This window comes from Rhinolophus sinicus, linkage group LG07, assembly GCF_036562045.2.
Source record: "Rhinolophus sinicus isolate RSC01 linkage group LG07, ASM3656204v1, whole genome shotgun sequence".
NCBI lineage: Eukaryota > Metazoa > Chordata > Mammalia > Chiroptera > Rhinolophidae > Rhinolophus > Rhinolophus sinicus.
This window is the reverse complement of record NC_133757.1, coordinates 121,708,636-121,996,993: the sequence shown is the minus strand read 5'-3', so window position 1 is coordinate 121,996,993 and position 288,358 is coordinate 121,708,636. Positions and strand designations below refer to the sequence as shown.

Sequence of the window (288,358 nt, the reverse complement as noted above, 5' to 3'; positions counted from 1 at the left end):
TTCTTGTCAGTCATAGAATAGTATCTGTTTTCCTGACTGAACTTTGACTAATTTAACCTGGAGCTTTGTCTTCTCCGAGTTTTCTTAGTCTCTCTAACTAAGACCTTCATTTATCCAGGATTTCAGGTCAGAGGCTTTGCAAACATTCTTGATGCTGCTCTTTTTTTCCACCATCCCTCCCTCATAGCCTGCTGTTGGCCCCCAAATTCAGTGCGTTGTTACCTCATGGCATTTGCAGGTGCTGTCGTTTCTGTCTCTTCTCAATGTTCTCATAGCTCTCTCCCTCTTTCCATTTAGGTCTCTGCTCAAATCTCTCCTACTCAGCGAAGACTTGTCTGACTGCTGTTGCTGCCCTATTTACTATTAGCTTTATAACATATGCATATTGATTTTGGCTGATGTTTTAATTTACTCTCCTCTCAACTAGAATAAAAGCTCCAAGAAACCAGAAGCTTCATCTGTTTTAATTATTGATATATCCACATCACTCAAAATAGATTATACAATTAGTAGTATTTCAATACATTTTGTTAATATAAAAAGCAATGATAAACCTCTTATACAAATCATGTATTCATAAATCATTATTTTAAATTTAGCATAAAATACATTGATAAAACATTAAACTTATAAAAATTAGGATAAAATAGCATTATGGGAGTAGTATTTAAGTCAATAGCATGGGCTATCTTTACAGGTGTCTTCAAGCACACAGAAAATAACTTCTAGATACAAGTCAACGTATTAACACTTATTACTATGCTTATCATTGCTGTTTGCGTGGCCTGGCTTTGTCTGCTCTGAGTATGTGAAACTTCAGGCGTCACTGAGGAAATATCCTATGTCCCCACCCTTGAAGTGATCATTTAATTCACCTTTTAGGAAAACAATAGCAGTTTCTCACTTAATGTTTGACCCAAATTCTGAGATGGGAAATACATGTATGTGCACTATAGAAACTGAGTCACAACCATATGAAAAATATATACAGTATTTTCATATTAATCCTGTTCTTTTTATCTTTACTGAAGCTCCAGTAAAGCCCATTGTCAGAGGCTGACATAATATCTCTGTCTTTTTCAATCCAAATTCCTCCTCTTCTCTCTTTGTACAAGTTCTGCTATTTCTCTTCTGATGACACATAATGTTCCCATTCCAATTCGGTCTGCCCTGGGTGTCACTTTCTTGTATCAGAACTGTGCTTTCTTGGACTCTGCTACTGCAGTTATTCTGCTGTCAGATTTTCAATAAAATCATACCAACTGCATTGCTAAAGGAATTGTACCCACAAATATACTGTGAAAAATGAACTGTCCCTAATCTTAGGTACCAAAGAATGGTGTTTCTCTCAGACTTTTGATGTGCTAATATAATTGGTGTCTTTGACATTCTCTGCCAGACTGCAGTGACAGAGAAGTTTATTATGTTCCATTCCTTATGATAAAGGAAGTAACTTCCTGATGGGGTCTGAGCTAAAATCAGATCCTCCACTGGGCAGAAATAATAGAATTCAACCCTGTATGTTCAATACTATCAGACAATGTCCTTCTGGCTGCAGGAGACATTTCTATTTAATCATTTTATCCTCATTGTTATTTTTCTGTCACTCATAAATCCTGACCATCAAACTTACGTGCTTATTTCACCATAAGACATTAAAGCAGGAGAGTCATTTACGAAGATATTAAATTATCAATTATCAGACATTTCTGTCTTCATATTTCTCAATGTTCTGACCCTCTTCTAGTCAAGACTTTCACAGCACGTCTTTAATCATCATGCATACCACTTTTTGATTCTGTCTCTGCTGAGTACAAAGCTCTGTACCTTCCTTGTTACCTAAACATAACCACATATACAAAAGCTTTCAAGCAAGTACATGTGTACAATGTCTGGAATACATGACAAAGCTCAGGCAAAGGTCTGGACTACAGAGGGAGAAACAGTAGTGTGTTGGTGGTGATTGGAACTAGGAGACTGGCCAAGGAGTGTGTGCTTTTTGCTGAATCACAGGAGACACCAGCAATGCAGCATAGACAGTGGAAGAGGTGTTCACAAGAGACAGAGATGTGAAAATAACCAGGAAAGCTGGTAATTACGGAAACTAAAACAATGAGTTTTTAAGAAGGCTGAAGTGTGCAATGCTCACATGGTACAGCGAGTTAGTGTGATAAGGACTGAAATTATCTTTTGAATCTGGCTTTTGGGCCATTTTTGATGACTTTAATGAAGTGATCTCAGGATAATGAAGTAACAGGACATATTACAATGGGTGAGTTAAGGAAATGGAGATAAGGCACGCAAGTTACACATTTAAGAAATTTGAGTGGCAAGATTATGAAGTAAATAATATCAAATGGCCTGAATTATCTCAAAATAATAGAATGTGTGTGTGGATGATGCTCTGAAATAGTCATTTCAGGGAATAAAACAGGGCTTCGACCAAGGACCAGTGAAAGTTGTTAATAAAGACCCAAATGAGTTTCAATATCACACAGCGACGAATGGGCTCAGTCTTTATAAGGCTTCCTTACTAATGTTGAATGGGGCACTGGACTAGAAAAGCTACTTTGTAATGTAGATTTAGGGTTGGGATTTCCTGGGTGACTATATTAGAAACATATATTACATACATGCTATAGTAAATGCTATAAATAAATAAATACTATAATAAAATAAAGGCACAATAAAGTTAAAGTTGCTGGTGGGACAGTAATTTATATGATCAACCAAATGCTACTACTAATGGTAATGATAACAGATACTCGCACAGCACTGAGAGTGTGCCAGACACTCCTCACAGAATCCTGCAGACATAGTGGTTCTTATCCTCACTTCACAGATGAGGAAACAAGGCACAGACAGGGGAAATAACTTGTCCAAGATCCAATGGTTACAAGTAGTACAGCTAGAATTTGCACCACAGTCCAAATCTGGACTGTGGACACTTACACTCAGCTAACGAATGCTTCCATAGTGAGAGGGAAAGACAGGGAAATTTGAATTAAGTTGGAAAAATTAGGGAAGTGCACCACCCCCAAAGGAAAAAAAAAATTATAATGCCTGTGATTGCTTTAAAGTTCCTCAGCATAGACAGTAATTGAAATGTGAATAATATATGTATTCATTAGGTAAGCTATATTCTGGGAACTATCATCTGACCTAATGAAAAATTCACACTCTAGAGGTGGTCAGCTAGAGTAATTCTATTCTAGTCACTCTATTCTATTCTAGTCACTATTGCAGGAATTGTTCCTGCCTTAAACACAAGAGACGTTGTTAACTTGGTATAATGAATCTTACAAATGGGAAATTCATTAGTGAAATTGTAGTTTTTAAAATTAGCTTAATAACTATGAAAAATGACCTCTCAGTTTAGGTCATGGTAGAGATACTCAACACGCGGGCCAACTAAAACATTTTAGAGAAGACGTTCCCCCTCTTGCATGGATATGGATAACATTCTAGAAACCGTGTTGCAAGTATCCTTCAGGGTAGTACCTGTAATTTGAATTCTGTATGATCCTGTGTCCAGGAGGCTGCCTGGTATTAACTCTAAGGAGCACAAAATGCATTGTCTTGTCACCTGCAAATGACCCTTCCATGCAACTTGTGCCTACGCATCAAAAGAAAGCTGAAACAGAATGGAGAGTTTACAGAAGAAATGTGTGAATGATCTTGTATCTCATAATAAGACGATGAAGTAGAACAATACTGAAATTTGTGATACATTTGGCTCCGAGATCTGATTTCGTTAGTCGCTGGCACAGATTACAGAGGAAGTGGCTAACTCTCCCCCTTCTAACTACTTTGGGCTATCCTTATCTACTAAAACAAACTGGACATTTATGTGTGATGGTCGTGTTCTTTTACCTGTTTGCTCTACAATCAATTCCTGAACTTCCTCAGCGCTGGTTGTATCTTAAGGAACCGACTTCTGCAAATACATTGACCTGACTCTCTTGTAAACTGTTTGCTGATGACTTTTGGCCAGTAAGAAACCCTGTGGGAAGAATGCCAAGATGGTAATTCCTGCCACAAAGCACTGAGCACCTGGAGGGAGAAGCCCCAGCATCCTTGAAAGCCTCTGAAGACAGGGAATGGCAGTGGAGAGGGCACCACTGAAACGGACTTTCTGGAATCCTGGGTCACCACAAAGGCCTAGTAAAGCAGCTGATAACGCAAATGGACCAAACGGGGACAATGACCATAATGGGCAGAAAAGGCAGATGGCGATCAGAGTGTTTATCTGTGTGGAGCCCTTGACAGAAATGAAGTGATCTCGGAGTCTAGGAATGAAATAGATGGACAGCCTCCAAATGTTTCATTGGATCTATGTAACTGGCAAAAAACACTAGGTTTGATGAGCAAAACCGTGCCTGGAGTGGCTACAATGGAAAGATATGGCCTGTGACTACCTTTAATTTTGTACATTTTGAAGCCGTTTAAGCCATTAATTTTGATAAAACACAACCCTCCTTTTACACAATTAAATTGGGAACACTGTTCTCTATTTTATGGAAGGTTTTCACTTTTATTTGTTTGCTCATTTCTCATCTACTTCTCCACGAGCATGGAAATTCCATGACAGCAGAAAAATTACACTCAGATTTACCACTGAAACCCAGAACCTATAATGGTACATAGTAAATTGATCAAATGAATGACTTAGTTTCAGGTGCTGTTTCAAACATTTATTATTTTGTGTGATTTTACATATATTTGAATGGGAACGTGAACACAGGTTAGACATATTAATTCCCAGCCATAGTAACTCAGAAGTCACCCAAAATAGCCATGCATTAGTAGTGAATGAAAAGATAAGCTGTGTTCGTATCTGGTTAGGGCATATCACCCTTTCCTTGGTACACTCCTGTGGTTTCATTCAGGCTTGCACAAACCTTCCCCATCACAGCGTGAATACATACAATTTTGGAAAAGATGTCCAGTCCATGATTCTGACAACAGGCCAATCATGTCATTTGTTTAAACATACTTAAAATTCATTTCCTAGTTCTGAGAAAGATACATCTTATTCGATATACATGTGTGCATGTATATTCATGAAAAGATGTACTACATATATATTTTTGTCATGTGGCAGTTTGTTGGAAGTGATATTATATGATATGAGGTGATTTAAAAACTGCACAGTTAAAACTCACAGGAATAAATGCCTTTTTCTGTTAATTTTTTTGAAGGTCATGTACATTTCATGATGTTAAAATATTCCTTTTTCTTATTAATTCATTAAAAAGTCAGTGGTAAAGTCTTTTAAAAATCTGTGTTTTATGAAATGAAAATATTATGAAGTCAGTAGTACATATTAGATTTAAATCCTACTAAATTTAAAATGTTGAGGAAAGTGAGAGGACATTATTTCTTCTCATGGGTTGTTCTCATAAAAGATAAAAATCTAGCAATAATCTTGATAATATATGTAAAATTAGCATAAGGTGCACCAAAACCATTTTTAGCAGAGAATAACACAGACATTTTCAATTATTTTGCGAAGATAGCCTCTACTCAAATAAATTAAACTAAAAAAGAATCTATTGATTAGTTCTATGAGCAAAACTGTAGAGCAGTTTTATTTGATCCTGCCTTCATTATTTTCAGAGTCAGAAACAACCTTGTCAGATCCTTTTCACTGACCTTAGATTGTTTTCCTCTGAGACTTCTATCTTTCATTTCAGCACTAAGTAGTTTCTTAGAATTTTTATGACTTCTCCAAAAGAACTCTGAGAACATTTCACATAATGAATGTTGGGTCAGCTTTGACAACCCTATAATAGATGAGGCAGAATTTTAAAGTGTTGTCTCCCAATTTCATAAATTTTTTAAGGGCTGAAAACATTTTGGAACACAACACTGATTCAGTGTAACAACTTCGTAATTTCATTATTGATACATAAAATCTTATTAACTTTCTTTTAAACTAATATTTCAATATATCATGTGATGTAGGATAATTCTTATTTTTAAAAGAAAGATCAGAGTTACTGAAAATAGTAATTTTCATTGATTATGTATAAAACACTTAAAATAAGTCTGGTTTATATAATTGTGTGGATGTTATTTCTATCATATTTAACATGGCTATCTCATAAATTTAACACGTGCCTCAAATACTTTGGATACAGGTTGATAGTCATCAAACATACATAATCTGTGATTCCTGTGAGTATGTCTCATTCTAATAGTTATTAAAGGAAATATCATTCATCATTAATAATAGGCAAATTCTTCTGCTGGTTTCTTATTACCAAAATGGTACATATTAGTTACAAAAAATTTGGAAAACATTACAGAAACTTTCTTTTACTGAGTTCTGCTTAACTGATTACCAAGTATAACTCTTTTGTGTTCTGAGACCAATTTCCAATGTGTGTAGGTGGGGTTCTCTCACCACCAAGAAGCCATTCTGAGAAACTAACAGGGTGTCCAAGAATTCAACTAAATTCTGTCATTATCTACCTAGAAATAGCATCAGATTCCACAGGTTAAGGGTTCAGTCCTACAGGGCCACCCCATGCCTTGTCAGATGCTAATTGCAAGCCACAGCTAATGAGCTGCGTTTCTGACAGACCAGCTACAGATTGGAGGGCCCAAGGACCCCATCTTTGGACTTCAAATGCTAGTCCAAATTTTTACCTGAACTTCTGATCAACTGGCTATAAATCAGAGTTGCCCAACATCCCTTCCTCGGGTTCGATTAATTTGCTAGCGTAGCTCACAAAACTCAAAAACATGTTACTTACTAGGATATAACTCAGGAACAGCCAGATAGTAGTGATGCACAGGGAAAGTTACCAGAAAAGGTCACAGAGCTTCCAAGCCCTCTCCAGGTGTGCCAATCTCCCCAAACATCCAGGTGTTCACCAATACAAAAGCTCTTTGAACCCAGTCTGTTTGAGTTTTTATGGAGACTTCACTACATAGGCCAGATGGGTTAAAACGTTGTCCATTGGAGATTGATTCAGCTTCCAGCCCCTCTCCCCTCCATGGAGGAAGGTGGTTGGAGAGGAGAATGAAAGTTCCAACCCTCTAATCTCAGGGTTGGTTCTCCTGGCAGCCAGCCCCCTTCCTTAGGTGCAGTCCAAAAGTCACCTCATTAACTTAACAAAAGATACCTTTGTCACGCTCATCACTTAGGAAATTCAAAAGTTTTAGGAGCTGTGAGCCAAGAACTGAAGTACATTTTGAATGACCAAATTATATTTCTTATAAATCACAATATCGCAATACCCAAGTCTCCACTGCCTCTATAAAATGCTGAACATTCAAAGCTAGTAGGCTCCAAGCAATTGGGATTGTTTGTTTATTAGAGTTTGCTGATCATGTGTTCATTCTCAAATCTGTGTGTGCCATGGTTACTTAATACTGCCATTTTGCAATGTAATTCAGTATCATACAAAACAATGTTATATGGTTGTCAGAAAAGAATTACTTTCTTAAAAATTAATTTGAATACTATGGAAATTAATAAACAATAGAAAGTTTCTTCAAAATTAATTGCTGATAAAACAACTGTGGGTGAGACAACCATAAAACATGAGCATGAAAATGACAGAATTATCTCTGAGGCTTCTCGACTCAGATTGCTTTACAGATGTTGTTTAAGTTCTTGCTACACATTAGAGAAAGCAAACCTTGAAATCATAAACATAAAACAAATTTGGCAATGTCAAATCAGTTTTTGGTGGTTAATTTCACAATATTTTGTTTGTTTTGTTTTGTTTTCCCTGGTGATAACCTATCTGAATCATGATAACAGACTTAGTCATAATCAGAACAATAGAAAATTGTCTTTAATGTAGACCAAAAACATGTTGAAACTCTAATCTTTCTAAATGTTTACCAAAACAGTTATAAAGAATTTGATGCATAAAATATATTACTTTAATGTAATAGCAATAAATATTCGGATGATGAAAGCCAATGTTATTGAATGGCTGCAAAATTGTTTATCTTATATTCATTGTGTTCATTTATGTGAGAAATTACACTCCTATTAAGATGGCCAGCCTTCATAACATACATATTGTGTGCTAAATTATAGTTTACAAAAGTATAGGGCTCCAAATATGGCATTTTTCAAAAATATATTATCAAAAGGATAGAATCAGGGTGCTTCTGTCAACGTATATAGGTGTTTTTTATATTTTTGATGAAGCAAATTAGAATTAAAAAAATTCTATGGCCAACAATATGTGAGTACAGAATTATATGCCATACCAGAAGATGCAAGCTCTACTTAAGCTACCTCTGCACTAAACAATTTATTTAACAAACATTCATTGAGTGGAGTGTGTCCAACACACTCTGCTCAAGGAACTGTAACAAAAGAATCAATAAGACATGGTAAATTGCTGCCCTCAGGAAGTCATGTGAATGCCAAGTAAACAATGCCACGCTGATGATGCCTGTATAAATATAAATAGGAGTGCTTTAGTAACAGTGCAAAAGAGAAAGCAGAGGAAAGCAAGCAACAGGACAAAAACAGTTCAGATCTCTAATTTGCACATTTATCATCATTGGTTTGCACATTGAAAAAAATCATCCACAAGATATATTCACGCCTTACCACTAATGAATATACCATTCTCAATTAGTCCTCTTTTAGCTGCATTTTATTTTGAGGGGGGTGATTTTGTGATTGCTTCACTCTTGAAACTTTGCCCAAAGCCTCGTTTTATTTTGTTTTCAATATATAGAAAATAACCAAATAGTACTTTTTTTTCCCCCCACTACATTCAGTTGACAGCTGTGGAATATGCTTGAAAGTATACCCTGTTCTTTATTTGGTCAGTGTGAAAGTAGATGTCCTCTACTCAATGTATACTCTTTATTTAACTTATCTTCTACTCTTAAATATATATATGTATATATATATATATATATATATATATATATGTGTGTGTGTGTGTGTGTGTGTGTGTGTGTACATATATATGTATCTATAAATATACATATATACATATATATATACATACTTTTTATTGTTCAAAGCATTTAAATCTAGCTAGACAATTTTTAACCAGAATGAGGTGCACATGTTTCTAAGCCATTGTATTAAAATCACTTTTCCATAACTATATTTATGGCTTAGAATCGTGGAAAGAAATTAGAATGTGCTTTAGAGAAAGTGCAGCCATATTTCATAACACTAATCACCAGAGAGTATAAGTTAAATTAACCTCTATATTTAAGAAATAGCATTAAATACTAAAATGTTCCATTATTTGAAAAACGATAATATTAAATGTAAAACCCAGTTGCTGCACACGTAAAGTTTATGAGACTTAGAACTATGGCGACCCAAATTTATCATTTAAATGGCTAAAAATGAAGACTAGAAGGAGACATTACGACACTTTGTAAAAATGGCTTATACTTTCATTTTATGAACAAAATAAATTCACTTATTATTTTGTTAGTAACATCATTATTTAAAATGATGCTATAATATAAAGTCCCACAGACCAATCTTTTATATTAGAGATTCCAAATACTAAACCCTGGATGACAATTCCTCCTCCATCATGGAAAGTGAATTACGGAATCTGCTGTTCTCCATTAATGTCAAAAATAGCCTGAGAAAACCAGTATTAAGTAATCAGGATTAGCATGCAAGGTAAAACCTCTGTGATGATCTAGTATAAAGTACATCTTTCAGAATTAGTGTACTTAGGGCCTACATTTCTGGCTCTTGTGGATCAAGGAGGGAGGCCAAGAATGAACTACAGAGCAAAGGCATTCCTTTCCTTTCCCATATCAAAGCCATTCCTTTCTTCCACTGAATACAAGGAAAGCTTAATTGTGTTGGGGTTTTGTAACTCCAGCCCTGAACCCTGCTATCATAAACTACCTGGAAGGGAAATGTACCCCCAAAACTCACTGTGCAGAAGCGACTGGTGCGAATTTTGATGCACTAGTGCACGTAGGACGAGAGGAGTAATAAAATATTACATTAACGGAGTCAACACGGAGAAACTGATGGAGGCGACATCTAAGATCTCTCAGAACTCTCTCCTGCGCTTTTGCAGCTAACTGAATTGGCGGCATACCCTAGCTGGGTTTCTGTATTTATGTTCTGGGCTCAAAACGCAGATTAAAAGAATCAGGTGAACATATCATGTTTATCTGATAAAATGTCAGAATAGTTTTCTATGCTTAGATAACTAGCCCAATGCTTCCTGTGAAAGCCCCAGAGAACAATGTAGGCCTTATGGGAAAGGCCAAAGGAAAAAAGGCCCCCCTCACGTTGGAGAAAAGGGGTAACCAGGCAATTATTTTGGAATTGACGAATGCTTCAAAATATATAGCTTTTCTACACTTTTAGCTGTAATAAAACCATGATGAATTAAGAATGTTTTAATATGTCAAGGTCAGTTTTCTCAATACAGTAAAATTTAATGTGATAATTTTGAGAAAATGATTTAGACTTCCGTTCTCAGGAGTGAACGGAAGTTTACTTTACAAACAATTTAATTGCTAATGAAATATAACGTATTATTTGAGGCTTTTACTTTGTAAAGAAATATCTCTTTAGTAGTAACTGCATTTTCATATTGTGATAGAGATACAGTAAATCTAATTCAAAACTATTTTCATGTATGAGCTACTATTACTATTAAGGAATTTTAAAATTAAACTTCAACTATATCTCTGTCTCAGGAGGTAATCAAATAATTTTAAATATAATTATTGAATTATTTTAATTAACAAGATTCTTAATCTTTCTATCAGAAATATAAATGACAAAACTCATCACTTGTAGTAAAGTTATTTATTATATAAACAACTGTGGAAAGTAAGCAAGGATCAAAAGATAAAGTACCACATTTACTATATTGAAGATAAATATATATAAAATAAGAAAAATGATATTAAATAAAAGCTGTCCTGATATTTTTATTTCTCTTTGGTGGATGTTTTAAAAGCCTTATTGGGTGCATGCATTTTTATGACATGACAGTCTGTGTGTGTGGGTGTGGTTGTATGTGTTTTGAAAAATTATTGTGTACTTCGAAGGTTTAAATTCTTTATTATGCTATGATTGTTTTTTTCTTTGTATTTTTTTGTATTCAATGCTTGATATTGATAAATTATATATTTTCATATTTTATCCATTTCTCCAATGAAGAATGGGCCTATATTCTGCTACTATGGAAAAACAGGGTACACTTGATTTTTCTGTTTCTTTCTTAGAGCTGTGCTTTCTTTTCTATTCTTTAATGATCACTCTTCCAAACTGAGCATGTTTTCTTTTCTGAATTTATGTTCTCAACTATTTCCCACCTCCATGTATCTCTTCCTAGACTTATTTTTGTGCCAAAATTTACCATTGTCTGCTACATTTCAGAGGTTCTTAATATAAAAGACTGAGAAGTGTAGAAAATATGAGTATGTGCGTATTTGCATTATGGTATAGTCCTGTTTCAAGACTTAATCAGTTAATGGACATTGGGTTCTGTCCAGAATGTCCATGGAAACATTTGTGCATGCCAAAAGGTTCTTGTATTTTGGTCCTGTCCAAAACATCCACACTTAGAAAACATCACTGGGTTGAAATAGCCTATAATATTTGTTTATACTTTTGATTTGCAGTATTAATACATAAAAAATACTGTCATGTTTTCTTGGTCCATGTGTTGTGGGCATATTGGCTTTAATAACTCTTCTTGGCTCAGCAGCTTGGCTGGTCATGGCACGTGGGTGAGGCAGACAGGTCAGGATGGACCAAGTGTCCATGTGTGTTTTGGACAGAGGCAGATGTCCTGCAGGGGGATTAATCCCTTAAAAAACTCTATATTTATCTATATCCATATAACTATATGTATTTCTGAGAGGCAATGATTACAGAAGCTCAATGATATAAAATCACTAAAAAATAATATAAACAGGAATCTAAGGAGATGAGGGTCAATAGGAAAATCTGCAGGAGAGTCTATGATAAAAGCAAAATCAAACAAATAAAAAAGCAGGGGATAGGGTGAATAGCTGAAGTTAGGTGTACAGATTTAGTCATACTTACTAATGGTGGGTGAAAAATAAAATAATTTATAGTATTATCTTAAGTAAATGTTTACTAATAACTTTATAGTAGTTTAATTTTTGTTTTAAAATCTAAGCCTTTATTTGATAGCTTATTAATTAATAGCAAAATTTGGCCTCACTTTTGCCATTGTATTATTTTTTCTGTCTTTAATACCTTATTTGTTTTATATCTTTTGCAATGTGGATTGTCTCTTTTTTGGTTGTTTGGGGCATGTGTAAGGACAATGAGAGTGTGTGTATGTGTTTGTGTGTATGTGTGTGTCTAGGTTTGCATATGTGTGCATGCCTACACATATGCCTGCGTATGTTTTCATTTTATTTATAATTATTTTTTCCCTAGAGGTAACTGGGTAACTGTATGTCACCTACATCACGTATGTACTTTTTTCATTCCAGCCATCCAAAAAAAAAAAAAAAAAAGAGAGAGAAACAGGAAAGAGAAAGGCATGGTCCCTGTCTTTAAAACACTTCGCCTAAGTTTCACTCCCTTCTTTTATCTCTACCTCACTGTCCCTAAATTAGTTATGTCCTCACACCTATATAAGAGGGGACAAGGGCAGGTAGCCTTTTCCTCGGCATCATGTGTCCAGCTGTAATTGTGAGGTACAATTACTGAGGCCCAGCGGGGGAGAGATTAGGGAATAAAGGGCAAGCAACCTGCCACAAATGACCACATGTATGTTATAATAATCTGGAAGTTAGATGATGTGCTTTTAATTTAATAATTAAAGTTTTCACAATCCACCTTAATTTACATTCATTTAATCTTCTCAATATAAAACAGAAGAATAATTTTCAATCCCTGTGACAAAAGACATTGTACTTCTGCTTGTCTTCTTTTTAATCCTCAATCCTTTCAGCTTTCTAATCAGTTTTTATGATCATCTAAGGTCACAGATCTATTTTTCCCCCACTTCTTCGAGTTATTTTTAGAATAGGACATACCTCCTTTACTTGTGGACACCCCATGTCCCTGGAAGACATACATCTAAGCCAAGGGAAGTCATTGGCAATCAAACCTGGTGGATAAAGACAGGGATAAAGAACCCAATTAGCTATTCGAGTTTCTCAGAAATGTGCTGCTCTTGTCCTCAGTGGTTCCTACCAGATCCAGAGTGGTGCCTCAGAGTGTGACTGAGGGTCCCCCAATCAAACAAAACCAAAAATTAAAAAAAACTTCCCTCGCAAACCCACATCTGTGTGGTCTTTCAATTTCATAAATCTTTTCCCTGCTTGTTTTATACTTTAAACTATTTCTACAGTTAAAAATATGCATATTTATCAGCATTAACCTTTAATGCTTATAATTACTAGTTACATAAAAAAGTTATTTATATATTTTTATATATTTTATCCTCATTTTAATACCAATTATCTCATAGAAAGAAAATTATCTTTTGCTGATTTTTATCACTGAGCATTTTCCAGAGGCTTTCATACCTGAATATTTATATTTTCAAATGTTTGGTAGCATTTGAAATGATCATTGCTCAACTATTTTCAATGAAAGTTTTATAACTATTACATGATTTTCTTTGGGAATTAGTTTTACCAAAGAAAAGATCTGAATCCAACTTGATTTTCATGTTCTACAGGCAATCATTTTTTAAAAATGTTTCAAGTAGTTATAATTATCTGACTCATTTTTGATAATTGAGGTGCTTTCTGGAAGGTTCCCACTAACAAAGCAGCTCCAACTAATGGCTGTCCTTCTCAAACTCGACGTGAATAGCACGCTCGGGGGTTGCACAGCGTACAGTCTTCAGACCATTAGAGTTGGCTCAAGCTCTAGTCTGATCATGAAAGGCTTATTAACTCATATCTTTATTAGTTTGATAATTAACTTACATTTAAGTTGTCTTGTTCGTCAATTGTAACTTAGATTTCTATGGTTAGTTTTCTACGTACACTCACTTCTCTCATATTTTTCATTTCTTTTTTTTTCAGATTCTGGAAATGCTTTGTAAGTCTACTTTATTTATTGTTAATTTGAATTTCTTCAGTTTAAGTCTGCTTTTTACTCTTTCCAGTGACCATTTTATTTGGCAATTATTTCCCATTGAATTTCATGCTTTTCTTATGCAGGCCTGTCCTTGTTTAACAGAACTAAAGTTTTCTTTTATATTACTAAGAATAAGAAACAAATGTGTTCTACATTTTTCTTTGTGTCATGAACTAAATTCATTTCAGGAGGATTTTCCTTCTGAGTCACTACCATTTTGCTTCTCTTCCTTATGTCTCATAATTCCTTCTTCAATATTGGTTGACATTTTTATTAACTCCTGTTAGAACTTGATTTGTTAATATTTGTTCATGCCACGAGGATAGCTGACGAATCTTATTTTAAAGTCCTTCCCCTGGATCTTATTGCAAAGGAAGGAAATGATTCATGCTCAGTGTTGGGGGAGAGTAAGGATGCGGGTTATCAATTCCCATTCCATAGTAGTTTCCTGGATGCTGGCAGAGCTCTTCGTTGATTTGAAACCAGAAGGGAGAGAGAGCATCATGGAAAGCATGTAACAATGGTACCCTCATTGTGGCATTTAGCAAACTCTAGTTTCCTTGGTAACTCTGTGTGCCTTTTCAAATTATTCAATAAATACGAAAACTTAAAAATAGGTTAAAAAAAAAAAACTTCTGTAGGCCTACAGTCATGGTTCAGAGAGCAGTGAGAGTTAGGCCTGAGTTTATTGATGCTGCTCCCAGGTGTATACCTTACAGGACCTGTATCTGTGACTAGAGCCGAAAGGCAAACAAGCACTGAATCCTGGAGATTTCTCCCGCTGACTCTCCTGTCAGTGTTAGCCAGAGGCAGATAAGGTCACAGGCCTGGAGAATTCCTTGTGCAGATTTCCATGGCCAGAGGCCAGTGCACAGATTGTCAGTGGAGGCTGGTAATAACTATTCCTCACATATTTTGGTCAAGCAAAATGTCAGAGAACTAATAGAGGGTTGACATTTAATTCTAACTTACCTGCATAAGCACCCACACAAACCTGAAATATGCTCACTTCTTATTTCTCATTGTAAAGCGGTCACTGTCTTTCACTTCCAGATAAATGAATGGCTGTTTTATTTACAAATGAAACAAAGTGAAAAACCAGGAGTGAGCATTCCTACCAGTTCCACTGCTCTTCCCTCTTTCTTTCCAGAAGCAAACTATGCACAAAATGTGTATCTCCCAGTTAATGCTTTGGATTCCTCCTTCCCGGAGCTACATAAAACCAACCAAGAGCATAGACTTCAGGGAAACAAAAATTACACTTGAAGCTCTAGCTGGAAAGCAGGGAACAAAAGCTGCTCCTGGAAGAAGAAGATGAGTAAATACACATTAGAGGTTAAAATCTATGGTACGCATGAGGCAGAGTCAGGATTTGGGAGAAAGCCTAGAGACTCAATGGGGAAAAGTATCAAATACAGATCTGAGGACGCAGCTAAAAACCAGGGAGAATTTAACCAGAGCCTGGAAAGCATTATGGGAAGAAACTTACATAATTCTATTAATTTGCTCCCTCACCCAGAGCAAATTTCGCAGCCTACTCATGCATACAATGGTTTTGGCCTTGGGGCATCGTAGCAGTGACACACAACAATTGACATTACTTTGTCTTGAGTTTTTAATATTCCATGTGATCATAAATGGATAAGAAGTTTCTGATTAAAATATTGTGAAACATTTTAAGAGACAGGAAGAAAACTTCCTTGAACATCAATCTACCTTTCTGACAAGTGTGTGTGTATGTGTGTGTGCATGTGTGCACAGCATTCTCTTGCTTAAGAGAATCCACTAGGGGCACACCTTAGGCATCAATGTTTTGTGCTAGAACTAAGACTGTATAACTTCTACATTGGGGGTGGGCCTGAGTAAAACATAATAATGTAATATCAATATGATTAATAATAATACTTAGCATATTGCATGCATTCAGTATCCTAGGCTTTGTAATAGGCATTCTCATATCAGGTTTCTAATGATATTTTTGAAATCGTTATTATTACTGTTGTTTTATCCATGAGAAAAATGAGGTTCATAGAAGAGCCATGATTGCTCCACATAGTGAAATTTGTAGGTGATAGAGCTGGGATTTCAGATAGGTGTTTCTGGATCTGAGGACCGTGATTTCTCTGCTGGGGAGTCACCTGAAGGCCTCCAGGTTTGAGGTAAGCCATGAAATTTCTCCAACGTTTTTTATATCTCAAGTATCCAGGATACCCAAAAGCACAATGGAAACTTTGAGAGAAGGATCTGCAGCTCAGGGAAGCCGGGAGAATCGTCAACACCCCTCACTTCACACATCCCAAAAGTGCCAGCCTGACCCTCTGGAAAACAGCTTAGCGCGCCTTCAGGGCCATACTTGGCAAATTTCCCCTTAGGAATCTTTTCCATGCCATGTTCCCTTGGGAGGGTCTTAGAGAATGGATGGATAATAGTGACACTTAGTCTGAGCTAGATCTGAGCAGGCTACACACGTAACAAAATATGGAAAAGGTTTGTGCAATTAGTGCAGTAGCAAACCCGACATCTGCACTGAAGGCCACTTGTCAGTGTGTTCCTGACACTGCGGTGAGGGAAGAAAAAGCCATTTTCTCTTAAGGAAGGGGAGATCCCCTAACATACAGAACTGGACTGTAGCAAGCACAGGGAAATAAGAAAGATGAGTGAAAGAAAAAAACAGAAGGGGAAAGACACAAATCCTCCCGGAGCATGCAGGAGGAGGGAGGGTTTCAGTACTGCTCCTCGTCCAAGAGGCAAAGCCGCCTGGGGTTGGGGGCATGGAAAGCCAGTATGAGCAAAGTAGCCTCACATGTCCAATGTCACCAATGTCACCTTCTACTGCTACAGCAGTCTTTCCCCCACAGCTCAGTTTCATGCCAGCCAAGAAGCTAATCCAAACAGAGATGCCAATAGTTTCATTTTCTGACTGGGTTTTTTTTCAATTTAATTCTTTTGACTATTTCTTACTTTGAATAGTTGTTTTTTAACCACTGTTATTTCACCAATTTTAGTTTAATGAACTCTCCCTGAGAAAATATGTTAGTGAACTAGAATCTTATCAGATTATTCCTTCTCCCTCGAAGTGCTCAATAAACAAATCAAATTTATTAAATTATGACATGAATTAACAAACGTACCCATTATATTAAACAAGAGTAACTTGATGGATGCAATGGCAAAACACCTTTTTTTTGGTCTCCAATTTCCTATTTGATTTTTTCCCCAGAAGGGTTAGTTTTTTTCTCGTCTGTGGATAAAAATGCAAGAATGACCTATGACGTTTCTGATCATTCATAGGTGATATGATTTCTTTTTCTCAATTTGGCTTATAAAATATGTATAAATTCAGTACACAAAGTGCGCGGACTTGAGAATTCCGGTTTCAGGGCAGTAATACAGAGCTTGAAAGAACATCACTTCTACCTATACACAAAGAAAAAAGCTGTAAAAACTGCAAATACTAATGAGTTTTCTTGCACCCATTAGAGAAATGAGGTTTTAGGGGAACCAAGCAATCTGAAATCTGGAGAAGAAAAATGCTGGCAGTGAGAAACAGAACCTAATCTTAAACATAGTAAAGCTTGTGCTAATATAATATTTGGCAATAAAGTAGTCATAAGCTCATTTAAAGAACTATCTTATTAATAAATTGATAACTCTATTAAAACTGAACAAACTTTATCAAAATTTAACACATATTACTGCTTCTGTTCAGACTCACTGTTTACAAATATAATAAATACAGAAAAGTAAAAATTACTTTCTGCTACTTAGAGCTTATATACATATTAAGGTATTGATTCTCACTATGTTCTTTCTCATATGACCAGGCAATTTACTAACTAGACTCAATTATCTTTAATAAATAAAACACATTCTATAGGCTTGCATGCACATTGAAACATTTCTGCTGCTATTACTTTTGGCATAGTCTTCATCACCCATATTGACTATTATTTGTATTCAAAATTACTACTGCTTTACAGAGAAAACTGCGAAATAGGTGTTTGGTAATTGTCACACAAAGCATCTTAGCAGAACAATAAGACATAAGCGTACACGGTATGTCCTACATTCACCCGTGTTCCTTCTACATCTTTTTAAAGTGGCAAAAATGAACATCCATTAATATGATCTATGGGAATAAACACTGTACTACATCATAAAGTAAGCTGCAAACACACACACACATCAATTAATAACTTGGTGGCTAAGGTTTGTTTTCTATCTAACTTAGAAAGCATCTGGTTATCCACAGAATATCCATGAATTAAGAAATTAACTAAGGGTCTTGGAAATTACATTTAAGCTATAACGCTTCTGAAGCACCCTTCATATAAAATGTTTTTATAATTACATAGAAATTTAGTTCAATAAAATTTAATAATTTTTAAGATCATAAACATTATGTAGACATTATTTTACCTTAGCTGATAAATAAACTCATACACTAAGTGTAAAGACACAAAAGGTTAACTAGTCTAGTGAAAATATAAACCTTATTAAAAAAATTCTATACTATACTCTATTCAGAGACAAAATATATAGCTATTTTCTTAAAGAAAAAAAAATTATTAAATTAATCTGATTATCCAGAGTTTCAGTCTTTCTTACAGGTATTTGGATTCTTATATAAAACTATTTCTGAGCTAACAGTTTCTATGAGAAGCAGTCATTTTTAAAAAATCACATTTAAATTACAACTTCATTTCCTTTATTTTCTAGGTATTTGGTTGAGATTATTAGATTTATGTAGGTACATAAAATCTGTAGTAGTCAGAACATAGCTCGTTTTTTTAGTAAAAACAGTAATAAACAATAATATTTACAAAAGAGGGAAAATATTTCACATGCAAACAAAAAAAGGTGAAGGCTTTTCTGAGTTACAGTCGTACAGACAACCTTTTTCTATATAGATCAATGGCCTATAGAACCTCTGGAATTATCTTTTCAACTGGACAGAAGTGTGCAAGTTGACCTGGAAGCTCTCAGTGTATAGGCTCTGAGCAATTAGAAGACAGGTGTATTCCCCTAGATAATTAAGCAAGCCTCAAGTGTAGCTACAAAATAATGCCTCAGTGTGATATGTATTCTCTTTTGCCTTATCTCCAAGCTTTCAGTAACTTTTATATACTTTAGTCTCTCTAGTTAGTGGTCATTCACAGATTTTATTTTCCAAGTAATATGTAATACGGATTCCTGTTAAATCTGACTAAGTTGGAATATGTTCATTAATATGTTCATTTTCATGTTCTGAACTTACTACTTTGTCTCATTATTCAAGACTTCATCTTTTTATGCTAGTCATTAAAAAGCTAAAGAATTTGGGACAAAAAATGGATTTTAATTTATTCCAATTTGAATTAATCTGACTTCTCTATTACAAAGGACATCGATGTATTTATTCTGTTTAGGAAATAAAAGATGATTACTGCAAAATCCATAAAAACAAAATTTAGTGATCTATCTTAGATAATAGAGTAGCAATATGAATAAAATAATAGAGAATCACACAATTTGACATGTATACACAGTCTGCCAGAATTTTAGATATATGTGTATACACATGTATTCTATATACATATACAGAGAGTGCCAAAAAATGTAGACACATTTTAAGAAAGGAAAAACTTATTAAAATTGTAATACTCACTATATACCAATAACAAAAGATGAATACAAGTCACATTTGACTTCTGTAACTATAAGAGGTGTTCAAAGTGGTTACCATCAGTGTCCAGACACTTCTGATTACAGCAAACTACTGCTTGAGCAACGTTAACCAAAGCATCAACTTGCATACATTTTTTTGGCACCCCCAGTATATTAATGCAATATATGCATATGTGATATAATACGTATATCTACATGATATATAATGTTATATATACACATATAAAATGTGGTATGGATGTTTTATATATACGTAGAAACAATTCTGTGAAACATACATGCATATATGTTATATTGATTAATATATGTATAACATATACATACATCATGCATATATGTAAGTTAGTGTATATAGTATATATATATAAATTTAGGGGTTTGTTATACTTATAAATATTTATGTATTATAAATTCTGTATATTTAGTATATGCATACTGTATATTTGTATATAAATTTAGGTGTTTCCTATTATTCTTTATTATTATTATTAGATATTTAACACTAACCTTCACTTTTGTCAGTTTCTTTCATTCAAATATTATAAATTGAAAGTAGCAAGAATTCAACTATTCAAATACAGTGCGTTCACAACAATTACTTTGCAATATTAAGTTTCCTCTTCTTGTTGATAGCACAAGGAGGTAGGTGTCTCTTCTGTCATTTATGTCTAGTGTTTAAGAAACAGAAAGAGAGATCCCTGGAGGCACAATCAGTAATGAAGACTTTGACATTATTCCCTGTATCAGTTTCATTATTTTGTCAAGAGCATTATGGTAATACAATGGAATCCTGAAGAAAACATCTTGGTACTTGGAAAAGAATAGATTCTGAGATTAAACAGTATACCGAGAAGGAATCCTAATTTATTTTAAGAAGCAATTGTTTTTTCTTATCTTAAATGTACACACATGAAAGGATGTCCTTACATAAATACTTGGCCGTTTTTCTCTGGAGGCTGATTTCCATATTTGCACTACTTTCCTGTTCTTTTTGTGAAAATTGAAAAAACTGGAAGTCAAGTAAAAGTAAGGGAGTTTTACCTATTAATTTTCTAATTTCATTCTTGTTTATATTATCCCTGCTTGAATTTCAAGTGAGAGACTCCCATGTTTACTTCTTGTGAGTAATGGGAAATTGCTCTACTGTGTACTGGCCAGTTATCACCAGTTTCGATGGGTGAGACTAGGAGGAGGGCAGGTGTTTGTTAGTCTCTCCTGCTTTGGTGGAATTCCAAGACAGACGGAGAGAAGGTGGTCCAGAAAGAACACTCTGTATTTGATTAATAACAAATTGTTCTCTGAAGATTTTATTTAAAAAAAATGAAGAAGACATTTTTAAAAACCTAGGCTAAATAAACTAGATTTAGAAGTTTACATGCTGTCCTACGATTGGTAGAAAATTGCTTTTTCTAAGCAATGCTGAGACTATTATAAGGCTGCAGAAAGCTCACTAGGCAAGAAATTGTTGGAATCTCTTTTTGGTTTATAGCAATTAGCTGTTTGAATGCAGCTTTGCTTTTTCTAGCAATTAACTTTGTGGGAAAATCCCCTGTTAAATTATCTTTGGATAATATTCACAAAACTATCAGCAATTGTTTTCCTATAACTAAGTCTTTGTTATTTCTTTGGCCCTGTGGTATTGTTGTTACAAAATATTTTTTCCATGTAAGACGGCCAATTTCCCATTGTCATTGAAGAGACTGGAAGAAGGGATTATTAGTGCATTATATATGCATTTCCCTCCCTCTGGTGGGTTAGCTGTGAAAGACAGTGAGGCATTCTGACTGCCACAGATTATCTTGTGACTTGTCACTTAAATACCATTTCTTATGAATGTTATGTTTTTTAGAAGAGGGAAATCAAATAATGTTCTTTTGAACACTGGCAATTTAATTCATATTCATGAGTCCTCAAAAACAATTTCCAGGTTATTGGAACTATTGCAACTATCTACTCGTATCTATCAGGGCTGATTTTGGAATATCTCTCTACAATGAGCTAGTTTCTTCTCTTTTCACTCCTTTTGCCATTGTGGCTTCCAGAAAGAGCGGGGCTAATATGGAATAGAAAAAGACATGATGTGAGGTAATTTCCTTGCAGTTGCAAACCAATGGGAAGCCTACTGGTCCAATTCAAATGGACTTTGGAAAGGGGAGGGAGATGGAAAGTGATTTATCTTTTTAGTTTTACTTTTAAATCTTTGATTGAAATTGGAAACTTTTCTGAGTTTAGAATATTCACATTCCTGAATGTAGAAAATCTCCCTATATTTCAAAAGGCAATTATCCTACATGTAATCTCTATTTATGGTTCAAGTAGAGTTGCCTTGCTTTCCTTCAAAATGTATATTTTTTTCACAAACATAATTCAAGTCACATTTGAACCTTTTGTCAGAGACGTCTATCACTTTAAGGACTTGATGTTGCAAACAAAATTAAGAAATTACTTTTAATGAAACTTCTGTCAGTGAAAGGACTCAAGATGTACTAAGAGCAAAAAAAAATCAAATACATTTGATTCTAAGCACTTTACAAATGATGAAAATCTTAATCTTTTAATATATCAACACAAACATTGTTTTCAGAGGAAAACACATTTTTGATTAATGTAATTACACACTAATCATATTTTAGGCAAATCCAATTTTTTTAGGATCTGAGTATAGTATAGATGCTTTTTAAAAATCATTCTATATATTTAGTTTTTAATTCTTATGATTGTAGTGCATATTGACATTATCTGTGAGGCTCGGGGAGTAAAATGTTTGCCTCTTTTTAATTTCTTTCAGAAAATGGACTCGGAATTTTTTTTAAAAAAATCAATGATCGGACTCTAACAGAGAATAAATAGCTGTTTGCAGAGCGGTGGCTCTTAGCCTTTGGGGTTGTGGCCCCTTTAATAACTTACTCAGTGAGCACGTGCTCAGTGAGTGCAGCTGTCACCAGCACCAGGTGCAGGCCTGCAGTCACACAGGGTCCACACTCAGAAGTCCCTCACACGTGGTTTAATGCTGTGCTGTTGCTGACTTGAAATTCTTAGGAATTTTTGAACAAGGAGCTCCACATTGGCATTTTGCACTTGGCCTGGCACAGTGTGTAACTGGTCCATTCTGGATCTGTGTCCTGTGTGATTTCAGCCCTCATGAACTTTCAAGCCTATTTGAGGAGAGAGGCAATGTAAAAGTACACAAATAAATCAATAATTAAAATTTGTAGTGAGTCGCATGAACAGAAAAAAGAAGTGTTATTATAAAGATTAAAGGGAAGGAATGTTAATCCACTTTAAATTGTTTGGTCTAGAATTGCTTATCTAAAATAGTGAAATTTGAGCCAATACCTGAACCATGAACAGGCTCCAGTCCTATGATAAGTAGGGGCAATAACCTTCCAGGCTTAGGAAATACATTGAGCAGATGGCCTAAGACAGGCATGCTCATCATAGAGATTTTCTTTTTAGCTGCTGCCCAGTTGTTTGACTGCTCCAGAGCCCCCGTAGCCACAAGGGGCCATCCAAAGTCCATGCCCTCTGTAGGCATCCTACATCTTTCACACCAAACTACACCTTCACACCTACTTCTGGAGAACTCACCCTGTGCCTGTTGGTACCAGGAATGGTCCATTAACTCAGGCTGTGGGTACCACACCAGGCCATATACTGGGAAACATGAGAAGCAATAGCTTTGTGCAGGACCCAGAGCAGAGCAGATCTCTACAGAGGCCGAGGCTCCAGTGCTAGCAGTCCTGTGGCTGTGCCGTAGGATACAACCCCATGTAGTTGGAGCTGTCAGTGGTGGCAAAAGATACCCATGGGGGATCTGTGCAATCGCCAGTGAGATGGTGATTCTAGACCAAGACCGTGACATCTGGCAGAGAGAATTATACACCTTTTGAAAAACAGCTTCTGACATGCAACTGGGCCCTGCCAGTGATGGACTGTCTGACATGGGGCACCCAGTGACCAGGAATCCAGCACTGCTCTCCAGCACTGGGCCTGTCAGACCTGCCAGAACAGAACAAGAAGGCCCAGCAGCCACCTAGTGTAAGGTGGAAGTGGCGCTCTCAGCCTCGTGTGCACAGGCAAGCCGTTGGAGCATGCAGCCGGGCCCCTGGCACTGCTCCCCCAGCCCAGGCCTGCAGCCATACCCAGGGTCCTATGGACCACCTGATAGAGGAAGAAAAGCCTACCCTTGTTTAATGGACAGGTTCACTCGGTATGCGAGTCGGCACCCTGTGTTTGAAAGATAATGACAAGGAAAACCTCCCACAGGCCAAGCTCTGGGTGGCACACCTGGTCACACACTTTGTAAGAAGACAAAACTAGGCTGAGGTTAGAATGCATATGGCCTGGATGGATGACCACTGCTGTAGTTCATATCATTGTATCAAATATAAATATGACCAAAAAAACATTGATTGCTTTAATATCCAGGCTTACTCACCATTTCTTGTTCAAAAAGAACTAAATTTACTATGTGTATGATACAATACTATGCATGCCTAGGATGCCTACTACACATTCTAGTATAATAATACACATACATGCTGTCTTCATACACATAATTCACAATGTGTGTTGAAAGGTAAATTTTGCATAAAATTAAATATATTATATATGTGATTTTCCACAATTAAAATAGGAAATAAAGGATTAAAATTGCTGAATTTATGATCGTTTTGAATTGAATCAACTCTCTGAATGTGGTTGATTTGGCAGGTAGGACAGTGTAGATACAACCATACTTTGCTAGTTACTCCAGGATTTGTTAATATTATCTTTTTTCTGTTCAGCTCATCTAGATATAGTCTCTCTTTAAGTTTTGAATGTCACCAACAAAAGTTATTCAAAACTAAAGCAAACCTCCGAATCCACTGGTGGCAAAAAGTAAAATGATAAAATCTCTTGAAATTAAAATATAACTCCAAGATGAAAAATCTTTGAATAATAATGGATTTCAATCTGTTTTATATAAAACTTTATATTAACCCAGAATTTTAAAGTTCCAATATCTTAAAAAGAATCAGTTTTATACAGACGACAAAATAATAAATGTTCTCCACTTAGTAGATATGAAATAGCATGCACTTACATTTTCAGAAGAATTTTTTTATACCATTGGCACAGGATTACATGGATTTTGATGTAAAATAAATCCTGCTCCAAGAAACATATAGAAAAGGTAAACAAATTACATTGTTATCATTGATGTTAACTTTAATCAGCAGTATGAACTTATAAAGACATTTATTGTTACTACTTCTATATTGCTTGTGGGTTATTGGGTTATTTTTCAGTTAGTTACATTTGCCTTTTCTCCCCAAGTTGCCTGTAACCTCTTTAAAACAGAGGCCAGCTTTTCTATATTTACTGGATTCTTTCATTCCTGTCACAACTGTCATTAGCTCACTTAATACCTATAACTACCCTTAATGTACAAGTATATAGTACAATTGTCCGTACTCTGTAAATGAATAAGCTGATTGACGCTTCTCTTCAGAGTCCGGGTGCTTACAGAAACTTACAAGTAGCAGCGTGGAGACTTGGACTCAGATCTAGCTGATTCCAAAGCTGATGTTATTTTTCCTCTACACCACAATATTTTTCTCATCCTTTCACAGAAAATCAGACCAATACACACTTTTTTCTTTCAGTGTCAGGGAACTTGTTAGTCTAAAGATACAACTTGTTAGTTTAAAGATATATCTAAACATATAAGTTTTAGGTTTCCTTCCTTCCTTCCTTCCTTCCTTCCTTCCTTCCTTCCTTCCTTCCTTCCTTCCTTCCTTCTTCCCTTCCCTCCTTCTTTATTTTCTTCCTACATCCAACCAATACTTAAACATTCCATGCTACACACTGGACAAATTATTTTTCTATATAGGTCTCATTAAGATTTGAAAACGAATCACAGGTCTTAGTAAAAAGCACTGCAAATTATATGATGGTTCATAATACATTGTTCCCTTGTGTAGAGGTTAGATTGCCATCTTCATTAGCCATCCAAGTTATTTGTGCACCTACTGTCTAAGTTTTTCCTTTAGTAAGTGTTGGAAAGTACCGTTACTCTTTAGGTGATCCAATGATAAGGAAAAATGAATCTGATAAGTGTTACTCATTATTGGTGTTTTGCTCGCTATTATTGACTGCACTCTCACTATATGCCAAGTAGTTAAGAATTTATTGTTCCTGCTTTACAAGGGAGAAAACTGAGACAGAAGTTCAGCACCTTCCCGAAACCGTACAGCTCAGACAAGGCTGGAGCTGAGCCTTGAAACGTGGTCGGTTTGCCAGCCTATGGCCTTGCCCAGTGTCCTATTTAGTCCTCATGCAGGGAGTTTGAGTGGATTTAACCTCATGTAGTTTTCAGAACAATAAAGTATATTCTCATCAAAGACCTAATTATCTAAATAATTCCAAAAATTGCAATGCTGAAACAGATTACCATCTATAACTCTGTAATTGAATGAATGTCCTCTTATTGTACTTGTAGATTTGTAATTAGAACAAAGACTAAATACACTGGTCTAAATGCACCTTCAAAACACCCACAGCATGATTAGTTGAGTTCTCTATCCTAATGAGATGAGGGCATTGAAGGGCTTTACTGTGGCACATTTGTGAGTTTTTTTTTTTTTTTTTAATTTGTCATAACTTATTTCATATTTCTCTTCAGGGTCTTAGCTTTATTTGTTTCAGGAGAGAGTGAGAGTTTTCTTCACACTGACCCAAAGAAAATAGTGTTTAAGTTTCCGGAAGGGCAAAGTATCCTGTGTCTTAGTAGTCACTGACAGAGAAAATGGTGAGAAGATCAGATGGCTGTTTGTAACCACCACTGCTTCAGTTTAAATTGGTGTAGGGGGGCTCTGGTCATGCACTAGATGCTAGAAGTTTCTTGAGGTGCAAATGGCTTACTACATAAAAACAATATCAAATAGAAAATTAAGCTACGTAGAAGTTAAATTCCTTGGCATTTTCATGAGAGTTAAGCAGTTTCTTAGCAATCTGTATAAACCATCCCTGACTTACATTTTTGTAATTGTTTTTCTGGAATTGGTAACATAACTGTTTCCAGTTACACAACATGAAAGTCTTAAGCATTGAGTGTGTCCGCACACAGACTTGAAAGGCATTCAGGAAATCTGATTCCATGGTCAATATCTGGTAACACACCCAAGACTATGGTGTACCATTTCTTTTGGCAATACTGGGTTTCAAAACCATCTTGACTCATCTTTTCAGGGAACATATTCTAAAGGGTGTGTATTCTTGATAATAATAGCCTTCCCCATATGACTCAAAGAACTTCTAATACAAGCTGTAAAAGGCATGTTTGGTAGTGGTTATTTCAATGATATTTCAATGTCTAAAAATGGAAATGTATCTGTCTCAACTGAGCTTGAGAAATTTGTGACTATGAATCCTATATAAGCCTTCACAAAGGTGTCATAATCCTCTGTATGAACTGTAAAATTGATGAAGGGCGTAGTCTGCATGAAACAACCAGTCAGCAATCCTGGATCGGCTTCTTGTCCTTCCAAACCAGCCAGAGAGATCGATTGATTCTCTTGCTGTGCACATTGCAGTGTTCTACCTGGTCCCCTTTATGCTGAGTCAAGAACATCTAGAAAACTATAAGAGATTCATTAAGGACATGGCTCTACCTCACATTATCTTGTTTTCATTGTTTTGCAGGAGTAGCTTTTACTGGAATTATGAGTTACATAAAGATGGATTTTTACATTTATAACTGGGGACACAAAACATTCGTAGTAGCCGACAAAAGTAAATTCAACTCAGTGACTATGTACTGGGGTATTTTTGGGATGATTGGATAAATCATATGAAACCCTTGAAACATATCTGAGGACACTAGTAATGGCTTTTGATTGTGCATGCTGAAGTGTTTACAAAAGAACTATTTTTTTCTCTGATAACTCTGGGGCAAATTCTGAAACTGTAGTTACTTGATTTCTGTATCTGTTACTTGTAACGAAGAAATGGCTTTCAAATGTTTAGAGCTATATATATATTTTTTTTTTGTCATGTTTAGTTGTTTGTTATTTGGCTTGATTTGTTTGATTTGTGGGTTATTTCCTAAGCTACAGAATTTTAAATGTGGTTAGTCCAGAGTATTAGTTGCAACAACAAAGCATTGTTTTCTTCAAGGCCCATCTTGTTCTGAAGTTAATTCCAAACAGTGTTGTATAAAGAAACATTGTTTGTCATTTCAGGAGTGCTATTTTGTGAATATATTAAGGCTAAAGATTCACAACATATCCTTTAAAAATAAATTTATGAAACTTTCACTTCTAAAAAGAACTCACTTTATGTCCACATCATCTCTTCTTATGTTAGAAGCAGAAAAGCCAAGTAAAAGAAACAACTGTTGTAAATCAACAAATTATACTTGATTTCAGCATCAGAATTTTTGCAACTCATCAGCCAAAATTCTAAGAAAACGTTTGTCACATATTGAAATACTCATTGGAATTTGGGGCATGTCTTCAATTTTAAGCCATCCAACCACTTTCAATATTAGTATGTGAACAGATGCTCTAAATCTAGCAATATAGACAGAGACTTGGAAATAGTTTTATAGAGTTAAAAATAATATTGTTGTTAACATGGAAATTACATATTTTGGGGACACAAATATGTCTGAAGTATAAAAATAGATTAACGTTTAAAAAATGTTTTAAAAATTGAATTCAATAAAATTTGTCTTAAAACTTATTCCGTCACATATACTTAACTTTCTCTTTATGCTGAAATCTTTATGCAGCTTTATTATTCCTCAGGAGAAATGTAACATTATATTATTGCATTCTATCATTTGTTATTTTGTTTAAGAAAATTTCTCCTGAACAGAAGAGAATCTTTCTACTAAGACCGTGTGCAATTGTTACATAGAGGCATGAGCATTCTACCTTGTGCTGCCGTAGTCACCTGGGGGCTTAGAAACAGTGAATGTAGAAGGGTATCTGCTCATTCTTGATAGTCAAGTACATTCATTTAAGTATATCTCCTAGCTGCAAATCAAATAGGCTCTTACGTACTTTTAATTAAAAAAGGAAGGCATAAAGAAGTGTTTCTTTCTCTGGCAGCCGAGCAGAGTGAAAATTCATCAGCTTTTCTTTTATAACACCTGAATCTTTGTATTTCAATTTATTTTTCTTTGAGTTATTTATGAAATATCATTTAATTTTGTCTTTGTTCCTCCCCAAATTACATGCGTATATTCCTTCTCTACGTCATTACCAAGAAACCAAACTGTGCAATTTTATAGATGGAATGAGATCCATTTCCAGTCACAATTTACTTATGTTTACTGCAACACGTGGTTCCTACAAAACCATCATCACTTTCACATTTAGTGTCAAGGTCTCTATATGATAAACCACCCTAAACGTAGCAGCTTAAACAACAACTTATTAGTGTCTCTCACCTTTGGCGAGTTGATGGAGCTCAGCTACATAGTTCTCACTGGAGGTCTGTCATGGAATTGCACTCAGGCGGAGGGTGTGGCTGGAAGCATTTGAAGGCTGTCCTGCATTAACTATCCAAGTTGTCTTCTTACTCAAAAGTCCAGAGCAGAGCTGGGATTGCTGGAAGAATTGCAGGCTGGGCAGGCATGTCTTTTTCTAAGTGGCCTCTCCAGGTGGTCAGCTTGACCTTCCTCACAACATGACAATTTCAGGGTAGTGAGAATTATTGCAAGTCATCAGCTAAATTCTCCCAAAGCGAGTTTTCTAAGAGAACAAGGAAAAGACTCAAGGCTTCTTATGTCCTGGCCTTAGAAATCTCAGAGTATCATCTTCCCCATTTTGTGGTGGTTAAAAAAAAGTTCCATAGTCATCCCAGACCCAAGGTCGTAGAGGAGGACACACAAGGAAATGAATACTGGAAGGTATGGTTTGTCTGTGATTAGCTACTGTGCAGGATATGAATAAAACTCAAATCTGATCCTTAAACACCATTAAGAAACTCAAGATATCTTAATTACTTTCATAATCTTCAATCTGACTCATTTAAAAGAAATATTAGATCTCCCTATTTTATCAGTGATAAATGGCAGAAAACAGAATGAAGTGAGTTCATTTATATCAGGGAAGCACTCTGTTTCCAACTCCTATATTAAGGATTTAGTTCAACTCCAGTTAAAAATATTTGGTGTTGTTTCCTTTTTTCAATTTTTAAATTTAAAAAAGAGTTCATTAAATAATATTTTGAATTTAATTAATATATTGGTGTGGCCACGTAACGTCTTGTTAATTTTACATGAATTCTTCAGGGTTACTTTAGTGAACATACCACCTAATGAAGAAGACATAAGCAACCGATAAATCAGTTATAAATGCCTAAATCCTACGAAGGATGCACATTCTACTGAAAGAGTCATAGAAGGGGATTAGTTTTGCTAAGAGTTACCAAAAAAAAAGTCTCTGAGAAGGTGATATTTCACCACATCCATTAATTGGATAATTGTCTAATGATAGTTGATTGAAATCAAAGCTTTTATGACAGCAAAACTATATGTTCAAAGACTCTAACAAGAGATATAGCACATTTTAAGAGGTAAATGAGGTCCATGTAGCTGGTATGTGGAGAGAGGGAAAGTGATATCAGACTGGATGGATTAACATGGGCCAGATCATTCAGGGTCCTGTATGCTGATATGAGAAACTCAAGATTTTCTCTGAAAGAAAACAGGAAGCCATTGAAAAATTTTACTAGGCTATGATGTCTTTTTTTTTTTTTCCCCAAATAATATTCCATAATTGTTTGGCGAATGGGTTGAATAAGAATAACAGAGGAAGAATGTAGAGACGTGAAGACTGACTATGGCTATGCTGGGAAAGATGGAAAGAAGTGTGTAGATGTGAGCTATATTTTAGAGGAATTATTGACAGGACTTGATGGATTGGATGTGAGGATGAAAGTATAAAGAAGGAAAAACAATTCCCAGGAAGACAGATTTTGGAACTGAATGGATGGTACTGCCATTTGCTAAAATAGTCCATCAGACTTTAAGGGTAAAAGCAGAAACTAAATTTCAGAATTTTAATTTTGAGACCCTACTCTGACATCCAAGGAAAATTTCAAGTATATAATTATCTAAGTCTGGACTGCAGATATAAATTTAGGGATCATCGAACTACAGATAGACTTTAAAATCCCAGAGTTAGGAGAGCTCAACACAGGAGAGGGTGTCCAGAGAATAGACCTAGGCCAGCATCACGATGGAATGCTTGACCTCAAAGATCAAGAGTGGCCAGCGAGCTGGAAGAAAAAAATAAAAGAAAATGGTGTTATAGTTATTGAGAGAGGACAGTGTTCAGATCAAGAAACATGAGGACAGAAAGAGAAACATACCCACTGTATTTGGCAACTGGCGAAGCAGTGGTCACGTGTTCAGATCGTAAAGGACTCCAGATAGACTCCCGTGTGGTCTGGCGCGGTCCAGTGACCCAATTAAAGACATAATCAAGTTGCAAACAATAACTAATTACAACACTTGAAGCGCATGCATATCAGTATATTAAAGGATATCCAATTCATAACCCCAAATGAAAGTTCTTAAAATCCCATTTTCTCTCCATCTCCACCCTTCCACACATTTGAACTTTCTCACATCCTCCAAATCCTCACATTTGCCGCTCACTTTCTGATACTCTCTCAGTTCTGTTTCTTTTATTTTAACAGATAAAGTTAAAAATCTCTGGATCTGTGGGGGTTTTCTGATGGTTGTTTTTGTTTGGTTTATTTTCTCTAATCTTTGTCTTGAAAGGAAAAAAGAAACTTGCTCGTATGCTTCTTTTTCTAGTCACATTTTCTGCAATAAAGCACAATGGGAGGGTAGTGGAAATCAAGAGCTGGAGGCACAGAGACAAAATTCACATTATTAAATAGGAGGAAAAAAGGTAAATGTGTATAAATTACTGCACATTATTCCTTGTCACATGGCGATAGAGATTTACCACGCCCGGGCAACCCAGCTAACAAGAAGCATCAATATCCAATGTGTTTCAAAGAGCCAATTTTCTTGCCAAAATCAAGGGAAGAGGGGAGACATATGATCTTTCCTTATAACTCATTCCAGTGGCGTGAAAATAATAGCTTATTACGGGAACACTTGTACAGTTAATGGCCTTAAGGCTGAGTGAAGGCTTAAGCTACTTAAGAAGAAACAAAATAGCAGTGGCAAACCATTCCTTTTCAACAAAATATAGCCTAAAATTAAGGGGAGTATGTGGAGAGGGAACTGTATGGACTCCAAAGTTAGAAATGCGATGTTTGAAATCCATTCAAACGCTGAAAACACCTTGGGATTCAGTTTTTGTGTTTAGGTGTGTGCCCAAGAATGTTGAAATTCTCAGAGGCCATGAAAAACCACACTGACTTGGAATATGATCTATCACCATTAAAATGAGATTTACCCGTAAGATTCCAGACCACCAGCCTCGGGACACCAACTAATTATCAAAAATAGTACCATATCGACGGTTATCAAGGGGAGTAAACTGTGGGTGATCCTCAAACACAAAATATGGAGTACCTGAAAGGGTTAAGATTTGGTTCCTAACATTTCCACCAACATGGGCCCCGATGATGGAAGCAGGATATGTAGACTGATTTAAATGTAAATAGGACTGACATCTGTGTTGTGTGAAAGTTAACGTTTGATGTTATACCATTGACTTAGAAAGAATTGGAATGGCCAGCTTTCACTGAGGTGAGTTACAATAATTTTACCTTAAAAGTGAAACATTCTATGTGATCACACCCTTGGGCCAAAAATATCTGTGTACACTATAAAATCCATAAAATTAATTCACTAACTAAAAGTGTCTTTCTGTAGTTCATTTTTCCCTAAATAAACAGAGTTGGATTTAGTTTATTGAGTGTCTTTGCTGTCAGGTGCAAAAATACGTCAAGTACAAAATTTATTAAGTATGTTTTATGATTTTGTAAAGTTAAGATCTTTATTCAAAATATATATTTCAACGACAGGAAACCATTTCTTTTCAAAACGAAACTGAAGTCATAAGGAGATCACTCCTAGAATAAGGTATAGGTTTCCATACAGCATTATGCCCCTTCGTTTTCAAATAAGGAACCTAACAGCCAAATAAGCTACATGATTTATGAAAGGACAGAAACTAAATAAGAACGGCAACTCCCACGTCCCAAACCTAGGCTTTAAGGAAATATACTATACTGTATTAATGTGTCAAATCTTTGTTTATGGTAATGTCACACACATGCCAGGTCCCTGGGGAATTCGTACTGCTCCTTCTCATGGCCCCCAAAGCCTGACTGTTGCCCCTAAATATGGTGCTCAGGCTGTCCAATGAGCTCTCAACGGCCATTCTAACCCTCAGACCTGATTCCATCCCAGCTTGCTTGTACTCCTCCCCTCCCTCAAATCTGGACTCGGAACCCCAAATGTATTGTCTCTAATCCCTCCTCTACATGTTTTTCCCTTGACACATCTGTTGGCATTTTGGTTTCGTCTTTCTCCCAGGTTTCTTTGACTCACAGCTCTCACTGCAGCATCAGTGGTTTTCTTGATTTAGGACTCCCAGGTACAGCCTAGTAAGTCCCTAAGGACTCCTGATAAACTACCAGACCTGTGGAATAAGAACTTCAATGATGGCAGCGAGGGACTCTTGAATGGTTTAACATGGTACCATGCTGCCTTAATCATGCAGGAATTTATTTTTGATAATGTGTCTCTTCCACTTCAGATGAAGCTTCTTTAGGACGAGGGCCACCTCTGTGTGTTTTGCTGTTGTATTCTGTTACTAGAACAGGGCCCGCAATGGAGTATTCGATCAAGACCTAGTTGATGTAGATCTGCAGGTGTTCTTGTCTCCACTTTGCACACACTAGCCATAGAGGAGTGGAGCAGCTTGCTGGAGTTCACGAGGCAGAACTGGGGCCAGGGGCCATGTTCCCAGACCATTCATGGAACAACTGCTGCACCCTCTGAGAGCCCTTCTAGTTCTAGAGACTAAACCTGCAGTGGAGAATAAGACAAAGTGCCTGTCCCGTGGAGTTTGCATAAGCGATAGGGAGATCGATATATACTAAACGCCCACCTAGCCGTATGCTAAACCAGATGAAGACAATTAACAGAATGAAGAGCGTGCCATCGAAAATAGGGGTCAGGGAAGCAATGGCACACAGTACTGTATATTTCTTCCTAAATTGTCCAATTAGCAGTACCTACAACCCATTTGTCGTGCAGGAGACCCTGCTCGCTGCACCATTTGTCATGCAGGGCGGCCTGCGGGGTCTCTGCTCCCGCTCCCCATACAAGAACACAGGATATGGTGAGGCCAAAAAGGAACACCCACGGAGCCATAGGTAGGGGAGTCATACCACTATATTCTTGCTGGCGGCTCTATACTCTCAATGGAGGCTGGATCCACACTGTCCGCAAACCGCCATCCACACTTGCCAGCCCAGCCACCATCTTCTTGCCAGCCCCCATTCTTCTTCTCTCTTTCTGCTAGCATAGCCACAGCAGTTATATTAGTGGCCAATGGCTCACTGGTTACAGCTGACAGCCAACTAGCCACAGCTGATGGCCATGCAATCACAGTTGATGGCCATTTACTACCTGAGCCAGCACCTGTCTATGTGAGGCTGAGAGCCTGGAAACTGATTTCTGGGGCTCAGTCCCCACACCATATCAACCAGTTAGTCATTGGGCCTTTTTTTGTAATTGAATCCAAAACATAAGGATTCAGTTTAAGAACGTCGTATGACTAAGAAAAATGCAGGAATAAAATATTTTTCGTTTACCTGATGGATAAAATTTCAAATTTACATGAATAAAAGTTAAAACAGGTGACTGAAAAGCTTTACCAAAAATACTATCCATGTTTCAAAGGATTGATTTATGTAGCATTTTGAAAATGAGCAATGAATTCATTTTAGGGCTGCAGAAATGATGTACACATAGGAACCATGACATTGTGAAAGCAAAGCACTGACTTTTCACATACCATTCAGTTTGCACTACAAAAAATGACCTACTTAGAGCATGCTTTACAAAATTATGGGTAATTAGCATAAAATTATTGATACTGAAGTTAAAAGGGACCTCAGAGGATCCAGTAGCTAGACCACTGTTGTGAAGGCCTGAGAGACTTAGCGGCATATTCAAGTGACAGACAGCTAATTAGTTCGAGGTCGTTGGAGGGAGCAGACATAGGCTCCTCCCTTTTATTGTGGATCTTAGAAGGTGGATCATTCAGTGCCCGCCATGGCAGCTGGCAGGACATGTTTGTGGGAGACATAATGAAAATTACTGCAAAAGGCTAAGGAAGACAATCCCTAAGAGCTTGTGTTTTGTTTTGTCGTGCTGTGTTTTTGCATTGTTTCCTTTTTTGGTTGACCATTATAAGAAATCCTATTTCTCCCTCTGTTCAAGGACATAACGTTCAGGTGGTACCTGCTTTCGAGTCACATCCTTTCTTCTTCCTTGCATCGTTCAAATTCAATTCAGCATCTCATGCTTCAGCAGCGTACTTAGTAAAACAGTCAGTACTATAGTGAAGAAAAAAATGCTAATGTGTATTATTCACAGAGAAATAGTACTTTTATTGTTTTTTGGAATCAAACGGATCTAGTTTTTACTAAAACTAGGATTCTAGTTTTTACTAAAAAAAGTAAACACTTCAGGAATTAAAATGAAGTTGGGCGATAATCTTGAGTGTTATAATGTGTCCACGGACGTTTTATTGTGTTACTATGTGAACCTTTTCCAAACAAAACTCATTCTGTAGCATATAACAAACTACACAATCATTTATTGTGTATTTTTTGTGAAACTAAAATATGCAAATGCAAAAAAAACCCTTTACTTATTTAAAAGTTATCATTTATTTAAAAATTACAGGTTCCATAGTTGGCTGTTAAATGAATTTTTAAAAGATTCCCTTCTGTTGCTTTGGGAGGGCACTTGCACACTATGGGGAACATTTCCTTTGCAGCTACTTTTACTGAAAACTCAGGGATTCATTTCTGTCTCTGAATGGAGTCACTGAGCGCTGCCCTAGGGTAGGGGAAGGGGTCTCAGACAGAATGGCTGAGCAAGCCGCAGCTGCTCCCCTCCACTGCTTCATCTCCAAGTGTCACATGTCAGGCTCTTGGACAAATAATGCACCATTGTCCACACTCACAAAACTGGGGGTCTGGCCTTGTGAAGTAGCAGAGCATTCGAGCTTAAGGAATTGTGCTCACACACACACCAGTGCCCTGTGCAGTGTCTCACTGGTGACCTTCAGGAAGGGCAAGGGGAAAACTGGTCAAATAAACCACTCCGGAAGGTCCACTCTTGAGTTGATGTTGTTACCGTCTTTGTTACTTGTGTAATAATAGCAATTCTTTAATATCATGGAAGGTAGCTAATAAACATCTTTGTTTAATTGTTTTTTTCCCCCCTAATATTTGTAGAGTATCCTAACAAGCACAGCTTTAAGAGTGATCCAAAGTCTTGTTCATTCTCCTTTTCTATACAGCTTGGTGTTCCACCAACTGGGGGAGCTGGAGGATTGGGACTACTATCCTTTTAAAAGTGGAACTTTAGCTGTTGATAATTTAGCAAACAGACCTTATCAATTTGACCTAAAAGTAATTGTAACTATATGACAGGAACTCCTGCTGACTGGCTGTATGGTTTTAGGAGCATGTGCTACAATTATTTCTTTTGTTTTCGGAAGCTCATGCAAAATTTGATATTCACAGCTGCTAGGCATCAATTTGGTGGAGAAACAGTCTTACCACAAAAAAACAAAAGTGACTGATCCCAGATTATTGCTAGATCATGCATCTGTAGTGCTGGAGAGGATTCAAGTTTAAGTGCTACAAAAGTAGCCATGACCCAGGTGGGCTATAAGGTTTCAGCGAGCCAGGCCAGACTCCTGTCTGCCGGTACTATTTGATAGCATCTAGGAATTCCTAGTAGTGGAGTGTGTATGGTAGCTACAATTTTTCCCCCACTCCTCATAATGACCATTCTGAAGCAGACAACTGACAGAGAAATTGCAAGATTGAAACTAATACATGTTTGCTGCTGAGAAACTCAATCAAAATTCCTATTTACAATATAAATAAAGTCGAGACTGTGCATTACAACATGAAATCTATATTTAAGCATGGTTTTTATAAACTGATCTGGACTGAGTTAGGAACCCATGTATATAGAAAGCCTGGATACAAAGCAAGAACATTATTTAGAAATCAATTCCGTATTGTTATTTTAATTGCATCTCTTTAAATATCACTCTTTGAATATTAGTTAACATTTTAAAAGAGGAACAATTATATGAGAAAATCATCCTAGCCACTTCAAAAGGTGGAAGTCATAATGCAAACAACAAAAGGTGTGTGGGGGGGAGTATCTACAGCACTCTTTTTTATTACAGTAATAATTCTTGTCAATAACTCTTCAAGAATTAGGTCAGTTTGGGGATGACTTATCTGTGTCGAACTATATGTGTGGCATGATTGTTATACAGAAGACTTACTGCTGTAACATAGATTAAACATGTTTAAAATCATCAATATAATTTAAAATATCACACGTTTTAAAACTTTAAAATAAGCATGAATTTAAATAAAAGCATTACCAAAAAGATTTCTGCATACATATTGTTTAGCTTTTGTTCAGTATGTGTCCTGTGCCCTTAGGAACAGAGATCTGCTTCTCTGTTTTCTGTCCCTCTGTTGTTACATAGATATTTCCATTCACTCTCATTACCATTTCCACACATGTATGGTCATTACTCACATGTATTTCTCGGACTTTCATCCCTCCATTCTTGACATGTATAATGACAGTTATATTTCAATATTCGCCTGTACCTGTGTACTTTCACCTCTTCCAAGCAAGTTTTCTGTTTTAGTAAAATGAGATGTTCCTAATTCTCTATCTAGCCTCTCTTCAGCTATCTACTGACTAGATCTGTAAGTGGTAAGAATATTCAGAATAAGAACTATTCAGAAACCTGACTGAATCTAGACTCCCAAGCTCTGCCATGTTGTAGTCCCTTGCTTTGAAGGTAGAGTGATATAATTATAATAATAATAATAATAATAATAAAGTACATGGCTGGATTTGGAAGGACAGGGAACCAGGAGACTGAGTCTTTGAGTGTTGTATGCAAGTCAGTTTCGTTGCATGAATCTTATATGACTCATGTAACATGAAGAAGAGGAAAAGATCGTCCTAACGCCTTTTCCAAATCTAAGATGTTGGATATGATCAATTTAACATAGTATTATTATGAATTACAGAGTTCAGGAGGAACAAGTTATCTATCCTTCACCAGGCTTTACATGTAGATAGATAGTTAGACAATAGATACAGGTATAGGTAAGAAGTAGATTTATCTTCTTTTGCCTTTTCCCTGATAGTTTTCTATTGAATATCCATTCTCTCTTTTTCCTTTATTAACAGCCGACATGATTGTACTCAGGGTTGCAATGTGTCCTGTTAAAATTTCTTAACTTCCGAAAGCCGCCTTGCTCCTAAGTATAGCTGTATGACATGAATCTGACCGCTAAGATCTAAGTTGAGGTCTACCAGATGGATCTTCTTGAACACAATTATTTTTTTATGTTAAAAAGTGACAGACAGGTCCTCTAGCAAATGTTGTATTTGGAATCCACTTTCAGCCTGGGGTATAGAATGGATATATGGAGATAAAGCAGCCGTCTTGCACCCATGAACAGGGAGTTAGGTGGACTCTACATATCAACAGCGAATGGTGACTGTTCTGAGAGTCCATCTGCCATGGGGCCTGCATGTTCTTGCTGGGTATTCCAAGAATGCAAAGTCCTGAGCCATTTCTCAAGGTTGTGATTGCCATGAGCAACCCTGAGAGATGAGATAGCATCTCTCCCTGGACAGAGGGCAGGCTTGTTCTTACTTGCTATAAAAGCAGTAAATCCCCCAAGCTCAGTGTTCCTTTGCAATAATGCAGCCTACTGTATGTGTAAGCATCTGCGGGCAAGGGTGCGGTGGCACAAAGATGGCGCTCCAGCTGCTGCTTTGCTCTGAGGAATACAGTCCTTGGTCTCTGACTCAGGAGTTTCCTGTCAGAATATATGAAACAGTAACAGGCGAATTTTCTGGTTTGCAAGTAGGGTGAAATCTCAGATCCTGCACAGCTCTGGGCAATGACATCACTACTAAAGTGTGTGTCTGTGTGTGTGAGTGTGTGTGTGTGTGTCTTTGTACACGTGTTATTCTACACATATAATTTCATTTACACACACACACACACATATCCCATATCTACTTTCTTTTTTTTTTTTTTTTTTTTTTTTTGTAGCCCTTGTAACATTGTGTTAATGTATACAATCTTGGGCCATTGATTTCAATTCCCTGTCCCTTAGTTTTCTTAACCAAATATTGAAAATAGCATTGGTAGATAACTCATAGAATTGTTATAGAATTAAATGGCATGACAAATGTAATGGTCTTAGAACAACTTTGGTACTCAATAACTATAACCATTCTATTTTATCTTTTATTTGTATTAGTATCTTTTAGAATCCATCACTTTGCAAAGATATTTCATCGAAAGTAGGTCTGTGAACCTTCTATAAACTATTGAAGAACTTTATAGACTTTGGGGAAAATAAATGTCATATGAGGAGTAACAACTTTATTTATATATAAATATAATCACAATTTTCAAAGGGAAATTTCACATTTTGCTTGAAGAGTACTTAAAAACCATTTTTTTTGCTTCAAGTAGATGTACTGCAAAAGATAATATTCACATATTTTCTTTCTAGTCTTAAAATTGTTCACTTTTGATGTTATTCATAGTATTTAAAGACTTAAAGTTATGAAATATATCTAAAAGACAACAGTGGCCTCTAGTGATGTGCAAACTGAAATAACAAAATGGAAATTTCTAAACCAATCAAAGGAAAATACATTGAAATGATTTGCTGAAATGTTTACTCCAGTAGATGAGGGATTAATATCGTCTTACACAGAAAATTCCCTACCTCAAAAAATGACTCTGTACACACTGGAAAAGTAATATATACACTTCTTAACTCAAACAGGAACTGACGTCTTCACTACAACAGTATGTAAGACAATATAGATGCATAGATAAGTCATACATAATTTCATACATACATATATACATATATTCACATATAATTTAAGTTTCAATCACACTTGCTTGGCAATGATTTAAAACATATATTCACATATAATTTAATTTTCAAACACTCTTGCTTGCAATGATTTAAAACTTTCTTGTATATACTAGTACTGGATTAGGATTTGAAAACTCACTTAAACTTCAGTCTATTAAGACTTGTCCTGGAGAGAAACCTTTGTCTTTTGTCTCCCATCCTACCAATGTAGCTATAGTGACAGCCATCAGCTTTGGGACAATCTGCCTTGGGACCATCAAGAGCAATGTCTTTACTCACTTTCTTCCCATTGTTGCTACAGAAAGACTCATAATCTGCGAGTCTCATCTCCATGGGTAGAGTGACCGTATAACAGACTTTGGCCCAGTATAAGCTTATTATCTTGGTGTAATTATTATTGGGGCTTCTTTTGGGGTTTTAATAATAAATGATATGACGTTGTTACTCAGAAGGCTCTGTAAACTTCATTTCCTGCACCTCCCCAAGCTCCCAACAATCCCTCGACACCTGGATTAACAGAGGTCTGTTATCTGAAAAATCCCCTCAAATCTTTCTCTAAAAGTTTCTTTCCCCTTAGTGGCTATTTTTTTTTAATTGGGGAATATTGGGGAACAGTGTGTTTTTCCAGGACTCATTAGCTCCAAATCAAATTGTTGTCCTTCAATCTAGTTGTGGAGGGCGCAGCTCAGCTCCACATCCAGTCACTGTTTTCAATCTTAGTGGCAGGGGCACAGCCCCTCATCCCATGCAGGAATTGAACCAGCAACCCTGTTGTTAAGAGCTCGCACTCTAACTAAGTGAGCCATCCAGCCACCCCCGCTCAGTGGCTATTTTAAATCCCATAAATTCCTCTGGGATGGTGTTGAAGCCATCCTGCCTGGATCTCATTGTTGCTTCCAGACACATTTCCTTTATTCTTCTCTGAGAACTATCACCTCAGAATTTTATGGTATAGGATTCATACAACAAAACTATCCCTCATCGTGGCATCTATCTACCAACTCCTATTCCATTCTCTCTTTCCTTAAAGAATTAATAGTTTGTTTTTTTTGGTCCTATCTACAGTCATAATTCAGGTAAGTAACCCTCCCCCACACCTCCAGCGCTTAGCTCAGTGTCTGCCCTCTCTCTACTAAGGACCTCCCCCATTCCCCCCACCTCAACCATGTATTCTTACTCATAACCTAGACCTTGTCATTTTCAGTAGCTACAAACTCTCCATAGTTATGATTTCAAGCACCTAAACTTCAGCTTTCAGCTCATTTTCCACAGTATCATGACTCCAATAATTTGTTAGCCCATCTGGGGCTTTGACACGACCACCTTTCACTATTTCTCATCCCTTTCACGTTCTCATGAGCCCCTTTATACAGTGTAAGTCTCATGATCAAGCGTTACAATCATTACCTTCCATACACTCCAAATTCAGTGCTCTGCTTGCTCCGTGCCTGCATCTATAGAGTGTGGGAGAAAGGAGAACGATGCATGCACACACACACACACACACACACACACACACACACACACACACACACAGTCCTGGCCCCCTTCAAATGTATGATCACTAACTCAGTCATATGGTAACCAAATTCAGTTTTTCTCATCCACTCACTGCTCTCTCCTAAACAACCATTTCATACTTACTCCCCATTTCTCACGTTCAGCTGACCATCTTGCTTCCTATTTTGTTGAAACTGTCGGAAGCCTCAGAAGAGAATCAGTACTATTGTGTCTCCTCACCACCCCACATTAGCTACCTTTCCTGTTGCTACATCTGAACTGCCAATGTTCCAATTTAGAGCACACCGCCTCGTGAGTACATCATTCCATTAATTCTCACTATCCAAGGGCGTGTCTCCTGCAATTCTTACTTTCTCCCGCACATTGAAACTTTTCTTCTCTCTTGAATCTCTCCATAATATGCCCTAATTTCTTCTACCTTTAAAAGAAGAAATCAAGACGAAAGCAAAGCTCATTTCACTTGCCTTTCTAACTCCCCCTTCAATCTCTCATTCCTTTTAATAAAATTCTCATTCCTTTTAATAAAACCGGGGTCTATGTGCAGTGCTCCCAATCCCTCCCCTCCCCTTCTTCCTTGAAACACTTGAGTCAGGCTTCCACCCTTACCTTCCTCCTGAAACTCCTCTTGTCAAGGTCATGTGTGACCTCCGCATTGCCAATCTAGGGGTCAATTTTCAGGCCCCACCTTACTTGGTCTGTCAGCAGTATTTGTCATAGTTGGTCACTCCTTTCTCCTTTGAAACACTTTCTTGCCTTGGCTTTCATGAATTTTCTTTTATTTGCTGGCTGTGTTTATTATCTTAGTTACAGAATAACTTGTCTCCTTAACCTGCTAAGGTTGAAATGGACCGTGCTTTAGACTTAGGCCTCTTCTCTCTTCTATCTCCACTCAACCCCTTGGCGATCTTCTCCCCTCTGTATATACCAGTGACCCCCAACTTTTTCTCCTGTGCGTGAACCTACCCCCTGAACTCTGGACCCATGTGTGCAACTGCTCACTGGACAGCTTCACTCGGGTGGGCGTGTCAAACAATATGCCCAGAAGTTACCTGCTGTCCTTACGTTCAAGGGCTGCTCCTCTTTCTGCCTTTCCCATTTCATTTAGTCAGCTCAGTTCTTCATGTTTCTCTGCCCAAACTGTAAAGTCCTCTGTGACTCCTCTTTTTGTATTTCTCTCATTCAACATATATTTGTCCTGTGTGCCTAACTGCTATGCATTTTTCTGTGTGCTGGAGCCACAATAGTGAACACTGTAGACAAAAAAATCCTGGTTTTGTGGAGCATATATACTAGTGGGGGAAGTCAGACAATAAACAAAATTAATGTGTACACTATATACTAGTTTATGATGGTTAGTGGTAGGAGAAAAATGAGCGAGGGCGGAGGATAAAGATTGCTGCGGGTATAGTTTGAAATTGTAAATAGGATCCGGTGGAAGGTTTCACCAAGGAGGTAACAACTGAGAAAAGACTTGAGAGATGCGAAAGATTAAGGCATGTGGATATTTAGGGGAAGAACATTGTGGTCAGCAGAAACGCTAAGCGCAAACACTGTCAGTCACGAGTGGGCCATAGATGCTTTAAGAACAGCAAGAGGCCAGTAGGCGAGGCAGTGGGGGCGTGATAAATTAGCTGAGAGCCAGACCACGAAGGGCTTACAGATCCCTGCAAAACTTGGTGTGTGCAGTGAGGTAAAAACAAAACAAACAAACAACAACAGAAAAAACACTGCAGGGTTTTGAGCAGAAGAAAGGTACAATTTGACTTCTCTTTTAATGAAATTGCTCTGTATTCTCTTTGAGAAGAACCTGTGTGAGGACAATGTTATAATCAGAAAGATGAGTTCGAAAGCTCCTACTATCTCTAAACTTTATGTGTGAGTTCACTTTCTTTGATTCTAATAACCACTCTTTGGAAAGGGAACTATTTTTCAAATTCTTGGTGAAGAAATAGTCAACATGTTTAACAAAGAGCAAGTCACAGACACTTGCCAACTGTAAGAGTCACGTCTCAATCACCTAATGAAGCCAAATCCATGCGAATAAATGAAAGCCAACCCTGCACCACTTGGCTGAAAAAGGACGTGCGGAATGCATGGCCTGCCAAACCAAAGCTCCGATTTGGTAATGCTTATTAAATATTTTTTGTAGGGCAATACGTAACACATATAGTGAACCCCAGTCCATTGTGTAAAATTGAACTTCTATAACAATACTATAACCTCTAGAAGTTTAAATGTCCCATATATACTAAAAAAAACCAAATTGATTCGTAACAAAGGAAGGGTATTTCGCAAGTCACTAATTTTTAAAATTCACCAGTTTCTTAACAGAATTTGAATCTTATACTAAATAACTATTTAATATTTATATTTAGTAGTTTATGATGCCACATGCTTTTATATTATTTATAAAATCATATATATATGATTAAATGTTTGAGGATTTTAACACACACTGCATTATATACTATAATGTTAATGATTTTAGATAAGGAGGATTAATTCTTTACAGCCTACAATTTCCTTGATCTGAATATAATTTCTGCACTTAGTTAAGGAACTGATTTAGTTAGGAAAAAATAAATACTCCTTGTGCACTTTAATTGCTTTCTTTAAATGTTAATTGAGTTAATACATTTTTCCACCTAGATGTTAATCATACATGAGTGAATTGCTTGCCTTACCAGAGAATTTGAAATAACACTATCCATATTCTTGGCTACAAACCACAAATAGCCATATTGCTACAAGGAAAGTATGTGAGGTCAAAGTTTATGATACACTCAGTAAGTCCTGTTTTACCTTATAATTTTCTAATATATTGTGTTTAAAAATTGTATTGCATAGCCATTTTCTGCGAAAACATGTTTCTATACTTTTTCCCATGCTTATAACAAAATGCAAATATAGATACCCAGGTGACTTTTTTTTTTTTTACAGAAATGGGATTAAGCTATTCATGTTAATCTGAAAAATTATTTTTTCCCCATTCTGTAATTTATCACAGTCATTTTTCCAGGTCAATACATACAAATCTAACCTAATATTTTAAATAGAAGCATAACATTTTCTATGGCTATTCAAATTATTCCTTTAATAAAATTAATTTAATTATAGGTCCACAATAACTTATTTGCAATTTCAAATTAAAATTATCTTTCTAATTCATTTGTTAGGAAACCTGACCTGAAGCAATATGAGGCTACTTATAATTTTTATTTAACCTACTTTATTTGAATATTCATATATTTTGCTGCAGAAATATGAACATATTTGATTATGAGGTGTTGCCCCAGGCTCCCAGGTGTTATTTGGATGAAACATACTTTCTATTATTGTTATAAAAATCACAAAACATCAAAATTCTTAAACATACCTGGCTCCGAGGATTCTAGTAAATGGTTTGTAGCTATTTATAAAGAATGCTGTAATAAATACCCTTTAACCCATGTAATTAAAGACTGTTTTTATAAATATTTTATAAATTAGATTTCTAGAAGTGAAATTACTGGATCATAGAGTGTGCACTTCTTCAACTCTTAAATTGCTTTCAGATATGTTTTAATTCATACTTCTCCCAAGTATAAATCCAAACATGTGTAAACATGTTTGGATTTCTCATGGTTTCACCAGCAAAGTATTTTGACAAACATTTAACATAACTACATAGACTATCTTGGTTTCTATACTGACGTTCCTGTGGAGAACCTGCCATAATAGGATTACCATGCACAGCATTTCATAAATAAGCCTGACACCCAGCAGGCAATTTCAAAGAAGCCACTCAGGATGTGTAAAGCACAAAGGATCACTTGTTCTAGTAGTTAGGTTACAAAGAGCTTTCTTCTAATCATTCCCAACATCTACCTTTTATTTCATTTCATTATTTTATACCCTGGATTACCATCCTTTCTGTACTGTTGTCTAACTGTAAAATTTAATAACAACCCATATTAGTCTGTTGTTCTCCTCTTTCTTCCTACTTTGCACCCTCTCTCATTTCAGTTTCATTTGGAGACTGCTATTCTTCAAGGTACACCTTATCTATTGACGTGTCTGGTTGCTTCCCTGGTCTTCTCCCTACATAAGCATTTTCACTGACTGTGGTATCGAGCTAATACTCCCACATTTATTTCTCTAGACTAAACTCTTCTCCCGGTTTCACACATATATTGCTACAGAATGTGCAGTACAGTGTATGTGCCGTATACGCTTCTGGAATATCCCATAGGCATTTCGCACTGCACCTTTCCCTCACCGTCTCCCTTCTCAAAATGTCAGTTCTACAGCCTACTATGTACTCGAGGAGCTAGCAATGCCTGGCATTTAAGTGACTCAAGGAATATTTGATAAATGCATGACTGAAAAAACAGGGCTTTAAATTTTTATGAAACATTTCACAGTCATCATCCAACGTTAAAACACAATCAGAATAATTCTTTGATAAAATTAAGCAGCTTGAAAAAGAGTGTAACACTCAAGTGTGGCAGAATCAGAGATAAAATTAAGTTTTCTGGTTTTACATCTATATTTCTATGTACTTCATTGTGACCCCTTCATTTATTCACTTTTATAAAGTACACACTGTTTTTGACTTGTTTTGTTTGTTCGTTTGTTCACATTGTAAGATATATAAATGTAGAATTACTCTGTTTTACACCTGAAACTAATATTGTATACCAGCTGTACTTAAAAAAAAAAAAAAAAATAGAAGAAAAGTAAAGTACACATTGATTTTTTTGTACTGAAACTTAAACACATTGTAAAAAATATAAAATCATGCTGGGATAGACTAGCTAATTGAGAGTGGACAATGAATTTGAAACACTTAAAATAATTGCATATAACTTATAAACAGATAAATGTATGTATGTGAACCTGCTCTCTAAATTTCCTCTTTCTTGACTTACAACCATTTTCATTGGAACTCAAAGGAAATGGCAGAGCCCTCTGAGCGAGAAGGTGATGCTTCAGTGTTAGTCTGCCCATGTCATGTGGTAATGTAGACATAAGTAGGTGGATTCGATTTTCAAAGAAAATATATTTTATTGTATCCCACATGAGATTGCAAAGAAACACTGCTTTATTTTCAGGACTAGTACATATGAGTTATAATCAGTCCTTTGAATTCTTTCAAAGAGGTTAAAACCAATCCGAGGATATAACCTTTCCTTATTTCGCAATATTCCTGAAAGTGTGTGAGGAGCAGACCTTCCTGTGCCTGTTTCTACAAGTGGGAACACATCCATTAGCCAGCATTTCCTTCTTGCTTTTTCCCTATATTGGCAGAAGAGAATTTTCCCACGCTGGTTTCCTTCAGATGACTCCGTAAATCTTTCAACTCATCAGTAAAGCTCTCTCCACACCAGCCCAGCCCTTCCCAGCGTGTTGCATGCCTGTGGTGCATACATGTCAGGATTTGATCAAGAAGCTGAACATGGCTCTGTGCCTGCTTTGCATTTTCGAGTCATAAAAGACTTTGGGCAGAACCATCATTCTGCAGCCCTTTTACTCGCCTGGAGAGTCATGCCACTTCTGAGATCACCGGATCCAGAGAACTCTCGGCCTTTTGAACTGACTTCCTCTTTGCTTCATCCAGAACCATTTTCTCAGTGCATCTTTAGATACATATTGCTTATTAATGACCTTTTAAAAAGTCACGGAATTATATTCATTACCTCTTCTGTAAATCTCACATGAATTTATTTGTAGATAAAACCTAAGCTGACTAGAACTGAAGTTTTTCATAATCTTTATTTATCATATTTAATGTGACTATACATTCATGTCTCTGTAGAGATGTTAATGTTTTGATTTGGGGTGCCACCCAAGACACAAGTGGAAATACTATAATCATATACAATATGTGTCATGTATTACCAGTATAAAGGTTTTAAAAATCTGAATTTTAAAACACATCTAGTCCCAAGGGTTTTAAGTAAGGAAATGTGGACCTGTAAATATATACTGAGTTATATCTATGTCCCAGCCTGGAAAGATTGCCATGATATATTAGATTTTAAAAAGTTTTAAAAGTATGGCATAATCCTATTAGAAACAAATACATATATGAGTTTGTATGCATAGAATGTCTATTTACATATAAGTATGAACCGAGAAATGATTAGAAATATATGTTATCCTATTGTATATTCTTTTTTGTATGTTTTGTACAAATCAGTGTCTCCATATGCAAGTGCATAAAGTTTCTGTGATCAGTTGGATAGGTGTATATGCAGGGGTTACATGGCAAAGAGGAATTTATATAATATTCTTTTACTACAGATACAATTATTTCCAATTCTGCTACTGTTAGCAAAAACATTTATTAGGTTGGTGCAAAAGTAATTGTGGTTTTTGCAGTTATTTTTAACCTTTTAAGCCACAATTACTTTTGCACCAACCGATTAATAAGTATTTACTATAAGGTAGACATTGAAATAAGCATTTGCATTGATTATTAATATTCAATACAATTCTTTGGAATAGGTAATATTATTATTCACATTTAATTTAATATACATTTTACTCTGAATTTTTTAAAGGTGAGCAAAAAGCAGAAATTCTATTTGACTGCATAAAATTATTAAAAATGGTTAATTATTTTAAGCTACTTTAAAGAGATTCCATTTCTAAAATGCAATAAATTGTCTTTAGTATACTTATTACAAAGTATTCATAAATAAGAATAATAAGTAGTGATATTTAACAACCAGCTTGTAGGGTGCAGCGTGGGGAGGAGAAGGGGAGGGAAGCCCCATACGTTGCATTTGTACATTTATGTAGCACTGACACTCGCATCTGGTCCATTTCAAGCTATCCCAACATGACGCACTGACACAGGTGTACCACTTACTAGCTGTATGGTCTGAGGTGATCATTTTACTTTTCTCTCTGCCTTAGGGCCCCCATACGTGGGTCAGAATAGGTTATTTCTTAGGTTCCTCCCAATGAGAACAGTTCTAGATGGAAACCCCCAAATTATATCAATATACCATCCACCCAACATAATAATGTGTATTCACTAGGTTTAAATATCCCAACATTTTTCCAAAAGTCATTTCCTTGTCTTCTGTAACTTTCCAGAACTTATAAATTTGGTCTACAGCAACGTAAAACCACAGCCAGAGACATTTTTCAAGTGCCTTATAATTGAGCCGTTATCATCCTTGGCTTTTCTCTATTTGTCTTGCTAAGAGCCTCATTTTTCTGTTTTATTACAGAAAAACCCGAAGCCCTCTATTCCTGGTTTACATCATTACTTGCTGAATGTTGCTCTTTTTAATTTTTGCTGGTTCATCTTGGAGCCCTAAGGTGAGTAAGAATTAGGGAACTACAAGGTGCATTTAAATAAAGACGTTTGCCTTTGACTTTAAGAATACTCGAACCTTAAAAATATGTAAATATCACAAGTCTATAAACAAAGATAAATCTTTCTCAATGCAGTGAAATTTTTATAAAAAACTATATTTCTAATAGAAAATACTAGTGTAACAGTATAACTGAATGGATAGAAACAGCATCCATCATTCATATATTTCATATTAAAATATGAAATATGTTTCTTGGGCATGTTACTTGACAATGCATTAAAAGAGAAGAAAATAATATGACTTTACTTGTAAAGAATACATAATCTGGTTTGTTGATGGAGGCATTTAAAAGATGGTAAATAGCAATACATACAAAATCATAGAAGAGAAAATGAATATTTAGTGCTGAATGAATATTGTAGATGTTATATAATTTTAGATAGGAGGAAGGGACTTTTCACAGCTGTCTTGCCCTGGGTCCTTTAGAAGGAGTCCCCGAGGTTTAGATGAAGTTCTGACCCTTTATTTGGGAGGTGTAAGCCCAGACAAAGGAGGGTGATGGGAAAAAAATGGACACAAGGCACAGAAGGAGGAAATGCTGCCGCGTGTGATATGAAGCATTGTCATACTAGTCTCTTTGTCCAAGACAGTCTCAGACACAGCAGGTTGCGGGCAGGCAAGTTCACAGAGTAGAAATAACACTGATAGAAGGATTGAGAAGTGGAAGTACTCATCGGAGGGCCACAGGAGAGAAAGGAAATAAAATCCATGTATTTTCCACTGGTCAAGGTCACAGCATGGGGACCCACGTCTCCACCTTTGTGGGTTGTGTAGTACATGGCCCCTGAAAGCGTGCTCAGTTCTTAGTATCACAAGCTCCTAGGGGTGTGTTTCATCCGTGTCTGCAAGAGAGTGTGATTCAGCTCAGACTGTGCGCCAACTAAGAGGAGAAAAAGGATGTCATTAAGGAAGAAAGTCAGAGAATATAACAGGTGTGAAAGGTCAGAGAAAATTTACGGGCTTAAGTTTTGGCTTCGGGATGAGTAATGAAGGAAAAGAGAAAAAGCTCTTGGTGGGAAAAACTCTATAAGCAATAGAAGAGAAAGGAATGCACAGGCAATGTTATAAACAGACTGACTAGTTTAAATTCAGCTGGACAGAGGGTTTGGTAGAGAGTCTGAATAGTACTGAGTGTGAGACTAAGCTGTTAGCATGTGACTCAGGCCCAGGAGGCACTGCAGACTCCTACGCAGGCTCGGCACGTAGTGAACGGGAGCTATTTAGAGCAACAATTTGATGGTGTACAGAACCACTTTGAGGAGTGAGAGCACGGTTACAGAAGAACGATGACATGGGTATGTTTTAAAAGAACGATTAAGTGTACTTATTGGAATCAATATATGTTAAGAATTTTTATGCATTTCCCCATTTAATTCTGTACAATAAGCATGTGAGGCAATTTTTTATTGTCCCTTCTTGAAGCTGAGGCAAGTGATGCTCAGAGAACTTAAGTAACTTGCCTAAGGCCATACAGCTAATAATAATCCCATTCTGCATTCAACTAGACCAACTACAAAGCTCATATTTTCACTAGATCACTGGTCTGAATTAGTTTTTTATTGTATGCCATTTTAATTTACTAGAACCCAATGATGTCTGACATAAACTTTAAATACGAAATTTCCATTTTATCATAATTTCATCAAAGTCCCAAATGTTGAGATCAGTATAATAAATCCTCAAAACCTTCATATTCTAAAGTGAGAGAATAGACTACTCGTCAGAACACTGTGAATCTATTTCTGTCCGTGTCACCCATGACCCACACCCAGCCTATAGAAGGGAAGACAAAGAGGGAATTTCAAGTTGAAGTTTGAAGAGCCTGGTAGAGTCCTGCCCTCCCCACCCTCCCACCGCCTTCACTGCGCAGAGACCGGTGTGTGCCCATTTCACCATAGGCTAAGCCAGAGGGAGCGCTTAATGTGTGTGCTCTGGAATTTGCGCAAGAAAGAGACAGAGCTCAAGTCTGAAGTCAAGGGATTGTTGCCAGAGTGCGAGTTTCAGGAGAGCTCTCCTGGCACTTGTACCAACAGAATCACAGGCATGTTCTCCATGGGCCATGGGTGGACATCGGGAGGAAAGTGAGCCTGCTGGAGTAAGATGCATTCAGACAGTTTTCCTGACAGGAAGGAGGTGACATCAGCAGAGAGAGCATGAAGGTCACTGCAGAGTGCAGTGCTGAGATGGGGAGTGGTAAGTAGGCAGATGGAAAAAGCTGCGCCCACACAAAGACCCTCAGTTGGAGGCCCACAGCAGGGAGTCTCCGAGGAGCCCAGAGAAAAGGCAGCTATAGACATCTGTCACCTCTGATTACAGTTCTGCCACTCAGGAAGGCTTTGTTTGTCCTTCACCACTGCTCTGCTCCTGTCCCCAGACATGGGGAAGGAGTCACACAGGCAGAGTGACCGGGAAAGAGGCATTGTCAGCCACAGCCCTCACCACATGCCAGTGTGCACCTTTGAGCCCAGCTCACAGTGGTGCGACAGGAAGTGCTTTGAATTGGTGGAGAATCTGGAGATTTTATACTGGGCTGGACTGGATGGGAAAATACCCACCCTCTGCAACTCACCAAGAGTTCATCCACAGGAGTGGAGAGAGAGTAGACTGTGCATGGGGTCCATTGAGTAAGCAGATACAAAAAAAGAATAAAGTTGCTTTCTGCTACTAGCACCCCCAGAGACCAGTGCTTTTATATACTAGCTAATACGTTTATTTACTTACATTGTAGTTGCTTCTCTAGTACTTTTAACACCATACTTACACATTATAAAACACAAATAATATATATCTTCAAAGGATAAGATTAAAATGAATAGAAGTTCCAACATTGTAATCCCATTTGGAAAGTTAAACTACTGTAGTCTTCTCTATGTAAGACAGTGAGTCTCTGTGGAGGCGCTGGGGGGAGATTTGCAAAGGTTGAGAAAGAAGTGGTTGTTCTATACACTTGTAAGGAAGAATTGACAGGGAAAATTACTGTGATGCAGCAAGAGACAAAATCGAGACTAGTAATAGAATGCTATAACATATGGTAAGATATAGTCATATATGAGTTTAGCAACTGAAAAAAATTGTAATGAAAAGACAATTTCTTTTTTCCAAAAATAGGTAAGAGTGAATTTTAAATAAAATGTGTTAAGCGAAAGAAGGAAAATATTTTATACTCCAGGGAATTTTTAAATTTTCAGTGATCATTAAATGTTGAAACCGTGGAGAAAGTGCTTTGGTCTTTAGAAATGCAATTTAATTCATTTGTATCACATAATCAGTTTAAACATTTTTAATTATAGGGATTTTAAAAATTATTTTATGTAATTGTTTCAATTACAGAAATTGCTATATTTAGTTTTATTGTTTTATAGGTAACATGTCTGCACGTGCTCAATTAACTTCCACTCTCTCTCTGGTTTCCATGTCTCCCATCTTCTCCAGTAACTTTCCCATCACTCAGCCATCATTTCAGCTTTTTCCAGCTACACACACACTCTCACAGCACTCACCAGTTTCTGAGACATAACAGGGTTTCATGTTGTTTTTTTTTTTTTAGGAATAGACCAATGACTGAATGAAGGAAAGAAGAAATGAACAGTGTGTTTATATCTCTCTGTATGATGAGTTAATGGTCATTTTAACTTGCATTCTTAGCGTTTCGTTCATGTCCTTCTCAGGTTGGATAAGAAACATTTAAGTCAATGTGTAATTTGAACTGGCAATCTCTGTTCTTCAATGGCTATTCTTTCTGTGGCTTTTCTCCTCCCAACTTCTGGTCCCAACAACTATCTTATTTTACCACTTATAGTGAATTGAGAAAAACAGAAAATATATGTCCCATATACAAATCTTCCTCCTCTGCATCTCTCCCTCTGCCCTGGGAGTGCTGAGCAGAAACTGAGAAAAGAGAAGATTTGATATGGTGGCATTTTTTCCCAACCTTCTATTTACATGGCAGACACACGATTCAATAGCTGTATGCTACAACTATCTTGGTTTTTAAATTCTCACCATAGTAATCTCCTTCTTTGCTGTTTCCAGATGTACTACTCCCTACATGACTTCTTTCCGCCGTGGTGGGTGTGCATTCGTGCCCCTGGAGGAGGTGGGGAGGGGTGTGGCACACAGGCACAGAGGAGCAGAAGGATCCCTGGGAAGGAAAGGGCTTATGTGCTGGTGTAAGGTTTCCAAACACTGAGCTACTCAAAAAAATTCTGCAAATCAGACGTACTCTATGATAGTTTCCTCCTTTTCAGATACAGGTGACGGGCTTCATTGCTCTTCCTTCCTTGTGTTAGTGGTAACTCACAGTAGCAGTAACACCAGCTTGCGTTGTCTTTACCGGGTTCTAAGTGTTCCTCATGCACGTTCCATGCTCACAGGGCACCTTTGAGGCCAGTGCTTTTAGTATTCCCACTTTTCTGGATAAGAAAATTGACAGCAAAGAACATGAAGAAATTTGTCCAAGGTGACGCAAGAATGTAAGTGGTAAAGCCAGAATAAGAACCCACTGATTTTTGTGATTTTTGACCTCAATATTCAGGTTCTTAAACTCTTATAATACAATTGGCTTTTCCTGTTTAATTAGAACCTGTCTCTATCTGCTCAAAACAAAAGGTTCAGAGGGAAAATCTGTCCAGTGAAAAGAAAGGCACGACTCCTTCCACCCAACAGAGCCAACTTTGGGGCAGGAGGAGGCCCCCATCTTCTACCAAACAGCACTTTCTTTAATACATGAACTCTTATTTCTAGGTCTTTAGCCTATAAAGATGGGTCAGATATAGTACCTGTCCTAGATGTGATTTTGTAAACTTTTGACAGTTGTCTACGTAAAAGAAGAGGTTGCAAATGATCTTTTAGAAACTTTGTCCCTTTTTGGCTAAATGCTGCCACCATGTGGCTACTTTGAAAAACAACATTTTTAGACGTGATTTTTCTTTCTTTTAATAAAGTTTATTGGGATGACAATTGTTAGTAAAGTTATGTAGATTTCAGGTGTACAATTCTGTAATACATCATATATATGTATATATATGTGTATATATATGTGTGTGTATATATGTGTGTGTGTGTGTGTGTGTGTATATATATATACATCACATTGTGTGCTCACCACCCAGAGTCAGTTGTCCTTCCATCGCCATATATTTGATCCCTTTTATCCTCATTTACTACCCCTTCCCCCCTTACCCTCTGTAACCGCTAAACTATCATCTGTGTCTATGAGTTTTTGTTTCTTCATTTCTTTGTCTTGTTCCTTTGTTGTTCTAAGTTTTATATCACACATATTAGTGAAATCATGTGGTTCTCTACTTTTTCTGTCTGACTTATTTAACTTAGCATAATTATCTCAAGATCCATCCATGTTGTCACAAATGGCACTATTTCTTTTTCTTTTTTTGTTTCTTTCAAGCATTTAGATCAAGAAGGGAAGACAGCAGGGTATGCAATAGCAGTGTGAGCTTCCATCACTGTTAACCTAGTTGAATCAATGTAGAGTGCCTGTGTGGGAACGGTGTTATCATGCAGAGCTTCCATATGAATGATTTATTTTTTCCTCACCACCAGCCTGTGAGGGAGATACATCTGACATCTCTATGGTCTGCAGGTACTGTTTCCCTGACACCACTCTTGGAGTACTGACACAGGCCTGGCAGGCATCCATGCGTTCTCAATTGGTCTCTAACATCCACGAGCTGTACCGTATCATTATAGCATTGCATGACTACTACATGGTAGAAGATTTTAACCCTCTGAAACTAGATATACCAGAGTCTAAGCTTTTTTCCCATGCCTTGAAGTCTCTAGCTACTTTTTAGTATATTAACTGTATTTGTTAAATAATGAAAATATCTAAGATTTGCTTTGTGCAAATTTGACATAAAATTAATAGTGGTACTAGTATTAGTATAGTATAGCATTAACAATGGAAAGACAAATAATTATCATTTTATTTGGAATTAGTACCTAAGGATTTCAAAAGTTTTGTTTTGTTTTCCACATTATGTCAAATAAACCACCACCACAAAATAAATTAATTAATTAATTAATTAATCAACGCCCTCTATAAACTTGGTATCAATAAATACATACAGTATGCTTGTTTCATGAACTTCCTACTGAAATGAGATGAGGAATTATTATCACTGTGTAAAAACATATAACTAATTTTATGTAATAGCAATCTACAGCAATATACTTTGAGTCAAGATTATTACTAATTGTTAAGCTTTATGTTTGGGACTCAAAAACAAATTTAATAACGTGAGGTCGCCTATTTCTTATCCTCAGAATTATTTATACTATGGACAACAATGGTTCCTCTCGTTTCATAGAATTACATGGTCAAAAGAATCTATTTCTATAAGAGCTAATCAGATATGCTTTACTTTTCATTGTAAAATTATTTCAATTGTTGTATAGTTTAGGTAAAGTATCATTCAAGAAAAAGGTAATTTACTATTCCAAATGCTTTTTCTTTCTTCTTCTTTCTGCCAGAAAGGAAGAACCATCCTCTTTAAATCCCTTCTAAAAATTATAGGGAGAGGAAATTCCAAAACTTCTTAAAATAAGTGAGAGTCCTTTTGTTAACCCAGCCCTCCCAAAAAAATTTATTGGCAAGAACTGTGGACTAGATCTCCAGGAAAAATCTGGGAAATTTGAATACATATTTTTCATAAGTCACAACAACAACGACTATCACCAAATTTGAGACTTACTGTTCTGATTTGATCTTTCTCCAAATTTATTAAGCCTAAAATATGCCCTGAAAAAGTTAAGGTACAATGCTATTAGTATTTGCTATACTCAGGATTTAAGTTGGTTTGGCACCAGAGAGAAAACAATTGCTCTCACTTTTCCATTTGAAAAAATTCAGCATTGTTGTACCTCTGTTCATATTGAATATCACTACAATCTTCTATCACTGTCTGCAGCCATCACAAGGAAACGGTCTTGACAAGAGCTTATGGGTCAGGTAAGAGAAGCTTTCCACAGTTCTGATGGGGAAGATAGAACTAGTAACAGTGTGCCTCATGCTTATTCTTTGGACGTACGTTTGTTAAATATTTATTGTCTGATAGGTTTTGTTCTAAGTACTGGGGACAGACCTTTAAATCAAGGCTCCCACCCACATGAAGCTTGTATCCTAGTGGAGCAGACAGGTGATCCACCAGCAAACAAATAAATAGTGACAAGTGCATTAAAGAAAATGAAGCAAAACACTCAGAGTGAGCACCTGTTGGAAGACAACATTAATTACGGAAATTAGATAGGGGATTTCTGAGTAGGAAACATCTAGCCAGAGGCTTAAATGGTAAGAAAGACTGAGAGAGAAGAGCATTGAGCCAGAAAGAATAAAAAGTTAACAGGCCCAGAGGAAGGATCTAGTTTGGAGGCGAGGACGGGGCTGGGAGGCACACAGCGTAATTAGATCAAAGATGTGAGAAGGGCACACATTGGCTTAATATGCAACTTTTTTGTTTGTTTGCTTTTTTTTTTTGTTTCACTGGTCCCTGGGCCAATTGTTTAAAAAAATTTGATGTTGAAAAACTGGGCTATCACTTATTAATGATGATGTAAACTAGTGTATTTCAAAGTACTTCTCAAAATTTTTCTCACACTTGAGTGTACACAGCATTGTATGAAAATACAGTTTTGAGTCAATAAATTCTGATACTCAAGTGGCAAGTCCAGGATTCTGTTTTGCTAACAGACTCCTGTTTGAAGCCAGCGCTGATGCTTGTGGGACCTGGGTAAGCAGCACCGTAGACGTCTGTGGTCCTGACATCTCTATGGCCTGCAGGCTTTTATGTGCACTTCCTAATTAATAGTGAAGACTTGGGCTTCTGCTTCTGAGGGCCTGATTCCATAAGGTGCAGAAATATGTGTGTTAATGAAGCATTCCAGGTAGTTCTGAGGAAGATGGTCCATAGGTAGTGTTGTGGAGAGCATGGATTTCAGTAATGCACATCTTTTCTGTCTTCTTAACTCTGATTTTATCTCTGATATTCATCATCAGAGACGCTTGCAGTTGACGTGAAGAACCTGTTTGTCCTGCCTGTACCAGTGGCTACTCACCAAAATAGTATTTATTGCAAATCTACTCAATAAATATTGCTAGGTGGCTCTCGGCCTCCAGACCTTCACAACCTGGAGGCAGGTAGCCCAAGAGTACAGCAGAATGAATGAAGCATGAATCTTAGAAACAGACAAATCCATGAGCTGTGTTAAGTGGGCGAAGGCTCAACTGTCTAATTATTTTCTTGGTATTCTTATCAATAAAATGAGGAGGGTATCAGCCATCCATAAATTGTTTGTAAGGACTAAATGAAGTGATCTAAGTAAAGTGATCAGTATAATGTCTGGCATAAAGTAAGTACAGAAATAAGATTGGGACATGGGGGTATCTGAAGATATTAAAGAGTTATTTTTTAAAAAATTTTGGATATGTAAAAAGAAATAGCCCTTAAGAGTTTGAGATGTGCATTGAATTATTATGAATGAAATGGCGTACTATCTGGCACTTGTATCTGATAAAACTTTTTTAAAAAGTTTTTTTTTAAGAGATAGATGAAATAAAATTAGCAAAATGTTGATTTTTTTGAAGCTAGGTACTATTATGTGTTTTTGTTTATGTGTTTAAATGTCCATTAAAATTAAGAAAAATATAATCTGCAAGCTAAAATTGAACACAATAATTTTAGTACTCATTTGCTTTTAATGAGGGTAATAGCAGAATTGGAATCTCTATAAGACTGGAGTTAATGTTCAAAATGAACTGTTTAACATTAGCTTAAATTTACTAAAAATTGTATTAAAAAATTGATAATGTATATATAGTTTCCTATTTTTGCTCATAGACAAAACTGTTTGTTATTTGAGGAAAAAATTAATTCAAGATTTTATTTTCTAAAACATAGATCCTGCGTGTGTCCAGAAAGAGTCTAAAGACAGTAATATCCTGAAGCAGTGAGCACACATACAGACAGATCTTGGCTCTAATACAATTTCATATTCAAGGCAACCAGAGCTTTGTGAGAAATGGCTGATGTGGGTCTCACAAGGAAGGTGCAGGTGAGTCTGACGTCTTGATGTGCCAGAAACTCAGGAAGGACTGAAGGAGCAACGTCAGGACAATGAAATCAGGTTGTGGGGCTCCCACGGCCCAAATAGGGAACGTTTTGAGTATAAAAAAGAATAATAAGGTATTTGGTTGTAAAATTCTCTGCTGATTAAATGTGTGTGTCCATAATGATATCCTTAGTTGGGGGGCGGGGGAGGGGAGCAGAGTTTTTCACTGGCACACTGGTCCACACCCAGCTTCCAGCAATTCAGAGTAACATCCAGAGTAACGTCCCCACCAGTTTATGGCTCCTGGAATGTCTGGTCCAGGTTGGCAGCTCTCAGCAGTGACTGTCTGGTTTTGCCTGTCTCTCCAGATTTCAGGAGAGAGTTTCCTCTGTAACCTCACTTCTCTGAGGAACCCAAGAAAAGACATTGATTTTAAGTTTGTTTTTATTTTTCTTGCTGTGGGCACAGGAACATGACCTTCAAGCTCTTTGCACATTGGCATTTAAACTGGAATTCTGTAACACGGACACTTTTTTATCATATTCATCAGGCTTCTCTTTGTGAAACAGCATCTTCTCTGTGAGTTCACCACATTCAGAAGGATTCTAATTGCACAGTGTTTTCTAATTCTTGAGCAAACGAACAAGCAGTGCACATCCTAATCCTGCCAAGCATTTGACTTTCAGAAAGCTGACTGTCTTTTCATACAGCACTGCAGCCTCTGAGTTTAGGAGATGCCATTTCAACTCTCCGTGGATACATAAATACCTAACAACTGTGCTTATGATTCCACCTGCATTTTGCAAATGCTCTCTGTATATGTAGTTGGCCTGAACTGAAATCAACTGGTGGGTAAAAGAAAGACATATCAAATCTCATCACAGAAGTCAGTCTGGGAAGTTATCAGTGGTAGACACTGTAAACTTAAACATGCATCTTTTTTTTTTTAAATTAGTTTCAGGTGTACAAAGCAATGTAATAGACATTTCACCCTTCACAAAGTGATAACCCCCTCCCCCAACCTACTACCCCTCAACATAGTATGTAGCTGTTTCAATTCCATTGACTCTATTCCCTATGCTCTACTCCACATCCTATGACCATATATATATATATTCAGCTTTAGCCTCAGGTGTACAGCGCAGTGATCAGGCATCTACACCATCCATGAAGTAGTCTCCTTAATAAGACAAGTGCCCATCTGACACCCTACAAAATCTTTACATTATTGATTATATTCCCCAAACTGTCTTTCATATCCCTGTGGCAATCTTCTGGCTACCAATTTGTGCTTTCTAATCCCCTCACCTTCTACCTCATCCTCACCCCCCTCCCATCTAGCAACCCTCAGTTTTTTCCTCTATATCCCTGAGACTATTTCTGATTAATTTGTTAATTTATTCTATTCTTTAGAGTCCACGTATAAAAGAGAAATCCAAAATGCTAATTTGAAAAAAATGTATGCACCCCCATGTTTATTGCAACACTATTCACAGTAGGTAAGACGTGGAAACAACCGAAATGCCCGTTGATAGATGACTGGATTAAGAAACTATGGTACATTTATACAATGGAGTATTACTCAGCCACGAAGAAGAATGAAATCTTACCATTTGCAACGATATGAATGGACCTAGAGCATATTATGCTAAGTGAACTAAGTCAGACAGAGAAAGACAAATAAACATCATTTTGATAAAGTCCAGGCCATGGATGTGAGTGTGCCGTGGAACCGATTGATGAAGAGCTGTGAGGTGGCTGCACAGAGACACGAGGTCACTTCTGCTTCACAACACAGGTAAATACTGCAAGAAGAGTGTATTGCCGATAGAAGGCTCTGTAAGAAGCACATGTGCTATTTGTTTACTGCTGGGACAGGAGCTTTGAACAAAGCAATTCTGAGAATAGAAGGCAGCTGTATTTTGGGAGCTGTGCGTGGAGTTCTTGTTTTCGTGTCCTGTTAAAATTGTTTGCACACAGAGCTGGTAGACAAGCTCCAGAAAATGGTTCAAAACATGTATTTCAAACAAAGTAATGAAATGATATGTGCCACCATTTCATTCGTCCCTAGCATATATTTTTCTGGCTGATCTGTGGCACACCTACCTGTGGCATACCTCATTTTAATGCACTTAGTACAGTGCTCTTGGCGCTTGATTGTCCTGGCCCAACACCTATCAGCCACAGTGCAAGCCTGCCTCCCTGCTCACACCCCTACTCACCATTCCGTCCTATATGAGTTATTTCTAATTAAAAAGTTATTTAAAAGAATGATCAAAATTGGGGGTCATCAACAAATATACAGCAGGCTACTATATTTACATCTTCACTTGGAGCCTAAAGTCTTGACATTGATATTGCATCTACATTCCATTTTCTAGTCTGAAATAATAATGTCCATAAATATTAATACATTGTTAGCTCTAAAATGAAATGCAAATCCAAGATATTATCTCCGTCTCCAAGATATTATGTGCCTTAATACTTAACATTACAGCAGAACTTTTATTCCTCAAATGTTTTAATTATAAAATATTATCTTTTATTTCAGAAGGGCACCAAGAAAAGGATATTCATGAATTTAAACAATGAAAGACAGCTCCTGCTTTATGACCATTGTTCCTATATGGTGTGGTCAGCAGACTCCAGGGTGGCCTCCGTTATTTATGCCCCAGGTATTCACACTTTGTCTAATACCCTCCCTACAAGTATGGTTGGGACTTATGAATTGCTTCTGACAAATAAAATATGGCACAGGTGATGTGATGTACTAGGTTATGTGTATATATTACAAAAGACTGCAACCTATCTTGCTAGTAGACTCTCTTTTTTATGGGCAGGTTACCATGTTGTGAGCTGCCCTGTGGCCTCTGGCTCACAGTGACCAGGAAACTGAGGCCCTCCTTCTGGCAAACTGCGAGGGCCAGAGCTCTGCCAACAGCCCTGTGAGTTAGGAAGCTGATTCCTCCACAGCTGAGCCTCAGATGAGGCCATCACTGGGCCGACCCCTGGACTGCAGCTTTGTGAGACCCTGAAGCGAGGACTCAGCTGAGCTGTGCTCAGACTCCCCACCCAGAGAAACCGGCAGGTAATGTGCACTGTTTTAAGCCACTAAGTTTGTAGCACTGGTGTTAAGCGGCAATAGATAACTCAGACACTGAGTTTTACAAAGTTCTTTTTCAAGACCGAACATAACTCCTGTGAATGCTTTTATTTATTTGCTCTACTTGTTGAATTTTGCCATGTGAATAGGAAGAACAGCTACCATTTTTAAATCTTCCTAGGTACCAAGCACGCATTATGCACTTTATCGGCATGATCTCATTGACTGTTTTCCAGCATGAAAGATACATCCCTCCATCATCATCCATGAAATCAATCCATCAGAAAATCACAATGTACCTCCAGTACAGATAGAAAGGAAAGAGAAAGACTTCTAAGAGAAAGCTAGTGTACTATAAGGATTAAAATTCACCGAGCACAAAAGTGTGTTAATAATACAGAATATTGAGAACACGCAAAATTATCACAAATTTTGGCAAAATTATTAAAGACAAAACAATTGATAAATGGAATAACAAAGAGATGAAAAACAGATTTCCCGTTTGCCAGCAGTAGTCTGCAAGGAGGTAACAATCATAATGCATCTTCCAAGAGGCAAAGATAAAACACAGATTATCAAAGCAAAGATGCTTATTTTAAATAATAGTGTTCTTTTAAAGAAAATCCTTAAAAACAAACCAAAATAACGCGTCACAGACCCACTGGGGATCAGATAGAGTTTGGACAATCCCTTTAACATGTTTGATATAAACTTATTATTATCAATCTCTTGATTCAAAAGCAACAAAACATTTTTATAAAATATTGTTCAAATTTAATATACAAATTTCCAAAAGAACCTGGTGAGAAGATTGTAGAATAATATTTTGGTTATTTGCAATATAGTAATATTCAGTGACATACTAACATGTCGTTAGAATTTCTTTAAATGCATTGTTTTATTTGGAGCTGATAAAACTTTTAGCTTTTCTGAAATATTAGTTTATGTGTTACTATGACTACCTACGTTGGCTTCTGTTCAACTTTGTATGGTTTATTTTTTTTCTTTGAACTGAATTTTCAATTTTACTCCATTGGAATTTATTCAAATTTATTTAAAAATAAATACACTATTAGTATTTCCTTTCACACAACCATATTATGGTTTATGACTTTATTTACCTACAAATATTTCAATATCTTTATATTTTTCTTGTTTTACTCCAAAGTTTGTAAAAATTTACTATAAATCTTAAAATTCTATGTACATGACTATGTAGTACTGTTTTAAAATAAGTAAAACTATTTCCCTGCCTTAAAATATTGAAATTATATTTTCAAATTTTTCTCAATATAGGTATGACTAACAGTATTTAACTTTTATCTAAAACTTTTTCATAAATTGAGGTATGCCTGGCAGATGATAATCAGTTTATAGTTACCGTGTGAGTTGACCTCTCTCATTTTATACATGAAGACTTCAATCTGGGATGTTGAGATGACTTACACTTGGCCCTGTAGAGAATAGGAAGCAGAGTCAGGACTGGATTCAATGATTGTCAGATTCTAAAACTGATCTTTATTTAAGAGTATTAACCACAATAATATCTTATCTGTGATTGTCTATATTATTTTAGACTCAGAGTGTTTTTTAAATATTAAACTGTCACTTTTTATTGGTTTGCTTTTTCCAGAAACATCTCCTTAATAGGACTATACACAAGTATATGAACTGAAAAGTAGTTCATTTTTGCATAGTTTATTTTGTTTACTGTTTCCTTGTATTTTGTTATGAGTTCATGAGCAGGGTGGAAGGGAAGGGGTTAATATATTCTGCCACTCTGAAATTACTACCCACAACCAAATCATAGCTTAGTTTCTTCTCAAAACACATGTTTGCCATTTTTAATCACAGACTCAGTGATTAAGAATGGAATGAAAAAGAGACATGGCTAAGGAGCAATTCAAATAAACAAAGAATTAAGATGTTGTGATATGTTTATATAGACTAGAGACATCTGGGATATTCCAGCTAAATTGTACAGATAATACACTCTTTCTTTTAATAAGGGCTTTGAGTGCTATAAAATATCAAAATGCCTAAGTACTACTGAGATCCTTTCTTATTTTTCCTCTGTCTTCTAATATATGCCGAGTTCTGAGATTTTCTTTATTCCACTGTGTATTGTGTTCAGTACTTTTGACTCATATTAGATTTTAATCTTCTTTATTAAAGAGAATCCAAATTGTGTTCAAACAGTATCATGCTAATCAAATCTTGATGACTTATGCTTGTCATATATTACTATTCACTTAGACCGCTCTTTTTTCAAAAGGAAGATATGCAATGTTCAATAGGCAGAAAACATTCTGATACCAGTCATAGAATTGCTGTTTACTTGAAAGAGAAATGACAATGGAATAATTTTTATCACTTGTGGTTATATCAGTCAAGGTGCAGTTACCAAACTATTTAGGTAGTGTAGCTGTTTCAAGAAAGATGTTTAGGGAATTAGGTGATTTCAGAATTATTGGGATGGTGATAGAAACAGAAGTGCTCCACCATGGGCACTATGACTTTTGTTATCATCAGCAAGGTGGGAAAATAAGAGACCACCTTTGGAATAATTAACTTCACAAACACACCAAAGTAACTGTGATCCAGGGGTTAGGAATTTGCAGCAGCTACAGATAAAGTTGGTGCATCACAGCACACATACATTGGGTCCCGGCAGTGTGTGTGGACAGGCATCCATGGCTGTGCTGGCTGGCAGAGAAAGAGCTAAAGCAAAATAGAGACAGCCTCTGCATACATTTGCTTAACAAATGCCACGTGCGTGTGTCACGCGTGACGGCCTAAGGGGTCTCAGCTCCCACTCCCCACATAAGAGTGCAGGATATGGTGAGGCCAAAAAGGAATACCCACGGAGCCATAGATAGGGGAGTCACACCACTATAGTCTTGCTGGTGGCTGGGTTGGAGACACAGGAAGCAGGAGCCACATGATCCACCACTATATTCTCGCTGGCAGCATCTGCCTCTCTGCAATCTGCTCTTGCCAGCTCAGCCACCATCTTCTTGCTAGCCCCCATTTGCTGCTAGTGTAGCCACAGCAGTTATATTATTGGCCAATGGCTCACTGGTTACAGCTGACGGCCAACTAGCCACAGCTGATGGCCAACTAGCCACAGCTGATGGCCATCCAATCACAGTTGATGGCCATTTACTACCTGAGCCAGCACATTTCTATGTGAGGCTGAGAGCCTGGAAACTGCTTTCTGGGGCTCTGCCCCACAGCGTGCATTTAAATAGAGCATTACATGAAGAACTATGGATGAGAGAGTGTTTGAGAAAAAGCCTCTAGAAATTCACATTAGAGATAGGCTGGAAGGTTGAATGGATGGTGAATGTCAAGACACGATACCCACCAAAGTGTTTGCCTGTTTATTTTTAATTTCTCATTTGTTGTACAGTTCCGTATCTTCTTTTGAGCCCCCTAAAATCATCAGTGAATACCACCCTTTACCACATTTTAGAAAACCATCTTTTAGACTGTGGCATTCCTCTTTTTTTTTTAATTTTAGGCATCCTGTGTGGGATAAAATTGAGCAGATATATGTTGAATACTATCTGAATTCCAGGCATCGTGCTAGGTTCAGGGAAGCCAAATTATTTATTTTCCCTCCCCCTTAGGTATTATATAATTGACTGTCGTGCGCGGAGGCCTTCTCGCCGCGCCATCTTTCAGGCGGGGCGGCCTGCGGGGTCTCTGCTCCCGCTCCCCACACAAGAACGCAGGATATGGTGAGGCCGAAAAGGAACACCCACGGAGCCATAGGTAGGGGAGTCATACCACTATGGTCTCACTGGAGGCTGGGCCCACCGGACGCGTGACCTGCCGTCCGCCTTTCCGCCAACTGACCGACCGACGACTCTTCTCCACTCTCTCGACTCTGTTCCTCTCTCTCGGCTCTGCTCGGCTCCTCGGCCCTCCTCTTCCACCCTCTTCGGCTCTGCTCGGCTCTGCTCGGCTCTGCTCGGCTCCTCGGCAATCCTCGGCAATCCTTCGTAGCCGCAGCAGTTATACCAGCGGCCAATCGGCTAACCGGCCACAGCCGACGGCCAATCAGCCACAGCCGACGGCCATTCACCACCCGAGCCAGCACCCTTCCACGTGAGGCCGAGAGCCTGTAAACTACTTTCTGGGGCTCTGTCCCCACACTGACACAACATAATTAAGACAAAGAAGTAGAGAAAAGATCCAAAAGACAAAACTAGAATTAAAGTTTTATGAATACTTATTTAATCCCTGGATAAAAGCAAGAAATTACAAATTTAAAAGAAAGGTAGATGTTTATAAAGGAAAACAAATAGATTTAACAATAGCAACAACAACCAAAAAATTGAGATCCCAATTGATTAAATTGGAAACAAACATGAATGCTTTATTTTTTAAAAGGAAAACAAATAGCTAATATATGAAAAATACAATAGAAATTCATGCTAAAAGAAGACACTATTTTATCCCTCTTAAAGGGGCCAGGATTTAAGACAACTTGTATTCAAATGTATTTTTTCTTTGTTTTTCTTGGATGAGATAGTTCAGTTTTGATTATTAATTGGTATATCATTCCTGGAAAGCATCTTGGCAATAAATAACAAAGATCATTGAAAGTTTAAATTTTAAATTTATGTAAGTTGACTAAACATAGCAAAAGCTGTGTCTATTTTATTCACCTGCTCTATCCTCTGTAGCTTTTAAAATACTTGACACATAGTTACTTTTCAATAAATTTTGTTGCATGAATGATAAAAGCATGAATTTTGATAGCCAAATAACCTAGAAAAATCTTGAATGTCAACATTAAAGGAATGATTAGTAATTTTTCATCTATTCATGACAAACTATTATTCAGCCAAATGTAATATTTATATAAAATTATTATAATGGCAAGGGAATGCTCATTAAGCAATAACACAAAATAGCCTTATAGTAGTCTATGCTTCATTACCCTAAATAAATTTAAAATAGAAAATACGATAAAGGTGGTCAAGGTTATTTGTAGTTTTAGAATCAACCCTCTGGTAGGATTCACCTAATTTTCCACTTGCCTGTAGATGATAAAAATTACAATTCAGATTGTTCTGTATTTTCATAAATTTTTATATGATTAAAGTCTAGTAAACCTATATATAACTTAAAGGTGTCTATTTTCTTTATTCTCTTTATATTTGAGCTTGAATTTCAATGTCAGATTCATTTTAATGTTAATACAGTCTTTGACTATTATCCATATTAATATATTTTTAGTTTGAGATAAATTGGATACTTATATCCAGTAAAGATTAAAATATGACCAACTATTGACATATATTTCAACAAAAGGGTAGATTATCACAAACAGTTGTTGAACTGAGCAGTTTCTCCCAATAATGGAAGGTAATTACTAGTTTGTGGCAAATACCACAATATTCAGAAACCTAGTCTCACATTTAGTATAAGCAATTTCCATTCCAGTGGGTTTGCTCACATACTCACATGTACTATATTATGAAGCATTTTAAAACTAACCCTTTATTTTGTTTCTCCCATAAGTGTGATGTTAAAAAATATGATTTTAGTTTCCATCATGTAGTTTCAGATTTATCTCCATACACTGGTGGTTCCACATATTCTTTGGAAATTGAACACTGGCCAGAAAAAAAGTCGTGTGTGTGTGTGTGTGTGTGTGTGTGAAGGAGAAAGCTAAGTATCAAATAATAAAGGCCAGAAAATTTGTATAAAAGACTAGAAAGGATGATGTTTAGAAAAAAATAGAGTTTGCTTCTACCCTGTGTTGCTGTGAGGCAATTATTGCCTGAATCTCTGCATAAATTGACAGAGGTCAGCAAATGACATCCTGTAGGCCAAATTGGACCCACTTCCTGTTTTTTGTAAATAAAGTTTTATTGGAACACAACCATTCATACTCAGTAATTTCTGTATTAACTATAGCTGTCTGTCACATTACAAGTGTGACAGAGACTGTCTGCCTCTCTTAAAACCTAAAATATTTACTATCTTGCCTTTTATAGAAAAATTTTGCCAACCCTTCTATAAACTCACAGACTAGGCCTGGCCTTTGATCCTTCCTCAGCACACATTACCAGCACAGCTGACACCCACCAGAACAAGAGCTCACAGGCCAAAACAGCTAAACACATAATGAAAGCAATACCTCAGAGAAAGACAAACTGGACAACATAGGCTGCAATAAGGAGATAATGTTAATGGAACAAGAACCTAAAATCTGTGTTAGAGTGATGATTGATGGATAGATATTGGGAGTAAAAATCAAGAATTCAATTTTATTTTAAAATGAAGTAGAAATATTACGTATGAAAAAGTATGAGTTGATATCAAGAGAACAAAGGCTTATTCAGTGGTAGATTGGATATACCTGAAGAGTGAATTAGTGAATTGGAGCATCAGACTGAGGACTTGTCCAGGAGACAGCAAGAAAAGCTAAAGCGACCTGGCTTATGGATAAGTACCAAATAATAAGATTTCCCAAAGGAGGAAAACAAATGACAGAAAGAAGAAAATGTTTGAAGAAATAATGGAGATAGGCTTCTTATTTTGGTAATATGCTAGGCTGTTATTACCACTAAAAACCACTAAAATTACTGAATTTTAAAATATTTTCTTAAAAGGTCAAAGAGCTGACCTGATATGATAGTTAGGAATTACCATATAAAATCTAGAAGAAGATGAGAACCCACTCATTCGAATGTTTGCCTCTGGGGACCCTGTAATAGACGTGAAGAATGATAAGGACAGGAGAGTAAGGTCGAATAAAGTGAAGTGAGAAAAGTGTAGCAAAGTGAGGGAGAGAGAGGACAGAGTAAGGGAGAGGAGGGGAGGGGAGAAAGCCAGGATGAGGGGAGGGAGGAGAGGAGAACGAATAGAGGGGAAGGAAGAGGAAGAGGAAAACGGGAAGAGAAGGAAGAGAATGGAGAAGGGAAGGAAAAGGAAGGGAGGGGAAGGAGGGAAGGGAGGAAAGGAGAAGAGGGGAGAAGAGGAGGAAGTCAGGAGAATCCTTTTCTGGAACCAGATGGCTAATGTTATAAATTGAAGAGTATGATTAGCCTAAGCTTCTTCACCTGGGGTCTAAAACACGAAAAAAAACAAAAACAAAATTGGACGTTTAAAGAAGTAATGATGGCAAATGTGTACAGACCAAGGTTAACACATAGTTATAAAAACTATGTTTTAATGTGTGTCCTAATGTTCAAATTAGCTGTATTCTCTAGTTCATGCTTGGACATAAAGATACAATTTTCCACTACAGTCTAGTAAAATTGCTGAATATCTTCTCTCTTAGGAGCATCTAATTTCATGTTTATTAAAAGCTTTCAATAAGTAATCCTTTCCTTAAAATAATTAAGCTTTTGGTGGAAGAGCAAAAATAAGTTAGACTGTTTTTTCATGCAAACAGTGTCTATATGTCTTTTTCTTTCATTTTACCTTTTTGGGAGCATCCTTAGTTTTAATACCATAAATCATATTACCACAGTTTTTGCAACCCAAGGGAGAAAAATAAAATAAAGTCCTCATTCCTTGCCTTTCAGTAAAACCATTCTCTATACCATACTTTATGTATCTATTTATACATACAATGTAATTTTGTGTGTAGGCTTTAGCTATAAATGAATGTGTTAAAGTAGGTATCATAGAAAGCTTCCCTTTATTCAAATAACTACCATTATCTAAATCATTTCTTGATAATTCTTTCAAAATTGTTCAAAAAGTTATTTTATGTACTGAATATATACATATTTTCTGTATTACTTAATTTTCCCATATCTTGTTTTTAACAATTAATATATAAAATATATATTACACAGAATGAATACTCCCCATTCCGCAAAATGAATGAAGATTATACCACAAGCTGTCCAGAGTACTTGATCTACGGGTATGTAAATGTTTCCTTTCTAGTCCTTCCTACCTGAATGATTGAATTGTGGTGCATTAGCAAAAAAACAACAACAACAACAACAAAACCACAAGTGGAAAAAAAAAACCCTAATATTCTCTTAAAGTCACATCATAGCCATGGTTTATAAAAATTTGTGGTTCAATTTTAATCTACAAATCTTTGTTGGCTAAATTACTCCGATATTATTAAGACTAAATTTTTGGCAGAGATAGTTTTGAGAAAAGGTTTAAAGATGTCTCTTAAAAGAATAGCTTCCAATGAATGCTTTTAAAAGTTTTCAAGTCTTAAAAAATACAGAAATGGTGAAATTTAACTTTTTTGTCTGTTTCCAATTCACCCATTACATATATACTGTATGTGCCATTATATACAGTAGAGGAATATGCAGAAGTGAATGTTCTAACCTAAACAAAGGAACTGCTGATAGTATTTTTGTATTCAGGTTTTCATAGATGTTTTGCGTTACAGGCTGTCTGCGTCACAGGACTTGAATTTGTTGTTTGCCCTATTGCTCTTAATTTTTTTTAACCCTAAAGAAAGAAAGGCACTAGGAGATTCCTAACAATCTTTTATCTTTGCCACTATGCCCAGGCAAGAAGGAGGAATAAGCTTTGTAATCCGATCCTTCTAGTCTCTGCGTTTAATTTTAAGCAAGAAACCAGGCGACTAAAGACCTAAGATTGGCATAACAGCAGAGGGCAGTATTTACTCATGGCTGAATCGTCTCACGGCTCAGAAAAGTTTTTATATTTGGATGGGTCACTGTGGCAGAAATGTATGTCATATGCCCTATACTGTATTTGTATTGCTTGGCTTCAATTCTTATTTTCGCATTGGTTTCCCTGATTCCCAGTCACTTTTTTTTCCTTTTAATTAAAGAACGGATGCATGCCACCACAAAAATTACTTACAGTAAATAGCGGGGGAGTTCTGAGCACAGTACGTGCGTGGCACGTGAGCCTATTTCAAATTTAAAGTTCATTCTATTTATTTATATTTTTATCATATCTATCCTCTCCCCAGACAAAACCCAAAACAAAACAAAACTTCGTCAGGATTCCTTCGGCTACAAAATGTCAAGAGGGAAATTCTCCAACAGAGATTAAAATTCCAAACTTTGCAACAGGAAAAGATCTCCATCTTTCCAACGGGCTACCATTGTTATTGTTGAAACTCTAAGGTTTGGCTACTGGCACCTGGGATCCATTTGGGAAGGGAAACAAAACAAACACTGAGTTCCCCTGGCTTTTCCTATAGGAAGTCCAAAGTGCGGTTGGTACCGAGTTCTCGGTGCCCCTAGTCACCTGGGAGGTGGGGGAGGGGGAGAGTGGGTGCAGGTTTGGGGTTGAGCCACCCCTGGAGTGCAGGGAGCTCGCACCGCAGGCAGAGGAGGAAAGGGAGGAGTTGGTTTGGAGGTCGGATCACAATATACAGCAGCTCCCTCCCCTCTCATCCAGAAGAGAAGGGGCAGGAAACGGTTAAAGCAAATCTGCGCTGTGCATTCCCAGACAGGCTTTGCTTAATCCTTCCTCCCCGCTCTAACAGACCCTCACCCCCCGCCTTTCTTTTCTTTCTCTCGACCCCCTTCCCCCTGAGTTATTACTAGCATAACAACCGAACGGTCTTCCCCCCAGGCCCCGCCACTGAAGTTATTTATCTGCAAACCTGACCTCACTCCCATCTATTCTGCGGCAGCCTTTTGCTGTTATTGCTCTGACGCCGGCCAAGAGTTGACCAAAAAGAAAAAAAAAAAAAAAAAAGAAAAAAATCCCCCCCTTCTCAACGCCTCCGACTCGCGGGGCTCCCACAGCCGACCGCCTACAGGCCCCCGGAGGCCCGCGTGATTAGCGTCCGGAGCAGCCAGTGGGCGGCCGAGGCGGCGGGGCGGGCCGGCGTGGGGAGCGCCGGGCCCGAAGGGGCCGGGCGGGGGCGGGCAGTAGGTGACAGGCCGGGAGCTGGGGGAGTCCGCGCGAGCTCAGGCGCCGATCAATGAGTGGCGCGCAAAGTTTCGGAGCCCGGCTCGGCTCGCGCTCTTCCCGCCCCCTCTGTTTGTGTTTCGGCGACGCGCTGTGCGTGTGCGCGCGCGCGCGTGCGGCGGGGAAGGGGCGGGGAGAGTGAGGGACCCGCGGTCGCCGAGAGGGGCTCTGGCGCTCCGGCTCCACAGCCGCACACCCTGCAGCCCGGCGGGCGAGGAGCAGAGCGCTGACAGGCGCCGTCCCGAGCTGCCGCGGGCGCAGCCACAGCCCGGCGCCGGCGTCCCCGCTGCCTCCGCCCACGGCGAAGGAGAAAGGGGACGAGGCGTCCCCCCCCCACTCCCAGTCCAAAGCCTTGTGGATTACAAAGTGAAACTGACCCGGGACAATAAAAGCAAAGCTAAGCAGGGCGGGGGCGAGGCTCCCCACAGTGGGCTTCCGACGGGGCCGCCGGAGGACGGTCGCCGAGGCATGCCAAGGGGAGGGGACGCGGGGACCGCACGCTACTGCTGCCCGACCCCCGCGAGGCCGAGAAGAAAGGGAGACTTGCGCCCGGTGTGGATGTACAAAAATGGGTCGGCAGCCGCCCAGGCAGAGGTGAAATAAAAAATGCCGAGGAGCGCTGGACGTTGCCTGCGCCCGCAGCAGGGCGGGCGGCGGCGGCTGCCGGAGGAGGAGGACGCGGCGGAGCGCTCGCGGGCACCGGAGCCCTAGTGCCCGCGCCGGGAACGCCGTTCGCGAGCCGCCGCCTGGGCCTCGGCGGCAGCTCCTGCCGCCCCGTGGAGGGGCGTTGCAGCCTGTTCCTGAGCAGTGGGGACTCGAGGAGACCCCCGGTCTCCAGCTTTTGGGAAAGGAATCCGTTACCCTCCCGGCTCCATACGCCGCTCCCCGTGCGCCGCTGTCCTTCCCTCCCCAGTTGCGTGGCCGCTGGTAAGTTCCAAAGTTTCTGAAGACGATGTTGGCAATGATTGCTCATACATCTTAAATACAGGCCACCTCTAGCAGCTCACATCTACCCGGGCGAAAACGCGGGGACTAACAGATTCCAAAGCAACGTGAAGGGGGGAATACAGGAGGTTTGAGAAACTTTTCTGGAACTCATCAGCGCACAGACGCGTTCCGTGGAATGCCCTGCCGCCTTTGGCCCCCGCAGCTCTCGGGCACGACGTGTCCAAATGGCTACCAGGAGCCGTTGGCTGAGGCGACTTGCTTCTTCTGGGCTGGAGGTGCTTTGAAATAGCAGAGCGCTCAGGCAGGTCCGTCGTCTGCATTCTTGCTGGAGCTACTTCATCCCGGTCATTAGTACTCATTTTGTCTCACCTCTTCCTTCTCTTGACCTCACCGTTCCAGGGAGCCAGGACCATGGACTTGGCCGCAGGTCGGGCTCCTGGCCGCCCGTGGCTCCCGCTGCCCACCCCCTCAGTGCTCCAGCTCCTTCGCGTCTTTGGGCTGCTGTCCCTGCTCCCAGGGCCCGCCCGCGTCGGCGGGGCCGAGCAGCGTCAGGTGTTCCAAGTGCTGGAGGAGCAGCCCCCGGGCACGCTGGTGGGCACCATCCAGACGCGCCCCGGCTTCACCTACCGGCTCAGCGAAAGCCACGCCCTGTTTGCCATAAACAGCAGTACCGGGACTCTGTACACCACCGCCACCATCGACCGCGAGAGCCTGCCCAGCGACGTGATCAACCTGGTGGTCCTTTCCAGCTCGCCCACCTACCCCACCGAGGTGCGAGTTCTGGTGTGGGACCTCAATGACAACGCCCCCGTCTTCCCGGACCCCTCGATCGTGGTCACTTTCAAGGAAGACAGTAGCAGCGGGCGTCAGGTCATCTTGGATACGGCCACAGACTCGGACATCGGCTCCAACGGCGTGGACCACCGCTCCTACCGCATCATCCAGGGCAACGAGGCGGGTCGCTTCCGCCTGGATATCACCCTGAACCCGAGCGGCGAGGGCGCCTTCCTGCATCTGGTGTCCAAGGGCGGGCTGGACCGCGAGGTCACGCCGCAGTACCAGCTACTTGTGGAAGTGGAGGACAAGGGTGAGCCCAAGCGGCGGGGCTACCTACAGGTAAACGTGACTGTGCAAGACATTAACGACAATCCCCCGGTTTTTGGCAGTTCCCACTACCAGGCGGGGGTGCCTGAGGACGCGGCCGTGGGCTCCAGCGTCCTCCAGGTGGCAGCGGCGGACGCTGACGAGGGCACCAACGCGGACATCCGCTATCGGCTGCAGGACGAGGGGACCCCCTTCCAAATGGACCCCGAAACGGGGCTTATCACGGTGCGGGAGCCCCTGGACTTCGAGGCCCGGCGCCAGTACTCTCTGACGGTGCAGGCTCTGGACCGAGGCGTGCCTTCCCTGACCGGGCGCGCGGAGGCGCTGATTCAGCTGCTGGACGTCAACGACAACGACCCGGTGGTGAAATTCCGCTACTTCCCTGCCACCTCGCGCTACGCCTCGGTGGATGAGAACGCTCAGGTGGGCACTGTGGTGGCTCTGCTCACCGTGACGGACGCAGACTCCCCCGCGGCCAACGGGAACATCTCTGTGCAGATTCTGGGGGGCAACGAGCAGCGCCACTTTGAGGTGCAGAGCAGCAAAGTGCCCAACCTGAGCCTCATCAAAGTGGCCAGCGCCCTGGACCGCGAGCGCATCCCTTCTTACAACCTGACAGTTTCTGTCTCCGATAACTACGGGGCGCCCCCTGCTGCAGCGGTCCAGGCACGCTCCTCTGTGGCGAGCCTGGTGATTTTCGTCAATGACATCAATGACCACCCCCCTGTCTTTGCACAGCAAGTGTACAGAGTGAACCTGAGCGAGGAGGCGCCCCCGGGAAGCTATGTGAGTGGAGTGTCCGCCACCGATGGCGACTCTGGTCTCAATGCTAATCTGCGTTACAGTATCGTCTCTGGCAACGGACTAGGTTGGTTCCATATCAGTGAACATAGCGGCCTGGTGACCACTGGGGCTGCGGGGGGCTTGGACCGTGAACTTGCATCCCAGATTGTACTGAATATCAGTGCTCGGGACCAGGGCGTTCACCCCAAGGTTTCCTACGCCCAGCTTGTAGTAACTCTCCTGGATGTGAATGATGAAAAGCCAGTATTTAGCCAGCCAGAAGGGTATGATGTGTCTGTGGTTGAGAATGCCCCAACAGGGACAGAACTACTGGTGCTCGGGGCAACTGATGGGGACCTGGGTGACAATGGGACAGTGCGCTTCTCCCTACAAGAGGCTGAGACTGACCAGAGGTCCTTCCGTCTGGATCCGGTGTCTGGGAGGCTGAGTACTGTCTCCTCCTTGGACAGAGAGGAGCAAGCTTTCTACTCCCTGTTGGTTCTGGCCACAGACCTGGGCTCCCCTCCCCAGTCCTCAGTGGCTCGCATAAACGTCAGTCTGCTGGATGTGAATGACAACAGCCCTGTGTTCTACCCAGTCCAGTACTTTGCTCATATTCAGGAGAACGAGCCTGGAGGTAGTTACATCACCACAGTGTCTGCCACTGACCCCGACTTGGGTCTCAATGGAACTGTCAAATACAGTATATCAGCTGGGGACAGGTCTCGGTTTCAGGTCAATGCTCAGAGTGGGGTTCTTTCTACAAGAATGGCCCTAGACAGAGAAGAAAAAACAGCTTACCAGTTGCAAATAGTGGCGACTGATGGTGGCCATTTACAGTCTCCCAACCAGGCAATAGTGACCGTGACAGTGTTGGATGCTCAGGACAACCCCCCTGTGTTCAGCCAGGCTGCCTACAGCTTCGTGGTCTTTGAGAATGTGGCTCTGGGATATCATGTGGGTAGTGTGTCTGCATCCACCATGGATCTCAATTCCAACATCAGTTATCTCATTACTACTGGGGATCAGAAAGGTATGTTTGCTATCAACCAGGTCACTGGGCAGCTTACCACAGCAAGTGTGATTGACAGAGAAGAGCAATCCTTTTATAGGCTGAAAGTAGTGGCCAGTGGGGGCACAGTGACTGGAGATGCTATGGTTAACATAACAGTTAAGGATTTGAATGACAACTCTCCTCATTTCCTTCAGGCAGTAGAGAGTGTGAATGTGGTGGAGAATTGGCAGGCAGGTCACAGCATTTTCCAAGCCAAAGCTGTGGACCCTGATGAAGGTGTCAATGGCATGGTACTCTATAGCCTGAAGCAAAACCCCAAGAACCTGTTCACTATCAACGAAAAGAATGGTAGTATTAGTCTGCTAGGGGCCCTGGATGTCCATGCTGGTTCCTACCAGATAGAGATCTTGGCATCTGATATGGGTGTTCCACAGCTCTCCTCTAGTTTCATCTTAACAGTGTATGTCCATGATGTCAATGACAACCCACCAGTGTTTGATCAACTCTCTTATGAGGTCACCCTTTCTGAGTCAGAACCTGTGAATTCTCGATTCTTTAAAGTACAAGCTTTTGATAAGGATTCAGGAGCAAATGGTGAAATTGCATACAGCATTGCTGAAGGAAATACAGGGGATGCTTTTGGCATATTCCCAGATGGTCAATTGTATATAAAGAGTGAACTGGACCGTGAACTTCAAGACAGATATGTTTTACTGGTTGTTGCTTCTGACAGAGCAGTGGAACCCCTTAGTGCTACTGTGAATGTTACTGTAATTCTAGAAGATGTAAATGATAACAGACCTCTTTTTAACAGTACCAATTACACATTTTACTTTGAAGAGGAGCAGAAATCTGGGTCATTTGTGGGCAAAGTAAGTGCTGTAGATAAAGACTTTGGGCCAAATGGAGAAGTGAGGTATTCTTTTGAAATGGTGCAGCCAGAGTTTGAGTTGCATGCTGTTAGTGGGGAAATTACAAATACTCACCAGTTTGACAGGGAGTCTCTTATGAGGCGCAGAGGGACTGCAGTGTTTAGCTTTACAGTCATTGCAACCGATCAGGGGCTCCCGCAGCCTCTCAAGGATCAGGCCACAGTACATGTTTACATGAAGGATATAAACGATAATGCTCCCAAGTTTGTGAAAGACTTTTACCAAGCCACAATATCAGAGTCGGCAGCCAACCTGACACAGGTATTAAGAGTATCTGCCTCAGATGTTGATGAAGGTAATAATGGACTTATTCATTATTCTGTGATAAAAGGAAATGAAGAAAGACAGTTTGCTATAGACAGCACTTCTGGTCAGGTGACACTAATTGGCCAACTAGACTATGAAGCAACACCTGCCTATTCCCTGGTAATTCAAGCAGTGGATTCAGGGGCAGTCTCCCTCAATTCAACCTGTACCTTAAATATTGATATTTTGGATGAAAATGACAACACCCCTTCTTTCCCTAAATCAACACTCTTTGTTGATGTTTTGGAAAACATGAGAATTGGTGAACTCGTGTCCTCTGTAACTGCAACTGATTCAGATTCGGGTGACAATGCTGATTTACACTACAGTATTACTGGGACTAACAACCACGGAACTTTTAGCATTAGCCCAAACACTGGGAGTATTTTTCTTGCCAAAAAATTGGACTTTGAAACACAGTCTTTGTACAAATTAAATATAACAGCCAAAGACCAAGGAAGGCCTCCTCGTTCATCTACAATGTCAGTGGTTATACACGTGAGGGACTTCAATGACAACCCACCTAGCTTTCCTCCTGGAGATATTTTCAAGTCTATTGTTGAGAACATTCCCATTGGAACGTCTGTCATTTCAGTGACTGCCCATGACCCTGATGCAGACATTAATGGGCAGCTATCCTACACAATCATTCAACAGATGCCACGGGGCAACCACTTCGGCATAGACGAAGTCAAGGGCACTATATATACTAACGCTGAAATAGATCGGGAATTTGCTAATCTCTTTGAGTTAACTGTAAAAGCCAATGATCAAGCTGTACCTATAGAAACTAGACGGTATGCTTTGAAAAATGTGACCATTTTGGTTACAGATCTCAATGACAATGTCCCGATGTTTATATCACAAAATGCCCTTGCTGCAGACCCTTCAGCTGTGATTGGTTCTGTTCTGACGACAATCATGGCTGCCGACCCAGATGAAGGTGCCAATGGCGAGGTGGAGTATGAGATCACCAATGGGGACACAGATACCTTCATTGTGGATCGGTTCAGTGGAGACCTGAGAGTGGCATCTGCGCTGGTGCCTTCACAGCTCATCTATAATCTCATAGTTTCAGCAACAGACCTTGGCCCGGAAAGGAGGAAATCAACCACTGAATTGACCGTCATTCTTCAGGGCCTCGATGGACCTGTTTTCACTCAACCTAAATATATAACTATTTTGAAGGAAGGAGAACCCATTGGTACCAATGTAATATCAATAGAAGCAGCTAGCCCTAGAGGATCGGAAGCTCCAGTGGAGTATTATATTGTTTCAGTTCGCTGTGAGGAAAAAACCGTTGGACGTCTCTTTACTATCGGACGGCAGACTGGCGTAATTCAGACAGCAGCCATTCTGGACCGGGAGCAAGGAGCATGTCTTTACCTGGTGGAGGTTTATGCCATAGAAAAATCAACTGCTTTTCCCAGAACACAGAGAGCAGAGGTAATGATTTTGTAGTCATTTATGCATTATTTGTTGATGTGCTTTTTAGAAAAATCATTCTCTTTATATTTCCTTTCTATAATTATTTACCTTTATTGTTGATTATTAATTTTACTGACGGGAGTATATAAAAATGTTCTGGCACAGAGACTAACAAGAGTTACATAAAATTGAGCTTTAATCCTGGTCAAAACTAAATAGTGAACAGTTTTTGCTATATTTCACTTCGTAGCAATCGTATGTATAAGGCCAGGGAGAAATCTTTAGCCATTTCAGAAGTGCCAAAAAAAAAAAAGAAAAAAAAAAAGAAAGCCACATCCATTTATCTAAGCTGAATCACTGCGTTAAACTAAACACCATTTAGTAAGGAAGCCAATAGAAGGATGGGCAATTGCAGACTTAAAGGTTTCCGTTCCAAAATGAAGAACTTTGGTAGGAATCAGCATTTCAGCATGACCTCCTACCGGGACGTGGCAATGGAGGACAGACTGACAGTTTACAACAGGACAGTATTAGCTTTCACATCCTCAGCAGTCTTGGCCGTTTCCTTACAGACAGTGACTAATTTCAATGTGCCAAGCCAAGTTTGGGGAGATTCCTGATTTCATCTGCCTTCACATTTTAGGCACTATCTTCTGACTTCAGATAATCATTTCTCTTCCTTCTTGAACTAAAGCATGTAATGTGCTGTGAATGATCAGAGATTAGAAGCTGTTTCTTGAGACAAAACTGTGTTGTTCAATACCGTGGTATCGGTCCATGTTGCCCTGATCTGTCTGCTGACAGAGAAGAAGTTAGTGTTTCACAGCATAAGCAGAAAGAATTCCCACTTGGCCTTCCCTGGGGTGTATTTTAGGCTACTACCTCCATGTATCATTGATTTGTTTTTAATTGAACTACTTCCAGTGCTGTCTTAATATCAACCAGAAATGAGATAGCTATACTCTGCAAAGCTCTCGTTTGCCATTTTCCTAGTTCTTTCTCTCCCTCCCCCTCCCCTCAAAGACATTCTAGTGTCACTCAGCCCAGTGCACAAAATATCAAATGTGGTTTGTGATGCTTGGCGGGAACCCAGACACAACATGCAAGTGAGACTGAGCCTCATGTCCTTGTTTTCTTGCTTGCTTTTCTACGGAGGGTGCCAAAAAAATGTATACACATTGTAAGAAAGGAAAAAGTCTGTATTAAAATTGTAATACTCAATATATACCAATAACAAAAGATGAATACAAGTCATGTGTATACATTTTTTTTTGTCATCCCTGTTATTTGGGGGAGGTGAGCGGTTTTCTTATTTTTAAATGCTCATTTATTATTACTATCTTTTTGAATCCTCTGTGATTTTTTTTCCCTCATAGCTAGCTGTGTCTGTTCTATGGATGGAGCCTTATATTCATGGCCTAGAGGATATGAGAGGTATAATTAGAGATATAATTCTTAGTAGAGATAATTCTAAATGGAGTTCAGTTTTATCTTTTATACAAAGCCATGAAGGGACTTCCAACCCAAATGCCCTCTTTTACCTACTTGTTTCTTTAGAGCTTAGCATAGCTCTTATATGTTGAACTATTTGGTTTAACTCAGGCCATGATTTACATGTAACTTTATTTTGATTTGGTGTTTTCCTGCCTTAAACCCACTCCCTGTCTCTGCCTTCCTTCTCTGGAATTATTTCTTAGATGAAGAGAGTTAATAAGTTGAAAACTGAAATATTTATTCAAGACGGGCAACTAAATAATTCTAGATTTTAGATGAATTCGTTAAACTGCAAAACAAATTATGCAATAACATATATTTGTTGACCTGGGATTTGTCTCTCAATAACCAATAATTGTTGTTGGTTGGCTCAGTGTATTACATTTTATTAGAGAATATAGAGAATGAGAATAAATGTCTATTATTACCATCATAAGATTTATTTTGTCTTGGTATGATCAGTGGATATGCAAAAGTTGTCTTAGCTTAAATTTATTAAATAGTGCTGTCTCTGCAACAGGCCTGCAGATTAAAAAATAATAGTTATAAATCATTTTGTTATAATAGGGGATAATATGTCTGTTACTTTTTTTAACTTCAAGTAACACCTCAAGCAAAACTGTGTACCTCAAGTACACAGTATATTTATATTTGTATATGTATATTTATTTAAAAATCTGGGGAGAAATCATTATGCTGACTTTTTTTTTATAAGAAAAAAATTGTTTGTCAGAGTGTCTTCTGTGAACTAAAGTGCTGAAATTGTAAACCAAGTTTGAGTTCCCAAGGTCCAACCACTCCTTAAATTAAAAGCAAATGTGTTTTCCCAAAGAATATTGAAAGCAGTAGTTGGGAGCTAGAATTTCATATTATTATTGGTTGTATCTTTTAAGTACATACAATAAAGTACTTTTTTCCTTCTGCTCAAACAATTAATTTACCATGATTCTGCAAAAAGAAGTTATAAATTACTTCTGGTTGTCAGAGGTGATTTTTCAATAGTTTTGTTTCCAAGTGCAAACTGCTCCAATGCATTTTTTAAAAATTTATTCACGTGCACTGATAGGAGTCTGAGCTGCTTACTCAGGTTTCTGGCTGGAGTCATGGATGATCACATTCCATGGGCAAGCAGAGGGTCAGTGGGTAAAAGAGAAATGATTTAATTTGCATTCTTTTTCCAGCTCTGACACTTGTGGGACTGTGGCTCTGATATTTCTCCAGAGATCTGTCCAGTTGTGCACCTTCATTTACCCTCCCTCTCATATCTACAACTTTGGCATGAATAGGAGTGTCTGAAAGATGGCTTTTGGGTTGCAGACACAAGGTTTATTATCCTTTTATTTCATGGCCTTATATTATCAGAAGAGTCTTGATTGTGTTAGAATAGCTCATATAAATTGTGTCGCATTTTTCTAGGTTCAACAATCAATGAATACGTAATACTTCAATAAGTGTATCTCTTTTATGATGTGTTGTAAGGGAACATGCAGCTTAGAGACCAGGTGGGACCTCATCAAGGTCAGAGGTATTGTTTCATTGCTCTTTATTATCTCAGATCCTAGTGTATTACCTGAGTTACAGTAGGTGCTCTGTACACGTTTGCTGAAGGAAATGGTGGAAGAGCTAAGGCCAGAACATGTGTTCTTCTGCCTCAGAAATAAATTGACAGAGAGAAGCTGGAGGAATGGAGGAAGTTAGTAGATTTGATCTTGATCATTAGTTGAACTAAGAACATAAGGACATGCCAATTATCTCGGCTCTACAAATGAACTGGTAATTGTCAGAAAACTCAAAGAGGAAAGATGCACTTAGGTGGATGGGCTCACATGGAACTTAGGGTTTAAGTGGAAGGCAATATTGTAGATGCGTCCAGGTCGCAGTTCACACATTGGTTGGTCTCAGGGTTCCTTTCCACGATCAGAAATTGTCACAGACCCCAAAGAGCTTTTGCTTAGGTGTGTCTTATCTATAGATAGTTATCATTTTGAGCATTAAAATTGAGAAAATTTAAAAATATTTATTAATTCATTTAAAAATCACATTAAATGTATAACATTTTCATTTTATTGTTATAAATAAAACTTTATTGTGCCAAACTGAAAAATAATGAAAATAGAAATATTATTTTCATAAATCTCTGTATTATCTGGCTTAAAAGAAGACAACTAGATTCTCAAATATCATTCAGTCTATTGCAATATGTTGTTTTGGTTAAAGTATTTGAAAAGAACCCACCCTCACTCAGGTATATGGGGTTGGATAAGGGAGATACTTTGATATCTTTTTTCGGTAACTCAGTTTTCTTTTGATACTACACCAGAAACCCACAAGTGGTACGTTCTTAAAACATACTTGCAGTGTGGAATCTGAAACCCTATTGGTAAACTTTTCATGCTTTGTTATATAAAAATATGTTGATCTGTCTTACATTCTGGATGGGTCTTTTACCTATGCATGACTTAGAAATACCAGGCATTGGTCATTTGGAAAATAACTGATAAGGATTTTATCAAAAATGTCCTTAAGTATATTGGTTCTCAACCTCATGGCGATGGTTAGAGTTTTCAAAATTTGAATTTTCATTTGACTGCTCAAATTTTATCATTAGTGAACTATCTTGTTCGTTGTTTACCTTGAAATGTCAGGCTTCCTTTGTGCACGTTGAGCCAAGAACAACAAATGTCTGCCACATCTTCAAGTCTAAAAAAGCAAAGTTTCTCTGTCAGTTGTTCTTTCCAGTAAAGATCGTCTTCCAGAAATAAAGCAGCTAGTTCAGCTCGCAACTCAATCACACACATGCCTTTCTTTGAGACAACTGCAGTATTTAGGGACAGGTTAATGGTTTTTTGAAAAGACATCGAGACTTAAGGGTCTAAAATGAATAAAATTAATAATTTTGGAATTTCTTCAAGGAAATGTCCTCAGGTTTTAAGTGAAACTGGCCCGTTATTTGTTCTGTGAGTGCCTAGCACTGAAGAGTGTAGTTATTGCTAGAAGACTTTGCAGCCACCTCTGGGATCTGTGCTGAGGCCAGCAGTGTACCCACCTTTGCTGGCCTACCTCTAGTGGCAATGTCAACACCGTAAAAAAGACACCTGAGGTTTTGTATTATTATGATGACAGTTTTGATTTCCCAGGTCCCTCTAATGGCGCTCTGGCATGCGAGAGCCCATGTCCCACAGTGGGAGAAACGTGGGCCTACATAGTATGTACTGAGTTGTGCAATTCAGTAAGGAAAAAAAACAACACTAGAAATAGTCTATTAACAATTGTTTAGAATATTAGGTGAACGTACTATGATTCTTTAAATATCAGAAATGAGTTTTTAGCAATTGGATAATAATTTACTTTCACAATGAAACCATCAAGATTTCCAGGAGACATGATGGAGACATTTGTAAGATCAGTGCTGACGACCAAGTTTGGAAATGATTTTCTACCAGAGGGTTTAGAGTCAGAGTTAGTGCAACGTAGATTAAATGTGTCTCTTGTGTATCATCGCTCACAGGCAAATGTGTAAGCAACTGAACTAGATATATAGTAATAATAATAATAACAATGAAATGTACTGACTATTGCTGTAGTCGGACACTGAGCTAAGTGCTAAGCACTTTTTTTTAGGGATTTTATCATTTGAGCCTCCCAACAACACTAGTCGTATTAGCCCCACTTCATAGCTGTCTCAGAAAAGTTACATGATTTGCTTAAGTTCAGATAGCTAGAAAGGAAAATCACATCCAGACTTGCATAAGTCCATTATTTGTACTCACAGAGACTATTCCATAAATCCAGGGCCATCTGTGGTTTTAGTTATGAGCAGAGCTCTTCACTCTGTAGACAGCAGTACATATGGATGCTTTTACTAATCTTGTTTTCGCGCCCTTATTTGTTGTTAAAAAGTCTTTGAAAACTAGTGTTATGTATGGTCTGAACTAAAGGACACATGATTTTTGCCAGCCTCAGTCAAGGCTATCCCCAGAGGCTGTACACGCCCACGGGTCAGTTGGTGGTAGCACCCATCCCCACCTGGGACCTGTGGGAGTGGTTCCTGAGCAGGAAGAGGGTGGGCATATGGGGAGGGGGGGCGGCAGACATGGAGAGCGCAGGTGTGGGGAGGCCTTCTCCTGCTCCAAGGACCGTACAATTTGGAGGCTCTCCCTATAATTTATGAAGGAGGAGAATCCATTTTTGGATTTTCAGATGATACATCTTACTCTCCTGAGGAATCATGATGAAATTGGAGTGGATGGAGTGTGAAGATTATATGAAAAGGAGGGAAACATTCTGTTGCTTCCTCTGCTTTTGATCTCTAGTGCTTTTTTTTTTAAAAAAAAAGCCAACCTGTGATTATTTTCTGATTTTCTCTTTTTCCTATTTGTATGTTTTTAAATTTATTAAACAAAGTAATGTGAGTTAAAAGACTGTAGAAGTTTTCAAGACATGTACAAATGTGCATTACAAACAGGAGTATTGGTGGCCAATTAAGCTCATGGCCAGTTGATGGCCCTTTAAGCTGCAAATTTTGTGTGTGGCTTCAGGATGCTTGGTTTGGTCTCTCAGTTTTGATAATAGGAGTCCATAGACACAATTTATCTTCTGATTAATTATTGGGTTTCTTTTGCCTTTATTAAACCCCTAATCATTTTAATTCTGTATTGTTCCATTAGATTCTGAGGCAACTACTCTAGGAATAGTTTTGAAAAATATTTATGTACTTAGCATTTTGTGGATCAATTTTTTATCACATTGTCTGCATCCTGCACTTTGTCATCATTACAGTGAAAAACTGCCTAAGAACCTCATTAGTTGTGAGGGATGGTTGAGTTAGTGACGCTAAAGGATTCCACAGGCCCAGAGGTGGGCCCCACTGGTCCGAGAATTAATGAATCTAAAACTCCGCTCTTTATAATGCCCATGACAGTGGGTAGTAGTCTGAATTAGGGGCTTATGAGTGGAAATAGGAAAAGAATAATTAGCAAATTATATAGGCTGAGGTGAATTACAAAGTTCTTTAAACTGTCCTAGATATAGAACATGGTAAATATTTTCTAATGCTTTCAGGCTTTAAGTCATCTGTGACAACAGTGGCTGATATTAGTGGTACATTAAATAAGGAGGAAAAGGTATGAGGAATTCAGACAAGTGAAAATTGTAAAACTAATTTCTATTAGACAACTCCTCTTTATAAAATACACACAAATACTCTTTATAAAATACATATATAATTCATACATGTAATGAATTATATATTATTATATATAAAATATTCTATATTAACATGTATGCATGTTATAAAGACAACATGGGACAATAAAGTCATGAACATGAAAACATGATCTAACTGGCAGATAATGTATATGTGTTAATCCAGAATTAACTATATAGACCAGTCTTTTTTAGTTTCCAGACATATATTTAAGAAACAATCAGTGGGTAAAACCCAAGTCTTAACTATATTGAAGAAATGTTGAGACATTTAAAAATCCCTGCTTAACACCTGGCAGTTGGGAGCCAGTGGCATTGTTACTGATTATTTGTTTCAGATTAATTGACATTTTCCTGAAACGTTATCATTATAGATTCTAACATATATAAAGTGCTTACATTATGTCGTACCCTGGTGAGCACCAGGCATTGTCTTGCCTTCGTAATAGTTTTGGATGTGTGTCTGACCTCTTCTCCTCTGACAGAGGAGAACACGGAGGCTGATGGAGGTCAAGTTCACGGAGCCGGTTTATGGGGGAGGGGGGATTTGGGCCCCGTAGTCTGACACCAGAGTGTGTACGTTTGATTCCAAAACAGCAGTGACTAACACTGTGCATTATAAGAATGGTTGATACTTTCTGTACTCTGATAGGCATACAACTTTTACTGTGTGAAAAGCTGTTTTCATATGTCTGTGTTTCTTTATACTGGTAACTGAAGAAATAATAGGGTAAAATGAAATTTAGGTAGTGACCCAATGGTAGGATTACTGTAGGTCCCTATTAGTCTTTATATAGGTTAGTCTTGAATAAGTGGATTTATAATCTGTAAATTCTTCCTTTCAATTTCTGAAACTGGAAGTGGAATATATATTTCCATTCTTCCAGTTGGTGCCTCATTTATTTTCTACCCTTTTCAGAAAAATTTCTTGAAAGACTTGCCTACACCTGCCTTCTCTCCCCCATTAGCTCTTAGATGCACCCCCATCAGGCTTGGCTTCTGCAGTTCCAATGAAAGTGCTCTTGCCCAGATGACAGGACAGCCACAGTTCTACATGCAGTGGTCAGTCCGCAGTGCCCACTGCGTTCATGCTTCTAAGTCATCACTCTCTGCATTATTATCTTATTTCTTGGACCATTTTCTTCTCAGTGTCCGTAACCATTTTCCTCCATCTCCTCAAGTTTTAAATGTTGGACCCTCCGTGGAATCAGTTCTCTTTTCAATCTACACTTATTTCCTTGAGGACTTCAGTCTCATGATTTTAAATAACATATATATGCTTATGACTCCAAATTTTTTCTCCATCCTAAATCTCTCCTAAACTCCGAAGTCATATAACCCGCCACTTATTATCTTTAATTAGCTTCTTAATGGACATTTTAAATTAACACCCTCAAATCTGAGCTCCGGATATCTTCCCCAATAAACACTTGCCCAGCCTCAGCCCTCTCCTTCTCGCTTGATGGCAATTTCAGTCCTCAAATTGCTCAGGTCAAAAAAGTCAGAGTCATCTTCAGCTCCTCACTGTCACACCCTATGTACCGTCTGCCAGTTAATCTTGGTTCTCTCTTACAAATATGTCCAGAAAACGGTAATTTCTCATCACCTCCACTGTCACTGCCTTGGTCAAGACACCATCCTCCATCCATTGGATTAGTGAAGACATCTTCGTAATGGTCTCCAACATCCCTTCCTGCTGTTCTCCTTTCTCGCTTGTCTGATTTACCTACGCCGGCTTCTTGCTTTTTCCAGAACTTGCTGGGCACACACCTGCCTCAGAGCTCTTACCCCTGGCTCTTCCCTCGGCCTGGAATGCTCTTTCCTCAAGACATCTGTTGGGATAATTTCCTCCCATGCGTCAAGTATTTGTTTATATCTCACATTCTAAGTGAGAACGGCCTGTCCTTTAGCCACCTCCTCAGCCTGTCTGATCTCCATGCCCCCGTTTCAGTTTTTCATATCCCTCCCCCATAACATTTACTGGCTTCCTCTCATCGCCCCAAATGCTAAATGTTGGAATGCCCCTGGAATTTCAGTCCTTGAAATTCTCTCTCTAATCTACACTATTTCACTGAGGTGCTCAACCAATCTCATTATTCGACTAGTACGTACACATTTTACATGTGTAAGTGTGTATGATACAATGATGTCTAATTTTGATTATGTTTTATTTCTCTTCCTCCCACTAGAATTATATTCCATGTGGGCAGGTAGATTTATCAGCCGTGTTCACTGATGTACCTCAAGAGCCTAGAACCTTACTTGGAACACAGTAGGCACAGAATACGTTTTTGTTGACTGATGGGTTGCTTTTCGGAATGAATGATTGATTGCATTCATGAATGACTGAACTGCCTTCCTGCTTCTGTCCCTGACGCCTTCAGTCTCATCTCGCAGTTGCAGTGACCCCGCAAATGCACGTCAGTTCCTTGTCCTCATTTGCTCAAATGGCTTTCCATGGCTTTCCATTTCACTCACAGTAAAAGCCAAATCCGTACAGTGACAAATCTGTAAGGCCGCCTGTGACCTGGTCCTGTCGGTTCTTTCTCTGACTTGCTTCCTCCGGGCTGTCCCTCATGAGCTGCTCCGCAAGCCCAGGGAGGGCCAGGCTCTCACCTGCTCTGCTTCCTTCCTTCCCGCAGCTTCCCTCACATCTTTCTCAAAGTCACCTTGCAAAGTTCTCCTTCCTTCAACCTTCCTTTTTCTCTTTCCTTCCTTTCATTTCTCCTTAGTCTCTATCATCACCCAACATAACACATATGTTACTCTTTTATTTTGTTTATGGTATGTCTTCCCTCTAAAATATATGTCTCATGAAGGCAAAGGTTTGCATCTGTTTATTATTACTGTATTCCCAGCACCTACAATGCAGCTGGCTCCATGCAGACACTCGGTAAGCTTATGTTTGATAAGCTAAGGAATTACTGTTGAACACACTGCAAATATGCTGCTTAAGAGCCAGGAGCTCAGTCAGTGATGCATGCTGAAGTCAAAGAGTCATTTTTCATTTCTCAAGCCAAGCTGTGGAACTTCTTCTGAAATTAGTGAAGCTAGCTAATTGGCAAGGACTGATTTTCTGGGATAAAATGACGATGGCTGCATGACTTGACTGGCTGAGAGCCTTGTAACCCAATCTCCAGAAATCTTTAGTATCTGAAGTAGTGAGGGCGCTAATGCTTATTTTATAGATAGTTTGATAAAGTAGAACATTTTAGAACATATATCATAATGTACTTTACTCTGTGCCATGTCTTGTCCTTAGAATTCACCTAATTTTGTTTTAGAGAGCAAATCTTAACTTCTTGTAAATCATGTTTCTCTACAATAAAAAGGTGAGTCCATACACAGGTTTTTAAAAGTTACTCCTTTCGACATTGATAAGTTGAAGTACCATCATTCTTTTTTTCAAATTTGCCATCTTTGCTCAACATGTAACATCAATAAAATTAGTAAACTTGATTAATACAATACACAGTAAAGAAATTACTGCTTAATAATTCATCTTGACTGAGGTTTAGTTGAAAGAGTGCATGCTTTTTAATTTGGAAGAAACTTGATTCAAACGTTGTTGTTACAGCTACTCTCATTTTCCTCATCTGTGAAGTGAGAAGTACCTCTTTCATAGCTTCTTGTGAGGAAAAAGAAACAAAGGTACTCAGTAAAGTTTGTTAGTTCCCTTGTCTTTGCTCCAAAGGGCAGGTATGCACAAAACTATTAACATTAAAAAACACTTTGCTGTAGGGTGCTATCCTTTTTTCTTGATTTTCCTAACAAGTTTGTAAGGAGGTAGGTCAGGGGTTTTGCTTTTCATTTTAAGGAAAAGGCACAGAGCATTTCATGATTTCGTGAGGTCACGAATCTAGACTAACCTCAGGTTTTTCTGACATGGGTCAACATACTTGACTTTGAACCATGCTCCCCCATCTGTGATTAAGTTAATGTAATTTACCCATCATTTTACACCATTTTATTATTGTTGAGATAATTCAATAATAGTTATAGTCCCTTAAGGGAAGTAACTTATTCATCCAGAAATTACTTTGTTTAGAGGTTTAGTTGCTTACAAAACAAGCAAATTAAAACATTAGATTATTCAGTAACTGTTTCATTTTGAAGTTTTACCTCTGATTTACATGGGGAATTTTCGTCTCTCAACTTCCAGTGATTTTAGTGAAATATCAACTACCGTGAAGCTGTGTGTTTATCTGTGAACCTATTTGGAAAATAATTTTTTGTCAACTACTTAATGCACTTCTCTTAAGTCAAATCAGCTTTGTCAAACAAAGGTAAACATATCTCTTCTTCAAAATGACTTTGCTTTTACAAAACATAAATTCTGGTAACTTCTTAAGTGAGAGTTTTTGTTTTGTTTTTTTAAATTTTATTGGGGAATATTGGGAAACTGTGTGTTTCCCCAGGCCCCATCAGCTCCAAGTCGTTGTCCTTCAATCTAGTTGTGGAGGGCGCAGCTCAGCTGCAAGTCCAGTTGCCGTTTTCAATCTTTAGTTGCAGGGGGCACAGCCCACCACCCCATGTGGGAATCGAACGGCCACCCTGTTGTTCGTAGCTTGCGCTCTAACCAACTGAGCCATCCGTCCGCCCGTAAGGGAGAGTTTTATAGTTCATAATGAAAACATTTCCCTGAGAAGAAAAATGTTTTACTACTTACTGAAAATTTCAAAATAAGCAAACAGTCAAAGATGATGGGCTTCCCTCCTCCTTGGTCTGATGTCCTATAGTATGTAACTCTTTGTTCTTTAGTCAAAATCATTCTTCTTATTATTGTTCTTTGCATATACATTTACTTCATTCCACAATGGACTTGAAACAGATTACAAAAGCATATATACAATGAAAGTATAAAATAGTTAAATGAATCTCTAGGAAGTACAAATGAGGGGAGCTAACAAATGATCCTGGAATATACAAGATTAGTGTACAGTAATATATGACTTAACGTAGCCCTCTGGATTTCTATTTAGCTTCCAAAGGCCAAATCAAACATAGAAATCACATCAGGTATATAAGTCACGGTGTCCTACGACTAAACAACACATACATGCATAAGAGAGTTTAACAAAAGGAATACAGATGTTCTAAACCCAGGGATGTAAGGAATTTGTCTCACAGATGCTCAAAGAGATCCATTTTCAGTGATAATTGTTTCAATGGTACCCTCACTAGTGGAATGACACATTTTCAACATCTTTTTATTGTGATGTCTTTTAGTGTGGGCTCATGGCAAATTGTAAAAGTGCGATTCTAACGAATTATTTATTTATGGATCAAGAGAGACCCCCCATTGGTAAAGTGCTTACGCTTGGCTTTATTTCATGCGCTGCGTTAATATTTTATAACCACACAAAGAACATTCCTATTGAGGTTTTCACATTAGCATATCTGTAGCACATCACAAGGAAAACCTATAGGGATTTTCAGTAAAATTTAGCTTAATCTACGAGGCAATTTTACTTGTATTTTTAAAGGCAAAACTGGTTAATTTAAGGCAACTGGTTAAAACACTAGAACCAAATCTAGCAATATGTGTCTTAGATTTTGACCATCTCTTAGAAAAATAATTTGGAATTTCTAAGCTTACTTGAACTCATTATATTGCTTTATTGTAGCATTTTTTTCCTCCCTAGTAGCTCTATGGCAGCCATTTAATTGCTACACCAAGTTGATTGGTAGCCTTTTTTTTAAAGATGGTACATTAAATTTTCCACTACAAAGTTTAAAATACTAATTCATATGTATGACTAAGTGGGACAGAACTGCAAGTGTTGCAAGCCAGCTTAATATTTTATTACTTTGCATAATAAAATAGGGAAAGTTATTTATTTATTCATTGAGGTTGTAATTAATTACAAGTAAGTAATGAATCCTCAGTATTTCAAGTCCAAAATCTGGCAGATTTAGAGCACCACTTGACCCCAATTTGCTGGATAATGAAGGAAGTGGGAGTAGAAATTTTCTTTATAGGACAAGATAGTTTGTGATGGGAGGGACGACGTACCTTGCCAAAAATTTGGGTCAAACTGAACACAGATGGCTGGAGCTCATAGAAGTATCTATTATTGGATTTTCTTCTCAGCCCTTGTGTGTGTGTGAGTGTGTGTGTGTGTGTGTGTGTGTGTGTGTATTTACACTTAGGTGAGGAGTTTTTGTTGCTCAGCAACCAAGAGAAAATACATTCAGAGAATCCATTTTTCTTAAAAAGTAATTGGCCATCGTAGGTATTAGAGAGTGGAGGCTGGGGCAGTGTGGCTATTGAGCAGTGTGAACATTTAGCAGAGGTGATTTTCCACGAGAGAGGCATTAGTTACGTATGTCTACAATTAAATCACATTTACTTCTTAGCTTGTCTCTACCTTCTACCTCAAATACTATTTCAGGAAAAAAGGACTAAGTCAATGCATTATACTAGTTAATAATATGTAATAATGTACAGGGTAAACATTTGAAGATGTGAAACTGTTATTTACATTTTATTTTCATAACCTTAATTTATCCCACATTCAAATTTTATTTCAAAACTCAAAGGATTTAGTGTATACTTCACTTTCTGAAAGATTTCTGTATTATTCATAATATTGAATGCAGTTGTATACTGCCTGGTTAAATACTAAAATAAACATAAATTTGGAAGTCAGAATAATTTCATTCAAATCCTGGCTTTACTTTTTCACGCTCTGTGACCTTGAAGCAAAAGCTGAACTTCTCTGAGCTACAGTGCCTTCAGCTATTAAAGGGAGATAATTAACTGTTTATTAAGTGTTGTGACAAAAATGTTTGGTGCATACAGAAGTGCAGATTTTCCTAAAAGACTGGTTTGCTTTTATTGATGCTACTACATTCAGTTACTTACTCCATGTGTGGTCCAGAAGGCAATGATTAAAAAAATAAATGTAAACAATTACTGGCCATGTAAATAGCTACTGTTCATGCAGGAATGGTGATGACATTTCTAATGATACCGTGTAGAGAGGAAACAAAACCAAATTTACAAATTCTATTTCCTGGTTTTAGGGCAATTACTGGAGAAGCACATTAAAAAACTACCTCTGTGGTATCCTCATTATACTATATCAGGTAGAAAAATAAAATTTAAATGACAGTGATTACTGGGCTGCAAGACATGACTACGAAAAGAAAGGTTATTAGCTAAGATTGGGAAATTGATGTAGTTTTCAGCATACTGATTTTGAATATGATTTAAGGTAATTGCAGTATTCTATTTTAAGTTTTAATATAATGCATTGCCAGATAACTATTGTACAATTTATAGACTGTGTCCAGATTAGAGTATAAAATATTGAAGTCATTTAAAACATGGTCAGCTTACCAAGGGAAAGCAATAAAAATAAAAAGTTTATTGACTGATAGGGTAAGTGATTTATTAATAAATATGCCAGAAATTAGACTTCAGAACATATTTAGGCTCTAAAAGGCCTTTCTTTCAATTTAATTCCATATTTGAAACATTAAGTGCAGACAGACCTTTAAATATTACAACTAATGCCTAATCATTATAAGCATCACAATTTACACAAAATAAGTATTAGTCCACTTTTCTGCCACCTTTTTCATTTGCATAGATGCTTATATTATTTTTGATCAGGCAACATGGCATAAATACAACATGAGAGCTGCTTAAGTGTCACCTCATCTTTCCATCTGCCTTTAACTGAGAACGAGCTTCAGAGCTTTCTGCAGTGTTTCCCAGTAGAGAATTCAGCCTACTTAGGATTTCCAGTTCTCTTCTGAGATGGAAGGTGGACATAAAAACAGAAGAGATGATAAGCTTTGTCCTGGCCATTAGCCCAGATGTATATGTTCCCCTTGCTATTTAAAATCTTGTCTCCGCACATTGTCACTTAGACAGAAACCAAGGACATCTGAGTTAGAAGGGATAAGTACGTACTAGGACCTTATTCTTATTTCTTACTGTGAACAGTTTATTTGCCATTGCATTGCCTTTCCATCCTTAACTTTCATTCCAGTGTGCAATGTTCAGTGTTTAGTATTGGGGATTCAAATTCGCATTTCCCAGATCCATGCCTTCAGGAGACAATCTAATAGGAAGACAAACATCCCATAAACCATTTATCAGATAATGTAGAAAATTGCCATGATGAAAAAAAATATAGTACCAATTGATTATAATAACTGGTTTCACCCAACTGAGATTATTAATCCTACTCAAGCATTCTGTTTTGTACTTCCTAAGGGGTTGTCTGCATATTTTAAATTATTTGAAATGAAGTCATTTTCTTGGTCTAAAATCTGAAAGAAAAAAAAAGTCTGTAAAACAATACCTACCTTTATTATCTTCCTGTTTTTAGACTATTTGATATGGGATCTCACTGGGTAACTCAGTGGGGTTTGGTTTAGAGCAAGTCCACGCTGGGCTCTTCCCAGAGATTCACAGGGAGTGACCCTTCCCTGAGGCTGCTGTCACCCACTGTGCACCCTTCCCTTTGGGACACAGGTGCATTCTGGGCCACCACCACCCCTGCCTTGAAGCTCCCTCTGCCCTAAGATGCTTCCGTGTGTGTTTATGTTCGGTGATGTATTTGTATTATACATCTTAGTCAGAAAATATATTTTTTCATCTGTCTTCACATTGCTTTTATCTCCCACAATACATATGAAACAATAACAGTGTGGTTATTAAATAATAATTTTAAAACAATAATAGCAGTTACCCCTAAAACGATACAGTCTATTTGTTAAGAATAGATTTATTAAGAATTAAATCTTCTTAGGAAAAGCAGTATTTCTGAGAGATGCACATGGAAAAAGGACAGTATGAAAGAATTGTGTCGTGTTCCAAGTATAAGGAATGTCTCTGTGAGTCATTCGTAGGAGAGAGCATTGAAAAGGAGCTACAATAAGGATCTTTTGCTTAGAGCAGAATGCATGGGTTTTTTTGTTGTTGTTGTTGTTGTTTTTGTTTTTTGTTTTTTTAACTACATAAGGTGAACTGAGGTAGTAGGTATATAGGAATTTATGTCAATGTTAGAAATTTGCATTTAATAGTATATGAAATATGGACTTATTTGAGCTTTCTTGTTATAGGTCTGTAACTGTGAAATTACTATTAGTATAGAGTCCCAAAGTGTTTCTTATATCTGTTGTGCTTTTTAATTCAAATCTCAAATAATGCTATGAAACAGAAGCTGTTATGACCATTTTACAGATGGGAAAACTCAGGCTTACAGAGGATAAATTTGCTCCTTTGGGTCATATGATTAGCAAGGCATGGATTGGAGCCTAGGTGTTAACTCCAAATCTCGTCCAGACCAACAGCACATTCTGACTAAAGTTTCTGATAAAGATATATCAATTTGGAAAGTTTTAAAAAAGTCATTAATATTTGCACTGTACATGTTATTTGTATAATTTTATAGGTGTATATAGCGTAGATGGTTTTAAAGATATCACTTTAAGTCCTTTTCGGAATGAGTCATACATTTAAAAAACTATTTGAATGTAAAGCAGGATTTTAGTCAAGTGAATTTGGAAAAATATTCTTTAAAATTACCACTGACCCACACAAAATATGGGAATATATGAAACTGTCATTTTGTTCCACATATTTTTTCAAGAGCTTTTACTGTTTCTATTTTGTATCTCTACAATTTAAGTACAATTTAAATTTTTAAAAATATTCAATTTTCATATGGTGATAAATTTTAGTTTGATTAGTTCTCAAAACTTAATGCACATGAGAATCCCTTGTGTGGATGCTTATTTAAAATGCAGATTATTTTTCAGAAGATTCAGGGAAGGTCCTTGGAACATGTCATTTTAACAAGTCCCTCAAGTGATTCTGATGCAAATGGCCCGCAGACCTCACTGCAAGAAACGATTCTTCTTTAATAGGCTAGGTTTTATATGAGAGATTAATTACACTTTTGCAAATGTGAAATTGCTTCTGTGAAATAGTGGCAGTGGTAGAAACAGTAGTAGGATCAACATATGGAGTCCAAATGCATAGTGACCTTTTCTAATTTGATAGCTGCTCAAAAATACTGTGGTACTTTGGCAATAGTTGGCAAGCTATGGCAAGTATCTATAGTAACTAGTAAAATAATGAAATGTGAATTGAAATACATCAAAAGTACACTGGCCTATTTATTGATTAATTCAACTCGTGTAAATGTATTGCGCAGTTATATAGCTTTCAGAATCCCCTCACTACCTTCTGAGATATCACCTTTCATGAGATAACTTTGCTTTATTTATTTATTTATTTATTTATTTATTTATTTATTCATTTTTACATTCATTATAAATTTAGAAAGAAGAAGAGAAGAATAGATTATTGTTGGTATAAGGCTAAGTGATTAGTCTTCTTAGGAAAAGCAGTATTTCTGAGAGATGCACAGGGAAAAAGGACAGTATGAAAGAATTGTGTCGTGTTCCAAGTATAAGGAATGTCTCTGTGAGTCATTCGTAGGAGAGTGCATTGAAAAGGAGCTACAATAAGGATCTTTTGCTTAGAGCAGAATGCATGGGATTTTTTGTTGTTGTTGTTGTTGTTTTGTTTTTGTTGTTTTAACTACATAAGGTGAACTGAGGTAGTAGGTATATAGGAATTTATGTCAATGTTAGAAATTTGCATTTAATAGTATATGAAATACGGACTTATTTGAGCTTTCTTGTTATAGTTCTGTAACTGTGAAATTACTATTAGTGTAGAGTCCCAAAGTGTTTCTTATTTCTGATGTCTTCTGAGAAGTGAAATCGTGGGAGGTATAGTAATATCCACTTATGAGAAAATTGATTCATAATTAATAGAGCTTTAAAACAATTTTAGGATCCCTCATGTGCTCGATATCATTTTAAAGTTCTGACATTATATAGTGTGCAATGACTTTTAATCCATGTATATTCTCCCTTATCTAAAAAGCATTTACATTTACAAAGAAGAGTAGTTTTACCTCCAACACTCAAGATACAATCAGTAGCTATAGATGTAACGTTCTCTATGTAGCAGAGTAAGAGAACACGTCAAAAAAATTGTAATTTAGCTTAATTGAAACATGTGCCTAGCCATCTGGAGCACTTCTGCATAATATAAAGACATTTGGCATTTTAAATAAAGGATTTGAATTAAACCAGAAATCTTTTGTGTCTTCTAAAGACATTGATTTATTGAGACTATGTGTGGCTTTCTCTCATATACGAAAGATTAATGATTTCCTAAATGTCCTTTCATTCCTTCATAAAACGAATACATACAGTTAAGCAAAATGAAATCTTTGAGATTCTATAAACAAAGGTGACAGGAAATATTGCCAAGTATGTTTCAACAATTCATCAAATGATGCAAAATATAAATTTTCCTAAAGTGAAAAGATGATCTTGGCATTATTGAATGTTGTTGAATGAATGAATGAGTAAATAAATGATGAGCTGAATATTACATATGAGTAATTTTACGAAACACATTAAAGAGTACTGTAAAATAATTCCAACTCTTGATCTGTAAACTTCTAAAATTTCAGCATTGGTGTTGATAAACTTAAAGCATGAGGCAGAGCTGGTCTTACCAATATGAAGTACTTTACGTTAACGTACTTTTGAGAGTATACTTTTTATTAAGCTCAAATAATTCTAAATCTTGCAGTTCAGATAATTAAAAAATAGCTTTTCTGATATTGCAATTGTTATTATGATAGCTCTTGGTATTTTAATTGTTGAATATTTTTTTCAATTTTTATCAAGATTATGTAACTGAAATTATAAATTTATTACTCATAGTCAGAACAAAAACCAGAGTCGCTTCTTCAGTGGACAATTTAATGTCATGTGTTCATGTGGAGTAATCACCAGGCAGATTTTTTTAATTTCTTGTCCAGGACACATGCAAATCTCCATAGTCAAATAAATCAGATGTGTTTTTACTTAGACAGGGTTGGGCAAAAGGCGTTAGCCATCAAAAACAGGAATAAAACAATTTAAGGACCACGAGCAATACCTTGAAAACCCACCTGAAAGTGAATGAGTTTAATCAGTTAGCTCAGCCAACTGATCAGAGCTCCCTCTTACATATTCTGAATAAAAAATAAAACCACATTTAAAAAATGCCACATTATATGTGCATAAAGCCTATTGTATAGTGTCTACAATAATTAATAGGTAACTTGTGAGGGTCATCCATTAAGTTCACCAATAGTTATAGTGAAATTTTATAGTTACTTGGTTTATCATTCTAAGACAATGATACGAGAATTGCTGAGTTACTTCTTTGGTTTGATGTTTGCGTGAGAAACACATTGATTTGGTAGAAAAACTAACAAATACTATTTTAAAAAATAAATAATTAAATATGTATTTTTAATATTTTATTAGTTCTTGCCTATAGTAAATGCATTCTAAGAGTAGGCTTATAATAAAAACTTTTAGGTTATTTATTAAATAGTTACGTGATGTATTTAATTTTATAGTGTGCTTTTGGTTTTAATGTCAATATATAAATTTTAAAAAACATAAAAATTCCATTTTTTAATATTGAGAGCATGAGGTATGTTACATATATTTAGGAGAGTATTTTTGTTTAGCACACACCACTTTTTATTTAATGTACAAAAGGTTTCTCTTAGTTTTTTTTCATGCTAAAATTTTAATTGTTTTGTATTTTTGCATTTTAAGGCTCCTATAATAGATTATTATTATTGAATGATGACCATGGTATTATTTTTGGTTTTCTGTTTTCTGTATCAGGCAATACATTTTGATCTGTATTATGAATCATCTCATTATGCTTGCAAAATATTTCTTTTCTTAGGAAGTTTACTTAGGCAGTTTCTACCATTGACAAGGGCAGTGTCCAAGATCTGTCAGTCAAATTATTCTCTCTCTCTCTCTCTCTCTCTCTCTCTCTCTCTCTCTCTCACACACACACACACACATACATTAATTTTAAAATGCGGTGAGTTCTTTATTAATAACTTATATTTTCTGTTTGGCATTGCACTTTATTTCTTAGGTTCATGAATTAGAAAGATTACATTTTAAAAGATTTTTCTCCTATTTTCTTATTTACTATGAATATTTTTTTAAATCTTACAAATTCCTCGAATAGTGTATTGATCTCATTTAATGTTATCATGGCTACCACTTAAAAATTTTGTAGAAGTCATCATATACATACGATTTTATTCTTTATTATATGACCAGTTGACTGAAGAGAGAAAGGTAATTTTATATTACTTCATAGCTAAGCATATTAACGTTAAATCTAAAACGCCACTGTACAAAGTTTTGTTCATTCATTTTTACTGCTGTTTTTATTCCTTAGTCATTATGTTAAGTCCTTGGTTTTAAACAGGGAAATATTCCATCTATGTACAATTTATTTGGATAAGTATTCTAAAGCAAATAAATAACCACTATATAATTTTGAAACTATACATTGGGTTGTGTTTAACTATTCTGACCAATATCAGTTGTGTGAGTGTTTTAGTTACTAGATAGCAAAAGTTCTGCCCAATTTTAAAGTAATTTTATATAGAAACTATGCAAGCTTTAAGCAATTAATCATATTCTCTGTTTGCAATTCTGCGCACGGATAGCTTACTCTCCTTTAGTCAGGGCAGGCATTTTCAGAATCAAGTCAGTGTTTTATCCCAGTTATGTTGAACTATATCATTCCTGGTTTAAAAACAATCAAGCCGCTTCAGTTCACGGGCCTGGTTACTTTCGGGCTGCAGGGGCTGGAAGCCACAGCTCGCAGGCCAGCAAGTCCCCCCACGTCACCACCGGTATGTGCTACTGTCCACTTACTGTTCCACTTTGGCTTCTAAATCAGTCAAGAATTTTCAACGGATTTATAATTCCATTTGGCTAAAAAAAATTGATGAAACTTTATTTCTTGATATAGTATTAATAGCAGTTCTTTATTTATCTCAGACTTTTGAACATATTTTTAAAAATCTTGAGTTTGAGTATTGACTGACTAATATGTGAAGAACTTCCCTGCTCAAGAAAATAAATTAAAAATAAATTTTGGCCCTGCTCTGCCAGAAAATTTGAGAAGCCACAGCATAGAAAAAAAAAAAATGTATACGGAGGAAAAAGTGTGTGAGATTATACAAAGTCAATTAGTTAACTGTATTATTAGGTAGGTTAATTTGAAAGGGCTTCCTGAAGAGAAGTTGGACCTTGGATGTACATAAACTGCTAAACATAAATGGGCAGGGAGAAAACACGAGGCATTTTCCAAAGGCAAATTGAACCCAGGACTGTGTAAAATGAGGTGCAAGAATGGTAATCAGGCTGGTCACAGGACCGTGTCATGGTGTAATAGATGAATGGATATAGATTTGGTTTGTGATGTGAGTTAGGGGAAGTGGGCAGGAGTGCATTAGGAGAGAGAGATTTTCTTGATATGTTAATTTATTTACATATTTAAAGTGATAGTGACCTGTCAGCTCAGTCTACAGTGCAGAAAGTTCCTGATGAACGCTGAGCAGTGCTGTAAATTTTGCCAGAACATATCCAGGAGATATTGCATGTATATTTTGAATAAGATTATCTGCTTTATATATTTATTATTTTAATACATTGTATTCTCGAGCCCCCATTCCTGTGGTGAACAAATTTCCCAATTATCTTGAAAAATTAGAAGCAACTTTATTAGATAAATAATTTCATTTTTGTTATAATCCAGCGACCAGCATGAGCATAGGGAGAGTAGGGACCTGGTACCATTTTAATTTATTTTTCCTTGTGAGCTCACTGATGTGGAGATGCGCCATTAGAGCCAACATTTCTGTCTCCAGAATCTTTTAGAGCATACCCCAAACACCAGTCCCCACTTTTCGAATACCTCACAGCTACTGTTGCTTTTTTAGGTGCTCAAGCTGATGGGGATTATTTACCTTTCCTATAAGGAAGATGCCTTCTCATCACTCACTATTTACGTCAAGAACAACCCCATGAAAAGTAATCTTGGTCGCCTTCTAGGTAGAATTAATTATCCCTGTCTCCTAAATTCCTTAGCATTCTATTCACAGCACACAACACCACACATGTAATGCTTATCCCACCGCATTGCACTTACTTGCATTTCCAGCCGTCTTCCCCACCTGATTATGATTTCTTTGTGCCTGGGCCATTTCTCACCCATCCCTGCGTCTTCAGTGTGTACAGTGGTGCCTGGCACATGGCAGTGATGGATTAATGCTGAGAGAATGACTTTACTGTAGTGAATTGTGTAAATGATGGGACTTTGCTTTTTTGGTGCTGCCGTAGCTGTTGTTTTCACATCGTTTCCCTCTTTTGCTTTTGGAAGGTGCGTTTTTAATTTGGTCATAGTCCGAGTTCCTAATAGAAAAACAATCATCCTTTATTTCAAGTTCTGTGGCAGCTGACTCTTTTACACATTATAGGGAATCCACAAGTGTTCATGAAATTGGTGGACAGGGGGAATGTCCAGGTGTCTCCAGGAGGAAACAGGAAACGGTCACTGTCCTGCTTAATTAATCGCCACAATGTATCTTTTTACATTGGAAAGGAAAACAGTGAACAAAATCTCTGTACAAGAAAAATACTAGGCAGTGAAGGTGCTAAGTTCACCTTTTCTAATTTTTGATTTGGGGACTTGAAATGACGCCATAGCACTTCAGGTTTCTTCCCGTTAGCCTTCTGATTAAGGCCAAAGAGCAATGTCTAAGGGCTTCTTAAGGACCACTGAAAAACAAAATGGGAAAGTGGTGATTATAATACCTATTGTTTTCATTTTAGTAAATGATTGTCCTTTAATTTTTTCTGGTATTTTGTTAATGTTGTTGTTACAACAATTGAAATATAGCTAGTGTTTAAGATTACCTTTGATACCACAAAAAGAAAAATAATGCATAACGTATGTGTGATTTTTCCTTCACTTTCCCGTTAGTAGGGGAAAGCATAAGTTAAAAAAAAAATCTTCTCTCTCAAGACTATAGCTAGGGTATAGACTTTTAGTAGCACTTAATGATTTTTCCTTCTAAATATTGTTCTGGTATGCATTATTAATAAGCTTTGAGTCTCATTTGCATGTTGGACTTTCTTTTTTGGCTTATAATCAAATTAGAGAGCACTTAGAGTTTTCGAAGGGTTGTAGTTATATAACTTACATTATTAGTTATAAATGGTGTTATAGATTTCCCCGTACAGTATTACTAGCATCTGTATTTACAATACATCTATACACATAGTGCTTTAAATGTTAACCAGGCAGATTTTCCCAGTTGCCTAGCAGAGAGCACTGCATTCAGTGTCACAGTTCAGCTGAGCTGTCATTATCTGCATGAGATCAACCTTTTGGAGAAGGCAATGAAGGTTTTCTTATTTAATTTGCTTTCAACCAGACTTTTATTTTTTTAATTTTAAGTAATGCTCTTAGTAGGTCATTAGACTTTGAGAGTTACTCACTTTGTTAGCTGGAACACTAAAACCTTGTGTCTTTTAACTCTGATTAGTGACACTTTAATAAAGTCATTTGAAGTTCAGTGGACTGAATTTTCGAACTTTTCTGATGTTTCTATGGTCACGGAAAAGCAACCTGTATTGAAGCTTCTATACAATCTTTTAAATGCAAATCTTGGAAAACTGTGTAATTTTGTATATTTGACTTCACTGACTGCAGAATGTCTGGGATTAAAATAAAAGTGGTAGCAGTGTTTTCCTTCTTTTTTGTTTTTTAAGTTGGGCTACAGTGATGGTTGGGAAATAGAGAAGTCACTTAAGTAAACTCGGGTCTTTGAGGATAAAAGTTTGTGGATACGACTTTTATGGGTGTACTTCTCTGCAACAAACCAGTAGGACGAAACTTCATTTTCTACTTCATAATTAGATAATAAGGGTAATGCAGAATTATTGAAAGAAAAATTTCTTAGAGATATATCCTTCAATTTTTTTTTCCCCAAAAAAGTCAAAGAAAAGTATGCCTAATCGGCTATAATTAAATCATGCACGGTGAACTCACTTTGGAGGAATTAATGCATTTTGTATTGGATTGTGGACTTGAGTGAACATTTACAACACGTGAGAATGGAAAGGATGAAAAATTACGGGTGCCTTTGGTTCACAAGAAGCCAAGGAGGCAGGTCATTGACTTGATTTTCATGGGAAGACTGACTCGAGCCTGCTCGCATATTCAGGGGCCGGGCTACTTTGTATTGACAGCTGAGTGCTGGGGGGAACACGCAGCCGCATTGTGCCATGGTTTGTTGAGGAAAAACAAGGGAAGATGTAAAACAAAGCTGTGAATAGGAACAGTAGCCTTGTGTTTTGAGCTCGCCGACTTCTTCTCTGTAGGGCTTCATGACAGCGCGGCCCTTTTCTTTAAGTGGAGTCTATACGGTGCTCCGGGAAATATTTAAGTTATAACTCAGTGATTCGTGAGTGGAAGCACTTACACCCTGAAGAAAATAAGGTGAGAGCAGTTGGTTAAAATATCACAACTAAGCGCGAGTGAGCCTGAGAGGTAACCTCGGTGCCAGTCACAGGATATTCAAAAATACAAATAAATACCAAGAGGTTCATTTTTACGAACCAATGGGTTAACCATGCATTTTTCTCAATTTTTAAATCTTAATATCAGTAAAGTTGGATATTTGTATTACATATTCAATTATGTAGGAAAATATGGCTCAGTATTTCGTTATTGACTTAGTGAATTTTTAAAGGCATTGTTTTCTTTCATATAAACTAAATTAATCGATAGATATTTTCTATGAATCAATTTTACAAAAACTCAACAGACATGTTATTATATAGGCAGAATCTAATAAATGACGCCAGTATATTCTTTGGGGACTTAATAAATGCTTGTGTTTAACAAGTGAGAACATCAATAAGTAATGATATAGTAGTGGAGAAACTAGCGGGTAATAATGACTATAGAGATTTGTTGCATTTTTAATGAGGAATAAAGTATATATTGTGCAATGGTGATATGAATATTTATTTTTAATGAAGCGATCTTCTGAAAACTGATGAACAAAGGTGTTCTTTGAATTGGTATTTTGTGAGAATAACTGATAAGAAATTCTTTGCTTTCGGTTCTTATAGCTTTAAATAATGAACGTCAACGTAGATTATATATTGCCGAGTATAATATATACTGTAGATCATATACATACATAATATATATTAGCTCTCTCTATATATTTCAATCATATGACCTAACTACTTTATGTGTAGAGATAGACATATAGATAGAAATACCTGCCCATTAATGATACTAATTAAAATTGATACAAAAAAAGGTAAAAGAAGAAAGGTTAAAAAAAAGCCAGTATGCAAGTATTTTTACAAGTAAAAGTAAATATCAATTATACTTCCACTGGAAAAAGTCAATTTTCTAGAACTACCTCTCTTTACCAGCCAGCATCTCTTCAGTTTATTGATATTTAAAGAGATGGCTGCTAACACTTAACTAAAAGCATTCATTTCAGAAAAGAAATTGATTTGTAGGTTTGAATATATATATTTGGTATATAATTCGAACATTATGTAAAAATAATATAAATTATGAATAAGTACTACTAATAAATTACAATTTATAAGGATTCTCACTGTTATATTTCTGCTGCAGTTTGAATCTGCTGTTCACCAGATTAAAATAATCACATTTACTTTTTTTTTTTTTTTTTTTTAGATTTTATTGGGGAAGGGGAACAGGACTTTATTGGGGAACAGTGTGCACTTTCAGGACTTTTCTCCAAGTCAAGTTGTTGTCCTTTTCAATCTTAGTTGTGGAGGGTTCTGTTCAGCTTCAAGTTGTTGTTCTTTTCAGTCTTAGTTGTGGAGGGCGCAGCTCAGCTCCAGGTTCAGTTGCCGTTGCTAGTTGCAGGGGGCACAGCCCACCATCCCTTGCGGGAGTCGAACCGGCAACCTTGTGGTTGAGAGGACATACTCCAACCAACTGAGCCATCTGGGAGCTCAGCGGCAGCTCAGCTCAAGGTGCCATGTTCAATTTTAGTTGCAGGGGGCGCTGCCCACCATCCCTTGCGGGAGTCGAGGAATTGAACTGGCAACCTTGTGATTGAGAGCCCGCGCTCCAACCAACAACTGAGCCATCCGGGAGGCAGCTCAGCTCAAGGTGCCGTGTTCAATCTTAGTTGCAGGGGGCAGAGCCCACCATCCCTTGCGGGACTCGAGGAATTGAACTGGCAACCTTGTGTTTCGGAGCCCACTGGCCCATGTGGGAATCGAACCGGCAGCCTTCGGAGTTAGGAGCACGGAGCTCTAACCGCCTGAGCCACCGGGCCGGCCCCCAATCACATTTACTTTTTAAAGTCAGTATGACTTACTTAAAATGCTCAGATGATTTTTAATACATATTTCCTACAATTTTGAAAAGACCCAAAACTTCACAATGATTGAAACTGTGAAATATATGACTAAAAATTTGTTGACCTTTGGATTTGGATATATATAACCAGTTTCCTTAGCTATTTTAATTGAGTTTACTGGCTGTTAAGAGTTAGCAAATTTATGGTAATAATCATACTGATGCATAATAACCTTTGCATCTATTATTTGGGAGTTTTAGAATTCAGAAGAGTAGAGTTTTAACAACACAACAATGTTAAATGAGTTAAAAAGATCATAAATTTTGGAGTCAGTGGGCTCAAGGTCAAATTTCACACCACTCAGCTCTGAACTAGCCCTATGACATTGAGAAAGTTGTGAAATATTTCTGACCCTCGATTTCTTTATCCATAAAATAATTGTGTTAATAACTTCCTTTTTTAGTTACTGTGTATTCTAATTAGTTAATATAGCAGGACATCTAATAAGTGCTTTTTATGTTATAAGCAATATGATTAAGGAAATAATTGTTTATCCCACAAATTGGAACATATCCTTTGATATCATAAAATGGTCCAATAAATACACAAATTCAGAGGCCAGAGGACATCACAACCAAATTATCAAAATACCCACATGTGCAAGAGAGTGAAGCTCTCTGTCTGGGGTGCACACTTCAGGAGGGTGAGAGTCTGTTCTGCCCTGCGTGTCGCTGGATCTCTGTACTGAGTCCAGTGCCTGACAGCTAGATCCATCAGTCAGGATTTATTGAGGGAGTGAATAGATATCACAGGATTAGAGTGGGAGAAAGTTAATTAATGTGAAAATTTTATTCGTAACCTAGTTGCACACTGGAGGGGCTGCTTTTTTATTGTATGGGCCATAAAGTTATAACCCTGGAAAATATGTACAGATGATCTAAGTAACTACTCAAATCTGGAACCATTATAATTCTGTCTACATGGATAAATTCAGCCAAAATCATGCTGAGAATGCTATATTTTACTTGTGATTGAAGCAAAGCATTTTTATTTAGAGGGTGTGCTAAGTTTATTATAAAAATGAGGATAATTTATATTAAAATTATCACAACTAAGAGAAAACTATAGACATCTTTTATGGTGGTGAAGAACATGGTAGCATCTGGGAGTCCTATATAAAATATCTCTGAAAACAGTTATTTTTCAAAATTCCAACGAAATTTAGGAAGAAAATTAGAAACTAAATATATCATCATATAAGTAATACTGAATCTGCATTGGGAATATTGTATATCGTTTTGGTTGTTTTAATTGAGAAAGATGTGCTGATACTGAGAAATGAACATAAGTTATCCAGAGGAGTTTAGAGGAGCATAATGAAAATATAAAAATTAGGGCTTTTAAGTCTAGAGAAGAAAATTTAAAAGGCATTTTGGTTCAAGTTTATAAAATGATTTAAGGTATTGCTCAAACAGGAATTTGCTCGGAATGCCCCAGTATATCAAAGATAATGACTAACACTTGCAGCTTGAAAGGCATGTATTTAGGGAAAGTAATATAATATACTCTATTATATGTACTAAATTAGCGCATATGTATGGATTGAATTAAATCAATAGCACAAGAGATACAATGTGCTGAAAGATAACTTGAAAAGAGGTTTAAATTAGTTTGTGAAGAGCTCTCACACTTTCCACAAATGGCCCTGGGCTCAGAGACGGCATGTGCACCTAGTGCACTGAAGTGCTTGCATTCTAGGTTAAAGTTCATACCTAGGCAGATTTACAGGGACTTCAGCAGGTACATAACACAGATAGAATTATATATGTAATATATCCCATGGCATGATTTAACATATATTCTCACCTTTAAACTTTAAATATGCCAGCAGTGCATTTTGGAGTATAATAATGGATTCATTTAGAACATTGCCATTTATTTGATATTCATATGTCACATAAATTAGATTCAAATTATGTAAAGATGCCCAAACGCTCAGTTCAGAAATAAACAAGAAATAACTGTTATGAATTTTTACGAAGATGAAAGACAATAAAAACTGATTAAAATTGAGCTTAACACAACTCAGAATGTTTTCCTAGGGCCCTAAACTCAATGTGAGATTTCAGACACACAGATTGAATTTACAATTACTGACCACATTACATTTATTTTGTAAGTATGCTCAGGTTTTTTATGTGTGAATCCATTAAATTCAATTAAATTTGGATTCAGTAAATTTCCGGTAGAGCATGGTTATTTGGTACTTCATAAAAGTGCATTACATTTCACATAATGAGTGAATAATTTATATTATGATTTCTCTTGGGTAGGACAGCGTATTGAAGGAACACAAAGGAACAGTAAATTCTGATTCCAGCAATTCACACACTTTAGAACCAGTTGAATGCTGAAGTAACTTGGTTGTGTTTATCTTTGGTCACAGTCAGTATGTTCTTTTTTTCTCCCAAACAAGACAAGAGATTGGAAGCTTTTCTCTCTACTTGGGCCATGTAAATTCAAAGAAAATCAGAAAACCAGAGATTTTGGGCCCTATAATCACTGTAATTTTATCTTTATTTTCCAAGTACAAAAATCAAAACTTCATCCTACTTTATTTAGATGATCTTTCAGAGTCCTGTTCCTTAGTGCTGATTTTTTTTTTTTTTTAAATTCAGTTTCAATGACTTAGTTTCTTGTGCACAACAGAAAGAATCCAGTTTGGTCTTTGTAAGTAAGGAGTGAAAGACTAGGAAGGAAGCATGGGTTATATAGCCAGTGTTTCGAGTTGGTGGTTTTTACTTTTGTTCACTGTGTTTCTCATTCAGTCCAAATGTCCCAATCTCTAATGGGTTTGGAGAAGCACCTTTGTCCCCAGAACTGGCCTCCAGGAAAGCTTGGATCCTTACAAGTTGGGAGAAATGGGTACTGGCTGTCATCCATAGGAAAGCAGAGCAGTTTACAGAGCTCCTGCTGATTTCCGTGAAACTTCTCTCATGCCCTGCAGTGAGCCATTTAGTGTTACTAGGAGTAAACACACACAGAAAAATTTCTGAGATATATCTATTCCTCTTTCCCAACAGGCAGTCCATTAAATGGGAAGACTGTCTGACCCTTAGCACGATGGTTCATCATATTTCCCATTCTCACAAGATGCAATGGATGGACCTTAAATTATTATTATCATTGTTATTATTATTATTATTGGATTAGAGGCATGGGATGGTGACCGAGGCCTCTTGTTAGAAGATTCCTGACTCAGGCCTGGAATCTCTCAGCAGCCAACCAGAGCCAGCTCTTAGGGGACTTGCCTATGGATGGACATATTTAGTTGGATTGGAGTAAACCTCGTTTTCAAAATTCTGTTTTACTCCATCTTACTTAGTGAACTTACAAAGGCAATGAATCATGTGAATTTGTAATTTTAGGATTAGAAATTTTATGAACATAAGCTTGGTGCCACCAGTGTGGAATGGAAGTGTACAGATGAAACACCAGAGTCGCTGATACAGTGACTAGTTTAAACGTTTCCTACATTTTATTTTCATGTTGATTCTGGTCAGTGTGCTCTTTTTACATTTACTTTCTGTTCCAGCAGTGTTAGAGAAATGAGCAAAGCAGACTTTCAGATTTTAGAGAAATCATGAATCATGTGATGTGTTTTCTTTGGCTATTCTGTGCTCTCTCATTAAGAAACGATTTTGTCTACTCATATTATCTATACCAGCCTGTCTGTAGTACTATGAATCTTCACATTTCTCTTTTTTATCAGGACAAGCTCAGTTTCATTTCATGTGCAAGAGCTTTTGTTCAGGTCTCAGTTAAACTGTTTCAGGTGATAGCTTGTTTGTGCTATATATAAAACTGAACTGCCTATGGGGTTAGGAAGCAGATACATAACATAGTGAGCGAGGGGGTAGAATTTGGTTACCATTTTTCAGAGTTCCTCAGGGAACATGGAAAATACTTGTACAAGTTTCCTCCTCATTGTGACCCATGGCAAGCTTTTGTATTCACAATTCTTCCTACTGTGAATCTTCATTCTGAGAAAGATGGATTCTTCAGAATTTCCCCAAGACCTACAGAATTCTAGACTTTTCCCCACTCAGGATAAACTTGTTTTTGAAGGGACGTCACTTTAGAAACAGGACGTGGTGCTGGAATTCACATGATTTCAGAAAGATAAATCCTTCCTATTGAAGCTTTTTATATTGAAATTCTAACAAACAGTAGATATATTAACCTTTTTTGTTTTATTCTAATATAACTTACTTTCTTGAACAAATACTTATTTTATAAAGGAATTCAGGTTGTAAATATTTGTTACTTTAATTTTCATAATTTGTATGACATATACAGTAGTAATTACGAACACTATCATACATTGAATAGCTTAACTATAGTGTAACTGTAAGTCATTATATGAAGGGCAATTAAAATATTCTGGAAGCGTTTTTGATCATCCAACACAGTGATTTCTAAATGAGAGTTGAAGAGGCCTCAAGGCCTTAGGGGAAACTTGGTCACCAAGTGCTTCTCTGCCTCTTTGCTATTTCAACCAGAGCAGTTCCAAGTTTAAGTGTGTCGAGTATTTTCTGCCACCTAATATTTATTTTAATATAACTCATTTTTCATGATGTCAGATAAGTTTGAAAAGAATAGCTAATCATTAGTGTTTGGGAAATACATCCTCTTGGCTTCCCTGGTCCTCTTGAATAGGGTTCTTTTTCTATTGTGACTTTTTAAGCCTATCCATCAGTATTTGCAACCACCCCATTTGTGCGTGTTACGGTGAGGATATCTTTGAAAAGTGCATGATTTCAAAGAGTGGTGCTTCAGATCGGTCCCCCAGATGGGTAGCTAGCAATTGGGTCACTTCCTCGGTGAGTGCGGCCAGTCTACTCCTTGGCATGTTCAATACATGTTAGTTGTCCTTCTGTGCAGTGAAACGGGCATTCCTGTTCTTCCCCAAGACCCTGCGACTTTGGCCTAGAGGAAAGGAAGCTAGCTAGCATCAACCACATAGGTCATAAGCCTGTGTGCAATTCTATTGATGCAGTGGTGGTATTAGAACAATGAATCATCCCGTGTCCCCAGCAGCGTGCTTAGCACATAGTAAGCCCTTGACGAATGTGTTTGTAATTCATAATTACCCCTCTTCAGTATCGTAATATTACACGATGATTCCACTCTAATTTGAAGATGTGCTTAAATCTTTCTGAAATTTTAGAAGTTGTCAATTTTTAGAAGGATGCAAAAAGTGCATTCTTAACAACTAAATCAAGATTAAATGACCCACACCAGATTTCGTTTTTCAAGAGATGTCCAGTTCTATAGAAAGTTTGGCATTCAGTTCGAATGACTTCTTTATTCAAGCAGTTTTACAATAATTTGAAAATGAAAACCAGCCAGCATTTAGTGATGATAGTCTACAGAAGTTTCAGGAAAACATTACTTCATCACAAAGAAACTATTCATTGCCTGTTAGGCAAATCTCAACATCTGTCCACTATTGACTTGTCCATTTTTATATTGTTTGAGAATCTGATGTAAATTAAAAAACTGTATTGTTTTCTTTTTAGTTTAAAGTAGTATTTTGCCCCATTGGAATTGGCCCAGAAATTATATAAATATGTTTTAAAATAAACCCTTTTCATAATATGTTTACTATCATTTGTTGATCTGTTAGTTGGTCTAAAATGTAGTATTTTTAAAAACATAAAGTAATATTTGTCTTTAGAATAAAATAATGCTCTAACAGAGGTTATAGTTACACATATTTGAAAGGACTATGTGTCAAATTTCATATATATATATATGAAAAAATGTATATATATATCACTATGTAAAAAGTCTCAGTGATGGTATTGTGTTATAAAGGAGGCCTGTTGTTTCTGTAATATGACTTACATACATACATCTTTACTTATAAATGAACATATGTTACATTTTAATATTTAGAGTTAAATATTTAATGACTGAAAAATCCCAAATGAAGACTAAGTAATTTATGCTTTTGTTGAACCATGGTGTTTGAGAAATTTGCAAACCCATCATTATAGAATTGACCCAAAGTTCTCAGAAATGCTATAGAATCAGTCATCCTTTTTTCAGACCAAATTCAATTTTAATCATAGGCAAATGGGTATCTATGCTGTTTGTCAACAAATCTTTCCAAAGTGTAATTCCTAAGTTGAAATGTAAATACTGGAAATATGCTATTTAAAAAAAAAATAGAAGTTGATGTCTGTATTTCAAAGACAAAGGTGGGGGATTGTATTGCATTTTACAGTATTTTAGAAAAATCCTACATAGCCACTATTATGTTTTAAAACACTAAGGTGTTTTTAAAAGATTTTGCCCCAGATATTCATAGGGAACGAGTGAGCAAATAAATGATCATTTTCTCTAATCGGCTGGTGTTAAAATTAATGGAATTTTTTATTTATAAGGATTTGTTTTTATTAATGAACATTTCTATTTGTAATACTCAACATATATTTTACTTTCCTTTGGATAAGAATTTTTGGTCCCAATGCAAAAAGGAATGACTAAGATGTATTGACTTTACGTGTCGGTAAAGTCAACTTTCAAAATTCTTCACATAGACTCTTTTTATTCTGGTTGTCCATAAGTGAATTGTGATTAGTTCTTTGCTGGAATATTGAGCAAATCATGACTCCCTTTTCTTATCCAATGTACAGTAGTCGCGTATATCAAGTAAGAAAAAAGTCTCAGAGCCATGTAAACATGTAAACAGTGATTGAGTTCAGCCATCTCTGTCCCAAGGGTCCAGGTCAGGGAGAGAAATTAAACCACAATATAGAGGGTCAGAGGCTGTAGCTGGGAAATTAGTGTCAAGCCTCAAACCTATCAGGGAAATGTGCATGGAAATTAAAGAATGAAGGAAAGAAAGATTGGTAGATGGGAGAATAATAAGAGAACTGATTGGAACAATTAGGTTAAGAGGAAAATAAATCTTAACGTTTTGTTTTTAACTTGGTCAGTCCCAGATCAAACATGTTATCCTAATGTTCAAAGTAGTATTCATAGAATGGTTTCTGAGACTTTCTGAATGTTTGGATTAAGAAATGTGGGAGAAAAATCAAAATAGTTTTGCTCTAGCTGTACATATTATGGTAGCCTTTCCTAAAATCCACATATTCATTCCTGTATGCATACAAAGAAATTTAGTACGGCGTCTACTTATTAATAATTTCAGCAATTCTCTTACCCAAATTATCCCCAAGTAATACATCATCAGCAATTTATATTTTTATCCTATTTAGGTTTAGAGGACCTTCATATGATGTCAATACTGATAAGAGAGTTAAATAACTTTCTAAAGAAATATTAATTTCCAAGCAAATGATTTAGAAATACTTTTATTACTTTTCTCTAATCCTAAAATATGTGCTTCTCTACAGCAAATAGCTTTTATGATGTCTATTAGAGTTGGCTAGCTATAACAATATTTGCAGGGTACTCTTAGTAAATCAGTAGCCTCCACATATTTTAATGTAACAAAATACAGTGAAAATAGGAATTTATTTTCTCCATCTCCTTACAGAATGCATTCCACACCTGATTCCAAATGCATTTAGGCAAATGGAAAGGAAAATGTGTTGTTGGTGTTGTAGTGAGATGATGGAGAACTTAGCACAGATGTGGCTTCATTCTCCACTCTTACTACCAGCGTTATGCTTCTGGTCAAGTTTCTTCACTTTTTTGAACTTCAATTTTCTTATCTGTGAAATGGGAGAACACATTTAGTGTTTTGTAAAGAGTAAAGCATATAATTGATGTACTGCACATATAACGATGCCTTTTATGATACAGGTAAAATATTTTATACCTTCATCTCATTTGTTTCTGGTGATGTGGAGATGAGGGTCCAATTTTTTTTTCCTCCACTAACTGATGGGTTCAAGTGAATTGGAATGGGTGGTGGTTTGTGGGCGAGAAAAACATGTATATGATAGTGTTGGTGATGATGGTGAAGGTGATTTCCAGGATTTATTTTTATTTTTTTTACAGATCATCTTGCTGCAGGGCCATTGACCATTTGCCTGACACTTACATATAGAAACGCAAATAGACTCCCCCCCCCACACGCCCCTGCCCCCAGCGTGTTTGTGTTAGGTTTTCTCCATCACAGCTGCATCCCTTGATTGACATAATAATGTCCTGTGTGTAGCAGCCCTGCTGTTTGGATCGTGTTTTGTTTTCTGTCAGCAGTGTATCACAAGTATTTTCCTCAGTGGGCTAAACAGACCCCGAGTGGGAGGCTGATAAAAGCAGCCTCATCTTCATGCATCACTTTGAATGATTTCAAAGAGAAAAGAAGCAGCTGTGACAGTGTTCACAGGAGCCACTCGGGGTGGTCTTATCTTTGTAGTCTAACAATAATAGTACACCCTGGCTTGCATTCCTCAGCTCCAGAAGAGCAAAGTCGCCTAAGAGTCATACATTTTTATTCCTTGACATGTCTTAAATTTGGATCTGTGATAAAGGGAACGACATCTTTACCTCCCTGGGTAATTTGTCTTCAAAGTAAATGTACAGAAGTGCTGCTTATGGATTTATGGCATGTCTGAATCAATATTTATTTTATACAGATTCTTGAACTAATGTGTAACAGATTGGTATTTACATAAGCAATCTGAAGCTTTTTTACTTGATTAGTTGAGGGGATTGGAAAAGAGGAAGTCTTCTGTATGTCTAGAAGATCATTATCATAATATTCTGCTGTAAAATTGTAGATCTAGTATTTTTTGTTGTTTGTTTTTATTTGTCATTTTATAGGTCATGGGCCATGGTTACATATTTGAAAATGTCCTATGTGAGAGTTACTTTCAGAAGTGACTGTGTAATACAAGTGATAAGACCGGATAACGCAAGTAGGATATAGTTGAGCTACAGAATAGTTTATATAATTTAGTCTAATACGATGCACATACAAATGAGAGTCATTCACCAGTAGATTGCATTGAATCTCCAGTAGTTGAACAATCACGAATTTAGAATTATGACAGTTGAGTTCCCTGAGCATGTGACTGTGTCTTCCCGTTTCTTCCATTTTGTAATCTCACTATAACTGCTCAATTTCTCCCATTGCCTGGTGTCATGTGCAACACATGGCAATAATGATGAGCTAATACAATAAAAAGTGGGTACAGTATGTGACGCATTGTATACAATGTAATATAGAGCAGTATTCAAATAATGGAATACTTGATCATCAGTGAGCACAAGTGTAAAAGGGTGTGTTTCTGAGCATCTGTCAATAAAAAGAAGCATTAAAAAACCTCTCAGATGTCACAGACGATCATAAAGTAAAATGCTCAAGTTGTTCCTATAGAATGAATATGTCTGAATAAGATACACTTGATTCCAGTTTTCTTGATGAATTTAGGCAGATGTATAATCTCTTGACCTGTCATAACAATTATTTGCTCATTTAAATCGACACAGATTCCAATAGGGCCCAAAAGACCTACAAAACAAGATCTCAGATACGTTTACATTTTAACCCAGGCAATTTTGGACCTTTAAGTAATAATAACAAAACAAAGGAATCAGATGGAATTTTAATAGAAATTATTTTACTAATTTGTGTACTAGCATTTAACTGCATAAAAATGTATTTAACCTTCCAGCTGTATTAGATAACTTTAGGCTTTCACACAAAGACACAGGAGATGTTATTTTTACTGCTCATTCTTATGGATTTCACTCCTTTCACTAAAGAGAAACAAAATACTTCTCTCCTCACTGCAGCATACCTTGGAGCATTGCTGGCATGTGCTCCGTGGATATGTTTGAATCCAGGGACTTTGCAGAGGGCTAGGACCTTCCTTCTGGGGCTGTCCTTAACCATGGCTGCTCCTGTTGGGTGTGGGAGACGGCTGCAGCACCTCTCCACATTGTCACATCCTCTGGGTGAATGACATGGGCTCCTATCCCTTCCCCTTCGCTCCTGAGAGGAGTAGCTAACTCCTGCCTACAGCTGTATGATGATTTCCTTTGGCCCTTTGCTATTAGTTTCTTTTGTAGTTATTTAAATCTTGATACACATAAATCCAACTAGATTTCTTTTAAGTAAAGCAGCAAGGTGGGGCAAAACCCACTCTTATTGTGTGTGTGTAGTTAGGAAAAAAGTAAATGGAACTTCAGTTGACTGATACCAGCCTCTTTTTTCTTTAAAAGTATGATGTTTAATTTAAAGTCTACTTTTGAAATAATTGGGACTTCTTGTGAGACATGATTTTCTATTACCATTCACATGGACTCATTCTGCCTTATGTGAGGGTTTGGTTACGTGAGGGTGGGGTTATGAATTTACGAACCAAAATTACATCTGTTAGAAGAAAGAAGACAGCTAGAAGCGGAAAGTATGGCCACTTACATTGTAGGTGTTTATAAATCATACAAATGTGTTCGCTATACAAAGTGTGATTATTTTACCATTGTTTTTAGAAAGTAGTTAATTGTGCAGGAGTAATAATCGCTATCGTTGATGAAATGCATGATCAGAGTTAGTAGCTAAATGTTAACGCAGAAGCAGCAGCACACACATCTACATGGCACTTTCAGGTTGCGTGGCAGCGCGGTGACACATACCGGGAGTAGCGCCTCCTATGCCTCCGGTGGGCCTACGAGGTAGATCCTGCTACTGTCTCCATTTTCCTGATGAGAAAAGTGTCACAGATAGGTGGAGGTGACTGGCCCAACGTCCTTAAAGCCAAATGAAAAGGTTTTCTTACTGTAGTGTTAAATATTACTGTATTTGTTAAATAGCCTTGGGTTTTCAGATACTATCATTTTCCTAATAAGTGAGTTATCTGTTTCAGAATGCTAAGCTTGCATACAGGCTAAAGGCCAGTATAGCCCCAAAATATACTGTGCTCATATGTCTTTGCCAAATGGAACATTTTTAGACAGTACACTGTCTATATATTTATACGAAAACTATCTTTTTCACGGTCCCTTGCCATATTGCCACTCAATACATTGACTAATGATTAGTAAGATTTATTAGTCTTGAAAAAATAACTATGAGATCGTTATTTCTAACTACTGTCTAATTTTCCTTTTAAATCAAAAACATGTACCTGCTGTTGGTATGACTCTGGTACCCAAAATAAAATTGGAAGCTTCAAAGGGAAAACTGAAATAGTGGAGAATAACCATCAGAGGAAAATCATACTTGTATATAAATTAATATGGAAACATGACTGTGTGTCGTGCAGGGTGTCATGCGGGGTCTCTGTTCCCGCTCCCCACACAAGAACGCAGGATGTGGCTAGGCCCAAAAGGAACACCCACGGAGCCATAGGTAGGGAAGTCATACCACTGTGGTCTCACTGGAGGCTGGGTTCACACGACGTGCGACCTGCTGTCCGCTTTTCTGCCAACTGACCGACTCTCCTCCACTCTCCTTGACTCTGCTCTTCTTCCCTCCATAGCCACAGCAGTCATATTAGTGGCCAATGGCTCAATGGCCACAGCTGACGGCCAACCAGCCACAGCTGACGGCCATCTACCACCTGAACCAGCACCCTTCCATATGAGGCCGAGAGCCTGGAAACTGCTCTCTGGGGCTCTGTCCCCACACTGTGATACTAGCATTCGGGGAATGAATATCCTTATGTTTTGCCTGTTTGGGTGAGCTTTTTGGTTATTTTTATTTTCTTGCTTGTTTATCTTTCTTTTACTCATCGGCCCTAGCCTGGGTCTCTGGGGAGAAATTATTCCAAAATTTACACTCCTTAAGTTTACTCTCTAAACACTCATTATTGACTGTGGTGGAGCCCACACACCCACATTCCCTAGAGAGATTGTCGCACAGCATCACACAGGGTCCTAAATTCAGGTGTCCTAACGCCCTCCCTCCCTCTCCCTCCTGCCATCGTGTTTCCCTCAGTTTCTCCACTCTAATTCAGCTTATCTTTTATGCTTTTCTCTTAACCCTCTCTTATTCCTTCTCAGAGCCTCCTTCATACATTACCAGCCCCAGCACGTCCATCCCCCTAGGAATCATCACCTCCTTCACGTTCCCTAAACGGTTCAGAGATCTGGAGGCATAACGTCTGAACTCATAACCCACTTTCACAATTCACTGACTTTGTGACCTTAGCAAGTCAATGAACTTCGTTTAGCTTCCATTTCTTCATGCTGAAAACATGGATAATAACATTTCCCTTGTGTAGGTTTGTAAGGAGGATAAAATTATGTCGCGAATACAAAGCTCTGAGCAGAGCCTGCCTCACAGATCACGTGTTAGCTATCATTATTCTTGCTCCCTCCACCCAAGTCCCCTGTTAGGTCATTATTTCTCACACAGTTAAGTAATCCAGGAGCTATTGAGTCAAGCCTGTGACAGCCAAGGATCTGAGGAAACAGTTACTGTCCTCCAGGAGCTCACGGTCCAGTAGGGGAGGCTGACCAGCTCACGGATAATTTAATGCGCTTAAACTATTTGCACTGAACAGCAACACGCATGCACCTAATTGTTATCACCCCCTGATTGTGCTCGAAAAACTCAACATACCTTTGGGGGAGGGGGACGGATTGCAGCTACAATGTGGGAAGCATAGTCATCTTTACTTCATTAAAACTTCAGTTTACTAATGTGAAAATTATAAACATGTAAAATATGGTTTTGCTTAATTCTGGGGTAAATATTTATGGATATGAGTACACTAATGTGTATTGTTTCAAGTACATTTCATTAAATTCAGTGTCAAATTGCTAGTTACTAGATGGCTAAGTATTGCCTTTTTTTCCCTGTGGGGCAAAGTTTAATTCAATTAGTGCACTGAATATGTATTAGATCTCAACTTGCTCAGAGCGGCGCTTGTCATAGATGTTGGAGGAGATTCAAAGATAATAAAAATGTGTCTGTGTTCCTTGGGAGTTCAGTCAATCATTAGCTAAGCATATGAAGCTGTTACCCATATGAAGCAGTTTAATATAATGTATAGAATGAAGGAAAGCAAAGAAGGGACATTGGGAATAAAGACATCCATCAAATCATGGTGATCTGGAAGGCATCGTGAGGGAGATGGCATGTGACAGTAAACAAAGGGCGATGCGTGTCCAGCAGTAAACGATGGGTGTCCACGTGCCCGTGAGAAGCTTAGGAAATGTAAAGTCGTGTCTTTTTTTTAAACCAGGGATGGTGTGCAGACAGTCAGGCTGAAAGGTAGTCTAATAAAAGCTCATTCAAGACCTGCTGCCTTGAACAAAGGGCTGTGCTAAACGACGCAAAAAGACACGAACTTTGCCCTAATAGGGAGGAAAGGCAACGGCTGATTTCAAAATTGTAATACTTGCAGATGGTGGGATATTACAAGCCAAAAAGTCACTGTCGTGCAGGGCGGTAGGTGGGGTCTCTGGCCCCGCTCCCCACATAAGAACACAGGATATGGTGAGGCCAAAAAGTAACACCCACGGAGCCATAGGTAGGGGAGTCACACCACTATAGTCTCACTGGCCGCTGGGCCAGAGACACAGGAAGCAGGAGCTACACTGTTCACAACCCTCACTGTACCACTTGCAGGCTCAGCCACCATCTTCTTGCTAGCCCCCATTTTCTTGCTAACATAGCCATGGCAGTTATATTAGTGGCCAATGGCTCACTGGTTACAGTTGACGGCCAACTAGCCACAGCTGATGGCCATGCAATCAGTTGATGGCCATTTACTACCTGAGCCAGCACCTGTCTGTGTGAGGCCGAGAGCCTGGAAACTGCTCTTTGGGGCTCTGTCCCCTCAGTCACGTAGAGAAGTGGTCCTTCCCACCATTGGGTAAACAGGATCTGACAAGGTGACACTTCTGACCTGAGTTTTGTGATGGAGAATAGAGAAGTAAAGTAGGGAGATGTGGGCAAGCGAGAACATACACACAGGTGATCATTTTCTCCCGTGGTGCTGATCCCGTCGCTCAGAGTCCTACATCAGTTATGAGCTCCGCTCATTCATCCTCACATGCACGTCCTAGACTCACTGGGATGGACTTCAGTCACCCAGGAAGCATAGGGACCCCCACGAGCCAGGAGAGAAAGGTTTTTAGGTTCACACCAGACCCTGACTGCTTGGGAGAATGTTGCCCTGTTTATTTTGTATTTGACATTCTATTGTTTTCCTGACTAACCACGGTGGACTTGAGATCAGACCTTCTTTCTCCCTGAAGGACCTTGGCCACTTCCTAGAACCGAGTTGCCGTTGTTGTATTGTTTTGGTGGTGACAGTACTCGGTTCATGACCAACTGGTAACACCACAGAAATGTCTGTGCATTGTTATCACTCCTGCTGTTACCAGGGCCACTGCTCTGAGCATTTTCATTCTCTCTCTCTCTCTCTCTCTCTCTCTCTCTCTCTCTCCCTCCCCCCTCCCTCCCTCCCCCACCCCCTCACCAGCCTCTCTCGTGCTACAGATTAAATGGAGGTCTTCTTAGAGACCTTTTCTTGGCCCTCCTCTCCTCTGTCTCCAGTGTGTCCTTAGCCAACTCATGGTGCCAACTGTCACATTGGAGCACCTTTCACCTCCCTCTCTTTTCTTCAATATCAGTTTCCAACTATCTTCTGGAAATTTAGCCCCTAACCCACTTCAAGTCCACCCTGTCCATTGAAAACAGTTATTAACTGGATATTTCAATAAATGATGAGTGTATTCACAGCAGGGCTCTTGAAGAATATATTGGGAGGGAACTGAAACTAGGCTGGCTCACTACAGGTGTCACTATGGAAATGGTATTTAAACTTCAGCTTGAAGGGTCACGTGGAATGAATTAAGCCAAGTTCAGTGGTCAGGAGGCAGTGTTTCAAGCAGGAAGAATAGTTTACATAAATGCCCTGAGGTGGGAGAGATTGGACTCTGAGTAACCGGAAAAAAGTGTGTTGAGTTAGCACTTGGAGTGCTGAGAGGGCAGACGTGAGCAATGGCTCTGGAGACTTAGCCTGGGTGTGTGTGTGAGGAGCTCCAGGGGCGAGCTTCAGTCTTCCCTGTTTCTCATAGCAAAAAAAAAAAAAAAGAAAAAGAAAAAAGCCATTGAGGAGCTTTCATCAAATTATCGATTTGATCATATTTGTCTTTTACGAAAAGCCTCCTAGCTGAATGGAACCAAGAATGGATGCAAAGAGACGGGTTAGAAGTTGGAGGCATCATGCTCTTAGTGGGGTGTGGAGGGCGATGGTGGTGCAGAGATGCCAGGCAGGTTCTGCCGTAAACGGCTCAGTGGATGGTGAGGACGGGAGCACTGAGGAGGGAAAGAGAATGTCGTTGGACCCTGCAAATGTGAGGTTGCTCTGAGGTACCCAATGGAACGATTGGGCAGATGGGTATTTGTATCTGGAGCACGACAGGGCAGTCCAGTTCAAATTTATAGCTGGAGTTCAGTATTCGTGAAAGTAGCCATACGAGCACACATGTTGTCACTTTTGATATTAAACACCATCACTTCGGCCCCAAAGCTCAACTTTACCTTGACTCCGCCCCCTTTCTTTCTTGCGATCTGTGTGTAAGTCCAGTCTCATCAGTTTTCCTCCCTATTTTCTTTCTTTTTCAGGCCACCATTTCTATTTCCAGTAGACTAATTAGGTTCTTTTATTTCTCACGAGAACGATTACATATTTGAGGGCAGTGAGACTGGTTGTCAGGAGATTAATAGACTCTTGCTGTCAGCTGGAGAGTTATGGCTGTCATTTGAACAGGGTAGTAGTTGTGGGGAAGGAGGGAAATGGATAGACGTCAGAAATAGAGGGTATGAGAAGCAGGAGTGGAAAATTAATATTTGATTAAAGCTAGTAGGGGAGACATTAGAAATACCTTAGCATATACGTATACTGAAACTTCCCCCCCTTCGTTTTGCATAGCAAATACGCATCAAATGCTATCAGTGTTTACCACACTGCTCTTCAAGAGCCTCATCTGTCAATGGCAATTCTTGCAGGAAAAATGGATTTGAAGCAATTTTTATAGAAGTAGGAGTACATTTTTGAGGGACAGTTTTTTCTTAATACTCCACATATTAAACAGTTTGATGCTTATACAATTCTATGAGACACATATCACATTTAACAGATGAGAAAATTGAGGAACAGGAAGGTTATGGTGAGTCTATCCCAAGGTCATCCAATTTGTAATCGTCAGAAACAGGTTTAAACCCAGATATTCTGGTTGCAGAGTTTGTACTCTTGTCCAGGAAAATAAAAGATGCATATGTTTTAAGCACCTTCTAAAATGCTGAAAAGAACAGGGTATACCAAATATTCATGACTTAATAGGTAAATACACATAGGTATTTAATATACATTTAAATTATGAAATATCGATATTTTTGTTAATTTTAAATATATATTATTAAATAGCTATCAAAATATACATGATATTGAAAATCTCAGAAACAGAGTAGAGAAATGGTTGCCAGGGCCTGGGGAATATGGGAAGTGGGGAGAGGTAGTAAAGGGGTACAAACTGTACCCCTTATTCAGCGGTAAGATGAATAAGGTCTGAGGACCTCATGTAAAACATGGAGACTATAGTTGATAACACTGCATTGTATAATTGAAATTTGCTAAGAGAATAGATTTAAATGTTTCTCAATAAAAACAAAAAGATAAATATGTGAGGTGTTAGATGTGATAATTAACTTGATCAGGGAATCCTTTCTTAAAGTGTATGTACATTAAATCACCATGAGGTACACTTTAAATTCCTTACAATGTTGTATGTCTCTTATACTTCAAGGAGGCAGAAATTTAAAACAAACAAACAAACAAAGAAATAAATACCCATGGCCTAAATATCAGGTTAGGGAAAAAAGAACTGTAATTAGTTTTAAAACCATCTGTGATAGAAAATTAAGAAGTGATTTAGTTGTTCGAAGTGAATCCAGTTCAATGAGAGATGGTTGAAATGAAAAAGGTATTTTGGTAGTGGCAATGCAGGGGTGACTATTACCATTTATAACATCTACATTACTTTTCCTTACGTACCTGCCACACAAGGAACTGCTGATAACTAGTATACACAAAATGGCTTGGTAACTTTGGCAACAAATTAGCCATAATTTTCAGTTGAAGGGACGGGCACGCACGGCGTGTGTGTGTGTGTGTGTGTGTGTGTGTGTGTGCACGGCGTGTGTGTGTGTGTGTGTGTGTGTGTGTGTGTGTGTTTGGAAATTCCACCCTGTCTCAAGTAGGTGGATACTATGAACAAAAGGGGAAAGGCAGTTTCCTACCTGATGGGTGGAACTCTCTGCATGTGCCAGTCCAGCTCCCCCACCCGCCCCTTCTGTTTTACATTTTGTACGACCTAAGTAGTCAATTTAGTATTTGTTACTAGTTTGGAAATTATTTTTCTGGAGCCAATATGAAGTGCTAAGTATTTATAAACAGAAACTTTGGCAAAAACTATAGAGAACCTTGAAATTGCCTTCTGCAGGGGCAGAAGAACCAGAACAGATTCAAGTGCAAAATCCAGATTTGTCGAGAGTAAGTGGGTTTGTGGAAGTTAAGTGTATGATTAAAAAAGTCGGTTTTTCCAGCATGACCTACTGATTATTACATAACTGTGTTTTTTATCTGAATCACTTGGAGGGAAGCTTTATAGCTTTAGTAGTAAACAATTTATGCAGTTAAAATATGAAAAAGACAAAGAAAAGCAAACTGAAAAGACGTTTTAGAGGAGAATGGGAATTGAGCCAATGAGCCTGACTGGTAGAGTCCTTGGAGGGAAGCCAACATGTCTGATATTTCTCTAGTTAGGATATATATATGTGGTATTGGATAAAAAAATGTTAACTCTTTCCATGGAATCTGAGAATTTCTTGATTCTGAAATTCAAACTGAATGCAAATGAAGATTTTTAAAAAGTATGATTTAAAAAATAACCACAAGCACACATGACATTTGGCAATGCCTTAGATCTCTCTAAAATGTCAAGATAGAAAAACATCCATTTTTTTTTTTTTTTTTTGAGAAAAAGAGAAATTTGGATTCTAGCCAAATGCCTGCTGAGGAATTCTTATGAGAATTTCTGGAAACTGTACTTTTTAAAGTAATCGTGTTCTCCATGGTTGCATAACCCCAAATATTACTTGAGTGAATTTAAAGTCTCATCTGTTTGTGCCTTGTTATTGTATGTCCTTAAGACTTCAGTGGTCGAGTTTCACTTTGGTGAGATGACAGAAAAAAAAAAATATTGTGTTTGGCATTACACAATCTTAGAATACTTTAAGAACAAGTGTGCCACAAGAGTCATATTATGTAGCTTGAATTACGTTTTTCATGTATGATATGTATATCTCCTTATGTTAGACAAATCTGTATGTCTTTTGCTTTTCTATTAAAATATATATACGTCAGATACCTGATATGTATATGCTATGGTTGGAGGGCGAAAGTGAGATATGATATCAGGTAAATAATGTAAAATCAGCAGATCTCTCATCTAAACTTAATGTTTTAAATCTTGTCAACTTAATGTTTTAAGGGAGCGAGAACAAACTCTCTATAGTCAGAAAGGATCAAGAAGAAACATGCCTAACTTTCTTACAACAGTTCGGAAAATGATTATCCTTCTATTAATTAACTCATTCTGTTGTTTAATATAAGTAGTGAAAATGTGCATAGCATTGAGGTTTTGTTTTTGTTTGTTTGTTTAAGTATAGAGGTCTTGCACCACCATCCATCTCCAAAACTGAAACTGCGTATCCAGTAAATACTAACTCTCTGTTTCCTCAACCCTTAGCAACATCATTCTGCTTCCTGTCTCTCTATGAATTTGACTACTTTAGGCACCATATATAAGTAGCATTATACAATATTTGTCTTTTTGTTACTGGCTATTTCACTTAGCACAATGTCTTCACCGTTCATCCATGTTGTAACATGTGTCTGAATTTCCTTTTAAAGGGTGAATAATTTACACACACACAGATACACACACACACCACATTTTGTTTATCCATTTATCCATCAGTGGACACTTATGTGGCTTCCATCTTTTGCTGTTGTGTGCATTGAGTTTTAATATTATATGTTCCTTCAAGAGGGGAACATAGGAGTAAATAAGATGAACAATATCTCTCTTTTGGACAGATCAATCATGGGGAGAGATGGAAGATAATTAGACAAATGTATACATTGGATAATTATGGATAGTGAACTATTTTATGAGTAAAACTCATCATATTGCTGCAATGGAGAACGAGGAAGGTACATGGAGAATACCATTAGATAGGATCATTTAGGAAATGCCTCTCTAGAAGGGACGTCATAAATGTCAGTCGTTCAACTGGTCTGCTTCCTCAGAGTGCGAATCATGGTTTCCTTGTTGGCTCATGGACCTGTAGTGTTTAGTACAGAGACATTCACTAAATATTTGTTGAATGTAAGAAAGTGAAGTGAAATGGCAGTAAATAGGTCTTCTCCATGTGAAGCTCCGTCTCCTTCTCTCATAATTGTTTGGCCCATGTCTCATCTGCTTTGTATGTCTTTTTCCTGCACCTCCCCAGGCAGCCTGGGGAAAGTGGTAGGCTCAGGGTTTGAAAGAGGGAAAATAAATAAATAAATACAGTGTTATGGAGAAAAAAACAAAAAAAGAACCACTGGGTCAACAAAAGTGACATCAATAAGAATGACACTGATGACAAAGCGTAGCATGATAATGCTTTGCGATGTAAATCACTATTAACATATTTTAATAGGTATGTTACTTAATCTTTAGAGCTACCTGAGATACCGTGACAGGAATTGTTAACTACATTTGATGAGCTTGAGGTACCCAGGTCACATAGCTAGTGAATGGCAGAGCTGGCTTTAAAAGAAAAGAGGGGGCTTCTGAAACAGTCCTCTTCTTACATGTATGACAGAGGGGTTTGTGATGAATGTTGTTGTTAATGTTGAGTGTGGACTTTTTATAAGAAAGTAAACCACGCAATAGTAGTGGACTGATTTCAAAGTGGTTTGATACATGCTTGTATCCTTACAATGGTCCAATGAGAAAGACAATATTACCACATTCATGTTAATAGACAAGGAAATAGAAGTTTAGAAAAATTGTCTTGATCAGTATCACATACAAGAGCAAATGGGAAACCCATGCTTTTAATCTAAGATAGAATGCTAGGAATCTATGTTCTTATAGATTTCTTTATGTAGTCAAAATAATTTTTAAAAATTCTAAACCTAACTTTTAAAAATAATATATTGTTTTCTTTCCTTTTTACAAAATGTTAGTTTTTTATTGAATTTCGAAAACACACAAAAGAACACAACAGGAATCACCACCGTTGATACTATAGTATGAATAATTAAAGTCTTTTTTCTTAAAAAAATACAAATTTGAAATGTACTTTTAAATTTGTGTAAAAGCTAGAGGATGGTTTGATTAAAATCTGTTATTTAAATTTATTTTAGTAAAGTAATAATTCAATGAATTGTTCGAATCAGAATTGCCACGATGTAGCTTCACGTACATAAGGAAGTCAACATGAGTATTTCCCTCTCTTTTCCTTTTTATCTTGATTTTATCTTAATTGCCCTAACAAAGAAGACATATTTTTATGTTTTATGCAAAAGGAGATGCGTATGGATCAAAATGAGGGCCTAAAAATGGTTGGCATTTATTACCGTGTGCCTAAAAAATATTCCTTCTAATAAATGAAACTTTATTTCTATTACTAGAGTCTGTGTGTGTGTGTGTGTGTGTGTGTGTGTGTGTGTGTGTGTTGAGTATTTGTGTTCTGTTGCTTACAAACGACACACCATTCAATAAAACTAATAGTCATATCAGCTCTCTTTTAATGCACACTTACTGTGTGTCGGACACTATTCTATGTGCTTCATGTCCTCATCTTATTTAATCATCTCACCGACCCTGTAAGCAGGTACTTTTTAATTATCTCACGGTCATTGATGAAGAAAGGTGCACATGCAGGTTAAATAATTTCCCAAATTCATACAGGTGAAAATGAAGAAGCCAGGATTTAAACCCACTAACAGGGTTGTAGCAGATATGCCTTCCTTCAGAAATTGAGGGCAAGAAACAACCCTTGTTTAATATCTAATTTCTGATGCCATCTAGATGAAGATCATAAATGTATCAGAAAAAGAATTAGGACTCTATACATTTGATTTTAGACTATTTCCACTTTAAGATAAATGGCATATTTGCTAAAGGATGAAATGTTAGGGAAAATCTCCATTCTGGTCATAGACCTCTACTAACCTTGAAGTCGAGACATCACTGTATCTCTGGCCTCAGATTCTTTATTCAGAGGACGCAGGCAAGATGATCTTCACCAATTCTAAGATTCTATTGTCACCTTCTGTGTTATCACCTGCTGGTCTGTCAGTTGTACAGAGTAGTGGTGGCTTCAGTCTGTCTTCCCCACATCTTTCCCTTGCATCTTGCCTTGTAAAAGTGAAACCGAGTGTTAGGAAGCAATGTAAACCTATGGTTGCATTTGGTGATCTTTGAAGTTCTTGCAGCATTCCATAAGTTTGGTGACAAGCCCCTATTTTCAGTGATGAAACATCTGTGTAAACCCGTGAGCTTGACAATATTCTGTAACAGATTATTGAAAACCTTCTTTGGAAAAATTTTGAAAGGGAGGTAGTATCTAAAGGCACCATCTTGGCATCGATACAAATAAGTGACATGAAATAAGCATCACTTCCTTATTCTATAGGTTTACTGATTTCAAAAGTCCTCTTACCTATTTTTTAAGAGCTTTAGCAAGATAGAAAATCACATACCATAAAGTTCACCCTTCCAAAGGGTACAGTTCAGTGGATTTTAACATATTCACAGAACTGTCCTGATTGACCTTGCTTTTTTCGCTTGTTCAAGAGCATCTATCTCAATAAAGTGTGCAGTCCTGACATTCCATCAATATTTGCTGAATAAACCACTTAATACATAGGGGAGCAGAGGGGGCCTGATAATCCTCACTAAACCCAGATGGAATCACTTGTAAAAACACAAGGAATGATTAAGTATTCAGATACAGATTCCCAGTAGCATCTGAATAGAGGATTAAAAGAACACATTTATTTGTAATACTAGCACCTAGAAAAGCAATGTAGGCATCAGATAAGTGGTCAAGTATGACATTTGTCCTTTATATTCTTGCATAACTTTATGTAAGACTTCAATTCACAGACACATCTTGGCATCTTCAGAGCAAAATAAATTCACATTCAGGAGTCTTTTTGTTTTGTTTGTTTTTTAATAGATTGTCACTTGAGGAAGGACAGTACCATAATATTCAATGGCAAAGTTTGAAGTTTTCCTGTGGGGCTTAGTGATTTACCAACTTATAAAGCCAACAAAAAGAAAGTTTGATCAAATTATATGTTTGATATTGTACATCTAGCTCATTCTTTCCAGTTTTGTTGAGAATCATTGACATACAGCACTGTGTAAGTTTAAGGTGAACAGCATAACGATTTGCAATAAATTTACAATATCCAACATATAATTCTAAAATAGGACAATATATTAGCCGTAGGGCAAAATAAAAAGAAAGTATGATCATTATTTTAAGTTCCTTTTTGGTGATTCTAAGTTGAAAGTATAGAGAGAATGTTTTCACTGGCAATCTCCTTTGTCTTAAAATTTAATGACACAACACATTTGGCAAAGCAGCTAACTGATTTCTCATGTGTATGTTTGGTTGAGGCAGTTATTGCTATGGAAAAGAGAAAAAATGATGACGATTTTATTTCCTATCCAGTTTCGCGTGTAGCTTCACTCACATTTTCTTGAGTGTTCACCTCCCCGAATGACCATTTGTAGTACTTGCTCAGGCCTTGGCAACCTGCTTGGGTACCCTAATGAGTGAGGCTCCCTGGAGTTTTGGCCTGCAAATGTGTACTTTGAAAATTCCATCTGGTGATTCTAGTTTGCAAACCTAGTGAAAAAGCATGGTCCTGGAAGTTAGCAAGCTCTTTTGTATCTCTGCCCTGGGTTCCGTAGTTCTCATTTTCCAATGGAGGGCTTTACAACCTGGCTCAAAAGATTTTCCTGACTTTTGATGTCATCCAGAAAAGCATTTTTAAGGAACAACTTAATTGCTATTTTTAACCAATTATAAGATTTTATTAACAAACATTTCAATGTGTGATAATTATTAGTAAGCTTTTTATTTGAATGTTATTACTTACATTTACAGCCACCTGACTGCATGTATACAAAACCTGTTTCTGTGATTCATGTATATTTCCCTGACATTATTAAAAAAAAACCATAATTCTTTTTGCGTTTGGGAGCCTTGTTTTATATATGAAGAAGTTGAGGCTTAGAAACAGGTGAAGGTGACTGCATAATGGCATCAGGACTGAAAGCCAGGTAACATAGACGGACTTGTACCAAATCTCACACTGCTGATACAGAACTTATTTGCAGCAAAACATCCTCTGTCATATCCAATTTTTGCTATTAATTTGAATTCTACTGGGTGTGTGTTTAATTTGAAATTTTCATTGGTTTCTCATTTGTATAAGGATGCTATATTTATGAAATGTTTACTAAGTTTATAGTTTTACATATTTAAGTATATTCTGTTTCCATTCTAGATTATGCTGTTGCTCCTTACCCTTATTTTTTCTTGCCTGACAGTTAATATTATTATTGAAACTAGACCCCAAACAAGTTAATTTTGGCTTCTCTAAGATTTTCTTAAATATAAGTGTCTAGAAACTCTTAAATATTATTCTAAGAGTATTAACCAATACACACTTGAATGATTATTTATTCTTTTGTTACATATGTTCTGAATAATCATGCATGTTTTAAAAGATAAGCTATTAACTCAAACTGTTAAACTTCGAATTTTTATAGATAACGTTTGCTTTTCACAGCACTGAACTTCTGAGAATTAAAATCCACTCCAATCATGAATGAACAGATTAAAAAATGTTGGCAAACACTCATACACCAAAGCGAAATTAGGATATTTTAGTTGATTTTAACATTATCTGAACAAATGGAAAATAAGTTAGATGTTTTAGAAATATGTATTAAAAGTAGAGAAAACCTTGTTCATTCATTCACACAGCGCTTCTTTCTAGTAGGCAACTTGAGTGTAAATTATATGTTGTTGGTTCCTTTAATAAACAGTTTGCAACCTGAAAGAAAGTTGCAGGTATAAATAGGGTTGTAGGAGCGTATTGAGACCTGCAGAATAAGACATGATCACTGCTCGACTCAAACTCTTACAATTTAAACAATTTCATAGACATGAGCACAGACGTTACCAGATAAAAAGCATGCCCCACACAGAGCTGTAACAAAAGCCCGGTGCATTACTGGTTGCATATATTGCATAGCGTTGGGCACACAGACCAATGTGTTCAGGCATGTAGTGTTTTAAAACCTAAACTGTTTACAGCAAACTGTCGTTGTAAGAGCCTGATATAAGGGATCATTTTTAAAATGTCATTAAAACGTAAGGTATATGAGAGCAGAAAATACGGTTTTGTTCATTATTATACATTGACCACTTAGTATAGCACATAGTAGGCCCTAAATAAAATTTTATTGGATAAATTAATGAAATATAAATACAGACGCATAGTTGTTGCTCAGAAAGGTGAGCTTAAATTAATATTATTTTGCCAAGATGGGTACTGGGTCAGAAACTTTTCCCTTTAAAACAGATGAGTCATAAATTAATTTGAAAATCATAGACAATCTCAAATTAAGTCCCCAAATGGACAAATATTGACTGTAAAGTGTTTTCTTTTACCAAGATAATATTTGTCTTTTTTAGATTCTTGCCTCCAAGACTTTTATGAGTATCTTCTAGTCTTTGGCTTTGCAAACTTATTTTTTCATATGACCAAATAAATATTTATTATTATTCCTGCTAACCAAAATGTGCAATACAATTTCTCAGATAGATATGAACATATCCTCTACATTTAATAACATTCAATACACTATCCAATAAAGTAAGAGAAAAATTCCGTGTTCAATATTCACTGTTGTAACAGATTACTTTCTCATTGCTACTATGAAAATTTTAAATGTGGAAGTAAACTGAACTGAGATTAGATTTTCCTAAAGGATAGTTTCATTGGCTATGTAGTAACTAGGAACTATAGCCTCTATTGTAAAATGTTTATGACAATTGCTTGATTTGCAACTTTATTGGTTCTGTTGAAAGTTCATTCTTTACAAATAAAGATGCATCTTGTGAATAAAAAATATATCTATATAATGGTCAACAGAAGGAGCTTGATTTAATGAAGTGCGTAAACTGGTCAGGGGGCTCATGCCATTTCTTTGAGTTTGTAGTTGTGTGGAAGCATAAAACTTTAGTTTTGACAAAGAATATGCTTTTAAAAAAAATGAGACCAAATGTTCTTTTATTGATAATGATTAAAAAATCTTAAGAGAATGAAAAATATTAAAATGCTATGCTAACTTTTGAAGAGTGAAAGTAATGAACTGTAGAACTCTAAAAGAAATATTGATACTTTCTAGTAAATAAATTGAATGTATTTAATCTTTCTCTTCAAATTTTGAACTTACTTCATATTTGCTGTATTTTAAAGAATGAAATTTCTAACTTATACTTGCTATGCTTTTATGAAGTTTATTCTTAGGGAAATTAGGTGGGAGAAGATGGTTATCTACTAAACAGACATAAATTGAAAGAGATAAACTTTGGCTCTTTTGAATATTGTTAATACAATGAAACAATATTAGCCTTTCAAAGTCAAGTTATTTTTGTCACCATGAAAAGTCTATGTTGAGGTGTTTTGTTTTTGTTTTTTTAATAAAATACTTTAAAAAATAAGGGCCTATCCAATGTAATGTACAATTTTTTTTCGTAGTTTAAGGGGACTTCTATGTGAACATTTGCACAATGCTTTGTCATATAGAATCCATAGAATATTAAAAGTTATTGTCAATAAGACCATGTTAATGCTTAATCACTCTTTAGTATTAGTAAAATGTAAATGAAGATTATTAAAACTAGTTTAGTTTCTTATTAAAAACTATTCTCTGACTAACTGAACAATCACAGGCTCTAATATCTAAATATAACCACTAGAGGAAGGGGATAGATTTCCTGTAACGTTTATTAACATATGCAGACTGTGAGAATTCTATTAGTCTAGACAGGAGAACGGCAGTGTTTCTCTTGTCTTCCTTATTAATTTTGACAGATTTCAAGTGCTTGCAATTCTGGTTTCCATGAATCTCTTACTCAGCAGGAGTTTAATTTTTGCATACTTATTAGGTATTTAAAAAATGCCATCTTTTTTTAAATAGGAGTGCAGAAAATAATTAGTGTATTGGACAGATAATCAAACCATGCTGTTTTGTGGAGATGGTTCGTTTTAGTCAAAGTCGGCATTTCTTCATTACTCCTCAGTTTTATCTAATAAATTTCATAAATATACAGATGTTTTATCATATTTTGCACTATTTTTTCTTTCGATTGGGAGAATATATGTAACAGTCTAGCTATTTCTTGAAAATGAAATAATGTTTTCAAGATTTAAGTCTCTTTTGACATTGTTATTTCACTAAAACACCTTGGTACTTTGGCTTTGACAATGAGAAAAAGTGGACAAACAGCCTTCCATACTGAAACATCTTTTTTAAAAACATTTATTTTGTCATTTATTTATTTATTTTTGAAGTTTTAAAAAATATTCTCCAGTTAATTAGTTTTACTTTGATAATCATCACAGGAGCCGTCTTAAGACTTTCGTTATGTTATTGTGATGCCATTTCCCCTAAAATAAGACCCAGCTGGACAGTCAGCTCTAATGTGTCTTTTGGAGCAAAAATTAATGTAAGACCTGGTCTTATTTTATTATATGACCGAGTCTTATATAAGACTGTGTCTTACATAATAATAATATAATATAATATAGTATATAATACCAGATCTTATATTAATTTTTGCTCCAAACAAACGCATTACAACTGATTGTCCAGCTAGGTCTTATTTTCGGGGAAACACAGCATTCGGTAGTTCACCCCACTCGGATCCTGTGCTCTTAATTTTTCATGTAAAACACCATTCTCTTCATTTGTGTGCGCGTAATAACGAAATGTGCTACGACAATGAGCATTTGGCTTTTAAGTCATCGAATAAACGTGTTAAATGCCTCCTGTATGCTGGTCACTATGTTAGAAAGTAAATGTTATGTTGAAGCTTAAAAGGGAAACAGTCTTTCTGAGTTCATTGAAATAGGATTTCTAAATATAATTAAAGCACAGTACACTGTACATTTTTATTTTGATAGTGAGTTCAGAGTTTTCAGAAGATAGATTTTACATCAGATAAAATCTATATTTCTATTTATGAATGAGCTAATGCTGTTTTATAAAGATGAAAATTGTTATAGTTTTGAAGTAAAAAACCCCCCACAAAACTCTAAAATGAGACTTCAGTCTTACAGTTTGAAATAGTTGTTTAGAATATATCAGGAAAAATAAGCAATATACTTGCAACTAAAATAAATAGAATAGCTATAAGTCAAAACTTTGTCTTTTGTATCAAGTAATGGAAATTTCTTCCAAGGTGGAGACTAACATGCAAAGATAAAATGAGGCAGAGGGATTATTTTGGCATTGCAATAATTCTATAAAAAAAGTCTAACCAATCCTCATATGGGCGCTAGAAAGCTATTAAGGATGGAGTGTGGATACTCTTGAGGCTGCATTCTCTTACTGTTGTCCTGCCATTGTTGTTCTCTTATCGTACTCCTAATTTTCAACTCTTAAGAAAGACTCAATCCGGCAGGATTTGCTATTCTTGGATCAGGTATTCCCACCTCTTCCCTTAATCCTGGGCTTGTGAGAGAAGCAGGCGGAACTTGAAGGTCATGTCTTGAGTGGCCTTTCTAAAAGATAGGGGGATGGCATGTTAAGTGAGAGTGGGAAGTTATATAGGGTAGGAACATGTATTAATAGGTTCATAGTCATGGAATTTATCTCACAGTACAAGGCATATCACAGCTCTCAGTATAGATTAACTTGTTTCTCTTCTTTTTGCCTTTTATTTTAAACAAAGTAATCCATTATTTAGAACATGAAAATTAAGTAAAATATTCAATTAATGGATCCATTGTTTTGATCTGTATCTGTTAAGTATCGCCACGATAATGCTGCATAGTCAAGAGCCATGAAATCTCAAAGGCCTAGAGCAGTACACGTCTACTCTTATGCATCTGTGGGTGGGTTGCAGTTGGGCTCATCAAGGGAGCTGTGTTTCAGGCTGCAGGTCGCTACGTTGGCTGGGAGGCCTGTACTCAATACCTGTCTTCTTTCTGTTGCTAGTGGACCAGCCGGGACATGTTCTAGTGATTCTGACAGAGGTACAAGAGAGCAAGTACAATACAGGTCGAGTCTCTACTTGTTCTGAGTTTGTAAATATCCCACTTGACCGAAGCAGTTTTCATCGATGAGCCCAAAGTTAAGATGCAGGGAGAGAAACTCCACTTTTAGGGGCAGGGACTGTGAAGTTACTTATGGGGAGGGGTGAAGAATTAGGATCAATGATTCAATCCATCACAGCTTGGATCCTTAATGTAGATCAAGCTACTTTTCTGTTTTTCAGCACTCTGAATAGAAGACTTCTATATTTTGTAAAATGTTATATCTATTGGGCAAAAACAAAAGTGAGTAAAAAATGGTAGAATATTTTTATTTGTTTATTTGATACTGCATTTTTCTCTTGATATGTGTCTGCCACACTCAGATTAACATCTACTGAGAAGTGTACTGCAGGATGCTTTTGCAGGGTGTTTGTTTTGAAGACCAGTGTAAACATTTCCATAAGTTTCACATGACACCACACATATTTTAACTTGATCTCTTATTCTGCATTGACTTTTGGGCGTCCTTAAGAATCTGTTAAAATGCAGAAATTACGCAGTATTGATTTCAGGAAAAGTTGAAGTGGTTACACATGATTGCCCTTGCCTTAAAAGAAATCCTTATTTGGTTCTAATTTGAACAATATTGAAAGCACAACAAAACTAGCTTTTTATTATGTCACCACACAGTTAGCGAGTTACGGAAAGCATTTTGTTTCAAGAATGGAGTTAACTATGTCTTATCCGCACTTCTAGCCATGCTTGCCATTTCTGGCTCGTCTCCAAGCCTGCCTATTCCTCATGCATATTTCTTTCCTAGTAAGAAATGCATTGAAATCCTAAGAACATATTCTGCTGACTCCTGAAAGAGTTTTAGATGTGAGAGATGATGATAATAACTTTTGTTTGAGAAAGAGAATTGGTCACAGTTACATACATGTAGTTTATATGAGAAATATGTTCTGTTTTAAAGCTCAGTATGTTTATCTTTGCTTTAAAAAATAGCTAAAAAGAATATAAAACATGTATGCTTCAGAATACTTGGAATGAAAACAGTACAAATTTGTGTGAGATAAATGCACAGATATCTAAATTTATACATTACATCATTTAAATTTAAGATATAGAGTTTGAAATGACAGAATGTTTATTAGCCTAAAACTCAGAAAGAGTACTTTGATTCCCAAATTAAACATTGCTTCCTCAAATATTATCATTAGATCATGTTCCTTTTAACAAAGTGTTTTCTATAAAACAGTATGATAAACTAGTGTTTGGTATAGGTAAGATATTTTAGTGCTCATCTTCTAGAAAATGCAATGATTTTTTTCAATTTTTTCTTGTCATTCTAAGGACAAACTATAACTAACTGAGTAGATTTCCTTTCTGGTGAACCCTGAACTTCAGTAGAGTCTGGACATGCTGCAGGCCTGGGCTCTCTGGAATTCCTGGTTCCCTTGCACATGCAGTAGTGGCTCCATCGGTTTTCCCCAGTAGGCCACACCTGGCCTCTGCATGGCTGCATAGGATGGGATCATAGGCCCTTTATCCAAACTTCGGTTTCTCCTGTTTTCCTCAAGATTTCAAAGTTCAGAAATACTATTGAGATGAGACAGTTCCTTGTCGTTTGTTACAGCTACTGCAGGCTCTTTTGAATTTGGCCAGTTGTACACCATAAATAAATACCTAAACGCACTGTTCACAGGGTCTGATCAGACCCTGCATACCTCGTATGTAGCCCAAACATCACATTTCTGACGTCTAAGACTTTTAAATGTAAAGTCTTCTTTGCTAGGCCCTTCTCATAGCTAAAATATGAGTCACTTGTAAACCATAATAGATTTTGGCTCTGCAACTTGATGAAGTGTTCTGGATGTAGTGAAACATTTCACCCAGACTCATGGCAGCAGAATTCCCAGTGGTCACCCCAAATAGGGAAAGATGTGAAGAACGAACTGAAGGAAATATGCAAACCCTGGCACCAGCCTTTCATGGCAGTGCAACTCCTACTGCCGTTGTTCAGAACTGGAAGTGCTTAGAATGGAAACCCGTGAATGAGGATAGCACAAGCGAGCTGTTGCATTTTCTTTTTCTAACGACTGGATTTAACTCAAAACTTGAATATTTAAAAAGGCATCAGATATGTGTTCTACCAAATGAAATTATGTGGTTAGTTCTTCTGCAAAAAACCTAATGTGGAATGTCAAACTTCCTGCTGACATTTAATTAGACCTGCTGCTATGTAATCTCAGTGTATATGAGCTTTGACATAAGTTTACTAAATAAAGACTTATTATTGGAAGCCGAAAAGCATGCAAAATGTGTCAATCCTATTGAATTAAGTGATTCGCGTAGTATCTGGCTTCATTTGAAGGAGGTCATGGGAAGCTATTGCCAAATGTTTTAAATACAAATTTGATTATTTACTTGAGCCACAGCTTTGATATTTCTATCCTGATGTCTTTGTATAATAGCTGTTGCTCTTGGTTCCCAAGTTTAATGTCAAGTCACAGAATGTTCCATCGCACTCACTGCCCAGATGCATTGATTTTGGAATGTCCCTCAGCACCAAGCTTCTGCATTGCAAGCACACTCCCCTCCGCAGGCTCCTGTCAGGAAGGAAAGGTGGAGTTTTCCTTTTCAGGGTCAAAGGAGGTGACAGCTCAGGCATGATGGTTGCACTGATCCTGGGAGGATTTCAATTTTTAATTTGCTTTCAATTTCACCTCCTCACGTGAGCCTCGAATACAGAAAATTAAGTGGTTGGTCTTGGCAATTTGTTTCACTCTGATGAAATAAAAATTGTTTTGAGTGTAAGATTAGCCTTTTTTCCTCACTGAATTTCGGAAGCGCCTACACAATATAAACTAGGGTGTCATTTAGCAAAGTGTTGTTGGAGTGACATCACAATGACCCATGAAGGGTAATGCACATTTAATGAGCTCAGTTATTCTTTCAGGTTTGTTCATGACCTTCGTGGTGTTTAGCGTAGTTGCCTCCAAGGTAGTGATAGGCATCCCTTAGCATCTTCTATTGCAGTCTCCCAAGTGGGAGACTTTCTGAACAAAACACACGTAAGATGTTTTCTGAAGCCCTTTCAATTTGAAGTCACCATTTTGAGTATGAAGTTACCAAATTATCGTCAAATATGGTTTCATATCATATTACATGATAGCATGATGAGCACACATAAACTAGGAAGTCAATAGGACTGAAATGTTTCTAAATATCCTTATAATGTAGGACAGCTTTGATTAATACACTTCTTATATACCAGTTACATCTATTTTATTATATTTGATGAACATGTGACTAATAAAAATGTGAAAATAACCCGGTTTGCTTTTTTTCCTACTTTTTACCTATGTTTATTTTTATTTCCTATAAGTTCTTTTGCTACTAAGTGATTTTTTTTACATGTTTTCTTATGGGAAATTTTATTTACTTATTACTTTTTTAACAGAAAGCGTATTTGTTAGAAATAGTCTTTTCTTTTTTCTTTTTCTTTTTTTCCCTGCAAATTCAATCAAATTTGTTTTGCTTTGCAACCTAACTTGGGGGATGAGTTCTCATCTACATTTTATTGTATCGATTTTTGTTGTTGTTGAAGTCTAATTAACTTAGCAATATTATATTAGTTTCAGTTCAGGTCTACAACATGGTAATTAGATATTTATGTATATATTATGAGTGATCATGGTAAGTCTAGTTACCTTCTGTCACTATTACAGTATTATTGACTGTTCTCTCTGTTGTTCATTACTTCCGCCTGACTTATAACTGGAAGTTTGGACCCTTAATCCCTGCCACGTGTTTTGTCCTATGAGTCTGTTTCTGTTTTGTGTTGTTTGTTTTGATTTTAGATTCCACGTGTAAGTGAAATTATACCATAATTTTTCTGTCTGACTTATTTCACTTAGGACAATACCATCCAGGTCCATCTAAGTTGCAAATGGCAAGATTTCATTCTTTTTTAATAACTAATATTTCATTGTATATAATATATGATATATATATGTGTGTGTGTGTGTGTGTGTGTGTGTGTGTGTGTGTGTGTGTATATACATATATATGTGTGTGGGTGTCCATATCTTCTTTATCCATTTTATCTATCGATGGGCACTTAGGTTGCTTCTATATCTTGGCTGTTGTAAATAATGCTGCAAAGAACATAGGGGTGCATATGTCTTTTCAAATTAGTATTTTCGTTTTCCTTGGATAAATGTTTAGAAGTGGAATTGCTGGCTCATATAGTGGTTCTAATTTTAGTTCTTTTGAAGAACCTCTATACTGATTTTTAGAGTGGCTGCGCCAGTTTACATTCCCACCAGTAGTGTATGAGGGTTCCTTTTTCTCCAGATCCTCACCAGCACTTGTTATTGTCTTTTTGATAATAGTCATTCTGACAGGTGTGAGGTGGTAGCTCATTGTGGTTTTGATTTGCATTTCCGTGATGATTAGTAATGTTGAACATCTTTTCATGTGCCTCTTGGCCATTTAGAGAAGTGTCTGTTCAGGTTCTCTGCCCATTTTTAAAATCAGATTGTTTGGTTTTGTTTGATATTTCATTGTATCAGATATATCATTGGCAAATATCTTCACCCAGTCAGTAGGTTGCCTTTTTGCTTCGTTAATGCTGTTCTTCAGACATATCTAAAAAAAATATAGCTAAGACCAGTGTCAAAAAAACTTTCTGGTTATGTTTTCTTCTAGGATTGTTGTTTGGGGTTTCATATTCTAGTCTTTAGTGTATTTTGAGTTTACTTTTGTACATGATGTAAGATAGGTGTCCATTTCCATTATTTTGCATGGAAAACCTGTCCAGTTTTCCCAACAGTATTTATTGAAGAGACTGTTGTTTCCCCATTGTGTATTCTTGCCTTCTTTGTCATAGATTAATTTGCTGTATATGCATGAGTTTGTTTCTGGGCTCTCTGTTGTGTTCCATTGAGCTATGTGTTTGTTTCTGTGCCAGTGCCATATTGCTTTGATTATTATGTCTTTGTAATATAGTTTGAAACCAGGGCGCATAATACCTCCAGCTTTGTTCTCTCTCAATATTGTCTTGACTATTCGGGGTCTTTTTTGGTTCTATACAAATTTTAGAACTACAGTTCTAGTTCTATGAAAAATGTCATTGGTATTTTGATAGGGATTGTATTGAATCTGTGTACTGCTTTAGGGAGTATTTTGACAATATTAATTCTTCCTATCCATAAACATCAAATATCCTTCCATTTGTGTCATCTTCATTTCTTTCATCAATGTCTTGTGGTTTTCAGAGTACAGGTCTTTCACTTTGGTTAAATTTATTCTTAGATATTTTATTCTTTTTGGTGCAATTGTAAATGGGATTGTTTTCTTAATTTCTCTTTCTGCTATTTTGTTATTAATGTATACAAATGCAACAGATTTCTGTATATTAATTTTGTATCCTGCAACTTCACTGAATTTGTTTTAGTTCTAGTAATTTTTTGGTGGAGTCTTTAAGGTTTTATTTATATATATATATATATATATATATATATATATATATATATATATATATATATATATATATATTACGTCACATGTAAATAATGAGAGTTTAATGTCCTCCTTTAAAACTTGGATTTCTTTTATTTCTTTTCCTCATCTCATTGCTATGGTCAAGACTTCCAAAACTATGATGAATGAAATTGGTGAAAGTTGGCATCTTTTTCTTGTTCCTGATCTGAGACAAAATATTTTAGCTTTTCAATGTTGAGTATGATATTAGCTATAGGTTTGTCATATATGGCCTTTATTATGTTGAGATGTGTTCCCTGTATATCCACTTAGTTGAGAGTTTTAATCATAAATAAATGTTGGATTTTGTCAAATGCTTTTTCTGCATCTATTTAGATGGTCATATTATTTTTTTCCTTTGTTTCATTAATGTGGTACATCACGTTGATCGATCTGTGGATGTTACACCATTCTTGCAGTCCCCTTCACTTGATCATAGCGTATGGTCTGATTTGCTAATATTTTATTGCAGATTTTTGCATCAATGTTCAGGGATATTGGCCTGTAAATTTCTCTTTCTCTCTCTCTCTCTCCCCCTCCTTCCCTCCCTCCCTCCCTCCCTCCCTCTCTCTCTCTCTTTCTTTTATCTGAATATCCATCTGTTGACTTTCAGTCTGTGTGTCTTTAAGTTTGAGATGAATCCCTTGTAGATACCATGTAGATAGGTCTTTTAAAAAAAAAAAAATCATCCAGCCACTGTATATCTTTTGATTGGGAATTTTGTCCATTTACACATTTAAAGTAATTATTGATGGGTATGTGCTTATTGCCATTTTGTTAATTGTTTTCTGGCTATTTTTGTACTTCATCTCTATTTGGTTCTTTTATTTTTTTTCCCTTTGTAGTTCTTTTTCCCCCTTTGTACTTTGATGGCTTTCTGTAGTGTTATGGTTAGATTCCTTTCTTGTTTTGTTTTCTTTTGTCCATTTACTATACGGTGGTTTTGTTTGTTTGTTTTTTGGTGACCACGAGGTTCACATGTAATATCCTATGTATATAACTGTCTCTTTTAAGTTGATATAAATTAAATTAGAGCACATTCCAAAACTTTAAATTTTTACTCCCTTGCCCTCGTGTTTTATGTTTTGGATGACACTTTTTTACATCTCAGTATTTTATGTTTCCCTTAAGCAATTATTGTATTTTAAAATAATTTTACTACCTTTTATCTTTCACATTTCACACTTGTTTTATAAGTGATTGATACACTACTTTTATTATTTATTTACCTTTTCCAATGTGTTTTTTACTTTTATATGTTTTCTTATTATTAACACGTTGCATATGGATCACGAGAATCTTCACGAGGGATTTAAACCCCGCCGTACACAACGTGTTAACTAATTACTTTTTCTTTTTAGCTTAGAGCAATCCCTTTAACATTTCTTGTCAGGCCAGTTTACTGATGATTAACTCCTTTAACTTGTGCTTATTTGGGAAACTTAATCTCCTCTTCAATTCTGAATAACCTTGCAGGGTAGAGAATTCTTGGTTGGAGTTTGTTTCTTTTCTTTTTTTGTTTTTCAGCACTCTGACTATATCATGCCATTCCCTTCTTGCCTGTAAAGTTTCTGCTGAAAAAAACTAATGATAGCCTTACGGGGTTACTTTGTACTTCACAAGTTGGTTTTGTCTTGCTGCTTTTAAAATTATGTCTTTATTCTAAAATTTTACCATTATTACTATAATGTGCCTTTGTGTATTTGTCTTTGAGTTCATCTTATTTAGAATTCTCCGGGCTTCTTGAATCTGGATGTCTGTTTCCTTCCCCAGATTAGGGAAGTTTTGAGTCATATTTCTTCAACTAATTTTTCTGTTCCTTTCTGTCTGTCTTCTCCTTCTGGGATCCCTGTAATGCACATGTTATTCTTCTTGATGTCCCAGATTTCCTTTAAGGCATCCACTGCTTATGGCCATTACTTTGAATTCTGTACCAAGCAGGTTGTTTATCTCCATTTTGTTAAGGACTTTTTATGAGGATTTGTTTTGTTCTTCGGTTTGGAACATATTCCTGTGTCTCTCTATTTTGCCTGTCTCTCTATATTTGACTATATGTGTTAGGTGAAATGGCCATCTCTCTCAGTCTTGAAGGAGCAGCCTTCTGTAGGAGCTTTTTCGTGGAGCCCAGAAGCACAATCTCCCCTGTTCACCAGAGCCAGTCACTCTATTATCCCTTGTGTGTTCTGTGTGTACCCATCAGCTATGATAGGACAATGGCTACTAAAAGGGATGGGCAGGGCTCTGGGTGCTCACCTGCCCAAGTGCAACTTGGTCACTGCACAGTGAGGGTGTGGTTGGGGTGCTTGCTTGTTCCAGTTGCAGCCTTGGACTATGCACTTGGTAGTTGGGGTACTTGTCTGGCCTGGTTGTGGCTCTGCTGTTGCATGGGCAGGGCAGGGCTCTGGGCCTATAATATATAAACTTATTCAAGAAATCAGAGCAACAAAATACAATTATTGAAACAAGTATTTTTTTGACAGTACTGTTAGTTAAAAGGTATATTTAAATGCAATCTTAATGGCATTATCATAGTATCTTTAGAGGTAATATTTGTAAACTCTAAGCATTGTTTTTGGTGCAATTATTTGTCAAAATTTATGTGGTCTAGGTAATAGTATTATTTGAGGAATTTAATTTGGGGGTATCAGTTCCACAAAAATAAAAAGACAATAATGTAAATATTTGTCATTTAAAAAAAATGCACTGTTTGCCTTGATGCATCTTCTTTGACTATTTTATTTTGTGCACTTTATGTCTGTCTCATGAACCATTTAGATTTTAGCCTTTTCTGAAAATGAATATTTATGACTGAGTGTTTTAAGAGAAAGAAACAGGTTCATTGTAGACATTTTAAAAGCAATAACTTTCAATAATATCTACAGAGAATTTATCTACAGAAAGTTTCTTTACTTGTAACTTAATACCCATCACCTTTCTGCTGAATAATTAATAGTTTTCAGTGGGTCTGATAAAACAAATCATCACAGCTTAGTTTTCCTTATTGTAAATATGAAGGAACTTAAAAATGAACAAAAATGTGGATAAAACAGTATTTGTAGAGACAATCAAATATTAATTTCTTCAAAAATCAGATTCCTATTGCCATCAAATACATATTTTGTGTGAAAGATCATTTTCTTCATGAAAAGATTAGAGACATTTTTCCTGGCATTCAGCTTGTACCCAGCTCTGGCTCTTTCCACAGGTCTCTGGAAAAATCAATGGGCTAGAGTTAGGAGGCTGGACATTGTTTTTCTTAAATAAATCACCTGACATTTTAATGTCTTGCTTTGGATTCTCTATGAAATAAAGAAGATGGATTTGATACTATTTAAGATTCCTTCTAAAAATTTTAATACATTTACTTGCAGATGAATGGATTTGTGAACTTTTTGTGAACTATAAATTATGAAACTTCTCGAAAGGAAAAAAAAAGACTGTTTTTCATCCTTATTTGTTAAGAACCGTTTTACATACATTGCAGGAAGGTTATGAATTACAAAATATGTTTAGGTATTTATCATCCTGATTCACTAAGGACCACTTTACGTAGCTTGCAGAAAGGTTATGGATGTAAGAATGTTTTTAATTGTGGTTGAGATAATGACCACATGCAATTATCAGTTTATTAACTGGGGAATGCACTCATAATGGACTTTGCTATTTTCGTCAATTCCTTAGCTTGACTATAATGTATTACTTTCATAATATAAATTTAAATCAATGAATCAATGAAATGCCGTGTCTCAGAGATATAAACATATGTAATTATTTGATAATTGCTATTGCTGATTAACAACTGCTCATTGATTATATAGTTGTGTTCTAATTTACTCACTTAAAAATTAAAAATAAATGCCCCAAATATGATATTATCCGTGATGGAGTGCAGTATAAAAGTATAGACTGCATGTTCCAGGAAAAAAGAGGAAAGCCTTATACTGATTTCATGGCAATTATTTACACAATTAGACTTGGAGTTTTAAAATAGCCATTTAACTGTTCAACAAAATGAATATTGAGGACTCTGTTCCTTCAGAATAAAGAAGTTTGGTAACAATATCTAAAGCCATATTTTTAATTTAACTTTTTTACTTCTATTAAACAATCAAAAGACAGATCCATTTTTAATTGCTTGGTCATTAGCCCCCTTAATCACAACATGTTTTTGTCTCTAAATAATCATTCACTCACCTGGTTTCATTTCCTAGGGATCAGGTGTCTCATCCAAAAAAGACATTATTCTGAAGGCCCCTGAAAGGCGAGGGAGGGTGAGCCTGCACAATACCTGTGGCTCCGCCATTGGCTGCAGCTCACGATTTTGCTATGAATAAGTCCACACCAAAGCTACCATTGCAATTGCAGCAGGTGAAACCACATCTGTCCCTATAGGGCCACATAGCAAAGCACAAAGGTCAGCATTTGATAGGCAGGCATAAAATATGCAAGTGCCTTATCTTCACGGTGTATTGTTTCTTTCCTCTTTGTGGGTCAGTTCTCACTAACTTTCACAATCGATACCTTGAACATGCCCCCTGGACGTAAATTATGGAAGCTGTTGGCAGTTTTTGTTTTGTTTTTATTTAAAATACAGCCACTTGTGAAGAGAAGCTTCTGAGTTCACAGTGTGATTTTTTTTTTTCCAAAATGAATATTTAAATGCAATTCTTTTACTCATTTCAGGTCTAAACAAATGTAAAGATAAATTTAAAACACTGTGGGGGGCCATGCAAGCACTAAAAGCATAACTGTGCAGTGGTTTTGGTTTGTCTTTAAAATAATTGCATGTATTTTTCAACATGTACTTTTTCTTAAGTTTAGGTATATTATTGTAGACTATTTTTAAATTTCAGAATTGAAAAATAAACCACTAATAGCCATTGTCGCTATTATTTACAGTGATCTAATTTGTAAAGAAAGAAAAGAATCTTTGAACATTATTAGGTCTTCATTTTTGTTTCCAGACACCTTAATTAAACTTTTAATGTTTGATTCCTGTGTTCTATATAATAACATTTCAAAACAAATCATACCAAATATTAATCTAAGGAGCACATAATAATGGAATAAGACTCTTCAGCTGGTGGCAGATCCAAGAGTAAACTAAGCACATACTGGGACCTGGAATTATCAGGAAGATGGTAACTGGCAAGAGCAACTCAGATTTATCCATGGTGTGGGGGACAAACTTCTTGAAATCAGGTTGTCAGCAATGTGTTTTTCCAGGGATAACAGAAAATGTTTCTATTTGTACCTGTTTTTACCAAACTTCACTTCGACCTGTCTTATTCTCGTCTGTATTTTCGTGACTAGCATATGCCTGTTATGTGATAGATGCTAAAGTGTGAAATAAATAAACATTGGAATCAGTGATCACCTTATAGGCAAACAGGGTCCACAATCTTGGAATTTCTGGTAGATGGAAACATGGCACAAAGGATCTTAAGTGATGGAATTGCAAGATAACATCCTCCTGTGTCAATGAGTTTACATTTCCTCTCCTACATAATTTATGCCCCAGGCTATTGAGAGAATTTAAGAGAAGCCATGCTGAAAATTCTTCAGGGCTATCTGAGGATGTGTGGAGTAGAGAAGAGAGACTGGACAATCAAAAGAAAATATCCAGATTAAAAAAAAAAAAAAAAAGAATATGAAGTTCTAACTTTTTGATTTGTAAGCTGACATTAATTTTGGGGAAAAAGTTAGCCTCACTTATTAAATGGATGGCCTAAGGTATCCCTAATCAAAACTATAACCTTTACATATGTCAGAATATGATGAAACGTTCTATTAGATTGGTGCAAAAGTAATTGTGATTTTTGCAATTATTTTTAAACTTTTAAACCACAATTACTTTTTTTTTATTAGTTTCAGGTATACAAAACAATGTAATAGTTAGACATTTATCATTTGCACCCCTCACAAAGTGGTAGCCCCCTCCCCAAACTACTACCCCTCTGACATCACATACAGCCATTTCATTTCCACTCTCTCTATTCTTAATGCTATAGTCCACTTCTTGTGAATATATCTATATCTATATTTATATATATGTATGTATATATCTATATCTATATATAGCTATCTATCTATCTATCTATCTATCTATCTATCTATCTATCTATCTATAAAATTGTAGTTGACATTCATTATTATTCAGCTTCAGGTGTACAGTGCAGTGATCAGGCATCTACATCATCCCTGAGGTGGTCTCCCTAATAAGACAAGTGTCCATCGGGTACCCTACAAAGTCTTCACAACATTGTTGATTATATTCCCCAAACTGACTTTCGTGTCCCTGTGGCCATCTTGTGGTGACCAATTGTGCTTTCTAATCCCCTCACTTTCTCCCTCATCCCCACCCCCCTCCCATCTAGCAACCCGCAGTCTTTCCTCTATGTCTCTGAGACTGTTTCTGATTAGTTTGTTCACTTATTCTATTCTTTATATTCCACATACAAGTGAGACAACCAGAAGTGGCCGATTTCTAACTGACGAGATGCCTGTCGTAACCATTCCCTAGATTCATTTGAGCCATTTGCTTTGATCAAAACCCTGCTAAAAGAGGAGGAGCTAGAGGTATAATCATTATTTAGTGTTTAATTTTGCATACTGTTCTCTGGGGTTTTTGTTTTTGTCCTTTTTATCAATTGCTCATCCATTTATTTGTCTAGCTCTCCTACGTTTCCCTCTCCTTCTTTGTCACAGAGTGATGACAATCCCTTCTTCTTTCACGCCCCCCACCCCGCTCCCGCACTCCCTCTTGAAAAAGGAGAAACCAGAATTATTTTGCTCTCTCCTCTCTCTGCATATTTATCCTCATCACTTTTGTATCTGATGCAGTTTTTACAATATAACTATAAAAGATGACATTTCATCCTATGAAAAAAAAACGTTTTGTTTATAACCTAGCTAAATGAATGGATGGATTTTTCTCCATGACTTAGTTTTGTGACCCAATTGGGGAAACTTTCAGTTTTATTAGCCGCTGTCTTCTCTTTTCTTATCGGATATCAGCTTTTAGCACTTAGCACATGGCTTAAAGTTATTATTTAGACTTCACAAAGCCTTCCTTCCAAACACTTTCTCTTAGGTAGGAAACAAACAAATAACTCTGCCTGTGATCTTTCAAACAAAGCTGTAATATTTGCAATCCGTATAAACACTACATCTGAAAAGAATGCTTGTTTAGCTTTAGTCACATTAAAAAGTGCTGATAGGAGTGGAAATACAAAAGAAGATGTGTGTGTTCTTTCTCCCCATAGGTTGAGAGTTGACTCTAAAAGGGAAAATGCTGAGTTTCTTAAAGCACAACGTGAACTTCTTTATTTTCCTCAGACATGAGTTGCCAAAATGTAAACATTTCAAGAAGAAATTTTACACTACCTCATCTGTGTGTCAAATGACATTTAATGGTTGAATGAAAGAGTCTGAAATCTGGGCAGCTCTTTGCTGCTACACAAATCTGGGAATTAAAATGACAGTTGATCAGTGGACCTTTTCTAGTATAAACTCCAAGGCAACCATTTAAAATCGGTTACTATCAACAAGTGAAACGTTTTTTATTCCAATGTATATTTTCCTATGAAGATTTCGCAACTTTCTCTAGGGCATTTTCTGTTGTTTAGAGGTTACATGTAAAGGTGCTGATTCTTTTTGGAAGACCTAGCTGAATGGACCCTTGCTCTTCATTTGAATTGATACCTTGCAGACACGTAGGGCGTTCACATGTTGTTTTTCTCTTTCCTTGTAGGTAGAAATAACACTTCAGGATATCAATGACAATCCACCAGTATTTCCAACGGATATGCTGGATCTCACTGTCGAGGAGAACATCGGAGATGGCTCCAAAATTATGCAACTGACAGCCATGGATGCTGATGAGGTAACTCAGACCTTATCTCTATATTTTTGAAACCTCGTATTCCAGTGATCTATCAAATTTCTAGTGTATGATGACAATTTTATTACCCAATAAGGTTAGATCAGAAGATTCCCTTACCTTCAATTGAATTCCAGATGTGTTTCAAAACTTGATTTTTGGTCTATGAGTAAGATCTTCATAATTTTATTTCTTTGACTTTAAAGAGGTAAATAACTCAAAAAAGACTGATTTTAACAGCCAATACAGAAATGTGATGACTTAGTCACTTACAAATTTTGCTAAAATCTAACTAAGGAAAAGGAAACAAAATGAAGCATAGATGTTTATATTTTTAAAAAAGGTTTGGTGTTTTAAATTTAGTACCTTCTATTCAATTTTATATAGTGAAAGGTTTATTCCCAATTCCAGCTGCCATTTAGAGTTATATGACTGAATATCTCTATTATTGTTGATAGATATGAGATAACATCAGCAATAATTCAGTAAATACTGCATTTCTTGAAGCTGAACATTGATAATATACAAGTATATTTGGATAGCTTAATTCATAAAATTTCATTAACTCTCATTTAGCAAAATAGCAGAAAAAAGCTGATGCAATTGCTGTAAGACAGTTCACTTCAAATTATTGTAATTGTAATGACTGTTTCATTGGCTATACTCTGTAGGAATAGAACAAATAAACTTCATTTATACCAAGTGATTTATTCAAAGAGTGAAGCAATAACTATGTTAATTATAATATGTACGTGTCCTAATGGGATATACTACTCTATTACAAACTGATTATTTGAGAGAGATGCCAACATTCAACTCTTTTAATGCTATTATGTTCTACTGTTAAAATTGTATTCCCTCCCTTATTTTTCTTTTCAAGATATGACAAGGGTTATACACATGTAGTGCTGCTTACATGTTTATTTTCTCCATCTGAATTGTGTGTGTGTGGGGTGGGGCACTTGCATTGCCTTCAAATTCACCTTTTGAAATATGTTTATATTTACGATGAGATTTGTGGGAGGCTGGGAAGGTCCTTATGTCTCTACATCCACACAGTTTTAGTGCATTTTGTTTTATTTCCATTGAGCTTCATTTTATAAGGTTTTTTAAAAATGTAAGTAACCATGCAGGTGTTATCACATAAACATCCTGGTTTAAAGAAATCCTGAATGTAAAGTGTATATAGGATATGCCAGAAGTGCGTTTGGGTAAGACGGGCAGACGAATCTAAGGCTATTAAGCAGGGACCCACCCGGGAAATGGAGGGAGGATTGTTAGCAGTTCCAGGGGAGGTTGGGGGGCCAACAATTTGTGCAGACTGTCACTATGCCTGAGGCGTAAGGGATCCCCACAGACTTTGTAATGGAATCTGTGCCTGGAGGGGTGCAGGGGGGAGGGGGAAAGGCGGGAGAGGGTGAACGGGGGTGGTCGGTCCACCTCCAACTTAAAGGACAGGAGGGCTTTTGCAAAACTGCTTCTGGACTGTACTTTTTCTAAAGATTAAACTCGTGAGCACACTTTCCTTCTTCAATACATTTTGTCTTAATTATTTTCAGTAGTGTTTTAATGACTATTATTTCAACTCCTGACTTGTCTTAATGCCAAACATGGATATCTAAGTTTCCCAGGGCACTCAGAATTATTGGCTGGTTGTTGTTTTTTTGTTTTTTGTTTTTTGTTTTGAGTGGCTTACAATAAATTAATATTAGCACTTTTACATAAAATCTTTATTCTGTATTTGCCTCTGTTATCAGCTTCTTACCTCTTAGTTGAATTTGAAAATATATATACATATATGAGTATATTATGTATACAAGTATATGTATATAGTATATGTATATATATATTTGAAATGTTTCTCTTACCAACTCATGGTTCTATTTTCTTTTCTTCACCTAGTCTGACTAGGACTCAGTGTTGAAATGCAAGAGGTTTCTTTTACTTTGTGGTCAGTGTTAACCTAAAAATAGAAAGCCAAAGTAAGGCAACAAGCCTTTATTTGAGATTTAAAAAAAAAAAAAAAAAAAAAATTGCAATCCCGGGGCATAGATTCAGGCAGAAACCCATGTTATGTCCCAATTATCGGGTGAGGGCAAAGAGTTTTTATGAGAAAAGGAAAGGAAATAATTACATGACTAGAGGAAAGGAATTTCTATTGATGATAACAAGTTAGGTTTCTCTTTGGCTACGAGTATTCATGGCTGGTTACTGATTCTAAAGAACAGTCCAGAACATTAGTCCTTGTGGTCAGGATGTCAGCTTTCCTGTTAGCTTTACAAACAGTTGTTCAGAATACAGTGTTGGTTTGGCCCAGTCTGAAGGTGATTTGCCCTCTTCAAACATTCCAAAAGTTCAAGGAGAAAGACGTGCAAGGCAGTTCCCCTGGGATGGTGGCTCCGACTCCATTTTGAAATGGCTCCATTTATGTCATTTTTCACATCAGCAGTCAATTGATTTAGAGAAACATAATTTTTTAAAACACTAAGATTATGTAGGTTATCAACAAATTACGCATATGTGTTGATACATGCTTTACTATTTATAAAGTTTTCCTTAATAATTAAGTCAAACATAGAAGTATTAGTATGTTAAAGAAACTCTGGTAGGGCACCGGAGAATAATGTCTGAGTAAAGGAATCAGTTTTAGAAAATAACATGTACATGCTAAACTTAATTTAAATATCATTTGGAACACGTGTTAGACTGAGATACACATCTTTCAGAAGCACGTGACTTTGTCAGTCTCTTGTTTCCTTTTGTAAACAGAATTATTATGCTTGTAATGGTCCAGGATACTCAAGCTTTGTTTCGTGGTACCATACTTGTTTTTGAAAATACTGCTTAAGGTTGTAAAATGTATTTGCAATTTATAGCTATTTACTTTCAGAATTCCTTCACGTGCTTTTGTCTCTGTGGTTCCTCCGGAGAGTGAAATATTTTAAAACAGCATTATTTTTACTGTGCTGCAGCTGAAATACAATATTTGTTTCCTGATACTGCATATTTTGGATATTAAATAAATAAATAGACTTTTCAAAAGAGCTAATTAAATCATAACTCTTGGCCAGACATTTTCATATATTCACTAGAACTATTCACCACATCAGCTGATATTGAATACGAAAAATATTGTTTTATCAACATAGTTTGATACCTTTGCTTCCGTTCAGAAGAATTATAAGTTTAGGAGTATTAGTACAGTCATTTTATAGACAGGACATTTCTAAATTTCAAACTATTTGTATATAATAGCTTTTAATATGTTTCGTTTCTTTGTTTTTCCCTAATTTCCAAATACTTACCATTTTAAGAGGTCAGAATTGAATGTCAAGCTATTTTCATTCCTGGACTGTTTTACTAGAATAATGGAACTCCTTGTGAAATAGAACAAATAGTACAGAATGTGGTCAGATTAGAAGTCTAAAATTCTTATTGAATGTTTTTATTAGACCGTACAATTACAATAAATATGTTGGCTACTCCACATACACCTGAATACACAAGATAAATGTGGGTAGTATGTTAAACTCAGCTGTTTCATTACTAAATTAAAATGTGCTTTCAGGCATTCACTTTATGAAATTGGCTTGGGAATGCAGTACGAAAATATAGCAAATGCCACTAAACATACATTTTGAAAGATGAATTTACCTTTGTTAAAAAAATTATCGACTTATGTATTTGCCTGTGAAGGATAAAATATTTAATCTCTTATGGAAAAGATATATATATAATTTAAAATATCTAAATCAAACTGCTTATAATTTCAACAACATAAGTTTATAATAGTTTTTAAAATACTTTGGAGTTAGCATTCCCCATCATCAAATCTAGAAGGGTGCTTCAATTTTAATTTTCCTTAATTTCTCTATTTTGTCCCTATTTCACTCTTTCTTGAAACCTTCCCTTTAACCTCCGTGGCAGGCCACGCCTCTGGGTCTTCCCCGAGGTCTCGCCTCCTCCTTCCTCCCTCAACCCCTGCCTCGGCTGCTTCTCCAACACTTAAAATTGTCAGTATTTGGTCCTTATGCTGCTGTTTCTTTATCTATTCTAATTTAAATTCTCAACAACTCTTGTGGCTTTTACTGCCACCTACATATATTGACCTTCAGATGTTGTTCTCAAATCTCTGACTGCCACATACTCGTTTTCCATGAAGCTATCCTTGACTCTCTTAACATACCACACATAACATTGCACTGCATAATTTCTGCGTCCAAGCAGATCCTTTCCTGAAATGTCTTCAACAGGTGTATTCTCTAATTCCCAGGCAAAGTCATTTGATACTACTTTTTTTTTTCTTTTGCTTGTACCTATCATATAAACTTGTTGAAAGGATTGAGAATATATGGGACTGTTGCACAAATGAGAATATTGTTATTGTTACTGCTATCCTGTATGTTATACTGGGTACATAACGATGTAGACTCTAAATTCTGGAACAAGGCATCCAGGGTATAAATTCCTATGTCTCAGACTCTTTATCATCAAAATGGGGATAATCTTCGTACTGACCTAACTGGTTTGCCTTTTCGGATTAGGTCACTTAGGGCCCATGAAGGGATGAGCTCAGAGCATGCTTAGCACTTAATAAACACTGAATGAATGTTCTCCTTTCCTCTACTTTCCATTCATTGTACAGGTTCCTTGTTCATACCTCAGTTTCTGAGGGCCGCGGCTCACAGACCTGAGAGGACACAAGAAATCACCCGATTTCATTGTACAGAACAGGGACTTGGAACGTGCAAGGAGCACAGATTATATGAAGTGTCATCTTGAGGAAATGTAGCTCCAGTCTTTTGGGCTCTGTCTCTCCTCACTATCTCCCCACACTGTATTCTTCTGTTAAAATTACGTCAAAACTGTCTACACAACCAAACTGTTCAGCAGGAAGGCAAGCGTGCCCTGGTTCCCTCTGCACTTGTGCTTGTACGCAAACATTTCCCCCTAACTTTGCTTTTTAAAAAAATTCTTTGTTTCAAAAGCCGGTTTGGTTCCACACAGAACTCGCCATTCTTCCTTCCCTAAATAAATCGAATCAAAAATAATCTCTCATCTTGGCTCTTACAGAGCTTATTACATGCCCCGTCCGTTTTACACTTTAATTACATTTTTAATGCGACTCAAAAGGGACATGAGCTCTGTCAGGCAGACGTAGGTTTGAAATCCACACTAACACTTCCAGGGTGACTTTGCATAAGTTAACTAATGTCAGAACCCCGCGTCTTCATAGCAGAAACAGCACGTCATGGAGCTGTGACTTGATAATGTATTTATAGTGTTGCCACAGTGCCTGGCAGAGAACAAGCTTCAGCAACCGTCTGATTGTGTGGTGAACAGTGGTATCACCATTTGTAATATCACAGCGACCACTTTACTTCTTCCCATGTGTATATTTTATGAATTAAAGCATGCATATGTACCGGATGTATACACACGGCTTGTATTCATCTTTCAGTATCGGTATATACTATCACCATTTTAATACTGTTTTTTCCTTTCTTAAAATGTGTATACATTTTTGTGGCACCCTCTTTATATATCAGATCCTGAAGGTTGGGGTTTGTTGTGTTATTAATGCAGTGAACGACGGAAGACCATGTAGCATAGTACACTAGCCTGTTATCTTCTGAAATTTTACAGTATCATATGAAATTAAGCCCAGAGCCTCACTGTGTCAAATATATGCTCCACATAAGGAATGGTGCTCTTACTGTTCCTCTTCCAACAGTTCAGATGCTCACCTTTTCTTTCTCTTAGGGTGCAAATGCTCTGGTCACATACACCATCATTAGTGGAGCTGACGACAGTTTCCGCATTGATCCTGAATCTGGGGACCTTATAGCGACCAAGAGGTTGGACAGAGAACGCCGTTCCAAGTACTCCTTGCTGGTTCGTGCAGATGATGGTCTTCAGTCCTCGGATATGAGAATTAACATCACCGTCAGTGATGTGAATGACCACACACCCAAGTTCTCCAGACCTGTGTACTCTTTTGACATCCCAGAAGACACAACCCCAGGTAGGGGGCACACCCTTAGGTGTATTTTGCAAGGATCACCTTTGATTACAATTATGGACTCTGTTTTGGTTGCTTTTAGTGACTAGTTTTTACTATATGCTACTAGGTATAAAAATATATATGCTGGATTTTTTAATCTTTTAATTCACCATCTTTGCTACAATTTCCAAGCAAATTGCTAGATTTTTGAGAGCAAATGAAGTTAGCCATTCATCTGATTACTAGTTACAGATATTTTTGTTTCTGAAAGTATTTATGACATGGGATAATTTTTCTGGCAACCGTAGTTTTGATATTATTTTTCCATTAAAAAAAAAAGTCAATTGTGATTGTGCTGCTGTGTATAGAAAGAGCAAAGAAAAGCACATGAAAAGCTATGAATGGTGGTACTAACCTTCACTAGCTATTTGACCCAGGGAAAGTTAATTCATTTCTCTTAGCTTCAATTCCTTCTTCTGTAAAGGGGAACCATAATTCCTGCTGGAATTAGGGTAAAGGTTAATTTAGAATGTATGTGTGAGCTTGCTAACATGGGACTTGAGGATTAACAGGTACTCCATAAACATTTGTAGAATGTAAGTCTTGAATTAATCACCTTGCCTCTTTGAACATATTATGTTGTGACTGTTGAGTTTGACTATTCAATATCCTGTTTCTGGTGTGTGTACCTCATACCCATTGCTGGAAAATCTTATCTAAAGTTGAAATTTTATTCTGAATTATAGTTGGTATGAGTTTGCATAATAAGGTGTATGTTTTGGAAACCCATTCGACAAGAAGGGAATATGTACAGAGGACTGTTTATTCCTCACTGCAGTTTTCCCTTCACTCCTCAAGATGAGTTGTTCATGTCCTTCATGGAATTCCCACCACATTTAATTCTTGCCTTAATTATAGCGATGGCCATAGGAGCGCTCAAGTGATAGCCCCTGGGCGTAAGTCTGTATTATTGCGTGGATTCCTCAGTTCCTGACAGTAGCAATGGGCCCTCATATATGTTCACTGAACACACCAATATGTGGTTATGAATTGGCAGTGCCAGTTAGAAAGACATCTGAATAGTATCAGTTTCGCGGAACATTTGCACTGCAATATAAGATCAACATAAGAACTGTTTGTTAACATTCAGGAGTGTTTGTATCAGTGTTGGTGTAGAAATCAGCAGGATGCTATGTTCATGTATTTTCATAGTGACTCTCTAGTTAAAATATTTCACTGTACAAGTAATTTTGGGGTGTATTTTTATATATTCTCTTCGACATACCTTGTCCCATTAATTTTAGACTATTAATTTGTTCTTTTTGATAGGTTCTTTGGTAGCAGCTATTTTAGCTACAGATGATGACTCTGGTGTGAATGGAGAAATTACGTATGTTGTTAATGAAGATGATGAAGATGGCATATTTTTCCTGAATCCAGTTACTGGAGTCTTTAATTTGACTCGAATATTAGATTATGAATCACAGCAATATTATATCCTCACTGTTCGAGCTGAAGATGGTGGAGGACAATTTACCACCATCAGGGTTTATTTCAATGTACTAGATGTAAACGATAACCCACCTATTTTCAGCTTGAATTCATATAGCACATCTTTAATGGAGAATCTCCCTGTAGGATCTACTGTTCTTGTGTTTAATGTCACCGATGCAGATGATGGTAGGTACTTATTTTATAATACTGTAAAAAAACTTTAAGAAAAATGTAATCAGATTTATATTATATTTATTTAACTGTGTTCAGCTGTCACAAAATTGCATTTTGTGAAAATAAGGTCGAAAGTTGAGGAATAGATCTATAATTTAGCTATAGAGGATTAAACAAATTGAGTAATTTATCAATTAAATTCTTATTTATGTAACAGTTACATGGCATGCCTTGTTATCTTTTTATAAATTTAATAATGTCCATCTTACTTTTCCCCCCCTAAATTTGAGGCAGTATTGCAGTTTAGTAAGGTAGACGTCACAAAACACCTTTTTGGTAGGTCTTGTCAGATAAATAAAAAAATTTAGTTACATATATTATTTTAATGTAAAAAGGATAAAATCTGGAAGCAAAAGTAAAAACAAAATCTTCAAAAAATACTTAGGAATATCTAGTTTCATATTTCTGACTGAAAACTGCTAATAATATTTTAGCAAGCTGTCATGCTTTGACTAAAAGGACAGTCTCAGAGCTCTTTAACTTATGCTAGAAAATCAAGTTGAGATTTCGCATTAAATCTAGACTTCACAGGTGTTTAATTTTTATGTTTGCGAAAGCACTTGATAAACTTTCTTTTAAAAATATGACTCCCCTGGCCTTTCTTCTAAGACCTGTTTTGTAAATACACATATCAGATAATAAGCCTGAGAGATAACATTGTGCAGACTATCAGTCTTTAACTGAACTGTTTGGAAAGTTAATGCCTTGTTTTCCCTCCCATTGGACACAGCTAAATGTCCTATCAGTGGAGCAAACAAGGGACAGTAGTTTGAAGAGGAAATAGGCCACTAGCTCAAGGATATGCCTCTTGATAGAGGCACAGGGACCTTAATTTAGAATTTCCTGGTGCCCCTGAGTTGGATGATTTATGCAATTTCAGAATACCGTTCTAGTTTAACATTCTGCTCTATACTTAGTTTCCTTTCAGGAGTTTCTGGAAATATACCTTAACAAGCTATGAGAGGCAAAAAGCACAGTATTTTGTGTATGCTTCAATTCACAACATTGGAGATGCTTTCTTTAGAATTGATTAAGCCCTTGTTGAAGTCTTCTCCTCTTATTGAAGCACAGTTAATACTGGACACATGAATGTATTATATCTAAGATAGAAGTGGCTGTAATACTAGTACTAGTACTATTGTTGATGGTAACCAACATTTGTCAAGTCGAGTATTTAGTATACACCCAGCCCTGGCCAAGAACATGAACACTCTGTCTTGTGTCCAGCAGCCCAACTGCATGCATTGCCTCCAATTAGACATTTTTAAACCATTGAGATTAATTTCTATTTTGGAAGTTGATTTCTCTATTATTATAGCCTTAATTAGTTTACCTGCTCCCTGGATATGAGTATTTTCATATTTGTCCTTGTGACTGACTGGTCCCTACTTGTCTGTGGTGAAGAATTTTCTGCCATGTTTCTTTGTGGTTTATTTATTATGCATTAGAGAGAGCCCATTGTTTCGTAGGATTATGTGCTCTTCTAGAATAAATTTCATTTATCCTAAAACTTTAAAATGTAGGAAACCAGGAAAATAGCAAATAAGAAACTTTCTTTGTGAAAGCATGCTGGACTATTCCATGCACACATCTGCACATACAAATAATAGCAATTGACTTCAAGTTACTTTTCGTGGATTTTTTTTTCTCTACTTTGTGTTGGGTAAGAAAATTTCAAGCTACATTTTCCCATTGTTTTAGTTTTGAACACTTTTATCAGTATAATTTCCTGTGCTTGATCCTAAAATATAGGACACAATTCCTGTTCTCTCTGAATTTTTAGGATAATGATAAGACTGTACAAGGGTAACTTTGCTAAAGTTGCTAACTCAGTCCCACTAAGGAGTTCTCAAAGTATTTTCCAAACAGTATTGTTAAAACTTTTTAAAATTAACAAATTCATCTTAATCTCTGAACAAAATGTTCCTGATGAGGTACTATTGTCAACTTTTTTGGTGAAGAAATTTTACATAATAATAAATTTAAGATTTTATGTTATCTATATTCTCCAAGAGTTTAACCCACAACTTTTGGTTACATGATTATTTAACTAGGATAAAGCGAATATTTTACTGTTTTCAGAAGTTAAGTGTGAATAGTGTGTGTACTAATCTCAAGGCTTCCATGCATGCAGTTTAAAAAGTACTATATTGAGGTAAACTATTATAAATTGAATCTTATGGAAATATTCTGGCTTTGGTAATTTTTTGTTACTATTCTAGAAGTAAATCTGTATACTCTTTAAAATACTGGGGAGTTGTAGGGTGTTTTGAGAATTAAATGATTGTAATTATCGCTGAGTCAATTCACCTATATATGCTTGGTACACAGTGCAGGTCATTTGACCTGTGAATGTTTTTCATAGTCCAGTGACCTAATGGCCTTGTTGGAGCTGCTTCACAAAGATGAATGCTACTTGAAGCAGTGCCATGTGGTACAGCTTTATGATAAGCTGACAAATACTCATTCATCATAGAAATAGACAACATTTATGGATTGTGAATAAATGTACACATTTTATAACAGAACTATAGTTCTGTGCTACATTTCCTGGAACTAAATAATTCACGAGACTGAAATAAAAATCGAAAAAATATATAATACAACCACATATATACAGTAAAGCTGCCAGAAAGAATCATATAACTAAACCACTTTCAGACCTGAGCACAAATGGTTAGAAATACGGACCATTTTAAGTCTGAAGATCAGGTGGGCTATAAAAGCCCACTAAATTCAATTGGATAAATTATAGAATTTAAAAATAAATGTATTACTGTTTCATGATCCTAATATTAGATATAAAAAGCAGAGGGAGAAAAATGGCCTGAACTCTCTATTTTTTACTTGACTACTACAAATGTTCAGGGAGAATTTTGAGTTTCAATATGTCTACACATGTTTTCTGGATGTAGAGCACGTGCCCTAAGTCACTTAGACTTGTCAGAAATGAAAAGTCCTTTTCTGTACAGTGCAATATAGGTGGCTTCCAAGGCCTGTAATTAAAGCAGTAAGGTTTCTATTCCGGAGGTGAGAGATGACTTTTAGATGGTGTTGTGATATTTTGTGCAAAACCTGTTAATATTTTTATGTTCTTTTCCTCAAAGATAATGATAGTTATCATCGGTTCATTTTTAATATTATTAACTTAACATATTTATCAGTATGAATTTGAATATAAAATCAATTTTTTCTTTTTTCACAATTCAAGTTAAAGTTTAATAGTTATTACTTCCTCCACTTACCTACCTCACCAAACTTTTTCCCTAGAAAACAGGCCGTTCTACTGTTTACAAGGCTATAAAATGTTGGTATCATGTTCTATTTTTGCCTCTGCAGCTTAGTTGTTTACTCAAGGAAGCAGCATACACAGTGGAGGAAGGGTGTTCCGATTGTTTATTTAGTTGATTACTTTCCAGTTGATTTATGTAAAACTGCTAGGCCATCACTTTGTAGCCATGTGCAATTTTGTCAGTATTTTTTATTTCTTTTGATCTTAGGCATGGAAGATTTTACATGCTTGCATAAAACTAAATTTTAGATCTCTGCTTGTTGGTATTATTTTTATCCAGAAGTTTTCATAACTTTTTTTTCAATAGTAGTTGTGTCTAAATTTGTGCCTCAACGAATAAAAATTCAGTATTCACTGATGCATTTAGCCATAGGAAATGCAGAAAATTTCCTTAGAGAATAATTTGATTTATATATATATATATATATAAAATATAAAATATACCACATGAACATATACATATTAAATCAAATTACTTTCATTTTAATTATTCATATATAAACTTGTGTGCGTGTTTGTATATATAGCCTTAGAAAATAATATGTTCATGTATTGCACCAGTTGATGGATCTTTTTTTGGCACCAGTGGATGGAACTTTCCTTCCCCCAAACTTGTGGAATTTTAAGTGGAGGGGTTGAAGTAGGCTGTTGACATTGTTCTATCCAGATCTTAGATTTCTCTTTATCTCTTGCTGGTGAATTGACCTGTGGCCTCCATTAGCTTTATTTATTCATATTTTTCCTGATTCTCAGAGTCCTAAGTATTCTGAACTGTATAACCTCTGCTTTATTCACTTGTGAAATAGTTTTAAATAAACTATAAAGATTAAAAGCCACAACTCATAATGAAGGGAAAAATCCTACCTTTTCAAAGATCTACTCAACCCTTGTTTATCCTAGAAATTTTTGTAAATAAGCCAGTAATCGAAAGTTATCTTCATAAATATTTCTTGTCTGCATCAATATATAGACAAATGACATTTAATAGAGACCATCAAATCACAGGAAAAGAATAACTCTAGCATTTTTTTTTTTTTTTTTTAAAGAACAGGCAGCCCTGCTTGGTAGAAAAGAAAATCCCATTACTTAATTAAAAGTTGCCTTTGTAAGGAATTTGATGAGTTTCAAGAAAAGGCAAAAGCTAACTCAAGTATTTATGGAGTCCTGAGAAAGAGTAATTTTCAAGAAAAAAAAAGTTAAAAAAGGTGATTAGATTGTTCTAGAAGACTCTTGACAAAGAGTGGACATCATTTCTGACACCTGAATAGTTGTAATTAACTTCAGTAATATAAGAGATATTTGTAAGTGATTTCTGTAACTCAATAGATATTCCTTAGTATAAAATTCCAGAGTATAAAATCTTTGTTAAGGATGGATTATCCAGATACACAATATATTTCTAAGCAAATCTTACAATATCCTCCAATACACCAATTTATTTTGTTTGTTTTTTAATGATAAAGTATTAAAATGCACATGGCATTATGGACCAGTGAAAGAAACAATATTCTGAGTCAGGAGATCTCATTTTTGTTTTCACTGCCTCCCTGTTATTTGCCTTTAAATTATTTACTGAAACAATAGGCCGATTCATTCTCCACATCATCTTTACTAGAAGAGTGTCTGCCACCATTTTCTGAAATGAGGAATTATATATCATTTTTTTAAAAATTAAAAATAACACATGTTCCTAGGAAAATTAGATAAAATATTATCTGCATATAGCCTAGTCATTGTGTGAGCATTTATATTTGGAGCCTTTTATGTATACTTTTACTGCTAACATTTCCTTCAAAGAATAATTTTAAAACACATTAAATATACATAATAAAATTTGAGAGAGAATTATTTTCACAAAGGCCATTAGCCAGGTGCCTGATAGGAATTAAAAAGTACTTATTGGTCTGACAAGAAATGTAAAAGTTGCCTTAAAGCATCCATGACTAATGCCATACATCAGAACATTTTATTACCCTCCTCTGAAAATTGGTGTCGGCCTCAATAAATTACTGAAGTTATAAATTGTTGGCTAATAGTATAGAGTGTGGCACTGTTAATGCTGAACCCTCAGGAATTATGCAATAGAAATAAGGAAATGTATAGAAAGACATCCACTCTCTGTAATCCTTTTTCCTCTTGTATAATTTAAGCTTTCAACACCATAGTAAATAGCAAGCAGTATATATATATCATTTGTTCACCAGATTGTAAACATCTTTTCAGATCAAAAGTTACCAGGAAAAGATTTATGCATATGTATTATTGACAAAGAAAATTAACTGCAGCTAAGTCATCCATGAGGTGTGTTTGGAGGCATCATATATCAAATACGCAGTTTCATATTATAAAAAATTTGGTGCAGGTTACTTTGCAATTGGCACACATTTAAGAAGGTTGAACTTTTCCCCTGTCATTTCAGGGATCAACTCCCGACTGGCTTATAGCATTGCTTCAGGTGACAGCCTGGGGCAATTTGCAGTGGACAGGGAAGGTGTGCTGACGGTCCTGAAAGCTTTGGATCGGGAAACTCAGTCTTTCTACAACCTGGTCGTCCAGGTGCACGACCTGCCACAGCCGCCAGCCTCCAGGTTCACCAGCACTGCTCAAGTCTCCATTATTTTGTTGGATGTGAATGATAACCCACCAGCCTTTCTTTCCCCGAAGCTGACATACATCCCAGAAAACACACCGATTGATACGATTGTTTTCAAAGCTCAAGCAACTGACCCAGACAGTGGCCCAAACAGCTATATTGAGTACACCCTACTGGACCCCTTGGGGAACAAGTTCAGTATCGGGACCATTGATGGTGAAGTGAAGCTCGCTGGAGAACTGGACCGAGAAGAGGTTTCTAACTATACTCTGACAGTGGTGGCTACAGACAAGGGTCAACCCCCTCTCTCTTCATCCACAGAGGTTGTACTTATGGTACTTGACATCAATGATAATAGCCCTGTTTTTGCACAGGCTTCGTATAAAGTGGAGATTAATGAAAACACACTCACTGGAACGGATATAATACACGTCTGTGCGACAGACGGTGATGAAGGTACAAACGGGCAGGTTCGTTATGGCATCACTGATGGTAACGCCAATCAGGAATTTCGGATCGACTCTGTCACAGGTGCCATCACTGTGGCCAAGCCATTGGATAGAGAAAGGACCCCGACTTACTTTTTAACTGTTCAGGCAACAGATCGGGGCAGTACCCCCAGAACTGATACCTCCACTGTCAGCGTCGTTCTACTGGACATAAATGATTTTGTGCCTGTATTTGAGCTATCTCCGTATTCTGTAAATGTCCCTGAGAATTTAGGGACCCTGCCCAGGACCATTCTTCAGGTCAGTATATTTAAAGAAAACAAATATTGTGTTCCTTGTAAGACATTGAATTTAACTATGATGTGCATGCTTCCCCCACCCTCTTCCTCCTTCTCATCCAAATTGCTTCATTGCAGATATGGCAGATCTTAAAAAGGAACAGTTTATGAAAATTATACCTCAGAACCTGTTGCTTTCCTTGTAGATTAAATACTGCATTTCAGTTGTGTTCTTTTGTGTATACTCATGTTGCACACATTTTTGTATTTGTGTATTTTTGAATTTTGTTTTACTATAACAGTAATATCTATACATAGTAAGAACATAAAATGATGTGAAAGTTTGAAGACTTTGACACAAACATGGTTCTCCCTTACCGCTTTAGAAATCCAACTACAAATGAAACTGCTGTTGAGAATTTTTGAGAGGCCTTATTCCCAAAATACTATGTATTAGTTTTATGTCTATTTTTATACAAATGATATATGCTACTCTGTACCATTTAATTATTTTACTTGAAACTTAAAAATATGTCTTTGGGACCTTTTGCTATCAGTATATACGATCCGACCTCATTATGTTTGATGATACATTTTATTTTGTGGTATAACTTAAGCTAGTTCTACTCATTCATGGCCCTTATTCTTCTCTCCTGCAGGTGGTAGCAAGAGATGACGATCAGGGTTCTAACAGCAAAGTCTCCTACGTCCTACTTGGTGGTAATGAAGACGGCGCGTTTACTCTCTCAGCCAGTGGAGAACTTCGGGTGACACAGAGTTTGGACCGTGAAACCAAGGAGCACTTCGTCTTGACGGTCACAGCTACAGATTCAGGTAAGTCTGTTATAACCTTGTTCGGTTGTGAAAAGTGTCTTCATAATGAAAATATTGTTATCTACCCTTAAATTAAACACTGATTGAAATTTACTAATGCTTGGCACTCCGATTGTATCTATATAATTTATAGCACTTACATCACTCAATGAGATTTATATGTAAGTGGTAAGGGCTTAAGCACATTACAAACTAACTTCTATTCCTACAAGACAAAATATTTCTTGCTCGGTCACCTCTGGGGGTGACCTGGTACTCTACTACTTGAGCCACAAGGCATTTCAAGTACTTTAGCTTTGAAAACATCCAGATGGTTCTAACTGGTTATGGAGATAAGAGAGTGGGTATAGAGTTCTCCTTTATTGGACCTTAGGTTCTGCAAAATTTTAAGTAGCTGGAATAGGCATTTGATGAGGCCCTACAGAGCTCCAAAAAGTGTATCAGTGAGAGCTCAGAGCTCTGCCTGAGTTAGCAACATTATGCACTACCACAGAAATAATGAAAAGCAGTGTATTAGCTTTAGTGTTGGAAATAGTGCTTACGTAGACTTGTATACTAGGTAGCATAAAATATAATCTATCTAAAAAAAAGTAATATTGTTTACTACTAGTTCGTATTGCATATATTGACTATTCATAAATATTGAACAGTTCTAATTCAAATTGAAACAGTTACACATTTTTAAAGAATTTTTATGCCTTGAAGAAAGGCATAAATATTTGTTGCTTAAATATTTGTTGAGTAAATGAATGATTGAATGAATCATTGATTTCCAAAATATTAATGAATTATGGAACATTGTCCTTATGTAACATTCATTTATAAAAATTGTCACAACTTACTATTAAAGAATTTAATAATGTTGATTTTTAAAAAAAATTGTGTTGAAATTGTTTTAAGCCAGGCTGATTTGTTAGAACCTCAAATGACTGAAATTAAAAATAAATAAATGAACACACACACACACACACACACACACACACACACACACACACGGTGCCAAAAAAATGTGTATACATTTCAAGAAAGGAAAAAGCTATTATTAAAATTGTAATACTATATACCGAAAACAAAAGATCAATACAAGTCACGTTTGACTGCTGCAATTACAAGAGGTGCTCAGAGTGGTTACCCTCAGCATAATTTTAATAGTTTTTTCCTTTAAAGTATGTATACATTTTGGGGCACCCTGTGTGTGTGTGTGTGTGTGTGTGTGTGTGTGTGTAAACATATATATGTACACATATATACACACACATATATGTATATACTCATGTAGATGTGTGGATACTGATACAGAAGAACAACTTTGAGTTTTCAAATGAGTTGTTTTTTACTGTTATTGAAATGTTTTTAATGAATATAATGTATTAATATTGTTGTTCTATATGACCAATTTCAGAGTATATGATATATTGTTTTATTTTACCACTTCTCATAAAAGAGGAGAAAGTGTTGAGATTACGGGTAATGATAGATTCTATGTTAAGTATTCAGATGAGAGCGTGACTCCTTGTTAACTGAGACCATGCTCTCTCTCTATGTTACTTGCGTTTACTTTGGGGAGTGTAATTTTCTGAGACTATTGGTTTATGAAAGAAAGCAAGATTCTCAATTTTTTTTTAATGTGTGTGAATGACCATTTTGATTTTATGCGACTATGAAATCCTGCAGACTGTTGAGCAGAATGAAGTGTGGTACCAGGATGACCTGACGGATGTTGCGTTAGGTGTGTGGTGAGCACCATGCTTCACCATCAGTGGGCACCAAGGGTGAGCGTTCTCATGTGAGAAATGCAGCCAATGCCCTATTGCTCCAGTCTGTCCCCTATTTCAGCAGTTACTTGGAGAGGAGAGAGGATGAAACTGAGCAGGGATGGTAGAGATTGAGTTACTTAGAACCATGGTTATTACTAAAGCATCTCAGTCTCAGCTTCTCTGTCCAGTTACAACTGGAACATGTGGGCGATTCTAGGCATGCAGCAATGGGGGGCCTTTGTGGAGATGACCCCGGGGAGGAAAACTCAGGCCCAGGAGTCTAGTTCGCTAAAGGACCAGTCGCTATCAAACTTGTGGCCCAGGGGGTGTCACACATAGGTCATCCCAGGGTGGGGAGCAGGATGTGATTGTGCGAGGGGAGCAGTGCGGGTGACCTGGGATGGGCAGGGCGCAGCCCACAGAAGTGCTCTGTCAGAGGATTTCTACTTTGGCACATTCTAAGTCAAAAGCCATGGCAGGGAAAGAATGTAACCGTGTCCACAAAGTGCCTGTTTTCCACCAAATAACTGAGAGTTTAAAAATCATTTTGTGTGCCTCTGCAGCCAAGGGTGGGGGATATGGTGAAAGAGAAGAGTGGTTGTTTTTGTTTTTTTTGTTGTTTCTGATATCTGTGTCATGCAGTGTGCCAGGTATTGCAGACACTAACCATTTCTACACATTACTTTTCTTATCAGCTCAAAGATTTAGGTGTTTTTAGTTCCACTTACAGTAAACCCAAGCTCAGATGGTTAAATAACTTGCCTAGGATAATAAGCTAATAAGTACAGGGGTACCTTGATTTTCGAACGTAATATGTTCTGAAAGATTGTTCGAGTTCCGAAATGTCTGAAAACCAAGGCATGGTTTCACCATAGGAAGTAATGCAAAATGGATCAATCCATTCCAGACCTTTAAAATCAACTCCTAAACCTGCAAATTTAGCATGAATTTTACTATCCAATGATACCATAGATCCATAAAATTTACGGAGTTCGTCAATCGAAATGTTCGTCAACGGACACGTTCAAAAACCAAGGTACTACTGTAGTAGGATTCAGACCCTAGGATATCTGACTTCCAGGGTCAGAGAGTACAAAAGGGTTTACTGTGTGGGTAAGTACAATTTGAAAAAAAAGTCATTTATAAAATTATTTTATTCGCAAAGCAAGCTCAATAACAGTGTATATAATATAATGGTGAAGCCTTTGAAAGTGAGCTGATCTCCATTTTTCTTTGTGATTCAGGCAAGGTGTTTCTTGCAATCTCAGTATCTTCCTCAGTAAAATGGGATAGTAGTAATTACATATAGTTTATTGTAAGGTTTTATTAATACATGTTAAATTGTTGAATATGCCCATCACATAGTATATGTAGTGATTTTAATAAGACTCGTGATCTGTGCAATTTAAACATTTTAAAATTCTTAGAACTTTTTGCCTTGTTCCTTACTACATAAGTATCTTATTGAAAAAATAATGGATTGGTTTAAAAACATTTTTTAAATTGCAGTTCTCATTAGTTTCATTTTTTGATATTACTACATTAGGAATTTCTTTTGTGTATCAGATATTTCTTTTCAAACTTCCAAAGAATAAATTGCATAGTAAGTGTTTAACCATTTCAAAAGACCGCAGATTTTGAAAATTGTACTTGAGCCAAATCATGGTGAAGGAGGATTTTTGCGGGCTAACCAGAAGGCTTAACCACCACTTGTGATGCTGTTTCTCCATCAAAGTGACAACAAAAAAGGGACATTTCATGAGGGCAAAGAGCAAGAAGGAAAGGAAACTTGAAGTGATGGCGTTAAAAGCATTCTCTTCTGATAGGCAGGGGTGCCTCAGCCTGTGGGGAGGAGCTTTCAGGCGATTCGGTAAAACATGATTCAAACTGTGCAAACTCAGCCAGAACCAAGTCCTGGTTCAGTGAGCTCCCGGTGCCGGCAGCCTTGGTTCTGAGGCAACTCGGGGACCTAGAATTCTTACTATGAGGACACGTAATAGAAACATTATTCTAATTTCTATGAAGGACTGTTGCCATTACATGAGAAGTGTGTAGATTCTGCCCACTATGTTTTGAGATAGGAGAGTTAAGAATTATGGAGAGGGAAAATTCAGATTACCATTAAAATGAAGGTATTTGGAAGTTTGTCATTCAAGGCCTTAAATATGGCACCAGGGTGCGTGACAGGACGCAGAGACGAGACCCAGTGGCACTAGCATCTCAGGTCACAGATTTAGGCGGTCCTGGAAGTTAGAGAATTCATTGAACTTTGCCCCGAAGCACAGATTTTTAGGAGTTTTCCTTTTCTTTTTTGACTTGTGCCGAAATGGACTGGTGTTTCTGAAGCCGCTGATGTGAAGTATTCAGTTAGGTGTCTGAAGATCATTTATAGGGATCATGCAGAAAGCAATCAGAAATTGTGAGGGAGGTTGGGTTAGATGATCTTAAAGTCATTAAAACTCATATTATGACCATGATTTTATGTTCAATTCCTATGCATACTTTTGGTACAGTATTATAAATAACCATTTTAAGGGAGAATGTGAGAGTTGTAGATATCAGGCTTCAGATTCAGCAAATTAATCCTATATTCCAGGAATGAAGTCTCTTGACACAGGATGTAAAATACATATTCACCGCTGTGATTTAAAATTCAAATGGGTAGATGACATGAGAAAATTCAGAAAAATATGGCAGCTTTTAGATCCCAGATGCCATGTTATTCTCAAATTTGCAGTGTTCCAAGAACCAGGAAAATATCAAAGTGTTCTAAATAAGAAGAAATGTTTGACAGTTTTATTCCTTAGCTCACAAATCACTTTTACTTTACTCTTTTTAAATTCTTAACTGATGTCAACTCAAAGATGGGTCAACTTTGGCAATATGGCAGAAACTGAAGCAGTAACATTTCTTTTTTAATCAGAAAACCTCTAAATCTTTGAATATTTTTTAGAGAAAATATGAGCATTCCACTATCATATTTTTATTTACTGACTGCCTGGCTAAAGAGTAGCACATCTGGAAACTCTCTCACTACTGTCTACTGCCTGAACCGAGCTACTAAACCACACTATTGTGTGTGCAGAGGACTGAATGGCACATTGCTAACTAACAATACCGGACAGGGTATCATAATTCTACCTCGGTTTCTTTCCCTATAGCATTAAATTACTAAACAGCAACTTAATGAGTTGAGACTACAACTCAAAGATGGTATTTTGTTTAACTCTAATTTAAAGTATGGATAACTCTGCCTTCATTCTCTCTTACTTACTGTTATGTCTTCTAGAGTGACGGACTATGGCAAGTAGACATTCCCAGGAGCTAAAGCTCCAATCCGGCGCAGTGATGCAGGCAGCTCTGGTGGGTCCTTCTAAGTGGGGTGCTGGTCCTAAAGCAGTCAGTGCCCTTCACGCGGTTTGGCATTCTGTTCCCAAGTAGTGGCCTTACGAGAGTTTTTCTTACCACTTTCTCATATGTGCAATGAATAAGATAGTGTTTTAAATATAGCAAGTGGCAGGAATTCATCAGGGAACCCAGAGCAGTTTACAAAATGAAAGTATATCCTACAGGTAAAGACATATCTTTAGAGTTAAAAAAGGTTCAAATCCCACCTCTGCCATTTTCCAGCTGCATGACCTTGGACATGTTCATGCCTATAGAATAGAAATACTAATACCTACTTGAAAAACTTATTGGAAGGAATAAATAAGAGAAGGACTTATTTTAGCTATTAATATTAGTCAACATGTTTGCTGGGCATCGCAAGCTTAGTAAGGCCAAATACAACTTTCAGATTTCTTTCTAACCCCCAACCTCCACAAATAACCTCTGTCTACAGTTTCATAATTGCTAAAGGCAAACCTTGTTATCATTTTCCATTCCCCTTTCTCTACACGTAGACTCTTCTTCTAAATATCTATATCTATATCTATATCTATATCTATATCTATATCTATATCTATATCTATATCTATATCTATATATATAAATTGTCCTGAATTTTATCCACTTTTCTTCATTTCCACTACCACTGCCTTAGCCTAAGCCAGAGCTAATATGATCGCTTCCTGACTGCCTAATTTTACTCATCCTCCAACAAGCAGCTCATAAACTTTAAAACCATGAATTCGATCATCATGCCCCATCGCTTGCTGAAAAGCCCTTCAGTCGTTTCCAACAATAAAACTTCAGTGTCTTACCATTGACCACGTGGTGTTAGGTGACCTGGCCTCTGTCCACTTATCTGACCTTTTCTGTCACTACCCGCTGTCACCTTTATCAGGTGGTACCCACCAGGCTGAACTGGGCAGGCTCAACATTGTCACCTCCCAGGTCGGTGTTTAGTGTCTTCATGTGGATAAGTTGAAATCAGCCAACGTGGTAGGATTTATACTACAGAAGTCATCAAATACTATATGAGTCGAGGTGACTGGCTTCTGGAGAGCAATTGCTGAACATTTACTGCAATGCAAATTGCCAGTGCCATTTTTGTTGTTGTTGTTGTTTTATGGGAGAACACATTCGTGTGTTGGTCATTTGTCATTATATGTAGGTAAAAGTCTAATGGTCCCACTTATCCTCTCTCCAGTGTCACTCTCCCTCACTTACCTTGTGATTTCTTCTTTATATTAATTGCTACATTAAATTATATGCTTATATTTAATATAATATACATGAATATGTGTAATTTGTTTACCCTATCAATGTCTATCATCCTTCCAGTGGAATGTAAACTTCCTGTCTTTTTCAAAACTGAATTTCTGGAAACACCCAGAACAGACCCTGTAACATAGCAGGTGCTTAAAAAACATTTGTTGAATGAGTGAATGATTCAGTGAGTAAAAAATAATAATTAGTTATCAATTAATAACCATCCTGTTATTTCAACATGCAATTGTTATTTCATATTAATTTATCATACCGATATTTAGTTTATTGTTATACATTTATTACTTGAAGATTTTTCAAAGGACCTACGAAAAGGAAAAGTGCAAATCTTTTAATTCACGGCTGAAATCCCAGAAGTCTTTGCTACATTGGTTGTGGTCATTCAAATTGACCTTTGCTTTGAAAAGCAGCACCAGTGTTCAATGCTCTGTGCTGTTTACTAGGATATGATAAATTGCAGTCATATGTAAGGACCCATTGAAGCATTTTACAGCTTTAATTCAGTTTCAAGTGCTTAAAATACTGTTTGAGCGATATTCTCATGACTCTCCCTGGACCTCTGGCTCTTATTCAATTCTCTTATCTACTAGATGTTTCTAGGTAAATCTTATCTCTACTCCATGCTGTGCTGCTTACCTTCCATATCTCCCAAATACACAGCACCTTTTCAGCTACAAAATAGATATCAGATATGTGGTTTTGGCTTCCTTCATATAGTTTAATCACATACAAGGGCTTATGACTCTTTACATAAACAATATGAAAAACTTTGCGTGTTTCGATTTCAGTTATGGAAAGTTTGGTATTTAAGAAACTATTCCAATAAGTATACATCTATAGAAGTAATTTTTCCTATTCTTTTAGGAAAAAAATATAACATAATATGATCTTATGCCCTCGCCAGTAAATTCAAAATCTGTGATCCATTGATATATCTGCCACTACTCTTTCAGGGGACTGAATTAGTATACGAGAGAGTGGCGAAACAAGATGATATGACAAGACAGGGATGTTACAGTTATGATTCAGTATGTAATATGGAAGGATTTTTAAAGAGAATGAAAAATTTTATGTTAAAACTTACATTACATATTAAAAAAACGATAAGTTAGAGAAATCTCATGTAAAATGATGACTTGATAGCCAGAAGACTTCTTGGAGGCAAGCCCGCTCGTTTCCTTTATTTTCCAGATAAGGGAATTGAAGCCTGGAATAATTAGGCAGTTTGCCAGAGCCTGTGACCCAGAGTGGCAGAGTTAAGAACAATACTCAGGATTTCAGCCTTTCACCTGCATTCTTGCTTACCCGTACTGTATTTTAAAATCAGGATCTGCTGACTCCCTGCATAACGTAGATTTCCAAAAATGCAATTTTAAGAATTTTTTTCTATTCATTTTACTTCAATGAATGAAACATTTAATGTTATTTTTCTTTCTCCAAATAAATAAATTAAATGTTTCAAAATATTTTTAAGTAAAGCCAAATTAATTGGAATCAGAAATTTCAATACTGATCTTTTGAAAACAAGCTTAAGTTTAGGCATTGTTCAAATTAAATGCTAAGCAGGAGAAGACATTAAAAATTCATTAGGCTTTACAGGTGGAAGATGATAATATTGCCAATTTTCACTGCCAGTTGTCATTTTGCATTTATTAAAATCAAATTATGATGCTAATTTAATAGACCTGATAAGTGAATTTTGATTATAGTCAATGAGACTCTTATGCTTCTAATGAGCTATATTAATATGTAACAAGTATCTTGATATTGTTTTGTTAGGAAATATTTACAGAACACTCTCTTCGGATATTCTTCTAGGTCCTGGAGATCAGTGGTGAAAAAGTACACATCCTCCTCCTCGTACAGGTTACTTTCTAGTCAAAAAGATAGGCAATAAACAACATATGTATAGACCACCAGTGAGACGAGATACTATGAATTTAAATAAAGCAGGTTAAGTCGATAGAGAGTGGGGAATTGGACGTGTTAGTTTTGATAGTACAGAGAGTTAAGGAAGTGAAATGTGAAGCTTTGGGTAAATAGTGTTCCTTGCAGATGAAACAGCCCTGAGGCAGGGCTGAGCTTGTCACATCCAGAGAGCAGGGAGGGCGACGGGAATACAAAAGCAGAAAAGGCTTGGAAGATGAGGCAGACAAGGCTAGATCACAAGGGCCTTTTAAGTCGGGGGAGGAGCTTTGCTTTTATTCAGCGAGTTGAGAAGAAGCCTTGTTGGGGCTTTGAACAGAGGAGAGACAGGAGGTTTGGGAAAGATCAGTTGTGTGGGAGCTGTGGAGAACAAGAAGAGAAATAGAGTAGAGGATTAAAAGGCCATCATAGCAGTCTCTGCGAGAGCTGATCGTGTTTGAAATCAGATGACAATGAAAGGCGATGTCAGGTAGTTATATAGTTTATCCAATTTGAAGGCTGAGCCAGTTGGACGTGATGGAATTGCAGGTGTAGGAAGTTAGGAAAAGAGATATATCAAGTATGAGTCCTACGTTATTGCCCCAAGAAATTTGAAGATGTGGAGAGAAAAGACTTCAGGACAGATTACCAATAATTATTTTTGGATATGTTTTTGGATATTATGAGATATCCTGAGGAGATGTCAGGTAGGTAGATAGCTATAAAAGTTTAGTTCTCAAGGAGGACATTGGAGTAGAAATTCAACTTGGAACATCATAACCTTTAGATGATATTAAGTGTGTGAATACTGAGTACTTGTGTGTACCAGAATTTGTACTATATCATCCATTTAATCTCACAACAGCCCTGTAAATCAGATACTATGATTCCAATTGTATGGATTAAAAGGAAAACAAAAACAAAACAGTATTAGAGAAGGTAGGCAACCTGACCTAGGCACGCAGCTCTTTATCAGTGAAAATAGGATTTGAAGCTAGTCAACCTGATCAAGGCGACAGTTTCTTACCCACCACTGACTGCTTCCCTCTGGTTAGCTTGTCTGCATGCTGTCTTTTATCTAGACCATATTTATAAGACTTTCTTCTCTTTGGGTTTAATATTATTTTTATTGAAAGAACATTGGCTTATGAAGCAAAAAATAAATAAATAAATAAATAACAAAAACACCACCTTATGGTTTTCTGCCATTAAAGCAGCTAGTAAAGTAAGAATTTTCATAAATTTGAAGTCAAAGGATTGCTCTCCTTACCAAATCAGGAGATGCATATCCAAGGTTTTATAAAGCATAGAATGCCAAGCAAATGTTTGAAATTAGACTAAGAATATACAATATGCATGATATATACAGACATGCACATATAGTGAGTCTGTGTGTGTGTGTGTGTGTGTGTGCATTTAATTTAATCTATACACAAATCAAATACATTATCCTTTGTCTATCTGTGCTCAGTATAATATACTAAAGGGACATAAAGATATTTTGGCAATAGATTTGGCCAAAAGGTTTAGTTATGAAGTATCTATGTGTCAGCATAATGAATAGGTCTAAGGGGAAAAGTTCAGTTATCAGCATTTCTAATTAAGGGCATTTATCATCTGACTGAAAGAGGGAATAAACTTCATTCTTATGCAGGGATTGGAAATTACTTTTTAATGGAGGGGGAACATGATGCTTTTGCAAAAGTTAATTCTGAAAACTAAAAGGGCTAATCACCAGGCTTTATTTCTTTGGTGAGGATGATGACATTTTGAATTCATACTGTCTGTCACATTGCTTAGTGGAGAGGCTCATTGTACGACAAATGGCTCTGGAATCAAAAGAGAGGTCAGAAATGTAGAATATGACATTTTACATCTGTAGACAGTTGTTTTTTGTCACTAATATTGCATTCTGTCACTGTTATTTGTGGGAAAATGTTCGGGAAGATCTTGCCTTGTCTATCTTGAGGAACATTTTTAATAAGGAAAATTGCTTGAGAATTTGCTATGGGCACCAGTAATTCCATAAATCAGACAGTGCTGGGTTCCCTTCAACTCCTGGAAATTGATTAATTACATTTCATTTGCTTCTGTATTTGAGTCTGAGGCAGTTTATGTTATTTCCAATGGAGTTGTTAAAAGAAAAACTTTCCACAATTTACTGAACTGCTAGGTTTTTATTCAACAATTCATGAATCAAGCAGCATCTAATCTAGCAGATCGAAAGGAGCTTGGAAGAGCCCTACAAGGCAAGAGGCTTTTGTAGACCAAAGTGAGCGGGAACAGGAAGTTACCTTGGGCACTTGCTGCTTGGGGAAAGCAGGGCTATTTTCCTCCTGTGGGACAAAGGGAAGGTTTGGGGCGAGGTCAGGTACCCTGCTGAGCAGACCTCCTGCTCCTGGGAGAGGGGAGCACAGAAACTTAAGTTCTGGTTTGCTGATACAGGGCATAGCATGAGCGACTCCATGCTGGGCCTAATCTGGTTACTTTAATAAAGAATATTTGTCTTAGATGGGAATTTGGTTTCCGGGATTAATGACTGGTGATTATTTTGCTTCCTCTTATTTCTAGTAGGACTTCTGTACCTTACTTAGTACATACTATAGTAATACTGACAGTATTAGTATAAATCATTTATTCACATTATTTTCTTAAATCAGCTGAGGAAAGTTTTCCTATGTAGAATTTAATTTGTGTATTCAGATAACAATGCAAAAAAGAAATTTAATTTCCAAAATTCTTTTAAATAAGAGCTAGAATTGCCATTATGTTGAATAGAATTAAAATTTGATAAAATAATTTTATTTTATTCCTCATTTACTTCATATAAGCTATGAATCTGAATACAGCAAGGAAACACAATTTTGAAACGGAAATAAACAATTTGTAATATTAAAAAGTAGTTTATGTAGATAAACTTTAAATATTGTAGAAAGTAACTTGATCTCATAGTGAAGAATTTTTCCAAAAGTCCTCCATGTATTCCATAGATATATAATTTGATATTTTCACTAAGTAGGTAGGAGGCTGGTTGTGTTTAGAATTTGGTGGTAACCACTAGTGTTTCAGAGTTTCAATATGTATGGAGAGCCTTTTTGAATATCCTCTAAAAAGTAATTCCTTGTGACATGTTTTATTGTGGGGGATAAAATATTTAGTTAACATTATATCTTAGTTTATAAATGTTTAAAATTGTGGTAAAACATACATAACATAAAATGTACCATTTTAACAATTTTTAAGTGTACAGTTCAGTGGCATTAAGTACATTCACAAAGTTGTGCAACATAACAATGCCATTTTCATAACATTACTAAATGGTTTCTTTAGTTTTACTTGGCACCTCTATTTTATATAAGAATTTATATTAAGGAAATGTAGTGTTTTGGATAAATATTCTTTCAGAAGTAATTAAAAAATCATGAGTTACTTAAGTGTGTATACCTAATTTATATAAACTTATTTGTATAACTAATTAGCAGTAATAAACTGTATTATAAAATGGAATTTTTAAAATACAAAGCCATTGGTCATACTTAAAATATTCCATACTTTTTCTCAGTGTACATTATCTGGATTCAAATTTAAATCTAACCATATCATCTTGAATGTTAATATAGAATGGCTGAATTTCAATACATTTTCAGTGGATGGCTTTCTTTCTGTGAGAACACACTTCATGGGAAAAAAGGAGCTAATACTTCATTACATCAAACACAACCAGTCAGGGGATACATTCACCAAATGTCTGATGTCAAGAATGGAATTGGCTTTGTTGTAAAACAACAGATTTCAGTTCAGCAAAAATTCTATTTCTGCTGAATAGTTTTTCATGTTTCAGGAAAGTATGTTTAATTTATAGGAGCTAACATAAAAAATGTAATCTGCCTGCAAGATGAACATTAGTAAGTCATTTAGACTCATTCATTACACTTACTGAAGATGCATTTTCTGATAGCGCAATTGCCTGAAGCTTTTTTCTTCTTAAAATCTTATTTTAAGGTTCCTTCAACTATATTCATTGATGTATTTGATCTTATTAAGACACCAGTGTTAAAAGGCAATCCTAGTTTAATCAAATCCCAAATTCAAAAATATAAAATGTGACTTCCACAAAGCTTGAAACTACCCACAACGTAACGGATAATAGGAAGAATAAGCTGTGAGCAGTCTTCTCTGTGTGTTTGTGTATGTGTATGTGTGATTTGTTTTTACACACTTTAAAAAATGCTTTTCAGAATCATGTATTCTTTGCTATTTGCTTAAAAATTTCAGAAGGTTCCTATCAATTTACCTATGTTTATTTTATATTTATATATAGTATATGCATATATACACTCATACACACATATGTCTATATACAATACATCTAATTTTACAAATTGAAATTTTAAATTTATTTTGTCTTCTGACTGTAATTGTATTAATATTTTGAATGTCCACTGCACCCTCCTACCCTCTACAATTACACATTTCTGAGACCTTGACCTTTTATTTTATTTGTATCTTGTACCCTTTTCACTGGTTCACTATCCTCTACCAGGAGTGTGTGTTTGCTTCCTGCCTCTTCTTTCTGACTGCATCTGGTTCTTATAAATAATCCCAGATGAGATTGAACAGTCTTGCCCTATTAGACCACTACCTATATAATTCATCATTATCAAGCCAAACATTGGCCACTAGTGTGTGGATGCTTCTCATGGGATTCAGGATTAATTGAGACCCTCTGTTTATAAGTACTAGACTATCTCCAAAACGTTGACCTTTGTCTGCAGCCTTGTTGTGCGACTGCAGCCTTAGGCTAAGGCCTGTATTCCCAGACGTGTATTTCCAGAGAGTTCAGCTCTTTGAACTTTCAGCCACATAGTCTCTAGACCAGATTTCCATATATAGAACCAAAGGAAAAGTTACCACAGATGGAGGACCTGGCCTAGTGGCATGTATTGTGGGTTTATATGAAGATGAATTAAATAGAATTACTCCTGCTCTCAATCAGATTACAACTTAATAGACAATATGGCAGAAGTACATGGATAACAATAGTGTAGAGGAAAACATCTGCAACAAAGTGGCATAGTTTATCTGAACTTAATGAACTGAGAAATTTTTGTTTATTTTAAGTGCTCAAAATCGGCTCTCTTTCTGTCCACTATGGATGAATGCTAATAAATTGCTTAAATGCTTTGTATCAAGTTCTTTATTTAAAAAGTAAACAATAATGCTTCATGGAATCTGCATATTAAATGAGTAACACATATATAAAATACTCATCAATCTAGTATCAAATAAGTGTTCAATAATATATATACAACTTATGTATATGTGTATATGTACAAGTACATATGTATTTCAATTTATATATAAATATATGGGCTAAGTTTACAGAGAATAATTGTGATTTCCGTTTTTGACATACTGATGTTTGGGCTCTTTGGTAAGTTGCAAGAAGAGACAAGAAATTGTTGGATGTATCAGCCTGGAGCAGAACATTCTGGAGTGAAGATAAAATAATAGTGAATGCCGTGCACCTCGTCACATGAGATATAACCAAAAAATTTGTTGGGAACCAGGAACACAAGCACCTTAGACCACTTCTTCACACAGTTAAGAGGGAGGTTTCAAAAACAAGCAAACAAACACAGAAAAGCAGCAACAAAAACACGGCATCATCACTGAATTGGCAGATAAGAAGAAGCCCTTCACCTGGGAAGAGGGCTGCAGACATGGGCTCACTAGGCACAGGGGGCGTTCCCATTTCCGACCCGATGCCATCCTGCTGCCTAATGCTGAGAAGCAGTGACTCCCAAGCTCATGCCACCCGGGACAAGTCTAACTAAGGTTGGAGTATGGGATGGGTGGTAGACCGAGCCCAAGAATAAAAGTGAAAAACTATTTCAGGCAGAGTTCAAATGTGGGGCTAGTTAAAGCTCAGTAAAAGACTTAGAAATTTAGAACAATGTCTTTGTTAGGTTTTCCTTGTAAAATTGAAAAAAAAAAAAATAAGACTTGCACGAACAGATGCTCAGGGAACAGGAAGTGAGGCAGTGGAAGACTTTGTGCCCCACGTTATCCATTCTTGACGTGGGAGGAAAATAGGAAGAGTAGAACCCATATACTTACAAAGTTGGTTGTGAGCGCTAATAAGAGCAGAAGGGGCACTGAGGGGGGGCGTTCATGCTTCAGAAGAGGCGCCATGTGGATATGGGTCACCTATTGGGCCGTTTCTCCAGCCAGAACCATCTGTTGTCACTTGTGTGCTTTTAAAGTTTTCTGAAACAAATTAGGTATCTTCTGGTATGAAGACAGTGAGATTGAACTGGCTGAATACTTTCCTGGGTAAACAGTATTTTTCTTTTTGCTTACTAAGTTAGAAAACACATCAGCAACAATATTTATGTAGTTTACAGACAAAGAAAGAAATCACATGTTCTTGACCAAATGAGTTAGTCATCACTTTATGTGGTTTTCCATATGTGTGTCATCAGACACTTCAGAATACCAACGTTAAAACCTTTGCTTGACAGTTACTGGGTTATTTCTTAACAAGTGTAAGCAAGTTGATTACACACCAATGTGCATATCAGAAATACTCAAGTTTTGTATTTTCAGATTTCCAGTTCAAAACGTCTTCCACAAAGCCAGCGTGCAATTTTTGAGAGCTAGATATCGCATATGTTTATACTACAGGGGAACCATTGAGAGGAAGGGATGATTCAGAGTGTTTTCCTGAATAATAGTGTCATGGGATTGAGTCAAAAGTTGTATGGCAGAAGAAAAATTCTGAGAACTATGACACAGAAATTTGTTAGATTAAAAATAGATCTTTTACATGTCAATTTTCCGTTTTTCTTATTTGTTAAACAAGTACAAGAACAGTGATTAATATGGAATGCATTTTAATGATCTGCTGATCTTATCCTAAGCACCTTACAACCCCTCAGTACCTCTCTGGGGTAGATTCTGTTCTTATTATTCCCACTTTACACCAGAGGAGACTGAGATTTAGTGAGTTCAGTGTCAGTGAAAGAGATACAGGAGCCTTGCCTTTCCTATCCTTTGCCTCTGGGACCTTGACTAGGTATCCCCTCAATTCTCCTTCCTGTGTCATTCCCTTTTGCCTCCACAAATGCACAAATTCTCTCTAGTTAAATTTTTTTCTAATTCAACCAGCGGGAGAAATCCTAACATGATTCAGATCATTAGTATACATTTTGCCAAATAGTATATAATTAAACACACATTCAAGAGATTTAGGCTAAAGGTTGGCCCTCAGTAATACCCTGGAAAATATTTATCTTAGCTTTAATATGTCCCTTGTGAGAAATTCAAAATCCATGACAAGATGATTGTCTTCGAGTGACCCAGACTTCAACTGGCAAAGAGCTAAGGTCCCTCACAGGATAGGCTTTTCCTGCAGCTCAGGCCTGGTGATGTTCTCTGGGCTCAGCTTGTCCAGGTCCCAGCACATGTCGCTGAGCCGCACCTGTCCAGCTGCCAGCCACAGCTGAGTCTCGGGTCAGATCCCAGCTTCCTCGCTGAGTCCGGCCTTATTTTATTTTAGGTACATACAGTTAAACAGATCTTAATTGTTTCTATTTAGAGAAATAAAAGTTTGAAAATGATTTTGGAACCATAACTAAAGGCAGATGATTTGTCTTTTAGTTGTGGGCCAACCCGCATACTCTAACCAAATCGGGTATCTGACCTTCACCGCTAAGTCTAAAACTCTGTGTGGTACAGACTGTTCAATGTTGGGTTTTCACTATGTGTCCATATCAGAGCTGGAACAGGAAATCAAAATGACTGGTTTCACATTCATATTAAATAGTAAATAAATGCAACAAAAATGATTTCAAGTCAGCTCATTGACTTAATGTTATTTCCAGCAAGCAGAAGATTACAGTTTTGAGATATAACCTGCAGCTTCTTTTTTCGGCAAACAATTTTTGATTCATACAGAAAAGGGGATTTGAAGACCTCAGGAACCCAGCTGACATTTTTGACATTAACAGTGACAGTCCCCGCTAGGAATACCGTTTTTTAGACTGCTTTAGTTTACACTAAAGGGGCCAGCTATTCCATGCCCGTGGGTATTCTCCAAATGTGGCTTCTGTTATTTTAATGTGATTTCAGAGAAACCAGCGGTGCCTCTTTTGTGGTGTTTAAATGATACTGTTGTGTTCCACACTGTTGAATCAGCACCTTCAAAATAGAATAAAGTTGACGGACTCTTTTTGTGCAGTATCAGTAGGGAAGAGTTGAGATATTAGTTCATAAATGAAAATATTTTTTGTCACAAAGTTAAAAATTATTCCATCACTTGTCTGTGGTTAGAGATTTAACTTGATGTTTCTATAAGTATATTCTCTTCAGTAGTGATGTCTACAGCTAATCGTTGCTAAATCTGCTATTATTTTTGTTACTTTTAAATATTAAGGCTTGATTTTTGTCTCATTCTAGGATCTCCTGCCCTCACTGGAACTGGAACAATCAATGTTGTAGTAGATGACGTCAACGACAATGTCCCCACTTTTGCCAGTAAAATGTATTTCACCACAATCCCTGAAGATGCACCGACGGGAACAGACGTTTTGTTGGTAAATGCCTCAGATGCTGATGCTTCAACAAATGCAGTTATCAGGTCAGTGCACTTTCCTTTGTAGATTTTGATTACTTTTCTCATTAAACATGAGTCTTTGGACTAAATGAACATAATGCTTAATTTTGCTAGGTATTTGGTAATGTTAACACATAGCCTTATTGTAGTTATCCATTGTTGAATAACCAACTATGCTTAAATTGAGGATCAAAATGATAATGATTTTATTTATTGTTTTAAACTTTTATTTCATCTATTAATTTTATTTATAATTTTTATCATTACTCGTGATTTTGTGGTTTAGGATTAGGGCAGGTTCAGAGGGAGATTCTTCTGAGTCATGTGGTTGACTGGTGACACTCAGTGACTGGATGGTCTGGAGGGTCCAAGATGGCTTCACTCCTGCCTGGGGCCTTGGCGGGGATGGCTAGAAGGTTATGGTCGTCTGGGCCCCTGTCTGGTCTTGTGGTCTGAGGGCTTGTCAGTGAGATCCCTTAGCAGGGTAGTTGGACTTCTTACAGCTCTGGGCTCTCAAGTGAAAGCTGCCGACACCCTCAAAGGCCAGGCCTGGAGTATCATAGCTCGACTTCCTAACTCTGTGTCTGCAGACGTGGCCAGGCAGATTCCCGGGGAGGACAGAGCACATCACCTCTGGGTGGAAAGGGCATCCAAGAATTTGGGCCATTTTTAACCCACCACTAGCCCCAATAGGAATGTTTGTGTTTTCTGTTTACAAAGTGTATTTCATTCCTCTTAATTCCTTTTAAAATGGAGATATAATATGGTACCTGTTCAGAGAGGATGAGAAAACAATTGGGTTGTAACATTTGGTTGATCTAGTTTTTTCCTGTTTTTTATGCCCATTTTAAACTTTAAGAAACGACAATTTCCAAATTTTCCAGAGAACAGTGTGAAAGACATAAGTATTTTTTGTCACCCCTACCTACTTCAGGCTGATGTTGGCTAAATGAGAGTGTGTTAAATGGCTATGAATGTAATGGGTAAGGAGAGAATTGGAGAGTTCAGAGGAATTATCAGTTCAGGGATCCATGCGCTCATCGACATAGTGATGATTTGGTTAATGATTTATTTTGTTTATTACTAATTTTCTATTTAAAAAAAATTACGTTGGGAAACTGGCACTTTTTTGTCTCTTCCTGTGGGCAGAGATCATTGAGTTAGGTAGGAGATCGCAAGATATTTTTTATTTAGTGAACATTTATTGAGTTGCTGGTATGAATATCAGGGATGAACAAGACAACGTTTCCACTGTCTTTGAACCTGCATGCTTTCTGAGGCGGACAATAAATATAACGTAGATCAGATGACTTCCTATAGTGATGGCATATCACTTGAAAATACAGCAGGATAATACAATAGAGAGTGACAAGGGACTTTCTGGTATAATTAATGTGGATGGTCTCTCTGAGGAGGTGGCCTTTAGGCTGGAAGTACTGGGCTGGGAAATGAAGTAAGCTTGGTGTGTTTAACTAGGAAGGGTTGTGAGTCTGGACCAGAGGCAGAGAGGGGTCAGGGAGACAGGCAGCTTCCAGATCATGTAGATAAGGGCTTTTACGTCGCGGTAAAGAATTGGGATTTAAAATTGTATTTTTAGGTAGGAAACTACTGTGGATTTTAAATAGGGAGCACCATAACCTGATTTGTATTTGGATTGGATTGGAGGAGGCAGGACTCGGGGCGGGGCGGGGCGGGAGAGAGAGAGAGAGAGAGAGAGCGCGAGAGAGAGAGAATTCAAACAGGAAGTGGCATGGCTTTGTACTAGGGTGGATAAATGAAAACTGAGTGAATAGACGTGGGACATATATACATTTGAGATTATAAAGTGGGAATAAAAGAGAGAGGTCAAGTGTTTGGCTTGAACACCTGGGCAGACGGTGGTATCTTTTACTGAAATAGGTAGGATTGCAAGAAGCAGGCGTTTGGGATAAAGTCAGAGTTCTTATTTGAATACAGTTCGAGATGACCATTAGTCACTAGCCATATCAACCAGGACGTTGGAGATACGAATGTGAAGTCTAGGTTCAGGGTCCGATCTGGAGATGCAGATTTGGGAGCCATCAATGTTTAGCACACACTTAAAACCAAGGAACTGAATACGCACTCTTTTGGCGAGAGTATAGAGAAATAAGGAAATGAGAGGAAGCAACTGGTCACTGGCAATTCTCCCAACACTTAAAAGGCAGGTTTAGAAGGAAGGCAGAATCACCAAGGGAGCTAAGCAGGTCTGGCTGGAGACAGAAGAGAAACGGACACTGGCACACATTGTGAAAGGAGGGAAGGCTATGCACAAGCTTCTCTCTGAAGGCTGGGACCCACTTCCAAGAAAAGAGCTGAATTCCCAGAGTGAAACATTAAGGACTGGGAAAATGTCTGCTCAAGGGCATAGCTACATTCCTGTTTGGGTCACTGCTTAGCACCACCTGGAGATAGGCAGGTGCAACTTACCTTCCTCCTGCTTTGAGCTTCAAAAGGTCAGTAAATACCATCTTCTTTGCTTGTTCTGCATCAAAGCATGGAAATAATGGAATCCATACCCTAAGAATTCCCGAGGTCTTCAGCGCAGTGCTAGGAGTACAGCCTTGGGAATTACGCTGTGTAGAATCGCATCCTGCCTCCACTATTCCTAATTGTAGTGCAGCTTATTTAACATCTCTGGATGTCCGTTTTTTTTACCAGTGGAATAGGTATACTAATAATAAAACTGACTTTATAGAGTTATTACAAGGATAAATAAAACATTTAACTGAACTACTTACAATAGAGCCTGGAACAAAAAAGACTGCCTACCCGCCAACCCAAAGTGTCCTAGTCCATGCCAAGCACGCTCCTCTCCCTGTCTTCTCTTCGTGCTCAGTAAGTTTATGACAGTTTTGGAAGTGATGTCCTACTCACTGTAGTAGTAGAACCTAGTAAATCTTTATCTGGAAGCAGACGAGACTCACTCTAAAGAGAGCACTCATCTGCGATGTTTGAATCCCTGAGTGTGAAGGTGCATGTTTTACAAAATTGATCCTTACATCCAGTTGCTAGAGTAAGATGCGAGGATTACATGATGTTTTTTCTAATGTAGGTCAAAATTTCACTGCTAAATGCTATCCTATGTTAGTGAGCAAAGCAGATCACTGTAAAGTTGGCCTGGAAAATCCCATTACATTTTCAGAATGTTTTACAAAGTCGTACCGGTAGGTCTGATGTGATTGTGTGGTTTTCTCTGTGCAACTGTCGTTAAGTCTCCCTTAGATTCAGATTCCTCATTGACAAAAAACCCAAATCATACTCTTTTTTTTCCTTATTATTTGGTAATTTCTACAACCACCAATAGAACCAGTATCCCAAAATAAAATCACACAATTCTCATAATCCAGGTTCCCACAGACTTTCTTGAAAGGTAAGGTAATTTGATTATTTCACGAGTCCTGAATTTCTAACTTTAAGAATTCATTTACAAACCTCTGATATTTTTATTTTAATAAAAGGAACTAGATATCTTCTGTACAAGAGCAGTGATTGTCTTTTCCTAAAAGTCACTTCTGGTTCTGAAAATATAATCAGTGCTGTTCTCATTCACCCCGACCCTGGCATGTGCTCCTGCCAAAGGGGGTTAAAATCTGAGCGGTACCAAGGACTTTATCAATATTGAAATCATTTCTCAACCAGACTCCCTCTCTAGTCTTTATTTCTGCTATCATTTTTTGCCTCTTTCTTAAAGTACCAATTCCCCAGCAGCTTATTATTTCTCTAAAAAAGGATGAACATGAAAATGCGGAATTGTTTGTTTTAAACTGTGAATTTACTAGGGGGACGTGCACTCTACTGGCTGCAGGAGTTTTTCCTGCTGTTTCTATTAGACACGTGCTGTTGCTATGTTTTTAGGAACACAAACCAAACTATAGAAACATGCACTTAATTCCAACAAGGGCATTTTTTTGTTGGCATAAAGGAGAAAGCTTTTAAAGACATGGATTTCTTTGCTGCCCTCCAACTTTAAAATTTATGGACCACTGCCAATTTCTGAACCTTCAAACGTAGGAACTTCCCTAGCTGATCTCTGAGGGATATCTGCAGATCGCTTTCCTCTTCGTAAAGAAGGGAGAAGCTATTCTCAGTGGAAAGTCCTATCCATTTAACCAATCTGGTTAGCATCAAAATATCCATGAAGATGTCATACCTTTCCCGACAACAAGAAAGCAAAGCAGCATGGCCATATGAGGAATGACAAATGAGAGAATTAGTAACTAGGAATGTCCCTGTATAAATAATCAGTTCTTTAGTTGTCCTGGAGAGCCAATATGTGTCAAATACAATGTTTTGTCTTGAAACAAAAAGATCTCCAACTGATCTTCTCTGGGATATTATGGCGCACAGTGGAAAATAATTTTTAGATTCAGTTAACAGATATTCATTTGTGATCCTGGCTATTACCGCACATTAGAGCAGTGCCCTGATTATGCTTGTAGGCTCGTCTGTTTAAAACACGATAGTCTTTGGGTATATTTTGGGGTCTTACATGATTTAAGAAGCCCACAAACCTTGCAAGGATCCGGTTAAGATCATTGTCCATCTCACAATAAAGAGTCAATGTCAATAGTCAATAGTCACATAAACTTTGAAGTATTTACCTTCTAGCCATAGTCTGTAATTGTTGTGGGATCTTGCTTATAATGTCTTTCTTTACATTTCTGCCTCAGTTTTCAAATTACAGTAAATGGATGCTACAATATTATAACTGGAAGAAATATGCCATCTCTGCTCTCTGCTTTAGTTATAGCATCATCGGTGGAGACTCTCAGTTCACCATCAACCCATCCACAGGCCAGATCATCACCAGCGCCTTGCTCGACAGGGAAACAAAAGAGAATTACACGTTAGTGGTGGTCTCCAGTGATGCCGGGTCCCCGGAGCCTCTTTCCAGCTCCACCAGTGTGCTCGTCACTGTGACTGATGTCAACGACAACCCCCCAAGATTTCAGCATCACCCATATGTCACGCACATCCCATCTCCTACTTCTCCAGGTAATCGGGTCAACTCTTAGTTCCTGGGTAAAGAGAAGATACACATTGGACATGTTCTAAAAATGCCTTCTGTTATTTTTACAAGTACATTTTTGATGGAGCCTAAGTTCACATATCTTCTAAAATTGAACTTGTTTTGCCTAACAAAATAAAAAGAACGTTGAATCTTGTAAATTAATTCTTTCTTCCCAGACCAGTTAGACTTTATAATGGCCACATCTGTCCTACTTCTTAATATTACTTGACTATTGTGAAATTATTAAAATAGATATCTCTTTGTAGTCATGGAGGGTTCTGCTTAGAGATGTAGTTTGTATGTGAGTTCCCTGAGAGGAGGGACACGGTCTCTTTTTCCAATGCTATATCCTAGCCCCTGAAACATTATCTGGGAAATAATAGGCATTCAACTGTATTTGTTGGTGGAAAATAAATATTTTACTTCAATGTTTCATAGACATATTTTTAACAATGTTTAAGGAATGAATCCTTCTTCTTCTTCTTCTTCTTCTTCTTCTTCTTCTTCTTCTTCTTCTTCTTCTTATTATTATTATTATTATTATTATTTTATTTCAGTTTTAAGTGATACAGGTTTGTTAGTAAGTTCATGGAGCCATTAATGAACCATTTTCATACTGACAGTATGTATTTATCATTCTGCATCTTTGTAAAATTTAGTTTGGTTTCATTTGCTTTTTTGCAAAGAATGGCAAACTCTCAAGAACTGGACAAATCATCTTCCATCTGAAATGTTTGAGATGAGTTTCAAACAGGAAAACATACAAATAAGGATCAAAATTAATTTAATCTTCCTTGCTTTAAAATATTTTAATTAGAAGAAAAAAAATAAATGGATCCAGGATTTCTCCTCTCAGTGATCTTTGACCTTCTGTTCACTTGCAAATGTCTAATTGATACCAATTGAAAGTATAAAATCCATAAATTCTTTGTGTGCCAACTTTCAATCAAAAGAAAATGTCAGTATCAAAGTCAGACCTCCCTGATGCAGGCCGTCAGCTGAGATGTGCTGGCAGGCAGGATTCTGGTTACAGCCAATGTGTAGTGATGCAGTCTAACATCTGCTCTACAAGGTGAGGAACGCTTGAGCGTCTCAGCCTCATTAGACATAATTAATCAGAATCACTGGCCTCTTTTCTAATAAAAGACTTTTCTGTAGGGGTAGGAGTGCAGATTTGGGAAAGGTTTCTGAATGAGTATATCGAAAGCATGTCCCTCTGGCAGCTTTTCTGCATATTTCTGCTACAATCTGCTTTACTGGCACTCATCCCAAACACTAACTTTTGGAATTCACATTGGGTCCATTCTTTCTCAGTTCTTATCTCTTACTATTTTATAATTGTTCCAGTTGACTTATAGATTTATGTGTACGTATATGCATGTGCTTTGTCCCCTGAGATAATAGCTTATAGAGACAATAATTTTGCAATGAAACAGTGGGTATAAGGGATCAACGATAATTTTTTTTAACATATTATTTTTGTTGACATGATTACGTATATATTAATTCAAAGATATTTTAAGAAATAGTAGAGCAATTCTCTTTTTACGTTGGGCAGAAGCATAGCTATTAGCAGAACTCATGTATTATCATGTTGGTTGGAAGTTGTGTGCTGTACAGATTTTTCTCCTAGGAACTGTAATTCAGAATGATTAGCCATTGTCTTTCCCTGTGCTTCTCTCAAAGGCGTACTAAAAAACGTTAAATCCACTAGACTATATGGGCTTTTGTTAGAAAACGGCAGGTCCATCCCCAAAGACTGTTGTTAAATAGATTTGACTTTGGATCTTCAGAGACGATGTAGGAGATTCTGTTCCCCCCTAGTAGTCATGAGAAAATAAAGTGACATCAGGTAGCAATACAGTGTTTTATAAGCATTAACCTACCACTGAATGCTTTATGTGGAGTCCCTGTGATGGTAACTGCATGCTCCCTCTTTTATAGGTTCCTTCGTCTTTGCGGTCACAGTCACAGATGCTGATACTGGACCCAATTCTGAACTGCATTACTCTCTCTCGGGTAGAAACTCTGAAAAATTTCACATTGACCCACTGAGGGGAGCTATTATGGCAGCTGGACCACTAAACGGAGCTTCAGAAGTGACATTTTCTGTGCATGTAAAAGACGGTGGCTCATTTCCAAAGACAGATTCTACGACAGTAACTGTTAGATTTGTGAACAAGGCCGATTTCCCTAAAGTCAAAGCCAAAGAACAAACTTTCATGTTTCCCGAAAACCAGCCAGTGGGCACTCATGTCACCACTATCACAGGGTCCTCCTTGAGAGGAGAACCTTTGTCCTATTTTATTGCAAGTGGGAATCTTGGCAATACATTCCAAATTGATCAATTAACAGGGCAGGTGTCCATTAGTCAACCTCTGGATTTTGAAAAGATACAAAAATATTTTGTCTGGATAGAGGCCAGAGATGGAGGTTTCCCTCCTTTCTCCTCTTATGAGAAACTTGACATAACCGTATTAGATGTCAATGATAATTCCCCAATTTTTAAGGAAGATCCGTTCGTAGCTGAAATATTGGAAAATCTTTCTCCTCGAAAAATACTTACTGTCTCAGCAATGGACAAGGACAGTGGACCCAATGGACAGTTAGATTATGAAATTGTGAATGGCAACAAAGAACATAGTTTCAGCATCAATCACGCTACTGGGGAAATTAGAAGCATTCGGCCTTTAGACAGGGAAAAAATTCCTCAGTATGTGCTTACCATAAAGTCCTCAGACAAAGGCTCCCCTTCTCAGAGTACCTCGGTAAAAGTCATCATTAACATTTTAGATGAAAATGATAATGCCCCTAGGTTTTCTCAAATATTTAGTGCCTATGTTCCTGAAAATTCCCCGCTAGGATACACAGTTACACGTGTCACAACTTCTGATGAAGACATTGGTGTAAATGCAATTAGTAGATACTCTATAATGGACACAAGTCTTCCGTTTACAATTAATCCCAGCACGGGGGATATTGTCATCAGTAGACCTTTAAATAGAGAAGATACGGACCGTTACAGAATCCGAGTTTCTGCACACGACTCTGGGTGGACTGTAAGTACAGACGTCACCATATTTGTGACAGATGTCAATGACAATGCTCCAAGGTTTAGCAGACCCTCCTATTATTTAGATTGCCCTGAACTTACTGAAATTGGCTCCAAAGTGACTCAGGTGTCAGCAAGAGATCCTGATGAGGGCTCAAATGGACAAGTGTTCTATTTTATAAAATCGCAGTCAGAGTATTTCAGGATTAATGCCACCACAGGAGAGATTTTCAATAAACAGGTCTTAAAATACCAAAACGTCAGTGGCTTCAGTAATGTGAACATCAACAGACACAGTTTCATAGTGACATCTTCAGACCGAGGCAGCCCTTCCTTACTTAGTGAGACAACCGTTACCATCAACGTAGTAGACAGTAATGACAATGCTCCTCGGTTTCTTAAAATGAAGTATTTTACTCCAGTCACCAAAAATGTTCAAGTCGGTACAAAGTTAATCAAAGTCACTGCAGTGGATGATAAAGATTTTGGGCTGAATTCTGAAGTGGAATATTTTGTTGCCAGTGAAAATCACTTGGGGAAATTTAAGTTGGACAACAATACAGGGTGGATTTCAGTAGCATCTTCCCTAATTTCTGATCTGAATCAAAACTTTCTGATCACCGTCACGGCAAAGGATAAAGGGAACCCTCCACTTTCTTCCCAAGCAACTGTTCAAATAATTGTTACTGAGGAAAACTACCATACTCCAGAATTCTCTCAAAGCCACATGAGCGCAACCATCCCTGAAAGTCACAGTGTTGGGGCCGTCGTCAGAACGGTTTCTGCAAGAGACAGAGACGCAGCAATGAATGGCTTGATTAGGTACAGCATCTCTTCAGGAAACGAAGAAGGCGTTTTTGCAATCAATGCCTCCACGGGTATACTAACCCTCGCCAAAGCCCTTGATTACGAGCTCTGCCAGAAACACGAGATGACCGTCAGTGCTACAGATGGAGGATGGGTCGCAAGAACTGGTTACTGCAGGGTGACTGTCAACGTGGTTGATGTGAACGATAATTCTCCAGTCTTCCTGCCTGATGAGTATTTCCCTACTGTTTTGGAAAACGCCCCGAGCGGGACAACAGTTATCCACCTAAATGCAACAGACGCTGACTCTGGAACCAATGCTGTGATTGCATACACTGTACAGTCATCTGACAGCGACCTCTTTGTCATTGACCCCAACACAGGAGTCATCACCACTCAGGGCTTCTTGGATTTTGAAACCAAGCAGAGCTACCACCTCACTGTGAAAGCTTTCAATGTCCCCGATGAAGAAAGGTGCAGTTTTGCCACTGTTAATATACAATTGAAAGGGACAAATGAATACGTGCCTCGTTTTGTTTCCAAACTTTACTACTTTGAAATCTCAGAAGCGGCTCCGAGAGGCACAGTTGTTGGAGAAGTGTTTGCCAGTGACCGGGATTTGGGCACCGATGGGGAAGTACATTATTTGATTTTTGGTAACAGCAGAAAGAAGGGTTTCCAGATCAATAAGAAGACTGGACAAATTTATGTGTCTGGACTTCTTGATAGAGAAAAAGAAGAGAGGGTATCTTTGAAGGTACTGGCCAAGAATTTTGGCAGCATTAGGGGTGCAGACATAGATGAGGTCACAGTGAATATCACCGTGCTCGATGCCAACGACCCCCCCATTTTCAGTCTAAATATCTACAGCGTTCAGATCAGTGAAGGGGTCCCGACGGGCACCCACGTGACCTTTGTCAGTGCCTTTGACTCAGACTCTGTCCCCAGCTGGAGCAGGTTTTCGTACTTCATCGGGTCAGGCAATGAAAACGGTGCCTTTTCCATCAATCCACAGACGGGACAGATCACGGTAACTGCAGAATTAGATCGAGAAACCCTCCCCATCTATAACCTCACGGTTTTGGCTGTTGATTCGGGGACACCCTCAGCTACAGGGAGTGCCTCCCTGTTAGTCACCCTGGAAGATATAAACGACAACGGGCCTGTGTTGACCATCGGTGAAGGAGAAGTTATGGAAAACAAACGCCCAGGAACTCTGGTGATGACACTTCAGTCCACTGACCCCGATCTCCCGCCAAACCAAGGCCCCTTTACCTACTACTTGCTGAGCACAGGCCCTGCCACCAATTATTTCAGTCTCAACACTGCTGGGGTTCTGAGCACCACCAGAGAGATTGACAGAGAGCAGATCGCAGACTTCTACCTGTCAGTGGTCACGAGGGATTCTGGTGTTCCTCAGATGTCTTCCACAGGCACGGTGCATATCACAGTCATAGACCAGAATGACAATCCTTCCCAGTCTCGGACGGTGGAGATATTTGTGAATTATTTTGGCAACTTGTTTCCTGGTGGGATTTTAGGCTCCGTGAAGCCACAGGATCCGGATGTGTTAGACATCTTCCACTGCTCCCTCACCTCGGGGATGACCAGCCTCTTCAGTATTCCCAGGGGCACCTGCGATCTGAACTCCCAGCCCAGGTCCACGGATGGCACGTTTGATCTGACCGTCCTCAGCAATGATGGCGTTCACAGCGCGGTCACCAGCAACATCCGGGTGTTCTTCGCGGGCTTTTCCAACGCCACGGTGGACAGCAGCATCCTGCTGCGGCTCAGTGTCCCCACCGTGAAGGACTTCCTAACCAACCACTACCTTCACTTCCTGCGCATCGCCAGTTCCCAGCTCACAGGCCTGGGGACCGCTGTGCAGCTGTACGGTGCTTATGAGGAGAACAACAGGACGTTTCTCCTGGCGGCTGTGAAGCGGAGCAACAATCAGTATGTGAATCCCAGTGGCGTAGCCACCTTCTTTGAAAGCATCAAGGAGATCCTCCTGCGGCAGAGCGGAGTGAAGGTGGAGGCTGTGGACCAGGACGCCTGTGTGCACGGCCCGTGTCAGAACGGAGGCAGCTGTGTCAGGCGGCTGGCCGTGAGCACCACCGTGAAGAGCCAGGAGAGTCTTCCAGTCATCATGGTAGCCAATGAGCCTTTGCAGCCCTTCCTGTGCAAGTGTCTGCCAGGTTATGCCGGGAGCTGGTGTGAAGTAGATATAGATGAGTGCCTGCCATCTCCTTGCCACAATGGTGGGACCTGCCACAATCTGGTGGGAGGGTTTTCATGCACCTGCCCGGATGGCTTCACTGGGAGGGCCTGTGAGAGAGACATCAATGAGTGCCTGCCTAGTCCTTGCAAGAATGGTGCCGTCTGCCAGAATTTCCCAGGAAGCTTCAACTGTGTTTGCAAAACTGGATACACAGGTATGAAAATGTTTGGCATCTTTCTCTAAGACTTTAGCCCTGTTGACTATAATAGAAAGTAATGTATTTTGTCCTTTTTAAATGATCTTCTTTAAGAAACGGGCATAATCCTAGCAAATGATTTAAGCATTTACTAAAGTGCTATTCTAAGCACTTTATCTGCATTTATTTTACTTCTCACAAGAAACCTGTGAGGTAGGGATAATTATTTTCCAGTTTTTACAGGTAAGGAAGTTAACATAGAGAGAAGTTAACTCAAGTTTTTTTTTAAGGTTACCCAATTAATTTGTTGTAGAATCAGGATGTAAGTCTCCACGGTGAATTTCAGAGCTTAAGCTTTTGGAAATCACTTAACCTTGCTGACCTTCAATTTCCCCATCTGTAAAACGGGAACAATCAGAATTATCTCTTAGGGTTCTTGTGATGAGGAAAAATAATGTTTGTAAAACACCTGGTTCGGATTCCAGCATTCAATACATAGCAATAATGGTTAGTAGTAAAACATTATTAGCAGTGTGAGTACAATGGTGGTAAAAGCGGTGTGCCACACAGAATCTAAGGAGGCAAGAAGCCTCCATGGCACAAGGTAAGTGAATCTTACCAGAGTTGTAGTTTTAGGATCATGATTATTAGGGCTATATACACGTTATGAGCTCAAGATTTCTAAAACACCTTCCTCTTCTCCCCTCACACCCAAAAGTTGCTGGGAATTCAACAGTAAAGATTGTTTCTTTGTCCCATTTTAGTATAATAGACTCATTCACACTTAGATTTAGAGTAAGTTCATGCTTAGTCCTAGAATGAAACACGCGTTTGGTAGTAGATAGGGAGCAGGATGAGAGCCGTGGGTGAGAGCCAAGCCACCACGTGCTGATTTCAGCATAAATGGCACTCACTTCATGACTGGACATAGAACTAGCCCTTTCTCATTGCTTCTCTCTAGTTTGTTTCTTTCTTTGTTTCATTTTATTTAAATGTACATTGCATACTTTCCTAAAAGTAGTGGTTGAAAATTTTAGGAATGCCCTTCTTTTCATTAAGATATATGAATAACCTCTATAGCATTGCTTAAGCTCCTTGCATCACAGGCATTATTATTCATTTGGTTCTTCTCACAACTCTATGAAATGTACGTTATTACTATCCCCATTGTAAACGCAAAAAAGCTTAGGTCTTAGACGGATTAGAAGAGATTAAATAATTTGTCTCCAGCATGGCACAGGAATGGGCTAACTGGGTTTTAACTCTGAACGTGACTCCGCAGTCTCTGCTCTTTGTGTGCATGCCACATTTCCTCACACTTCCCCGTGTACACACTTCCACATGTACAGTGATGGTGAGGCCTGGGTGTTTTCTAAGAAACTTTTGTCCAGTATTCTATATGGTCCTCACAAAAAGTCTCTGAGATAATGTATTGGTCTAAGACTAGTCAGGAACTGAGATTACTTTAGGACTTCCAGGTAGGAAGGTATTTAGTACAAGGAAATAACTCACAACATCTTCAAACTGGCTAAGAGTGAAGGTCAGGAAAGTTCATCTCTCACTCACTGGCAGAATCTAAACCTGAGCCCTGCTACAAGGGAGTCTGGAAAAGGTCGTTTTCCGATCTCCAGCTTCTGCAATACGGAAAGACAGAAATGGTGCTGAGTGCCACCAGATAATGTCTGGCTTAGAAATACACGATTATTTTTCTTATTTTATATTGTAGATAACAGAGCTTATACGGGTGACTGAGGTAAAGCTTCCAAAGACCAAACTATAACCTCTTTCTGTCCGGAAAGTTAGTTGAAGTTATGTGCTAATTTTACCTTATCTCCCCTCCTCAAAGCTCACTTTAGTCTCCATTGGCATAGTTGGAGATAATCCAACTGACCAGGAATGATGTAAATAAACATAAAATTGAATAATTACCATGAATCTTACATTTTTTGAATTCATGTAATTCATTGTTTCAAATTCTATATGCATAGTCCATGCAGTAAAGCTAGCAGACAAGTGAAGTCTGGCAGTTTCATTTCTTTGTCTTACAGAAAACAGTATACCAACAATAACAAAACGTGCTGACAAATTGTTAATCCATACACTAAATTAGAAGTGCATCACGTACGAGTCTATCTGTTGAAGGTTCTTTGTAAAGGATCTGTGAAGATCAATGTGCGTTACTCTTTCCAGAGTCTTTAGCAGGTAACCTGACTCAGGAAGATGGAGCGAGTGCAACCAAACCTCTTACAGAGCTCATCAGAGCTCAGAATCTGTAAGACAGCTTTCATACTAAGCACAGGAGGGATTTTTAAAAATACTCATCCCAGCTAGATTCGACTGCTGTTGATATTAACTAAGGACTGTGGCCTTTGTGAGCCTTCTTCAAAGCCTGTGTGGAGTCAGATATCTTTAGAAGCATCAGAATTATTTAAAAGCACCTATATTTTCATACTCTATTTACTTTTGAAGACTTTCACCTGCAATCTTCCAAGGATTTTTAAAGTGCGTAGTGTTACAAATTGGAGCTGTGACATTTTCTCAGCTTTCTGCTTAAAATAATTCTCAGCCGTTACCTGCATCACACACACACACACACACACACACACACACACACACACCTCTGCATACTTCATGTGAAGTTACAGGTTGTGCTAAAGATTACGAGGGAGTGGCTTATGAACTGATCAAAGCAAGAGACTCTCCCTAAGAATCCCACGAGGTGATTAAGTGTTAGCTGGGATTTTATGAGGAGAACATCCTGTAAGGATGCAAGTCTAAAGATAAAAATTATTATAATAATAATAAAATTATTATAAATACAACTATAACACAAATATATGAAGGGATATAGTTATTATACTGCCACCAGTTTATTCCTGATATATATTTTGTTACCAAGTTTCTGACCACAGAGTCACATAAGAAATACGGAAAAGGATATTTTGGAATGAATGGGTGATTTATAGGGAATGATTTTGTTTGTATAAGCTTACATTTCTGATCTCTTTTCTTAATTATGGGAAAAATACAAAAGGAAATTGAAAAAAAATAGTAGAGACTTCGTATTCTGTTACAATCACTTCATGTTTCATTATTAAGAATATTTTCCTATAATTTAATTTTTTACACTAAATGGAGCTTTAATTAGTTTTAATACAGAGAATTACAAAAGATGAATAAATTTTAATATAGTGTAGGACATGTGAGAAATTAATTTCTAGATTTTCACTAAGTTTAATAATACCAGCAATTACATATGTCTCAGTAAATCAGAAGAAAATATCTTCCGTATCATTCATTCCTTAAGCTCAGGGGATCTGGAAAGAAAACAGCAGCTTAATAACTACAAATCCAGTATTTCTTTTCCTATACAAATGAACATTTATTGCATTTGTAGAACACTAATTAGAAAGCACAATTATAGTCAGTAACCACTGAGCATTTTGTCTGCCTGCCCCCAGGTTTTCACTGCAGCATCCCTTCATAGGAAGGGATGGTGTTATTAGGTTGGTGCGAAAGTAATTGCGGTTTAAAAGGTTAAAAAATAATTGCAAAAACCGCAATTACTTTTGCACCAACCTAACAGAAGACAGCAAGTCCATGGAGCTTCTTTCTAAATCTGGGTCTCTCATAACAGAATTAGTTCATAGCCCCTTTAACCTTTCCCTGTGACTTCCACACATCTGGATGCATTTTAGGTGTGGTATTCGGAGTGACACCAGGGGTTTATCACCATATGGAGGAGTTTTCCTATGCTCTCAAGTTGGTCCTGATAGTTTAGGGGAGGACGAGATTTGTCCACGCATTACTCTTATGTCATTTGACAGTATGAATAGGAATTTTTCCCAGATATATAAAGTTACATACAGGTTGTGCACAGAAATTTTACTGAGAAACTTGGCAAACATTTGCATTCATGAAGATAGGCGTAGTAACGAAGAGTTATTCTTTTACAATCACAAGTCACAGATTAATGTTGTCAATGACTGTGTTACCAAGAAACCATGGAATATAAACAAAAGTGAGTGAATAGATGTGAGATGAAGTTTCCGGTGAGATACAGAGGAGTGAGTGGCACATGTAAGAGAGGAGAAAAGACTCAATTCTTGTTTTGATTTTATTTCCAAGAGTGGAATTAGTTTACCTGGTTTGTAAGTGATATATTAACCCATCATAGCGTTAAAAACAGGTTTCTAGTACCTTAAAGACTTCTTATTTCTGCAGAAAATAGGCACGTATTGGTAAGTTCATCATGGATACGAGGTTTGGCATTATACGTAGTCATCTGTAGTCTCACTGAGATTGTATTTGTGCATGTTTTAAAATTTCAAATCATTTTTTTCCTTTAGCTTTTCTCACAAGCAGCCCTTATTAAAACATAGTTTTGCTCTGTTTTGATATAAAAAACATAATACTATTTGATGAGGACATTTCAGTGAGCTATCTTCATAGTGCTTTTTACAACAAGAGGAAACATTTACATAGTGTACAAAAAAGTGCTACTTTCTGCTAAAATAATAAAAAAGCTTACAAGCAGAATTTTTCAGAATAAACAACATAGATGTATTATGGAATTATATTTGTTAATAAAATCAATTTAGATATAATCTGGGCTTTGATAGTTGTACACAGTCCCCCTTCGCCTCTATGGATAAGAGATATAAAAATAATATTTATAACCTAATATATATATGAACTAAGACATTAAATTGACACCTATATGAACTATAGGACATCAGAAATCATTGTACCTTCACAGGGTGGCCAAATTTAACAGGTGAGAATAAATGTAGCTCAGCTCTACCTAATCTAACATTAAAATGTGCTATTGGAATGAGTGAAACTCCAAAATACACCCTGTTGAAAAGACTATACGTGATCACCACAGATTCAATTTATGTTCAACACTTCATTGCACCTACTCCTGTGCGTGAGATATATGCTCAGTTTCTTCAGCAGGCTTAGTGTCGTGTCTGAAAGTCCGTGGATCCCTGGCCTCCTAGTAGGCATTCATTTTCATCATCAGCAATCCCATTCTCATGTGCTAAGAGCTTACACTTCCTGAAGCACAGCTCTTCTACCTGTGATAAATACTGTGTATCAACACAAGTAATTGATGGATGTCAGAGCAGTGAGATCAGCCTCTTCTAAACAGCTGCTCTGACAGTTAACATTATCTTAAGACAAAAAGGCTCCCTCAGTTCCCAGACATGGTGCAAGCCTTACCAGTCTCTTCCAAGCCTCAAGGCACTGACGAAAATTGTTAATTGACTTGCAGCATTAATTAAGTTAATGATCCAAGATTTTGCTTCATGGTGCTCCAACACATCGGATTATTTTTACCAGAAGCATGTTAAGAGTAATTCCAACCGCTGCATTCTCTGATAATTATTACACCATTAACACTGAATTGAAGTTGATTCCCATGTGAGGAACAATCCAGAATTTGTTTCTGACTTCTAATCAGGTAGTTAATAGAGCACACATGAACTTTCCAAACCTGAGAAATATGCATTTAAAGGCTTTCTTTTGATTCTAAGTAGAATTCTGACATCTTTCGCTCACAAAAAAGAAAGAAAAGTTCTTTCAATAATAATTTAATTTGAAACTGAGTTTTCAACTGTATCTGTGAATCTCAATTTCTAGTATGGTAACCTCTTTGAAATTCACTGACTATAAAGAGAAAATTTGATACTCATTAAATGGAATACTCATACTGAATTTTTCAATGGCGAATAATTTACATATTCTAACACCAAGAAATAAGACTATTTTTCCTAAACTTAACAATAAATTCATTTATTTGACTCCTACCAAAGTCATTTCTTACTTTTTTTGATAATTACCTACTAAGGAAAAATAAGAAAAAACACTTTTAAATTAAAATGTTAAATGAAAACTTCATTGTTTTCCTCTTATCAGTGTCTGTATTGTATACTGAAAGAATCAGATCCTATTGAGAACATATTTTAACTTTTAAAAGAAATTCTCAAACTAATACTTTCTTAGTTTTGCAGCTTATCCTGACATTTCTGTAGTTACTGTGTGTTTTAATACATGAGTGAGTCTTACTTATTTTAAAGTTTCTTTCCACCCCTCTGGTGAACTGAAATAGACTTTATTTTACATTTAAATTAAACTCAGTGTTAAAATCTCATTTTGTAAGGGGTAAATAAGACATATAAATTAACCTTAAATTTCTTTTGTTGTTGTCGTTGTTGCTATTGTTTAAATCAGCATTTAAAAAATTATTCTTTCCAAACAAGATTCAGAAAGGATATAGTTAAGATTTATAGAATTGATGACTTCGGTTTTTATACTCTTAAATATTTTCCTTGGGGAGCACCTATGGCCAGATATTTAAGTAAAATATATATGACAGTGCCCCCTAAATTGGTTGGCTTTGTTTCCTTATTTCCAATTTTCATGAAGTGAAGTCTGTAATTTTGTAATCCACTCACATATTTTCACAATATAAAGGTTATATTGACCACACCTATCAAGTATATTAATCTGTGTATTTAATACATATTACCTAGAACATAACTCTAAAATAAATTATCAGAAGAAAATGAAACCTTACTTAGTCCAATAGCACATGGAACAATTATGTATGCTCCTATAGTGTGGGGGGGGGGGGGATGGTAGAAGTAAGTTGTGACATTCCTCATGGCAAATAAATCATCAAAAGTATAGCTAATAGGTCTTATTTATTCTCTATTGGGCAATACTGATATTCTGTTAAGGAAAAAAAAAACCCTCCTTTAGAATAATCTGTCACAAATCCAGTTGGGAAACACCACAGGAGAGAGTTTATGACAAAGCATCTCTCTGCTGTGGTATTTTGCACAGTCTTAGGGTAAAGTTGTCCTGTTTGTCTCGCAAACGGAACTCATTAGTACAATACTTGAAACATAATTTCTGTGCCTCTGGTTTCCCCTTCGAATAGAAAGGTATTCCGAAATTGTTAGTGTTTTGCCTTATGAGGCGGTTCCCAATTTTATTTATAAAGGAAAAAATGCTGTGTTTATTACCCAGGGATGTAGAGAAACATGTTTGTTAGCAATGTCAGGCAGTCTGACTCACGCTTGTAATTTCAAACCAGAACAATTGCAGCTACATAATCAAGCCACAAAAACAGAACTAAATTAAACAAAAACTTTGACTACGTTTTAAGCATAGTTATGATGAAATGGATTATCTATGCTCAACATTAAGTCTAGTTGTGCATATGAAACTTATGTGTTTGCATGAGACATTTAATAAAAGCATTAGTACAATCAAGCTGGGAAGTAGAAAATAGTTTTACAGAAACAAAACTCTATTTAATTAAATAAATAATTAAACTCCCCTGTCAATGAATGGAAATTAAACTCAATAGCATGACATTGTTTCCTAGAATCAGAAAACTAGAAACTATTCTAACTATATATAATGTATATCTAATATAATAAATATGTTAATTTATTAAACGGTAATTAGTGGTATTAAAACACATCTCAGTTTACATAAGAGAAAAAAACAAAAACACACCACCACCACAACAAAAACAAATGGGACTCGCCTTATGCCCTAAATTTTGCCTAACCAAGTGATTAACTATTCAATTATAACTTTGTGACACCTGGATATAGGAGCAGACCTACATTGGTCTGTACCATTGTTTAATCATTTCTTAGATAAGATATTAGCCTCCAATGACCTCTTCTCCTTCATACGTGAAATGTACATGTTTCCTGTTGAGTGCATCATTTCCTCCCATTAAAATGGAAAGACCATGTTAAGACACTGTCTGCTTCCTTGACGGCCATAATCCCATCTTCTAAAATGTCTGGTTCATCATAGGCACTCAATATTGATTCAAATTAAGAAGGTGATGTATGAGAAAAGTCCTTTTAAATTGAAAACTATATACTTAGGTGTTAATGTGTTTTTTTTTTAAAAAAAAAGTATACATAATCTGTAGTGGACAATAAATTTTGATAAGCATTGGAAAATATATTTAATGTGTTTTCTTATGTCTTATTCTGCTTTACAATAGATATGTATGTATATTTTTAAGGGATATTTCTTGACAGTGAAAGGATTGTAGTTTTGCAAATAAGCTAAATGAGATTGATTCTTACCTTTAAAAAGTCTGAGTCAAGTAAATCTCTACAGTGAAAATTATACTGTAAAATTTGCAACTCTCCAGTTACAAAATGTGCAAAATGAAGCGACTTTGGAAAGAAAACATACATTTAGTGAGAACATTTAAATATGTTCAACATTTGTAATTTCCCTGAAAACAGTAGTTCCTTTCAAGATGTATATATAAATTATTTCCTAAATATTATTATCTATATTTTTACAATAGGACAGCTAAATAAGATATTAAACTCCGAGATAATACCCCAATTTCTTCATGTCAACTAAAATGTTCTCACATTTCTTTTCTCCAAGATATAATCTCTCAGGATAGATTTCTATGTGTGATTATGCAGTGATGATGTTAATATATTTATCCATCAGATTTTTTTCAATGAGTTTTATACTTTTCAGGGAAAATGTGCGAATCTTCAGTCAATTACTGTGAATGCAACCCCTGCTTTAACGGCGGTTCCTGCCAAAGTGGTGTGGAGTCCTATTATTGCCACTGCCCATTTGGTGAGTACAGCTCACTCATTCATACAAAATATCAATCCATTTTGACACACAGGTTAACAATTTTGTTTTATCATGGCCTTGCGTGATTAAGGAAATATTAGATGTTTTAAACAGAAGATTTTAGCAAAATAAAATCCCAGTGGTTTAATATTCTTAGAAGTTAATTGTGGGAATGCCGTTGAACACATTGCTTTGATCGTTACTAGAAAAATCATCAGCTCAAGATAACTGAATTTGATGTTGTCTTCTCTGGACGTTTGCTCTCAAATATTTACGGACGTCTTCTTTTTAGCCTAGAACTTATCAAATAAAAATTATTTCAGACACTATTTGACGTCATTCTCTCTTTCAGATCTTTAAAAATAATCAGTCCAAATGATTCTTGTTTTGTTTTGCTTTTGTTTTTTACATTAATTCAACCACTTATGTTAAAAGGATTCTGTAACTAACCAGGCGGTTTTCACAATAGGCTTTTTGTAAATAATATCAACATAACTAATACAATTCAGACTAATGTATTCTTTTGAGAAAGTTTTTAGAATTAGTTTGTACACATACATATATATTTACCATAGTGCAATGAACCAAAAGATTCCTTCCAGGTGTCACTCAAATGTTGCCCAGCACTGAGACAGCCAAGGGTAATAAGCTTGGGAGGAAGCTTTAAATTAAGTTGGTGTTGCTGTGTCTCATAGTTTTATGATCCCCTCATTACTTGAAAGGCTGACTATCCCACGCTGTACTATCCATCTCCACATGTCCTGCAGTGGTTAAAATCCCTATCTCTCTCCATAAGCAAAGGAGGAGGAGAATATTTTTCTGGTCTTTCCTTGGACAAATTACTGTGGACACAAAAAGTGAGTCTTAATGTATAGTAGAAAATAGCACTTAAAAAGAATCTGATGTTTCTTGTAACTAGTCAAATGTACTATGAATTCATTTTCAAATAAGTCTATGAGTCTATCTAGTTTTGTTTTATAAAGCACAACAATGGAATGATAAAGAAAAACAGAATATTAAAGTATCTCATTGTGAGTCATGCATTTTGGCAATGGCCTTGAGGCCCAGACATTGTGGGTATTGTCTAAAGTCAAAAAGTGAAAACAGAACTATTCCCAGGTGGTAGAACCACTAGAACACGATTTTATTTTCAGTTCAGTATGACATTCTGTCCTTTTTTAAAATTTCTTTGAGATTTTCACCAACAGTGCTCATGAGACAGTGAAAGGTAGACCCAGGTCAAAAGATTCACAACTTTAGATATCCCAAAACATCTTCCTTTCAATGATAATGTATAATCCTACAGGGAGCTGCCCTCTAACATCACCACAATCAGTTTCATCGTTTAACTTGTGTTCTGGAATGAAAGATAAGGAGAGTGGAAAGTGGAAAATGAGTTTGAAGTAACCCAACAAAGGTTGTTTACATTTTTAAAGATTCCTTTGCATTCCAATTGTAAATATGAGGATTTAAGATAATTGGTACTAAATCAGAACAAATTGTTGCTACAGTGTAGCCGTTATAGTAGTCATTGCCTATTGGTTGGAAGTGTTTTGGGGTCCAGATGGACCTTCTCCCCACCCTACTAAAGCTTTCCAGGGAAAGAGGGCTAGCACAACAATGTAAATTAAAAGAGAGACAGATCATATGTAGCTGGCAGTGCAAATTTCTCTCCTTACTTCTTCCAGTGGAAAAGACAAAAAACATTTTTTAAACTTAGACATCCTCAGAGAACAACAGAAGCACTTACAAAACAAAACAGAATCTTCAAACAACAATGCATGATTTAAGACCAGAGAAAGTTAAAAGGAAAAAGTATTTTCCTTTTCAAATTGAATGTGGGTGAAGCATACAAATAAAAATGGCAGATGGAATGCCTCAAATAAATAGCTGGAGGTGGTTACACATGCGTTCTATAAAATGACATTGTCACTATAATTTTGAAGTTAGAAAAAAGTTTCACTGTTTACCTTCTCATCAGTGAAAGATGTGTTATTTGGATTTAAAATTTAAGAAATTTAGATTTTTTCTTTAGATTATATTTCAGAAAAAAACAAAGTACTTAAGACCTTATAAAGAGAGCCTCTATAATTATAACTTCATGTATGTATGTATATATATATCTTCATATATGTATACATATACATATAAAATATCCCTTATTAGAGTAATTTCAATAATGTTTCTTGACTTTTATATAGGTTTAGTTCATGGCATTTCATTTCGAAGGCAGTTATAAAATCATCATTAAATTTTATTTTTGTATTTCAAAAACGAAAATCTACCTATCTCTAGAAACAGTAGCACAACTCCTTAAAGAGAAAAAATATTCCATAAAGAAAATTTTCATGTCTTAAAATACAGTATTAATTTGTATAAAAATATAGAACATCTTTCTATATTCAATTTTAAGCACATTTTCATAGATTTATTAAAATTTAGTCAGCAGAGACCTGAGGGAACACATACTGCAGATTTTTCTTCAATCATCTACTTAATTTGTATGTTTTATCTTGTTTTTTTCTTTATCTTTGGTTACTCTTTCTGCATATATAAGTTATCTGTAATATAATAAATATGTTTACTATACGTAAACTTAAAATTTTTATTACATATAAATATAAATTACAGATACAATATAAAATGTAAATGCTATACGATAGATGAGATATATTTATCATATATACATAAATGTATGCCATATGCAATATATGATATATATCAAGTAGTATCCTACTAATTTCTTTGCCTTTTCTTTAAATTCAGTTAATGATTAAAAATAAATTATATATGTTCAATACAATGAAAATCATCTCAGCCTTGACAGGAAAATAGACATATAATTTTATAGAAGCTTCTAGGCCATTTTAATTTAAAGAACATTTGGACATAAAATGTGGTGTAGCAAAACAACCAGACAATCAGTAGATCTGGCCTCAAATATTGGCTCTGTCTCGCATGGTTCTGTGGCCTTGGGTAAGTTTTAAGTATTCTGTAAAATGATGGCATGGATTCCTTCTGGCTGAACAGTTCCCGTGCTCTAAATGTAATGCATTTGCAAGAGATGTGCAGCCAAAATCAAAGAATGAAACCTCTGCAAGTTCACAAGAGTCATCATGTATTGGCAGGGGTTAATTTTCCAATCATTTGCTACAGTCTACTAATATTTGTGGGAAAAGAATTTTGGCATAGCATAGCAACATCAATAAAACTCATTTTTCAAGTTTGAAAAAGAACCAGCACAAACAAGTGAGAATGCTGGATTTTGGAAAAATAGAAAGCTATTTCCAAGTAGCCTGGTATAAATCATACCCAAAGTGGGTATGAAACAAGAGATAAAAACTAAGACACTTACTTCCTTTCCTAAAAGCAGTGATTGAATCCCTTCCCTAATTTTGTGATCCTTGAAAATACCATGAGTACAGGTACTGATTTTTTTTTTCCAGTCAAAACGGAATTTACCATCCTCAATTGAACTGAAATTGTTTTTAATAATTATATATTATGAAGGAAATATTTGAACATTACAGCATATTAAAACTTTAAAAAGATTGACAAACTAATTTTAAATGTTTTCCAAGGAAAGATATCTTTTCAGACATACTCTATTCCACTAAATCTGGTTTTTAGAAATGGGACATACTTAGATACATTCCCTAATTGGCCAAGGAAAAGCAGTTGCATCAGTGTATCATCTCTGCTATATGTTTTAAAGATCATCAGTTCATTTTATTTCAATTTGATTTAGATGGTATTCCTTGGAGAGTAATGAAAAATGTTAAAAGTGTGACTTATTATTGTAACTTAAAAATATCTTAAAGTCATTTACTAAAACTTCACTGGTATTGGGTGTGTCAATTTGTCAATTTTCCCATCTACAGGTGTCTTTGGAAAACACTGCGAATTGAATAGTTATGGATTTGAAGAGTTATCATACATGGAATTTCCCAGCTTGGATCCCAATAACAACTATATTTATGTCAAATTTGCAACTATTAAAAGCCATGCTTTATTGCTTTACAACTATGACAACCAGACAGGGGACCGGGCTGAGTTTTTGGCCCTTGAAATTGCTGAAGAAAGACTAAGATTCTCTTATAATTTAGGCAGTGGTACATATAAACTCACAACCATGAAGAAGGTGTCAGATGGACATTTTCACACTGTGATTGCCCGGAGAGCAGGGATGGTAAGGCACTTACGATTTCCTAATACTAACAGGTGACCTTAACGGGGGGTAGTAAGTACCACCTCACCCCAGTTCTCTAAGCATGTGCAAGATAATCATGTTGTTAAGACGTTGTCAGTGGCCTCATGTGGGATAGACGATTTTACCTGATGCCCGCCAAGGTCCCTTTAAACTTAATGAACATTTGATTTTCTCAAACAAGGGCTTGGGAGGAAGAAGGAGAACAAAGAAAGAGGCCCCGCAAGGTATGCCCAAAAGGAGAGAGAAAATAATTGTTTGTTTGTTTGTAATATGTGGCCATAGTCATCAGGTTTTGAATAATACCAAATATGGAAAAAAAACACACACACAAAAAAACAAAAACCAAAACACCCTTGTCATGATTACTTCAGTCAGAGGAAAAATGTCTCCCCCTTTCAGAAAACATCCAAAATAAGGTCCCTACTGGATGCTGAACCGTTTCCTGCTGTTCAAAAGGACTTTGTTGGAAACTGGCAAAATCATTAACTTCTCCATTTTGAATCATTGCATAGGGAGGATAGAAACATCTCAATTTACAGTGGGACTGGTAGAAAAATTCAGCAGTAAAAAAAGATGCATATAACTCTGGGTGATGTTGCTCAACTTGCTTGACCTCCCAGTGCTGTGTTTCTTACATTTGCTTTGCTTTTATTAAAATTAACCTCGAATGATAACCATTCTTATAAATTAATACTTATGTAGTACACTTGGCCCTTGAACAACAGGGGTTTGAACTGCGTGGGCCCATTTATATGAGGATGTTTTTCAATAAATACCTGTATTGTTTTTGATCCTGGATCAGGAGTCCATGTACCCAGAGGGCTAACTGTATGCATTGTATGACGTCACTCTATATAGGGAGCACCTGTGGATTTTGGTATCATGGGATTCTGAAACTAACCCCGCATGGATACTGAGGGACAACTGAAGTTTTGGGGGAGTCAAAAGTTATACGTAGATTTTCAACTGCATGGGGGTTGGCACTCCCTGCATTGTTCACGGGTCAACTGAATTTATATTTCTGCTATCCAAATGGACAAAGTTGGATTAGTCCATTCAACTTTTTCAATAAATTTAGGTAGAACCTTGCTTATCTGCATTGGTAGAAACCCTCAGTCCTCCTGGATTTTAGGTTAGACCCCTTCCTGTACTTCACTGACCATGTTCTGAAATACCACTCTGAACATAGTCCTTATAATGTCACCAACTACAATATGCAAAGTTTTGTTATCTGCAGAACTTACTGCAGCTTGGGGAGCAAATGTGGGGCATCACACCAGCATTGTAGGGCCCAGAATTACATGGACATGCAACAAGCTTGGTCTTAAACTGGGCTGCAGCCAACCCCAGTGGCCACTGACTTCTGTCATATTCCTGGGCCTCGTGGCCATGACTTGATGACTTTGTTCATTGATCACAAGGACCAGTCCCATGGTCTTACTAGACAGAAGACTTTTGTGTTGGGGTCCAGGGGAGTAATGCATCCCTTCGGATGCGAAAACAACTACTGTTAGCTGTGATTTAAGTATCATTGGGGAGTTTCTGCTGTATAGCAATATATAATCATCCTGATTATACATAGATATACCGTAAGATGCCATTCATCAATAATGATTCTTGTCATAAATGAAAACAGCATCTTATGGATTGCTTTACATAATCTCAAATTTTATCTTTAATGCAAGTATTACGATCTTCATAGGTTGTTGTATAGCATATTTACTTTGGACTTTCAAAATCTTTTTGTATGTATGTGTGATATATTACTGAAAGAAGACTTTATAAAGAAGACTTTTGAAAATCAGAAATACAATGTTCTTTTTTTCTTTTTTTCATTTGTTAGAGTAGCTGGGTAGTAGAATAAATAGACTTATTATAACCCCGGAAGCTGTCCCCAGACCTACTGTATCTGTATGATATTCTAAGAGATGTTAATGGCATTCTTAGTTTTTCATCTATAAAACAAAGGGGTTGGAGAAGATTTTCAAAGCACCTTTGTACCCTTTATATGTAATGATTTCACAATTTTAATTTTAGATAAACAAATATGTATCCATAATTTAATATTGTATTTATCATAATATACTAACTCAAAATGTTATAACTTCCAAATCATGGCCACATAGAAACAAGCCCTGGGCATTGTTGGCTAATAAAGGCAAAAGGAACCCAAGGTGACCACAGTTTCCTTCTCTTGATGTACAGGCAGCTTCTCTAACTGTGGACTCTTGTTCTGAGAACCAAGAACCAGGATATTGTACCATCAGTAACGTGGCAGTTTCAGATGACTGGTAAATAAAATGATTAGTTTGATCTTTAGTATTATTTGATATTAAAAAGGAAATTATACATTTGAAAGTAATTTTACTATTGCTAAGTATTACATAAAAGTTTACGATATTTTATCCTCCTCAAAGGAATTTTTGTACTTTAAAATAAAAAGTTAATAATTAATGTACAAATGTGTGGGAAAAGGTGTGAAATGAAGTGGTAATGATGAGAATAAACCTAGAGAAAGGAAGAGATAGCATAGCCTCTACTCCGAGAAGGTTCCTGAAATAGTTGCATGAGACCTGGGTCCCACAAGGCTAAGATCAGGACCCAACCCCTTTTCGACACATTCTCTGAATGTTCTATGTGATAATTATCGGCACATATGGTTCAATAGCACCTCAAACCGAAACACAGCATTAATTACCCCACCTAAAAGATAAGTGATTTTAATAGAAATAGTAACAGAGAAAAATAAATAGTGACACATAATCCATTGCATTGATAATTCAACATTGTTTTATATACATCCCATTTGACTGAAAATGTCACTTCCATAAGTTTCATTATTTTCAGACCTTACAAACCTAATAATCCTCTAGGTATCTGTTTTGTGGACATGTATTAATATGTAATGTTTTTCACTCAAATTTACCGTGCTATATATATAAAACACATGCCAGAAAAAATTACCGTCACTCATTTTTAAACGAAACATTCTGCTGCAGTCTATCATGTCGGTACTAATCTACTTTTCTTTCATATGGAGGACTCTTGACGTTCAGCCAAATCGAGTCACAGTTGGAGGCATCAAGTCTCTAGAACCAGTCCTTCAGAGGCGAGGACACGTGGAAAGCCACGATTTTGTCGGGTGCATAATGGAATTTGCAGTCAATGGACGGCCTCTGGAACCCAGTCAAGCTTTGGCAGCACAAGGCATCCTAGATCAGTATGGCAATTTTATTTCTTACTCTTTTACAGAAAATGCAAAAGGTGTATGATAACTGAGCATCAAAAGATGAAACTATTGTGCGCAAAGCCCTAAAAATAGCAAATGTTTCACATTGTTTTGAATTTTAAATATTTATTTATAGCTGTGAAATTTTGTTTGGCATAACATTTAATTATGAATTTAATTCTTATTTCCTGGAGTCTAAGAAAAATATATTTATGCATGTATGTATATATATGCTCTATCTTACAGAGTTATGATAACAATTTTATGACTTAAGTTGGTAAATCTCATAGAAAGGAACCTGACAATTCATATGTGTAAAAATAATATCTACAAAAAAAATACTTGAAATTAAATATTTTAAACATAAGCATATATATTCCCCAGAACTTGATACATCTTTAAAAAGTAATAATTTGATTAATTGCAACTGTAAAACAATTTTTCTTCGTATTTGATTATTGGTTAGGTTCCCAGCAATGACTTAGGAATTGTGAAAATAATATTTTAAAATTATTCTAATTTATATTGAAAATTTAGAAAATTCAGAAAAATATAAAGTAGATTATGAACTAACTACCCACAAACTCACAAAATAATCATTGACACGTCCATGACTGCCTACTATAGATGTGCCCTATTTTAATTATGGTTGTACACGTGTTTCCAATTTTCTTAACATATTAATAACCCGATGATTAATATGTATTCACAAAAATGTTTGCGCACATTATTTTCTTGCTTGAGAGTTCTAGAAAGAAAATTGTGAAGACAAAGCGGTGAATACTTCTTAATGTTTGTAACTTAAGTGTTTTACTGCGACATGGCATTTGCCCTTATTTTTCCATATTTTGTTACTGTTTAGTCATAACATAGTACTATCACATTATAACTAATCACACTAATTAATTATACAGAAATACAGAGTCCTCATTGCTAACCATTGTAAATTGTTGGGTGTGCATCCCTCTGTATCCTTCTCCATGGTCACACAAATAGTTTTTGAAATTTGATGTTTTTACTTTTAAATATGTTGTGAACATCTTTTTAAATCAAAACATAGAGCTCTAAGTCATATGTATGGCCAAATTACTTTCCAGAAAGGTTACAGTGGTAGTATAAGAACATATCTTGCTGTGTCTATATTTGTCATATTATAAACAATGTTCTTACATTAATTTTCCCTCAAATTATGTTTCATGTGAAGCATATTATTTCATGACTTCTCAGAACATTTGTAAATTGAGATAGAATTCTCTTGAAATGAGAATTTTTATTCCCTTTTAATCACCTTTTCGTCATAAAAGATTCCGAATTTAAAACTGGAGCTTCACTGGAAACATCATTTCATCTTATTTTACTTAAATAAGTTTGGTTTTATCCCTAAACATACCTCTACCTTACCGTATTTTGATATGATGGATGCCATTGTCTTTGGATAATGTTGGCATAATCTATAAGATTTAAAGACCAAAATATTTCAAGGCTCCCACATTGGAGAATTTCCTTTCATTTTTTCACTTCAGATTTATCCAGTGTCTTACTAACATTTATTGGTACCTTACTACCAACATATCTGTAGTATTTTATTGTATTACTAGTCTGTTTAACCTTTACAACCATTCTATGAGGTAGATACTATTATTTTCATTTCACAGATGAGGTAACTGCGTGACTCAGAGTTTATAAACTTGCCCAAAGTCAGCCAGCTAGTGAGTAGCAGAGCCAGCTCGTGAGCTGGGCACTTGGCTCAGATGCAAATACATGGATAAGACAGATCCTTGCTCTTGAGGAGTCCCTTTAAATTCATGATTACTGAGGTAGTGCAGCTGCAATATTACTGGACTATATATTAATTTCCCCTAGTTTAATCATCTCCCACTCTCCTCGGTGACGAGATCATGCCTCCTCTATCCTCAGACCTCAAACATCATCTCCTGCATCCTTTTCTCAGCTGATGAATTTGCTTTCTAACTTGCTCAGGAAAATGAAGCAATCAAAAGCCAACTCCCCAGAGCTCACCCCACTTCTGTCCGTGCCTCCTGCAATACCTTGTAACCTGTTCTTATCACCGAACTCTTCCTAGTCCCACAAAACCAAGCCCCTTTTGTGCAGTAGATTCCATCCCAAAACCTTCCAGAAACAGCGCTCCGGCTTTTTCAATAGTGTTTCTTTTCTCGTTTCAATTCATGCTGTCGTTTCTCCATTTTACTTAAAAAAAAAAAAAAAAAGTTTATCAATCCCATTTTCCTCTCTAGCTACCAACCTAATTCTCTCTTCTTTTCCTTGAAAAAATGTTCTTTGTCAAAATCATCAACAACCTCTGTTTTGCTAAAATCAGTAAATTTTCATCTTATTTGAACTTCAGCTACATTAGGTACAGTTCATCCCTCCTCCCCGCTAAATTACTTTATTTGTCCACCAGCACACATGATACACTCCTTGTTTTCTGCTCTTCACCTCACTTCCTTAACCTTCCCTTTGTATCCATATTCTTTCGTGAAGTCATTGTTTATAGTCCTTGGTTTTTACTACTGTCTGTAAAGCTGGTGACTCTTGAGCAGTTAGTGTCAACTTGGCCTCCCCTCTGAACTTCAGACCCTTGTGTCTGCCAGCCTACTCAATATCCCACGTGTGTTTCTAACAAGTATCTCAAACTGAAGTTTACAGCTGAACTTCTGGCCCTCCCTCCTGACTCCTTCCCAGCCTACTCCTTCCACAGATTGCCCTATCTCAGGTAATAACGCAGTCCACACACCTGCTCAGCCAAAACTTTTAGACTTACCTTTGACTCTTCTCTTACTGAAAACCTCACATCCAATCTATCAGCAACCAGCATGACATTTTCAAAACAGAAGTCAGTTCTTATCCTGACTTACAAGGCCTCCATGATCCGGCCTCTCCTTCAGCTTCTCACGACATCTACCTACACTTCTTGTTGTTCACTGTGCTGTAAGCATCTTGGGCCCTTGGTGTCCTGCAGACACGCGAGGTACACTTCCACTTCCGGGTTTTCTCACTTGCTGTCTCCTCTGCCTGGAATGATTTTGTAGCAGATGTACTTCGTTCTCTTGCTTTCCTTAGGTCTTTACAAGAATGAGTCCTCCCTTTACTGTCTAATCTAGAGATCCAGCAACCCCCCCACTCCGCCCCCAAACTCCTAATACCCTTTCTCTGTCTTAATTTTCCCATAGAACTTCCTTCTTTCTAACAAACTATACCTTTATCTAATTTTTCGTTTGTTTTTTGTCTGTCTCTCCCACAGGAAAAGTAAATATTCCATGAACACATGGATTTTTTTCATTACTTTATCTCCATGCTTGGAATACTGCTTGGCATGTGATAGGCATTCAGGAAATGTTAGTTATCTGGGGGAGGACGTGTGTAGTCAAATACACACATCGCCAGAGATCACAGTAACCAAAGTGTTTGTTGGACAAAGATTTCTTGCTCAATTAAGAATTAATTTAAAGAATAAATTATTACCTCTTTACTGTGTAAGATGTTATTTTGTTTGATCCCTTTTATGAATGAGGCAGGTCATGTGTTACAGGGCAGTTTCTAGTTTGATTAGATTCGACAAATGTATTTGGAACTTGAGTTTCAAAGGATTGAGTGCACGAAATTAAACAGGTTAATAAACATTTAGATCTAATTTTAACAAATTACTCCTCCCACCTTGTTTTGTGCTTTATGAGTCTTTATTGTGATTTTATTTTAGATGCCCTAGACTGGAAGGTGCGTGTACACGCAGCCCCTGCCAACATGGCGGCACGTGTACGGATTACTGGTCATGGCAGCAGTGCCACTGCAAAGAAGGACTGACGGGGAAATACTGTGAAAAATGTATGCAAGCTGTTTCATCTTCCACTGGAAATTATAATAACCATGAAAAGTATAAATATATGCATCTAAATATGTAATTGAATTGTTTTCATTCTAATTATTGAAAATATTAAATGGGCAATAATTAGTAAAGTAGAATCACAATTTTAAATTCATTTTTTAACCTGAGGAAGAGTGACATCCTTTTAGGATTATTTACTAAATAACGAATTTGTTTCCATTTTATAAACACAGCGTTTATTTTTGGCTAACCAATAGGACTACTAGGCAATTTACAAGGCTGCGGGCTAATTCAGGCTTTGGCTTAATATCATTTGCCTTTAAGCGATGTTTCTCTCGATATTTTGTATTTGGTGGAAAAGTACAAGTAATAAATCACTGAACACTGAGTTCAAAACACCTTACAACAGCATTATAGTCTGTTACAATTAAAGATGACACTTGAATTTTAATTTGTAATTATTGGAATTTGTTTTAAATATGACTTTTTAAATCCTTATATTAGTTATTTACTTCTAAACACTAATGTTACTGTCACTAAGACATTAAGGATGTTCAAGCCATCACTAGACCGTGGCATTCTCTAATGTCAAGCTGTACATCCCACTAGCTAACCCTAATGGGGTCTCTTTTATAAAAAATTGCTTCACTTTCAAATAAGTGGTTACTACTTAAATTATAGTATTTAACTGACAACTTTTTAAAGAGTCATTTGATTCTATTATGAGAATGAAGAGCAAGTCATGATTAAATTAAGGATCTACTATGATCAAAAAGATGTTAGTAGCAGAAGTATAATTGTGCTTAATTATTTAGGATAAAGTCAAAACAGAAAAAGTACCTTGTCACATGGTATTTTTTAAAGTAATAAGTATTTAGTAAGTAGGAACTCAATTATATCTGGAATATGAAATGAGTCATTGGCTTGAGAAACGTCTTATTATTTTAAAAACTGAGATATAATTCACATATTATAAAATTTACCTTTATAAAATGTACCATCCCGTTCTGAAACCTTTTTGAGCTCATTTATGTCCTTTTTTTTTTTGGTCTTTTGCTATGACAAACTTCTGTACTTCAGTAGTGTGAACATTTTATCAGATTATGATAAATTATAATTATACATGATGACAAACTAAATTCTACATGATTATCACTAGTCATATAGTTACAAATATAAAAATTTGTACACTTTTTTGTTTAAGTTTCTAATGTGTTAGAGACTATAAAGATTGCAGATCATTTTCACTGTGAAAAAATTTATGAATTTTGGATACAGTGAAAATTATAAAACAATAATGTTTCGCTGTGTTTCCAACAATTTTAAAAGGTGTCTATTTCTTCAGGTACTCAATTTATGTCAAGTATCAAATATTTAATGAATATTTCCCACCTAATTAACGCCTGTCTTAAAATGTTTTCCATTTCATGGTTCTGAAATGGATTTAAGAATTTGAAATTAACTGATGCAGTAGTTCACATGTGGAAGTTGTTTTTTCAAGAGGAGGATTTGGGGGACATTAATCCCCCAAACTTTATATTTCATTGTCCCCTTTTGATAATTTTTGTCACCTGCAGACACTCTGTAAGAAATAATGGAAGCATTCATTTTTCCCTTTCTGTGCTGGCTTGCAGCTGTGACTCCTGACACTGCCCTATCATTAGAAGGCAAAGGGCGCCTGGACTACACCATGAGTCAGAATGAGAAGCGAGAATACTTGTTAAGACAGAGCATACGAGGTGCCATGTTGGAGCCTTTTGGTGTGAACAGTCTGGAAGTAAAATTCAGAACAAGAAGCGAGAATGGCATTTTAATCCATATCCAAGAAAGCAGCAATTACACTACTGTGAAGGTAAGATAAAAGCTAATGGTGACTTCATTTGATTAGACCGCCTGCTGTGTCATGGTTTAAATCACTTCTCCCATAATTTCTGTCCTTTTCTTTTACAACCCATTAGAGTTCTGTCTAATGCTGGGCAACATTCCAATATCATCTGTCTTAACTATTTCCCAGGCACTGGCCAGAGGAACAAAGATCTGAATGGTTTGGTTTCTAACACTTCTGTCTTGGTTTAAAGGAGAGCCCACTGCTAGGTAGGCTGGTATAGAAAGAATCTGTTGTGATCTATTTTGTGGGACAAAAATTTATAGTGCTTTTTCCCCTACTTTTAAACAAAGTAAAACAGAAAGATAATGTGTCTTTGAAATGGAAAAATATTTCTTCTCCAAGAATTATTTCAAACATTGGTATGTATATATTAACTGGCAGGACTAAAATAAGGAAAAAGATTTTGAAATTTTTATCTGGCTTTATTCTGGAGCATATGTTCAATTTACTATCCAGGTAAACCCTGTGGAATTAAGTATCTTTGGAATGACTGTAAGTAAAATTATAGCTAATTTCTCCAAATAATTTCTAAATAAATCTGTAAACATCATAGTTCATGAGAACAATGGATTGATTTATCATTAGGGTTTTACATAATTTGTATTTTTTCTCAACTATAAATAAGATGTTAAACTGGTGAACAATTTAATTAGATATGTATTTGCCATCAGCTCTTAGCTTTCTTAATTTCTAAAACTATTATTCTGCTTTCTTTCCCACAAATAAGACATAGTCTCTTAGATCATAATTTTCTTTAGTTATATTGACTGCTTTCTGTATATTTTTGTATTTTTTAAATCTACTCATAATTTTATATGAATTTTTGTAAATTCTTAAAAAACCAAACCTAGATTTCCTAATTTTTTTCACATATAAATCAGTATTTTGAACATTTCTAAAAGCTTAGTTAATAAAGAAAAAAGCAAAATACATAGACCATCGCGAGGTTTAATTCCTATGTAATACTAAAAATAAAAACAGATGTTCACCCCTAAACTTCAGCCTCTTTCTTCTCAAAGTTTCTCTCTATCCAAGCCAACTCTCATTGTTATACTCCATGGACATATCTTTAACAGAGAGAAAAAAAAATCTTTTAAAAATTCTCATATGATAATTCCCTAATCCAGTCATTCCCTACTGGGAATGATTTTACCCCACTGGGGACACTTGGCAACATCTGGAGACATTTTTTTATTGTTATGGTTCGGTGGGGGTATTACCGGGTAGTAGAGCTATGTCTCTAAAAATCCTGCAGTGCACAACACAGCACCCCACAAAAAAGAATGATTCAGTGTGCAATGTCAGTAGTGTGTGGCCTGAGAAACTGCCCTAATCCGGCACTAGAGAATATCTTCAGTTTATCACTTTACCTCCATTATGGAAACAAAAGGCCCAGTTCCAGAATTAACAAAGCAACTGCAAAAACAGCATATAAGTCATTGTATAATGTTATTAGTTGGTGTTCATAATTTTCATCGAAAATTACTGGAAGCCAAGAAAGTAAAGACGTAAAGAAAGAAGTAGACCTTCAGTCTACAAGAAACATTTTTTTATATGCGTTGAGAGGTTTTGACATTGAGGTCTCTGCATTATCTGTTAAGCTGCTTCCAAGTCCTCGTGCCATTTAAATGACATATGAAATATTTCTGTACAGTATCTCATTAAGCCAAAAGATACAAAATACAATGTGGTTAAAGAAATCAGAGACAGAATTTTTTCTTCCTTAAGGAAGAAGCTGAATGTCAGGATCCATTTTTGTCATCATAAAGCCTTGTGTTTCCAATGGCAGAGCAGTGTGCAGCTTGTCCAGATTTGGTTACATTGGTAGCAAGCACTTAGAAAAGTAATTGCTAATGAATGAAAATAATTACTAATGCAGACAAAATGCACATTTGTTTTGTATGAAGTTTTGAGAAGCAGCTTTTCAGAGTTTAAGAGGCTTGGCAGGTAAAGTAAGTAAATTAGAAAAAAAAAAGTGAATAAGGAGAACTAAATAGACAGGAAGCGAGTGGCTGTTGTAAGCAGGCAAGTTATCTGGATGACAGGAATACGACCTGCTTATACAGGCTAGGAAGCTGGTTCACATGGACTGTTTCTTATCAGTTAGCTTATCAGGGACCAAGGCCCCTGGTTTGCTTCTTTCCTTTTGGCTCACTTTCTGACAGTTTTTTTCTTATTTTATTTTTTTTTTGCATACTCTAAATCAGTGTCTCTCTCTGTCGCTATCTCTCTGTCTCTCTCTCGCTCTCTCTACCTCACACACACACACACACACACACACACACACACACACACACTTTGTGGAAAAAAAAAAGATTGGGTAAACGGGATTCCATATGGTTCAAGGAGAAAGGTCAGCAGTGGGTAGCAACAATGATGAGAGATGAGGATATATAGACTGGATAAGGTCTGTTCATATAAAAAAGAAATTAAGGAGAGAATTTCAGAGAGAAAAGCAAAAGGAAAGTCTACTTGTGTGTAAGTGTGTTGACACTGTAAAGTGTTCCACAAATCTCCCTTCCATGGCACACCATGTAGCTCCGTGTTTGGAGTCTGTATCACACATGATGGACTTCCTTTCTGCTTTGAATCTCTTCTGTTGTTTGGGTGCACAGAGTTTTGGTTGGTTTTGTTCTTAAGTGAGGCTAGGTGTATTGTACACAGGTGGGTTGACGGATTCAGAGCTCTATAGATTTAAAAAAATAAATGAATTAATAAATAAAGCAAAGCAAACATTAGCATGATGTTTTGACATGAAGAATTCATGAGTTCGGTAGAGTGTTATTGGGGAAAAGGAAACCACGGAGAATGATATAGTAGGAGTTATATTCTTATCAATCCACTCTAAGGTATTTTCTAAAGACCCTCATCAGAATTGTGCGAGTGAAAGGGTGACGTGCTGTGATCAAGTAGGAGAGAAACACAGAGCTGGGAGAAGTCCCTTCCCAAGGCTTCTTTCTAGAAAAGACCCTGGCTTCAGTCAAAGAAGAGTTGCTGTTTGTACTGTGTGTCATGCGATGTGGCCCATTTGATGGAATGTTATTGTCATTTAGCTACAGCTTTCTTTTTTTTCTCTCTCTCTGAGTTCGGTACTGAAATACATTATTATCTAGAGAGGCTGCTTTAGTAAAATATTACAATATGAATAACATATGTAAATGCGTTAGGCATATTTTCCACAGTAAAAGTGAACTGATTTTTAGTTCTGCCAGATGTGATCATTGCATGTAGATACAGCGTTTGATCTGAGTGACAAAATAAAATGATCCACCCCTTCATTCCTGTCATTTGAGATGCAGTGTCACTTCATCCGCCTGCTGAGGCACCAGCTCTGTCTGGTAGTTCGATGGATTATGCTCCCTGCACCACATGTTCCTCCCGCCTCAGAAGTGATTTGCTTTTCTAAGTGTCTACTCAGAATACTGGAAGCGTGGTGGCTGGAAACTCGAGCAGGAGCCCCCTGTTACCCAGTGTCCTGCTGGGAGAAGGAACAGGAACCAAATATCCTTAGATAAGTGGGGAGAGCGAGCCAAAGTGAGGACTTGTCCAGACACCTCATTATTACGATCTGACCCTTTATTCATCAGTTTTTATCTCAACAAATGATATAAATAATAGGCAAGATGTTTTTCTAAAATTCCAGTGTGTAATGGATGAGAAGTAAAACAATTTATGTTTGTCTTTATTTTTCTAAGTACGCTTCATTTTCAGCTAGCCATGGATTTTTCTTTTTGGAAGTAGTTTTAACATTTTTGATCACTATGGGCCATTTGTTAAACTGAACAATTTTTTTTTATACTTGCTATTGCCATTAAATGAAAGTCAATCACAAAAAAAAAAGTTTTAATTTACTTATCTTTAAATGGGTATTCACTCGATTATTGTCTCAACTGTGTTTTCAAAAATAATTCTCAAAAATAATTCTATATATCTTGAAAAGTTGGGTATCACACCTTGGAGACCACTGAAACCATTATGTATGAAGGTAAGGTATATGTTACCGAAAATCATAGAGGCAGAGAGATGAGTATATTTGAATACAGCCAGTGTCTTCAGCTGTTCTAGCTACTTTAAATTGGTCAGTATTTTAAGGCTTTATTTATATATTTTTAATTTTTATTCAAGCATAGTATAGTTTAATTGTACTTTATTTTAATATGTTTAATAGATCAAGAATGGCAAAGTACATTTTACATCGGATGCAGGAATCGCTGGGAAAGTGGAGAGAAACATCCCAGAAGTGTATGTTGCAGATGGTCACTGGCATACTTTCCTAATTGGGAAAAATAGAACGGCCACTATGTTGTCCGTCGACAGGATGTACACCAGGGATGTCACCCACCCAACTCAGGACTTCGGTGGCCTTGATGTGCTCACTGTATCCCTTGGGGGAATTCCACCCAATCAAGCTCATCGAGATACTCAGACAGGTAAATGCTGGTGTTGAGTAGAGTCACAAAGCAAAGGTAAAATTGTTCCTCTAAATATAGTTGGGCCCCTGATAATACTGTGTTTCCCTGAAAATAAGATCTAGCCGGACAATCAGCTCTAATGTATCTTTTGGAGCAAAGGTTAATATAAGACCGGTCTTATATTATAGTAAAATAAGACCGGTCTTATATTATGTAAGACTAGGTCTTATATTATAGTAAAATAAAACCAGGTCTTATATTAATTTTTGCTCCAAAAGATGCATTAGAGCTGATTGTCTGGCTAGGTCTTATTTTCGGGGAAACACGGTATCTATTATGAATATTCTAGACTAGCATAAGTATCTTTAGAAAGTGTAGAATAAATTACCAGCCGTCACTTACTTTAGACTTCAGACTTGCGTTTGTCTACCTAGTTCATAATTCACACCACGGTGCTTTCATGCTTTCCTAGTCCACCAAGCATTTATTCATGCCTGTATTCATCACTCATCACGCGTTCCTTCACACAGCAGCTATCACTGAGCTGTGCTGGGCTCTGGGGGTCAATGGTGGGCTAATGGGACACATGGCCAGCAAGGGAGGCAGACATAAATCACATCGTTATACAAGTTAATATATTATTTTAAGCTATGCTACATGGTCTGAAGGAAGAATATAGAATTCTAAGAGATTGCCCAAAAAAGGAGAAAGGGAAACTTTCCTGGAAAATTGACATTTGTACTTAAATCTGAACTGTGACGATAAGGATGGGAGAGTATGAAAGGTTACTTTATATTAATAGGAACTGAAAAAAGAAAATGTAGATTATGTCAAGGTCACAGATCTCAGCACATTGGGGGCTGATGTCACGAGTAAAGGCTGAGGTTGGGGAATGAAGCAGAGCCTTCTGACCATGCTGTAGTTTTGGTCTTATTCTTAGAACAACAGAAAGCTACTAGAAAAATTTAGTCATAGGAGTGTCCAGATTAGACAAACACTGGACCTTCCCGGCGCCAGCATGGAGATGGCACTGGAGGAGGGTGGGAGCGGACTTGTGCCAATCAGCTGGGAAGACTTTGCCGTGATGGAGGGAGGCCGAGTGTTGTGTGAGCTTTGACTAGTGTGGTGGCAGAGGAATTACCAAGAAGTGGGCAGGGAAGAGGTGTTTTAAAATTGAAATCAACCACAGTGTTGGTGATTGTGGCAATAGTCACGGAGGTTTCCAACTCTATAACTAGAAGAAGGCTAGTGCCACTGAGAAAGGCACCTGCAGAACAGTGCAAAAAGAAGCATGTCTACGGGAAATAGCAAGTTTTAGTGTGGGCCATTTTGGGTGTGGAGCACCTTTGAGTCAGACCTTTGCATAGAGGGGCCAGAATCAGGAATGGACTGCAGCTGGAAATACTACGTCTTAGGAGTTACCACTGTCGAGCAGGCAACTGAAGCACTGGGCGTGGATGGTAACCTAACTGTGAGGGTGCACAGTGAAAAGAAAGCCTAGGGCCTTCTCTTCTGTACCTCGCAGTCAATGGTTGTTTAGAGGAGAAAGACAAAGAAAGGAGCCTACATCACAAAGAAAACCAGGAGAGTAGGAGCAAAAACAGGAGGTGTCAAGCTCACGGCAAAAGTGCATCAGGGATGGAAAGGTCGCTAGGCTGGAACAATGCATCAACTAGGAGAAAAATGGAAAAATGTATGGGTGAGTAACGGAGTCGAGGCCCAAAGTTAAAGTCCAGGTTATAAGTCGTTATAGACTGAGCTTACTTTAGCAATGGACAAGAATTCATTGGGATGCTTTAGGGACACAAGCCAATGCAAATCATGCCTTGTTGTTAGTGTCAACATAGATTCTTGGGCTCTGGGACAGAAGCATCGCAGTGTCAGCACCCTCACGTCCTGCAAAGTGTTTCTCAACTTAAAAAAATATATCGACCTCTATGGAGCCATTTTAGACCTTTTCCCCTCACCCCTGCTGTCCCCACATCATGGAATATTAATGCCACAGCTGTACGCCATGTCTGCCCCTTGGGGGGCCCACAAACCACTGTCATGGCCGAGATTTTCCTTTTGCTCCTCAAGAACTTACGTTCAACTCCTTGGGAATATATGATCTAATGATTGACGTCATTGGCCTAGTTTTTGTTCTCTAAGTATTTTAAAATAAATCTTATTTCTCGTATGTATGCAATTCTTGGTATACAGATTAAATATTAAAACACATAGAAATTAAGTAAGTAAAACGCCTTGCTGCTGCTTCTGTTCCGCAGGCTTTGACGGCTGCATCGCTTCTGTGCTGTACGGTGGGGAGAGTCTGCCTTTCAGCGGGAAGCACAGTTTGGCCTCCATCTCCAAGACGGACCCCTCAGTGAAGATTGGCTGTCGTGGGCCGAACATCTGTGCCAGCAACCCCTGCTGGGGCGACTTGCTGTGCATTAACCAGTGGCACGCCTACAAGTGCGTCCCCCCGGGGGACTGTGCCTCCCACCCCTGCCAGAACGGGGGCAGCTGCGAGCCGGGCCTGCACTCCGGCTTCACCTGTAGCTGCCCCGACTCGCACACGGGGAGCACCTGTGAGACCGCGGTGGCCTGCCTGGGAGTCCTCTGTCCTCAGGGGAGGGTGTGCAAGGCTGGCAGCCCCGGCGGGCACGTGTGCGTCCTGAGCCAGGGCCCGGAGGAGATCTCCCTGCCTCTGTGGGCTGTGCCCGCCATCGTGGGCAGCTGTGCCACAGTCCTGGCCCTCCTGGTCCTGAGCCTGATTCTGTGCAACCAGTGCAGGGGCAAGAAGACCAAAGGTCCCCAGGAGGAGAAGAAACCCAAGGAGAAGAAGAAAAAGGGAAGTGAGAATGTGGCTTTCGACGACCCGGACAACATCCCCCCGTACGGGGACGACATGACTGTGAGGAAGCAGCCCGAAGGCAACCCCAAGCCAGACATCATCGAGAGGGAGAACCCCTACCTCATCTACGACGAGACCGACCTTCCGCACGGCTCGGAGACGGTGCCCAGCGCGCCGCTGGCGTCCCCGGAGCAGGAGATCGAGCACTACGACATCGACAACGCCAGCAGCATCGCGCCCTCGGACGCCGACATCATCCAGCACTACAAGCAGTTCCGCAGCCACACGCCCAAGTTCTCCATCCAGCGCCACAGCCCGCTGGGCTTCGCCAGGCCGTCGCCCATGCCCCTGGGGGCCAGCAGCCTGACCTACCAGCCCGCGTACAGCCAGGCGCTGCGGAGCGGCTCGCTCGGCCACTCGGCCTGCCCGACCCCCAGCGCGCTGTCCCGGCACAGCCCGGCGCCCTTCTCCAAGGCCGCCACCTTCTACAGGCACAGCCCGGCCCGGGAGCTGCACCTGCCGCTGCGGGACGGCGGCGCGGCCGACGCGCACGGCGACCCCGGCCCGCCCGGCCTGTTCGGCTACGCGGCGAGGCTGGGCCGGCGCAGCAAGAGCCCGCAGGCGCTGGCCGCGCACGGCTCCCGGCCGGGCAGCCGCCTCAAGCAGCCGGGCGGGCCCGTGGCGCTGGAGTCGGCCCCGCCCGTGGGCCTGTCCATCGAGGAGGTGGAGCGGCTCAACACGCCCCGGCCGCGCAACCCCAGCATCTGCAGCGCGGACCACGGCCGGTCCTCGTCCGAGGACGACTGCAGGCGGCCCTTGTCCCGGACGCGGAACCCGGCCGACGGCATCCCGGCGCCGGAGTCGTCCTCCGACAGCGACTCGCACGAGTCGTTCACGTGCTCGGAAATGGAGTACGACCGGGAGAAGCCGATGGTGTACACGTCCCGGATGCCCAAGTTATCGCAGGTCAACGAGTCGGATGCGGACGACGAAGACAATTACGGGGCCAGACTGAAGCCGCGGAGGTACCACGGCCGCAGGGCGGAGGGCGGCCCGGGGGGCGCCCAGGCAGCCGCCCCCGGCGCCGCGGACAGCACGCTGCCCTTGAAGCTTGGGCAGCAAGCAGGGAATTTCAACTGGGACAACCTTTTGAACTGGGGGCCTGGCTTTGGCCATTATGTAGATGTTTTTAAAGATTTGGCATCTCTCCCAGAAAAAGCAGCAGCAAACGAAGAAGGCAAAAGTGGGACAACTCAGCCAGTCCCCAAAGATGGGGAAGCAGAACAGTATGTGTAAATGCTATGTAGTGGCCTGAGAAGAATCTAAAAACAAGGAACACTCAAACCGCCTTTGGCTGGGTCACATTTGCAAAACCGGCCAGTAGGGACTGGTGTTGGCGGGAAAGTTCTAAAAATAATAACCACAATGCTGCTGAAACGGACTCGAAAACGACTCTTTAATTTAAATATGCTTGGTTGAATTCATTTTCTGGCATGCCTGGTATTGTGTAACTTAGTTATGTGGCATGCAGCCTTTGGAAAGTTTTTTCTTATTTACCAATGTTCGATTTGTGTTTTTTAAAATTAATACTGTTGCCATTGCAGAAATGAACTTGTGCTTTCACAGTGCGGTCTGTGTATTGTTGCCATTGTATTCTTATTCTGTTTTGCAAGAGCCTTGTAAAGTGTAGAAAGGAGCCCTCCTATCCTTGAAGGAAAGACTATTAACACTTCTCAGAATTGTAGATTCCATATTCAGTGTTGCTTGGAAGTGTCTGGCTAGTTGAATAAGTTTTATGTGACAGTGGGTACTAAAATTAAGTCATTTTGTTCAGCACTTTAGAACTTTCTCACAAATTGTGTTAAAACTTCTGAATCTTTTTTTTTTTTTTGGTGAACAATGACGATCTTCTGACTTTCATCAGGCGTCCACTACAAACAAAATGATTGCATGTTGTTCCCAAAACACTGCCACCTTCCTACTGTGGACTGATGCTCTCAGCAGAGCTTCTCAGAGACACTTTTAAAAAGTTATTTATTGAAAAATGTTCTATGCTTTTAAAATTTTAAAGAATTGACCTAAGCAAAGACTATGATTGGACTTATTTTTCAACCATTTAACATTTACCCCCATGTACCCAGTTTTTATAATTTATATAAAGTCAAATTTCAACACTTCTTACTTTCTGGCATTTTGTAGATCGTTTTTTTAATACTGTGTAAAAACTTTTTTTTACACCTAAACTGTGTTTTTGATACTGATATTTTCCTATGCTGAATAGTTTTCTTACTTTCAGGGAAGGTAAGAAAATACGTTTTTTACATTTGTTACTTATGTAACATATTTTTCACATTTTGATATTTGTAACATACTGTATGCTTTCTACTTGTAAATGCCAACAATAGAATTAAAATATTTATTTAAAATACACTGCATTCACAATGTAGTATTAATTTTTCATCTTTCTCTGTTATCTTCATGCCCAGTTGTGAATAGTCGCTACTTATCAACAGGATATGGCAAGTTGAACCATCAACAGCAACATGATTTCTTTTAGAAAATATAATCACAGATCATTGCCAGACAGATTTGCTGCAGTCGCTCAGTGCATGCCTGCCTGTCAGAGTCCCTGGACTTCCCTGGCGCATAACGAGTCTCAACTAGGCTGGGTCTTAGGGGACTGACTTTGTTATGAAGCTGGCTTAGCAGTCCCAGGAGAGTATGTGCACTGAAAGCCAGCTTTGAATCAGGCTTACCATTATAGGAACAGCAATGAATTATAGCTAATTAGGGAAAAACGTCTGGCTCTCATTTTCTCCAAAACTTTCGAAGTCCAATGGTGTAGGAAGCATGGCAATGGAAGCTCTGCTACACATACCGGATCCCTGATCACACTGCTGCATAAATTCTAAACAAATTTCACGTGTTATCTTCACCAAGACGAAGTTCTACTTTCAGGTAGTCACCCAAGGGGAAAACAATTCGAGAGTAGAACCTAGCGCAGAACAACATCCATTTGTGTAATAACAGTTCCATCTAAATCCCAGGACTTCTGCAAATTACCTAACACTCTCAGAACTTTTGGTGATATCTGCCCCATACCTAACGGTTGCTGAGACTGTTAGGCTCTGACTGAACCACTGACTGTCCCAGATTGAATAGCAATTTTAACAATATGTAAAAGAGTCTAGTAATTAGCATAGTAAGTAAAATATTTTTAAATTAATACCAATAGGTTGAGATACAGGCCAGAATTATTTTGCCATTTCATAACGTTGCGATTATTTTCTGTTTCCGAATAGGAAATAAAATGTTGGTTTACTCTAAATTATAACATTCCTATAGTGTGGTTTAGAGACTGAGTGTAAGACACTAATGTAATTTCGTCACCTGTGATGAGCCAACATGTTTTCGTATTTCCCCATGCATTTTCCTGTTACGAATTTGTGAGCCAAGTAGGGGAACCTGCTGATTGTTTCACATAACTCAAAACAGAAAACTTTTTTTTTCTCTAGAAACTCTGAAGCATCTCAGTGTCTTCAAGGATGCAAACTGTATAATTGAGAACAGAGCTAAAAGTAAAATGATAAACATGATTGCAGTTAGGGGTTAAGGGGAAAGAATCTGATGCCAAGATGCTGTATTCTAATTTTCTAAGAATTCTTTGTGAGATAGAGCATTACGAGTTCCTTGCTTAATTGATCCCAGTTTAGGACTAAGAAAGGATTTTTATAGGACGATTTCTACTCTTTGGTTTTTATTGGAATTTTTTTTTCATTGAAGCAAGAACAATGCTTATAGCAAAACGAATCAGAAATATGTGAAACAAAGTCGCAGGTAAAGTGGAGATTAGTACTTAATTTACGGAAATCGTGAACTGCTGCAGCATGTACTATGGTTGTGGGCAATTACAGACAAATGACCGGGTAACAATCCCCTCAAATAAATGGTTAATCGTGAGCCGCATGTCCGCACGTAAAACCACCACCTCAGAATTTTGATCCAGCCCCTGTAAGGGTTGGTTGGATTGCCTGGAATACAGTCACTGTTTGGGGCTCTTCCTGCATCTTTGTAGTGATGAAAACATTCCTTTCTTTCAGTGAACACCGAACGCAGCTTATGGCCATGTTGTCATAAGGGTTCCCCGGCCTCAGAGGTGAGGGCTCAGACTGGCAACATGCCACAGGACTCGGACCACTCAGTTCTTAAGAAGCACATTGCTGCTGCTTCAAGATGGCTTCTGGAATTTTCTAAATTAGCTGATTTTATTGACAGCTTACTTAGATCAAACAAAATCATCTTAAGAAAATGAAGCCATCAGAAGGGCCTGGAGCACTTCTTTCTCACTCACATGTTGCTATCAAAATGTTGACCAACACTAACGTTGATGAGAAAAATAACTGACAAACTATTGAAAGTTATGTCCTTTATACGTATTTTATTTATAAGGGACAATAAAATATGTCACCATGGGACTTAACTGCTTCCAGACACTCCATCTAAGAACAAATCACTATTTTCACGAAAATGCCTTCTTAATCAGGAAAAGGTGAAAATAATTTTTTAAATTTTGGATCAGAAATTTAGCAATGGTCTTTTCTTTTTCCCTTTTATGTCATAGATCCAATTTAAAAGGACTAACATTTCTAGATGACTAAAATTCCATCTCCCTAGGAAGAAAATAAGCCTAGAAATGGGCTGTATCTTAGCATACATTTATTAGAGCTTTTAGTATGAAATGAAATATTAAAGGTTATGGTTAATGCATATTTCTTAAAGATAATTTGAGTGAAATGCCACACAATAATTTATATGGTTACCACTACTGAGCTAGCTAGTAGTTTTAATGGTTTGTCAGTCCAAGAGTTATAGGCTAGTGTTATAAAGTAATCCAGTATTTTCATGTATTGTTAATGAGGGGAAAGGCATGTGATTCTAATAAGTTTTAGTGCATACAAGTAAATACCAGTGAGTCAATCCTAACGTAAACTATACATCTATCATATCGTTGCAAACAAATGCATCCTTAACTAAAGACTAAGAGGTACAATATCCTTCAATAGAGAAAGTTATTGTTCCTTACAACAGAGATGTAAAGAAGTTCAGTGTCCAGGGAAAATCCATTTAATCCCAAACAATAATTAGCGCCCTTTACATGCCAGGCATTTCCTAGATCATGAGATAAAACAGTGAAGAAAACAAAGTACCTTCCTCCATGAAACTTACGTTCTAGTAGAGGAGACAATACATGAAGACAGTAATAATTACCATTGTTTTCCCCCAAAATAAGACCAGGTCTTATATTAGTTTTTGCTCCAAAAGACGCATTAGGACTTATGTTCAGGGGATGTCATCCTGAAAAAAATCATGCTAGGGCTTATTTTCCGGTTAGGTCTTATTTTTGGGGAAACACGGTATGTGTGTTCCTTAATACTCATATCTAGTGGAGACAAGTGCTAGCAAGACAACTGAAGCAGGCTGAGGGTTATATGATGGTTTGCACGTGTGTATGCTATTTTAGATGGGTTAATCAGGGAAGACCTTTCCGGGTAGGTGACTTTAGAGCAGATCGCTGAATGAGGCAGGAGAGCAAGTCAGACACACAGGTGACACTTGCAGGCCGCGGCAGTGGTATGGGGACACATGGAGAGGGAGAACACTCATGTTAGAGGAACAGCAAGACAGTCAGTAAGCCAGGTCATTGTCAGTACATCAGCAAATACTGCGCCACAAAAACCCTGGGGATGAACGAGTGTGAGGAGAAAAAGCAAGAAGGATAAATCAGCACAGGCCCAGCAAGAGTATCATTGTTGCAGTGTATCGTTATGTGCACCTTCTTGCAAAACAAGAGCATCTCCCTATGCAAAGTAAACCCTGAGAAAGTGGACCTGCACTCACTCTGAACTAATGTCTGAGATCCAGAAGACAAAAGGACATACGCGTGTAATTGAGATGGATGTCTGGCTAACGTTGCCTGGGTCATGCCATCCTCCGCGAGCACGCCACACCTGGAGGCATATTACCAGAAAGCATGTTAAGATACATGATCTCGTGAGGCAGTCTATTTCCTTAGTGCTGAGGCATTTCTATATCCAAAGTACAAGGTATCTACTGATTAGAAGGCTAAGGGAATTTTTATTTAAAAAATTGACTTTTTTTTTTTTAAATGAAGTGGGTCATTTGAAAAGAAAAATTTTCAAATGTAATGAGAGGTTTAAATTGGTAGGAGGGTGTAATGGCAAACCAGATATCTAAGACACAATGGTAAATCTATGCATGAATTCAAGGCAACTAAGTCTTGTCCAGAAATATTTTAATGACTTATTGTTGGTTTGTTCATAATGAGCATAGTTAACCTCCATCTTTGCATCGCGAATAAACCTTTGTCAAAGTATGTTCGAATTTCAGCAGAGAGCCAAGTTGAATGTGGTGAACTAAGATTTAGATATTAAGACATACGTTTGGCATTTACCATGAAAAATCTCAGAGGAAGTATTTTTTTATGTATTGTACAATGTGCATATGTCAGACCCATAATTACGTTAAGATTCACATAGGCAATGCTGACAAATGTGTAATTGACATCATACAGGTAACCCAAGGACTCTTTGAACTTGTTAAAGGAATATACGGAATGAATGACAGACTCATCAAATCCTCATATAACCTGGGGTATATTCAAAGTAGAAATACTATAAACCTTTGTGAGAGAGTCTCCATATCTGAAGACACACAATTAAAATGGCAAGACCTACAGAGTGTTTAAAACACATAGCATAAAGGCAGATAATTTCCGGGTGACTCATTTGGATACTTCCAATTTCATTAGTTTGTGAATCAATTTGCCAAACTCCCAAACCAGGTTGCAAAGTACAAAGTGCAGTCATTATGGTTTTCTGGAAGAAAGTTGGGGTCTTAATCTGTGTACCATTCTAGCCCAAATAAAATAACCCAGAGTGTACAAGGGGCTTTGGCAATGTCACTGAGTTCCCCATTGCAAATTAAAACCACGTTGTCTGTGGTACAGCTGCTGATCAAAATAAGATTCCATGTTGGCCAGAGCAGTCAGCTCTCTCAAGGAATCTTTTTTCCTCTTCTGTGTGCACTCTCTGGGGCCAGAATACTGCCGAAAACAGTTACTGGTACTTGACTTTGAAGTCAAAAAGTGAAACATTCTAGAGAAATGTTTCTTTAGAAAAACAGCACAGTTCAGACAACTGAGCATACACAACCTACTCCAAAATAGCTTGGTCTGAGGAAAGAGAAAGCTGTCCTGTGGGGCACCTGGGGTAATGCTAGTCAGACAGTCAGTCCAATGAGGAGATGGGATTTCCGGGAAACGCACATTTGGGAAATGGCTTCGGATAAACAGAAAATGCAACGAGGGTTGCCCTCTTCCACTTTGGCAGAATTGTGATCAAGAAACTCGAGTTGGCAGTCATCTACTATTTAACAGGAAACCATTCATGTCTTAAAAATATTACTTCTAACCCATGCAAAAAGCTTATGATAGCACGTACTGCATACACCCATACGTGGGTCTGGAGGGCAAATGAAAACCAGCATTTTCTTGTTGTTAAGCTGTTTTACAATGAGCATAGCATAGTAATCCCTGAAAGAGGAAGGTTTGAACTGTCTGTATGATAAGATAGATAAAAAAAGTGACTTTGACATTGTCTTAGTTTACGCAGCTTCAGATTAAGGACAGAATGGGTCCAAGCAGTGTTCAATGGACTTTCAAGTGGCAAAGTGAATTATCTATACTGTGTAGACAGCTGTCTACCCAAATTAAAGAACAATTCCTGGCTACCCTGCGTGTAATGGACACTTTTAAATAGATGTCTGTTGGACACCAAATTAAAAGCATAACTGTTCCCTAGAAGTTAACAACTTTTTAATCATTTGCTCAGCACTGTGAGCCCAGCCATGGGGAGAACCATAGGGAGAATCTTGCCTTTGAGGAGCTTGCAATTTTTGGTGACTACACTCTTCTGAACTACCTCAAAATTTGCACATCTCTGTTTTCAGGGAATTGCTTCCATATTTCCAAAGAACATTCTATTTGTCATCCTGTGTGCTCCATCCACATGCAGAAACCTGGATAATCATATAATCAGTGACTTCCTAAGCATTGGTAATCTATTGCATTTTCAAAGGAACAAATAATAGGTTTGGTGAGTTTTAAAGGACACTTCAGGCAATTTACTAGCTGTGTTGTCTAATTATGGAAGATTCAGTTAGCATCCCTAGTATTTGAAAGCTGCTGCTCTGAGCTAACTATTACCAGCCTTGTCCTACCATACAATACTCATTTTGAAGCTGGCTCATCTGGTTTCAGGATTACATTTGCACAGAATTTGGTGTCATGTACAGAAAAAGTACGTGAGCTTATCCAGATTCGTCACGTGTTGCTGAGTTTGTGGCAAATAGAGCTGAAATATAATTTGGGTAAAATTACTGAATAATTATCTCTGGCAAACTGTCTGGCTATCTCCAAGTTTCATTGGCTTTCTAATTCTAATGCTTTTCATTTTCCACTTTTATTTCTCTAGGCCCCATTCAAATTGGAATAGGATATATTGGAGGCTATATCCTGTGGAAAGAAAGCATTAAAAACTGAAGAAAATAAAGAGTAACCCAATGATTCCTTCATTTTTTTTCCTGACATTTTTGTTTTTCCAACCATATATTTTCCTAATTGTTCTGGTGAAACTGAATAAAATACCTCTATGTACCCTGCTTTTTCTGTAAATTTCCTCCAAATTAGTCAATATAATTTTGCATTCCGTACTAAGACTTTTATTTAAGCAAATTACATATCTCGTAAAAGATGCTACATTAAATAACTGACAAGGTATTTTTTATATCCTCAATAATCATCACGAGTCAATTGATAAACAGAAGCTAATGTTCTCAGAGTACAGATGCTGATTAAATAACTGACAAGGTATTTTTTATATCCTCAATAATCATCACGAGTCAATTGATAAACAGAAGCTAATGTTCTCAGAGTACAGATGCTGATTAAATAACTGACAAGGTATTTTTTATATCCTCAATAATCATCACGAGTCAATTGATAAACAGAAGCTAATGTTCTCAGAGTACAGATGCTGTTGTTATCATTAATAGCACAAAACAAAATACATCTTTGTATACTGAATTCTACTATGAATGCATTTTAGCGTAAGAAGTCACTGTGACATTTTTCATAATGTTAGAGCTTAATGGCCTTGGTTATAGAGCTTAACAACCTTGGTTATAGTTTACTTAAAAGTTGCAAAGGCCAATAACAAAGTAAAATACTGTCACAGTTTTACAAATAACACTGTAACAAAGACGAGGCAGAGAATAACAAATGGTGTGCCCCAGGGTAACCTGAACGAAAACATTTCCCATATAATATCAAACATTGAAAAAAATTGTTGAAGTACTTGAAATATTGGTTCTCACAATATTTCCTAGTAAAGTCTTTTAATTTTTGAGATAAGTGAGAATTTTGGAGCAACTTCAAAGAAAAGAACAAAAGTATTAATTTCAGGGTTCATTCAGCTAAGGTGACCCTTTGAATATTTCCCCTAATATGATTTTTTTAATATTAATATACACACAAGATTAGTTACTAAAGATAGTAAAATGCAGCGGTAAATATAACAGTTTAGACATGATGTCCTGTGACTACAACTCTGAAGCAGACGCATCGTCACACAGGGGATCATGACCTTTTTTAAAAATTGAAGCTTCTTGAGAATTTTTGACAATTTGGTACTATTGAGAGAAGGAAATATTCTAATCTTCTCAAAACAAGGATTTAAAGAGCTAGTTTACTGAGTGTTCCCTTATTTCTAAAAGGATGGGATATGCTTAGGAAGTAACTAGTAGGCATGGTTAGAGAAGGCCCCTCCGCAGGACCACTACGGAAGCGAGATTTAGAAGAGAAGGAGCCTGTCGGGTGCGGAGCTAGGAGAGCTCCTGGCGCAGAGGGGACCATAAGCAGAGCCCTCAGGACAGGGAGAGGGTGTCTGTACCAAGGCGAGGGAAAGCGTCCCACAGGGCCTGCAGTGATGGATTTGGATCCAACTCTAAACTACCTTAAAGATTCCTGACAAAACAGACCTTTTAATCTCAACTATATGTTTAGTCGCTCAAAATAACATATTTTTTTTTTAAATCTTAGAAGATACATAAAAGGTTTTGATGACAATGACTTATTGCCTTGGACTTGCAAAAGGAGTGACAAGCAGGCAATGCATGAATCAGAGATATTTTTGTCTGTCTTAAAGAGTGAGCCTGAGGAACCATCATTGCAAGCATTGCAACACCCCCGACCCTCACCCAACAGTCACTAAGCACATACTGTGTGTAAGCTACAGCAGTGTATTAATGCTGCTCTTACATAGACTTATTAACCTCATTTGGAATGTCTCCCCCAGTATATTGAGATATAAAAACATATTATTATAATAAATTGTGATATAATAATATAAATGTGGAAAGAGTGACATGCCAGTATGACATCTGTGACGTAAAACTGCAGGCATTTGAGGAACACTGGGCCAGGAACTGACATGCTGAAAATAAGGAAGTTGGAATATTAATCTGGAAAGAGTGAATGTTTTTGAACATTAGAAACCCATATTAAAGAAGCTATAAAGAAAATCGGACATCAAATAGCTAAAAATAAAGAGCAACGCATAGATGCACGGAGAAGATCGTCAAGGCACGCAAAGCACTGTGTGTTTGATCGTTCTGCTTTAATGAGTTGATTTGAAGAAGCACAACTACCGCAAGGTAGTAATTTTATTCTCTGATTTGCATAGGACGAAATTGAGGGTTAGGGCCTTGTTCAAAGCCATATATCTGATGAAGAGTAGAACAGGAATTTAAACCCAGGCTTCTCTGAGTTCAAAGTCGGCTTTACGACTAAATAACTAAGTACACCAGTAACTTTTTGGTTAGTCAAGGTTTTCTCCTGGTCACTCTGCCCTAACTTGTGCCTACAGTTCTTCACATCATGTGTCCTTACTATGTTTTCCCCCAACGTGGCTTATGAATATGGCTTTTTTCCCCGTTTCTTTTTACTTAAGAGGTTGACCCTGAACCAGGTGCTTCTGCCATTCTTTCCTCTTCGCTGTTCCTCTGTGAGCATAATGAGGGCGATGACAATCCCACTCGTGAGGTGTGTGCAGCGTAAGTGGACTAATTTCTGTGAAGAGCTTAGGATACAAGGGCCTCACACCCAGAACTCCATTTGGACCCGGAGGGAGAAGCTGACCGTCTCCGTGCAAACTCTCAGGGAGTACTTACAATGATGTCAGTTCTGAGGCTGGAGTTTCTGTCATCAGACTAGTAGAGCCTGATCTGACCTCTAGTGGAATGACGAGAAAGACACTGAACGAATCCTCTAATATTCCTGGTTTAAAAGTATAAGACTTTCACTCCACAGTAAGAGGTAAACAGATCTGAGAGATCTTTCTGATGTCACGATAGGCCTCTCAGGCAGTTGACAGATAAGGTTCTAAGCGGGAAAGCTGAGTTGTTTGTATCCAGACTGCACTATACGTGACTGCGATGTGTCGCTAAGTCAGTACTCTTCATTAGATTTGGGCAATGAGTTCAAATTTCCAAATATTTCCTGTCCTGTGTCTTCTTTTCAGAAAGCCACTGGATGCACGTCTGACCTTTCTCAAGCTAAGGTTTCCCTTCCATTGAGAGGAACCCATTCCTCCTGCAGTTTGCAGCAGAGAAATTGCTCACCAGTCACAAATGGAGCCAATTCAGCGAAATAGCATTTCGAGAGCAGCCACTTGAGTCTCTTTCTCAAGCACCAGAGTTATAAATCACCCTATGGTCTCGGGGAGAGGAACAGCGTTGTTTAATATGATTGCTCATCAATTTTTATTGTGAAATAACAAAACACTTAAAAAATGCTTCAAGTGAAATAAGTCAAATAGACGAAGACAAATACTGTACGATCTCACTTATATGTGGGATATTAAAAAAAAAAATCATAGAAACCGAGAACAGATTGGCGGTTGTCAGATGCAGGGGTGGGGGGAGGTGGTGGGGATAAATAAAGGTAGTCAAAAGGTAAAAACTTTCAGTTATAAAATAAGTAAATCCTGGAGATGTAAGGTGCAGTATGGTGACTGCAGGGAAAACACTGTCCTGTATATTTGAGAGTGAATCTTAAAAGTTCTCATCATAAGAAAAAAGTATGTGTCACTGAGATGATGGATGTTAACTAAACATTGTGGTAGTCACTTCGCAATATATACATACATCAAATCATTATGTTGTACACCTTAAACAAATGCAATGTTCTATGTTAATTATATCTCAATAAAACTGGAAAAAGAAGGAGTAATATAGTGCCTAGGTAAAACAAATGAAAACCTGTGAATGAACCCCGTGTCTCCCCGAAAATAAGACCTAGCTGTGGACAATCAGCTCTAATGTGTCTTTTGGAGTAAAAATTAATATAAGACCCGGTATTTTATATTATATTACATTATATTATATTATATTATATTATATTATATTATATTATATTATATTATATTATATTATATTATATTATATTATGACACAGTCTTGTATTATAGTAAAATAAGATGGGGTCTTATATCAATTTTTGCTCCAAAAGACGCATTAGAGCTGATTGTCTGGCTAGGTCTTATTTTCAGGGAAACGTGGTGTTTGTTGAAATATCAAGCCTCAATGGTTTATAAGCCCTGTTGTGGGGACAGAGCCCCAGAGAGTAGTTTCCAGGCTCTCGGCCTCACATAGACAGGTGCTGGCTTAGGTAGTAAATGGCCATCAACTGTGATTGCATGGCCATCAGCTGTGGCTAGTTGGCCATCAGCTGTAACCAGTGAGCCATTGGCCACAAATATAACTGCTGTGGCTATGCTAGGAGAGGAGAGAAAAACTTGGGGCTAGCAAGAAGATGGTGGCTGGGCTGGCAAGCGTGGATGGCGGTTTGCGGACAGTGTGGATCCAGCCTCCATTGAGAGTATAGAGCCGCCAGAGAGAATATAGTGGTATGACTCCCCCATCTATGGCTCCGTGGGTGTTCCTTTTTGGCCTCACCATATCCTGCGTTATGTGGGGAGCGGGAGCAGAGACCCCACAGGCCTCCCTGTCTTAGATAAAAATATATATATATTAAAAATCAACTACTCATAAGTGTGTAACTATTTCAGCTTTTCCTTAATGTATTTTATGTGGACACAGTCATCACTCAAAAATGTGTTAATTTACCCATTACAACATGAAAGTGCAGATTTTTAAAACATGCTGCTGTAAGAGGACATTATAGCAACAACGTAGTGACACCCTCAAGATAGAACAGTCTCCCTGAAGTTTTTCTCAAAAATTAGGGAAATAGCAACGCCTTGGAAAAGGTCATTTCAATTTTCCAAAATGGTTTTCTTCTTATAACCTTTCATATCCTACAAATAAGTTCTAAAGAATAGAACTGTGCTGAATAAAGAGAATGTACATTTACAGGCAAGTCACAAAAAGAAAACTTAAGAAGGATTAAACACTTTTCACACTTTGTGCAAAAGTGTGTGTTTTGGTTTAGTTCTCACACAGATAATGCTAAACTGTAGCAATGGCGGCGCCACCTGAGTATCTCCTCTTCACTAGCCCCATTATCCAGGATAAGTGGCCCTAAATACTAAATTAGCACGAGCTCACAGCTGCTGTTTATGTATTCATTTGTGTCTGGCTTCGGTGAGTTCTATGAGTTACTTTGTGTAATCTGCTTTCTCTTAAGAGTCTGAGGGTGTTACAGTGAAAATGACTGTGCCCTAGAATCAAACAGAAAGAAGCTTTATTTATTATAGAACACACTTATTTAGGAAACTGGATTGTTATAAAATCCCGACTTTTTTTCTTCCCAGTATCTGTGAATTAAAAGTGTCATCATAAGCTAACATCAGTGGGCGCTGAGGCTTTTGAATACAAGACAGCATTGATCTGTGAATTCTTATGATGCTACGGTATGAAAATGTTGGACCAGGATTCGCTCTCCCTCTCCCTTATTCGATCACTCATTGCGTACTCACTGTGTTGATTTGTTTTGTTCTTATTTCCTCCTGAGTATAGTTTAGTGAAATGGTCTTTTACGATGATTATAACTACACCTGGAAAGCCCACCATTGGGGAAGAAAGAGGAAAACACTTGATTCAAATGATACTAGAAGCACAATATACAAAACACATTAACAAAACATGCCAGATCATCTCCTGCTAAAGCTCCAGTGTGTGTGTGTGTGTGTGTGTGTGTGTGTAAGGGGTTGTTGGGGGGCTGAAGTGTGCGTACAGCTCACTGCCTGCTGAACCCCTCTGCACCCAGCACAGGCTCCCAGGGGCTGGGCTATGAGCAAACCCACACCTTCCTTTAAAACTTGCACGGCCACTGTGTCTCGTCACTCAAGTGTCCTCAGGGACAGTGTATTCAGTCCTCTCAGTGAATGAGAGACACACATGAAAACAGAAATGCACACATGTTTAGAATGGCCTCCCAGCCCGCGATTCCTGCACGTGTGGATTCCCTCTCCTAACTCTTTCTAAGATTGGATGGTAAGTTATAGTTTTCTATTGTGGATTTTCTGTGTGTGTGAAGAATGAAGGTGAACATAGAAAATGTAGAATATAATTCTTACTGAAGTTCACTTTTCCAATTACATACTATGAGGTTCCCAAATATAAGAGAAAGGAGGTATTATATTTTGAGGTAGAGTGACTGTATTTTTCCCTTTCTTTTCTTAGCCTGAGGAATATAGATGATTAGGGTCCTCAGACAAGAAACACAGCAGAGGGAGATACAGTATGGAGGCCAAGATTTACTGGGGTGTTAAAATAAATGTTTTGTTCATGATGTGATATCAATTAAAATGCTAATGCATTTTACTCTTCTTATGCGTTTACAGACAGAGAACATGTCTCCCAGGCACTGGGAGTGAACCCCTGGGGCCGGGTTCTGGCTTCAGCAACAAGCAGTGGCCAAGCCCATTTCTTTGGCCTGGACCTCGTCTCACTGCTTTGGGTGATGAATCTGTGGGTTCTGCGGATGACTTCATAGTTGGAGCAATCCTTCTGCTCTGACATTGCTCTGGTATTTAGTAAACTGTGAGCTGTTCTTAAAATATTGCCAATAATTATAAAGGCGACTACTCCTAGGATTAAAATATGGGTCCAATATAGAAATTTCTTATCGCTATCTCTACATTTACAATAACAGGGCAGCCCTATCTCTGGCATTATTTCCAAAACTTTTCACCCCATTAACACATGATATGCTCATGTAGTTAGGTATTTATCCACCCATTTATCCATGTTACTGATTAAAACTTCAGAGTAGGAAGTGGACTGATTCTCAGTACACTCTTTTGATTTGGCCGTACAAGGCTTAGACCAGACCTACAAGCAGAGGGATAGTTTGATAAAAGTATCTATTTTTTTGGGAAGATATTTGAGGGATAATATCAGGTTCTTCTGACTTCTAGCCAGTCTAGGAAACATGTAAATACACAGCAGCATATTGTACAATCAGTTGTAATATTTCCTCACTTTTCTGTCATGTCTATTCTAAGCCTTTCTGAAAATCTTAAAAACTTAGTTTCAGGGCTCGGGAGAAGTTTTATAAAGTGATTTTAGGGAAATAATTATGGGATTGATTGCATTATCATCACATTCTTTGCTGCATCTTCTCGCAGGGACTACCCCTGTAGGAAAAAGGTATTTATCGTCTTATTGATATCAGGCTTGGACATGCAAATTTCTCTTGCCAATTAAACATGGATGGAAGTAATGCCATGACACTTCTGAGCCAATGCTGTGGAAGCAGCCCGTGTATCCACCATCAGTCCTTTCCCTTAGCCATGAGAACAGCTGGGGCGAGACCCAGGCTGCCCCTCTCACCTGGGCCCTGGACCCATTAACCGCCATGATCATCCCTGAGAGTGAGAGCAAAACCGTCCTTGTTGTCATCCACTGCCCTGTGCGGTGATTCGTTACTGTAGCACAGCCTATTGAAAGCTGGCTGATTAGATAAGCTCACGAAACAAAGACCTGAATGGTTCTGAACTTCAAGTTTAATAATGTATGATGTTCTTAGAACTAAATTGCAATGAAGATAATATGTGGTGTAGAAATCACAGAATAACCCTTTAGACTCTTTTATTACTTAAATCAGATTATTCCACTGAAATATCTTGGCACATAAGTAATGTAAGTATATTAAGATAGAAAGTCATAATTCTACTTTTATCTCCCAGTAGATTAGAGCAAATGAGAATTAATTGGGCTGCGTTTTTCAGAGGTACACTTAGCCATGTGTTGATTGAATTATTAATACCCTCACTGAATCCATGTGTTCTTGTTCTTTTCCTGTGGTAACAATTAAGAAGCACCAGTTTGTAGATTCTCCTTCTTCCTGTAATATAAGTTTAATTTATCCTCTATCATTAAAAATTGTATTATAGAGGAACACATTAAAATATTCACCAGAGGGCAATTAGCTGTCTATGTTGTATATATAGTAATAATGCTTGAAACTACTTTTAAGTTTAGTAAGAAAACTCAGGCTGGAGCAAAACACACTGGTTGTCTGGAGTTAACCGTTAATTTATACAAAGCAAGTGATTTAAGTGTCCCTGCAGACATTTCTGTTTTCTCCTAACTCGCATATTGCTCAGGCTTCTAATCAATAAGACAACCGACATTACAGAATTTTCTTTTGCTGAGATATAAATTTCCCCAGTGGCTTTCACTAAAGGGCAGAACCATCAGCAATGCTCTAGAAATCTAACAGATATTGTAGGTCCAATAAAATAGAATTTGAAATTGCTAATTAATTTTCCTGTTTAAAAAGTCAGGGACATCAAGGCATCAAAACTAAAAGGCTCAAAAGAAAACTTCCCAAAAGAGTGACTTCAAAATATTTTGATTAACTGATCTCTGCCTACCTGTGAAAAAACGGAGTACTTGGAGCAAAAGACAATTTTAATCCTGGGGCCAGCTGATCGTTCTCTCATCATGTCATGGCAAATTAATCTCCTGACTATTTTATTTCCAAGGCACAGATATAATTTGAGTCAGCTGAGGTTGTGTAGCGTGGTAGCAAACTAGATAATTTTTAAATTCATAGTTATACGTTTGATATAATCTTTGCAGTTTTGGAATGCTAATATCTTGAACTTCACTGGACTTCTCGTAGAGAGATGTGATCTTTTCTTCCTCTAAACAATTTACAAAAGCCAGGAGTTTCTAAGAAAAAGAAAAGAAAGCTGAAGAAAACCTGACATTTTGCACAACACTGAAGGGGCATAGGAAAAATGTTTAGAACAGAACTGAAAATCATGGAATGTTCTGTGTCCCAGGGGACAACCATTGCTTGTCTTAAATGCTCAGCAGAAGTTTTTCCATTACAATTTTTGGGGGATGAGTATTTTGTCTTTAATAGTAAAATAGTTTTCTGTGTTCCTGTGACTCTCGTTAAGCTACTCAAAGAAAACACTTGTGCACTGTCCTTTATCATTAGGTAGAAAAGTCTGGATTTGAGTTTTTTGTTGTTGTTTTATTGGTGTTTATTATTTTTTATTGTTTTATAGTCATTTTCCCTTATCAAGAAGTCAATATAAATCCCCAAGAGCTCTTAATAGAATATATCTAAAAGATTATACTACCTTATTTTATGGGTAGGGAGTTTCTGTAAAACTATTATTTTTATAAACCTAGATTAAGCAAAAAGAAGTTCTGGGGTTTTATAATGATTTCACAAGTTTCCATAAATAATCCTGAAGAAAGTGATTCTTAATTTTTAGTTCATTAATAAGAAATACTAGTATGACCCTAATAAATACAAAGATTTTAAAGCCACACAAAGACAGTATTTTTTTTAAGTTAATATAAGCATTACTTTCAAAATAGGACACATTTTTCATATATCATTGTGAGAGAAAAAAATCCTACACTTTTAAACCTGGCATAAGTATTACTCATCAAATAAAATAATGTGGCTTTACTATATTCATTCATTGCTCAAATATATATATATATATATATATATATATATATATATATATATATATATATAAATTGTTTGCATATACAAAGTATGGTTCATGTTTTTAAAGTAACTATATGACTTTTTAAAATCATAGTTTAAAAACAACAGCAAATATAAATTATATGCCAATATAATTAATAAGAAACACTTAAGATCCAAAAACTTGGCTCTTCGTAATACATTGCATAGAAAAGAGCAGCATATGCATTTTTGTATAGGTAATCATACTTGGATATATTAAAATATGGTTTGTAAAAGAAGAAAAGCTCAAATTCATCACTTTCTGATAGTGATAGTATATGTTAGAATGTTTCTACAAAAAACATTTTGTATAAAAATTAATAAAGAAGGCCGATATTGTGTCTGCTGGAACTAATTGAACAATGGAACATGATTTTATCAGATGTAATAAGAACATAGGAGAAGGTACAAGAGAAGACCCTGGTACAAGTTGGACAGTAGGTCATAAAACCAACTGTGATCAATTTGCAGTGTATCGGCAAACATGAAGTAACTGCTCTCTGTCATAATTTCCTTCATCAGAGGCATGTCTCATAGAAAAATGACCACTGCCATGATCTGAGAGCTCAGCAGTTGATGGTACAAAGGTTTGCTGTATGGGTGTGTTGCTTGTTTGTATAACAGCAACTGGGGACTTAATTAGCTCTTTGGAAGGCAGATGAGTGACTCATAGCCCATTGCTTTCATCAGTTCCTTTCTATGTGCCTTCGGTAAAAGGCATTCTGTACGGAAACAGCAGGGAGAATAAGAGATGAGAAAGTTTCCAGGGAATCCTATACCCAGGGACTTGTAGTTTCCTGTCTTTCTAATGGGACAGGAAAAATCGCAGCCCTGAACCAGTTCTCAAGTAAATACATTTACCCTCCAGCATTCTAATCCAGTCACTCATTTATTGAACACATTTCTATCCAGTACTTCCTCCCCGAAGGAGACCAGGATGAAGCAGAGTAGACACGGTCCTTCATACATCATGGAGCCCAGAGACACTGCACATCTGTGCTGGGGATAAGATTTGTGCATGTTAGAAAGTGACAGAAGGCAGTGTGGCCACATCCAATCCCTACGGCTGCTGTAACCCATTTCCACACATTGAGGGGCTTAAAACACTGTTTATTTTCATACATTTCTGGAAATGTATGAAATCCAAAATCAGTTAAACTGGGCGAAAATCAAGGTGAGCAGGCCTGCTTTCCTTCCAGAGTACCTAAGGGAGAATTATTTCCTTTCCTTTCCAGCTTCTGGAGGCCTCTTGCATTCCTTGGCTTGTGGCTTCTTCCTCCACATCCAAAGCCAGCAACACCGTTCTTCTTTGGTTTCCGCTTTCGTCCTTACACTTGTCTCTCTGACTCTAACCATTCCTCCTTCCTCTCCTAAGCATATACATGATTGTACTGGGCAAACTGGACCATCCAGGACAATCTTCTATCTCAGGATCCTCAAGTTGGTCAGTCTTGCAAAGTCCCTTCTGCATGCATGATGCTAAACTCACAGGTTTCTGGGAATTAGGCTGTGGACATTTGGGGACCATTCCTCAGCCTACTGACCAGTGATCTGAGACTGAGGAGGGAACAGTGCTCCAAGCGGAGACTAATGCGCGAGGCAGCAATCAGTTCTTCTAACTTGTTTGGACTCCTGTATAGAGCTTGAGTTTATTATTAACACTACGAAGAACTCTTGAAGTTTTTCTTTCTTTTTTTCCCCCCAAGGAAAAAATTTATACGGCCTAATCTTATCTCACCTGTTCTGTGAACAATGGTTGCAGTGGACCAATCTTAAAAATAAAGACGTATTTGTTTCCTATGTTTTCATATATTCGTTTGGAAAATGAAACAAGTCACAATTAGGCTGGTGTTTGCGAATCAAAATACTTTACTAACTTAGTTCACTGTAAAAGGGAGCATTGATTTTTAGCGTCTATACTAGTGAAGTCATTAACTGTGAAATCTGGGAAATTAAAGTCACAGTGCCTATTAGATTTTACATGAGTGTAGAGTTCAACGATAAACACTCAGAAAATGCATGGGTTGCTGCACACAGTTAATTGACAAAAATTGTCCCAGCATTCTGTAACTAAAACCAATTAATCTAAGGGACAATAGTCGCAGCAGTAGTACTCCACCATAATTTCATTTGAATATGATTGTGCCAGCTCCCTTACTCATAAAATACTTAAATGCCCTCCTAAGAATTTTCCACCTGGCTTTGTGATGAAATATAGTCATACTACAGGTTGACCACCCCAAATATCAACGTCATGTAGTTCATTGGCAGGGTACAGTTGGCAAGCATTTGCCTAACATTCAGGGTTCCTATGAATCCTCGACATTGTTCTTAACAATGTTCAAGTCCAGATCCTTCAAGCAGCACTGCGAGGCCCTGGCAGTAGTTACTGGAAGATTCTGTGTTGCCCCTGCGTGTGCCTCCTGTCGTTTCAAAGAGGAATGCTTCCTGCAGCTGTCACAATTCTCTCACCTCGTAGCCCTGCCACCAGGTGATTTATCCCAGGAAAAGTGACATGCACTTCTGGGGCATGGGTTACCTCCAATCAATGGCGACTGATTTGAACCACGTGAAGCTGTATGTTGACCTCTTCTTACAAGAAAATAAAAAACTCAGTGGTGTCAAACCAGTTTCACACAATCAAAACTGAGAAAACTGAAGAAAAGGTAAGGCAAGTTCTACCATAAAACTCAAGTGTGTCCCTAAGCTTCATGAGTGCTGTGCATCTGTCCTCTGTAAATTCTTTCCCGACTGGCTGGGTGTCTGATTAAACACTCTGTGGAACGCGCCCACGAAGTTCCTTTGCCCATCTTGGTATATTCGAGGCCGTATAAAGTTAGTCACTGAATGTGTCAGTCCTGAATGAATGGCCATCTACGTATTTGTATATCCATGTCACTATACACATGCATAGGAAGCAACACTTAGAAATAATTATAATTATAAAAAAAAAAAAAAAAAAGGCTGGCCATGACAGAAGCAATTAGTTAGGTCAGGACAATTTTACTTTAATTAGCTTTTAAAAAATCAGAGCAATTAGTAAAAAGGTGAACTGAGACAAGCTTTTTGATACTTTTAAAATTCAACACGTATTAAGCCCATGAATGTGATTTCTTTTTATCTCTCAACAAACTTTAAGGGGCTCTTGCAGAAAGAGGGAGTTTAAAAATAATGCAGCTTCTCTTGGTAACCAGTCTTTACCTAGTGATTAAATAGTCTGGCTCCAAACCACCCAGCTCATTGTTTTTTTTACCCACAGTGTGAAAAAAAAATCATCTTGGTGCCAACCCCACATCATATAAAACCCTAACAATGTGTTGAGTGTGAGTTAAGAGTCCATAATGCATTTTTCATGAAGGTAAGGAAAAGCCATTAAGGAGATTAATTCGTGTTTGGAGAGCTACCCCTCTACAGCCAAAAATATTTGTTCTGTTAACTGTGGTTTGCTGATACACTATGATAGTACCGAGGCCTAGCGATGGCACTCGTTTATATCTTCTGCAGACGGATCACGTATGAATCATTTAAACAGTTACTTCTTAAAGGGAACTATTGATTTGGTGATAAACTTTCTTTTTTCCTGTTGGTAATTATTACAGTTAAAAGTTCAGAAAAAGTGTATTCTAGGATGCATAATTTCTTCAGGAATATTCATGTCATGGACAGCTGCTATTTCACACCCGGGTAATGTTCATTTGCTGCCACTGTGCTAGAACTTTCTAGAAAGAAAATTGTAATGCCTATATCGTTTAATTGATTGGAAACACCGTGGATTTAGCCACTTTGATAATCTTGTTGAAGAAAAATAATTAATTGGCTTGAGTTGAATTCCATAGTTAAGAATTTTGAAATCATAAAATGGACCCTTTATGTTACAAATAATTTATGTCATTCAAACTCATTACAATGAGGTATGGTCTGACGGTAGGAGCAGACTGCAGAGTTATCCTTCATAGCTCAATTACTTATTGCTGTCTTCAGTGATTCTCAACTTTGCCCATTGCAATTACCAGAAACACTTCAAAACGTGTATGCATTGCTCCTACCCTTAGCATTTCTGATCTAACTGGTTTGGACCTGAGCCTGAGGATGGATGAGTTGTTGTCTGAGTTCTCCAGGTGATTCTAATATCCAGCCAAAGTTGAGAACCATTAAGGTAGAGGAAGAATAAAAAAAACTCTAAAAGTAGAATGCCCTTACTAGGCATGGGCAGGAAAAATAGAAGGGAGCAAATTCTCTTTTTTTTCCCCCTAAATATTCCCATCAATCAGCCTGGTTTCACATTTTCCAGTCAAGGCTCTTCTAACTATGAAGTATAACTGACACACACCTGGTGATAAAATGTACCCTGTGCTTTTCTCTGCAGGTTTCTCCTCCTAGAGAAAGGATGACCCTTTCCTGTCCTACACACTGCACCCACTCAGCAGCCATCCATGACCAAACTCCAGAGGCCAGAGCAGGATGGCAAGAGCTGTGCAGCGATGGCAAGAAAAGGCACGAGCTCAAAAAAATCTGCCCGTCTTCTGTGACAGCACATTCCAGGACTTGCTCTTCCTATGTGGTGATACTCTAATAAGTATCCTGTTCACGGTAAGTCATAAATTTCATGTCTGACATGGCTACTGTAGCTTTGGGTAAACTCACGAAGAAGAAAAGTGATCCTATAAGATCCTTACAGGAAGAATTAGGTTAGATACATAGGTCAGTGTTTAGGAAAAAACACAAACACATACCACACACACACAAACTCACAAAATAAGCACACGTTTATTTTATCAGAATTCCTGAATGCGCTAACCAAGCTGTGTTTGGAACTTGGACAAGGAAGAGAGATGGGGCAGCAACATGATTAACATGGGATCTAGTCAGGTTAAATACAATTTTAATTCTGGGTGGCTTTGAGGAATTTACCTGACATCTTAACCCTCTCATTTCCTCCATTAAGTAAAGAGGATGCTAATGATAAGGGGACCTATTGTGGATGGTTGTTGTGACAGTGAAATGAAATAATCCATGTAAAAAGCTGAGCTCAGCGCTTGACGCATTGTCAGTACTTAATAAGAAGTTGTTATTCCCCATTTTATCAATCAGTGCTCAAGCTAAACTTCACAAAAGAATAAACACCTTGTCATTAATTCTTTGCCAATATGTTACAAAATGCTTCAGAAGTGTCCTCATGACAAAGTAGGCTTCCACTGAGGAAGCCCTTCCTTTTTAAAAAAAAATTCAGTTAAATAATATCATAAGCTTGGAGAGGACAGGTTTCTAAAATGTTGGCAGGGGGCCTGGAATTTAAAAAAAATAATAATTCTTATCACCCTTTTAATCATCTGCACCACTTCAGTCACCGCCAAAACACTTCTTTGTTACTATAGAGACCTGTGGAGATATTCATGTATTAAATAACAAATATTACTCAACAATAATAGAACTGAGGATGAGACACTCCTGTTTCAATTGCTTTTGCCAGAAAATGGGCATGAAGGACATTTGAACGTATGGAGAATGCTGCAAGTTTAATTTGAAGGCAAATTTTGCTTCTTGAAATACCATATAATGCAGTATCATCAATGCATTGAATAAGTGGGACTCATCGGTTGTGATTAGACATTGAGTTTTCTTCTCTAAGGATTGCACCTACATAGCCATTTTCTATGGGATAATTCTTGCCTACCTTTCTAAAGAGATTTTTTTCTCGATGCTCTTAGATAATAAAATACCCTCTGGGGGTTCTAATCCTCCAACCAATCTTAATTTATAATATACTTTTATTATGTCAGTGTGTTTAGTACTATAAAATTATCAAAATCCACACTCCTTTCAAAGGACACTCTCCTGACCTCTGCTAGTGTCGGGTGTGTGTGGTCAGTGGATGCCTAACATGAATGGTAATCTTACTCAAAAGAAATTCTCTAAATTCCCGCCACTCCTGCCCGCTCTGTTCTGTCCTCTGTTAAACTCTAAGAAGGAGCAGACATTGGGTCCCAGGCCGCAAAGGACTTGCTCCCTTCTTCATTTTTGAACTGGGGGGAAGTTGGAATTTTGGGACCTTAGTTGACATCCTTTCCTTTCTTATACTCTATTTTGAAAGTGTTGTGAGGTACAGTTTCTTAGATAGGAAAAGGCCATCTATTTTAAGGCAGTTTTTTCCCCCCCCAGTTTCTGAAATCCTCGATTGTTCAGGCAACCCATCCTAACATTTGTTTGTGTCTTCTAATTAGTAAAGTGTCACGTAACACAATGCAGCCGTTTGTGATAATGTTACTTGAAAATGTGAGATGTCACCAGGAAAATTACAGTGACAGGGTCCCCAACTCACTGAGCGCTGTTGCTATGTTAAATCTTCTACTTCCTCTCGCACCTCCTCTTTCTCCTTTTTTAACAAAAGTAACAAGAACGACTAGTAAAGTAAAATTTTCTGTGTTTCAGACAAAGTGTCAAGCCAGGTACAAACAGTACCCTGAAATTAGGCTAAACATGACACCTAACAACACTAAATATTCCATTATAATGTATATCCAGACACTAAAACCCCACAATCAAAGATTATACATTTTAGCCAATGCTTCAGAAAATAGAGTCCTCTGAAATCATCCTATAAGCTCTAGTGTTCATCAACTCTCATTTTCCGAAAGAACTCTGGGCCAGTATTGCAAAGTTGCCATGGGTAATTCTTATTTTGAGAAGAGCTGGAAAGGCATTTTGTTCTTTTCAGAATCCAGCAAATGTTTTTGTTCAACTGAAATAGTCCATCCTTTCTTTATAAACTGCAGCAGCAACACCTCCCACCTGTCAGAGTTATATATACACCAGCGAGAGCTTTAATCAGTTTCCCAAGCTTGTGCGATGGGCGCAGGCCCCCCTGGCCCCCACGCACAATGTGATGGGAAGTACATATGCATGAGGAAGAGACTCATTAACTCCATGGCAAGTCTGTGGTTCAAAGTATCTATGTTGTGGAGGGTCAAAAGAGGTTATGTAACTCTCATTTTAATCAGCTTTTCCAAAACGTTAAAGTACATTTGTTTTCTTTTGAAAAGTACAGGGGGGAAAAACAGTAGAGATAATTCGTCTAATAGTATCAAATACACTTACAGGCAGACATTTGGGAATAAAAAATGTTATGTGCAGATTTTCAAGGGCCTAAAGCTTTTCAAATAAACGTATGCACCATTAACATTCACTCAGCTCTAAAGGCTTTGATCTTCCTTTAAAAGAAGCTAGGGAAAAAAAGAAGGGAGTAAAAGAAAGGAGAAAGCAAAGCTGTCAGCAATTTGAATGCTACCAATTATTACACCACTTATAAAGAGCTAATTAAACACAATTGCCTCTAAGAAGAATCAGTTTTACTCCTTTTGTGTTCTCCTTTCATTTGTGTAAAGAAACTTGATTATTGATAAGACCCATGTTGCCAGCTGAATTGGAATATCTTTCTACCACAATGGTACCATTCCTTCAGTTTGTTCCCGTCTGGTCTGTATGGTATTTCTAACTGAGGAATTATATTCTCATGACTTCAGCCTTAAGGTCAGTTTCAAAAGTTTGCAAAGACAATGTAGGATTTCTGGATTTCTATCTGTGTCTCTAGTTCTCTCTCTGTATTCAAACCAAGAGCTATGAATCATTCTAAATACAGTAGTACCTCGGTTTTCTAATGTCTCCATTGATGAACATGTTGGTTTACGAATGCCGTACATTTTAGGGATCTATGGGATCATTAGATAGTAAAATTCATGCTACATTTGCAGTTTTAGGGGTTGATTTTAAAGGTCTGGAATGCATTAATCCATTTTGCATTACTTTTTATGGGGAAAACGTGCCTCGGTTTTGGAACGTTTCAGAACTCAGTCTTCCGGAATGGATTACATTCGAAAACCGAGGTACCACTGTACATCCTTCCCTTTGCCTCTCCTCATGTTCAATGAGTTGTCAAGCCTGTGTATAACTACCTCCTAAATATCTCTATAATGGTTTCCTTCCTTTCTGTTTCTATTTCCACTGTCTTTGTTCAGGTTCTCAATCATTGTCTTGGGCAAAATTTGAAATTTGCTCTCAGTTGCTGGTACCCTCCTTATTTTTTGAAGTCCTTCCTCAGTAATTCTTTTCTAACTGGAACCTAAATAATAAGTCATAAAATCGATCAGAATAAGTCCTTCCAATTTTAGGAAAAAAAAAATATACGTATATGTATATGTATACATATGTATATATATACATATATGTACATATACGTATATGTACATATATATATATTCTCTTGGTTGTTTTTAATGCTTCGGTATATATATCTTTAGATCAGCTTATCAAGTTTTGATTAGGATTATATGGCTTGTATAACCATGGGGAGAGTGGCACCTTTACACTTTTGAGTCTTTTAAATGATAAATGTACTGTGTCTCTCCATTTGTTTAGGTCTTTCACCATTTCTATTAATAACATCTTATTCCTTTACATAGAGCTGTTAGAGGTCTTCCACATCTTCTATTACATTAATTCCTCTTATTTGAGATATTTCAAAACTATTGTAAAGGTATATATAAACAGACTGATATTTCATTTTCTAAATATTCATGAATTGTATTTAGAAATGTAATGTGCCCTTCATAATAGGGTCGATTGCATTTTGCAAACATCATGTTAACTTTCATAATTTATTTGTAGACTTTCAAATTTCAAAGGAACGCAATTATAAAATCTTAAAATAATAATTATTTTCCTGTCAATTATATACATTTTATTTCTTTTCCTTGCTATACTGCACTGGTATGAACACTCGTTACATTTGTAAATGAGGAAATGGGTAATAGTGGACATGCTTGTCTTTTATTCCTGTTCTCAAAGGAAAAATTTTTACCATTAAATATGATGCTTATATAAAATGCTGCAGACAACTTTATTATAATAAGGAAGTTCCTGTGTATTATTTGTTACGTAATTTTTTTTCATGAACAGTCATTGAATTTATCAGATGCTTTTTTGTTGTTGATTGCATGACTTTCTCTTCTGTCATGTTAATGTAATTAATTTCATCATTTTTTAAAATATTAAACTTGTTTTAAGCAATAACTCCCCAAAAGTAAAACAATAGCATCCTTTAAAAATATTTATTGGCTTTGATTTTATACATCTAAATTGCTTACATCCAATGAATGAATGAAATGCTGTGTAAATATTTTTTATACTACTTTTCAGGTTTTGGTATCAAAGGCTGGCTTCATAAATACAACTTGGGGATTGTTCTCTCCTTTTCTACTGTCTGGGAATTTGTGGGAAAAATGGCATTATTTATTTTTTTAAAACTTTAGTAGCAAATTTTGGCAAAGTTATCTAAGCACAGGGTTTCATTTTGAATAGTTATTAATAATCCATTCAAATACTTTCTTTTTAATGGTAATGTTCATATTTTCATTTATTTTATCAATATCAGTTAGTTTTTAGAATTGTTCAGTTTCACCTAAATTTGTAAATTGATTTGCATAAGATTATCCATAATGTTATTATAATATTATATAATGTATATAGCAATGATATGATAATATAATAATTATTATGAGACTACATTATGATTTTATTGTCTTTATGATTTGTAGTACTCTCCCATTTGTTACTAACATTTGTTATTTGTGCCTTTCTCTTCTATTCTTTTAACAAATTATTAGGGGTTTAACATTTTTAAAGTCTTTTCACAGAACAACTTGGCCTTTATAAATTATTTTAATATATGGTTGTCTTCTATTTTACTAACTCCTATTCTTATTTTAATTATATTGTTTCTTTTACTTTTTTAAAAAATTTAAATTACCATTAGTTTATTTCAATTATTTCAAATTGATTTCTTTGGTTTCTTTTTTCCTAGTACATGTATTTAAGGCAACAATTTTCTATAAACATGATAAACGTATTGATACGTAACTTTTATGTACTATTATTTTTTTTTTTTACAAATAATTTACAATACTAACTATCATTTCTTATCTGACTTCTGAGTTATTTAGTGATGCGTTGTCTTACTCAAAAAGATACGGTATTTTATAGTTACCTTTTTTCTATTGATTCTCTTTATTATGTAGTTGTCAGATTAAATTTTCTGTATGATTGCAATTTGGAAATTTACTGAAACAGGCTTTAAACCTGGCTTATGGTCATTGTTTTGCTTATGTTTTATAGAGACTTGAAAATAATGCTCATATTGCAATTTGGTGAATTTGGGTTCTTTATACATCAATTAGTTCAAGTTTGCAAGAAAGGAATTTTTGCAATAATCCATGAAAGGTGATGCTGGCCTATTAGCATATTAGTAGCATATTAGTAGCATATTAGTAGAGGAGGGTGGGGGAATTGATGGGATTTAGTAGACTTTTCAGTTTATACTTAAAGGCCCAAAAGCAAACTTTTCACATATCTTCCACTCCCCTCCCTAACAACTCCTTTAGTGATCTTTTCTATCTCAGGAAATGAGGACTCATTTCTCCTAATTGTTTAGTTCAAATATCTGGAAATCATCCTTGATACCTCTCTTTCTACAATACCTTGTATCACACTCATGGGTGAATCACATCAGTTTACCCTTAAATCATTCCCTAATACCCATTCACCTACCACCTTCTGAGTCTAAGCTGTCATTACGTTTTTGCCTACATTATCAAAATAACATCTGAATGGGCCTCCCTTCTTCCATGCTTCCCCCTTAAATATTTTTTCAATAGAAAAATATTGAGAGAGAGACAGACAGACAGACAGACAGACAGACAGACACAGAGACAGAGAGACAGAGAGACTGTTTAGATACATCAAATTGTATCAGTCTTTTCCTCAAAACCCCACATCAGTTTCCCACCTCACTAGGAATGGACCACAAGACTCCACATGATCTGCCATCACCTCCTGTGCCTGGTCCCCCCTTCCTCTTACTTTTACTGCTCTGGCCTCTTACTATTTCTTGAGTAGTCTAGGGACATACCATTTTAGTCTTTGGTATTTCTCCTCTGCTTGAAATATTCTGTCCAAAGAAATCCACATGACCGAATCTCTCACATCCTTCAGGTCATTACTCAGCATTATCTCCATGAAGTCTCCCCTGGCTGGCAACCAAATCTAAAATTCCACACCCCTACACCTCCACACATGCACTCTGCCTTCTCCCCTCTCTGTATTTCTCCTTAACATTATCACTATCATTACTTAATACCAAATGCATTTTGCTTAGTTAGGTTGTTTATTGTCTGTGTACTATGTTAGAATCTAGAATCCATCAAGCCAAGGATTTGTTTTTATTAACTGCTGTCTCCCCAGCATCTAGAACAGTATCTGTCATGTAATAGATGTTCAATAAATATCATTAAATAATGAACAAGTTAAGGATAATGGATCCCACTTCTTAGAATAAATCCAGATGATTGTTGACATAACATCTCTAATTATTAAAATAAATGTTCTGTTTTTCAGTTTGGGGGAGAGAACTGAGAAATTATAAAAGAAAAAATAGAAGTATGTATCTGTATATAAAACAGGAAAATAATTCACTTAAGCCAATATTTATTGAACACTTCATGTACCAAGTCTTTTGTTTTTAGGTGACCGATAAGAAAATTAATAAACTATGCTTCTTCACACAGTGGTTCAGAATTTGTATTTTTTTTATGTTACTATTTTGTGAACATTTCATTCATTGCAAGAAAGAAGCTATTTCAGTGGCTTCTATAATAATCTCACTGCATATTCTCAACAGCATCATGTGCCATGAAAAGCACAGGCTTCAGTTGCATGTACATCGTCCTGCAGTTGTGTGAATTTGGGTCTTTTACTTACATTCTTAGTTCCACTTTATTTCACTTGAATAATAAAACAGAGTTATTTAGCATAGTCTGTGTGTTAATACATGGAACTTGCTTAGCACAGTGGTTGTGAAATAGCAAACTATCTTTTAATTATATCAATACTCATTTTACACCTATTGTCTATTGTTTAATTTTATTATTTACAATCTTGCAAACTAAGCAGTTTCTGAGGACACCTGTAATATGAAAACATCATTAGAAGGTGATATTATTGAAAACACAAAAATTTACTCATTTTTGGCAATGGTGTATAGCAACACCTCTGCTGCTGGCAGGACCATTATTTGCTATTATACATCAGGAAAAATTTGGCCACAGGTATCAAGAGGCTTAACATTGTGGAACATACATAAAAGGGTCAAATAAAGTCTAAGATTGAAGAGTTTGAGAAGAAAAATTTCAAAATAAATTTAGTAACATAAACTGAGACTAATTTGAAAATAGTTTTGATATAAGACTGAAAGCCATGGACTTGATTTGCTAGATAATACAATGTTATTAATTTTTTTTAAAGGTTTATTCTCATAAGATTATGTAATTTATATTGAAATAGAGGGGCAGTGAAAGAACGTAGTCTATTAAGAATGTATAGCAACTGCCCAAGTGTTTAGTGAAATGTGATTGAACTACTGATAATGAAAATTTTTAAAAGTGAAAAAACTGAAAAATGTTATAAAAGAACTGGTGAAAGTTCAAGATTAATTTCTTTTTTTTTTTTACTTTTAAATTTCAGTAACTCTGAGCTTAAAACATTTCCTCTACTGAAATTTTGAATCATTTTTAACTAAAAGGGATTAAAAAGATTGATGTATTTTTATTTAAGATCCCATAATAAAAAGTCTAACAGCAGCAACAACAAAAACCTCATAGGTCATTCTGAAAATTTCATTAAACTTCAACGTAAATTTAAAAAGTAAAAAATAAAATAATGTTATATGGAATAGTCAGTTGAATCAAATCCATTAATTTGATTTTGAGAGGCTAAATTGAATTATTGAGCTCACTAATTTAATCCAGAAACAACTTCCCCTGTCATAAAGAAATTATTCACCTTTTTCAATAGCATAAACATTTCCTATAAATTTGTGCCCTCTTAATATTATGTGTGCAAAAATTTTATAATGTTCAAAATATTTCAAAATTTTACTTTTAATTAATGTTTATTGCCAGTAGCAAGTAATTAAACGTAAAATGAACTTTTGTTTGGGAGACTAGTGATTCTTTATTATGAATGGAAAATTTTAACAGAAGCTTATTTTTTCTTATAAATTTCTTCACTCCAATTTTTCAGTTTAATCAAACACAGATGGTTTGTGCAAGACTAAAATGTTTATCTTTTTTCTTTGGTGTTCATTAGAATCACAACCAATTGCTTATCAGTTGAGATTCTTTCTTTAAAGTATGCATTTGAATAATAAACTACTATAACACAATAGGGACAGATGGATGTTTACACTTAAACTGAATGATATATCATTTTCATGGTCATCATTTTTCCTTTTCAAAAGTCTCTTGGGTTTTTTCCAGTTTCTATCCACTTCATTAGTCCTCCATGAATTGTCCAACATGACAGTTATTTGATTTTACCAATCAAAGGCATCCTACTGAGTAAGTAATCACGGCCTGCTGATTCAACCTTATACTGTGGGGAATAACTGTTTCAAACTACATTATCTCCCAGTATATAATAAAAACACTTGGATTTTAAGTTGGATGGAACCTGAAATTTTTCAGCTGAAGCTTCCGACTAGCTAAAGATGTTCCACTTATGTGTAAAAATACTAAACCCTAACAATTTACTTGGGAGGCAAATAAACATCTTTATTCATTTTACATTTAAAAATTTTATGCAACTTAAATTTTTTTTTTTCCGGGAAAAAGCATGCTAGGTAATTTATCCAACTACTCGTAAACCCTGAATATCAGTATCAATATTTAACAACTATCCTCATAATTAAATTAGTGTTTTGTTGTTGCTTATGTTATTTTGTTTTATTTTGTTTTTACTTGAGATTCTGGGCCCTGTTCCACAGTTCTACATAGTTCTAGTAGGATGAAAAAGTTGACATGTTTCCAAAGCAACAACTGTATGCATATTATCCTTTTTCTTTGAAACCAGAGAAGATGTAGAAATGATCTACACATGAATGTATCATCTTTCTACTCAAACCACATTTCTAAAAATCAATTATCAAATGTCACGGAAATATTCTTTTCTTTGGTATCAACTGGTATCCACCACATTGTATATATATAATTACAGCTTTGTATTCACTGCATATATAACTCTCCTGCCTCTTAAGCTTCCATTCAAGTCATTCTTCCTAGGCTCCCTCATCTTTATCAGTAGAAAGAGAATTTAAGAGCGTTACTGGAGGAGCAATTCTTCCTTTTTGGAGTCTGGCTCAGTCTGGAAAGTGAGCTTCCACTTGTAAAATTAATTAATTCTAAATTGCATATAGAAATTGAAAGGGTCAAAATTAGAGAAGACTTTTTAAGAACTGCAAAGTGGGAGAACATATCTACTGCGTATCACACCTTTTCATAAAGCAACACAAAGTATGACATTGCAGCACTCTCATGAAGATAGGGAAATAGATCAGAATAGAGTCCAGAAACTGACACATTCGTTTTTGGATACTTGATTTTTGACAACACTGGTATTGAAAAGTAGTGGGAAGGCTTACATTTTCATTAATACTTCCAGAATGAAGGGTGTAGATATGAAAAATAAATAAGATTTGGTCACATCTGTCACACTGCACTGGAAATAATTTCTGTTGGATTATAGAGATAAACACAGATGGTATAACAACTCCTAAAAAATAGCAAGGGAGAATATCTTCATGAACTCTGAGTAGAGCTGGATTTCTTAAACCGAATTCAAATGCACTCATTGACAATAAAGATTGATAAAAATGGACTACATTAAAGATAAGGGATTCAGTACGTCAAACATAACATAAACAAAATAAAAACTGTAGCACATATAACAACAACAACAACAACAAAAACCTCATATTATCTACAAATCAATGAGAAAAGAAGAGAGAAAAATCCAGTAAATAATGACCATGGGACTTAACTAGACATTCACTAAAGTTGTCTACTTAAACAGTTAACATAGGAAAAAGGTGTTTGACTTCATTAATAATTAGGGAAATGCCACTTAGAACTAAAATAAAACACTCTTACATGCCTAGAAGAATAGCTAAAACTGAAAGCATCGTCACTGCCAGCAGGAATATACAGACAGAGGCAGAACCACCTAGGGTGTTATTTACTTGCATCTCTTGCATTTGGACTTACACAGACCTTATAACCTGCAGGAGATACATGCTTCATTTACTCTCAAAGAAATGACTGTATATGTATAAAAACACTGAGAGTAGAATTAAAAATATATTATGAACTCATTAAGAATATATTAAAACTTGATGAGAAAAAAAGAAAAGAAAGGAAAACATACTCCAATGGATAAAGTATAGGGAAGTGAGTTTAGATTCTTTAGCTCTGTACACAAATAAAGTACCAAATTAGACTTTCATAAGACAAATACAATTTCAAAGTGGAATCAGCTATATCTAATTAGAAATATAAAAGAATGAACTCTACCTCTAAGCATGTTTTCATTCAGTCATTTTACTTGCCTACGCATCTTACACATCCTAGTGGAAAAATAATTAGGTATATGTTCACATATACTTCATCTTTGAGAAGGCACACGCTCCCTTTAATATTATGTTTTTAAAAGCACTGCTTTGTTGTAGTCAAAAGAGTAATATTTTATCCTTTACAGGTCAGAGTGCAACATTATTTTGCTCAAAAATAAAAATGTTGAAATGTAAAGAAACTTTGGAAAGAAGAACTATGAAAAACGTTTTTTGAGACTGTTTTCTCTCATCTAACTGCAAGTTCGTATGCTGACAAGATCTTCCTTCCTTGCCTTGGTCCCAAGTGTTGACTTGAAATGATGCAGGGTTACCATTGAAATGGGAAGGTCTGAGACTACAGCAGCCTACTTTCCTGCAAAATAATGATAAAATGTGCCCACATTCCATGGTGTAGTGAAATAGTAAAGCATCATAAGGTAGGTACTAAAGAGACTAAACACATTTTGTCTCTCATTTGGAGTTACTAACTAAACGACACTGAGTTTTCTTCATACATATGCTATTCATATATGGCTTTAAGGAAGAAACATTTCAAAATAGTGTATGTTTTCTTTTATGAAAACTCAAGGATACTGACTGAGCTGATGAATGTTTCTCTAGGATAAATACAAAATAAATGATTTACTTTGAGCGTGGAATTTTCTTTCTCTGTTTTCTATCTAAAATGGTACTGACATTATCAAAGTATATAAAAAAGAAGATCTAACTGGCTCTGAAGAAGTAAAGTTTATTCATCCAGAAGTTGGATAAAAAGGTGGAGATACTCTTTGCTCACAGTTAGTGTTAAAAATCTTAATAGCTTTTAAATCCTAAAACTGATAGCAGTCTGGCTGATATTACAACATGAGTTCAAATATAATTTATCAACTTTTTGGTACAATTTTAAATGTTTTGCAATTTTGGTAATTTTTTTTTTTTTGAGGGAGATAATTGAAGTGAATTCATTTTCAAGTAAATTTCTCAATGTGTTTCCTCGTCTCTTTCACTTGCATTTACCAAAAGCAATAATGTGTGAATTTGTTTCAGACCTCATTTTGGAGAAGAAAACACCAAGGTAGTCCTTGAAAAGTTTTGCTTATTTGGCCTAAAAATTATATAAAATGTAGTATCTCAAATACAGCTTTGTAAATTTAACTTAATAGGTTCCAAGGAATTTAAATAAAGACTAGAGCTAATTAACATATCCATCTTCTAGTCGACATGTTTCATATACTTACTATGTGTCTGACCTTGGAGTAAATACTAGAAATTTAGTTCCTTGATGTCAACATGTTAACATATTTGCCCTAGGCTCAATGTTTGTGTTCCCCTAAAATTTATGTTGAAATCCAAGCCCTGAAAGGCAGCGAGATTAGTAAGTGGGGCCTCTGAGAGGCTCCCCCTTCATGAATGGATGAGAGCTCTCATAAAGGTCGCCACACAGAGCACCCCAGCCTGTTAGGAGATGTGAGGATACACATCAGAGCCTTCATCCAACCACACTGGCACCCTGATCTCGGACTTGCAGCCTCCAGAACAGTGAGAAATGAATTTCTGTTATTTATAAGCCATCCAGTCTGTGGTATTTTGTTACAGCAGCACCAACAGACTAAAATAATAATGGGGAAATTAATTGAACTACTTATAATGAGGTAAATAAAAAATGATGTTAAATTTCATCCCAATACAACATAGAAAGAGGTACTGATTCCAATGTGACAGAAAGGTGATAGGAGCCTGCTTGTGTGGGAGAATGGGTCTTCTAGAAGAAGGTTAGATTTCAGTTGATTCTAAAAAAAAAAAAGTTTTTCTGGGCAAAAAAATGATAATGAGCTATTCCAAATAGAAATTAAATTCAGAGCAGAGACATGGTGGATTAGGTAAGGTAATTCATTTCTGCTGACATTCAGTGAGTTAAAATCATGTCATGGATACAGCTGAATACAAGAAGGTCTGCAAAACACAGCCTGTGGTTGCGCAAAAATGACACACAATTCTCGAGAAATTATTTGACACCAATAAAGTCAGACAGTTCATGTTTCCCTTTGCCTACTGCTATGTAATATACCTCCACAAAACATAGTGGCTTAAAACTAGAATTTATCATTATTTCTCATGGCACTGAGGTTGGTCTAGGAGCAGATGGGTCTTTCATAGTTACAGTTAATCAGTGACTGAAGATGAAATCATCAGAAGACTCAACTGGGCTGAATATCAAAGATGGCCTCACGGGGTAGGCAGTTGATTGTGGCTGGGGTTAGGGGACTCAGGGCAGTCCAGTGGGGTGCCTGCACATGGAAGACAGGCAAAGGATAGGAAGCATACACCGTTAGGACCAAGAGAAACATCTAGAACAGGTTCACTTCTGTCTGATTCTGTGTCTTCCCGCAGTTAAGGTAGGAGAAAGCAGGTCCCACTTCTTGGTAGGAGAAGTTTCAAAGAATGTTCGGTCATCTTTAATACACCAGAGCTCTCCCTCTGGTCACATATTATTAATATTCTATCCTCTTTCCCCTCAAAAGTACACTCACTCCATTCCAAAACCTTTAAAGTCATCCCAATACACCATCAGCTCAGAAATCTGGATCTTATCACATAAGTTAGAGACAGGTGTTATGATAATGTGTGTTCTAAAAATCTGTGAAATAATTTGGCAAGTTGTTTGCTGTCCCCCTTCTCACTGAAAACCACTATGTAATAATAAAGACTGAGACAAGAGAGCCACAATCGACATTCCTAATCAAAAACAGGGAAATTCTTAGGAACATGGCAGTCACTGTTTCATAGAAATGCTGAACTTCAGCCTGAGAGATGTCACCCGTTCCCTGATTCAGGCTGAGTCCTGCTTCCTGGGAATATTCTCGGGCTCTCAGCTCTGTCCCATGGGCCCTTTCTGTCCTCTGTTTTATCCTTTCGGGCCCATGTTTGCAACCAAGTGGCCTCCTATGCCCGATTAGAAGACAACGGGGCTGTAAGGTATCTTCATTTGTACTATCTTTGTCCCTTTTAGTTCAAGCTATCGCTGCTTCTGATGATGTAATTCTCTTAAAAGTGTTACAGGTTTTCAATGAATATTACTACATCATTCAATTAGATAGACCCATCTGTCTTGTGAAGGACATTGTGTGAGGCTTCCTGAGACAATATCCGTAAGGTTCTTAGAAGCAGTCTGTGTGGGAGAGGAGAGGAGTAAAGCAATCCCCTGGCTTTCGGCTCGCTCAAACAGGAGGTATGGTAGCACCGCCAATCCCCCTAAGGTCTTAACCAAGGCGCTTGCAGTTCTGTGCTGGATTTGATATTTATCCTAAAGCCATTTCCTACTCTGAGAATCTTTAGCTGGTAGAGAACATGAATGAGAAACAGATACAGATTGATTTTTGCCAACCCAGGATGTCCTTGCTCATTCATATTTCCTGTATATGAGGCTCAAAAGCTGAGCAGTTCCTGCTTTAGTTCATATCTGTCATTCATATTTTCTTAGAGGCATTGAAGAGAAATGAGCTGGCACCTCCTACCTTCTGCGTAGAAATCTTCAGAGCCAGATGCATAGGTTAACTAGGCATCCTTTCTATTTCCCACATCATTGCCAAATTTTTTGTCACACATTACGAGAACATCATTTTTCTCTAACCACCAACGATAAACTCCTCTCTGTCCTCCCAGCCCTCACCAGTAATTGTGTAGAGACCTTTCCAGATTTTTATTAGGAATCTCCTCTAGTCTCATCCAACTTTGCTTCTCACATGGTCCAAAAGTCAGTGATATTTCCAGATTCTAACTTCCATTTTCTGTTGCACCACAAATTACCTCCGAATTCAGAGGTTTAAAGTCATAAGAATTTTATTTTATCTCATGATTTTGTGAGTCAGAAATCCAAGCAGGGATCATCTGGCCACATCTCTTCTCCCTGTGGTACTGACTGAGGCCACGCACAGTACACAGCTGGGGACTGTGGTGGGCTAGTCTGGGGGCACCTAAGGAGCTTCACCCCTGGGTCCAATGCAGACTCAGCTTAGACTGTTACCCATAGCAACAAGGCATGGCCTTCAAGCATGGATGTCGGAACAGTCAGACTGCTTGTAGTGGATGAGGGCTGCTGAAAAGGAAAGTCCCCAGGGGCAGATATGGAAGTTGCCAGTCTATTTGGCCTCAGCCTGGACACTGGCGCTGTATCACCTTATCATTTTGCATTGAAAAAAGTAGTCACGAAGCCTATCTAGATGGGGGGATATTTGTAAAGGAATTAGCATCTCTATTTAATCTATCACATGCTGTGGGGGCAGAGCCCCAGAACGTAGTTTCCAGGCTCTCGGCCTCACATAGACAGGTGCCTGGCTCAGGTAGTAAATGGCCATCAACTGTGATTGCATGGCCATCAGCTGTGGCTAGTTGGCCGTCAGCTGTAACCAGTGAGCCATTGGCCACTAATATAACTGCTGTGGCTACGCTAGGAGAGAAGAGAGAAAGAATGGGGGCTAGCAAGAAGATGGCGGCTGGGCTGGCAAGCATGGATGGCGGTTTGCGGACAGTGTGGATCCAGCCTCCAGTGAGAGTATAGTGCCGCCAGAGAGAATATAGTGGTATGACTCCCCTACCTATGGCTCCGTGGGTGTTCCTTTTTGGCCTCACCATATCCTGCGTTCTTGTATGGGGAGCGGGAGCAGAGACCCCACAGGCCGCCCTGCACGACAAATGGCGCAGCGAGCAGGGTCTCCCACATGACACATGCGTATTTGGAAAATGTGGTCCTCGGAGTGTATAAGGAAGGAGCAGGAGACTAGGGCAACAGGTGAAAATTGGAATTACAGCAATCTTGAAGGTCATGAAAAAGAGCTTGCACTTTAACCCTGAAACCAATGGGGAAATATCAGATATCTTTTTGTCAGAGAATTATAAATATTGACATTAAGTAAGAAATTTGATGGTGACAGGAAAGAGAAATGGGGCATAGTCTTGATGAAAAGGTAAATCTGAATAAAGGTTGATACATTTTTGTTTTTTCTTTACTTTTAATGGTGGGGCAGATTTACACTTGATTTTACGCTTTTGGGAAGGAGCCTATATGGGAGGGGGATTAATAGATAAGAGTAAGGGGATAACTGACAGGAGAAGGTCCTGGGGTGAAACCAGAGGAAATGGGATCGCTAGTACAAGGTGGCAGGATTAGTCTTGCAAAGAAATAAGTTTGCTCTTTTCCTGGAGTCCAAAAGAATGTGGTAATCATGACTAAACTATTAACAAATTTGAATTGATGTATGGGATAGGCTGAAAATTTTATCCATTTTTCTAATCCCTGGATCCTGTGAATGTTACATGACATGACACAAAAAAAACAAAACAATGTCTTGGCAGCTGTGATTAAGGATTCTGAAGTGATGAGATTACCCTGGATTATACAGGTGGGTCCTATAGACACTCACCTGTATCCTTATATGCAGGAGGCGAAGGGAGATTACACAGAGGAGCAGGCAAGGTGGAGACAGAGCAGAGAGGTGTGAGGAGGGTCCTGGAAGACGACTGATAAAGCCAACAACCAAGGCATGCTGACACTCGGGAGCTGGAGCTGTAAGGAAGGTGCCCTCTTCTTGCTGCTCCGCGGGCACTGCAGCTGTGCCAGCACCTGGACTTGGGCCTCCTGGTCTCCAGAACTCTGAGAGGATCAATTTCTGTTGTTTTAAGACTCAACTTTTATGGCATTTTTTTTACATCAGCCACAGAAAAAGGGTATAGAATGGATTAGAATTATACAACTATACTTTGTCATTCCAGTTTTTGAAATCTCATAAATGCAGTCCAGACTTGACAGCCTCCGAGTCTGGTCAAGATGGAGGCCTTGGTGTCCAGGAGAAAGTGCTGGGCTCAGATCCTGACTTGGCCCTTCATTTACATAGTGAGTCTAGACAAATTAATTAACCCCTCTACATCTCAGTTTTCTCAATTGTAAAATAGAAATGAAAATACTACCTATTTACAATGTTATTAGGAAGATAAAATATACAATGTATATATAGCAGCAAGTACAGTGCAAACATATTATTAAAAATAACTGAGTGTGACTCATACAGAGCACAAATTCATGGTCACCAGATGGGAGGGGGAGGTGGGGCCGGGTGAGAAAGATGAAGGGATTAAGAAGTACAAATTGGCAGTATAACAAAATAGTCATGGGGGTGTCAAGTACAACATAAAGAATATAGTCAATAATGTTGCAACAACTATGTATGGTGCCGGGTGGGTAGCAGACTAATGGTGGGGGTGGGGAGGGAGATCACTGTATAATGATACCAGGGTCTGATAATGAAGTTCACAAAGATGTTGCTAATCTTTTTTTTTTTTTTTTTTTTTTTGATATCGCAGGGATTATTCATAATGAATTTGTACCAATTAGACAAACAGTTAACCAACTTTACTATTTGGAAGTGCTGAAAAGGCTGCATGAAAAAGTTAGAAGACCCAAACTTTTCACCAAGAATTCATGGCTCTTGCATCACGACAATGCACCAGCTCACACAGCACTGTCTGTGAGGGAGTAAACAAATAACTGTATTGGAACACCCTCCCTACTCACCTGATCTGGCCTCCAATGACTTCTTTCTTTACCCAAAGATAAAGGAAATAGTGAAAGGAAGACAGTTTGATGACATTCAGGACATCAAGGTAAGATGATAACAGCTTTAATGGCCATTCCAGAAAAAGAGTTTCAAAATGGCTTTGAAGGGTGGACTAGGCACTGGCATCAGTGCATAGCTTCCCAAGGGGAGTACTTCAAAGGTGACCATAGTGATATTCAGCAATGAGGTATGTAGCACTTTTTCTAGGATAAGTTTGTGAACTTAATTGTCAGACCTCATACGTCTAACCACTATGCTATACACCTGAAACTAAACTAATATAAAATAATATTGAATGTCAACTGTAACTGAAAAAGATACATAATTTTTAAAAATAACTGAATGTGTGTGTTTGTATATGTGTGTGAGTGAGTGCATGTGAGTGTACGTGTGTGTGTGTGTGTGTGTGTGTGAGTGTGTGGTGGAGGGAAGCGCACACATAGCCTAGAGATAGTACACAGATCATCATGGTTGATTTGGGGCTTTGGAGTCAAGTTCTCTATGTTCAATTTCTGGGATTACTGCTTTCTGGGTTTGTAACCTTAGACAAGTTATTTAACTTCACTATGCTTCAGTTTTATTCTTTAAAAAATGGTAATTATAAAATCTATTAAATGGTACTGTTTTGTTGATAAAGAAATTGTATAATTATAATCCACTGGTAAAGTGCCTGGAGGTTTGTAAAGACCTAACATGTACACTGATACTTTACTGCAGCCTAAGGAAGATCTAAATGGTGCTTAATTTTTACAAGGACTCTCTTTCTCCATTCAGAGTTTTCCATTTTAATTTGAATGATCCATCATCATCTATGTTAATTCTATTTGTTCTGATTCATAGACCAGTATATAGATATAGCCCAAACCTGGGAATATAAGGTGTCTTACTATTTATATGAGCCAAGTAAGCAACTGGTAGAGGTAATGTGAAGTACTAATTCATTATTTTATCATTCTGTACTCTGAAAAATGGTCTTCATCAAAATTTAAATTACCTTATGGCTCCCATGAACTGAGAGGTAAGAAACCTATGTGAAAGTTAGGTATTTGTGGTTAATTCTTCTGAAACCTGTAGTATTAAATATAAAATTACTCTCATCATTGAGGTTAATTGCTCTCATTTTATCTCCAGTCACACTGATTATAATTGAGTGATCAGGAAATCTTTAAATAGCATGTGGCTTTTCTTATAATTTCCCTTTAAATACCCAACCCATAAGGATACTTCATTTGAAATCAACCAAATGGATATATTGTGCTAATTTTATCACAACTATTACCACATAATTAAAACTGTGCATGTTACATTTGATATGTGTATGTTTCTTTTTAATGAAAACAACAAAACCTCAGATGTTGAAAGAGAGCTATGAATTAGTCTAAAGCACCACATCTGCAAAATTTCAACCTACAGTTTCCTATTTCCCTGCTCATGCTGCTCACTCTTACTCTTAGGGAGCACCTGGTGACCCGTTCTGCTGGAGGAAGGGAATGGTAGCTAGTAAGAAACTCAGAGAAAACGATCTACATCGATCAGTAAATGTAAACCTCTCATTTCAGGCAAAGGACAGAAGACGGGTGGGGGGAAGGGATACTAAAAATAAGGGAGAAAGAAGAGTTAGATTTGAAATTTTAGTAGTAACATAGATAAAAATAAATAAGACAAAGAAGGCAAAATACCTGTCCGGTAAATAGCGAGTCATTATAAACAGGGCATGTCATTAGCAGTGCCTGGGGCAACGCACAGTCCCATCTTCTGACCTTGGAGCCTCCCACTGCCAGAGATGGAGAAGGTGACTGGGAAGGAGCCTCAGGCTGCCTGAGCAACCCCAGGAGCTGGCCCCCTACAGGCGGGCTGAGGGCTGCAGTGCAACAGAGGACTCTAACAGTGGTGCCTTTTCAAATGTCCTCCTAAAAGGAAGGACCAACTGAAATACTCTGAGCTTCAGGGAGCTGATGATGAAGAGCCAGGAGTAAAAGGGCCAGAGTGCATGCCTCTTATTCTTCAGCCTTCAAGTTATACTGAAGATTTAAGTAAATGTGAAATCACACAAATAAAAGTAAAATTTAGTGTCCATGGTGGAGGGTAGCAAATCACTCAGGCTTAATTCTCCGAAACAAAAGGTAAAAAACAGTGCATAGTACACAACCAAAAGTCAAACACTTACTGCATCCACTTCTCTGGTTCAAACATCAAAAATGCTTGCTTCTAACACCCTGCTATGCAAAATGCGAAACGCTAAATGCATTTTTAAAGAAGATTATGGGAGGGTGAAAATCCCAGCTTCGAACTGAAAATGGAAATAAGTTCAGGTCATCAGCTTTGAAAAATATGACTTCCTTGCCTAATGCCCGACTGTATAACCAGAGCTGTGTTAATGTGCCTTCTTTTCCAAGCAAAGTGTTAGCAGTATGTCTTTGTGTGACGAAAAGAGATGAATATGTGAGATGGCTTATCAAGAGGGCATAGATCGCGTAGAACTTTTCTCTTTGTTTACCTTATTGTTTTTCTTTATGAAATGGCAGGTTTACTTTTATACTTAAAAAATAATGCTGAGTTTGATATTTTTGAGGTAAAAGAAGTTGAAATTCAATTTTGAGGATTTAACAATTTCATTCGTGTAGGGGTTTTACATTGTGAGTGGCGATGGATTACTTTTCAGAGCATAAATTTCATTTACATCCAGAGGCTGGTGTTCGTTACTCATTCAGTAACAGATAACTTGTAAGCACCTACTAGTGCCATGCACTCAGTTAGTCTTGGGGGTTATAAGAAGGCATGGAAGTTTCCCAGTCTCCATAGATCCTGTATTTAAGTGGTGGTGGTGGGGGGAGAGAAAATAAGCAAGTAAATTAATACGTCAATTGAATAAAGAGAGATTGGGATGCATGTTATGAAGGAAACAAAGACTACTGTGTGAGAATGAAGTATGAGGTGGGGGAGGCACTTAGACAATAATCAGGGAACTCCACTCCGAGGAAGTGATATTTATACTGGGAAGGAAAGGAACAGAAGAGCCTGGGTGAGAGCTCAAGGAGCTTCGACAGGCAGCAAGGAGCCCGAGGAGATAGGCCTGCTTGAGAGGCTGTGGAGGCAGAATTCCCAGAGGGCCTTTTGCCAGCATTCCTGTGCCTTTTATCCAGTGGGACACTAATCTAGGTGCTGTCGGGAAGGGATTTTTAGTTGCAATGGAAGTTCCAAGTCACTGAATCTTACAATGCAGACATCACCTGAGTGGGCCTAACGCAATCAGGTGACCTGCTTAAAGGCAGTTTTCTCTGGCTAGTGGCAGAAGGCAGACGGATGAGCTCTTGCTGGCCTCCAGGAGGAAAGCACAAAGGTGAAAGCTGTACTGAGAGGTACCTGTCGTCTATAGCAAGCAAGAAAATAGGGAGCCTGGTCCTACAATACTAGAGAATACATTTTGCCACCACCAGTGAGCTTGGGAAAGGACCGCTAGCCACAGAGGAGGATCGCAGACCTGTCAGCCACCTTGGTTTTAATCTCTGAGACCTGACCAGAGGCTCCAGCCAAACCATACTGGTGGTCTGATCGATGGAAACATTGAAATAATAAATGCATATTGTTTTAAGTCACTAAGTTTAAGGTAATTTGTTACAGCAGCACAGAGAAAACACACACACACACACACACAAACCCAAAACCTGTTATAAAGTTCTAGAGACTGAGAAGATTACTGAGACTGGAGTTTTCTGCGCAAGGAGGTGTAACCTGAAATAATACTGGAAGGATAGGCGGTGAATAGTAAACAAATCACATAAGCATATGTAATGTAACTGGTATGCGATTGTTGAGCATTGGTTGGACAGCACAGTTATGTTAAGCATCATATGGATATAACCCAATGTTTTCATCCCAAACAAATCTGGCCCTGGGGTGTGTCATACTCAATATCAGACATGGGCAGTCGCTAAGGTGGAAAACATTTACAATCGAGGTTATTAGAATATTCACACATAAAAAAGATTTTAATTTCTGGTAGAAAGAACTGATAAGGGCCATGCAGGCTCCGAGGAGTGTGGGAGGACTCAGGAATGTGCCCTGGAAGCGTAATGTAAGGACTGGGCCTCAAAAAGTGAGCTGAAGTGACTCAACAGACATGATATTCCTCCTTAAATGGAAATACGATAAGTACACCGCACTGCCTTTGGAGCAGCTTTGCCAAAAAAGTTTTTTAAAAAAATGAAGAAAAAGAAAGGAAGAAAAGACAAATGAAAAAATAAACTTAAATATGGTCAAGACTTTAGAGCAAAACTACCAATGTGCAGGAAATGCAGGTGATGGAAAAATATATTAATGACACCAGGGAGACACATTCAGCCAAATAAAAATGCAGAATGGTCAAAATTTCCAGAACAAATGATACAGATGACAAAAGAAACCCACAGAAACCTTAAAATAGATTTTGGAGATATATCAATTAATTGCAAAATAGAACTTGTTAAGATCGTGATTAAAAAAAATCACTGTACAATGGTATTTTTGAGATAATTGTGGAAAAATAAAAACAGGCTAGCTGTACAATGATATTGAGGGACTATTTTTAATTTCAGTGCGTGAGGTAACCTTTAAAATATCATGTCCATTAAACATGCATTGATGATTACAATTATATGATAACATAGCTATTCATGAATTAGAAATTAAGGTAAAAGGGAAGAAATATGAAATGGAGACGATTTTTTTTTTTTTTAATGAGCTTTATAAAGACAGATGATGACAGATGTTGAGGAAAGGTATTTCACTGGAAGGTAATTGAAACAGGGTTCTAGGATTTGAAGTAGTCATGCATGTATAATTCTTGAGACTGGTTGGAGATAAGCATAGATGTGTGTTTTAAGTCCAGATAATGAAATCCTAAAATATTCCAGAAGGTTGGGCTTCACAGTGTACAGGCATTCCTGAATGTTTGGGGGAAAATATATTCCTCTTATAATGACTTTTCCCTGTGGCAAATGAACTTGCTCTTTCAAAAGTCAAAACCATTCTTGGCTCAATTCTAAACACTCATCTGCTCTCCATAGCACTTGAATTTGTGTCTCTCTTTTTGAGCAAAGGTTGGGCATTGCTCAAACTTTTATTCTCCCTCATTCCCCCATCTAAATCATCCCCCCCATAGAACCCTCCACTGATACGGCATTAGGCATTACTGAGATTTTAGCTTCCAAAAGTTCATCTAAAGACTTATGTTCCCTCCAGAATCTTCTCTACCTGGACTCCATACTTCCCACTACTTAGGCGAGAAAACTCAGAGTAAGCAAGGAATCCTGCCTTTGCTTTCTGAGTACCACATCTAATCTACTGTCAGGGTTTACAGATGCTAACTTGTGTTTCTCACATACATTACATCTGCTTTATTGTAACTGTCAACAATCTCTTTGAGATATATATGATTATTTATTGCAAGAAAAGTCTAACTAGTCCCTCTCCTGCTTTACCCTGATTTTAATTTATGTTACTCAAATCTTTAGCTCAATCTTTTCTTAAGTCAACGTCAGTTCTCTGTTCAAAATACCGAAACAACTGGCCAATTTAATTGATTGAAGCATAAACCCATTAACCCTGACATTCAAAAAGTTCCTAATTATTTCCCTGTTATAAAATCGTAAGGACTATTTAAGCATTTGGTTCCACTCTCATTTTTAGTAGTAGTAGTAGTAGTAGTAGTAGTAGTAGTAGTAGTAGTAGTAGCAGTAGTAGTAGTGGCAGCAGCACTACTAGTAGTAGTAGTATTGTACCATGGTACAGTCATCCCTTGGTATCCATGGGAGATTGGTTCCAGGAACCCCCGTGGATACCAAAATCCGTAGATGCTGAAGTCCCTTATGCATAGAAAATTCATAGATCAATGCACACAGTTGGCCCTCCGCATCTGTGGATTCCCAACAGTGGATCAAAAACATGGTTAAATAGGTGCAAAAACCGGGAATACTGAAGGCCAACTATAGTACTACTACTACTACTATTACATATTCTAATATGAATGACAGCAAAAAAGGGTCTTCAAACATGTAGAGACGTTCTGAATATCTGCCCTCCCTGCTGAACAGAAGATACTGAGAGAGAGGTGCTCATGTCTGCTTGGGTCACCCAGGCCCTCTGGCCAAGCACAATGCCCAGCACGGAGAACTCCTAATGGCCACTCACTGAGTCAGCGAAGGGCTCAAAGACCAAGCTGGGGAGATATGAGAAGACTCCAGGATGACTAAGCAGCTGCCCCTTACCTGCTATGATTCCATAGCCAGTATTATGTTGTTGACTTGTGACTGGTATTATATTAAACTAAATTAAATTAAATTGGGGGTTAGTGATTTAAGAGTAGTTTTCTACACTTTGATATAGTCTTGTTAAGACTGTGTATAACCCAAAATGCAAATAACTGCATTTCAGTGCCGTTTGTTCTTACGCAATTTGATGACCAACTAGAAAACATTAAAGTTATATTCAATGACAATTTCATATTTTTAGTAAATATTTATATTTTCATTATAAAATATATATGAAACAATAAAATATAATTTATTTCATTTCTTTCAAATATACATTATGATATATAAGAATGAGAATTTTAATAAGTTTATAGGTAAGGCTTCCCATTCATTTTCATTCCTCATATTTAAAATCTTTTCCTTAGGCTTACTGCATTCCCAAGTATCTAACTTTTTGTAAGATTATCAACTAAAATCAAACTTTTTTATGAGCAAAGAGATATTGTTTATCTTATGTTTACCAAATGTACGCTTCATTTACCATTTTTATTAATTAATCTTTCAACATTTGTTCTTTTGGTTGATGTTAGAAATACAGTGTTAAACAAAATACTGTCTTTTAAAAAGCAATCTTTTATATTGTTATGCTTTCAAAATTAATGCATGTCTCATAAGCAAAATATTTACACATAATGTATAAAAGCAAGAACTGACTTTTTCAGTATCTTCCACATTATAGAAACTTTTTATACAACATGACACAGTAAATGTATGTTTGCAAAGTGAAGATCTGCCAAATATTTATGTCACATTACAGGGTTATCTGATTGTGTAATGGAAAAACCCTGTCATAGTACATAACACCAATACTAGTTTCAAGTTGCTGTGAGAACCCAGCTTCTAGATTTACGTAGGCTTAACACTGATAAAACTTTGTTATATTTAGATTTACATGCATGTGATCTGTTAATGGCAGCATGTGTGCATGGATACATAGGTGTGTACTCACATAGACAGGTGGCCTAAAATACACACGCTGCCCTACACTGCCCTGGAAATCCCTGTGTGGATTATCACCAGCTAATGCAGGGAAGACAGTCTTATAAGTGCTTGGATCTAAGGTAGGTATTAAAGCTAACATAACATGAGTCAAAGAGAAGAAGAATAGCCTCATGTGCTGTTTTTACATATGGGATAGATTAATTTTAGTAAGTTGGCAACAAATATATCCTTGCAATCAAATGTCAATCTACTAAATTTTTATTAGCTTCATTAAAATTTGGCTTCAATTAGGATCCTCTGGGGGGAAAAGAGCCATAGGCCCCCAAAACTCAATTTTCTATCAAATATTTCAATATGTTCTGAAACTTACACTAAAAACTCTATTTCATTGGTTGAATATGCCCTTGAATTAGAAACATAATTTGTGAATCAGAGCCACATGCTGCCTTCTCCATCCATTCACCAGCAAAGTAGCAATAAAGCATTACAAAATGGTATTACATCAATTTTTCCTTAGGCAAATTTGTTATCATTTAAGTTGCTGTTTCTGAGTGCTAATATGAACACAGCCTGGTAGGGAAAAGAATTACATTGGCATTTGTAATTTTATTTTCAGTGATTTGCTTATAGAACTGAAAAGCAAAATCGGTGTTGTTATTCTGAAAAAAATAATAATAACCTTAGGCTAATTTCTCAAGGAAATTAAATTTGAGTTAGAGCAAAGCAGACTAAAGACCAGATTTTTCATAAAGGCCCTGTTTATACAGTTCCTTTCAACAAACATTTCCTGAGAGTCTACTGGGGATAAGACTATCCAGGTTGTGTCAGATCAGCACTGCCGTCTGTTATTTAAGTGAAGAGGGGAGAGACAGTTCTGAGAGAGTGGTAATGGGCAAAAAAGTCACATACTTCTGGAAACTAAGAAGTTGTGATCTTAAAAATCACTCAAGCAATGGTTCAGATATTTTGGAATTGTCTTAGAGCCATCTGGGGGACTCACATCCCCCATCCTGTTGACGGATCCTGGGCCCCTATGTTCTTGATTTGCCCTCCACGTGATTTTATTACATAATGTTGAAGGACCAGTGCATCAGAGTGACTGAGCCCAGTAAAGAAATGGAGCAGAAACACCAGCACAAGTCTAAGAAGCGAGTGTATGGTCGAGGTGTCAGCAGAGATCTTTGAGGTCTTCTCCTGTGGAGGTCAGTGAAAATTCAGAAAAAGAGGGAATAAAGTCATGAGAATATAGTCCAGTCAAGTGGAGAATGATGAGAATGATGTCATGGCAAAATAGTTCAAAGATGGGTGTACAATGTCAGGAAAGAGACAGTAAAGACAGAGAAGGAGAAAGAGAAGAGAGAAAAATACCATCCTATTAGGTTGGTGCAAAAGTAATTGCAGTTTAAAAGGTTAAAAATAATTGCAAAAACTGCAATTACTTTTGCACCAACCTAATAGAAAAGAGGAGGGATGGCTCCAGAGATCCACTGAAAAGATTAACGTGAGAAAGAAGGTCATTTCTTCCCTTGACTGAAAAAGAAGATGATGCGTAAAGACAGCAAGTTTGAGAAGGTAGGGCAGAGTGGAGGGTGGAGAAGATTAAAGGAATTGTGTACATGCTTCTTCATCTGATGAAGGTGAAGAGTGTATGAGTGTGTCAGTGGTCAAGAGACAGTAGAAACAAAGGCGGTTGGATTTATAAAAAGTTGCTTAGTGATAAAGCAACAATATCAAAGTTTGAAGGATCCCATTCTATCATGGTAGTAAGAATACTTCATTAGGCATTTTACATCATGTCTGAAATTTACTGAAATAAATGATGTAGTAAATAAATATTATTTCCCAGTTTGCAAAAGACTGAAATTTGGACTTCTCATCCTGATGGTATTTTTGCAGCCATCATAGGAAATTATTCTACCGATTATTAATTTTTATGGATATCAGTTGCAGAAACTTCAGAAAATAAGAAAGAATAGGGAGTATTGGTTAGATATTTTTACACTACAGTTAAATAGACATCATGGCGATAATAGTTTAGGAATAAAAATATATTTCCTTTTCTTCCTTGAATCATACCCTTTTATGACTTTGATCATCAAGGCTGATCTTAGCATTTTATTTGCTCAGAAAAATAGAGAAAGGACTCACCTGGGGAAATAAAGGGGTCAATGATCAGCTTGGAGTCCTAAAAATGACTTCCTGAAGTACATAAAATGAAAATAGTTTCCAGGTTTCATTGGGAAGATAATGGTGTTTCAGTATTACTTGCATTCTATGTAAAATATGAAAAGCTGAGATAGAATTCTACTACAGGAGGGAGAAACTCAGACTTTAACATGAAGGACTATAAAAACCCAAATATCCAGTCAAAGGGAATTATGAGAAGGAAAATGGGACAGAAAATGAAAGCAGGGTCAGAGAGAGGATGAATATGTGAACGATGGCATCGGACTCCCAGGAGCCTCCTGGTTCCCAGTCTGGAATCCTAAATTTGGGACTGCAGAAGGTGCAGGGAAGAGCCCAAAGCAGAGTTTCCCATTTGGGACTCTGTGAGGAGTTATTTTGCAGAATTCTCTGTTTATTAACTGGTATAGAAACGTTTGAGTAAAATTAGTAGTTGACGTGGTTGAGCAGATGGAGAGCATATGCTTATTTCCTAACCTCCCCCCATCTATACACACACTCCTGTGGGGGGCATGGAAAAGTCAGAGGTCCACACATGTCCCGGAGGAATGGCTGACAGGGCTGGGCTGGTGAGTTTACTGGGGAAGGCAGAGCATCTGCAGTGAAATGATCCTGTAGCAAAGGTCCAAGCAGCAAAGCAGAAGCTGAGTGGGAAGAATCACATAACAACCTCAGGAATAGATTGAAACTCCACCCAGAATTAAGATGGGACTAAAGCAATAGGGGTAACTACTGAATTCTTACCAATCTGAGAGAGGAGATAAATTCATTCAGTAAATATTTATTGGCTACCTATATATAGCACTCATTGTTCTAAAAACTAGGGATATAGCAGTAAAGAAATCGGTCTTCCCCTAACCATGGAGCTTCCATTCTGATGGTAGGAAACAGATAATTTATACGTGTGTGTGTGTGTGTGTGTGTGTGTGTGTGTGTGAAATTTTTTTGAATTTTTTTAAAAAATCACTTAATTTTGTACGTGATTGTGGGAATGGAGCTTTCAATTTTGTTAAGGAAAGGCCTCTGCAATAATGGTCCGTTTGAATGTAAACTTGCAGAAGGTAAGAAGAGCCACAAGGATAACTTGAGGAAAATTGTTCCAAGTAGAGGAAAAAGCGGTCTCTTAAGAAAAAAGAGTCCCTGTTCTGTTTGAGGAATAAGAGGCAAGCTAATGTGTCCAGAGAGGAGAGAAGGGGAAAGTAAAAGGGCACAGTAAGATTGAAGTCAAAGATATAGCAGGGGCCAGACAGTGTAGGCTGCTGGAAGAGTGTTTGGTTACACTGTGAAGGAGGTGGAAAGCCATTGTATGAATTGATCAGCACAGTGCCATAATCTGATAGACAGTAAAAGAATTGCTGAGGCTGTTCTATGAGCATAAACTGTCATTATAAACAAACAGAGAGAGACTGGTCATGTGGCAAACAGGAGGACAGAGACGGTGGCTTGGACCACACTGGCAGGGGAAGAGGTGGTGAGCAGCTGTCAGAGTCCTGATAAATTGTAAGAGCAAATCCAACTGAATTTGCTGACAGATTGGATGTGACGTGTGAGAAAGAGACAGAAGTCAATGTGATTCCAAGGTTTTTGGCACAAGCCACTGGGGAAGACTGTTAATAGGAATGTATTTGTGACAGTGTATGGGTGAGGGTAGGGAAGTAAGAGTCCTAGTGTGTGTTGAACCTTTGCTATCAGTTACTACATATCCGTTGATGCCATGAAGGAGCAAAGCTAATAGGTATATAAGAGATAGTTCCATGAAGTCCAAAAGATCCTGGAGCGATATAGATATAGATATAGATATAGATATAGATCTGAGGGACGAATTCTTCCCAGACAAGGTGAAGCAGACATATGTCCCCAGTCCAGAGGAAGACAAAGTAGGAGAGGAAATTTTAAAGACTAAATATTTATCAAAAGAAAGAAACTATGTCAAGGTCTAAATAAATTATTGGAGTAGTCTGAGGTAACCTTCAGTGTCTCTGTAGGAACTTGAATTAAAGCATTATATTCTGTTGTACAAAGAATATTTACCTTCTGTATTTCCTGTAACAGATCTCATCTTTCTTTTGTATTTCCATCAAATGGGTAGTGGGTGAAAATTAAATTCCTCCCTACTCATCAAATGTTCTTATGTTATTTTAATTGCTTTCTTTTAAGTATTGAGCTACCTGGTCAAAGCCAGTATTTTTATTTTGATTAGCTAAAAAATACAAAATGTCAATAAAACTTGCTACGTAATACGTAATACTTTCCTGCTGCTAGTGCATAAACTTACACTGATAATAATGACCAGGTGAGGGTATAGTAGAGGGAAAAAGGAGTAGGAAAAATAAAATAAGATGGTCGTTTCCATGGAATAAATTTTTGTCATCTTTCATTTATATAAAAATATGTATTGGTTAATAATGCTTGAGAATGGATCATTTATCAGTATAGCTCAGATGCTAGAATATGGTGGTGAATACGATAGAGCAAATTCCTACTTTCATAGCACTGAATATTTTGTCAGTGAGACAGATAATAAGTAATTAATTAAATAGATAAATAAAGAATCGTCATGTCAGTGATAATTGCTATGAGAATAGAATTTAGTAAGGAGGTAGAGAGAAACTGTAAGCCAGGGAATTGCTCTAGATAAGGTGGTTAGGAAAGGCTTTTCTGATATGATGGCATTTGTGAAGTGATACCAAATAGCAAAAGAGAAAAGCCGTATTTCCGTGACTTTATTTCTATTACAGAGAGATAGATGATAGAGATAGATGCAAAAACAGTGAATAAATTTGTTAGCCATAACTATTATTGTCTTTCAAAGTAATAAGTCATAAAATGTATGGAAGCTCAACATCATGACTTCTGGTTTGGTTCTGCATGTAAAGAGCTTGGAGGTCACCACGTAGTCCTAAAACAAATATTGGGTAGCTATGATGGAGTGATTTGTTCATATTTTTATAAAATAAACAACAATGATGCAAGCGCTGGCAGGGAAGAATAAAGATTATTTTGTCACTTCACACTATTAGTGAAGTGTTATTTGAAAGTTAACTTGGATTAGCTGCAAATAAATATTGCAAACTCTAGGGTATCTACTGAAAAAACCTGAAAAAAAGAAATACACTCGTCCCACCGTATCCATGGGGGATATGTCATAAGAGCCCCAGTGGATGCCTGTAGTCACTTCATTTCTATGCTTAATCAATCACTGACTTACACAAAACACACTTCTAGTTCTCAACCTCTAAAATTATGTTTATATTATGTAGAGATCTTTTTTCTGAAAGAGACATCTCAAGGAGATTCAGCCTCCTTCTGAATAGCAAGATGGAGACTCAATAGATATGCTAGAACATGGCATTAATCGGTATAAAGTCATGTTTCCGGCTTATTAGAAAAGTAAGGCTATTACAGATGGAGTAACACTATTTTTTAATCAAGCCAGATTGGGGAAAATGAAATTTGGCTGATGATCAGAACTAGTGGAAGAAGAGCTTTTATTAATTAGACCAGATGGTCACCAATAATAGCAATCTTGTAGAAAAGAGTTAAATTAAATTGATAGCTGTTAATTAGCATTAGCTAAATGCTTCTGAGATTAGACAAATTTTTCCTAAAAAGTTCACTTCCTTGATTTTACTCCTAGACTTTTTCTTTAGTGTAAGTGGTACCAAGCCAACCAAGTGTCCTCAGAGTATGTGGCAGCCATATGGAGTTACTCATTCTCTGTGAAAATATATTCAAAAATATTCATTAATTACGTACTGGGAACCTGGTAACTACTGGGGATGAAGTTAACTTAAATATTTTGTAGGAGATTGGGATCTTGGGTCACAGCAAATTTCAGGAGGCACAGAATTAAGAATATTTAAATAAAATAAATCATTCATATGCATAAGTTATTTTTAACATATCACAAAACAAAATAAATATGCATATTATATATTAATTTACCCAAGATATGCCTTAGTGTGCAAAAGTAACTATACAAGTGTAATTTGTTGTTCAGTAAGTTTTGCTTCTTTTTCTTTTCTCTCCTCTCTCTCTCTCTTTCTCTCTCTCTCTATATTTACTTTTCAGAAGGACACTTAGTGACTGCAAAATGAACTGAAAATTTCTTGAGGTCAGTACATTGGGAAACATAGAATAATAGCAAGACTGGCAAGCAGGGCCTTGCATGCATGCCAGCTCCGATCACCTGGGAAGAATTCTGACAGTAAAGTTGGAATTAGTGGTCTAGTCATCTGATCCCACAACCAGGTGTTTAAACCAAGAAGGAGGGCTGATGACTGTCACTCTGTCCTGAGAAGGTTTACCTGGAGGTGAGAGAGGGTTGAAAGAGATGCACTGCTCTCAGAGGCCAGCTCTGAGTAGGAAAGAACAGGTAGGCATATGTCGCTGCCACCCTAACAGAGGGCACTGTAGAGTAAAAGAACTTTGGAGGGCCACCAAGGTATAATCACTCACTCAGAGGCCAGGCATTCAAGGTTAGCTGGAAATCCTGGCTTAAAAATAAATGTTGTCACTGGCTTTAACAACTTCAATAGCTAAGCAAAGCAATGCTTTGTAGGGTGTGTCATGATAAAGACTTTGGCCAGATTTATAACAGAAATATCAGGGTTTTTGACAAAAACACATAGTTAAATAAACTATAAACTAATAGACAAGTAAATTATTTTTGACTCTTAGAATCAATAAGCAAAAAGGACTATCAATTAGGCAGCATGTGAAATTAAGTGAGACTACTACAAACAATTATAATGAACTCAAAGATGAAAGACAGATGGAAAGAAGTACAATACAAAATGAGTGATTTCCTTCGTTAAAAGGTTTTAACAAATCATTAGAGAAAGGTTCATAATCCATTTGAAAAACAGACAAAGGGTATTAACAGGTGTGCAGAAAGTTGTCTATTTCATCCACTGATTAAAACTTGTCAGCTTCAAATGACGTAGGATATCGACTTCCAGGAAGACAACCTGGGGACCTCCACTGACCTGACCACAGTGAAACTGGTGAAACTCATTTTTAAAAACCCAACCATGTAGAGCTTGTGATAATGGTCCTAAGAGCAAGCAGCAAATCAAGAACCTATTCAAGAAAAATCTATGAAAATTTGGTAAGAAAGGCAAGAAACGGGGCTATTTGGACCAAGACCACTCTGCCTCCCCACTCCCAGCTCAGCCAGGCAGATTCGTCGTCAGGTGGCTACAGCCAGAACCCCGGCTGCTGCCCTCAAGGCTCCCAGCTGGACAGCTTTCCTCCTGGGAGGACCTCAGCATTTCTCCTCTTTCTCCAGCTGCTTGCTGCTGCAGCTACTCCCTGGGCAAGTGGGTGAGGAGGGATGGCACCTTCTTTGGTCCAGATCCCACTAACAAAATGGATGGAGCCCAGTGCACTGAGAATACTGGGGTTTCCATTGCTGTTACCTTGGCCCACATTTCATTTCTTTTCGCCCAAACCCGTCAGTGTCACACACATAGTGTGTTCAATGTGTGTTTAATAGAAAGATAGGGGTTAGGGAAGAAGGAAGAAAAGGAGACATAAAGAGAAGAGGCATGCAGTGAACATTTGAGTAGCAACCAGAAAGTTTATATGCCAAATGTCAACCTCAGTAGGATATTATATATAAATGATGTTTGAATCCAATTTAAAATTTGTTCTGGAAGAAAGGGCCAATTGCATGGTAAACTCCAGTTTATTTTTTTTCAACTTTGTGACAGAATTGATGGTCCAGTGAGCCTTTAAAACACCATTTTCACAATAAAACTAGTTCTTGGCTTTGCTTTTATTGTATACAATTTTGATTTACTGAGTTGAATTTTGCAGTTCTAAGTAGAAAAGTTTATGAACAGACCTATTCCCTTTGGCATTTATATTCTCTTCTGGTAACAGGTGCTTTTATTTCATTACAGAAGAACAGACTTTTCCCTATAAATCAATATAGCATTTCTTTGTTACAAGCTCAATTTCTGGTTTTACTGCATTCTCTTGGATTACACTCAGTAGGGGTGCCAAACATATCTCTAGTATTGGTGGATCGGTTCATGGCATTTGTTTATTTTTTTTCCCTTAATGAGACAAGTACAGTGCATACTCTTTTTTTTAAACTGACAGTAAAAGTAATTTCATGTGATTTATCAAAGGGCTCGCATCTTTAACAAATTTTCAATTTTATCTAACAGAACAAGATTCTTTTAATATGTAACTTCTGCATCTACTTAACTTACTACATATCTTTGTGAAACTAATTTGCCATCTTTATGGAAAATGAGACATGTATATATATATTGGGTATGACATAGCTGGTTTAATTGCTTTGGAGACTGTCTAATTTAGATTAATTAAATCCTGCTTACCATGTAACTGTGAAGGTCTTGAAAAATGTCCTTACTCTTAGAAGCATTAGCACTGTGATCTTTAATCAGAAGAAATCTTAATAGCGAGCGATGGAACAGGGAAGCAAACATTTCCAGCCTCACAAATTAGATAGTTGTGTTCTTTCATTTCATAATAATGAAAATCTGAGATTTATTGATAGCAATATAATACATGCCGCTGGGCTTTGGAGGGCACAAAGATACTTCATATAACTTATTACAAAGTCTTGTTTTAATTTATCATTTCTAAATAATATTTTATTTGGAAAATTCAGTGACTAAGAAGGAGAATCCATATTTGACAAAACCATGTTGTTGTAATATTTATAAGGACGTAAACTAGAGACGTTTGCAATACAACATATGTGCTCTCCATCTTTTTCTCTTTGTGGCCTACCTAAAAAATGATAATAGTATTTCCAGGGCACGTATGGTGAGCTGACAAAGCTGCCGCTGAAAGGGGAGGGAGCTGCTGGCTGCTGAGAGAAACCCTACTCTGCATGGGTGGGCCGCTCTGTTCTCTAAAATATATGCTCAAGTAGCGTATGACTGTGCTTTTTAGGCAGTTCACCTGAGTATTTGTTACATATATGCAAGCAACATACGAGTATAATAAGTATTTATCATTTTCATAAGTCCTTGGACTTCATTTAGACTTTCTTCCATTATGACTTCTTTTTCTTGTTCCCTTAGAATTCACTATCACTGTCAAGTTCTCATGCTCATTAATTCCCTTGCTTTTTATTATCTCCAGTAGCCCCATATTCTTTGAACTCCGGCGCAACAGTTTTGTTTCTATCTATGTAAACCTGGGCAAAATGTCTTGTATTAGTCTAATCAGGCATCTTTCTGAATTTGGCTTAATACAGAATTTGGGACAGTGGCAGAGCCGGAAGAGGTTATCGGTTTCCACTTGGTGTTGTCATGGTCATAACCCATGGCTTAGAGGGCAGGAACTCCCTCACTAAATCGAAATAGCATCAGCCTGAGCCTCCAAAAGCAAAACCTAATGGGTGATTTGTGTCCCAAAGTCAAGTAGCACCAGCCCCCAAAAGGACCCAATGCTGAAGTGGAGGGCTGATGAACGACATACATGCCGTTCTACCCCACATGTTAGGTCGTGATGGGCCCATAGTTTGGTGACAGCACTGAGTGAATTAGTGGGTGAGTCAAAGCTTATTTGAAAAGGTCAGACAGATAGAGACCAGACATGTGAGCGGGAACTACACAATCGCCTGGATGGTGATTTACAGCAGTGCAAGGAGGGGTGTTGATCTGGTTGGCCTTTGAAAGGCCACTAAGGAAACCAAAGATTGGTAACATTGCTCCTCCATTTGTTTTCTTCCTGTAATCACTACCTGTTTTTTTTTTTTTTTTTTTTAAACCCTTCCTATTATTGACTCAGAATATGTTGCATAGTTATGCATGAGGAATCAATATTCTCCCAAATTTTAACTTAAATTACTTAGAGAAAGAAAACCAGAAGCTTTTCTTCCTCCTTCCATTTATAGTGTATGTACATGCATTAAATATCAGCAGATAAAAATGTGCAAAGAAAGAACGAGGAGTCGTTTCAAGCTCATGAGCCATGCCATGGAAATGCATCTGTTTCTATTTGTTCATCCGCCACCTGTGGAGCAGCACTTGCATTTGCTAAGCCATTTGCAATCACTAAAATTTATGTTATTTAGACAGATTAAATGAAAGGAATAAAAGACATGAGAAAGAAACCAAGATTTTGGAGTATTTTACAAGCTCTTTTGAAAAAAAAAAAAAGACTAATGATGAGTCTTAGATGGATTTTTATGCATATAAAACACAGAAAAAAAAACCCTCAATCTTATGCACAGGGTGTTTTTTGACTTAATGAATAGCTCAAAATTAGTAAAGCATATAAAACTTAGCATGGAAGAAATACACTCTCAAGAGAAATCACCCAACAATTTTTCAGCGATAAAAAATTGCTTTTCATATTGTGCCCTAATGATTATATTCTGCCTTAATACGTCTTAATATTCTTCTCTCTCCCTCTCCTATCCCTCTCTCTGTGTTTGTTTCTGTCTCTGTCTGTCTCTGTGTTTCTGTCTGTCCCTCTCTGTTATAGTTATGGATATATGTGTACATGTTTGTGTGTGCGTGTACTTACAGACATACAGGTATATGTGTTTGTGTGTGTATATATACCTATATAATTTTTCTACCCCCATTTTCAATTGTTTACTTTCTGCATCTGTACAACAAATAAAAATACAATTAATTGTTGCTCCAGTCAATGCATATACAATATTACTGATTTCCAAGGGAAGATGTGCAATTTAAAAAATATATTCTTAGAGTTAAAATAATAGAAATTGAGCAGATATAAAATTCCTTTTCCATTGTTTCAAATGTTATCATGAACTTAAAACAGACCTACACTGTTTTATCATTTTTATTCAAATAATAGATTAATAGTGAGATAAATAACTGCCATAGTGTGAACATTTTTGTGAAAAAACATTTTGAGCAAATAATCAGTTTACTCACATACATGTGTGCTTTTTGTTTGTGCAATTTGAAAAGCCTAGAGATGGAAGATAATTGACACTGCAGTTTTATTTTTTTCTTTAAAGCATCCTTTCCTTATATTTAGTTTTAATAATTTTAAAATTATTAAATGTAGGAATTTAATATGTAGGAAAAGACGTAGCATGGTAACAAGGTGTATAAGGGATTTTAGTTGCTTCTGACTGGAGCGGATAGTGTGGTGACCTGAGAAGAGATCCAGGAACAGCAAAGGACTGGCCAAGGAGATATAGGTTGGGGCCATAGCCCAGGGTCACTGAGGACGGGAGGATGTTAGGCTCATTCATTCACTTGGTGTAACAGATGATCCTTCTGCTTTCTCCATGCGTGTGTATATATATACTATATATAGTCGGACAACTATGTTTGCAAACTTTCCACCCTGTAACGCCATATACAAATATATATATATATATATATGTATACACACACGCGCGCGCACACACACACACATTTCCTAGAAGAGGTGTATTGGCTACAACTTTTGAATAAACAATCCTGTCTCTATATCCATTCAGTTTGAAACAAGTAGAACTCGGTGGATTCTGGAAATGCAGGACAAACAGAAAAAGCCAAAAAGGATGGGAGTGGGAGCAGAGAGGAGGCAAGATGTTCTGTACATCTTGGCACTTGGAAGGGAGGAGGCAGTGCTGCAAAGACCACATACACGGAGGTCAAGATGGGCAGGTGAGGACGGAATCCTGCAATCAGGCAAGTACTATAAGGACCCAGAAACAGCCAAGGAGAAAGAGATGAAAGAACCGGGTGCATAAGAGGTTGGACATTTCTATGGAACATACAAGTCCCAGACGGGCTAGGCAGAATAGCAAGCCCAGGCTACCATTAACAAATAGTAAGGGGATTTTTTATAGTGTGTCCCAGTTACTTTTTCTACTTCTCACACATTTTTAACCTACTCTTCCTAGCCAGCTCTAGGAATACGCTAGAATCCCAAATAGACTGGGAAGTCAGACAGACCTGGCAGTTTCCATTTTTCCTGACTGTCCTAAATACTGGTACCTATCCTCCAAGAAATGTTAGGGGCCGGAAAACATGAAACCTGACACTCTCTGCTTTAGCTAAATTCTGATTTTCAATATGTAGGGTAATAGCAAAACATTATAGGTGATGATGTTGATAAATGCAGAAAAAACAAACAAGACAAAATCTTAGCATTGGAAGACTATTTGAAGCTAAAGTTGCCTGTACAACTTCTCATTCCATGTATCACATCCTAGTCACAGGATTTGGTAGAACAAGCTTTAGGGGATGTGTTAGCTAAGTAACATACTATGGAATAAGTTTCCTTTCTGAAGATTTCCATCAGGATGTGGCTTCTACTTCAGTTAGAATTTATTGTGTTAGACTTCACTCCATAGTGAACACACAAACACATTTAAAAAACAACCTGAAAGCTGAACTGGGTCCCTGACTTTTGAACCTAGAATATCGTGCTCCCAAATTGTGCCAGAAGGTTCATATTGGTAAGAACAGTATCCAAATAGCTGAGAATTTCTTTTGAGTACAATATTCCCAGAATGTACTGACATATTTAATGCTGTGCTGGACCTCTAGCTAGAACATGGCATCACTTGGAAGTAGTCTTATGAGGAAATAAAAACAAACACCTAATTCTGATCACTTGGTAGACCTAAATGCCAACATAAATGTAATGTAGGGAGAAGAAATGCTATAGTATTACCACAATAGCCAGATAGTAAGAAACTCCAAAGGACAAACATACTGCAAGAGTAGGTGATCTATACACTAAAAGTTGCAAACATTTACTTCATTTATTTTGAAATTAGAAATTTGAACACTATTAAATGTTTGTTGACATCAAGAAATTATTGTATTTTTGTGGGGTTATCACTTTGTGAGGGATGTAAATGTCTAACTATTATGTTGCTTTATACCTGAAGCTAATACAAAAATATTGTTTTCTTTTGTGATAATGGCATGGCGGTTACGTTTTTTTTTTTTTAAGTCTTAACTTTTAGAGATCATGATAAAATATTTACAGCTGAAAAGCTATAACTTCTGGGATTGGCTTCAAAATAATCCATGAATGGAGAATTATGTGGGTAGAAATGAAACAAGACTGGAAGTGAACTGACAATTGTTCAAGCTGATTGATGGTTATGTGGGACGTGATAGTATTCTTCTGTATATTTTTGTATATGTATATGTTTTACATAATGTTTTTAAAGTTTTATATACACATATACACGAATGTATATGATTTTTTTACATAGGTTATTGATTAAATCGCTGATGTAAGCACACACACACAAATATGCATAAGCGATCCTATAAGAAACTTTTTTGATTTTGGGATCAAAAGGACTCTATTTCTACTTCTAAAGGGTTCAGGCAATATGTAGAAAAAAGTAACAGAAATTAAAATGCTAAACTGAAGTGCTGGAATCAACTGGTAGACCTAAATGCCAAAATAGAAAATGTAAATTATACTGTGAGATCAGTCTCTGACAAATGCAAATGCAATGAAGGAGGTAGAAAACAAGTACCAAGACGGTGTGATTAATGTTTTAATACATGCAGATCAATTGTGCTATGTGGAAACAAAAGGAAACTCAGGACTAATTCTGCCAACTTGGTTACAGTACAGTATGAGATACGTGGAGGAAAGACAGTCAAAGAGGACAAAAACGTGGGTTGGGATTGACACTCAATTTTGAAAATTTCCAAATGTGACGAAAAATTTGAAGTCAATCATGCAGGGAAGTCTTAGAGTTCTGTATTATAGCAAATTACCTTGAAAAATAATGCTAAAGTTAAAATATTCCTCTAATTTTGTGGGGGTGAATAGGAAAGGGAAAGATTTGAAGACAGGAGGCTTGGTTGGAAGGCTATTCTGAATGCACACGCACACACGCATGCACACACGCACACACACAATGTATATGCATTACAAGATCTTTTTCTTTTTTGTCCTTGGTATGGTGCTCTACATAATAACAGCTGCATAATGCATGTTTAACGGAAATTGTAAGGATAAGATAAATGCCACCCTGTTGAAACTTCCCTGTGAAGTAATGAATTTGAAATTGAAAATCTTTCTACTTATGTGTTAGTGTAATCACAATTACTCTGATTTAAATAACGTGTGTCTTTGGTACATGTTATTGTCTGGTAAAAGAAAGAATATCTGTATCTGTATCTATATATCTATATCTATATCTATATCTATATCTATATCTATATCTATATCTATATCATCTATATCATCTATATCTATATCTATATCTTCATATTTTGCAAAATTGTACTTAATTTTGCCAAATAAATTTCTATGTTCTGTTTTAAAACTAATAGTTTCATTTTTTCTCTGTAAGGACAATCTCTTAAAGAAGAATTATTAGTAATCCATATTAGTTGATTATAGGATAAGCCCCAGCAACAAAGATATTCCAAATTTCAGTGGGTTATACAAGGCGGAAGTTTATTTCTTTCTCGTACAACAATTCAATGGTAGGTAGACATCTGGGGACTGGAAAGTGGCTCTGCCCATCTCTTTCCATGGCTAACAGGGGGACCCATGATGGTTGCTGCAGTTCTGGTGTCTCCAAGTTAGTGAAAAGAGGGTAAGAAACTTGGAGAGTGATGCCTATTTGTTTGAGGGCAAGACCTGGAAGTAGTGTTTTTGTTGCTGTTGTTTAAATGCATGTTCTCCTTTTTCCTAAAATGTAAATAGTGCCTATCATATACCAGGCACAGGCATTATTTTAGGCCTTTACAAGATTTGACAGAAGAGAACATGAGAACAGCATCTGAGTGGTCATAACTAGTCTCATAGAAACCCGGGAAATATAGCCTTTGTCTTGGCAACCATGTACCATGCTAAAACTTTATTACTGTGGAAAAGGGGAGAATAAATATTGAGGAAACACTAAGTTTTTGCTACATGGACTAAAAAAATTACATTAAAATAAAAGAATACTGAGGCTGAAGAAACGAAAGAAAGAAAGTAGAGCACCTGACGTATGTGGTGCTAATTTATAAAGGTTCTTCCTTTTTTTCCCTGTTCTTTTTAAATTTAATCGCGGAGTGTTTTTATTTCACAAATAGAGTATTGTTCAGCTGATCCAAAAAAGGAAGAAAAATAAATGGAGACAAATATTTTTTTTTCTATAATGCTCATTTTTATCCTTTTAAAATCAAAATAATTCAATTCTATTCCATGACAAATATTCATGCATGTTAATTATTCAATTTATTTAAAAAATATTTTGATAGGATGGAAGGATAACAAACCACATATTTTTCTTATTCTAGAAATAGTCAAATTCAGTGTCATGAGTTACTGTGAAAAAAGACCCTAAAGAAAATTGCTCAAATGGTCTTGTCAAATTTTATAGTACAAAAGAAAATGACCTTGACCAAAATAAACATAAATGTACGTAAACTTTAAAATTTGTTAACAGTCTTACAGTATTTGCCTGTAGTATACAAAATTTGAGACTACACTGTAAAACTCATTTGATTGACTCTGCTTCTGGCTCCAAGCAGATAGACCAAAAGGAAGAAAAGATGTCTATTGAATTGCAAATAACTGCCAACTTTATGGCACTGTCTAGTAAGAGGCTCTTTCTTAATTACCACCCCCTGTTCTGACATGGAGTGTACAAATTACTTGAAATATTCAACTACTTCTGCCTTTCAGTTCAATACATATGAAAACATGGAAATGGAAACAAAGGCAGACTTTGAACTTTTGATACTTCATGTGAACCTCCATTTTAAATATACATTTCTCAGCTGTTGCTTCTCAATTCAGTTTCAGAACAATATTTTTGACCTAACCTCCCTACCAAATTCTGTTATATGAAGCTGGTAAGTGTATTCCCCCCCTGGGATCCTTGAAAAATGACTTAATTTGACAAAGACATAATCTCTCTCCCTCTTTTTTTTTATTTTTTGACCATGAGCCAATGTTAAACCTGAAAAATGATACTCTACCCTTATATCAGCAGCCTTCCCAAAGCTAAATAACGAGAAAAGGCCTTGCTAAATAAACTACTTAGAGACACTCTAAGATTCCTTTAAGGTACTTTTAGCTGTCTCATTAGGCAGGTACAGTAAATCCTGGTGTATAATAACAGGCAGCTATAATAATACACATGTCTATTTTGTGTCTCATAAAATTAAAAAAAGAATATAAGCTCACATTGTTTTTAACGCAGCAAAAGTTGAATTTAGAACTTTATATAAAACTCAAATCAGTCTGATATGTCATGGCTCAAAATAAAATGCCAGTTTTCCGCTATAAAAATTTGCTTGCCTATAAAAGAAAACAAAAGCAGGAATAACAGATGTGTTTGGTGTCTGATTATCGTTTCCCTTTACTTTTATCTGTTATCAATAATTTAATGGCAGATGAGTCTTTATTCTAAAATTAAAAGTTTAAAGAATGAATGCTTGCAAAGTCTTCATTGCCATGAGTGTACAAATTGAGAGACCTCTAGAAGGTTTTGTCAGCTAACATCTCCACTCTGTGAATAAAATAAAACTGCTTGTTTTAGCCTATCTTTCTTATTTTCAGATTCTAGCCTATGGGACAATAATTGTCCAGCTGCAGAAAATAAATCGTCATACAATAAATATTAAAAGAATTTCCAAATATTTTGATTAAGGCTTACTTACCTTTTATATTTAGTATTTTTTCTTTGTCTCTCTTGGTAAGAAACATGTCGAACAAATTTTTATTCTTTATTGACTTTTTTTTTTCTGGGAGGTTTAATTGGGTGTGGAAAGTAATGGTAGAGGAAAGAGATGTTTTTCTGTTTATGTATTATGACATATGATTTAATCTCTTTTTATATAATTTTTAGATCTTCTCACCTTTGATAATTTTTAATAGGGATTAAGAAGAATCAGTATGGTGGGGGCAGGCAAGTTCTAAGAACCTCAAGCTCTATGTAATGATTTTGTGATTTTTTTTTTTTAAATTGAATGCCACAAATCTTTACAGGTAATAAATTCAATTTAATCACTTGTGAATGATATTTTATGAAATAGAATCAAATAGTGAAAAAAAAAGTACATCATGTTGTAAAAGTAAAGTTTTGAGAAATTTTTGTTTCAGTTTATGTATGTGTGTGTGTACTGGGTACAGTGTATTTCTTTCTTTAGGGCATGGTCAAAAGGTTTGATGAAACTGCACTTTGTGAAGTTCAGAGGCCCGTTTGTACACTCAAGTTGTCCTCTGACCCAGCTAGTCCCTTTCCAGTCCTCCAGGGAGACCTAAAATCACCGCTTCTGGTCACCTGGCAAAACTAAAAGCTACAGTTTCCTCACAGGAGAATAACAGAGCCAACATCCAGGCAGCCCAGGATAACTGTTGCAGTACTACATACTTGAATAAAGAAATCATAATAAATAATTCATAGGCTTGGTTTGTTTCATTATTTGAAACAACAGTTTCTACCAGCTTTCCCTCAAAATACCAAAGAATTAAATGGAAAATTCAAAAACAACATGAATCTCAGAAATTGAGTCTGTTCAAGTAATGCCAGAATCTGGGAGAGTTCTCCATTAACTATAAAGTGGATGGAGTTAGACTGAGAAAAAGTGTCTTAGGTTTCAGCCTAAAGGAAGGTAGACATTCTCTTTATAATTTGCCCCATTTTTAAAGGAAGTCAGTCTTAACCAGAAAATTTTGCATCCGTTTTGATACTTTTTTTTACTGAGTCCTGACATTTTCAGAATGACAGAGTAATTAACTATATTAATGGCTAACATTTAATTAGCAATTAATCTGTATAGTGCCATGTGCTTTATATGCATCAGTACCATCTCCATTTTGTCAATGAAGAAACTGACCAAAGTCACAGTGCTATGAAGTAATGGAAGCAAAATTTGACTCCAGCACTTTCACCCCTATCCTGCATCTCAAACCACTTCAGTATACTTCCACTGAATATCACCTGTTATTGTCGCGTCCCACATGATGAGGGTTGTGGGGAGCCAGGAGGGCAGCGCAGGGTTAAGAAAGACAGTAGCCATGAATAGAGTGCAAGTAGGGCCAAGGGACTCTAGCCTTAAGGACTGAGCCCCAACACACAGCTTTTATTAGTTAGGTGGGGAAGTAAAGGAGATAAAGCTTGTCAATCTCAAGATCTGGGAATTCCATACACTCTAATAGGAAACTGATTCAAGCCAATCACCCTTGCCTGCAGGCAGCAGAACCATAAGTCTCAGGATGAGTACTTCCCCAAGGGATAAAACCTTTATTTATGCATATGAATAGATGGAGAGCACATCACTGAGTCACTTCCCCTGCAGGTTGTGGGAAGGGATGCAGCCACAGAGGCAGAGGCTCTCCTTAGCCGGGGAAGGTGGGGGGCTGTGCCAACCTCTATCAGTCCCGCGAGTTCTCCAGTGGGTCCCCACTCAACTGCGCCTGTTGTACGTTGCTTTCCATGTGGAAAGTCGTACCCGTCTTTGACTGTCCAGTCATCTTTGGAGACAAACAGGGAGACATAAGGTGCAAGCACAAAGGTGAAGCCAAGTCCCTGAAAGGATCCGTCTCACAGACTCTCCTTTCTTTAGCGGCAGGTAGGAGGAGACAGATGGGTAGGCTGCTGTGTGGCAACAATTATAGAACCAAAGCAAATTTCAGGGAAAGGGCTAATATTTTCAATGGACTTCAAGAACTCTATGAAATATAATCCATTGACTAAAATTGGTCTTTGAGTCTTCAAAAGAATAAGAGTTTTATATAAAATATCTTCAAAAAGCTAACAATTATGACGTTACAAAAAGTTGCCAGGGGAGAATGTCTGAGACAGAAAGTCAAAAGGATGAGATCAAAAATGAAAATGAATAAGCAAAAGAGGTATTTCTAAAATGCAAAATCTAAAACAAAGAAAATAGAATAAAAATATATACTGATGGGTATAAACACAAGACTAACTGAGAAACCTGAAACAGAACAAATGTCAAGTAGATCAAATATAAGATAGGATTTGATAGATCTGGAGGAAAAAGAATGGAGATACCGTATGTTCTTGATGAACAGAAAACAACCTGGAAGACAGAAAGCTTGAAACAATAGAAGCAAATCTTTCCTATTCTTATATAAAACAATGTTTGAACCAAAAAGGTATGCCATATTTCAAGGAAAGCTCAGACATAAAGATCCTTAACAAGATAAATGCTAGCAAAATAGGTTAACTGACAAGGAATAGGAAGAATATTATTCAGGCACATAAACTGAAAAGAGTTGTACTGTTAGGAACAGGCTTTGTATCATCTGTTTCCTGTGCAACTTTAAATAACAGAATGCAATATACCAACATATAGATACGGTGGGAAAAAAGACGTGAGATGAAAATTTCATACCAAGCATTTTATGTATGCATGAATGCAATACACATACCCTAAGTTATGCAAAGTTAAGAAAACTATCATTTGTGTTTTTTTAAAAATTAGTTTCAAAAGAATTTGCTGTTTTAAGAAGAAATAGGGCCATTTAAGATCTTGTATTACCTCTTTAATTAGGAAAAATTATACGAAGATAAATATATAGATATACAGATATAGATATAAATTACAACTACAAAAGTTAAATATGAAATGATCTGAAATCTATTTATTTTTGTAAAATTAACACTTGGTAATATGACTATGTCAGTAAATTACATTTATATGAAGTTTTAAATTAGTATTAATTTTGATTACATTATATAAATACAACCACACTTTAAAAAAACACAGGAAGAAATGCCTCAGATACCAAGAGTACTTGTCTGTGCAGAAATCTATGGGCATTTTTTTTTTCTTTTTCATTCCTTTCCTCTTTTGGATATTCTAAACACTCTGTCGGGAATCATTTATTTTTTCGAATGGGGAATTGAAATATATTGATAAATAGAACTTATTTATCCCAGTCTCCAACAACTGGACTTCTAAACTCTACTATTTGACCCAGGTGAGCTACTGAGTCCAGAGAGTATTAGAAAATAGACAACCTTGAAATCATATAACCTCAAGTTCTGAAAGTTGAATAATTTCAGTTTCTTTGTCCTTTAAATATATTGTAAAACAAATTCATGGTGCCTAAGAAATCCTCCTCTGGCAAGAGGCAGAAAGATATTTAAAAGGCTTTTTTAAGCTAAACTTTCCCTGGGGTTTTGCTTATAAGAATCATAGTTTTACAGAAAACAAATTGCCTCATATCCAAGATTTTTGCCCCCACCTTTGTAATCCAGGCATATGGTATATATGAATAACTTTAGTAGCAAAATGTGAGTAAGCCACAAGTGCTATCCAAAGAAATCAGAAAATTTCTGAGATCCAAATCTCATTTGTATGTGTTAACATATCAAATTTTGATCTGAATAAACTGCAGTTCCTGGTAGGACAGCCATCCTCATAAAGTGCATAAAGAACCTCAGGTTGGAGGGTCTACCTTGTTAGTTTTTACTCATTAACAAATAATTGATGGGAGCTTGAATAATTGAATAGTTTTATTGACAAAAGATATACCTAAATAAAATGAAAAATAATTGGCTACACCAGTTTATATTCTAAACTTTAAATTGTTGAGTTTCACTTTTAGGGAAATACTGAGATGTAGTTTCAATCATTAACAACTGAGGATCATCCATTATTGAGCATTTAATAAAAACTTAAAATGTTTCTTATTTAAATGTTCAGATTATGTGTCTTAAACTTCATTGAAAGTAATTAGCTTCCCTTTTCATTTACCTGTCCTACCAATACTTCTATCCACGAGTCTTGTGATAAAAATATAATAAACCAAGAGAAGATGTTGAAAGTCCTAGTGCCTTTTGATAAAAGGGGTGCTAGTAGGGGTGGGGTGGGGTTAGAACAACTTCTAAGAACAAGAAATTTGCCTCTTTTTTTCATTTTGTTTTGTTGCTGTTTGGATGAAGGTGTACATCAGTTCAATGGAAAAACTGAGGCGAGTGTGAGAACATGTTGTTAGAAAGAAACAATACAGTAAGAAGGGAACTCAGAAAATATTTTTTTTTGTTCAAATCTTCCCCAATACTGGGCATCCTTAAATGACAGTGACTGACTTGGGAGACTTGTGTAACATGTGTACATAATGGAAGACCTGCTGGGATTTGACCCTGGAAATCTGGAGTAGGAATAATTTCAAAGCTCTCCAGGAAAGTGAATGTGAACAAAGTTAATAGACATTTTAAATGCATACTTACCACAAGTGGTCCCTAATCTCCATTTATAAACGTAGAGCATATTTATATGTCACACACACACACACACACACACACACACACACACACACACACAGAGACTATGTCTTAAAATATTCATGTTTGTGTTTTTCTTTTCACAACTCATCAGTCTTCCCCGTTGAATCAAAGAGAATTAAGATTTATATAACAGAAAAGGTAAGACAGAAAAAGGTTGTGCATGGTAGACAAGACAGATCATAATCATTTCAGTTTCTATGTATGAGGTACTTGACTGAGGCAATTTAGAAGTTGCCTAAGGTTACTGAGCTGTCTGTTCAGACTGGGGATGCTCTAACTCCAGAGTACGTTCTGTATTTTTCTCTCAGATAAAATAAAATGTGAAAGTATATTAATTTTCAGTATGAATTCACTTGTGATATTATCAATAATAAACAGGACCAACTACAGTGCCACCTAAGGCATTGGGTGAGAAAATCCATCTTTACATCCCAGCTGTCATTTGCTAGCTAAATACTCATTGATTTCTTGCACAAATATTTATGTGGCACCTACTTTGTGCCTGCCATTTTTCCGAACACCAGAGATATATCCATGAACACAACAGCAAATTCCAATACAGCTGCATTTCAAGAAGGTCAAGGGGAAATACGTATTTCCCTGGCCAAGGGAAGAGTAAGTGCAGAGATCCTGACAGTGGGTGGAGCCTGGACCTGGGAGGACACCATATTGTCTAGTAAACAGTTTGCTACCCGTGCTGGTCGCTGGTGGGAAACAAGGGCAGAGAGATACACAGGAGGAAGATGCAATTGGGCCTTTACTTCACATCTCAGTAGGTGGCCAGGGGAATGTCAAAATGACATTGTGATTAAGACCTTGGCTTCTAGCATTCTGTGGTCCAGATCTGATTTTTATTGATCTATTTATCAACTCTGTGTAATTGATCAAGCTATTTAACTATTTCCTAAGCCCTCAAATAATGAATTTGTATGTAAAAGAATGATAACAGTAACTGTCTCATAGGGTGACAAGAAAATGAACTCTATAAAAGCCTTTTTCTTACCACAGATTCTTACATATGGTCAACATTCACTGAAAGATAAATTTAATAAAATATCTGCAAGACCCACACACTAAAAATTGTGAAACATGTCTGAGAGAAATTAAACAAGATCTAAGTGAATGGAGAAAGTTATATGTCCATGGATTAGAAGATACAATATTGTTAAAATGTCAATTTTACAAAAATGGATTAAAAGGATTTAAGGCAATCTGAATCAAAAGTGCAGTGTGTTTTTTTTGTTTTGTTTTGTTCTTACTGTTGTTGTTGGTAGAAATCAACAAGCTGATTTTAATATTCAAATGAAAATGCAAAGAAGGGGGAATAGCCGAAACTGCTTTGAAAAGGAAGCTTAAAATTGAAGGATATACACTACCTAATGACAATACTTACTCTAGTAACTGAAATGGACATAACTTACTAAAGCTGTGTTAACTGAGTAACGTGGCATTAAGTTAAAGATAGACTTATACATCAAAGGAAAAAAATAGCATATCTAGCAATATACCCACATATATATATAGTAAATTGATTTTCCACAAAGATCAAGGTATTTGACTATGAAAGTAATTCTTTTCAGCAAATGATGCTGAAACAATTGAATAGTCCCATAAAAAATTAAACCTTGACCCTTACTTCATATCTTATGTAAAAATTAACTCAAAACTGATCATAGCCATAAAGGTTAAACCTAAAATTAGAAAACTTCTAGAAGAACATATTGGAAACTAGAATATTGTGATTTGGGGTTTGTCTGAATAGATTTCTTGGATAGCTTGCAATAAGCATAAATCCTAAAAAAATAATAATAAAAAGTGGACTTCATAAATAGTAAAAACTTTTGATCCTCCAAAGTTACTGTT

At 37.1% G+C, this 288,358-nt stretch overlaps 1 protein-coding gene and 1 long non-coding RNA gene across 2 annotated transcripts; one reads left to right on the top strand and one right to left on the bottom strand.

The window, feature by feature from the left end:
- The first annotated feature begins 71,539 nt into the window (after positions 1-71,539).
- FAT4 (FAT atypical cadherin 4) lies at positions 71,540-220,102 on the top strand. The gene is made up of 17 exons (XM_019710865.2): positions 71,540-77,413; positions 145,045-145,176; positions 150,937-151,198; positions 152,507-152,857; positions 158,617-159,539; positions 160,177-160,351; positions 177,145-177,325; positions 182,067-182,317; positions 184,278-188,627; positions 197,151-197,255; positions 201,137-201,444; positions 203,671-203,756; positions 204,506-204,685; positions 208,413-208,537; positions 210,173-210,390; positions 214,595-214,856; positions 217,106-220,102. Exons 1-17 carry the CDS (start codon positions 72,239-72,241, stop codon positions 218,968-218,970), a joined length of 14,949 nt encoding a protein of 4,982 aa, XP_019566424.2. The 5' UTR covers positions 71,540-72,238; the 3' UTR covers positions 218,971-220,102.
- Positions 139,805-165,524, bottom strand: LOC141572759 (uncharacterized). The gene is made up of 4 exons (XR_012498225.1): positions 165,383-165,524; positions 147,042-147,136; positions 141,486-141,677; positions 139,805-140,500 (listed from the first exon to the last, which is right to left on the bottom strand). It is a non-coding gene; the product is annotated as an uncharacterized LOC141572759 (long non-coding RNA).
- Positions 220,103-288,358: the final 68,256 nt, after the last annotated feature.

What these genes read in the sequence shown, in the direction of transcription:
- FAT4 (XM_019710865.2), top strand. Translation starts at nt 72,239, where the DNA reads ATGGACTTGGCCGCAGGTCGGGCTCCTGGCCGCCCGTGGCTCCCGCTG. An exon ending in CCAGAACACAGAGAGCAGAG is followed by an intron (nt 77,414 to 145,044) that starts GTAATGATTTTG and finishes CTTTCCTTGTAG; the next exon opens with GTAGAAATAACACTTCAGGA. An exon ending in TCAACAAATGCAGTTATCAG is followed by an intron (nt 177,326 to 182,066) that starts GTCAGTGCACTT and finishes TCTCTGCTTTAG; the next exon opens with TTATAGCATCATCGGTGGAG.